Source organism: Pleurodeles waltl, chromosome 4_2, assembly GCF_031143425.1.
Source record: "Pleurodeles waltl isolate 20211129_DDA chromosome 4_2, aPleWal1.hap1.20221129, whole genome shotgun sequence".
Classification (NCBI taxonomy): Eukaryota; Metazoa; Chordata; class Amphibia; order Caudata; family Salamandridae; genus Pleurodeles; species Pleurodeles waltl.
In genome coordinates this window covers 367,176,413-367,464,770 of record NC_090443.1, presented here as the reverse complement: position 1 = coordinate 367,464,770, position 288,358 = coordinate 367,176,413, and the positions used below count along the sequence as shown (strand labels likewise).

Here is a 288,358-nt window from a genome sequence, read left to right as displayed (position 1 = left end):
CAGCAAGGTTATAATTTCAAAAAAACTGCAATTTTTCTCTTAGCATACCATAGATTTCTGTGTATGCTGAGGGGCATATTGTAGCTCTGCGCTGAATTAGCATCTTCTTTTTTTATGCTATTTCAGCGCAAACTTAACTCCATATTTATATTTTGATGCTAGACACATCTAGCGTCAAAATATTGGAGAACTACCTTGCGTCAATGAGATGTAAGGTAGGAGTTCCCAGGCAAAAAAATGACTCTAAAGCCCGTGCACCTTAATTATCCTCCCATGCAAAAATTGTGCACAGGAGGGAGGCGGGCCAAAATAATGGCGCTATGCTTGCTTTGCACCATTTATGGACACCTGTGTCAGGGCAGGCATTGGGGGACCTGTGGGCTCCTTTCCATGGTGGAACACCATTGAATGAGTCCACAGGTTCCCTCCCATGCCCCAGGGCCACCCCCACCCACAACAGAGGGACAGCTGAGGGCAGGGGATCCCATCCCAGGTAAGTACAGGTAAGTACAGGTTAGTAAAGGTAAGTGTTTAAGTTTTATTTTCAAAATGCCATAGGGGGCCCAGATATGGGCTCCCATACATGGCACAGGGTGCAATGGCCATGCCCCGGGGACCCTTGTCCCCTGTGCTGGCCATTGGGCTGTTGGCCATGACTCATGTCTTTTCTAAGTAAGGAGTCATGTGGCATGGTAGGTTTAGCACCAGTAAATGACGCTAATCTGGTTAGAGTCATCTTTTTTTTACTCTAACCAGCCCAGTATCATTTTTTGGTGCTAAACACCCATCTCCCATGACGCCACCCCCACCCCCACCCAGCTAACGTAAAAAAAAAAATTACGCTAGCCCACCCTTTGCGGTGGATTGCACCATTCCATTAATCTGCCGCCCGGCTGGCGACCTGGAATGGCGCAAGTCGGCACTATACTTTTTGACGCAAACCTGCACTAGTTCAGCTTTGGGTCAAAAAATATAAATCAGGGCCTAAATGTCTTAGGGTAGATTCTGCGCTATGTGCTAGACAAAAGGCCCTCCAGACTAACACGCTAGGCCCTGTGCATAAGCACTCTTAATTCCGCATTCAAGCCTTAAGGCTGCCACCAATGCTGAGTTATTAAAGGAGACCAAGCGTCTTAAGATTCGCCCTTCAATTTTATTTAAAAACAACCTTTTAGAAATGTCAATACCTTCCATGGCACACAAATGGGTGGCCGGAATCTTTGCTTGATAAACAGTCAGTAAGTGAATGAAATGCCGACACCCAACTGCATTATAAAAGGCCAAAAGACCATGTGCATGAGAAAGAGCCTTGCTGACATTATTATGTATATGGTCTCGGTGACTGGGTGAACAGGATAAAATGTTTCCCAGGAAGCAAAAGGATTTTACGCGTTCCAGTCTCTGTTGACACATGGACAAGGACAAATTAATTTTTTTACGAGATTTATTCCCTAGCAATATAGTTATGTCTTCTTCAGAAGAGAGAAGACACCCTGACCCTCTTCAAGATGCGGAACAAGATATACCACCACCAAAAAAGGATTCTGAGGTTTAAAATCATTTTTCAATTCCATCTCGAGAAAAAAGGTGGTCGCTAAAATCATCTAGTATACATCTGTGGGAAAAAAATCTTCACATGTAATTGGCAAGAAGTATTCCCATAGAACTTCATCCATGTGGAAGTGTTTAAAAATTATACCCCAACACACATATGATAGGATAATGAGAGAAAAGGCAGGAGGTGAAGCATTGTCATCAAAATGACTATCTGCAGAACCAAGATGATGACTTGTGGAAGATGTCTAATACCTGTGGGTCTGAACATCTCTTCCGTGGTTGACTACATGGATGCTGTGAATAACCATGCTGTTGTTTTGACCCCCCTATTTAATGTCCCCCCTATTTAATGTACCATTGTCTGTAAAGACTGAAGTTAGTTGCTTTCTCCGAGTTGCTTTACCTTACCCCTTTTACTACACTGGCTATTTTTGTTCCCTAAACAAAAAATCCCCCCAAAAATTAAACCTATGCGAAAACTTTGTTTTTTTTAATAATCACTTCATCTGGCCAAAGAAGGGGCTAACTACATGTTTTATGTTTTTGTGGAATTGTTGTGTGTTTAAGTGTATATATATATGTATAAATTAAAGTAGTACATGTAACTCCTTACATATTCACTATGGAAAGTATTCATACAAAGTATAAAAAAATACAGTAGCAAATGCTTTGCAATGTCAATCTGAATACTAAAATGGAAATGGATATGCAAGTGACTGTATGGGTGTGTGAGTGGGTATACCAATGGCTGTATGGGTGTTTCAGTGCTTGTGTAAGTGGATCTCTGGGTATATGAGTAGCTATATGGGTCTATGAGTGGCTGTGTGTTTGGATGAGTGTGTCAGCTTCTGTATGGATGTATGTGTCTGTGTGAGTAGGTGGGTGCATGTAAAAATGGGTGTGTGAGTGAATCAATCAATCAATCAATCACTCAGTAATTTGTTCAGCGTGCTACTCACCCGGTAGGGTCTCAAGGCGCTGGGGAGGGGGTGCTACTGCTCGAAGAGCCAGGTCTTGAGGTGCTTCCTGAAGGTCAGGAGGTCCTGGGTGAGACGTAGGTTGACGGGGAGGGAGTTCCAGGTTTTGGCGGCAAGGTGGGAGAAGGATCTGCCGCAGGTTGTGGTACGGTGGATGCGGGGGACAGTCGCGACAGCGAGGTTGGCGGAGCAGAGCTGGTGTGTCGGGATGTGGAAGTTGAGACGCTCGTTGAGGTAGGCAGGTCCGGCGTCTTGGAGAGCCTTGTGAGCGTGGATCAGGAGTTTGAAGATGATCCTTTTGTTGACGGGGAGCCAGTGGAGGCCTCTGAGGTGGGCTGAGATGTGTTCTTGGCGAGGGAGGTTGAGGATGAGTCATGCTGAGGCATTCTGGATGTGCTGCAGTTTCTTCTGGAGCTTGGCTGTTGTTCCCGCATAGAGAGCATTACCGTAGTCCAGTCTGTTGCTAACGAGGGCGTGGGTGACCGTTCTTCTGGTTTCAACGGGGATCCATCTGAAGATCTTGTGAAGTATGCGAAGGGTGTTGAAGCATGGGGATGTGACGGTGTTGACCTGCTAGGACATAGAAAGCGATGAGTCCAGTATGAAGCAGAGGTCACGTGCGTGGGTGGTGGGCATTGGGGCAGATCCCAGGGTGGCAGACCACCAGGAATCATCCCATGCTGATTTGTTAGAGCCAAAGATGATGATCTCAGACTTCTCTGAGGTCAGTTTGAGGTGGCTTGCCTCCATCCAGTTGGCGATGGCGTGAAGTCCGGTGTGGAGGTTGGTCTTGGCAGTTGCGGGGTCCTTCATGAGAGAGGATGAGTTGAGTGGCATCCGCGTAGGAGACGATGTTAAGGCCGTGGGATTGGACGATGTTGCCGAGCGGTGCCATGTAGACATTGAAGAGGGTGGGGCAGAGTGAAGATCCCTGAAGAACTCCCCAGATGGTCTTGGTGGCTCTATACAGGAACAGGGGGAGGCAGACTCTTTGGGTTCTGCCAGAGAGGAAGGATGTGAGCCAGTTCAGTGCTCTGTGGCGGATTCTGGCGTCGTGGAGGTGTGTGCGAAAGGTGTGATGACAGACGGTGTTGAAGGCTACGGAAAGGTCAAGGAGGATGAGGGCAACGGTTTCACCTTTGTCGAGCCAGCTCCTGATGTCGTCGGTGCAAGCGATAAGGGCGGTCTTGGTGCTGTGGTTCTTGCGGAAGCCGGACTGGGAGGTGTCGAGTAGGCTGTTGTCCTCCAAGAAGTGAGATAGATGGTTGTTGACTATCTTCTCGATGACCTTCGCAGGCAATGGGAGTAGGGAGATGGACCGGTAGTTTTTGAGGTCTTCGGGGTTAGCTTTGGGCTTTTTGAGCAGGGCGTTGACTTCAGCATGTTTCCAGCTCTCCGGGAAGATGGCGGACTCGAAGGAGCTGTTGATGATGGTCCGAAGCTGGGGAGCGATGATTTAGCTGGCTTTATTGAAGACGTGGTGAGGGTAGGAGTCGGCAGGTGAACCGGAGTGGATGGTGCTCATGGTCTTGGTGGTTTCCTCGTCGTTGGTGGGAGTCCAGGCACTCAGGATGTTGGTGTGGTTGGGTGCGTCGGGGTCGGGGTCGGCCTTGGCAGTGGTGGGGGGGGTGGCGGTGCAAAGCTGCCATGGATGTCTGTGATCTTCCGGTGAAAAATGATGGCGAGGGAGTCGCAGAGGTCTTGCGAGTGGGGGGGTCGGCAGAGCAGGACTTGGGGTTGGTGATTTCCTTGATGATGCTGAAGAGCTCCTTGCTTTTGTGCGAGTTATTGTCAATTCGTTTATTGTAGAAAGATCTTTTGGTGGTCTGGATGTGCTGGTGGTGTTTGCAGATGGCGGATTTGAGAGCGGCGTGGTTGCTTTCTGTTTGTTCTTGGCGCCACATCTTCTTGGCTTTTCTGCATTTCCGTTTGGAGGCCTGAGTGGAGTGAGTGTGTTGGCGCAGTCGTCGAGCCATTGCTTGAGGTTGAGGGCGGCAGTGTTGGGGTCGCTGGTGTTGGGTGGTGGGGCGTGGGCGAGGATGGAGATCAGTTGGTCCTTGGAGATCTTGTTCCACTTGTGGTGAGAGATTCGATGCTATTGGTGGTGGGCGGTGGTATTCTGGAAGGAAAAATGGACACAGCAGTGGTCGGTCCAGTGGAGTTCGGTGGTGTGGGTGAAGGTGATGTGGCTGCTGGTGGAGAAAATGGTGTTGAGTGTGTGGCCGGCTGCATGGGTGGGTGTGGTAACAAGTTGCTTGAGGCCCAGGTTGGCGAGGTTGGCGAGGTTGGCCAGTAGGGCTGAGGAGTTGCTGTCACCGGTATTCTCCAGGTGAAAATTCAGGTCGCCGAGGAGCATGTAGTCCGTGGAGGCGAGGGCATGGGTGCTGATTGTGTCGGCAATGGCTTCGCAGAATTGTGGGCGGGGGTCAGGGGTCTGTAGATGAGGGTCCCTCTCAGGGTGGTGTTGGAGTTGACATATATCTGGAAGTACAGGAGTTTAGCGGTATCTAGGGCGCCGTGGGTGTCGGTTGAGATCCTGATGGAGCTCCTGTGGATTATGGCGATTCCTCCTCCTGGTTTGTTGGTGAATGGGAGTGTAAAGTGCTATGTAAAGAACTATGTGGCTGTGTCAGTACCTGTGTGAGTGATTGTATGGGTGTGTTAGAGCGGATGTAAATGTCTGTATTGGTGTGTAAGTCAGTGAGTTACTGTGTGTGTGACTGAGTGTGTGACTGGTTGTGTGGGTCTATGAGTGTCTGTGAGAGTGGCTGTATGGTTGTGTGAGTCAGTTGCTGTGTGGGTGTGCCAGTAGTTCTGTGAGTGACTGTATGAATATGATAGTGATGATGCAAATGTCTGGGTGTGTGTGTAATTGGTCTGTGACTGAGTGGGCATGTGAGTGTGTAGGTATGTAGGTGGGTGTGACAGTGACTGTATGGGTATGTGAGTGGATGTGTGAGTGCCTATGTGGGTGTGTAAGCTCATGTGTGAGTATCTGTATGGGTGTATGAGTGCATGAGATAAGGTGTTTGCAAATGTAAATGGATGTTCGACTGACTGTATGGGAGTACGAGTGGGTATGTGAGTGGCTGTGTGGGTGACTCAGTACCTATGTGAGTGACTCTTTGGGTGTGTTATTGCTGATGTATATGTCTGTGTGGATATGTAATTGGTGTGTGACTGTGTGGGTGTGGGTGTGTCTGTATAGGTAAGTGAGTGGGTGTGACAGTGACTGTATGGGTGTGTAAGTGCGTGTTTGAGTGCCTGTTTGTGTGTGTGTGTTTGTTTATGAGTATCTGTTTGGGTGTCTGAGTCTATGTGATTAGGCATTTGCATGTGTAAATGGGTGTGAGACTGACTGCTTGGGAGTGTGAGTAGCTGTGTGGGTGTGACAGTACTTGTGAGAGTGACTCTATGGGTATGTTAGTGCAGATGCAAATGCCTGTGTGGGTGTGTAACCGGGTGTGTGACTGAGTGGGTGTGTGAGTGGCTGTATAGGTGTATGAGTAGGTGTGCGACTGGCTGTGTGGGTGTGTGAGTTCATGTGTGAGTATCTGTACGAGTATATGAGTCTATGTGAATGACTGTGTGGGTGTGTGAGAAGTGAGTGTTTGTATATGTGTATGAGTGGGTGTATGACTGGCTGTATGGGAATACAAGTGGGTATCTGCCTGTGTAAGTGGGTGTATGTGTTTTTTTAATAGTAGTCTGGTATACCCTCACAATCTAAACTAATACAACAACACTGGAAGAACAATTTGTAATAGAACATCACTCCAATAGATGGTGCTATTCATCTGTATAGAAAGGGAAAAAAAACAAATATGACTTAGTATTAGAATTTTTAAAATTATAAAATAAATTTAGAATTTTTAACAGTGGTTTGACAATTGATAACCCGCAATACTTCCATCATTTCAATTATTTTTGTTTCTTAACAACTTCCTTCTCTTTTATTTCCTTCTTTGCAACACCTTCACTACACTGCTTTGAAACTTTCTGGTTTAGACAGATGGAGTGTTTCTCATAAATTGGATACTGTTCTAAATGAGAAGTAGAAAGACTTCTTAATTGGTTGTATTCTGTAATACAACTGAGTCTGTATTTATTCCACTCTCATCAAATGCAACTAGATACAAACCAGAAAATGTCCTCACTCAAGACAAAGTGACATATGACATATCTTCCTTAAACACAGTACTACCAAAATCAATAAATACTACATCTAAACTCAAATCTTGTGATTTCTGAATAGTAATAGAATATGGTAGAGAAACTGGAAACTGTTACTGTTGAACATATAAATCTTTCACAAGCAAAAAGCATGCAATAGACTGTCCAATCTGCTTTGTGTTGTCAATCTGATCAGATGTAATCACAAGGTATTCCACCTCATTCCTATTAGGAAAATTAATTAAATAAACAACTTTATCAATAGCACCACTAGCAGAAACCTTCCTCAAACTTCCCATTTCAATGCAAAATCAGCCTACAGTTTTTACATAGATAAACATTTCTCCCATCTTATAGTTCGTGAACAGGCTTTTATAATTAATCCAGTTTTGCTTGCAGCATTTCATTTAGTAGTACAGTCACATCCTGGTATTCCATTTTATCTACTGCCTTCAGTTGCAAAACAAGTTCTTTCTCCAATTCTAGCAAAACTTTGTTGAAAGATGCACTCTCCTTCAATGTAGGCATTAGGTACACAATATGTTTAGCTTGTAGTATGAAAGTAAAAATCAGTTCTGGTGCTGTCTTTGTTTTTGGAAACAGTTTTATAAGAAGGAGACTTTCTAGAACACGCTTTCCCTCTTTTGAAAGAACACCTACTCAAATCTATTTCAAGCTATTTCCTTATTCAATGTGCAATGCCTGATGCATATTCCTAATGAATTCTTTGTATTTGAATTTTAACCAAATATTCACATTTTGGATGCTTACCAAAGAAATTCTGGTTTCATCATAAAGTAGTGTTTTGAATGTAGGCTGATCCTTCACAGGTGTAAGTTGCAGTAGATCTTCAAAACCTATCACATTTTTCCCTCTAAATAGGACATCATAATCCGTTCTCAGAACCTCTTGCACTCTCAAATGTACAATGGCAAGTTTTAAGTTTGAGACCATGCTCACCTCATCAGTGATTAAAAGCTTTACTTCTTTAACTCTCTTGACACTTCATGACAAGCTTCACCAAATAACATTTGGTATTCCAATGTGTTGTTATGTTCAATGTAAATTGATACCTTTCATATTGTGTGTGGCTAATCGAGTAGAAGTTGTAACTACATGTGATAAATTACAGCCTGTTGTCTTCTGTAAGAAAGCAGTAAGAATTTTGTATTACAAAACTTTTACCAGTGCCAGCTTGACAGCTGACATACAACAGCATAGGCTTAAATGTTGAGCATGCACACTCTTTCTTGCCATAAAGCAATCAATGCTGAACTGTGGCTACCAGTTCCATATTTATTTCCATTTTCTCATCATTTAGGTGTTCTACCAAGTCAATTGTTTCCTGTCTTGCTTGCTCCATTGCAGTCTCCACCTCATTCATTGCAATAGCAGCCTCATTTTGAATTATTGACTGTCCAAGTGGGTCCTGACTTTGGGGACCTAAACTTTGGTTGCTTTGTGAACGATCCGTAGCTACCTCAACAGCAACTGTATCTTCCTGTTTAAGTTCATCATTCAACATTTTTAAGTAGTTTGGAAATACTGAGCACTCACTTCCATCCTTTGCAGCATTGAAAGAGTCTTCATAACAATCAAACATTCCTACTACTTTTGATTCATAACACTAAGGTTTAAACAGCTGCAAAAGTGCCAATTAAAAAATAAATCTTTTTTTTCAGCAGTATGGCAACTCAGTTTTCTATTGTTAATTAGACTGCCTATATTTCGTTGTGCCAAACACCTCCTGCAACCAAGTATTGCAAACTTTACTTCATCTACATTTTCTGTCACATTGTTTCTATATGTATAATACTGGAGTACTTCATAGATTCAAACATTTTCAAGATGTGCACTCCTTCGTGGATAGTAAGTGTCTAACATGTTCATTTTTAGTGCCTGTACTATCTGGCCCAAATTCAGCAACATATTGACATTCTGGAAAAGATTTCAAAACTCTGTTTCAAGTTGATGCTAGGCCTAAACTCATCCAAACAATTCCTCTTGCTTAGAATGTAAACTAGCTGAACTCAACTGATCACAGCATTCATAGGATCCAATTTATTTGTGCGAATGCATCTTCAAACTGAAGCTGTGCAATTTCTAAATAGGCAACTTTTCAGCAGAAATCTCTTCTCTCACTTCTTTCTTCTCTGTCTTCTTGGATTTTGCTATGTTTGAAGCTACAACAACTATAGAGTTGTCTACCACAAACTCAATATCTGTATTGACATTCCACATTTTCAAAATGACAGGATTGTAGTCATTAATATATTTTGCAGCTTTTGTTCTGAGGTTGTAGGCGTATTTGGGTGATTTGCGAGTAAGTGTATGTCTTACTGCAGACATAGAACTGTTCACTCTTAGTTTTGAAATAACAGGTCTTAGAAATCCCAAATTACATTTTGTGTATAATTTTTTTTTTGCTCTATATTTTCATCAACAGTACTTTCCACATCTGTGAGGATGGAAACGCAGTCCTTGCTGCTTTAGGCTTTTTCCCTTAGTGTCCTTTGGGATGATACATATAATACACTGTTCTATGAAAGAATGTGCAGACTCATCTGTGTCTGTTCCAAATTTAGGTGCATCTTTTATCCACGACTACATATAAATAAGAGGAGCACCTCTTGCTTGGTACCCTTTTCACCAAAAGAAATTAGTAACTTCTCAAAGAGGTGGATTTTTTTATTGCAGAACAAGGACAATAAAGTACCCGCAAACATTTGCAGGATCCAAAGAGAAAAGTTCTCCTGGTGTTTTCAATTCAGTGTTTTTATTGTAAGAGTTTGCTTCTCTCAAAAACTCATGGAAATCATCCAATGCATACTCTGCACAACTCGGTGTTACAAACCAGGTTGGTGCACCTACATTTTACCACATACACCTGAGCTCACAATGACAAAAGTTTTAATTGGTCCCATGTTGGTATGCCATCAGATTTATCAAATTATACTCAAGTTTTTCTTCTTTTCCTTGAATCTTTTCAACAAAGTCTTTTGCAGATATATTTTGCACACTAACTCCTGCCTTAAGAATATTGTTAACAACATATGACAGTCCAGATAAATCACTTTCAAAGAAGAGATATAATACATATGGAATACTTTGTAAAAATCTAGGGTCCTCTGAATATAATCTTGTTGATCTGTACTCAGCTGCAGGTACTTGCACAGGGTAGTCATCATAATGTCTGCCTACTCCAGTTGGAAATAGTTGAGGAAAACATCAAGCTTCTTAGCTTTTCTCTGACGCACTCAAAGAAGCACCTTTAGCTTGCTTCATCTTAAACAGGTAAATGGCACCCGCATATCCTCTTTGGAATGCAGTGGATGGATATTGTAGTTTTCATATATTTCTATTATATAGATCTATTTCTATCTTTTTTTCAATCTGGCCACTTGAACGAAACATTTCTCTCACAATACAACTTCCGTGTGCGACAACATCTACATCTTTATAGTACAGATTATTCTCTTTAAGATACAATGTTGTTTTATTTTCCTTATTCACATCCAATAGCTCCTGACAGATGTTTTGTTTTTCGTGGGCACATCATTCTTTAAAATAACAAGCAGTTCATCCTAAAGTCTCTATCTATACCCACGGTTATAATGCTACCTTTAAAATCTAAAGTTAAATACACAGCTCTACCTTTAAGCCCTTTCTTAAGCTTAGTGGGTGGCTGTTTCACAGTTTTTGTTTCCATGCGAACAATTGCTTGAAGAGGGTGCATAGATTGTCTGAGTATTACTTCATAAACCTTCAGATGTCAAAGTTCCTCTTGAATTTCAACTAACTTTAACTTATTGTATATTGCTCTGCCAGGCATTTTGTTGTCCTCTAATTTGTCATAGCAATACTTAGATGATCTGGTGTGTTGACAAGTCAAAATGTTTCTTCACAAATAAATACACTTCAAATTCTTGCCAAATTCCCTGTTTTCTTGTTCAGTTTTCAAGTACACAACACTTCGAATTTGTGTTTTGTAGTGAGTGCTCAAAATACAAATGTAAACATATTTTGGCTTCTATGTAGAAACTGCATTGGACTTTGTTATTTCTCGTCCAAAGTTATCAGTTCTAATTTCTGTGTTTTGTTCCTCCACACCTGAACATACCAACTCCTCATTTTGCAAAGACTTCACTTCAGGACCAAAAATACCTAAATAAATATCTTCACAACAATTTTCAACCTATGATACTGTACCATAGAAAAGTGCTTTGCTCATTTCTCCTAAACACAATATAGGATGTTTTACAAAGTAAAGTCTTCTAACTAAATTTAGAATTTTTGAATGATGAACAGTTGACATTCTAAAATATCGAAAAGTACTTGTACATACTTTCCTGGACAGATAGTCAGTAAGTGTCCTCACAAATTAGTGTATTCCTGACTTTGCATGTATCTAACGCTTTTAACATTGCAATTTTCTGCTTCACACTTCTATCTGGAAATTGACGTAGAAAACTTCTTATTATATCAGTTTATTCCTGGTGAATAATACAAATACTTCTGCAGTCCCATTTATACATAGGGACATGTCTATGTCTTCCCTGTATCTCTTCAGCTATCCCTTTCTCTACATATCTAAGAACCATCTCCTCTTTTGCAATAGAGTACCATCTTTTACCTCATAGCATCAGACATTTGTTTTGACTGCGTACGCTAATGCGTTCTCTTGTAAGTAACTTTGTTCAAGAAAGCATCAGTACTAGACGTATGCTTACATTTGCCTTTGAAAAGTTTGCAAAAATTACTTTTGTTAATAAGCCTTTATTTGGCTTCTTTTCTTCATAGAAAACACTTTTTAATCCAGTGGTCTCATTCTGTTTAGTATCAAACAAAAATGTTTGTGCTTCAGGGCTCGAGATATCAACCACACTCTCAATATGTTGTTTTTACATCAATGCTGCCCTTCCCCTCTTATACTGCTTCATGTATTGTACCAAATTCTGTATTATCCTACTCCTAAACATTCTCATTTCTATTTCTTTAAATCGTTTCTGTCTCCTTGCCAAACTAGATGTATTCTTTTGATTTCTCACTTACAATGTGACTTACTTTTTCTCATTTGTGAGTTGATTTTAAACCTCACTTTATATTTGCAATTTTTCCCAAATTTTGCATATTTCCACATACTGTTTTAAGAAACTTCTCAGTTCTCTACCAGCAGCTCTTCATTTTTTCAGTAAGTTCTCTCCAGCATATCATTTTTAATCTCACTTTCATGCAGATAGTCCCGTTTTTTATCTCCTCTCATCCTATTGTGAAATTGTAAACCCTCCTCTTTCAAGACCAGTAGCTGAAAACCAAATGCACAAAACATTTAACTTTACATGATATACTATTAGATACCATAAACAAGTAAGTACCTACATAAGTGGCTATGTCAGTGTGTCCCAAGTTGTGTAAGTGTCTCACTATGGGTATAGAAATTAGTATATCAGTGCCTGTATAAGTGGGCTATTTGGCTACTGGGTTTGTAAGTGGTGGAGTGCATGTGTCAGTGAGTATACGACTGCCTGTCTGGATGTGTGCGTGGATGTATAAGTAGCTATGTGGCTGTGTAAATGAATGTGTCAGTGTATAAATAGGTATGTAAGTGGCTCTATGGATTGATAACTGGCCCCCTCATTATGACATTTGCGGGGTTTTTGGAAGACCGCTGTGCTGGTGGACGCCACAAGACCGCCATTGTCGGTGGTCTCACGACCACGTCGCCCAGACAGGTAGGTGGACCGTCCGAAAGGGGGAGGTTGTGTTGTGTGCATGTGTGTGGTGTGTGCATGTATGTGTATGTGTAGCGGTATGGGTGTGCGTGAGTGCGTGTGTACATGTATGTGTATATTGAGGGTGTGTGTGTGTCTGAATGGAAGCCAAGGGGAGAGGGGTGTGCGGGGTGCGAATGAGTAGGTGTGTGTATTGGGATGCATGCGAATAGGGGTGTTTGTATGTGTACGTCAGGGAGTGTGCAGAGGTGCGTGTATGAAGGTGTGCAGATGAGAGGGGGCGCGTGTATGAAGGTATGTGGATGAGTGGGGGTGCGTGTATGAAGGTGTGAGAGTGAGGGGGTGTTTGTATGTATGCGTACGGTCAGATGGGGGTATTTGTATGCATGTGTGGGGTCAGGTGAGGGTGTTTGTATGTATGCATGTGGTCGGGTGGGCAGTGTTTGCAAGTGTGTAGACAGGTGGGAGTGTTTGCAATTGTGTGGATGGGAGGGGTGGTGTTTGCAAGTGTGTGGACAGGTGGAGGGGTGTTTGGAAGTGTGTAGGTGGGTGGGGTGTGTGTGCTGATGACAGGAATGGGGATTTCTGTTGCTGGGTGCATTACCACCAGGGTCTTTGTGGCGGGGTGCCTCCTAATATGGATGACGGTCTGAGGCCTGCAGCTGGCCAGGAGGAGTTCACCACCGGCCACGGCGGTCCGACCGGACTGGCAGGACTGGCAGCACCGGATCCGCGGTGGTAAAACCACCACTACGAGTGTGGCGGTCTTAAGACTGACACACTCGTAATGAGGGCCTGGGTGTCTAACTGTGTGTGGAACTGTGTTTGTGAGTGGGGCATACATAACTCCTGTGTGGGTCTGTAAGTGGATGTGAAATTGACTCTGTCACTATCTGGCTGGGTATGTAAGTGGCTGTTTAGTTTTATAAATAGGTACATGATTAGCTATATGTGTAGTGACTGTATAACTGGGTGTATGCATGGATAAGTGCTTGTTTGCAAAACTATCTGAGTGATGCATATATAAAAAAGATATCGGTGTGAGTGGGTGCCATAGTGCCTTTATAGGTCTGTGAATAAGTAGATGTACAGGTAAGTAAATGGATGTGTGAATGAATCAGTCAATCTCTGGCTTTATCAGTGATGGGTACATAAGTGCCTTTCTGGGAGTTCAACTAGGCATGCAAGTGCCTGTCTGACTCTGTGAGTGGGTATAAATTATTTACTATTTAATTATTTTCTGTAAGTAAGCATCAACATCTAATTTCAAACACATTCATTCATACTGTCTTACCAATTCCTCTTTCTCTTTTGCTGGTCACTATGTTTTACTTAATGTCCTCATCTGACCTCCCTTGTATCTTGCCTTTCACTGTTCTGTCTAGGTGTTGCACATTTTCTTTCAGATTATATGCAGTTATAATTGTTTTACAAATGTTCTCTTTTGCTCCCTCCCCCACACTTTTTTAGCTCTGTTACCATAGTAACTATGTTTAGAACACTCTCTGCTAGCACTAGGTCAAAGGTTCATACAACATTCTCTGAGAAGTGAACTAGCTTCAAATTCCATTGTTGCAGTTGTGGTTGAATGTTTACAATTCCAAGCATACCCCAAACAACATAACTTTTTTTCTAAAGCCTATCACAGAATTAGCTACTTTTGTTTCTTATATTCACTACCTAACTTTAGTACCCTGGACATCTCCACCAGACAATCAAATATGATATTTCATATTTTAGGTGCTGTCCTCCATTTTAACTGCCTTTCAGCTTCAAAATTACCCCATTTTGCTGCAGCCTTTTCCTGTATTCTACTCCTGCTTGTTTCCAAAATGGTACAAGTCTGGATTATGGTCCATAGTTTTGCATTTTGGGCCAGAGAGAGTGCTAGAAAGAGGGGCATTGACAGGGACCTAGGTTTACCTAATGTAGACATTACTTGGGTTTGCCGGGTTTGGCAGAGAGGGTTAAAGTGACATCAATTGCTGACTTTGGTTGAAAGCATTTTGGATTGCCAACATCCAGATTTCATGATTCAGCACTGGGGTGGCAATGTCCTAGACACAATTACTAAAATAGGACTAGAAATTGAAATGAATGATAACTTTGGTAAATTAATGACACTTTTCCCGCACATTGCTTTGGTGTTCTCCAACATTTGCTAAAGACAGAAGTGGTAGTGGTCACCACAGATAGAGAAATCCAGGAAACAAGTCAATAAAACAGTTTCTGCATTTCTCTGAGACCACGACATGGGCTCTATATACCACAACAACTTACGCGTTGTTATGGACGGAATATAAAGAGAAGATAAAGTCCATTTCACACACAGAGGTAATAGGGTGTTCCTCAACAACTTAGAAGACTGCTTCCTCTTCTATGTGTAAGAATCATCTACACATCATAAACACAAAGGCTCTTTTCAAAGCCATCCCTTTTTTTAAACACTGGTTCTTTTTTTTTTTCAAGTCACTTTTAAAAACAATTCTCACTCAAATCTGTGCCTTTGTCGTGATTCCACCAACCAAAAGCACACATTCAACATGAAATAGCAACACATTTTGGCCTGCAACAGATCCATGCATCCACTTGATGAATCACCCTGAAACTTTCAAGACAGCAGCTGAAGTGAGTGGCAAACTAAGTTTGAACATTTTTTGGCAGTTCATCAAATGGCGCAATAGTTATTGGCAAAATAAAAAATGCTTTTCCTATAGAAACTAGGTCCTAACTATAACTACCTACTTGTGACTCTCAGTAGGTAATATATATCTCTATTACATGAAACATGAAAATATTAACAAATCAATTCCAAAACATTGTAAAAATTACTAAACAAATAAAAGAAAGAAAACACTAAAAAGTACATTTACTAAAAATAATATAAAAATGTATTTACAAAACAAAATGTAAACAAATACAATAAAATTAAAACTATTAACAAATATGAATATTAAATAAACAATAAATAAATGTAAACAGTATTAGAAAAATGTATTTAAGCCTGGGAATACACAAAGTATAGAAATTAAGAGGGTGTTAAATATATTATTCCAACTCCAAACAGTGGAACAGTGTTGGATTTTGGAGGGGTAAAATGTATTATTACAACTCCAGTCTGTGCAACAGTAAACAAAGTGTTGGAGTTTGGAGCGATTACATTTACAATTCCCTCTCCAGGTTGTGCAACAGTAGGTTAAGTTTACTATTTGCAATCAAGTATGTTCAACAGTAGGGAAAGTGTTGGTCTTCAGAGGGGTTAAAATTACTATTCTCACTCCAGTCAAATCACAGGGGGTGTTAGAAATGAGGTCTCTGGTTGGCAGTCAATTTGCACTCTGTCCAAACTGGGACTCTCACTCTAGTCAGTGCAATGAAGATACACACTTAGATAGCCTCTGCTTATCCCCTTAGTAGCTTGGCACAAGCAGTCAGGCTTATCTCAAAGGCAATGTGTAAAATATTTGTGCTAACACACACAATAATACAGTGAAAACACTACAAAATGGACACCACACCAGTTTAGAAAAATAGGTAATACTTATCTAAATCAAACAAGACCAAAACAACAAAAATCCAACGTAGACAAGTCAAGGTATGAATTTTCAAAAGAATAAGAGTCTTACTCCAGAGAAAACAAGGGAAACGCTGATTTTCCACAAAGTACCTGGTTTGTGTAAAAAATAACGCCACACAGGTGAGCGTGCATAAGAACAGTCAGCGATGCATCAATTCCTTACTCACAAGTGAGGCCATGTGTAGTTTCTTCTCCGATCAGGTCGGCGTAATTTTTTCTCCCTCGCAAGAGATCGAAGCGGCCATTTCCAGACAGGGCACCTCGGATCCACACAGGTTCATGATGACTTTGACGCCCAGAGATGATGAGTGAGAAATCCGGGCACACAGGGGGTCATTCTGACCTTGGCGGTAAAAGGCGCTTACTGCCGGTCAGAAGACCGCCACAACACCGCTGCGGTCGCGGTAAACCGCCACGGTCATTCTGACCCGCAACTTGCAAACCTCCAAAAACCCGACATCCACAAAAGTCCGCCACACCAAAGGTCAGCGAAAAAATGGCGATGACCAAACCTCCACCGTCACGCCAACAGAAATACGCCCATGCCATTACGACCCACGAATCCAAGCGGCGGTCTTTCAACCGCGGTATTCCATTGGCGGTACACACCGCCGCGCTCAAAATACACATACACTAACAATACACAACCACATTGGACAATTCGAAATACACACACCTGATACACATATACACACCACTCCCACACACCCATTACAATATAAAACACACACCCACATCACCCACAAACCCCTACGACCACAATTACGAATCAAGGACAGAGAGAGACAGCACTGCTTAGAGTAGACCATCACACAGAGGCAAATCACAACATCACCCACACTATTACCACGCACAAAACACCATACACCACCACACACATTACACTCCACAACACATACAACTTCCCTCACCTCAACCACACCACCCCATGGCACCCCAAAGACACCCCAGGTTCTCTGACGCAGAACTCAGGGTCATGGTGGAGGAAATAGTTTGTGTAGAGCCCCAGCTATTCGGGGCACAGGTGCAGCACACCACAATTGCTAGGAAGATGGAGCTATGGCAAAGGATAGTGGACAGGGTCAAAGCGGTGGGACAGCATCCACGCAATCGGGATGACATCAGGAAGCGATGGAACGACCTACGGGGGAAGGTGTGTTCCATGGTATCAAGGCACAACATCGCGGTGCAGAAGACTGGCGGCGGACCCCCACCTACTCCCCCAGAATTCACAGCATGAGAGGAGGAAGTCTTGCACATCCTGCATCCTGAGGGCCTCGCAGGAGTAGCTGGAGGAATGGACTCTGGTAAGTCAATTCTTAACTACTACTTCCACCCCCACCCCACCTGCATGCCAGCACATCACCCCACCCTCACCCCCACCCCATCACACCAACTCCTTGCAAATGGCTCACCATCACAACCCACCCATCCCAACACCAAGCCCTGCATGCGACCACAAACCATGGACACCCATCACCAAAGCATGCCCACTGCACACACACATCACCCCTACAAGCCACCCTCACAAAAGCCCCCACAAGGGAATGCCTGCACTTGGGTACACGGCCACCCACCCATTACATGAAATACCACACACAGAAGCAATAGCCATACCCTTATACCCCTGCAGGACCCGAACGCCACCACACCGCCACGGAGGGTCCAGAGATGTCCATCCCACCCTCAGAAGAGTCCCCCAGCGATGACAGCAGCTCTGTCTCCCTGGACCCAGATGACCAGCCCGGACCATCGGGGACCTCTGGACAGTCGGTTCCCCACACACAGCCACAGGCTACAGCAGACCTAACCCCCTCTGGGAACACCAGCACAGCTCCCACCCAGCGGGCCCATGCCTCTGTCTCCAGAACACGTCAATCAGCGGTGTGTCTGCCACTACAGGGCACCCAAGTTGACCCACCACCCCAACAACAACAGTGACCTGGGGGCAGTGGTAGTGGGCACACCGTCCAGGGGACAGAGGCCCAGGTAAACAGGGGAACTGGGAGGGCTGCTGTGCGACAGGGGGGGGACAGGACCAGGGAACCCACTCTCCAAGAGGCCCTCACCACCATCATGGGAGCATACCACCACTCCCAGGAGACGATGGCAACGGTACTGGCCAGGTTCCAGGAGATCCAGGCACAGCAGGAGGAACGGTACATGGGGTTCAGAGAGGAACTGAGGAACATTGGTTCCGCAATGGGGACCATCGTCCCGGCCCTTAACCAGTTAGTCACCACATTGCAGGACCATGTGGCACCCCAAAGGGCCCCTGTCACTAGCCTGGACCAGGAACAGCCTACCACCTCCGCCGGCGCTAGTGGACAGGAGGCCCCCACACAACGACAGGCCACCAGAACCCCACCTCCTGCTGAAGGACAACCACCCCGCAAGCGGAACCTGAGATCTCACAAGAAGACAGAGTAGGATGCCAAGACCCCCGCCAGCATAAGATACCCCCTGATGTCATCCCACTGTCCCACATTGTCACCCTGTCCAACCTTAAACTGCCCCTGCTCCATCCTTCCACAGGCATATGGACAATGCACCTGTGCGTCTGAGAACTGGACTCTGCCATGGACATTACTCTACCCCCACCCATCACCGTTTTACAATCATGTACCTATATGTACCACTTGAAATAAATCACTAATTGCACTTAAATCAACAGGAGTCTGCTTGTATTTTTCACAAATGTATGACACATAACGGTGCAATCATGTTCAGTTACATTGTGATGACAACATACCAATGTCAATGAGCTTTAGTCCATGGGCAAACAAAGCAGAAGTCACGCAGTGGGTCATACAGCTCTGAAAAGGGAAGGGAAAGTCACAATTCAGTTACAAGGAAGTGGGGGGAAACACAGACAGTAGAGAAGCAGGAGGCCTTAAGTAAATTTAAAATGGAGTGGTTGATTCTTACCTGTGTGCTACTGAAAATATTGTTGTATGACTGTATCCCTGTTGTCCGTGTCGTCCCCGTTGTCTTCCTCCTCTTCACTCTCCACAGGCTCCACAGCTGCTACAACACCACCATCTGGACCATCCTCCTGCACAAAAGGCACCTGGCGTCGCAATGCAAGATTGTGAAGCATACAGCAGGCCACGATGATCTGGCACACCTTCTTTGGTGAGTACATTAGGGATCCACCTGTCATATGCAGGCACCTAAACCTGGCTTTCAGGAGGCCGAATGTCCTTTCTATGATCCTCCTAGTTCGCCCATGGGCCTCATTGTACCGTTCCTCTGACTGGTCCGGGGATTCCTCACTGGGGTCAATAGCCAGGAGAGGTTGGGGTAACCAGAGTCACCTAATAACCACACACAGTGTCTCTGTAGCTGTTCCATCACATAAGGGATGCTGCTATTTCGCATAACATACGCGTCATGCACTGACGCAGGGAACTTGGCATTTACATGGGAGATGTACTGGTCAGCCAAACAGACCACCTGGACATTCATAGAATGATAACTTTTTCTGTTCCTGTACACCTGCTCACTTTCTTTGGGGGGAACCAAAGCCACATGGGTCCCATCAATGGCACCAATGATGTTGGGGATATGTCCAAGGGCATAGAAATCACCCTTCACTGTAGCCAAATCCTCCACCTCAGGGTAAACAATGTAGCTCCGCATGAATTTCATCAGGGCAGACAACACTCTGGACAAAACCTTAGAAAACATAGGCTGAGACATCCCTGATGACATGGACACTGTTGTTTGAAAAGACCCACTTGCCAAAAAATGGAGTACTGACAGAACCTGCACCAGAGGGGGAATCCCTGTGGGTTGGCGGATGGGGGACATCAGGTCTGACTCCAGCTGGGCACACAGTTCATGTATAGTGGCTCTGTCAAGCCTGTATCTAAGTATAATATGTCGTTCTTCCATTGTCGACAGGTCCACCAGCGGTCGGTACACAGGAGGATTCATCCTTCTCCTCGCAAGTCCCAGCCGACCGTGCCTAGGAAGGACAACATGGAGCACAAAGTCAAGCAAACCACAGGTTCGTTCACACAGCTTGCACAGTAAAAGAATCGCAATGCATTGAAAGGCTTGTATGAGTGGCAATGCACGGCCTAGGCCTGTGTGACGCAGTTGAAATTATGCCATGTGGGCCCTTGAAATGGCGGCTGCCTGACCTGTGAAGTGTGACAGTGTGATGTGAGGTCATTGCGCTGGCGTGGCACACCGTGGCGGTAGGCGGTCGAAGACCACGGTGCTAAGCCGCATTGGTTAACATTGAACCCTATGGGTCTCACGAGCCAATGACGATGTGCGCCGGCGGTCGCGGTACGCACCGCCGCGGTACGCACCGCCGCGGGCGTGACCGCCATTTTCTAGCTGATTGATCACTCGAGACCTGATCATCCACAGGAGAGGACCTATACTGCAAGTGCTGCTGTGACCTCAGTCTGGAAGAGACAATGGCTGCTGCGACTGGGGAAAGGGCCCCTGCCTTCACTTCAGAAGAGTTGGAGAAACTTGTTGATGGGGTCCTCCCCCAGTATGCGCTACTCTACTGTCCTCCAGACCAACAGGTTAGTACACAGGGTGCACGTTGAATGGGCTATGCCTGTGTTGAGTGGGGTGGATGTAAGATGGTGGGGAGGGGAGCGAATGAGGAGTGCAACGCACTCCTGATGAGAGCATGTGCCACATGGCAAGGTTGGGGAGGGGGGGCCACTCACATCGACCATGCAGAAAAGTGATGATATTTCCTTTCCCACCCTGTACATGTCAAATAGGTCAGCGCCCATCAGAAGATCGACATTTGGCGTGCCATCGCCAAGGACGTCCGGGCCCTGGGGGTCCACAACAGACGGGGCACCCACTGACGAAAGAGGTGGGAGGACATCCGCCGCGGGACCAGAAAGACCGCCGAGTCTCTGCTGGGGATGGCCTCCCAACGTAGGAGGGGTGCCAGCCGCCAATTGACCCCCCTGATGTCCCGGATCCTGGTGGTGGCCTACCCCGATTTGGATGGGCGCGTGAGGACATCACAGCAGACACAAGGGGGTGAGTATCAGCACATTCTGCTATCTTTGCGCGCAGTGGAGGTGTCTGGGTTGGGGAGGAGGGCTGTGGGTAACTCTAGGCCAGGGTGCTTTCTGTAGGCTAGTCCCCTCCGTTAGGCATGGCCCTGTGTCCCCGCCCCCCACCTCTGTAGGGTGCCAAGTACAGCTATCCATGGTCCTGCATCACCCATGTGTGCATTTGTCATCCATAGACCTGTAGGCCTAGTCACAAGAACTGAGTAGTGTACCCCGATTGCGCGGCGTAGTGCTGGGGGCTTCTGTGTCTATCCTCTCCGACAACGTTGTTGCCAATGCATGCACTCAACCTGTCTTAATTTCTCCCCCACCCATTTTCTTTTTCTTCCTGTGCATGTGTGCATTAGCATCATCAGGCGGAGGAGACTTGGCATCGGCGCACGAGGGAGCTGCATCTCACATGGCCCCAGAGGGCCATGCAACAGACTCCGAGTTAACCAGTGAGACGGAGGGTGAGGGGAGCTCCACAACGGGGACCCGTGGAGACGTCAGCGACACCGACACGTCCTTGGAAGGTAGCTCCCTTGCGGTGGCGGCAACATCCGTGCCCACCGCCACAACAGGTACAGCCGCCACCCAGCGCACCAGACCCGCCCTCCCAGCAGCCCCTCAGCGTTCGGCCCGTGCCCACTCGGCCAGGAAGCCGGCCATCTCCTTCTCCCCAGGCACCTCAGGCCCTGCCCCAGTTACCCCTGCTGCCCTCAGTGAGGAGGTCATTGCCCTCCTCCAGACCATCATTGTTGGGCAGTCTACCCTTTTGAATGCCATCCAGGGTGTAGAAAGGGAGGTGCATCGGAGCAATGCATACCTGGAGGGCATTCATTCGGGTCAGGCTGCCCATCAGCGATAGTTCAACGCTCTGGCCTCAGCACTGATGGCCATTGTCCCTGTCTCCAGCCTCCCTCTTCTAACTGCCTCCACCCAGTCCCAGTCTCCTGTTCCTCTGCCTATCCCATCCACACCATCAGACCAGCCTGCACACACCTCAACACCCAAGGGCAGCTCATCAAGACATAAGCACCACAGATCACACAAGCATTCACCCAAGCAACATCCAGATGCAGACATGGCAACAGTCACTACCACCTCTGTGTCCCCCTCCTCCTCGTCTCCCTCCTCCCTCCCTGTGACGTCTCCACTCACACCTGCATGCACAACACCATCAGCCAGTACTTCCATCACCAGCACACCCTCCAGTACAGTCCGCACACGTGCAGTCACCACCCCCACTGCCATTTACACGTCCCCTGTGTCCTCTCCCAGTGTGTCTGTCACCCCCTCTTCCAAACCACACAAACGCAGGCAGCCACCCACCCAACAGCCATCCACCTCACTACAGCCTCCGTCACAGGCACCTGCACCCAAAGACAGCACACTTGACTCTCCTACAACCACATCCTCTCCCTCCACTCCCATACCCACTGCACCTACCCTTCCCATTGCTCCTAAAAAACTTTTCCTCTCCAAACTTAACCTCTTTGCATCAACTGACCCCCCCCCTCCATCTTGTAAGAGTCCAAAGAGCACCTCAGCCACCACCAGCCCTGCATCTAGTATGGCCATAGTGCAGGGCTATTGGAGTCCACCAGCTCCTAGGGCAGGAACATCGGCCAGCAGCAAGGGGACAGCCAGCCCACCCCCTGGGAAAAGGACAAGAAAAACAAAGGGCCGGCGCGAGAAGCCTGAGACGGCTGCCACCAAGGACAGTAGCCTTGCCCCGTCACCTGCCACATCATCAAAGGGAGGCAAGGGCCAGAGAGCTTCAGCGAAGGAGGGCAAGGGCAGCAGGGCGGAGAAGTCATGCAGCAGGCGAGCTGACCAGGACGGCCCTGCCAGCCCCATTCCCGGTGTGACGGACGACACCCACGGGCCCAAGACTCCATCACAGGAGGGCCCCGCAACCGCAAGGTCGGAGGGCGACTAAGCGGGGAGTCTTGGGCAGGTCTGGCTCCCTAGAAAGACAGGACAAGCACCGCTGAACATGGCCCCGCCAAGACAGGCACCGCTGAACAGGGCCCCGCCATGAGAAGCACCGCTGAACAGGGCTCCGCCAAGACAGGCACCGCTGAACAGGGCCCCGCCGTGAGAAGCACCGCTGAACAGGGCCCCGCCAAAGCTGAACAGGGCCCCGCCGTGAGAAGCACCGCTGAACAGGGCCCCGCCAAGACAGGCACCGCTGAACAGGGCCCCGCCATGAGAAGCACTGCTGAACAGGGCCCCGCAAAGACAGGCACCGCTGAACAGGGCCCCGCCGTGAGAAGCACCGCTGAACAGGGCCCCGCCGTCTCAAGCACCGCTCCGCTGGGCCCTTCCTGTCAAGCACCGCTCCGCTGGGCCCTTCCTGTCAAGCACCGCTCCGCTGGGCCCCGCCGTATCAAGCACCGCTCTGCTGGGCCCTTCCTGTCAAGCACCGCTCCGCTGGGCCCTTCCTGTCAAGCACCGCTCCGCTGGGCCCTTCCTGTCAAGCACCGCTCCGCTGGGCCCCGCCGTCTCAAGCACCGCTCCGCTGGGCCCCGCCGTCTCAAGCACCGCTCCGCTGGGCCCTGCCGTCTCAAGCATCGCTGGCCCATTGACAGTGCCGGTTCTGTGTCGAGCAGGTGTTCACAAAGCACTCTGGGCACCATGCCTCCTCCAATACCAGTGGAGTCGGTTATCCATCTGATGGACTGTGGCTTTGCACTCCCCAGGATGGTACAGTGGGCATGGATGCCCCTCGTGGATCTGGCGTTGTGGACTCATGTGGCTGAGGTGCCCCCCCTTCACTTCCCCCTGAGGTGCCTGTAGTTTTATCATCTGATGCCCCTGCAGTGTTCTCTCCAATGGTATCCAGTCTCCTGTGTGGGCTTTGCCCATGTGTTTGTACACATTGGACCACGGACTATGGAAATTTAACTAAATGTGGTGTACTTATTGGCTATGTTTATACTTTTCACTTTATTCTTTATTTATTTTGTATATTTCATATTGCATATTTACCATGACTTCAATGAACCTATTCTGTACATACATTTTAAAGATCAATTTTAATCATGTCTTTGCATTAATCCGGGGGGTTTGGGGGGTGTCACTCTGACTTGTTGCTCTGCATTGGTGTGTAGGGATTTGGGTGGGGGTGTGGGAGGGGGTGTCGCGTATGTGTGTGCCCGTAACCTTTTCTCCTCCCCCCTCCCCTGTGTCGTAGGTGCACTACTCACCGTTGTCGTCTGCGCCGGCGTTCGTACTCGTGGTAGATGAGCAGGTAGACAATGGCTGGTAGGATGTTTAATTCGGGTTCCATGCTGTCCAGATTCCTCGTGGAGTGTGTTTCGGTGAGCGTTTTCCCGTTCCTAGTCTGTTTCCGCCGTGTTTTTATCGGCGGGGCTCCCGCCCCGGAAAAGGTGGCGGATTGGTGAGTTGTGATAGTGTGGGCGGTACATTGTCTGCCGCCTGCCTGTTGGCGGTGACCGCCAACCTGTTTGTCTGTCCCGCCGTGGCGGTCGGAGTGTTAAAGTGGCGGGCTGTGTTGGCGGTTCCCGCCAGGGTCAGAATTCCATTTTTTGGACTGCCTGCCTGTTGGCGGGTTGGCCGCCGCTTTATCACTGACCGCCAGGGTTGGAATCACCCCAAAAGTGTTTGAAAACCACGCTACGTGGGGTTTGCATAGTTATCAGCAGCCACAGTGGGTGTTGCGTAATTTCTACAGCCGTGATGCATCGATCTCCCAGCCGCAATGCAGGTGGAGCATCGATTCTTGCTGCGAAGCGGGTGGGATGTTATTTTTAAGCCTCGTCGCAGGTGGCGTGTTGAAAATTTCCCCGAACAGTGTTTTGTCGGTGAATTTCAGTCCTTGTTCTGCCAACTTCCCCTTTCAAGGGACCAGAACTGGGGGGGGCACCACTTGGCAGGGCAGGAGTCCCAGCAGAGAGTCCAGGTGCTGGCAGAGGAAGTCTTTGATGGCCCTGAGACTTCAACACAGGAGACAAGCTCAGTCCAAGCCCTTGGAGATTATTCTCAAGCAGGAATGCACAAAAAGGACCAGTCCACCCTGCCCATGGGGATACCTAGGACATACTTTAGGGGTGCCTTACATTTATAAAAAGGGAAGGTTTAGGCATGGCAAGTGGGTACACTTGCCAAGTTGAATTAACAGGTTAAAACTGCACACACAGACACTGTAGTGGCAGGTCTGAACCATATTTACAGGGCTACTAATCAGTGCTGCAGGCCTCTATTAGCATTTGATTTACAGGTCCTGGGCACCTCTAGTGCACTTTACTAGGGACTTACTAGTAAATCAAATATGCCAATCAGGGAAAAGCCAATTACTCATATAGTTTACACAGGAGCACTTGCACTTTAGCACTGGCCAGCAGTGGTAAAGTGCCCAGAGCACCAAAAACAGCAAAAACAGAGTCCCGCACATAGTCAAAACTTAGGAAACAGAGGCAAAAAAGACAGGGGAGACCACACGAAGGATGCCAGGTCTAACAGGGGGGAAAGCGCTGTACTTCGAAGTGGTAAGATTTAGGCCCTTATGCATGTTTTTTGATGCAAAACTTCGCAAACGCAGTTTTGCACCAAAAAGTATAGCGCCGGTTTGCATCATTCCCGAGTGCCTCCCAGGTGCCAAATTTATGGAATCCCGCAAGCTGGCGCAAATGGTGGGCTAGCATTAAAGAAAATGACGTTACCCGGGTGAAGGTGGCGGTATGGGAGAAGTGGGGTTTTGCACCAAAAAATGACTCTAGTGTGGTTAGAGGCAACAAAAATGCCTTTAACCAGCCTAGCATAATTTTCTGATGCAAAACCATCCATAGCACATGACTCCTGTCTTCTAAAAGACAGGAGTCATGCTCACCACCCAATTGGCAGGCACAGGGGACAAGGGTCACCTGGGTATGGCCATTGCACCCAGTCCCATGTAGGGAGGCCCATTTCAGGACCCCCAATGGCACTTCAAAAAAGTTTAAAAAATATTTATCTCTACTTACCCTACTTACCTCGGATGGGGTCCCCCATCCTCCGGTGTCACTCTGGTGGCAGTAGGGGTGTTCCTGGGGCTTGCGGAGGGCATCTGTGGACCCATTCCATGGTGGCTGACCAGGGAAATGGGTCCACAGGTCCCCTAATGCCTGGTCTGATCCAGGTGTTAAATAATGGTGCCAAGAAAGATTTGCACCATTATTTGGCCTCTCTTCCCGTCCATGCATCATTTTAGCACAGGGGATAAATATTGGGCTATGGGATAGCACAATTTTTTTGATGGGAACGCCTACCCTGCATCTCATTGACGCAAGGTAGGTTCACGCATCTAAAAAATAGTGCAAACTCCAATATTTTTACGTTAGGCGTGTCTAACATCAAAATATAAATATGGAGTTAAGTTTGCGGTGCATTTGCGTAAAATAAATATGCAAATGTGACGCAAAAAATTATAAATATGGACCTTACTATTCCCACTCCAATCTTTGCAACAGTAGGGAAAGAGCTGGACTTCAGAGGCATTAAAATTACTATTCCCACTTCAGTCTGAGCAATAGTATGGAAAGCATTGAACTTAGAAGGGGTAAGATTTACTAATCCCACTCCAGTCTGTGCAACAGTAGGGAAAGCGATGGACTTTGGAGGGGTAAGATTTGCTATTCCCACTACAATCTGTGCAACAGTAGGGAGACCAAAGACCTCCTTACCTTCAGGAAACTTTTCATGACCTGGCTGTTCGGGCAGTAGCAGCACCCCCCCCCCAACCTTTGGCCCCCTCCACCTCCGCAATGCCTTGAGGCCCTCACGGGTGAGTTGTGCGCTCTACAAATCCCTGATTGATTGATTGATAGAAGAGAAACCATTGGACTTCAGAGGGGTACGATTCACTTAATGTTCCCACACCAATCTAAACAACAGTAGGAAAACTACTTCACTTTAAACAAATTACCTTTTTGCATATCCTTATTAATAACTAAAACAAATAAGTATAACACAATTTATAATCAATCAAGTAGCTAATTAACAATTATTAATCAATTATTTATCGATAATTACTTTGTTAACTTCCCGCACAACAACCCTACAAACCAAGCAGCCCACAACTAAAATATAACTAATACATATAATTATTACTTAATTGGCACAATTGTTAATAAATTAAATAATAAATATACAATAATTATTATTATTTATTAAATATTACTTAATTAATTTACCACTCTATATCCCTACAAACCTAGCAAACCACAACCTACACAGAACTAAAATTATTCATTATTACATAATGTACATCATAATGCACATAATCAAGAAGCACTCCAATAATTGGTAATAAGTTAATAATTATTACTAATAATTACTTAATACATTTCTCACCCATATCCATCAAACCCAGCAGCCCACACTTAAAATATAACTCAAATAAATGCCTATTACATAATTTGTATAGTCAATTAAATGATTAATAATATATACAAAGGTGTATGTTAACTAATTAACACCTACTTAACGTCCCACCCTATACCTGTGCAAATATGGCACCTAAAGTATAAATATTTAAATCAGGATTACATAATATACATAATTAATGTCAATCACATATCTTCTCAAAAATTATTAACTAGCTAATAATTCATTATTACTTAACTTCCCACTCTGTCCCCCTACAAACTCAACAACTTTCTACAACACTATAAACTAATATTAACAATGAAATAAAACATTCTAAATCACCTAAAATTACAAACTATATTTTAAAAAATTAATAACAATTATACAAACAAAAGTAAAATATAAACTTAATATGTGAACTAAAACACATTAAAATAATTAGAAAAGCTATGGGGGTCATAACAACCCTGGCGGTCTTTGACCGCCAGGGCTGTTTTGGAGGAAGCACCGTCAACAGGCTGTCGGTGCTTCCAGGGGCATTACGACCGCGGCGGAAGCGCCGCTGTCCCACCGCCAAGACCGGCGGTTTCCCGCCAAATTGGTCCCGGCGGTTTCCCGCCACATTGGTCCCGGCGGTTTAAATCCCCCAGGGCAGCGCTGCTTGCAGCACTGCCTAGGGGATTATGAGTCCCCATCTCACCAGCCTTTTCATGGCGGTAAGAACTGCCATGAAAAGGCTGGCGGAAAGGGGAGTCGTGGGGCCCCTGTTATCTTTGTGAGTCTGTGGCCCTTACACTTCTCCTGCTGCGTGACTTCATTGACACCCCTTCTGCAAAGATTGCATCACTACTCTGGATCTCCGTCTGTGTGACTGCATTTCCATGTGATCACCACAACATGTTTGCAGTGCACATCAGATGCTGATAAAAAGTGCAAGAAGCAACTGTATTGCCAGCTCTAATGCCTCATCATTTCTTGAGATAAGTCCTGGACCTTTCAGTTGAACTGCAGAGCTGCACAAGAACCAACAGAATGTCCTTGTTCCCAGTGAAGACCAAGTAAATCTGAACTAATGTGCACAGAGAACATGCTGCACTGTCCCTCCAAGTAATACATGAATCATCTAGACAGTGCATCAATATATGCAAAACAGATGCCTGCTGTAGCTGAGCTGTTATTGTGAAAGTGAAGTCAGACAATGGGGGTCATTTTTGGAAACCACCAAAAGACCGCACCGCGGTCAAATGACCGTGGGGGTCATTACAACTTTCCCGCTGGGCCGGCGGGCGATCTCCAAAAGATCGCCCGCCGGCCCAGCGGGAAAGCCCCTGCAAAGAGGAAGCCGGCTCCGAATGGAGCCGGCGGATTTGCAGGGGTGCGACAGGTGCAGTGGCACCCGTCGCGATTTTCAGTGTCTGCAAAGCAGACACTGAAAATCTTCATGGGGCCCTGTTAGGGGGCCCCTGCACTGCCCATGCCAGTGGCATGGGCAGTGCAGGGGCCCCCAGGGGCCCCACGACACCCGTTCCCACCAGCCTCTTCCTGGCGGTGTAAACCGCCAGGAACAGGCTGGCGGGAAGGGGGTCGGAATCCCCATGGCATGGAGGATTCCCTGGGCCAGGGGAAAACCGGCGGGAAACCGCCGGTTCCCCTTTTCTGACCGCGGCTTTACCGCTGCGGTCAGAATGGCCCGGGAAGCACTGCCAGCCTGTTGGCGGTGCTTCCTCTGCCCTCCACCCTGGCGGTTTGAAACCGCCAGGGTCGGAATGAGGGCCAATATCTGTTCTAGGCAGAGGGGTATTTAACTGTGACCACTGTTGCCTGGCCTATTTACTAAGCTATTGAACCTCATAGTGAATAAAATTCTTATGGCCTGATTTTGAGTTTGCACGTGTACTACTTGCCTTTTCAGAAGGATTAATTATTATTATTATTATTATTATTATTATTATTAGTATTATTATTATTATTATTATATTAGCAAGGGTTAGACTCTCAATTAGAACAACCACATTTTCACTTGTTTTTTAAAGGAAAAGTGGTCGGCAATATCTGTATGTTTCGGGGTAATTTATTCCAAAAGTTCACTGCTACATGCCTCAAAGATCTTCCACCCCATCGACATTACCTACCTTTCTGCACTGTCATGTTTTTCTTGGATGCCAATTTCAACACCCTTTTTGGTACGCATATTTGACATTTTTCCTCTAGATATTTAGGTCCTATCGCAAGCAGAACTTTGTGTGCTAAGCAAAAAGCTTTAGTTATGGACCTTTTCCTGACTGGCAACCAATGCTGATTGTCTAATTTGCTTGCTGAGGTATGTTTAAAATCAAGCAGGTTGCCGCATTCTGAATTACTTGTAATCTCTAATCTGTAGAATTAGTGCCTAAAAACGAGCCGTTTAGTAGTCCAATCTTGACAAAATTAAGGCAGACACCACTGACTTTTGAGACTGCATTGAGTTGTAAAGAAAATTGTCCTGAGCATTCTTAAAATGAGGATGCAAGCCAATATGACAGAGCTCACTAGCTTAGTCAAGGTCAAAGAATTATCAAAAATCATACCCAAGTTCTTAGCTGTCTTAACTAGAATTGGGGTTGTAACTAATTCTTCCTGCTACCAGGCAGTAGACCATGCATTAGATTGGTAACAAAAAATGCTAACCTCCATTTTCTGTGCAGTTTCTCGTCATCCAATCACAAACCATTCTCATACAGTTTTGAAAGTTCACAGCTGTTGTCTGAACATTCTCTGAAATTGGGATGACTATTTGAGTGTCGTCTGCATAAGAGTAAACAGATAAGCCAAAGGATCTAATTAAAATGGCTAGAGGAAATACATATTGTTGTACCTTGATCTCTCTGCAGGGTCACTCCCAAACATTTTGCCTTTTACTCTTGACTTTTTGTTGAATTTGTTTTTGTTGGCCTTGGGACTCTGTGCACTTTACCACTGCTAACCAGTGCTAAAGTGTGTGTGCTCACTCCCCTAAACATGCTTTGATTGACATACACCTAACTGGCATGTTTCATTTATTTATAAGTCCCTTGCAGAGTAGTATACCATACACCCAGGGCCTGTGAGTTAAATACTGCCAATGAGCCGGCAGCACTTCTTCTGCCATCTACTTAAGTGGCCATCCAAAACACGTCCAGGCCTGCCACTGCAGCCTGAATGCAGTGTCACACTGCCATGTCAACTTGGCATTTAAACGCCCTTATCAAGATTTAAACTCCCCCTTCATTACATATATGTCACTCTTAAGATAGGCCCTATGCAGCCCTTAGGGCATGGTGCTGTGTAATTAAAAGGTGGGAAATGTACTTTTAAGTTTGACATGTCCTGGTAGTAAAAAAACTCTGAAGTTCGTTTTTCACTACTGTGAGGCCTACCCCTCTCATACAATAACATTGGGGATTCCTTATTACATCTAATACGCTGTAATTCCTAATTGGGAGTAGACAGATATATCATGTTTAGTACCTATAAAATTATAATGATAAAGCCTATTTAATGGTAAGGTGAGATTTTTCTTTACAATTTTGAAAATGGCACTTTTGGAAAGTTGGCATTTTCCTGCCCCAAGCCCTTCATGCCTGCAGTCTGTCTTGGGTCACATGACTGGGTGTAGCTGACAGTTTTTCTCCAGACAGTCACACAATCGAGGGATTAAGTGTGCCTGAATGGGCCATCTACTGGTAGGCTGGAGGGCACAGCCCCACTTACATCTGAATAGCTTGCTCTCTGCCTCGACCCAAAGGGCCTAACAACCTTCTATTGTCACTGCAGCCAGCTTGCAGCCAAGGCAGGGGAGTCAGGAGATTCCATGTACTTCAAAGAACCTTTTCAGAGGCTTCTCCCACCTTCCAGAAGAAGGACACCACGGTATACAAATAGGACCCTCAGACCCAATCTTCAGTTCACTACTGGGCCTGCAGAAGAACTCTTAGAGCACTGCTTGCTGCTGTGACCTACTGTGCACCCTGCCAGACTGCTGCTGTACCTAGAAGGACTGCTTTGCTGCCTGGAGCTAGCCTTGAACCCTCAGAGGCAAGCCCTGCTGTTGAGCCCTGTATCTTCACCTACACCCAAGACTATCAGAAATTACTACAAGGGCTAACGTGCTAGTCTCCTGCCAGGCCCACAGGGGCATAAAAGACTCCCACCATCTTGAATCGCACCTGGACCCAGCCTAAGTGAGTCCTGAACCCACAAGAGGTGTTCCACCAGTCCTGGACCCTTGGTTGTGGTGCTAAATGTGTCTAGATTACCAATTTCCAAAACTGAGGACTTCAACAAAATTTGGCCAAAAAGTGCTCTGAGAACCAGGAGGAGACCAGGACCAACCTGCTTGCCTATCTGCCTGAAGTGCATTCCTGGTCAGATTAACTTTGCAGCTTCTCCCGCTATGTTCTTCTTAGCAGCAGAAAAATATGTTCCAGTGGTCTTTCACCACAGGGGTATCTGACCTCATGGAACTGTATTTGGCTACATCTCTTTGCCTCGTCCCTCTGGAGTTTTTTGACTTTCATGTTGGCAACTAAGTCAGAACATAGAAATCTTCACTGCAGCTTTGTTCCAAGACCATCTGTCGAGGAAACTCCTTCCTCGAACACCCCCTGCAGCCTTGTCCCACTGAACTTTATATTCTCATATAATTTTCTTCAATAATTTTCTGTAAGTCAGAGGGTACGCACTGACTGGGCCCAATCCACTTCTTTTATTTGAACCATAACACATCGGGGTCAGCCTTAAATTTTTACTTTGACCCGGTCTCCCTTGAGTAGATGTCCACGATCGGCTCTTTGATCTTTAGGCACTAGATTTAACTTACAACTTTAAAAACTCATAACTCCAATTCTACTGATTGGACTTTTGTTGTTTTTCTGTCAAAACAATGATTACAATTTACTCTATTTTTCTAAATTGTTTTGGGGGTTTTCCTTGTTTATTGTTTTCAGTTTAATACTTTACACATTGCCTGTAAGTTAAGCCTATCTGCCTTTTGTGCCAAGCTACCCGGTGTTAAGCACAGGTTAATTTAGTTACTTTTTGTGGCTCACCCTGCAAGGGATTGTGGCTGTTACTTGACCAGGGCTCACACCCCAGTTAACCAACAACCTAATTTCTCATACAAGTAGAGTGAATAAAGTAGGACTTAATGAAGATCCTTGTGGCACCCCACTGGGCTGGGAAAAGGGTTTGGAGCTAAATTTGTTGCCGATTATTGTCTGCAATCTTCCCATTAGAAATGATTTACTAGCTGTGAAGCTTTGGTTTAGTCACTAACTGGGCCAAACAGGACACTAGCATGGAATGGCTATCAATATCATATGCCACGGACAAAATAATTAGTATGAACACCTGAGAACCTCCAGTATCAACCATATACCAGATGTAATCCTTGGCAGCTATCAAAGGTGAGTGCAGTGCTCTGACCACTTCTGAACCCAGATTGAGTCTGATCTAATAATACATGCTTCTCTGTCACTACAATTAATTCTGAGTTTAAAACCTTCTCTATCAATTCAGTTGGGAAGGGTAAAAGATAAACCCGGCGATTTAACTCACTAGGATTAACAGATTGCTTTTCAATGAGCGGAATTTGTAGTAAAATTCAGATGCAGAGTTGCCTCTTGGTCTGCTTCCATTGTCTTTTGATTAGAACAAGAGAATTCAGCATAGATATTATTAATTTCAGTCTGAAAAAAATAACTAACTCATAATGCAACTCCTGCGTAAACCCATAATATGGGGAATTGACCTGAGTTATAGATAGTTTTACTACTAAGAAGAGTTCCTTAGAGTGATTGTTGCCCCATTAATTTTCGGCATGAAATAATTACTTTTTTACTGTCTATACCCTTTCCTTCAATTTTTTTCTTGTCTACAATAGATAGATAGATAGATGTGAAGGCAGTATGAGAGATGTTGTATAGATAGCTAGAGATAAGAAAATGATATCTAAGAAAGACAGAGGAGAGAAAGGTGTGAAACAAGTAATATGGAAGTGGCTGATGATGGACAATTGAGAGGTAGATGGGCTTTGCAGAGACTTGTAAGAAAGATACAGCTCAGAGATGGAGAGGTAACCCAAGTAATAAATAGGCGGCTACGCGAGAGCCAGGATACAGAGACTATTATAAAGAGCCTGTTCAGAGAGAAAGAGAGACAGGGGTGTGGAGACAGTTGAGAGAGGTAATAAAGACAACGATGAGAGAAACAGCTTAGATGGAAGGGAAGCTGGTGTAATAGAGAAGACGATAAAGAGGCAATTTAGAAAGACAACTAAGAGAAGCAGGGAGATGGACAGGTGAGAAAGGAATAGCTGACAGAAGGGAGACAATTGAGAATGTGTTGCTAAAGTGACAGAAGTGGATGGGAAACAAAGCAGTTATACAATTAATAAAGAGACGTAGAGGAAGATTAAAAAACATCTGAGGTATAGGCTGGGAGTAGGAAAGATAAGAGGTAAGGAGGTGATATTTAGAACAGGCGAGAAATAGACAGGTAGAAGATTAAGAGAGGTGGGATGCAGGTGAAAGATACGAAAAAAAGACAGAACAGGTGAGAATGTCAGACGTGACCTATAAAAGGATTAGTGAAGGAAGAGACAGCAGACAGAAGGGGTGGGGTGAGAAGAGACAGCAGCATGTGAGAAAGACAGGCGAGTGAGAGGTTATAAAAATGACAGATAGTTGAGAGACAGCTGAGGAGAGGGTCACAACAGGTCCTGAGACATCACATCCTGTGATCATTGGGGTTAAAGGGCATGTGATGTCGGTTTCACTACCCCTGGCAATTTGGTGAATCGACACCCATGCAACAGTCCTGCATCAGTTTTTCGGAAGACCAAATGGCAGACTGAACTGTTTGCTTATTTTTCATCTTTTCCATTGCTGCAACCAAGTCTAATGCTACATTGAACCAGCTCTCACATGTTGCTACTGCTCCTCTACATCGTTGGGGTATATAATCTGTATTTTCCCTAATGCTTCACTGAAGTTATCAATGTTAAACTAATTCCATACACTTGAGTATTTACCTTTCTCTGCTGTCCTAAATTTATTAGTGTCCTTCCGGAAGTTGAGACTGAAAACAACAGCGCTATGACCTAATCAGATCAGCGGAATACACTACTCTGAGACCTACCTTAGGACAGTTAGTAAAAATGGCGTTTAACACATGTTCCGCTAAAACCGTGGAAGCATTCACTAACTGATGAAACCCAAATCTTTTCAGTATTTCTAGGATAGAAATCACGTCTTTACCCTCAGTACTTTGAAGTGGAAACTAAAATCCCCTAACACAGTTAAACTGTGTTTGCTTAAAAAAGGTTCTACTAAGTGCTCTAAATTCAGCACGAAATTTGTACATGGTCCAGGAGGGTGATACAATAATATTCCTGACCAATTAATATTAGAAATAATAGATATCTTAAAGAACGGGACTTCACAATATCCTGAGTCGATGGCCTCAGTAGAATAACAGCAAGTGTCCTTACACACGATTGCAAGTCATCTTCCACTTTTATTTTTATGCTATCTAGTATACCAATTGAATAACCCCTAGGGATTGCTATGGTAAGATTCGGGTCGGATGCCTTGTGTAGCCATGTTTCAGTGACAGAAACACTATCTAAGGAGTGAGTATGAATATACTCCTCAAATTCCATATTATTTTTTGTTAGTGACCTGGAATTCGTTAACACACTAAGGGGCTCATTTACAAACCCCTTGCGCTGCCGTTATGTCATTTTTTCTGGGGCTACTGCTGCGTAGAACAGTCCCCCACTCCGTGCCGTATTTACAAACTGGTGAAATGGGACCATTGCGCCAGTTTGTAAACCCCTGTGCCACATTACACCTGCAGGAGGTATAATGTGTGCAAGGGAGGCTTTTACCCGCAAGGAGGCCCTTAAGAAAGGCTGCAAGATTTCACTGCATCATTCTAGTGTCCTCAGGGCAGGTGTTAAAGTGATGCTGTGCTTTGTTCAATGGGCCTCCCTGCTCTTTGCTGGATTAGCGTCAAAGTTTTTGAAGCTAGTCCAGCAAAGCACCACAACTGCGTACATGCTAACAAGTGCCATGGTGCGCTGTATTGTAAATACAGTGCTATCATGTTGTCATTAGGGGGGCTCAGGGCCGCGCAAGCAAACTGGCACATTGTGAGTGATGCACCAGATTGTAGTAAATGAGGCCCATAGTGCGCTATTCTTCACAAAATTGGTATTCCTCCCTGGGAGCAGTTCAAATGTATCAATCTTATCTACTGAAGTTCCAGGGAGTTCTATTTTAGCGTTTTCCCCTGGCAGTTAAGACTAAAACCACACTGTGAACAAGGTAGATAGATTAACCTATGACATGACGGAATGGTTCCGTTATGCGAACTGATGGGCGTGTGCTGAGAACAGAACCATTCCGTCCTTGCACACACCCATGGTGGAAGCGCTGGTGCTCCCCCTATGGGTAGCCCATTTGCACCCCGCCACAGGGGATGGCAGGGAAGCGCATCCGCTGTCAATCCCCCTTCGGCGATCTGATGACGTTGTCGCGATCACGGCGCACTGACATCATCATATGCAGCCGGGGACGCCCTGGAAACCATTTGCTTCCAGCACAAAGAGAGAGAGAATGCACCTTAGGTGAGTTCTTCACTGGGTATGGGTGGTTTGCAATGTTACAGACACAGAGGGAAAGTACCTTCCCCCCTGCAAAAGAGTGGATTCCTGCTCCATCATCATGAGTGGAGCCACGATTGTGGAGCACGAATCTATGCCACTAGGCTACCGGGATTTTCTGCTTATTGTTCGGGTCACAACCTCTTAGGCAAGGGTTGCTCCCTGTGGGCATATTACGTCTGTGTTTTGACTCCCTCCTGGGACTGAATCAGCCATTTTTTAGGCTAATCAGCCCCCCTCCCGGGGTTTTGAAACCCACTAGAAACTAGGGATTTTTTATTAGTATGATTGTGGAGAGTGTCTCCTTGGGAAAGGGTTGATCCCCTGGGGGGGCACTTTTTTTTTAGTGAATTCTGACCCCTCCCCAGAGGGCAGGTCAGCTGTTTTTAGGCTGATCTGCCCTCTGAGGGGATGAAAGACCACTAGACAGCGATTCTAATTTTGTATTTCAAAGAGTGGGTCCTTGGGCAAGGGTCGCTCCCTTTATTAGGGCAATGGTTTGACTGTTTTCTGCCCTTCTGGGGGCAGATTGGCCATGTTTGTAGGCCCATCTGCCCCCACTGGGGCAGACAGCCACTAGTCACCAGGGATTTCATTTATTAATATGTTGGGGAGTGGCCCCATTGTGAAGGGTCACTTCCATTTTTTGGGGCATGTATTTTGACCATTTCTGCCCCCTTGAGGGAAGATTGGCCATTTTTTTAGGCCAACCCACCAGACAGCAGGGAAAGTTTCTGTGTGTATGTGTGAACTTGAGTTCAACTGATGGTCTGAATGTGTGGGCTACCGCTTGGCTGTTGGTGTGCGTGGACTGGTGCTTTGCTGGTGGTGTACATGGACTGGCGCTTGGCTGGCGGTGTGCATGGACTGGTGCTTAGCTGACAGTGTTTGTGAACTGGCACTTGGCTGATGGTGTGCATAGACTGGTGCTTTGCTGGTGGTGTGGCGCTTTGCTGGCAGTGTGCATGGACTGGTGCTTGTCTTATGGTGTGCATGGGCTTGGATGGTGGTGTGCGTGAAGTAGTGCTTGGCTGGCGGTGTACATAAACTGGCATGTGGCTGGGGATGTGCGTGGCTTTTGAATGATGATGGGCAGACTTCAAAGTGTTTTATATTGTTCACTGTTTTATTTATTGTCACCATTTGTGATAGTAATGTTTTATTTCTCCTTTTTGTCCAGTGCAAAGCTTTTGTTTTCCTTTGCTGCGACTCCTGCTTGTGGTTTTAGCACTGGTTGATCTGCAGTTGTATGTGTTTGGATAGAAAATGTTTTTTGTACTGTTTACACCAAATGAGTATCATTGCCCTGCTTAAATGTGTTTTTTGTAAATGCTTTAATAACAGCATATTTAGCTTCTGTTTGAGTTTGTGGCGTTCTCCTTGGATTTGCACACAACGTGTATTGTGTTGTCCTTTGTGTAATTTTATTTAATTTTTCCTTTCTAGTGGGATGTCATTAGTGCTTGCTGTGTCTGTGCAGAGTAGGTGTTGGTGAGTCTAGCTGTCTCTGTCAAGTGAATGGTATAATTTTACAGTATATAGGTCTTTTTTGTCCTTTACCTGGCATTTGCTATATGTCAGTAGTTTTACTGTTTGTTTGATAAAGGCACACTGTATTACTTATTTTACACTGTGATCGCTATTGTTGACTTATTTGTCAAGTTACTTTATTAGTAAGGATTATGGCTAGTCACAGGATTATTGCTCAGCAGGTTGTTGGTATGCTTGTTAAGTCTTCCTCTGACCATGATTATGAGACTGACTCTGCATCCGAGGTTGAGGAGGAACTGCAAGATTCTAGCAGTGAATTTTCAGTCCAAGATGAATCATCTGATGATGAAGCCACTGTCAGTGTGGAGGAAGTGCCTCTTTTAGAGGAGGACACTGATATGCAGATGGAGCAGCAAGAGGCATCTGCATTGCAGCCTAGGGCTGTAAGGCTTCCCATTAGAAGAGGTGCACTCTGGGTTGCTCCAAATCTGGTGCAGCTGGTTTTGCTTGCCTTGACTGGTGTTGTAGGGTGTAGAGTGAATACCGAAAACATTTTGCCTATAAATGTATTTCAGTTGTTTATTGACAATGCATTTTTGGATGAGATTCTTGAGCAGACTAATTTGTATACTGAACAGTATTTGAGGGACAACAGTGTCTTACTTAAGTCTCACTTTAGAGCTAGCCGGTGGACTCCCACAAATCTGGATGATTTGAAGAAGTTCTTGAGTTTAACTTTTTTGATGGACTGTCTCCATATTAGTCTACCATCCCCCTTGAAAGCAACTGCTATATTTCCTGCACCTATGAGTCGTGATCGGTATTTGGGTCTGCTTCAGATGCTGCATTTTCTTTATAATATTTTAGCATTGGCCACAAGATCTCCCTGATTGTGACTGCCTTTTTAAGATTCAGCCTGTCCTTAGTCACTTTGTAGATTGTTTTTCAGAGATCAATGTTTGAGGGAAAGAAATAGCTGTGGATGAGTCTTTGGTTCTGTTCAAGGGCCATTTGGTATTTAGGCAGTACATTCCTAGCAAGAGGTCACATTTTGGAATTAAGATGTATATGCTGTCTGAGAGTAAGTCCTACTCTCAGACAGCATATACATCTTAATTCCAAAATGTGACCTCTATAATTTCAGGGTGCACACTGGTAGGGATTCCAGTATTGTCCCCCCGGTTGTCCGTTCACTTTCGGAGTTAGTAAGAAAGTTGCGTGGGAATTTGGTAGAGGATTTTTTAACAAAGGTCACCATTTATACATCGATAACCTCTACACTGGTGTGCAATAGTCCGGGAATTGGTCAAAGTGGAAACTGTTGCTTGTGGCACAGTGCACTCTAACCGTAAAGGTTACCCAAATGAGCTTGTTTATAGAAAACGTGAGAGGGAACAGTGCAGTGCCTTGCGTGGTGATAAACTTCTAGCTGTGAAATTTGCAGACAAGAGAGATGTCTACATACTGACTACCAACCATAATGAAAGCACCTCACTTCTATCTGTTTGGGGTCTGGTTGCTGAAGCGTGAAAACCTGTGTGTGTTTTAGACCATATTATGCCCATGGGTGGTATCGATAGCATAGATCAGAGGTTGGAAGCTTACACTGCTGTTCGTAAGGCTACATTTGGTATAAGAAGTTGGCTATCATTTATACCACTTACCAACCTCTAATGCTTTTGTTGTATTCAAGGATTGTTCTCCAGAGTCAAGGATGACATTTGTTCAGTTTCAGCAGTCTGTGATAGGAAGCCTTGTTGTAGTGGAACAAACAAGCGTTCATAGAGATGGAGTGGTGGAGGATGTAGATTGAAAAATCGCCACTTTCCCGATCACATTCCTCCCACACCCAAAAAAGACTTTCTCAGTAGGAGATGTTTACTCTGATTGCGAAGAGGTGCATAGAAGGAGAGTCGTACTACTGTCCCGACAGTCCTTCTCTACCTGGGCTGTGTGTGCCTGCATGTTGTAGAATGTACCACAAACAAAGGTGTTTTTAGAAGCAACCATTAACATGATAGTAAACTGCCTGGTCTGTATCATTTTATATTTTTATTCAGTTTCACAGTTGGCATTAGTGTGATGTGTTTAGTGAGAGCTGTTGAGTTTGCAGTTTTGTATTTACATAAATTGATTTGTGTTTTTTTTTTTTGTAAAAAAAATGTGATGGTGGTGTGCATGGACTGGTGCTTGGTTGGCTGTGTACATGGACTCGTGGTTGGCTGGAAGTGTGCGTGGACCAGCAATGTGTATGGACTGGCACTTGGCTGGTGATGTACATGGACTGACGCTTGGCTGGCGGTGTGTATGAGCTGGAGCATGGCTGGTGGTGTGTGTGATCTGGCATTTGGCTGGTGGTGTGTGAGTAGTGACTTGCTGCTGGGCACTACACACACTGCTAGCCAAACCAAGTCCACGCATTCAGTCAGCCGGTCCGGTTGCTGTGTCAGGCTTGTGGGCACATGAAAGTGATTGGCCCTTGAATGACGCTGTCTGTTGATATGATTGTTGTAATGTTCTGGGCCTGTGGCTGGCTGTGTGAATGGTCTTGTGTTTGTCATGTATGAAAGGCCTGTAAAGAGGTTGGCGCCTTGTCGTGGCTTTACAGCTCACAAGCTGTGAGTCACTGGTTCAATAATTAACAGTGTATTTAATTTTTGTGAAATTTCTTGTTAATAAAATTTTACAAATTGAACCATCACTCACCCTCATTCCAAATCGAACAAGTATGTGTTTGTACTTGATAAATAGATGGCTGTGCAACAATTATTGTCTTTTCTGTCTTTCTCTGCCATGATGTACATTATCTTTACATTGTCTATTGATGTAAGTGTTGTAACCTGCTGGGCCCGTGGCTGGCAGTGTGAATGTTCTTTTGTGTGTCATATATGAAAGGTGTGTAAATGCCTGTAAAGAGGTTGGTGCCTTGTTGTGGCTTTACAGCTCCCAAGCTGTGAGTCATTGGTTAATTTTTTAACCTTTCAGATATTAATATTGTATTCCATTTACGTGAAATCTCTTGTTAATAAAGTTTTACGTACTGAACCATCACTCATCCTCGTACCAAATCCAAAAAAGTATGTATTTGTACTTGATGAATTGATGGTTGGGAAGCAATATTTGTCTTTTCTGTCTTTCTCAGCCTGGCTGTACATTGTCTCTATGGAAAATCTACCAACTCCAGATATGTTCATAAACTAGTCACCCAGGGAGTATAGGATGGTGTGCCACTTGTGGATCCCAACAAGCTTTCCTAACTAGCAATGCCCTACAAACTTCAAAATTTGACTAAAATCACACATTTTCCTTGTCTGTCTGTGCCATATTTTTCCAGAAACAGAAATAAACCACACATTACCACCCAGCGTTCCCCTCAGTCTCCTGCTGAAATGATACCTCACTTGTGTGGGTGCCTAAAGTAGAGTGAGCCTAAAAATTTATTCAAAAGAACTACCCTTTTGGACCCACTTTGGTTCCCTCTCAATCTTGACACATTTTTGGCCCGTCCCTGTCTCAGGCACTTGGCCCACCCACGAAATTGTGGTATCATTTTTATTGGGAGACCTGGGGGAACGCTGAGTGATAGAAATTTGTGACTCCCTCCAGATTTCAGAACTTGCCATCACAGAAATGTGAGGAAAATTTGTTTTTAGACATCTTGAGGTTTGCAACGGGTTCTGGGTTTAAAATGTGGTGAGAACCACACAGGTCACCTCATCCTGGATTCCCCTAAGTATCTAGCTTTACAAACAGGTTTGGTAGATTTCCCTACGTGCCAGGTGAGCTAGGGCCTAAAAATCTACTGCTAGGCACATTTCAAAAAACAAATTAGTTTTCAGTGTAAAAATGTGAAGTCTCTATGTTGCGTTTTGGGTCCTTTCCTGTCGCGGCCATTAGGCCTAACCACACAAGTGCAGTACCATTTGTATCTGAAGCCTTGGGGGAATGCTGGGTGGAAGAAAGCGTGTGGGTCCCATCAGATTCCAGAACGTTCCATCACTGAAATGTGAGGAAAATGTGTTTTTTTCAACACATTTTGAGGTTTGCATGGGATTCTGAGTTAATAAAAATGTGGTGAGAGCCATACAAGTCACCCAATCATGGATTCCCCTAGGTATGTAGTTTTCAAAAATGTACAGGTTTGCTAGGTGTCCCTTGGAGCCGGTTGAGCTAGGGCCCAAAGTCCACAGCTAGACACATTGCAAAAAACAAGTCAGTTTTCGGTAGAAAAATGTGATGTGTCCATATTGGGTTTTGGGCCGTTTCCTGTTGCAGCCACTATGCCCACCCACCCAAGTGTGGTACCATTTTTATCGAGACACTGAGGGGATTGCTGGGTGGGAGGAAGTTTGTGGCTCCCCTTAGATTCCAGAACTTTCAATCACAGAAATGTGAGGAATATGTGGTTTTTAGAGAAATGTTGAGGCTTCCAAGGGATTCTGGTTAAAATAATGTGGTGAGAGCCACACAAGTTGCCCCTTCCTGGATTCCCTCATTTGTCTATTTTTCACAAATGTACAGGTTTGCTAGTTTTCCCTAGGTGCTGGCTGAGCTAGGGCCCTAAATGCACGGCTAGGCACATTGCAAAAAATGGGTCCTTTACTGTGGGAAAAATGTGATGTGTCCACGTTGCATTTTTGGCCAATTTCTGTAGCGGGCATAAGGCCTGCCCACACAAGTGAGCTACCATTATGATCAGGAGACTTGGAGAAATACTGGATGGAAGGAAGTTTGTGGCTCCTCTCAAATTCCAGAACTTTCCATCACAGAAATGCAAGGAAATTATGTTTTTTAGACAAACGTTAAGGTTTGCAAGGAATTCTGGGTAACAAATGTGGTGAGAGCCACACAAGTGACCCCATCCTAGATTCCCCTAGGTGTCTAGTTTTCCGAAATGTGCAGGTTTGCTATGTTTCCATAGGTGCCGGTTGAGCAAGGCCAAAAATCCATAACTAGGCACACTGCAAAAAACGAGTCTGTTTTCAATGGAAAAAAGAGATGTGTTATGTTTTGGATAATTTCCTGCTGCAGGCACTAGGCCTACCCACACATGTGGGGTACTATTGTTATCCAGATACTTGTTGGCAAGCTGGGTAGAAGAAAGTTTGTAGCTTCCCTCAGATTCCAGAACTTTCCATCACAGAAATGTAAGGAAAATGTGTTTTTAGACAAATGTTGAGGTTTGCAAGGGATTCTGGGAAACAAAATTTGGTAAGAGCCACACAAGTCACCCCATCCTGGAATCCGGTAGGTGTCTAATTTGAAAACAATGTACAGGTTTGCTAGGTTTCCCTAGGTGCCGGCTAAACTAGGACCTAAAATGCACAACTAGGCACATTGCTAAAAAAAGGGTCAGTTTCAGGTGGAAAAATGTGATGTGTCCATGTTGAATTTTGGGCGGCTTCCTGTTGGGAGCACTAGGCCTACCCACACAAATGAGATACCATTTTTACCAGGAGATTTGGGAAAACACAGAATAGCAGAGCACGTGTTATTACCAAGTGTCTTTCTCTGTATTTGTGCCTTCCAAATGTAAGGCAGTGTGTAATAAAGAAGTCATTTTGAAAAATGCCCTCTAATTCACGTGCTAATATGGGTACCCACAAGTTCAGGGATGTGCATATAACCACTGCTTCTAAATTCCATATATTGTGCCTTTTTCAGAAATATATACGTTTCCTTGATACTTTATTTTTCATTCTTTATATTTTACCAAATGAATTGCTGTATACCCGTTACACAATGAGAAACCATTGCAAGGTGCAGCTCAGTGATTGGCTCTGGGTACCTCAGAATCTTGGTGAGCCTACAAGCCCTATATATCCCTGCAACCAGAAGGGTCCAGTGACGTAACGGTATATTGCTTTTGAAAATCTGCCATACTTAAAAGAAGTTAGTGATGAAAATGTAGACCCAAATGGCTGTTTTTTTCTTCCAACTCAATTTCAATATTTATTTACTTCAAGTGTTGTTTTCAATAGGAAAACCTTGAAGGATCTAAACAAATGACCCCTTGATGAATTTAGAAGTTTGTCTACATTTAAGAAATGTATAGCTTTCCAGGATCCACTATCGGTTTCACACCCGTTTCTACCACAAACTGGAAGGAGGTTAAAAGCACAAAAAAATTGAAAAATGGGATTTGTCCCAGTGAAATGCCAAAACTGTGTTGAAAAATTTTGTTTTCTGATTCAAGTCAGCCTGTTTCTGAAAGCTGGGAAGATGGTCGTTTTAGCACCATAAACCCTTTGTTGATGCAATTTGCAGGCAAAAAAAACTGTTATTTTCTTCTGCAGAACTTTTTCCCCATTTTTCCCAAAATAACAGCTGTATTGTGAATATTTCTTGGTCACCTCCAGGGAAATCCATAATCCCTAGGTACCTTTGGAATCCCCAGGATGTTGGAAAGAAAGGCCCACATTTGGCTTGGATAGTTCATGTGGACAAAACGTTATGGGGGGCTAAGCACAAACTACCCCAAATAGCAAAAAAAAGACTTATAATGGGGGGGAGGCCTAGCAGTGAAGGAGTTAAAAGCATCAGACTGTTCTCCAGGATACATGCTAATTAGGATGAACAGGCTATCATGTGCATTTTGACAGATGTCCTCCATGTACAAAACTCTAAGTCAACCCTTTATTCTTTTCTATGACACTGTTTGGATAGTGCAGTTGTCTAATGATAGCCAACAATTTAAGTGAGAAAGAGCACTTTAATAGAACAGGTCTGTAAAAACAGTCAAATCTTTGCCAGAAGCTTACTGCCTAATGAAAGACCCACCTGACAATGCAGCAAGTGAACTACCTAACATTGCTGCCGTTAATGTCTGTCAATTCAAACCCCCCATATCTAATTTTACAGGCCCTCACTATGACCCTGGCAGTCGGCTGTAATATGGTGGAAAGTACTGCCAACAGGCTGGCAGTACTTTCCGCCATATTATGACATTGGCGGTTTAGCTGAAGCCAAACTGCCAATGTACCACACCGACTGCCACGTCGGTAACGGCTGCCGGGCTGGAGATATCAATCTCCAGCCCGGCTGCCGTCGCTGTACCGCCTGCAGGATTATGACCCATCTACTGCCACCGTTTCCGTGGCTCCCTTACAGCCACGAAAACCATGGTGGTAGGCACTATCAGTGACAGGAAATCCCTTCCCCGTCACTGATAGAAGTCTTCCCCACCCGCAACCCCCTCCCCAGATTCCCCAGCAGAACACCGCCAGGCCGTATTATTTCTCATAATATGGCTGGCGGCGGTCTACTGGCGTGGTGCTGCTGGTGGCAGCAGAGCCACCTTACCACCATCTGCTGGCATGGCCACAGCCAGATTTCCGCCATTCTTCTGGCGGTAATTGGGCTGTGGTCATATTACGGCGGGCGGCAGGTAGCCCGGGCGACGGTCTTTTGTTGGCCATCGCGACGGCGTGAGGGCCACACTCTCCTTTCTTGAATAGTTCTGATACGTCTTCAAGCACTTCAAAATCGCTGCCATTTCATCCTCTTCCATAACTATTTTACTGTTTCTTAGAGCATACAGTAACTTCAATGCCCATCCAGAGTGCTCCTTACCAGCTGGAATCATCCACTCTGTAGTAATCCCAAACCTTGAATTGTACTCCTGGCATTGTTTTCCCTCATTCAACTACCTGCAGAACCTGTCCTAATAGTGCCAAAAAAACAACAGAACAACCCCCAGAACCACACTTTTAAAGACACTCTGATCAACAGTTCTAATCATTCTACCTATGCCACACAAAAGCAACCACCTAAAGAAATATCCACTTGTGACTAAGGAAAGTAGGTGGGTCAATGAGATAAAAAATGCCACTGCCACTATGTGTGCCAGGTGACAAAGAAACCCCTTTACCCATTGGTACCAGTAAAAATCCTTTGCTTACCCTGCCCAAAAGGGAAATGGCCTAAACTATGCTGGCTCAGCCATGCGTGCCATTTGTCCGCAATAGGCATATGCGTAGAGGTAGTCTGAACCACAAATATGCGTCAATCATGCATATGCATAGTTGAGGCAGTGGTCTAGCTGTGTGGATGGGCGGGCATGGATCAGGAGCAGGAAGAAGGAGGATCAGGAGAGGTAAGTGGGGCTGGGGCTGAGTTTGGGGTGGGGGGGGTTGTTTTTAGGGGCAGGGCAGTTTTAGGGTGCTGGGGGTTGGGGTAGTTTATTTGATTTAGGGCTCAGGATGGGAAGGTCGGGTAGTTTGGGAAGGGGATTGTCTTTAGGGGTGAGTGGGTGGTTTTAGGGCTCAGGGTGGGAGTTGGGTTCATTTTCATGGATTTAGAGCTTAGGGTGGGGTGATCGGGGTACTTTTAAGGCCAGAGGGACAGGGGAGCTGGTGTCGTTTTTTGGGTTTAGGGCTCAGGAGCGCGATCAGGATAGTTTTAAGGGCAGGAGGTTTGTAGGGGTCGTGGTAGTTTTAAGGGTGTGGCAGGGTGGATTGTAGGGCAGGGGTGTTGATTTAGGGTACAGGGCAGGTTTGTCAGAGTAGGGGGTTCTCTTTAGGGGTGAGGGGTGGTTTTAGCACTCAGGGCGGAGTAATTTTTGGGATTTAGGGCTCAAGGTGGGGGGTTGGGGTAGTTTTAAGGGCAGGGTGTTCTGGAGAGGTCGGTAGTGTTTTGCCTTTAGGGCTCGAGGGCGGGTTAGTGTAGTTTTAAGGGTAGGGGGGTCAGGGTAGTTTTTTTGATTTAGGGCTCAGGACGATGGGGGTGGATTGCAGGGGTGTCTGGTGGTAGGGCGCAGGACTGTGAGGAATTTACCACGCATATTTCTTTACCACATATGCTTTAACAACAAAACGTGTTGTGAAGGAATGCCTGGTAAAGGCATGCATGGTAAAGATGTGGTCATGGCTGTGTCATACATCAGCCCAAAGATCATCTCCTACCATTCCTTGACCCCGTAATCAAGTGGATTGTACCAGTCAACCGAAAGCCCAGGGGAGACTTCGTATGACTTCCATTTCTCTGAGGTAGTCATTGAGAGGTATTTAATTTACGGTGTCTGAGCTTGTAAACCTCCATAACGCTCAAAGAGTAAATCTTAACTGATCAAACCGACCACCCATTTAGGTAATTTAGAGATCTTGTAGCAGTATATAATTTAAGGTGTTCCAGAGCCAATAAGCATTACATGTAACGAAGACTGCACTTTTGCCACTATATTCCCGGGGCCCTGAAATAGAGGCAATACCCAATTGATGTTATAAGGACTGCACTGTTGAACCTAAATTCTGTGGGACCTGGCGATATTGTCCAACACTGCTCAACAAATGTTCCAGTGTATTGGACACACTGGACACACTGACTTATTCTCCCTTACTGGAGGATGACTATATAGTACACTGAATTCTCCTCTCTTTGGGGATAGTGTAGCACACACATTGACTTCTGTTCTCTGATTTGAGGATCAGTCTAATGTAAACAGGCCCGTATTTATACTCCGTTTGCGCCGAATTAGCGTCGTTTTTTTCGACGCAAATTCGGCGCAAAACAAACGCCATATTTATACTTTGGCGTTAGACGCGTCTAGCGCCAAAGTATGGGCAAATAGCGTCATTTTTTTGCGTGAACGCCTTCCTTGCGTTAATGAGATGCAAGGAAGGCGTTCCCGTCTAAAAAAATGACGGCGACGCAAATGCGTCGTATTTATACTCCCAGGCAAAAATCACGCCCGGGAGTTGGCGGGTCAAAAAACCCCGCATTTGCGCCACTTTTTAACGCCTGGGTCAGGGTAGGCGTTAAGGGGCCTGTGGGCTCAAAATGAGCCCACAGGTGCCCTCCCCTGCCCCCAGGGACCCCCCCTGCCACCCCTGCCCACCCCAGGAGGACACCCAAGGATGGAGGGACCCACCCCAGGGACATTCAGGTAAGTTCAGGTAAGTATAATTTTTTATATTTTTTAATTTTTTTTGGTGGCATAGGGGGGCCTTATTTGTGCCCCCCTACATGCCACTATGCCCAATGACCATGCCCAGGGGACATAAGTCCCCTGGGCATGGCCATTGGGCAAGGGGGCATGACTCCTGTCTTTACTAAGACAGGAGTCATTTAAATGGCGTCTGGGCGTTGAAAAAAATGGCGCAAATCGGGTTGAGGCGATTTTTTTGCCTCAACCTGACTTGCCCCATTTTAAGACGCCCTAACGCCATTTTCCCCCTACGCCGGCGCTGCCTGGTCTACGTGGTTTTTTTCCACGCACACCAGGCAGCGCCGGTCTGCTAGCGCCGGCTAACGCCATTCCATAAATACGGCGCCCGCATGGCGCTTCAGAATGACGTTAGACGGCGCTAAATTTTTTGACGCTAAACTGCGTTAGCGCAGTTTAGCGTCAAAAAGTATAAATATGGGCCACAGTATTTCCTCCACTCTCACTGAAGGTCTGATGTCCACCACATGCTAAATCATCGTGTTTGACTAAGGGGTCAAGGTAGTGCACACAGTGACTGGCAATCTCTAATTGAAGGTTCAACGCATGGCAAATAATCCATGTTGTGACACATTCTGATGCCCTCAACCCACAGAATATGCAGAGGGGACCAAGAGTCTCCCAAATCTCTTAGATGTTCATTGGTCTTGGGCACAATGGGGGCCCCCTGAAGGTTTGAGGCCGCTGAAGATTACACCCATGCATACAATGAATTTTACTTTCTGAATGCTGGATAGGTTTAGTGTGCACAGTAAATGTAAATTAGCACTTGTACAGCGCACTACTCACCCGTTAGGGTCTCAAGGCGCTGTACTCATACCGCTATGGAACCCCTCCTGGCTTTTCCCTGTGAGGCACCCACTCCTGAGCACCCCGAGGGTGAAGCCAGGCATCCAAGCGCTGTTGGGGCCGTTGTGGAGATTAAGCAAGCTATTGCCCAGAGTTGCAGAGTGGGACCCATGAATTAGATTAGGCACTGAGGCGAGAATTATCTGGTCAAGGGGAATTGAGCCCAAGACCTGCCGAAGCGGGACTTGAACGCTGGTCTTGAGCCAGATCTCTGCTTCAGGGTCTGCCGCTCTAACCATTGAGCCATCGAGCCACACTTCTCCACAGTGAATTATCCTCTCTATTACAGACTAATTTAAAGCACATGTCAATGAGCCTGTTTGGTGAAGGGGTCAATGCAGTGCACAGATATCTGCTCCACTCTAGATGAGGAGTCAATTAAGTGCATCAGTGACTCCTACTCTGTTCCTGCTGAGTCAGTACTGTGTGCAAGATGGGCTTCTCCTCTTGAACTAGATGGTCAGTGTAGTGCAAGCAGTCGTTTCAGCTCTCTGAATGGAGGTGGGGCGAGAGCAGTGCAGCACTGGCCAAATCTGCAGTACTCCCAGGAAGGAAAACAAAGAGTGAACTCTGTGCTGTATATCAGGTGATCAACAGGTGCATTCCTTACAAAGTCCAACATCCTCTTGATAGCCGTTTTAGCCTTTCACCAGATTAAGTATTAAACCATTTCTGATCAAACACTCATTTTAGATCAATGTTTATTCATGCTGGGTCGTTGACTTTTCTAGGACTATTTCAGTAAGATTTTGCCAGGGAAGTTAGGAATTGCAGGGCCTATGGACAGATGCAGGTTTAGATTAATATGTGTAACGACATGCCAGTGATGTAGTTCACGTGCAATTTGAGATTGACTCACATATGGTGTCATGAAATGAGTACAAGTACTAGACAGCAATATTTAAAGGTATTTATTTTTAATTCGGAATGGATGTATCCTTCAAATTTATGAGTTTATTAGATGGTGTCAAAGAGTTTCTTTGCTGCTTTCCTGCTTTCAATAACTTGGATGTCATAGGCAAAGACCTACTCCATCCTACCGGTTCCAGATTTGTAACTTTGAGTTCTATCTTTGTCAGTACTGTGGTAGATATTTTAATTTGGGCACTGTCATTTTGGTTGGGGGGTGCAATTCATCTGGATTCTTGGGATTAGGAAATGTCCTATTTCCTGTTGATAGTAAAATCCTTAATCCATTTAAACTATGAGGTGGGAAAAACAAGGTTTCAGCATTCTCCTAAACTCCAGGTGATTTTAGTGGCCCATAGCTTTGCTGGGAGGGAATTATATAGTTTGACAGTTTGAACTCGGAAGGATGTACCCATGACATTTTTCTTTTTGTAAGGGGAGCAGTTAGTTGTGGTACCGGAAATGAACATAAGATCCTTTTCTAAGAGTATCTCTTGGGCTTCATCCATAAAAATAATGGTCCGCGTTGGTTTAGTCCATTGTGAGGTATGAAGAGTGGAATGCTAATGAGTAGCCAATGGTGAAATGTAGTAACAAATCTTTAAGGCACAGAAGCTGATTTGCTGCCACATTTTGAATTCTTTGCAGTCATCTCATTGTTGATATTGGTATTCCTCGATAAAGGCTATTGCCAAAATCTAGCTGTGTTAGAACAAGTGAGGTGGTTATCTGGACTTTCTTTGAGTAACCCAGGAAAGAAAAGAGGCATTGGAGTATCCTTGTGGTGTGAAATGTGGTTGTAGACAATTGGTTGACCTGAGAGATCGTGCAGAAGGCTGAAACCATGATAATATATACATTTTGCACCTTGAATGAGGCAGCTGCCAGTGGCCTTGGCTCTTCAGGCCACTTTATTAATGGGTTGTAACATTCTCATTTGCCATGTTAGGATTTTTGAGTTTGAAGCAAGACTTTATCATTCATTGCTTAATATCTTTGAGGCAAACACCTAATTTTGAGAGGTCAATTAAATGGATTTATCCACTTTGAGGATTTTCTGGCTATTATCAGTGTTGAGACAGAAAGGTTCTCTGCTTGGTGAGAAATGTGTACCCATGCCTGAAGTGCCCAACTGTGTTGTTGTTTGGAGCCCTAATGTTGCTATTTTGCAATAGGCGAACAAGTATCAGGTGTGTACACCATCACATTGGCCTGTCTAACGGATTGCGATCTGTTGGACCAGGAGGGGCAGCCAAAGTCCTACCCTCACAGTGGTGGAAGGCTACTGCCTTCACCAGGAGGTAAGCTGAACAAGTGTGGTGATGGCAGCATAGAGTGTAGCGATCAGTAGTAGTGAATAGGTTCTAACCGTGTATCACTGGAGTGAGGCCTACAGGCTCACTCACCTTTATAAAAGTTCTGATGCTTGTGCTTAACTCATCCCTGGCCTGCATGAAGTTGATGTGGAAGTGGCTGCGTAATGCATGTGAGGTTGCAAGAAATACACTGCAATATATGTGCCGTAGCTGCCTGGGGTTTTGGTTGGAGTTTTTGGTATTGTTTTATTGATGGCTGTTTGTGAGAAATTTCAATAAAAAGATTTCTGAAAAAGAAATACACTACATGAAAGGATGAAGTGTGGTACAGTACGCACATGGTAAATGTGTTTGCTGGAAGGGTGTGGTTTTAAAGTAACTCACTCTGGTACATTAAAGAGAGACTGCAGTACTGAACAGTAAATGCAGACTAAGCGCATGTGCTGCATGTACATATGCTGTTGGTGGTATAATAGATGAGTATTACAGTATTGGGCTGTGAGTGTGCTGTAGATTTACACTGAGTGCAGGAGTACCTGCACTAGTGTTACATGGAGTACCTTGGGATGCATTTTGGGAAGCTCAGGCCTGCCTAGTGAAACCATGAGTAGAGTAATCCCCCAGACAGATTTGTGTATTGCTGCATTCCTGTAAGCTGGGTAGGGCAAGCACTGGAGGATGGGAGAGCCAGGCTCTCTCTGTGTATTTCAAAGAACTCTTTGATTCAATGACAGATCACAAGGAAAGGGCCTGGATACATCTCAGAAAGAAGAAGATGGGGCTGATGAGGAAATCATAAAGGGTAGGTCTGAGGGGCCAGGATTAATCTTTTGATGCACATATCATTGTGGCTGACATTCAGGTGTGAACTCTGGTCACTCCCATGAATCTTGTTGTGGGTTAAAAGCTTCAGAATCCTGTTGTCCTGTGACAGATATCTTTCAGGAGGAAGAAGAAAATGGAAAGATGTCCAAAGAAGCAGAACCCCAAGATAAAACTTCAAAGACCCAGACACTAAGGGGGTCATTCCTACCCTGGCGGTCTATGACCGCCAGGGTAGGTGACGGAGGAAGCACCGCCAACAGGCTGGCGGTGCTTCCGTGGGCATTCTGACCGCAGCTGTACAGCAGCGGTCAGAAATGGGAAACCGGCGGTGTCCCGCCAGCTTCCCGCTGCCCCAGGGAATCCTCCATCGCCATGGGGATTCCGACCCCCTTACCGCCATCCTGTTCCTGGCGGTGAAGGATGGCGGTAACGGGTGTCGTGGGGCCCCCTAACAGGGCCCCACATTGATTTTCAGTGTCTGCTTGGCAGACACTGAAAATCGCGACGGGTGCAACTGCACCCTTCGCACCCCTTCCACTCCGCCGGCTCCATTCGGAGCCGGCATCCTCGTGGAAGGGGGTTTCCCGCTGGGCGGGCAGGCGGCCTTCTGGCGGTCGCCCGCCAGCCCAGCGGGAAACTCAGAATGACCGCCGCGGTCTTTTGACGCCAAACTTGGAATCAGCCCCTAAATCACATTTTGTGTCTAAAAAGGGCTATGTGTAGGGGAGTCTGAAACCCCAAAACTTTGTCATCTGCCAAGCAGTCAGACAGGCTGTGTGAGGAAGGGAAGCTCTACAAAACTTCTGCATGTGGCAAGGCCTAGGGGCCCAAGCCCTCAAGTCTCCTTGCTGAGTGAAGGGACATTACCTAGGGAAGCCAAGATCCCCTGTCTTGGAGCACCAGCGCCTGCCTGCTCACCAAGACCGGGGAGCCTCTGAGGAAGAGGACCACATTAGAAGGAGCGAAGTCCAGAAGGGAGCCCTTATTTGAGGACTCTCTGTGCGAGGTTTGAGGAATCCATCCCCACACCGATGGGGTCGTAGCCCATGTGCCCCACTGAGTCAGGAGGGACTGTTGCAAACTGCTGAACTCAGGAGCACGGTGGGAAAAACCTGCTCCCTGCACCATTTGGGCTATAGCCAATCTGCTGAACTAAGTCAGTGACCCCAATGCCAGGAGGGGTAGCCATGAACTGAACTTGGGAGCGCAGCAGGAGAAACCTGCTTGCAACACCAACCGGGTTGTCACCAATGTGGCAGAGTAAATTCGTGACCCTGTATGACTGGAGGGGCAGCCTTAGAGTGAATCAAGGAGTGTGATAGGAGAAACTCATCCCTGCATTGAGAAGCCTTAGCCCGTATACCGGATTGCCTTGGTGACCCCTATGCAATGTGGGGCTGCCGTAGACATCAACATCAGGCCAGTGTCACAGGATGTGCGAGAACGAAATAGGAGCCCCTCTTTTCCTGGAATGGGCCACTGGAGACACTGAGGCTAAGGGATCTGGGCCATCGCCCGAGAAAATGCTATGTCAAAAGTGGGACCCAACGCCGTGCTATGGAATGCACCGAGACAGGCCCAAGGAGAAAAGGGACACCACCGGAGCCACGTCCAAGCAAGGAGACGACCCTCCATCCGAGCCGGAGGAAAAGTGATTTACCACATATCTGCTGGAGCCAGAGCAACCCTGACCATATTAATCTGCAGGTAGCATGGCTCAAGGGTAGAGCTAGCACCTGCCTGGTGCTGGAGCATGTGATTGAGTGCAGCCTGACTTTGACGAACAGGAACAGGGCTGCACTGCACCATCAAAGGGTTCCATACCACCAGAGCGGTTAAGCCAAGAATTGGGCCTATGGGGCCCCAGAGGACATATCACCATTGGCGCTGCAGACCCCTAGACTCTAATGAATGAACTTACCAGCATGGTCCGAAGAAAGAAATCTTGAGTACAGGCTACTAGTTTACATTCCTTGAATGTGGCCTTCAGTGAATGAGGAATACTACTAAACCTGTTGCACTAGGGGTAGATGGGCAGGGAGTGGCCTGAAAACAACTAGAAATCTGACCTCATGGGGATTTTGTTATTGCTTTTTGAATGTTGTTTACCTTTGCATGTGTAGAGTTAGAATTAAAATACTTCTTTTCATATAAAAACAAGTACTTGACTCAGCATTAATTTATTGTCACATTGCTCGCACTTTGAGTTATGAGTTGTGTTCACTGATATGCATCGGAGCTTCCCCTAAGAAACCTTGACTGCTTGAGCTACGCTACCCAACTGAGTGTCAGGTGCAGAAGGGGGTGCATGACCCAGTTGAGCAGGATCCATAGTAGGGTGGGATCAGGACATCAGACGTAAAAGGCATCAGCCACCTCAGTTGGGCCCAGTAGCTCCTGTGTGCTCCCTGACCGTCTGAACGGGGTTCTGTCAATTGGTGGCAGCGGTGGGATGCCTAATGTTTAGGAGCCAATAGTTAGAGGTGGCATTGGCCATTTCCCATTTGCATCAGTGCTGTAATAAATAATTTTTTTTCTCTTCTACGCACAAAAGCAATACTCTTAGGCAATGTAGAACACAGGTTCTGGGACTGACCTCAACACCATGTCCATGGATCAGATTAAGGATTTATGGAGGAATAGAGGACGGTTCCCAGGAGTAGGAACAGAGAGGTCCTTGTTGATTTCATTAGGGACCAGTTTGAGATACTAGGTGAAAGGGAGGAGGATTGTAATGATATTTGTGTTTTGACCACTGACTCCACGTTGCCCTTAGCCTAGCAGCACACCGTCACCTTAGTGACCACCAGCTTCATTATGCCTATTGACTTTATTTTAGCATTAGCCACCGCCACGTTAAAAGCTGCAAGTATTGTTACATGATACAATGTGCTACTTGCGCTTGCTTTTTTTCTGCATGTTCTTTCTCACCAAGGGCTTAGGCTGATAAGAATGTACTGGGACGGCAGGGAGCGGTTTTGTTTTGATAGAGGGCACCTTGGGATTTTGGCCAATTCCCGACGTGTTCTTTTCAAAGCTGACCTAAAGTAACCAGCATTTTTTTAATAATAAACTTATGCAGTGGGAGGGAGTTTCTAGAATTCTCCTCTCTTGATTGTTAAAAGTATGTAAGAGACCCAGGTCGAAGGTGGGGAGATTCAGAGACCTCAATCAGGTTTGAGATGTCAAATGCCTGATATATTTCCCATGAGGGTAGATCTCTCTTTCTTGTTGCAGTCTTACCGGGGTCAACGACTTGCTGGCATGAGAAGGATGAAGCACCAGATAGGCCCAATGGTGATGATTTTTGACTAATTATTTGCTTTGCATTGTGTATGAATATATATGTCAAAATAGGTATTTGTATCTTTGCATGTATATATTTGCTGTGTGTATGGCAGTGGAGAATCATTTATACATGTTTTCATTTTATTGCTGTGACCATTTTTAAACTTGTGCTTTCAGCGTGCTAATCTCCTCTACGAACCTTGCAGAGTGAATTAATAAATGTTTTCTTTAGACTAAGAAGTGCATTTCAGAGATTTTTGTCAGCTCATGAGTGTTTCAGCTCATTCATTAGTGAAGCAAAACAAGGATGCAGCTGATTCTGGGAAGGGAACCATGTCAGGAACCCAGGAAGGAATCACTGTTAAGTCAGGCTCTAGGGTTCCCTTAGCAAAAAAATATTTGAGACACATGCCTAGTGTGTCCCCTAACACATTTTTCAGAGCTTCACCAAGACACTCCACATCTTACATTTCTAGTATACCTCAGGTGTGTACACCACCTCAAATGTCTGGGGTACCACTGTCACCATTTCCAGAAATAGATCCTTTGGGTGAGTTAAGTCTAGCAGAAACCCTGAGCTTGCAGTTGGTACTTCAGAAAGCTAAGTCTGAGGAATATTAGAAAGCCAGAGAGTTTGAGAGGGAGAAGCTAAGATTAGCCAACCGGCAGCAAGAGGAGAGAAGGTGAGATAGACAGGAGGAACGGGCCCGGTAGGAAACAATGGGAGAGAGGGAGGAGAAACAGAGAGGAAGAGATGAAATCAGAGAAAGTGGGAGGAGAAACAGAAGGAAAAGGAAAGAGCACTGGAAAGGGAAAGGTTAGCCCTTGAGAGAGAAACTTAGGGTGGCAAAAATGACAACTCCATCTAGGAGAAATGACTCCACTTCCAGTTCTGGCCAGATTGTGGCCAAGATTCCAAAAGATCTTGTGTATGCATATGTGGAAGGCCAGGATATTTTAGAATGGTTTGTGGGCTTTGGGGTTGCTTGTAAGGCGCAGGCCTTAAATGAGATGTCTAAGGCAGCTGCCTTACTGGGGTGCATGCCATTGGAAGGGACAGTGGTCATTGGGAAGATGTCTGTAGCAGACCAGATGGTCTATGAGTGAATGAACAAAGGTCTCATTAGGTGGTTCGGGCTGAAGCCAACTCAAAGCCTGCAGAGATTAAGTGACTGCAAGAGAGCAGATGGTGTTCAATTTGAGATTTGGATTCATGGTGTTTTGCATGATTGGAATGAGTGGATAAGAGGAATGGAGGCCAAGGATTTTCAGTCCCTTAACCAGTTGATGGTGACAGAGCGACTCAAGGAGAACTGCTCTATCCCACTTAGGAAATACCTTCCCTATCTGACAGAGAAGTATCCAACAAAACTTGTAGTGGTGGCTGATAATTGGTTAGCTCAACAGAGTTCACAAAGGGCTGGAGCAGTATGGTTCTAAGCCAAAGGGGGAGAAGAACAGTCCACATAGTGGTTCCAAACCAAAGGGTAAGGGCAAGATTCATTCTCATGGGATTCAAGGAAGGCTCAGGAAACATGGGAATGGCAATGGTGTGTCCAGGAAGGAACATCATGAGAAGGGATGACAAGGAAACCCTTCTAAGTCCACAAGTGTTTTAAGTGGCACAAGGTGGGACACTAGAAGAGACACTGTCAACAGAAGTAACTTAACACAACCTAATGTACCGTGCAGATGCCCCTGTACCCAGTGTACATCCACAATCAGTGTAGTTGTTGCTTGTGAGGTTGAAAAATGTGATGAATTACAGTAATGAATTGAAGTAGATATTGAACAGAAGTGGCATAATAATTGATCTTTGCTTAACTTCTGTCTTGATGCTGTATGTTTAAAAAGAAAGGCTCAGAAGAGGTGATGCACAACCTTTTATGAAAATAGAAGTAGATTCTGCAGCATTTATTTTCTTGTCTGCCAATATTACTAAGTGTGTTCACTGAGGTCTTGTGATGAACAGTGTCAGACTCTGCTGATAGGTCCAGGAGTAGGAGTGCAACCACTTCATCTTTATCCACTGAGGTTTTCAAGATGCCCCAAGTGGAGAAAGTACAGGAACTGCTTATGTCATACTCAACCTATGCTACAAACATCTCAGTCAAGAATTAGAAGAGTCTGAAACATGACACTGCCAAGAATTGCACCCTCTTTAGTCACTGGAAGAATTAAAACACCTGTCTAGACCCTAAAAATGAGTACCAGGGCTAAAGACAATCGGCTACATGAAGGACCAAACTGCATTCCCACTCCTCTTGCAGAACAAACACCATTGTGGGATAACACAGCACAACATTAACACTCAGGTGGGTACATTGCAATACAAGCCCCTTCCTCTGAAGAACTCCACTATAGACAAACCATTACTGCCCCGCATCTGGGAACAAGAGCTAGGATCCGACATGTATGAAATGGGGTACTATAGTAGGTGTATTTTTAAAATGTACTATCATCTTCAAGGGTATCCTGGTGCTGAGCAGGTGTGGGTGCCTAGGACTGCCTATGATTGGTTGGTTAATTGAAAAGCCATATATTCAGCCTCTTGTAGAATTCATGAATAGAGGAAGGGCCTCTGATGGGGAGTGGGAGGTTGTTTCATGCTTTAGGAACTATGTAATAGAATGCTAACCCTCCTTTTCTGGCTCTGTGTGTGCATGGGATGTGTGCAAGTATGAGTCCTGTGGAGCAACACTGCAAGTGTTTGGGCAGCAGGCACCTGTAGACAGTAGGATGCCAAAACAGGAATGGAATGTGCCAGAGAATTAGCAGGGGTGCTGCTCGTTTCACTAGGAAGGTTACCTTTTTTTAATTGATTTCTAGTAACTGATTTTACTGATTTTAATAATCTCATTTGCAAAGTGAGGTTTCAGTTAGGGCACAAACCAGCATTACCTAGCCATATGTTGACTCTAATGAATGGCTTTGCTAGTTTAAAAATGTGTTCGCTTGTCATGAAATATAATTTTCTGCTTTTTGCCTAATACAAAATTCCAATTAAAAAATTAGGATTTTTTCTTATTATACTATCACCTTCCGCTTCAAATAGAAGTACATTGCTGATTTGCCTTTCAAAGCAAACATTTAATGCATCTACTTTCAAACTACCTCCATTAGCACTGCCACGTCAAATGGAATATCCTGGCAGCGTGTTGCTTTTTCCTTTTTACATCCGCAGAAAATTCAAAATGGTCCTGTGTTTACTTTCACTGTTGAAATGCTCTATCATGTGCTAAATATTTGAACTCATGCAAGAAATATTACAATCTGCAATAAAAAAAAGTGTATTCTACTCCTTATTCTAAACCTTTAAGCAGAGTTTGGTGGCCTGGATTAATTGTGCAACAGTCTACAGGAAATATTGTTAACAATTCTTTAAATTATAGAGTTGCCTTCAGTTGCTCTATCACCTTATGTTTTGATACTTTGGGGTATCAGCCTGAATCTTATGGAGAGCTTGCATTGTAATGCATGGGGGAACTGAAAAACAAACTCAGTAATATTTATCCCTTGCATGCATTTTATACAGAAAGCAATCCTTCTGTTATTATTTTACTACTGTTTTTACTGCAATAGGCTTTTTGGAATGTTTTGTTAGGATACAGTGTGAGCCATTAAAGCAACAACAATTACTATCACCATTGCTAACACAATCACCACCATTAGCAAGGCAACAACATTTGTGTATGCCAGTGTTGCAAACTTATTCTTGAAAGTGTGACCTACTGGATTTGCCAATAATAGTTTGAATCCTTTGTAAACTAATTGTCGAAGCATTTTGTTTAAGCAACATATATGAAACTTAAGTAAGTGTAAAAGGAAACACAATCTAACAAAAGCCTGGTGTGAAAGCCAAGCATAGTAAGACAATTCAAAATAATATATGAACCATATGAATTTTTGTCTATTTCATTGTACAATGCAAAAACTAAATTCCGTTAGAGGCAGCAAAACAAATATGGGTAAAATTGTCAACATTATCAATCAATCAAACATTTATAGAGCGCTGCAATTCACCTGTGAATGTCTGGAGGCACTGGAGCTGTATGCTGCTGCGTGGCGGTATGATCATTCGAACATCCAGTTTTTTTAGTTCTCTTCTAAATCACCTGAGGTACAGGGGGAGGTTGTTCTAAGTCATAGCTGCAAGGTGTGAGAAGAAGCTTCCTCTGCTGTTGGTTTGACTGATCCGTGGGGTGTCTGAGAGGGAGAGGGAAGCTGATTGGAGTTGTCTGGTCAGTTGGCTGAAGGTCAGGCGTTTGGTGCTGCATGCTGGTCCTTCGTTGTGCAGGGTCTTGTAGGTGTGGGTCAGCATCTTGAACTGGCACCTCTTCTGAATCAGGAGCCAGTGTAGTTTCTAGAGATGGGATGGGATGTGGTCCTTCTGGGGAGATCGAGTATGAGTCTTGCTACTGAGTTCTGTATTGTATGGAGTCTCTACAGGAGGCGTGCAGTGATTCCTCTGTAGAGCTTGTTTCCATAGTCCAGTCTGCTGGTGATGAGAGTCTGCATGACGGTCCTTCTGGTGTTTGCTGGGAGCCACCTGATGACCTTGTGGAGCATGTGAATTGTGTGGAAGCAGGCGGATGAGATTGCACTGACTTTTTTATTCATGGATAGCTTGCTATCTAGGATGATGCCGAGGAAGAGGCTGAGTCAGGAGGGCTCTAAGGTCAACTGTGGCTGCAAGGAAAAAGCTGATCTAGAATTGCTTGTGTTCCAGCTGGAGGGGACTTGACTTGGCATTTCAGGCTGAACATTTCCTATTGAAGCAGGATTAAGTCCAATTTGCATATGGCTAGTCTCTGGCTGGAGTAGCATAGTTGGCAAAAAAACAACAATGGACTGTAATGTGGTCTGAGCGATTGACAGTGACTGAGATATTTACACACATTCCATTCCTTTGTTTTTAAGTAATGGATGTTGAGTATTTGTGGTAGATCTGTCATGAATTCTCAAGGAGAATTATGCACTGAAGAATAAGTCAAACACTTGTGTTGGAAAATGGGTTATTGGTAAGGGCAGGTAAGTACCTACACTTAGCAACAGGCCACTAACCTCCACTAAGGTCCAGTTAGGTCTCAGTAAATCCCTTGGTAGCTTGGCAACGAGCGTCAAGGCTTCACTTATGAGACAGAGTGTAAAGCATTCAAATATCACAAAACAGTAATTAAATAAAACAAAGGAAACAGTTTAAAAATCCATAACCAATTCATAAGAATAGATTATATTTTTATCTTTAAAATTACACCAAAACGAATAAAATCCGATAAGGGGAACGGGAGATATGAATTTTTAAAGAATTATTATTTTTTTAGCGCCTAGAAACAAAAAGCGCCAATCGGGTCATCTGGTTGCACCTCGACCGGGGCAAAGTCAAAGTTTAAGACCGACCGTGATGGAGCCCTGCTCGGCTACAGGCCGCAGGAGGCCTCGGTTAAAAGTTTACCTTCACACTTAGTCTCTTTTTCGAAGATTTTCTTCAGCGTGACGAACCTGCCAGTCCAGTCCGACCTCCTGGAGCCCTTCTCCAGATATGCGATGCGGGAATCCTCGGTGGAGATTTTTACCTTCGGGCTTAGTCATTTGTTCGAGGTGAAAATCCTTCGACCGGGGTAAACCTGGATCTTGATCCGACGTCCATGGAGCCCTCCTCGGATACGCTGGCTGAGAGGTCCCAGTCAACTTTTTACCTTCGGACTTAGTCTCTTTTTCTGAGATTTTCTTTACCTGGACGGACCAGAAAATCAGGCCGGGTTGCGGTTGAGGCAAGCCGGCTAGAGTTGCTGCTGCGGGTCGGTCCCTCTATGGAGCTTTTTTTCATAAGTTCTCCAAACTTCTCCAAACTTCTGGGGCTTCTCCCAGATGTCCTTTTAAGGTTCTTTTGGGTTCTACAGCTCACCCCAAGGGTCCAGAAGTTCTGAGATGGTCCTTGGGGGGCGGACTACAACTCCCAGAATGCACCTGGCGCAAACTCCTTTTTGGCCACTGGACAGAGGTCAGCTGGTCGCTTTCTTCAGGAGTTGGTGCAGGGGACTCTGGTTATCAATTTTTCACCTGTAACAAACTGGGAGTCCCTCCTTGAACCAGTTGAAGCCAGGCAAAGTCCTTCTTGTGGTGAAGCCCAAGTGTGCAGCTGGTGCAGTCCTTCTGAGTGCAGGTTCCAGGTGCAGGCCAGGGGTCCAGCAGGGCAGTGCTTCTTGTTCTGTTGTTCTCCTTGTTATATGTGGTAGGGAATTGAGGTGTTGGTGCAGGTCTGCCAGTTTTATCCTTGCTCCTGGGTTAAAAGCAGGGGGGTCCTGGTTCTCCAATCAGGTGCAAGGTCCTTCCCCCTGTGATGACCACTTCCTGAGAAGTGTGGCAAAAATCAATCCCAGGAGGCAACATTCTCTAAAAATCCATCATGGCTGAATCTGATTTATGGAGGTTACATCTGGCTGAGCCCACCCACTGGTGTGGCTAAAAATCATAAACACACCACTCTCCTGCCCTCTCCTAATCTAATCAAGGGGGCACCTCGTTGTCTGGGGATGCAGGATGTGGGGGTGTTGCTGGTTGCTCCAATTGTCCTTCTCTGCCTTTGAAGACCAGTTTGGCAGCCCTCCCCCTTCCTGCCTCACCATCTGCTGAGGGGAGATTCCCTCCCACAGGCACATTCCTTTGTGTGAAGCCAGGCCACTTCACACCTCATCAAGGCAGCCTGGCTAAGCTGCTAAAGGCTGGCCAATCAGAGCACAGCAGCAAAAACAATGCAGGGCTGAAATTGGCAACTTTTTAGGTAAAGTTTAGAACTCTTTACCTGAACAAGTTATATTAAATCCCACAACTGGAAGTTGTGGGATTTATTACAGTAATTAATTTGATACCAAACTCTTGGTATGCATCATTTAAGGAGACTTTAAAAATTAAAATAAAGTCTCCCCATTCTAGCCTATGAAGGCCATTTACTACAATGAGGGAAAAACAAATGTGACTGTTTTTACCTCAGCAGGGCTTATAAAACTATTTTTATAAAGTCCCTGCTTATAGTTACATGGCATCCAGCCCTAGGGGCACATAGGGCACACCTTAGGGGTGACTTATATGTAAAAATAAGGTAGTTTAAGACTGTGGAACTACTGTTAATTCCAAAGTCGAATTTGCATATAACTTTAATTTAAAAGCAGCCAGCAAGGCAGGCCTGCCTTTAAAATGACATTGGGCACCTCAGCAGTGCACCTATGGGTGCACCACCTATGCTGTGGTCCCTAAACCTACATGCCCTACCATATACTAGGGACTTATAGGTAGGTTAACTTAGCCAATTATAATTAGCCTAATTTGCATATCCATTTTACACAGAGCACAGGCCCTGGGACTGGTTAGCAGTACGCAGGGCACCATCAGAGTCAGGAAAACACCAGCAAAAAGTGGAAAATGGAGGCAAAAAGTTAGGGGGCCTCTGCAATCAGCCCTGTTTTCTCACAACGTGCCGCTCTGTAGAAGTGGAGAATGGTTTGATATTCCACCACTTAACATGTGCCACTCAGAAATCTCTGCACCAACCCAGCATCTTCTAGCTGCAGGACTGTTCATGAGTGAAACACTAGCAAAGCTAGCTTAAATCAAAAGAACTTTGAATCAAGTACTGTGAGTGATTTCCCAAAGATTCCCTTATATGCTGCTACCATATCTTTAAAATAATTCCTTTCTTCTGAGGCAACTGGTGAAGTGCCTTTTATTGGTCTGATTATGGTTATTTTTGCTTGGAGCCTGCCTGCTGCTTATTTAATTAGTGAATAATAGAGAATGGGACAGCCAACTATACCTAGGAACTTATGCAAAGTATAATAATACATGTGAGAATATTAAATAGCAAGATTAATTTGAGGACAATTAATTACTTAGAAAAGGATGATATGTGTATATCTACTCCAAGATGCGTTTGGAACCTAGACATGCAGCTCAATAATCATCGGAAAGAACAATGTACAATAACAAAACAACATTTGTATAGAATATATTAATTTGGTGTATAATTAATGCATTGTAAATGACATGAGGCTCTACTGTAGAAAACAACACAGTGCTCAGTGATCAGTGCCAGTGACCGAATTTATGAATAAACTGTGAGTAACAAAAAAGGGTCCAGGAAGTTTTGGACGTTATATTCACTAGATAATGTTTCTATGATACATCCTGCGATAGCAGACGAGTTGTCTCAATGTTTTGCAGGTTTGACTTGGGCAGTTGCCCTTATCATAATGTCATCCTTAGTATATGTATTCTCATAGCCCCATTATCTGCCTATCCTTGGCTATATTTAACCTGATCCTTTCACATTATTCCCCTGTATTTAGAATGAAATTTCTCAATCACCTGTCCCACCCACCATTCACCTGATGTAGACCCCCCAAATCATTTTCTATGAGTCAGAACTTATGTCAACTGGTTATAGTTTTGAACTACTCCTTAGTTAAGCTATGCTAAAACAGCACACTGCCAAGACTCCTCTAGCCCTCATGTATCCTATTGAATCCAACTAACAGATTCATATGTCCACCGCTCCAATTAGCAACATATATCTCCCTATACTAGTCCAACATTAATCCATGTTGAGCTCCAGAATAAATTGATACTCACTGAAAAGCGCTTCACTACCTCATCAGGTGTAGTAAGTGCTATATAAATACAATTACAAATTACCAGGTCCTTTGTGATTGCAGCCTAAATTGGACAGCACATTTATCCACGCAGATGAAATGTATGGGGTCTGCTACTATCTGTAGGTCACTGAAAGAATGGGTGGTAACAAGGAGATGGCTAGTTTTTTCAAGTAGGTTTAGAGACTATAGATTATGGAATGAGCACTACCAGATGCTAAACTAAAGCGTGTGCAACACCACCCATTGGAGCTTATAGCCACATTTTTAGATCCATCAATATCACTAAAAAGTACAAGCTCCAATCCATCTGGTCTGTCCGGTTACAGAGGAAGGAAACATTTGTGTTCAAGGTTCATAGACCGCCATAAAATTAACTGTTTTCCCATTTGATTTGCACTTAACGTTGAAAGCTTTTATATTACTCCCCCGCCTATTTGACTAGATAGAACTGTGAACGCTGAATTTTTACTAATAAATATTCATGTATTCTGAATGTTGAATCTGCATAGAATTTTGATTTAATTTAGAAAATAATGCACGACTTGGAAAATGTGTCTACTTGAGTGGCCGTCAGCAATTACGAAGTGTCCTTATTAATTGCTTATTAAAATGAATTGTGCTCATGTTTAGATTAATGTAGTAGTATGTTATATTAATGATTAGTTATTATGGATTTGCTTTACTAATTGGAGGCCTTAAGTTAGCGAGGTTTGGGGCCTAGTTGCACAGCCTCATGTTAAAATGTACTGTTAAGATAATGCTGTGAAAAAATGTTTGCTTGAAGAAATTAATACCTGAATTGTTTTCCACTGAGTTGACCAAACGCTAGTTGATATTTTTCTTTTCCCATGAGAACTGTTTGCTAGAATGTGATGTTCTAGTTACTGTTACATTGTAAAGTTTAGTGTGTGAGAAAGCGATGTTCCCAGGAGCTAACAATGGATGCACTGACTAAAGAACAGAGGGATACAAAATTGCTACCTGACGAGTCTGACAATGGGAACAGGCGAAGAGGAGCCAATCATCGACATGTGAAAGACAGTTTGGTTGTATCTTAGATTTGAAATTCTACTTTCATTGGACTAAATGTAAGCGTACGATTCTTTGACCAATAGCAACGTGGGAAGTGTTCTAGATGATTTTAACTTAGCCTGACCGCACTGAGAGGGAAGTGAATATTCCAGTTTTCCTTCCCCACCGATGAGGTGAACTCACCTAGATTCTGCTTCGTAGAGAATTCTATCTTTAACTTTATTGCTTAACTTTTGATGCTGAATGCTGATCCTTAGACTATGCTTTACAAATGGTCCAGATAGTTTAGAGTCCCCAGTTCTGAACCATTCCCTTTTTTATGGTCCGCTGCTGATGCTGACTGAACAGATGTCCAATTGACAAAGACAGTCACAACTTGCTAACCCTTACTGAGGAGAGGTATAATCAAATGCTATTGTGTTTGATGTAATTTGTCTTTTCCTCCTAGGTACCAACCACAATTTTGATACAACCATAGTTAGATGTTTTTAAAATTTGTGTTGACTAAATTGTTTTGCATGAAGTCCAAACATGCTAATCTAATCAGAAGGTTAGTGACTAAGTTACGTGATATTACCATAAACTCCCAATTAACACTTCTGGATTCTTCACTCCTCCACCCCTCCATTACTCCAGTCAATCCAACTAACAAACTCACATATCCACGCCTCAAATTAACTCATAATAATACTAAAACTGTACTCATATTTCCCTATTCTAATCCAACACTTATTCCTTTTGGGTTCCGGAGTAGAGTGCTACTTGCCGAAAAGCACTTTGACGCCTCGTCAGGGGTAGTAAGCGCTATATAAATACTATTACTATTACAATACTATGCAATGCAATATTAGCTTTGTTAATATAGGGAAATAAACATTCTAACGTTTACAGTAAAGGTGTGGTTATTCCTGGCCAAAGGGGTCATGGTGTGTGGAATTACTGACTCCAAAGATTATTGATACTGTTAATTGGTATTGTTCATGATTTGTATTGAAATTGAGTCCTATGGTGGGATTTACCCTAAGAGTAGTCAAAAGGTCGATCGAACCTCTAACGTGTCCCCTTACGAATCAAAGGTAAGAACCCTAATAAGGTCAGACATCCTAACAGAGAGAAACGTACAATTTATAGCTGGTAGCTACTAATTCAGATAAAATATAGTGGCTGGCGGTCCTCAGGGCTTGGTGAAGAACAATATATCCATTGACCTGCTTTCAAACAGGTCCAAAATGGCCTCTATATTGTTAACTGCCCATCTCGTATTTAAAAAAGTAGCTTTATTTGCTGCCTGGACCAGAAGTGTAAGGAAGCAGGGTAATGGAGTGGGGTAGAAATGATTCGCAGACATCAATGCCTGAATCTGGTTCAGGGCTAAGATACATTCGGATAAAAACCACGGTGACAGCACTTCTGGAGCTTAATTTATCAGTGTAATATGCCTTGAAAATCAAGACAAATGGGGGTTGCAATATCACAGTACTCAAAAGTTGAAGGGATTGACTTGCGGTGCTAAATGTGCTCATTTATTTGCAAGTTATGTATAGCGCTATGATCTTCTCTCGGTTACTTCACAGAGCTATAGGTCTGCACAGAAGTAGAGCAGCCTGTGCCGAGGACGCACATAGGACATTAGCATGTATTCATGAGGTGGGAGAGTTGTCTGATCTTCTCCTACTCGACCCATTTTCTGCCGGGATTTTGCGTGAGAATGTAGCACGGAGGGCAAAGATGGAGTGAATACGAAAAGAGCACTTTATTGTTTCCCACATATGATCATTCCAAAAAGGACTGGGATTTGAGGAGCACGGAGATTGAAGCAAAATAATGCATCTACCAGTAAGTTGATTTCTCGACATAGGGGCCAACCATTGAATGGGCTTTGATACTCCGCACTTTGTTCCACTTCAATTTGATTTTCTCTACACTAGGACTAAATATTGAGTGAAGAAGTCTGCATCCTTCCGTTTAGTGACATCTCTTTTCCTCTCCCTACCTGTCCCGGTCTTTCGATGTGCACGTGCTTAGGAAGCCTGGTTACTTGTGATTTAGGGGTGATTTATGACCGTGCATGTGTCTGCATAGGTGTGTGTGGGGGCTTTGGCCTGTTAAATGGGTATCTGTTAATCTATTAGTCTGTGGGATTATGTATTGGGCGATCTACAAATATGGGCACTTATAGACCTCGTTGTCTGTGTGCATGGCAACATGCGGGAGGGCTGTGTTCACGGCACCTATTTGACAAATCTCATCTGTTTGTGGATGTCTGTTGGAGAGTTGTTCTGTGCATGAATTAACATTTTTGGGTGGGTTGCGCTGTTTGAATATGTGCCTATATGTTTGAAAGATTTCTATATGTGCACACATCATACACAAGCCAAACCTATTGATTTTGTCACTGGTTCCTCGGTGTCAGGCGTGTCATAAACTTTTACTGATTCAGCCCATTTACACTATCGAACCTCATTCCTTTTGTGGCCAATGAGAAGGGAAGGTCGTCTGCCCAACAGATTACGTCTGAAGTCCGCACAAACAGATAGATTAAAAAAAAACAGAAGAGAGAGAGAGAAAAGAGCTCATCAGAGTGACAGATGAACGTGGCGTGGGAATGGGAGGAGACAGTACTGGAGAGAGATTGAGCTGATAGGCAGAAATTCTATGTAATTGGGCGGAGCTAGTAAAAGAGGCAAGGAGAAGAGGTAGAAATGTGGAAGTGAGGTAAAGAGGAAAGAGATTAAGCAGGAACTGCAAAAGGAAACTTTGAGAAAGAGAGAATCAAAGAGAGTGAAGCGCAGGGAAACAAGAACATATAGAGGGAGAGAAGCCCCACTGGTGAAAACCAGCAAGAAACAGGGATTCGATAGTAGACTGTATCGGTATTTTGGCGCTTTACCAATTGTAATAAATAAGCACTGCAATTTCACACACAGAACGAGGAGGGTGGAACGAAGAAACAGAAAGAGAATTTTTGGTAGCGATTAAGGGATAGCAAGCATGAGTCTGCTCTCAGCGCCCTGGTCCCTCCTGCCCTCGGGTACCTTCCTGACGATGCTGGTTCTCTTCTTCACCGTCTTTGCTCTGTTTTATGACTTCATGAAGCGCCGGAGGAGTTGTAGCCGCTACCCGCCCGGACCAACCTCCCTGCCCTTCCTTGGGAACATTCTGCAGGCGGATTTCAAAAATCTCCCCAAATACTTTGCACAGGTAAGTCTGTCGGCAGAGAACCGCTTTCAGGCAAAGCCTTCTGGCTGTATGTGTTGCTTAGTGAAGGGTAGGGACCATATATTACAATAAATTATAGGATGAAGGTGATATGATGCGCGTTTTCCCTGGTAATTTGTAGGTGTTTTCTGACTTTAGACATCCTCGTAATAAGAAAATGTTATCACCATGCCTGTATTCACGCGTCACAAGCTCGTCGTGACGTCACAATGACTGCCAAGAATGGATAAAAAGTGCAGGATCAAGTACAGCTAAGCTGCGAGGGAAGAAGAGAGCTAAGCAGCTGCCAGAAAACAGCGCCTGTTTACCCCAGTCAGAATCCGTGTAATATATAAAATAAAATCCCCATCTGTTGCTGGAGCATAAGTTTGGTACAACTGCCCAAACATCACCTCCACTCACAAATTCCGAGGGAAGGATGGCGGTTGTTCCGAAATCTGCTGTGTGGATTGACCATGAGAAAAACCGCAGCGGTCTGGGTCTGACGTAACAACGTTGCACAAAGGTATTTAATGAAGAGCGAGTATTGGGCAAAAGACTGAGAAACCATGGAGGACAGTGCCATAAAAGCAAGTGGCTCCATGCCAGTTGTGACTCTTTTGGCTAGTACTGGCTACTTCTACGCAATGGTATATTGCATTCTGGGGCGTATTGTTTCGTTTCATAGGCTAAAAATAAGAGCAATGTCTAGGCGAAGGTGTAACCCGTGACATTAATACTTAGCACCTTTAGAACATGGATATTTGGAAAAGAAGGAGAGACAGTTAGGGGCAGAGGGTGAAGCATGATTAATGTATTTATGAATGAAGGATTGGGATATTTTTAATAATGAAAGGGACAATAGCATATTGGAGACCTAGAAGTATGAAGAATAAATAAGGCATTCTGGATGAAACGTAGAAAGCTATGTATTACAAGGAATGTAGGTCCCCAAATCATATATTATAAATATTTTGTAAGTCACGTTCGAGTTCTGTTACCCAATTTTTATACTTCTTTAGCGCCGCATTTGCGTCGTTTTTTGACGCAAAATCGGCGCAAACTTACAAAATACCATTGGGGCATATTTATACTCCGTTTGCGCCGAATTTGCGTCGTTTTTTTCGACGCAAATTTGACGCAAAACTAACTCCATATTTATACTTTGGCGTTAGACGTGTCTAGCGCCAAAGTTCATGGAGTTAGCGTCATTTTTTGGCGTGAACACCTCCCTTGCGTTAATGATATGCAAGGGAGGCGTTCCCGTCTTAAAAAATGACTCCGAGGCATGTGCGTGGTATTTATACTCCCGGGCAAAAATGACGCCCGGGAGTGGGCGGGGCAAAAAACCCCGCATTTGCGCCTCTTTTTAACGCCTGGGTCAGGGCAGGCGTTAAGGGACCTGTGGGCTCAGAATGAGCCCAGAGGTGCCCTCCCCTGCCCCCAGGGACACCCCCTGCCACCCTTGCCCACCCCAGGAGGACACCCAAGGATGGAGGGACCCATCCCAGGGAAGAAAAGGTAAGTTGGGGTAAGTATTTTTTTTAATTTTCTTTTTTGGCATAGGGGGGCCTGATTTGTGCCCCCCTACATGCCACTATGCCCAATGACCATGCCCAGGGGACATAAGTCCCCTGGGCATGGCCATTGGGCAAGGGGGCATGACTCCTGTCTTTGCTAAGACAGGAGTCATGTTGATGGGGGATGGGCGTCGAAAAAAAATGGCGCAAATCGGGTTAAGACGATTTTTTTGCCTCGACCTGACTTGCCCCATTTTTTAGACGCCCATACGCCATTTTCCCCTACGCCGGCGCTGCCTGGTGTACGTGTTTTTTTTTCACGCACACCAGGCAGCGCCGGGCATGGCGCTTCAGAATGGCGTTAGCAGGTGCTAATTTTTTTGACGCTAAACTGCGTTAGCGCAGATTAGCGTCAAAAAGTATAAATACGGGCCCATTGTATTTTCTAAGTTTGCGCCGATTTAGCGTCAAAAAACGACGCAAAAGCGGCGCTAAAAAAGTATAAATATGGCCCCTAATGAAGAGCGAGTATTGGGCAAAAGACAGAGAAACCATGGAGGACAGTGCCATAAAAGCAAGTGGCTCCATGCCAGTTGTGACTCTTTTGGCTAGTACTGGCTACTTCTAAGCAATGGTATATTGCATTCTGGGGCGTATTGTTTCGTTTCATAGGCTAAAAATAAGAGCACGTTCTAGGCGAAGGTGTAACCCGTGACATTAATACTTAGCACCTTTAGAACATGGATATTTGGAAAAGAAGGAGAGACAGTCAGGGGCAGAGGGTGAAGCATGACTAATGTATTTATGAATGAAGGATTGGGATATTTTTAATAATGAAAGGGAAAATAGCATATTGGAGACCTAGAAGTATGAAGAATAAATAAGGCATTCTGGATGAAACGTAGAAAGCTATGTATTACAAGGAATGTAGGTCTCCAAATCATATATTATAAATATTTTGTAAGTCACGTTCGAGTTCTGTTACCCAATAAATGTGCACAGCTTACGACCTCGTGCCTTTACTTGGGCACAGAACTTATCAATGACGTGCATTACCCTATAGCATGTCCTGGGATACTCTGGGCCTGATTTAAGGAAAGAGGCGCTACACCCAGTGCAGCAACACTTTTCTTGCGCCCCTTAGCGCCCCCCTAACGCCACTATGTGTGCACCGTATGGCGCACCATGATGGTAGTTAGGGAACTAGTGTCAACATTTTTGACACTAGTACGAAGCTTTGCAGGGTTAGAGTAAAAACTGTTGACACTAATCCTGCAAAGCCCATTGAGGCCCATTGTAAACAATGGTGTGCTTCCTTTTAACGCCTGCCTTGAGCAGGCATTAAAAGTGCTGAAAAAAATGGTGTAAAGCAATCTGTTAGATTTTGTTGCACATGGGGAACGCCCCCTTTGCATACATTATGTCTGGCACAGGCATAATATAGCGCAAAGGGTTACTAGTGGCTACATATAGGCGACTAAATAACACGTGACAGTAACTATGCACCAGAGTGTTTCTAAATGCGAGTCATGGTCGCTCACAGGGCACCAGACGCATAGGGCAGTGCTCAGAGCCCTGTTAGGATGAGTAGGACATGCAAATGTTTGTTAAAGTAGCCACATGCCATGATATTAGGAGTGGTACACAGCATGCTTATTCGGAAAAAAGGTAAATGAAGCATGAAGCATTTACTGCCAGCCAGTGGTACTGGAACTGTTGTTGGTCTGGCTAGAGATAAGTTTATCTTTTTTGCCGATCTGATGCACCAAGCAGAATACATAGAAGGGCTTTGAGTATTGATTCAAGCAGTTTTGCTTTTTCACTGATGGGGGGATACAAAATTATTCATTTTCAGGAGCATAATATTGACCTCTTAGAGGAATGCTGGGCCCAGTGCCCCCCGAGATGTTGATGAGGATCCTGTTTGTGTCTTGTTTTTGTTCTCCAAGCTTATGCAGCAGCCTGCAGAATGATTCAGCAAAAACAGTTTGCGCGCACTTGTGCCTGTCTGGGGTTTTCAGTTGCTACCAGTTTAAAGACAAACTTATTGCCTTTGCTTATGCTTATTGACTATGGGGTTTAAAATGTTAACCAGCCATCAAAGGCCCGAAGTCTTGTCAGACACGGGGTTGCTGCAGCAGCTCCTAACAATTATTTATGTATTTCTTGGTCGCACTTTTAACAAAGGTAATTTTCGAGCAAGGAGCCCAAAGAGGGCAGAACAACAAGGAAGGACTAGGAGAACAAATTCTTTTTTTAAGGTCGGCTTTATTTGATCAGAATGTAAGAGGCAACTCATTTTCAAGGACAAAGTGTTCCCCTTGGATCAGTTCCTGTTCCTATAATACTAATCTGTGAACTTCTGAAGCAGCAATGTTGAGCCCAAACCTACCCTGTTTAATTAGTTCTTCTAAAGTGTCACTTTATTATTGCCTGGTTAACACAAACCATTGCAACAGCACATTAACCACCAAACGTAGAGAAATGTTCGACCTCAAAGCTATTCCAGTTTATGGTGTATCTTTTTAATTAATAAAAACATCTAAATTAACAGTGTAGCTAGACTCACCCTTATTGTCGATTAAGCAGAGGCTCACTGCAAGCACAATAGCTCTTAAACCTAACAAGAAAATCGCAACTCCACAGGAATACTTCCAAAAATCTTTTTATATATGACTTTGTACGAACTGTAAAATGATCATTTTAATACAAAGTCAGCTCTGCAGTAATTGGTTTAATCTTAATTGGTCTTTCTAGAACTTCTGCTCTCTGGTCACATGGTCTCTTGTGGCCACTGCTCATATAAAACTTCAAAGCAGTATGTCATTTGATAATCTGCTAAATCTAGTTAAGAATCTGGGTTAGTGTCCTCTGTCTAGATTGGATTGCTATAAGAGGTTAATCAGACCGACATCCATATGCCTACATTTATTTGGTGAAGCTGAAGTACATATTGACTGCATAGTAATGATCTGATTAGTAGTTTGGCAGTCAGGGTACTCCATCACAAACCTGGAAGAGTAACCTGACCGTCAAACCGTTGATCCATCCGCTGTATTTTGAAGCAGGTGGACTGTAGGGTTTCTTACGTCAGTCCGCCTGCTGGCTCCGCCATTTGAAAGCGTACACCAACACCCTGATGGAGTAGGGGCTGTCTGTGTAAGAAAATCAGACTGCACCCCAGGAGCGTCTGCTGCAAATCTCAAGTGTGTGTGGGGGGGAGGGGGGAGCATATATAAAAATAAAAGGTAAACTTACTTTTCCTGACACTGCCGGCCACCTCGCCCTCCTCTTCTGGTGGTGTCCCAGCAGTCCCTGGGACACCAGCACAGGCTACCCCCAATAATCCTAGCACTGCTCTCATGCTATATCTAGCATGAGAGCAGCATCAGGATTGGTCTGAACTGCTCTGGCGTCTGTGGAGTTTCTCCAAACCGGCTGTGTAACACAGCCAGGTTGGAGACACCTAAGTGCACATGTCAGTTTGGCCGGCCTAAGATGGCCAGCCAAACTAACATGCGCACTAAGTGCACTCCACACTTCCCCTTCCCGTGGCCCAGTGCCACCCACCCCTCCCTTCACACGTTGGCTCAGCTGAGCCAGGAGCTGAAAAATAAAACAAAATATTGTTTTATTTCTCAGCTGCTGGCTCTTTGCCAGTAGGGCAACAACCCCCACTGCTGCACCCGCCTCCTCCCCACAAACACAGTGAGAGAGGAGGGAGTGAATTTTTTTTTCTGTTCAGGACTGTCAGTGTTAAAGAGCACAAAACATACCTACGACCCCCAAAACCTGGGAGAAACCTCCAGGTGTTAGTTTTATTTATATTTTTTATTTAAAAAAAAACAACGTCCTCTTCAGGAGTTTGTTGTTGGAAAACAAAAACGATTAATGGTGAAGGTGATAAACAGCCACCTGTAACATGGCACCCACTCTCAAAATTTTCAGTGGCAGCAGATTCTGTGAAGGCACATAGATTACAGCACGGCTGGCTCATAATATGGTAGGGAGTCAGAGTGGCAGCTTTAGTGTCCTTTGCCACCCTAAAGGATGACGAGCAAGTGGCCAAACTATGAATCAGCCTCTAGGACATCATGCAAATAAAATCATGTTCTTAAAACAATAATAATAACTACAACATTACAAATATTTTTTAAAAAATACCACTAGACTCTGTAGCAGGAACGCAGTAAGCAAAGGTGAAAATTGATTTACATTTCCTGATTGAAAAAAATGCTGCTAGCAACTTTATTACCTTTAAAAGTTGTCAAATTGTGAAAGTAGTTCCACAGCATGAAATGTTCCCTTTCAACAAATACAATATCAATTTACAAAAGGCCGCTTGGCACACACAACCTTCAGTGGCATGCCCTCCCCTTCCATCAGCAATAACATTATCCAAACCAACAAAGGTCAAGGTTATGCATGTAATGGTGGCATGCCATTGCGCAGTGAGCCTTTCACAGATGACTGTTGCACAAACAATGCATGCGCCAAGAGTCCAGTAAAAAAATAACATTCTGCACCAGTCAGTCAGTGCCTATGCCTGTCCATGACTGGAGCAAAATTCCAAAGCCAGATCCTTACTATAAAGTCTCACCCTCTTGAGATTAAAAACTCCCACCCTCTTCAAACCTACTTGTCACTTTAAACATGACTGTAGGAAATCAGGCTTTAGTGCAAAGTCACCCTGGATTTTTCACCTTTGTCTGGACACTAGTTTTGATGTTTTTTTGTTTTAACTTTGTGCACTTTACCCCTGTTAAGCAAGAGCAAAGAGCCTGTGTTTCCCCTTTAAACATGGTTAAATAGGCATATTCCTTTTTGACACATTTATCCTGCCTATAAGCCCCAAGATTATGGTGTAGAAAATGAACCCAGGGCCTGGAAGTTAAAAGGCACCTGTGGACGGCAGCACCTGATGTTCCATCAACCATGGCCTCAAGCCGACCATTGTAGCCTGTTCACTGCACTGTAAAACCTGGAGTTCATCCTGTCGAAAGAACCCTTTTTAACATGCCATTTTAAATAATAATACATCACTGCTATGTAGGCCATGCTGCCCAAAAGGTAGGGTACATGGTATTTAAAAGTGGGAAGTGTAGTAAAGTAATGTCAGCATGTGCTTACAATGACCAGGCCCGAAAAGGTATTTTCACCGCAGGCTGTCATATACAGAAAAACAGAGTACAGATTAAAATATTAATATTGCTATCTTGGATTTGGGACCAGAAAAATAAGGAAGCCACTATTTTTAATATTTATTAAAGATCCAATTCTATGGTGAATTCGGATGTTTAATAAGTATTTAGGAAAAGTAACTTCTAGAAAGTTACTGTTACCTTAACTGAAGCAGCTGGTAATTATTTTACATTAGCTCTCCAGAAGCTACCCATTGTGCACTCAGCCAGCAAAGAGGTTTTGAAATTTCTTCCATGAGCCACACAATAAACCATTTTGATTGACAGGCCGACCTACATGGGCAGGGATGATTCCTCTGAGCTAACCTGGATCTTTAGAGAGAGGGCTACATCCCCTCCTGTTGGCACAACAGTCTCAAGTCCTGACTGAAAAGTCTATATGAGGCATATGTTATATTTTGTACCCTTGAAGGAGATCAAATATAACTAGATCACAATTCTTGTTGCTGGGAGACTCTGCTTTGTCCTACCAGACTTCTGCATCTGCATCATATTTTGTGTGCCCAGGACCTGCTGTAAACTGAATGTTAGTGTTGGATGTATTTTTCCAAGTACATTCCCTTACATGCCCCAACTCCTAGAGCCCGACTTTAGTGTGGGTATAGACTTTGATTATCTTGGAATTGCCCTGACACATTTCTTTTTGGGCTTGTTTGCAGTAAGGCAAATAGGCGATACTGAAAAGTAAGTAGGCCAGAGCTTGGAAACAGTTACCTCATTGGTGGAGGAGTGCCTTGGAGTCACCCCACCCACTAGTTAGTGCATATCATAAATGTGGCACCCCAAGGCACTTTCCTCAGAAAACATTTTGTACCTGCAGAATATCAGAAGAGGACTGAACCTGCTAGCTGCAACCTGACAGAAACCCCAAAGTATTGGACCTGCTCCCTTTTGTACCCAGGACAAAGAAATGGACTCAAAGGATCGGTTGGCTGACCTCCTGTGTGGCAACAGGGACACAACGAGCTGCAAGAATACTTTTTCCTGAAGTGCCCATATGACCAGTGGAAACTGGATCTGGATTGATCTTGCTGTTGGTTTCTGTCTGACACTCTGAAAACATCTAAGGGCCTTACCCTAAGGTCCTGGAGACCTTAGAAGTGTACTCCTGTGGTTGTCTGGGCACACAAAGAAAGTTTGGAATGTTTTGAAAACGTTTCCTCCAGAGATCCAATGTTTCAGTGAGACCCTCTGGGAAAAGTATTGTATCAGGGGTTCCATTGCATTGGATTGAAACTCATTTTCATTCGGCATGGAGATCTCTCACTTCTGAAAACAACAACAATCCCATTCTGAGTTGGGGCTTACAAATTTTTCAGCAAGAGGTCTCAAACGATCCAGCGCCTCAGCTGGATCAATCTGCGTCAGGTATATGGCATTTCGTTGTAAACCAGTGACTACAGTTTCAGTGATGTTCTGTGCACAAAGGTATTTTCTTCCAAAAAAGCTAATAAGTCCCTTTCCGACGTGGGACTTGTTGTAAAGAACCCCTTGTTAGATGGTCAACCCCCACTTTTTGCTACTGGATGCTCTTGAATTTGATCTGTTAGTGCACCGAGGCCTGCTAAACAGACCTCAGTGCCCATGCTCTTTCCCTTAAACTGCATGTTTAATTGCATAGACCAACTGGCAAAGTCTTACCACCCCTGTAAGCCTTAGTAAATGGTGCCAGTGATATCCAGGGCAGGGATGGTAAATGGGTCAGCAGGGCTGCAGCACTGATTGTGCCACCCTGCTTGACCCAAGTAAAAGTGAGCCTGCAGAGCTGCCATGTCAGCCTGCAGGAGCATCTGGCCTGCTCAAGGTGGCTGCCTACACCAAGTGCAGGAAGAGTACATGCACTGCCCATACCATGGGTCAGACCCCCCTTAGACATGCCTCCTATATCCCAGGAGGCAGGGTGCGCCATGCCATGAGTGTAGAAATGTATGCAGGAGCATATATGCTCCTGTGGTAGCATTTTAAACTTAATATCACCGCAAGTGACTGGTCCATTGGATAACATGGTATGACAATCAGACAGTTCCCAGCTCTCCTTGTGCCCAGGATTATCTAGCATGTGCCCAGGTGGCACCCTTAGAGGATGGCCACCATAGTACCAGCTCTCTACTGTCTTGGCGGGCTTCCCCAAGTGTTTTGCAGCAAGCCAGGTGTCTGCCCTCCTGCTGGGTGAGCTAGCACATCCACAGGATGGAGACAAAAGGCCTGAGTAGAAAGCAGGTCACACCTCCTCCCCCAGGATGGACAGTGTTTACTGTATGCTAACAAAAAAGGGGGAGAAGGAAGATTTGATGGGACTGGGTCTATCCTCCTTAGAACTTTGGTAACTGTACAAAAAGGCCCAGTCCGAAGGGAATTCCAAAGGGAGAGGTCAAGTTTTTTTGTATGAAAAAAACTCACCCACCAGGGTTACCCTTGGGTGGCATGCTTCATCACTGGGTTTCCTCCCATTCTGCTACAGTACGAGACATGCTGCGACCGACGGAATACGTGGGAGCACTGATGGTTTCAACAATGTGAATGCTAAAAGGGATAGGAGTTAAAAATACTGCACTCTGGATGGTATTACTAATTTAATATGTCTCACAGGGGTGGTATGGTTAAAAAGGGGTGTTGGAGGTGGGGTATGTTATGTACCTTACCTCCTAAGTGGTCTACATGTTTTGGAGTCTACCCCTAGACTCCTCATCAGGACCAAGGTGAACTCCTTAGTGTCACTCATTTTACACCTACCACTTATGAAAGCACTATTACTACATGCTCTGTGGTGTGGTTTAATATGTACAGCTAAAATGAAAAAATACCCATTGGTATCGATGTTCTGCTGGACAAACTTCTAGTGTCTACGCTATTTGCCTCTTAGATCCTCCGGGAGGGGTGTGTGCTTGTAGTCACACATTCATCCAAGCAACATTCCAGCTTGCAGCCTAACACGATTCAGACCCTGGTGATGCTACTTTATCATTCTGAACGTATTGCTCCTTCTCATTTTCTTGCCCTACATTTTACATTTTTCAGGCTTTTAGGGGCTTTGGTGCTTTTGAAGTGAATATGGTGCTGACACCTTCATTGTAACAGATACCCACTACCTTAAATGCATAACCCCTTAAATCTCTGGCGCCATTTCATGTGCCCCTCTAAATCTTGCATGGAAAATATTATTATCTTTGTAGTTACTAACTGGGGTATATTTCTCAGTCTGGTGGGCCTTTTTCCCACTAAATGCTAAATGGCTAAGCATGGAAATCCATGGAAATTCACAGGAATATGTAATACAATACCTCCTGAACTGGGGCAGTTGAGTTTCCAAAATAATTAGTACTATTGAACATATATCAAATTACCTTTAATTGAACAAAAAAAATCATGTTACGCCTGGAGCCATTTGTGCTAGAACTGCCCCAACCGTATGCACAGCTATGTACTCTAGCTTCAAGGAACCTGGAAGAAGTTATAAGCGCACATTCCAAGGCGATTTAGATCTCTCTGACCATAATGCAAACATGACAGGTAATAATTTTCAGAAAACTATATGCTTTGTTTCTCAGTTAACCAAAGGACACCTTAAAGTATATTTGTATAATGTGCTCTCAATTAAATATAGAATTTTGGGTACCCTTGGTGCTCACTCTGGCATTATCCCTGAGGTTCTCAGTTTCTAACACTGGCGTCCCTCTTGGAACAGAGAGCAGCAGATGGATTTAGTAGCTGTCTTTACTGTCTGTACTAACCTCGGTCATCTCTCACTATCTACCCAACCCTGTCAGCTTTACAGCAGACAGATTTTCAAGAACAATTGACATTTTCTATGTAACAGCGTCCTTAGAATTGGGTCGTGCTTAAGCGTCTGGGTTTGGGAAGCTTTGCTTGTTCCGGAGGTTCGTGGTTTATCAGGCTGTACCTGTAAACTAGTAAATATATCAGACAAAAGATTCTTGAGCAGGATGTTGGCATGGTGCCCAGGAACTTCAATGTTCAAGTTTAACTTGGAATTGAGAATAAATGCTGTTCGCAAAATGTATGTTCCTAACTATTTATTTTATGGATGGGGCTTTGAACCAACATTTGTGAAGTACTTTCTTGTGACACTTTCAAGAGTTTATAACGCTGGTTCCTGCCCAAGGTCGGACAGGCCATCAGGGCAATCAAGCAGTCTCCGATGGACTGGTCTGACCGATTCGTATGTGCGCCAGTGTTTTATGAGTTTGTGGGCCGGTTTTATGGCCATGTGGGACAGTTTTTATTGTCCATTTCCCTGATATTACCACAAGCGTTGCCTGCAGCAAACACAAATGCATACAGTCTCCCATACTTGCAAAACACCTCAGCCTCGTGTCCTTGCAAGTTACAAAATGGGCTGATTTGCAAATGTGGGACAATATTTTAGCTATCTGGTTCGCTAATGGGGGACACTTTTATTTTGGTTCCCAGGTATACTTTTGTCCCAGTCCTATCCTGGGTTGGCACTGTATTCTTTTTAGATGTGAGAATGAGGTCTGGTGATTTAATGTTCGTCTTTCATTGCTGATGTTTTTTTAAACAACAGTTAGTGAGAAAGATGTACACACAACTTGTAATTTAGCACAAAAGGTAAAGATAATCTCGACCGTCATGTGCAGGTATGGAGCATTTCAGGCAACTTGGTCACCCATCATTGACTATGTATTGGGCCACAATGTTTGGATCTCACAAAGTTGGTAGACTGTTGTGCTACTTGGTGTTAGGGCCTTGCACGTGAAATGGTACACTAGATCATAGACTCTCACCATCATGTCAAACTGTTATAAGCCCATTGCTGCAATATATGGCACAGTGGCCCAACTCTCCAGCTATTGTGCTCCTCTGCTAATTCCCATTACTACTTATTTTTGTGATTTGAATGAATATATTTTACTTCTCGAAAATTCTACTAATATGAGAACTCTCTCAAATTGGACTGTGTTTTCACACTTATGGACACTCCAATTTTTTTTGACCACCAAGGGCCGTATTTATACTCTGGTTGCGCCGAATTTGCGTCGTTTTTTTCGACGCAAATTCGACGCTAAACTAACGCCAACTAACGCCATATTTATACTATGGCGTTAGACGCTTCGGGCGCCAAAGTGCCCGGAGTGTGCGTCATTTTTTAGCGTGAACCCCTTCCTTGCGTTAATGATATGCAAGGGAGGCGTTCCCGTCTTAAAAAATGACTCCCAGGCCTTTACGTGGTATTTATACTCCCGGGCAAAAATGACGCCCGGGAGTGGGCGTGGCCAAAAATGGCGCATTTGCGCCGCTTTTTAACGCCTGGGTCAGGCATGGCGTTAAGGGACAAGTGGGCTCAAAATGAGCCCAGAGTGCCCTCCCCTGCCCCCAGGGACCCCCCCTGCCACCCTTGCCCACCCCAGGAGGACACCCAAGGACGGAGGGACCCATCCCATGGACATTAAGGTAAGTTCAGGTAAGTATTTTTTATTTTATTTTTGTGGCATAGGGGGGCCTGATTTGTGCCCCCCTACATGCCACTATGCCCAATGACCATGCCCAGGGGACAGAAGTCCCCTGGGCATGGCCATTGGGCAAGGGGGCATGACTCCTATCTTTACAATGATAGGAGTCATGTTGATGGGGGATGGGCGTCGAAAAAAAATGGCGCAAGTCGGGTTACGACGATTTTTTCGACGTAACCTGACTTGCCCCATTTTAAGACGCCCATACGCCATTTTCCCCCTACGCCGGCGCTGTCTGGTGTACGTGGTTTTTTTCCACGCAAACCAGGCAGCGCCGGTCTGCTTGCGCCGGCTAACGCCATTCCATAAATACGGCGCCCGCATGGCGCTTCAGAATGGCGTTAGACGGCGCTAAATTTTTTGACGCTAAACTGCGTTAGCGCAGTTTAGCGTCAAAAAGTATAAATATGGCCCCAAATGTCTACTGAGGGCTTCAGAGGTGAGTTTCTGTTTGGCAGATGTATGCACCCTGACCAAACAGGAACCCCAATCCTAATCAAGAAATGCCACAAATACATCCTAAGTTAGCCTGTGCTCACTCACTGGTAGCTTGGCAAGGAGCAGTCAGGCTTAACTTACGAGGCAATGTGTTAAGTATTTGTGCAACACTTCAGAGAGTAAAACAGTGAAAAAAACACACAAAAAGATATCAAATCTGGTTAGAAAAATAGAGCTTAATTTAATGAGCAAAACAACACAAATTCAATAAGTAAAAGTCGAGATATGAATAAACTTAGTTGTAGTGCTTAGAAGCATAAAGTGCCAACCAGGGCTAGCTGGTCATGCTAGACCAGGTCAAATCTGAAAAGTCAGGCCGTTCGCGATGGAGCATGGGACATATACAGGGACCAGTCTTAGCCCGCTAAAACAGTACCACGGTTTAGAGTTGCGTCAACGTCAATAACAAGATGTGACGAGCAAAGCAAATGATGCATTGGAGTCGATCCCAAAGATGTGGACGATGCATTAGCTCTGAGCAGCACAAAGTCTGGGATGTGTCATGGATGGAGGCTATGGATTGTTCAATAAGCAATGCAGTGTTCTCAATCCTCTCAGCGAAGCATCAACATTGTTAGAAATGCTCCGTTCTGAACAGTGCATCTGCATCAATGCATTGATTTTGGACTGAAGCAGCACTTTATACCCTCTGCTGAGAGCCCGGGACTGGATTGGCACCACTTGATACGGTAAGGATGTCAGATGGCAGAGTCAAGGTGCTGTGGGTAATGAGTTGAACGTCTTTTGTGTCTTTGAGACTTTAGAAGAACAGTAGGCAAGCTAGCAAGCCCTTGGAGTCACTCTGGTTCTGGGTTCAAGTGTTGTGGGTCCAGTCCTTCTCACCAAGGCAAGAAGAGCAGCAGGGAGCAGGTCAGCACAAGAAAGCAGTTCTTCCTGAGCAGCAGTCTCGCAGAGTAACAGTCCTTGTAGCAGCAGATCAGTTCTTCCTAGCAGAGTATCCACAGGCCCAGAAGTGTACTGAATTGGTAGGCTCAAAGTCAAAAGTCCAGTTCTTATACCCAGTGGTGCCTTTGAAGTGGGGAGACTTCAAAGAAGGCCTTTGAAGTGCACAGAAGTCCTCCCTTCCTGCCTTGGCTCCAGACTCCCTACAGAGGGGCATGCAGTCCTTTGTGTAGGGTCAGGACTCAGCCTGTTCAGGTGTAAGTGTGAGACTGTGGTCAGTTCCTCCTTCCCATCCTGCCCAGGATGGTCCAACCGGATGTTGATGGCCCATCAATCACACCAAAACTCCTTTTGTGTGTGGCTGTGTAGAGGACATGCACAAGCCCAGCTGTCATTCCACCCCTGACTTGTATTGGAGACAGGCTAAAGGCACACAGGGCTAATAGCAGGAAAATACCAACTTTCTAAAAGTGGCATTTTCAAAATTATAGCACTAAATCTGACCTTACCATTAAAGAGGATTTATCATTACTATTCCATAGGTACTAAACATGACAGGTTTATCCCCTCCCAATCAGGAATTACAGCTCCTTAGATATAATTAGGAATCCCCAATGTTATCCGATGAGAGGGGTAGGCCTCACAGCAGTGAAAAACAAATTTGGGAGTTCTTTATTACCAGGACATATAGAACTTAGAAGTCTATGCCCTGCCTTTTACTTACACAGCACCCTGCCCTATGGGCTACCTAGGACCTACCTAGGACCTACCTCAGTGGTGACTTATATGTAATGAAAGGAGAAATTAAGGCTTGGCAAGGGGATTTAAGTGCCAAGGCGACATGGCAGTGTAACACTGCCTTCAGGCTGCAATTGCAGGCCTGGGGCATGTTTTATAGTCCTACTTAAATGGGTAGCGCAAGGAGTGCTGGAGGTCCACTAGAAGTATTTAATTTATAGACTCAGGGAACATGTTATTCACTTTTACTAGGGACTTATAAGTAAATTAAATATGCCAATCAGGTATATGCCCATCAAACCTTGTTTTAGGGAGAGAACACACATACTTTAGCACTGGTGAGCAGCAGCAAAGTGCCCAGAGTCTTAAGGCCAACAACAAGAAATCAGCAAATAAAGTGAGGCAAACACGCAACAAGTTATGGGGAAGACCACTCTAAGGCTTTCAGGTCTACAAAAGTGCATTATCAGTTTTCTTTAAAATGAACTACACATGTAGCTATTTTCTCTTCAGGGAGCCAACAAGTGGGTGGTGCACCAGGAAACATTTTCTCTAGACTAGCCCTTAGCTAGCACTTTAAAAGTGTTTTAATTGTGTTGCATGCATGTGAAGTAGGTTCCTCTGGACTAAACTGAAGACCACATGCACCAAGGTATGCCTTCCCAGGTCTAATTACAGTTGGTGCACATAAAGCTGAGTATTCCTTTTGGACGTATGGCAAAATATCATTTAGAGATCTGAAACATTCTCGTTCACTCCTGTGCTTTGAAATCTGTTTGAAAGGTTATCACGTTTGAATTCCTTTGACCTCTCCTCATTGTGAGGCACCCATTCCTGAATTAGCTATACCTGAAATGATCCTCTTCTTTTTTCACGAGTCTGTTTGAACTACACGTGCACAACCTCTAAGGCTGGGTGTGAATTTCAAGTTACCCAAAACCGGTGTCATAGTGATGGGTAATGCAACAGCCTGGACATCCAGTTTTGGAGGCTTTCATTAAACCAGTGTCATGGAAAAAAGTTAGGAGTCTTAGGTCTGCTCAAATAACCCTAGCATACCTGGTCTGTCAACACTCACAACACAGACATGACAGCCACATGGCAAAAGTTAATACTGTTATTAATCACCAAATTTGTGGAATTTGGGCTAAGGTGTCCAGGTGCATCCATAAGCATGATTGTTCTAGTTGGATTCACTGTTTTTCTGGGTTGTCAAGCACCTACAGAATGATGGGTGTTGCAGTGCATTTCTCTTCACCCTACCATCCAGAGGGAAATTTGGTAGTGGAATGGAAAAACCAGGACTTGCAATTCTTAACAGCTAGGGTACTAGGTTCGGTTCGTAGTTGGATCCATCACTTGTATGGAGTCCAGAGAGCATCAAATAACCTGCTTAAAAGATCTTTGGGAGGTCGTACACACTATGAAGTCCTGTTTGGCATCCTTATGTATGTCCCAGAACTTGATGGTCATGGTGAAGTGGCGGCAGAAACACTGACATTGACATAGATGAACTTGTCACTGTCTTGCAGGAATTACAGAAATTCCCAGATGAGCATTCATCAGCACCTGCCACCATCTTGGGAATGAGAGATTTCACAACAACTACAGGCTGGATTCCAAAAGTTGGGGTGCTAGTTTGAGAAAAGTTACCTATGAAGGAGTTTGGCCCACCAACCAGGCACTGGTGTGGGTTCTTGAAATACACAGTAACAGAACTGTAATCCTACTGCTGCTGCCTGGTTCCAAAGACAGCTGTTTTGTCTCCATTGATTACATCAATTTACATAATGTGGCCAACCCTACACAGTATACCAAAAGTATTCCTGGGTAGTTTCCTTGCCTCTCTCACTACCATTCAGGATATACCTAGACAGGCATTAGGCAACACTGAACTTGTTTCCCAGAAGATGGGGAGGACAGAGAATTAACTTTTGTTGATTCCTGTCACTGCTGCAATGACAAACAATATCCAAAATATTAATCTGTAATTTTCCAATGCAACTCAAATGGATGGAATCATTTATAATGAACCACCTTTGGATACATCTACCAATTCTCTTCCACCAGCACCGGCTCCAATTTTTGCACAGGCTGCTTCTGGTTAGTTTGCCAACATTGGTGATTTTTCTTCAGATTATTCAGCACCAGCTGTTTCACCAGCACATGGGATATGTAAGCCTTTTAACTGGCTCAAACACAATTATTTAGTTCGCCCATGGTACTATTTGTGGTTCATATTGACACTGCCTGCTTCCTTCTATGGATCAGATTTGTTATCCTCCTTTTTTTTTGCCAACACATGGTCACTATCTTCCTGAACGTTCTGCTGTTAAACTGGTGAATTAGGTTTTAAAGCCTTACTTGTCCTTACACAAAGTGCGATGAAACATGTCCCCTGTGAGCATTTCTGCTGCTCCAGTTCATGATGGGATTGTTTAGGATAAAGTACTTCTTGATATGTTTGGGCCTACTGAAATGATTCATATTCCATATGTTTTCACTGACAACTATAAAAGAACATCTTTTTCTCCTTTCTGAAGACATCGACTTGCAAGATTTCTCGTTAGGTCTTTGAAAATCATGCTCTAAAAGATTCTTATATGCAATATAGAATGACATTTGGAAGCTTTGACAAATGGGAGCTGCTGCACGTTTAAGGTAAATAGATAAGGAAAATTAGAAAAAACCTTAGCCATTGTTGATAATGGCATGAACAAATTGGCCACTCGTATATATACTATAAACAACATTGTGTCCTCTGCTATTGACAATATTTAAAATGATACGCCATTTTTACAGCATGGACAAAGCCATCTTAGGTCCTGGAAACACATTAACTCGAAGGAGTTATTTGCTGAATTTTACCTCACATGTAAACAACAGATAATGGCTAAGAAGGAAGCTAGTAACATCATGCTAAATATAGAGATATTAGAAAGTTGCCTTTTACTGTAGCCAAAACACCATCATCAGTGTGGTTAATACAGGGAGTGTTCCCCCTGCCATTATCGAAATTTCAATCACTTCGTGTTTGAAACACTTTCCTGTTGGCAGGTTTGAGCAGTTAGGAAATAACTACATCCACGAGGTGTGGGAGTTGTCCTTTGATTTTAAATGCATGGACAGAGATAAGGAGGTTTTTCTCAGCAGAAGCAAATGTGAAACTTCTGTAAGCCATTCTATGATTTGCAAACAGGTGTAATTGCATGGTGCCTGCAATGCATCTGTAGGAAACGTAGCTTGCTACTTTAAGAGTATTCTGATCCCTTTGATTCATCCAGTGTTTTAGTTACTTTCGAATGAGAGTAACTTGCTGCTGAGTGATCAAGTCTGTTGTGGAATGAGAGCAGGTGTCACATATGTGATTTTTGTTTCTCAAATGATAGTCTGTTGTAGAAATGTGCTTTTCCCTCCCATGCATGAGATAAAAGTAGCAAATAGGAGGCCTCGCTTTGCTTTTTATAATGTCAATTACAATAAGCTGAGCAGACCAAAAGCATTTGTGTTTCAAAAACATATGGTGCTCACATCTGCCTGTGAAACATATGATTTGCAAATGGCAAGATCATCTGCAGAGATATAGTCCCTTTTAAATACAGACTTTCCAAGACACTTCGGTGAATTGATTACTCGCATTTACCATGCACCGTACACCACAGAGATTGTAACCTCTTAAAGACTGTAGGATCTGGATTTGTCAGCACCTTCCAGACTGTGTTTGGAGTTATGCCGCCAGCCATACATTCACTTTTTGGAATGTTTTCAGAGGCTTCCATATTGTTTTAGCATTAATTGCATTTTTTGCTATTGCTATTTTTAATTTACAGTGGCTGCCCAATACCAACTAAGGGGAGTGATGGAGCTCCCAGCAGCACAACTGTGTCGTGAATGCAAGACTTAATATTTTGGTGCAGCACCATTGGAGGAACTTGACAAGAACTATTTATTGTCATTTTGACCAGTATTCTGCTGTGTGCAGGTTGTCCTCCATTGCTTATGGTGCCGTTTCAAACACAACCTGGGAGTGTGTTTTGCTTTGCAACATGTACTTTCTGTGGACATTAATCTGATGATGTTCAGTGAGGATTAATTGAAGGTGTTGTCCCCTGAGATAGCAGTTACTAGGTGATGCCTTCTATGAGCTCTCCCTTTATGGATCCAGTGGCTCCCGGTGCCCCCACATCTGGCACAGCACATAATGCTGCCCCCTCAGCCGTGACTCTGGCTGAGACAACGAATCACGTGTCCTCCTTTCACCTTTTGAAAAAGGCTTTGGTGGTTTATCGTCTGGTGAAGCGGAGTCTATCCTTAATTCTATCTTCACTGATGTGTTTGATGACCTCATGCAGGATTCCTATGTTTTTTCATTGGCAGCTTTTTTACTTGTTTTCACTCAGCCTTGTGTTTTGACCATGTCTGCTTGTCAACATGGACATTTTATCTCTTTAATGTATATATTTTATATAATGCTTGCTTTTAAGTTAGCTGTTTTATATTGTTATTAGCTTAGGTCCTGGACCAGATGCTCCTGTCCCGGCAAGGGGAGCCTGTTTTCCTTAGTGCCTGGATTGAGCACCCTTATTTTAACATTAGGATCGCAGCCTATGCCTTTTTCAGTTAGACACGTTTTATTAATTTCATATTTTTTTTAGCACAGCCAGCCTTTAGCTCATTGTTTTTATATTTTATTCAGCTGACTTATTCTGAGAAGACATAGTTGTTCATGCTGCACATTTTATCAGCCCTTTGAACACATTTCACTTTGTGCCCTCTTCAAGGCTGTCATGTTCGTTAAATGATATTGTAACCAGTAGTGCCACCTCAGGAGTCAGTCCCCAATTCCTAGACACATTAGTACATCAGGCCGGTTCTTAGAACGTTGTAGGATTTATTGTATAAACACCACAAAGGCCTAAACGGGGGCTGAGGGCATTCCAGTCATCGCTGTCTTGGGACGCACAACACTCCATTGACAGCTTCACAGATCCTGGTGCTGTCTCTTCAGCTGCCCAAGAGAATTGCCAACCAGACAACAGGCAGACCCTTGCCAGCCTCTTCAGCCATAGGGTCAGGGTCCCTCCCTTAGATCGGGACAGGCAGAAGGGTAAATATATTTCTCCTCATTACCCCTCTCCTGGGCAGGTGCATATGTTTTGGATCATCCCGGGTTTACCAGTTCTGGTAAATCTGGAAATGAGTCAAAAACAATGGTTACTGCTCATGGAATGCCTTCCTAGGGAAAAGTAAGACAACACAGTGATTTGCTTTGCATTGCTTTACTCCAGATTTATGGAGCCACTCAGGGCCACACAAAGTGGTCTTGCATGGCTTCATAAATCTGACTTACGTTTTGCGTCGCTCTTGCACCACATTGCGTGGGTCAAGAACAACTCAAACTATCTTGTAAATAGGCTCCTTTTTTTAAAGGTCCTGAGAAAAAGGGGAAGGTAAGCCATCAGGAGTAGTTGATCGGGCTATAATAGCCAGCATTTTTAAGAGTTTGGCCGATAGGAATTCTATTGTTCTCAGAAGGCTCAAAAGTTCTAACTTGAAAAAAAATGTGTTTAATGCGCATTTATGTGCAAGTGGAAAAATTATTATCATACAACAAAATTAATAGAAAAACGTTGAAGTGAGACATCTAAATAAAAAAAGACATTCTTCGTCCATATAATACATGATTGATATCAGATTGCCTTCTACAGCACATGAAAAATGTCTTTGCATCTCTCTTATGTGTATTGTCCATTTCCTACAACTCCTTCAGACCCTGTTTGCCCTAGAAGCGTTGTGTTACTTCCCCAAATTTCACAGTATTTCCAAATGGCCCCAATTCTTAGAGCATAGAGTCGTTCTTTGAGCTGGACTAATTTAATTTTTCGTTCCTAAGAAACAAATGAGGGATGTTAGAAATGGGGTTTCTGGTTGGCTAGGGTATGCACCTCAGCCAGGCAGAACTTACCCACTCTAGTCAGGGCAAGGGAGTTACACGTCCAAGATAACCCCTGCTCACCCCCTTGGTAGCTTGGCACGAGCAGTCAGGCTTAACCCGGAGGCAATGCGTAAAGCGTTTGCACAACACACACATACATGTGACGCAATATCCCAACCACAAAGGAAACACAACACCAGATTATATAAAAATACACTGTATTGTACACAACGTAATTATTAGACCAACATCACATAACAGTACTATCCTGCTACCTTAGCAGTTGTCAGAACACGTTACACATTAATTACTCTGCAAACTAGCAGTAGTCACACATAACACACAGGTTACTCAGTATTCTGCAACATAAGCAGTAGTCAGGAAACACGTTATCACATTAGAACACTTGTCATAAGCATATCATAAAACGCCCATAGTAGGAACCTTAGAAAACCTATGGCAAGTTAGGGAAACATATTAGCAAGTCATGCCCATAAAAGGAACATGTGCACACATATGTCAAAGCATCATAGAACAGGTAGGCAATATATCATAATGGCAAAGTCTGTAGAAAGAACTTTAGACTATAATCATATTGGTCCATTTTAAAGTACCTGGGAATGATGAAGCAGGCACCTTCCGTGCCTGAAGACAACTAACGGGGCCCCCGGCGCTCTTCTGCGCAAAACGGGGGCCTCCCTAGACTTAGCAGATAGAGAGGGGCAGCACGCACCCTCTCTGATTCCTTGCCGGGCCCCTTCTGGGACCTGGGATCATTGGGGGGCCCCCTGGGCCTCCACCGGCCCTCTCCAGGGGGGGCCCAAGCCTGGGAAACCTTTAGAGGGAAGGTGAAACGCGGGCACCTCCGGGGACCCGCTAACTCCTGGGGTCTCCCGGGACCTCCGTGGCCCTGCCACTGGGAGACCCCAAGATAAAAGACTCCTGGCCCGCGAGGGGGCCAACAAGAGAGCTGGGGGCCAGGGCGAGCCTCCGGTGAGGCTGCCGCCCGGCCCGGAATAGCAGGAAAGTCCTCCGGGACTCCTGCACGAGAGGGAGAGGCGTCCTCCTCTCCCTCTCCGTCCAGATGACGTTGCGGTCCCAGGTGGGGCCGGCTGGTGCCCCGGGGGCGCTCCACAAAGCGCGCGTCCCCCGGGAGCACGATAGGAGCGTGATAGCTCCTTCTTTCACTTCTCCTAGTGCCCCGGGGGCACTAGAGAGGGCGCAAACCTCGCGCCTGGAATCAGATGCTCTGCCCGGGCGGCGGCGGTGATTTCTTTCAAGGAAATGCGCTGTAGAGAGCGCAAAGGCACTATGAGGCTCCCGGGTTGCAGCGGTGAATTTCCATCCAGCGCTCTTCACAGCGCTAAGACAATTATGCAGCCTGGGCTGCGGCGGTGATTTCCCTGGGCACAAGAAAGGCGCTTTCAAAGCGCTACGACACTCATGCTGCCTGGGCTGCGGCGGTGATCTTCTGCAGCATTTCCATATGAGCGCTTTTCCCCTAAGTGCTAAGGCAATATTAAGAAGATCAGTGCAGGGGTCAGGGGCCACAGCACCCTGCCCCTGGGAACAATAATCAAGGAAAAGGTACAGGGCTGGTGGGCCCAGCTACAGGCCAGCACAAGGGGTGCAGTTGGTGGCAGTTCCTCTTAGTGACCAGGCAGGTCACGGGTCAGCACAGCAGCAGCAGTCCATGGCGGTTTCCTGGTGAGTCCATTCATCAGCGTTCTGTGTCCGGTTTCAAGTTCCAAGAATGTTCAAATTGTGGGGAAAATTCCCCTGTACTTATAGTCCTTTTTTACAGTGTTTTACAATGTTAGGGAGAGGAGGTTCCAGCCAGTTACAACTGGTTCTGGGAGTGCCCCCTCTCTCCTTTCAGCACAGGCTCCAAACATCAGTGGGGGGTTAACGACCCTATTGTGTGAGGCCAGGGCACAGCCTTTACAAATGTAGGTGTGCCCCGCCTCTCCCTTCTCTCAGCCCAGGAAGACTATTCAGCATGCAGATGCACCTAGGTGACACCTCCACCCTCCCTGTGTACAGGCTGTCTGAAAAGTATGCACAAAGCCCCAACTGTCACTCTGCCCAGACGTGGATTGGAGTCAAGCTGCAAAACACCAGAATTATGAGCACAGATAAATGCGCACTCTCTAGAAGTGGCATTTCTGTGATAGTAATACAAAATACACCCACACCAGTAAGCAGTATTTATTTTCACCATCACAACCATACCAAACACGCCTACGCTACCCCTCATAAATCAGACAATACCCCTTACACATAAGGCAGGGCATTTCTAATGCAATCCTATGAGAAGGCAGCACTCACAGCAGTGAGACACCAAGTTAGGCTGTTTGTCACTACCAGGACAGGCCATGCAATATGGCACATGTCCTTCCTTTCTACATACATGGCACCCTGCCCATAGGGCTAGCTAGGGCATACTTTAGGGGTGACTTACATGTAGTAAAAGGGGAGTTCTGGGCCTGGCAAGTAAATTTAGATGCCAGGTCCCTGTGGCAGAAAACTGCGCACACAGGCCCTGCGCTAGCAGGCCTGAGACAGGTTTGAAAGTCTACTTCAGTGGGTGGCGCAAGCAGCGCTGCAGGCCCACTAGTAGTATTTAAGTTACAGGCCCTGGGTATAGAGATACCACTGTACAAGGGACTTATAGGTAAATTAAATATGCCAATTAGGTATAAGCCAATCATACCAACTTTAGATGGGAGAGCACCTGCACTTTAGCACTGGTCAGCAGTGATAAAGTGCTCAGAGTCCTAGAGCCAACAGCGAGAGTTCAGAAAAACCAGGAGGAAGGAGGCAAAAAGACTAGGGATGACCATGCGTATGGCCAAAAGTCCAACAAGGGAGATTAAGTTATTCTCTATTGTTGCAAGATCAGTGGCTTAGCATCTAAGGATGCAATGAAGAAGAGCTGTTTGGATCTTACTGGGAGCTCCAGACAAATAGATATTCCAAACAAGGCCCCAATTGGATCTGGCACAAGAAGTACCTGATGTGACTTGCTAATCCACTGGAAGACCTTGTCCCAAAAACTAGTTAAAAGAGGGCAAAGGAAACAAACATGTAGCCAATCTCCCACATCATGATGACATCTATAGCAATGACGTGGAAATGAAGGGAACATCTTCGTAACCCAAAGCGGTGTATAATGAAGCATCCATTTTGTATAAAAATCCATTCTCTCGAAATTTGCACACCTTTCATCTTAATGGGAGAGTAAATTAAGTTGCTTCCAAGACTGGGGCTCTATAATCCAGCCCATAGCCGTTGTTATTCTATTTAAGGGAGAATTCTTTCATGTAACCCTTGCTGGAGAATTCATTACCAATTCCCGACCCCAGATTGCCCATGCACAAATAGGGCTTGAGTGATTGTGGAGGCCAGTGTTTCAGTTGAGTTGTGTATTAAAGGAAGCATTGAGTGAATGTTGAATGTAGTGGGAGATCTGTAGAAAGGAAAAGATTAAAGAATCTGAAAAGGCTGGATTGCTGGTTTTGAATTGCTCCATTGTTTTCATGTTGCCCGCTATTTTGAAATTTTCAAACTTAAAGAACTCCAAATTCACCCAGTCTTCTATAATTTTCCAAGGCACTTGGAGCTTAAATTCCCCAGATTCCATTAATAAAATTGATGGATGAAAACGGATGAAGTGATAGCAGTGTTGCATTTCAACGCCTCAAGACCATAGAAGGTATTGAAGTTTATATCTGGTGCATTTCGGGAGCCATGGGATTTTAAGAAAACAGGTTAATTGCAAGTTATTCTCAGAGAGCATCAGGCTGAGATAAAAATTGGTGTTGGATCGAGCTGTACAAGCAGAATTGACAGCCCTGTCCATGAAAGCTGCCTCGTAATATTTTTTTTTAAATGAGGTAGAGCTAAACCACCGTCTTCAATAGTCAGCTGGAGTGATTCCAGCTCAACACAAGGCTTTTTATTGGCCCAGATAAAGTAACGAAGCATTGAGTTGATTTCCTTAAAGAATTACTGAGACACTTTTATCATAAATTTTGTAAAAATGAATAGGAATAATGGCAGTATCATCGTTTTGACCACAGCAGTACGACCAATTATGGTCAATGTGATATTTTGCCAATTACTTAAAGAGTTTGAGCTTTCTTAAGTGTAGAAAGATAATTCAGCGGATAAGGATCTGAAATATTGTGGGAAACATACCGAGATATCTGTATGAGAGGCCCGGAAATTGTCCTGCATTTCATGTGGCAGTACTGATTCGGAACTATTAAAAAGTAGTGCCTCAGATTTAGATTGATTGATCCGATAACCTCCCAAATCAGAAAACACTTTGATCTTTTTAAAAGCCTGCACGATATTCTAAGAATCTGCAGCAAGAAACAATATCATATCATCTGCAAAAAGGTTAAGCTTCGGTGCTCTTTGCAGTGGGGCCTTAACAGATAAGTCTTGTATCAGAGCGGAAGCTAATGGTTCAGTGAATAGTGCAAAAAGGACTGGGGATAGAGGACAACTCTGGTGGGTTTCATGATGTATAACTACCTTGTCAGCTGTTCGAGAATTACCTAGAACCTTAGCTTCGGCCCCTTGATAGAGGTTTGATAGTAGCTTCACGAGTTCATAAGGGAATTTCAATCTATGCAGGATTGAAAAAAAGGCCTCCCACTAGACTAAGTTGAATACTTTTTTAGCATCAAGCATTACTATTGCAGCCTTAATTTTATTTTTCGAGAAATAATCTATTGCCTGGAGCAAAAAATTAGTCGCGGTGGAGATAGACCTCCCTGGCAAAAACCCACCCTGGTCTCTATGCCCACGGCTTGAAACAACCAGGGTAATACGAGCCATCCAAATTTTAATAAATAACTCATAACCATTATTAAGGAGGTAGATTGGGCAATAAGAAATGGGTTTTTCTAAAGGCTTGACCTTCTTTTTTTTAATAATTGTTTTTATTGAGTTTTATAAACTGTGAACATAAAGTTCAGTGCAGGACATGCAAGATAGAATATTCATATTGTATTACAATACCAAAAATATTATTGAGCAAATACCAACTAGGGGCCATTCGCGTCCACTATATTATTGTGGCCAATCCATCCCCCGAAACCACAAAAAATCCATATAAACCAAACTATGGTGGTCATTACAACCCTGGCGGACGGTGTTAAAGCTGCGGAAATACCGCAAACAGGCCGGCGGACAAAAAAAGGGAATTATGACCCTGGCGGAAACCCCCAACAAAGAAAGCCACTCTAACACACCGCCCGCCACGGCGGTACAGACAAGCAGCGCGTCGGTTACCACCAACAGACAGGCGGGAGACAATGTACCGCCCACAGTATTACAACCCGCCAATCCGCCACCTTTTCCGGGGCGGATTCACCGTGGATAAAAACACGGCGGAAACAGCTTTTGCTATGGGAAAACGCTCACCTGAACACATCCCACAAGGAAGGAGGCCACCATGGAGCCGGAATTACAAATACTCCCTGTCCTTGTCTTTCTGCTCCTCTACGAACAACACCTATGTTGGCACCGAAGACACCGGTGAGTACTGCACCTACGACACGGGGGAGGGGGGAGGCAAAAGTTAGGGGGACACCCACCAAACACCCCTACCCTTGCATATTACAACATACACACCAATGCATTCACAAAAAGTCACAGTAACAACCCACAATCCCCCCGGAAGAATGAATAGACAATGCGAAATTCGGTCAAACATTATAATGTGCCAATATACATGTCATACAAAAATATACAGATATATATTTCAAAATCACTCATAATTATATATACAATACGAGAAGTAGTGCAGATATGTACACAACAATGTCCGTGCACCAACAGTCCAAAAATGCATGGGCGAGGCCCACAAACGATACCTGATCACTATCGGAGAGAACACTGCCGGGGCATCAGATCGAAATACTACAGGCACCTCAGGGGGAAGGGAAGGGGGGGCACCTCAGCCAGATGAATGCGAAGCCAGATCCACAACGGGGCTCCATACCCATTGATGTATCCTGGGGAGTGCAAAGCCACAGTCTCACAAGTCTCTACAGTGGGTGGTTTGCCCACTGTGCCATCCTGTAGAGTACAAAGCCACAGTCTCTCAAGTAGATGCAGTTCTCTACTGGTACTGTGTGGGACTGGTGCCCAGACTGGATGAGTCTCCCCGTGAAAGTTCATGTCCTGTCACTGTCCCAGCTGCACATGGGATAAGGATGCCTGATGTGGCAGCCTTTTCATTCCTACACGGTGCTTGCCCTGTTCAGTGGTCTTCACCATGGCGGTCTTTGCCCTGTTCAGCGGTCTTCACCATGGCGGTCTTTGCCCTGTTTACCGGTGCTTTGCCATGGCGGTCTTTGCCCTGTTCACCGGTGCTTTGCCATGGCGGTATTTGCCCTGTTCAGCAGTGCTTTGCCATGGCGGTCTTTGCCCTGTTCAGCGGTGCTTTGCCATGGCGGTCTTTGCCCTGTTCAGCGGTGCTTTGCCATGGCGGTTTTTGCCCTGTTCAGCTGTGCTTTGCCATGGCGGTCTTTGCCCTGTTCACCGGTGCTTTGCCATGGCGGTTCAGGACTGTTCAGCGGTCTTCACCATGGCAGTCTTTGCCCTGTTCAGCGGTCTTCACCATGGCGGTCTTTGCCCTGTTCAGTGGTGCTTTGCCATGGCGGTCTTTGCCCTGTTCACTGGTGCTTTGCCATAGCGGTCTTTGCCCTGTTCAGTGGTGCTTTGCCATGGCGGTCTTTGCCCTGTTTAGCAGTGCTTTGCCATGGCGGTCTTTGCCCTGTTCAGCGGTGCTTTGCCATGGTGGTTCTGATACGGACATTGGTGTGTGGCATGACGATTTCTACACTGGGCATTGGTGTGTGGCATGACGTTCTCTACACTGGGCATTGGTGTGTGGCATGACGTTCCATCATTGCCCAGCGGGGCTGTGGCAGCCGGGGCCCTCCTGGGCTGTGACTCTGGCGGTGGTCTCTGGACCAGTGACGATACTTGGACCCTCCTGGGCTGTGACTCCGGCGGTGGCCCCTGACCAGTGACGATACTTGTGCCCTCCTGGGCTGTGACTCCGGCGGTGGTCTCCTGACCAGTGACGATACTTGGGCCCTCCTGGGCTGTGACTCTGGCGGTGGTCTCTGGACCAGTGACAATACTTGGGCCCTCCTGGGCTGTGACTCCGGAGGTGGTCTCCTGACCAGTGACGACGGTGCTGGCGGTTGTGTCTGGACCGCCGGAAATGATGGCGCACTTCTCCGCCGTGACACTCACAAGAGGCTGGGCAGACTTCCTTTGGACCTTCACCACCTTTGTTGGAGTCACAGCTGACTCACCAATCCCCTTCGAACCCATGTCAGTTGTTGTCCCACCAGGAGTCTTAAAACGGTCCCGTCGTCCACTCTCCAATTTTAGAGCCTTTACAGGGGGTGGGCTGCCAGTGCCTTGGCTCCGGGTCCTACTGCCTGCCCTAGTGGCAGGTGCACTCCACAAGCCTTGAACACGCACCACTGGTATTGGAGGCTTTTTGGCTGAGGCGCTACAACGGGACTGATGAATTGGAGGGGGGGTGGGGCAAAAAGGTCAATTTTACAGAGGGACAGTTTCTGACGAACACTGGGATGCGTAGCTGGAGGGGGTCTGGGAGTGGAGGAAGAGGAGGTGGTTGTCGGAGGTGTCACTTTAGCTGTTTTGGGTGCAGGTGCAGGTACTGGAGGCTGTCGTGAGGTGGATGGATGTTGAGTGAGTGATTGCCGGCGTTTGTGTACTTTGGGAGGGGGCGTCACAGACACACTTGGAGAGGACACAGGGGACGTGTAAATGGCAGTGGAGGTGGTGAGTGCAGGTGAGCGCCAAGGGGTGCTGGGTCTCCTTGTGCGACTCATGGTGCCTGTAGATGTGGTGCATGCAGGTGTGTGTGTAGACAAGACTGGGAGGGAGGAGGGAGAAGAGGAGGAGGGGGACACAGTGGAGACTGTGGATGTTGCTGTGTCTGTATGGGTGTGATGCTTGTGTGAGTGCCTGTGGGATGTGTGGTGCCTATGTTTGCTTGAGCTACTTTTGTGTGTTGACTTGTGTGCATGCTGGTCTTTAGGTGTGCTTGGGATGGGCTGGGGTACAGGGGATTGGGTCTGGGTGGAGGACGCTGGAGGGGGGAGGCTGGACACAGGGACAATGGCTGCCATCAGTGCTGAGGCCAGAGATTGCAGGGTTCGCTGAAGGACAGCCTGACCAGAATGAATGCCCTCCAAGAATGCATTACCGTGTTGCAACTCTCGTTCTACACCCTGGATGGCATTCACAATGGTAGACTGCCCAACAGTGAGTGACCTGAGGAGGTCAATGGCCTCCTCACTGAGGGCAGCAGGGGTGACTGGGGCAGGGCCTGAGGTGCCTGGGGCAAAGGTGATGCCCACCCTCCTGGGTGAGTGGGAACGGGGCGAACGCTTAGGGGCTGCTGAGAGGGCGGTGCTGGTAGGGGAGGTGGCGGCTGTACCTGTTGAAGTGGGGGGCACAGATGTTGCCACCACCACAGGGGAGCTCCCATCGGCGGACGAGTCCGTGTCGCTGGTTGGTGATCCGGTGGCCGACGTGAAGCTCCCCTCGCCCTCCGTCCCACTGGTGCATTCAGAGTCCGTGGTGTGGCCCTCCATGGCCATGTGGGATGCAGCTCCCTCGTGCTCCCGTGCCACTGTACCTCCGCCTGTTGATGCTGATGTACAAAAGGACAGGGAGAGCAGGAAAAGGGGGTGAGACAGAAGAAAGAGAGTTTTAGTGCATGGCATTCCGCTACCGTTGGCGGACAAGACAGACGCAGCAGCCCCCTGCATAACGCCGTGCTCCTGCACTCTGCACATGCAATTTCTGGGTTTTGGCCTACATGGCAATGGTGGACATCTGTGCACATGGATGCCACAGGGGCAACTATACCTCAACTTGGCACTCTGCTGAGGTGGGGTTGAGTGCCACATGGCCTACATTAAGGAGGGGCCTTGACTACCTAACTCGCCCTGGCCTAGGGACACCCACAGCCCACCTCCCCCACCCAGACACCTCCACTGCACGCAAAGTCCGCAGAATGAGGTTGTACTCACCCCCTTGTGTCTGCTGTGATGTCCTCAAGCGCCCATCTAACTCCGGGTAGGCCACCACCAGGATCCGGAACATCAGGGGGGTCATGGTGTGACGGGCACCCCTCCCACGTTGGGAGGCCATCCCCAGCTGAGCCTCCGCCATCTTCTTGCTGCAGCAGCGAATGTCCTCCCATCTCTTCCGGCAGTGGGTGCCCTGTCTCTGGTGGGCCCCCAGGGTCCGGACCTCCTTGGCGATGGCACGCCAAATGTCCCTCTTCTGGTGGGCGCTGACCTACATGACATGCACAAGGGAAGAGGAACAGTCATTACCGACTGCACCGTCAATGTGAGTGGCCCCCTCCCTACTCTGGCCATGTGGCCCATTCATTCCCATGCATTAATGTTCTATGAACTCTGCCCCCTTCCCTCTTCCACCCAGCCCTCTCCACCCAGGCCTAGCCCATACAATGTGCTCCCTGTGTACTAACCTGTTGGTCTAGAGGACTGTAGAGTAGCGTGTCCTGGGGGAGGACCCCATCCACAAGTTTCTCCAACTCCTGTGCAGTGAAGGCAGGGGCCCTTTACCCAGACGCAGCAGCCATCGCTTCCAGTCCGAGGTCACAGCAGCACTAGCAGTGTAGGTCCTCTCCTGTCGAAGGTCAGGTATCTAGTGATTGAACAGATAGAAAATGGCGGTGACGTCCGCGGCGGTGCGCATCATTACCGCCGGCGCACCTGTTCATTGGCTCCTGGGACCCATAGGGTCCAATGATAACCAATGCAGCATTGCGCCGCGGTCTACGACCGCCTACGGCGACGGTGTGCAACGCCAGCACAGTTACCCCACAATCCCATTGTCCCAGTTTAGAGGTCAGGCAGCCGCCATTTCAGGGGCCCACATGGCTTCATTTACGACTGCGTCACACATAGCTAGGCCTACACTCAACACACATACAGGAAGGGTTTTGTGTCTGGTGTAGTCTTGTGTGTAACTGTGGGTACATACCTGGAGGAATAGTGACTGTTTTTTCGCTGTTGTCCTTCGTAGGCACCGTCAGCTGGGACATATGAGAAGATGGCGGAATCCTCCGGTGTACCGACCGCTGGTGGACCTGTTGACAGTGGAAGAAAGACATGTCATTGTCACCTACCGGTTTGACCGTGCCACTATCCAGGAACTATGTACCCAGTTGGAGCCAGACCTGACGTCACCAATCCGCCATCTGACTGGAATCCCCCCTGACGTGCAGGTGCTGTCAGTGCTCCATTTCCTTGCAAGTGGGTCATTTCAGACTACTGTGGCCATGGCATAAGGGATGTCCCAGCCTATGTTTTCCAACGTCTTGTCCAGAGTGTTGTCTGCCCTGCTGAAACACATAAGGAGATACATCATTTTCCCTCAGGTGGATGATTTGCCTACAGTGAAAGGTGACTTTTATGCCCTTGGACATATCCCCAACATCATAGGTGCCATTGATGGGACCCATGTAGCTCTGGTCCCCCCCCACAGGAGTGAACAGGTGTACAGGAACAGGAAGAGTTATCATTCCATGAATGTCCAGATGGTCTGTTTGGCAGACCAGTACATCTCGCAGGTAAATGCTATGTTCCCTGGCTCTGTGCATGACGCCTACATCCTGCGGAATAGCAGCATCCCTGATATGATGGGTCAACTCCAGAGGCACCGTGTATGGCTATTGGGGGACTCTGGTTACCCAAACCTTTCCTGGCTATTGACCCCAGTGAGGAATCCCAGGACCAGGGCAGAGGAACGCTACAATGAGGCCCTTGGGCGGACTAGGAGGGTGATTGAACACACCTTCGGCCTCCTGAAGGCCAGGTTCAGGTGCCTCCATATGACAGGTGGATCCCTATTCTACTCACCGAAGAAGGTGTGCGACATCATCATCGCCTTCTCCATACACCATAATTTGGCTTTGCGACGCCAGGTGCCTTTTCTGCAGGAGGATGATCCAGATGACGGTGTTGTAGCAGCTGTGGAGCCTGTGGACAGTGATGAGGATGAAGCTGAGGAAGAAGAAAACGACAACAGGGAGTCAGTCATACAGCAATATTTCCAGTGACACACAGGTGAGAACATTTGCTGGTTTAACATTACATTAACTTTCACACGTCTACCTCTATCCTGTTCCTCCATTTCAATCACTATTTGTTAACTGAGTTGTACCCATCCATTTCAGTTTCACAGGTGTGGTAACCTACGTGTCAACTGTTTGCATCCTTCATGGGCTTGTGATGTGTGACATAGGTATGTTAGCCTTACAATGGTACAGCCATTATGACACTGTCATTGATAATACAAAGTACCAAATCATAGACTGACTCCAGATTGTTTTGTGTTTCAAGGGTGTTTATTTAAGTGCTCAAAAAATGAAGGGGGATTGTAAAATGGTGATGGGGGATGGTGGAGGAATATCCATGGCAGAGTCCAGTCTATTAGTCAGCCTTGGGGGACACCGCAGAGGGATCCCAAGAGAAACAGTAGCAATTTTTTCCGATTGACCCTGAGGCCAGAAACAACCCAAACACCTCCCTCCTCTGTGAATTAAGTTGAAAGAACCACGGCACATCCAAGCATTCCAAATGTAACTCCTTTATTCTTCTTAGGTATTCAATGAAAACAGCAAACGTTGTACCAATCCATGTATATACAACCAACACGTGTTTCGTCGTGAAAACAACTTTTTCAAGGCTCATTAAAGACTGTAAGTTATTTGATCTGTGTCACAATATGGTCGTCTTGTAATATTCGGTGTAGACGTTGCTTATCACATGTGTGGATATATCAATATATATTTGACGGTACACCTTGGTAATGAATCAAGGTTTGTACCAGGACCATGATAAGTCCAACAGTCGTGTGTTCGATCCCGTTTCTTGTTTGTAGTAGTCCCTCCTCTGTAACAACATCGGAACCGAGACACTGGGTTCCCGGAGATAAACCAGCACATCATCTGCATATAGAGAAACCACATGAGTGACCTGCCTCATCCGGATCCCCCATGGATCCATGCCCTCCTGAAGCCATATCGCCAGTGACTCCACAGCGAGAGCAAAGAGGAGAGGCGAGAGCAGGCTTGCCCTTCTTAGGAAAGCTGACTATCACCACCCTAGTGAAGGAGCTGGGAACTTCCTGGCCCATAAGCACTGCATTAAATATTGTACCTAAGGTCACAGCAATCTGTTCTGGCCTTGCGTAGCTTCATAAATCTGATTTAAGGTTTGAGTCACTCTTGCACCACGTTGCATGGTGGAAGAACAACTCAAACCACCTCGTAAATAGGCCCCTTTGTTTTTAAAGGTCCTGAGAAAAAGAGAAGGGTAAGGCATCAGGACTAGTTGGTTGGGCCCTAATCGGTAGCCTTTTTTAGAGTTTGATAGGAATTCTGTTATTCTCAAAATGCTCAAAAGTTCTAACTCTCCATTCCATTATTGTGATTAACTTTACTTACCACAGCATTGTATTAAAAACCATAGCATGCTCCTTTTCTGACATTTATTTAGGTGGCCACATCCAGAACATAAATGATCAAGCCAACACTTAGAAGCCAAGGGAGTGGGTATGTGTTGATGCTTAGCATAAGAAACTGGGTGATTGTGCAGGGTGTGAGTGCACAAGAAATGCTTCCACAATTATCTCCTCACTGGAAACCAAGGACCCCATTGTAGTGCTTGACTTTCAGGGTAGTGAATAAAGCAGTCCAAGGCCTACTCAGGGGAGAGTTGGTGGGCCTGATTCACAAAGGTAAACTTAGACTTTTGGTCTAAGTTTAGATCAGAAGTCTAAGTTTACAGCTTTTTAGTATTACCAAAGGTAAATCACGAGTAGTATCTTTACGTCCGCACTCCGGGCAGAATCTCCGTACTCAAGGTGGAATCTCCGCCCCAAGTGCAGAGATTACACTCCTGGTGCAGAGTGAAATCACTACATTCAGGGCAGAGATTCCTCCCTGAGTGCGGACGTAAAGATACTACTCATAACTTACCTTTGTAAACACCGAAAAGTCTTAAACGTTTGGTCTAAACTAAGACCAAAGTCTAAGTTTACCCTTGTGAATCAGACCCTGTGTGCACTAGCACTCACCATTTGATGATGTAAAATATTAAAACTCAATAAATGATTGTCCAGTCAGTGCTTTTTCTTTGACCAAAGGAAATGTATGTTTATAACACACACACACTCTACTAAATACCATGCATTAAATTACAAAATATACATCGGGCAGATTGCAATACCTTTGATGCCATTCTGAAATCGCATTTGGCCCTTACTGGGTCATGACACCTAAAATCACAGTACTTCCCCACCTATAACAGATAGAACATCACAGTACATGAAAGGTATTAAAGCAAGCCTATTGGCTTTGCAAAGAAGTCATCACAACAATATATAATTCATGCCTATTAGCTTTGTCAAAGATCACCACAGTAAAAGTCAATAATCCACATTCTAAAGTGCTCCATCTTATAATTGTAATACAAACACATGTTTAAATGCAGCCATTATTGTCAACAAAGCTTTGACATTTTTTATAAAATTTTCCAGTCCGCAATACTTTGTCAATAAAGTATTGAAAATACACATAAAGTATCTACATCTTTCCTCAATACATTCAGGACACATACAATGCAACCATACAGCCAACTGTTAGAGATCACTACACTCCCAGGTTGTAGAATAAAAGTGACATAGGGTTATTTTTGAGAGGTTAGAGGTGTATGCATCTGCTGCTGCATCCCTTACAGTACGCACTTCACTTTTAAAGCACATTGGTGGCGCCTCTGCCATCCTGGGGTACCATAAAGCACATGTTCATATACAATATTGGCACCACGGGCATTATGGGGCACACCAAGCTGAGAGCAGTGAATAGTTGATTAGCAGCTCTGGCCGCTTTGTTTATGTGCCTGCAACCTCACACCACACAGCTTTTCTTTGAGTTTCCTATCTGTGTTTTCATGGCTTTTTTTTGTGAAGGGTTGTCCCGGTCCCATTTGGGCCTCCCAACCCTTCTGTACAGATCTGGGGCTGCAGGGAGAGCCCTAGGGCCCCTACAGTCTAACCAGCTCCTGCAGAGCCACCATCTGGTGAGTGCTCCTGATGAGTGAGAGCAGAGGTGACATTCCTTCTGCCGGGTGGAGCATGGGTGGGAGGTGTGGATAGTGGGGTGTGCCTGCCTCCCTCCCCCGAGCCACGGGAACGGGGGAGCTGATGATCACCCTGCAGACCTTTCTGACACTGAGTACTCTTGGATGGGGGCCCCAGGTTTCCATAGTGCTCAGCCTTCTCTTCCTCTCACCGGACTGTCTTCCTCATCATTGAGCCCTGGGATGGGATCCCGGACCTCAGGTCTTCTTACGTCAGCCCTTGGGGTGATAGAAGCCCCCTCAGACAATCCAAGTACATGAAGGGGTCCCACACGGTCCTGCTCCCCAGTGACATACCTTTGTTTAGAAGGTTACATCATCCCTGAGAAGCTTGACCCTCCCCAGGGGAAATCATAGAACATGCTGCAGAGCCCCATGCGCTCCTTCATTCAATTTCAGCAGTACAAAAGGGCAGCTTTGCAGACTTATAACTCTGGCCCCACTGGCCAATTGTGATAATCCTGAACTTATTTTACTTTTAACTCCTGGTGGTGAGCTCTAGCCACTAGGAGCATTTTCAGCAGGCCTCCTAGCCTAAAAAGGCCACACTTGGCTGGTAGCTGATTTCTCTTGCCTCTTGCACCAGCTTTGTCCTATGCCCCCTCCTACTGCTGAGAGACAGAAGTCCAGGTCTCCCCCAACTAGTCCTCAGGGGGCTTAAGGGGACCAGAATAACTTGCCCTGGAGAGACCAACTAGTCCTGGGGGTAAGCTGTAGCCAGATTCCTCAGTCCATGAGGGCATCAGAGGGCTTGTCCTTCCAGCTGGCAATGGTTTTGGCGCTGTAGCAGGCCATGCCTAAACTCTTGCTCTCCTTTATGTTCTTGGGTGTCACTTTTATGCCCAGTCCAACTTGTGGGTGGGAATTCCCCCTTTGTCTAACCTTCCTATTTCCTGGGTATGGCTCCTGCAAGGACAATGACACAAATTCTGGTTTCAAGTCTCTTTGTGTGTACTGGGGAAAGCCCCATTGAAGTGTAATCAGGGTAGGGCCCAATTCTTCCCCATTCATCTGGTCAGGAAGATCCACTACCTCTACAGCCAGGCCCCTTTGTGCGCTGTCTGGCTCCAATATGTATTTCCCAATGGGAGATCCATCACCAGCCCAGCCAACCTGAAACTCCCATCAACTTTAGGCAGAAAAATAATAACTTTCTAAAAGTGTCATTTCTAAAATCATTTGAAGATGTCTTTATATTAGCAGTCAAAAGAGGAACTTTTTTTCTCTGGCTGCTATGAATCCGAATTTATCATTTAATAACTGTAACAAGGTAGCCCAATGATTCCCAGTGGCAGCAGCCAGCCTTGTTACAGTGAAAATTGTTTTTGGGGATATTCCATTGTAAGGACATGTTCAACATTTATTTTTACGGGTGCTGCTTTTAAATATCCACATCTTGCCTTTATGGGCAATAAGGCCTACATGTCGGTGACTAATTTATATTTAAAAGGAAGGTTTGGGTCTGTCAAAAGGTGTAAAATGAAAGGTCAAATGTGCAGTTTAAAAGTGGCAAAGGCATATTACCTGTTTGCACTACCAGGCTGCTCACAACTGTAGTCTCTTACGTGCAGCCTGCACCTTTGCGCATATGTGTGCACAAATGTTCATGTGGAACCAGCCCAGTGCTCCTTATCTTAGCTGCGTCACAGTGACCTTATCCTAAAAGGCAGGCACTGATGGTAAACATGTGCAGTCTAATATATTGTGAAATTAGTGCATGTGAGACTCAGGTATGGAGACTCACCCACAATTAAGATCCAAAAACAGGTGATCAAAAAGCAAACAAATCTACGTGTACTAAATGGGCACAACCACTTTGCAACACATGTACTTTGTGTAAATTATGATGTCGTTATTTTATAGACTTCTTGTGGAATTCAAGGGTTGAAGATACAGCTCTGATATATCACAGCAATTTGTTCCAGGTTTTTTTGTGTGATATAAGTGAACGCTTGACCACCTGTTCTGGTTCTGTGTATGCTTGGGATGTGTATAAAGAGGAGACCCACCCAGCAGAGGTGTCTGGTAGGTTTGTGAAATTAGATTTGTCTTTTCAGGTAGTATGGACCCGTGTTGTGGGAGCTTAAAGATGTGTGTGAGGAGTATGAACTAGGCTTGTTTGAGTATTGGAAGCCAGTGAGGCTCCCTGAGGTGGGGTGTAATGTTCATGTTGCATGGAAAGTTGTGTGATCCTGGCTGTTGCATTCTGAATGGTCTGAAGTCATCTGTTAGTTGTTTGTTATTTTCAATCAATGTCGAGAATGTTCCTGTAGTCCACATTGCCTGTGACGAAGGAGTGAGTGACTGTTTTGTGGCTATTGGTAGGAAACCATCTGAAGATTTTGCCTAGAATCTTCAAGGTGTGGAAGCATGAAGCTCGGACTGCAATGATTTGGGTGGACATGATGAGTTGGCTGTCAATGGTGATTCCGAGGCTTTGTGGCGTGGGTGGTAGGGATGAGGTGGGTCAAAGTTCAGTCAGTTACCAGGTTGAGTATCATTGTGATGATTTATTCCCGAAGATCACAACTTCTGTCTTGTTAAATTAGAGACAGGTGGTCTTCATCCAGGTGGTAACATACAGGTGGCAAAATTGGTGTTGGGGGTGTTGTCTGAGACCGAGAGTATAAGCTGAGTTTTGTCAGCGTAGGATAAAATACTGATCTTATGGGTGCGGATGATGCTTGCTAGTGGAATCATGCATGATTTGAAGTGGGGCGGGCCTAGTAAGCATCTTTGTGGTACTTCACAGGTGAGGTTGCATGCATCCAAGGAGTAGAAAGCCAGGCTGACTCACTGTGTCCTTCCGGTCAGGAAAGTGCAGAGCGAGTCCTTAGATTCCAATCTAATGCAAGTGTCGGCTGCAGATTGTATGGGATACTGTACCACTCTCTTCCAAAGTCAATAGAATGCTTCTGTGTCTATGTTTTTAGAGGTTCAGGAAGATGAGTTCCACTGGTCTCCTCTGTCTAGGATCATCCATAGTGCATCTGTAGTGGTGATGATGACTGTCTCAATGCTATGGCCGGATCTAAAGCCAAACTGATTGACGTCAAGGTGTTGATGGTCACTGAAATGGTTGGTGAGGCACGTGCCATACTTTTTCAGGATTTTGACGGGGTATGGCAGAAGGGAAATTGGTCTGTAATTGGAGAGTATTGTTGGGTTTGCAGAAGGTTTCTTGAGAAGCAGGAGTACTGTGGTGTTTCTAAATGTCCAGAAAGGTGTCAGATGTGATGGAGGTGTTCAGAGCCAAGGTGAGTACTACACTGATAGGTTGTATTTATTTGGCAAAGGGGAAGTGGGGACAGGGGCAGAGGCCTGAAGAGGCCCTGGAATAGATGTATTTCATAGTGGCTATGGTTTCATCTGTAACGCTGGCAGCAGGCCATGTGGACAGAGTTGTTTTCTTGGCTAAGATGGTGAGTCGTGTTACGAGGCCTGTTGGGTCTGGCTATAGGTTGATATTGTCATAGATGGTAGTTAAATTGCTACAGAAATACTGGGAGAGCTTGTTGCAGAGGGCCTGTGAAGAGGTGATGTTATTGGATGCAGCCGCAGGGTGGTGAAATCTTTCACAATGGCAAAGATCTCTGCTGCTGGACATGCTGGTCTCAATGCGGCTTGCAAGTGCAGAGTGCTTGGTGGTCTGTAACTGCTTGTGATACAGTCTAAAGGTGGATTTGCAGGTGCTTCTGTCTCAATATTGCAACTTTGTTGTGCTTGAGGCAAACCAGGGTATTGACGCAGACTGTGATCCAATTGTTGAAATTTGCAATGGTGATGGCTAGGCTGTTGATGTACTCTGGCTGATGTTCAGTGAGTACAGTCATCAAGTCTTCCTCTAGGACATTGTTCCAGTTATGGCAAGCTGGTCTTGCAGTGGTTGTTCTGTGTTGCGTGGGACAGGAATGGTGAACCTAAATATGAAGGAGTGGTTGGTCCAGGAGACTGGTGCAAACTTTTCAATCAAGATGTTGTTGAAGGTGGTAGAAATAGGTTCCAGGCTGTGACCAGTGGAGTGTGTGGGTCCTGTCACATGTTGCGTGAGGCCAAGGTTGCCTAGGTCATTGAGTAGAGCAGCTATGTTTAGGTTGGTGTGGTCTTATATGTGGAATTTCAGGTGTCTAAGGAGGAAGAAGGCGCTAGAGTTCAGGATAAGGAGTGTGATGACATCTGCAAAGGTGTAGACCAAGTTGGTGCTCAGTCCTAGTGGTTTGTAGATGAGGGTGCCACTCAGGGTGAATTTGGCTGTGATGTAGAGTTTTGAAAGACAAGTGTTACGTTGTGTTGTGGGTTGTGTCCTATGAGGTGGTGTGTTTGATGGCATCCTTGAAGAAAATAGCTACTCTGCTGCCTGGCATATTAAAACAGATTCATCTTCAAATAATCTTCAAATAATCGGTGATATTAATAAGACAAATTCTAATAGCGAGGTGTGAATCCCAAATCTCTCACACTATCCTAAAGGTTCTAGTTTGCAACTCCCTGTGTATTTTATGCAAACACTTTAACAAAATTACAAAGTAAATAAGAGGTGTTTTATGGTTATTCACCATGGCCATACAAATCAAAATCAGATTGATTTACAGACAACAACTTTTAAAATGCATATGTGCATGTCATGAGATGCTGACTGGCAGTGAGAGCGTGTGGTGCACATGAGGAGTAGACCTTTGTTAAATTTGAAGGAATCCTATGCATTCTGAGAGATCATAAGGCCTAGCTGAGTTTGTGATCACACAGTTCTGCAATTGTTCCATTCTGTACAAGTATATGCACCCTTTCACAAAGTTAAGTGTAGAGGAGGCAGAGTCAGAGGCAGGATATATTTTTGCTTGAGAATCTGCATCTTGTTATCAATATCAGAAAATAAGCATTGTAATCGTTGTCTTTTTATGTAATGCACTCCAACGGTTGTTTTGGTGAGTATGTACTTTTAGCACTGCAGAGCATAAAAAAGGGTTGTCCCAATTAACCACTAATTACTATACTCTGATCAAACCCACCATTGGAGTAGTTCTTTTAAGAAGCTAATGAAGATTGCATATCTGCCGACATAGCAAGCCCTGAGCACAGAGTCTGTTGGATGGTGTCATTTAGAAATATGAAATCACATGCATGCATGCAAGCACAGAACATTTATATGACCCCCACATTTGCCAAGGTTCGGTTTTGCCAGGTACTGCTGAAAACAACATATGCATTCCCACCAAAATGCATACTCTGACATCACATATAAATCAATAAAGACCGATAAGTAAATTGGTCTATTTTTTATAACCAAGCAGCTTATCACTCTTTCAGATCTGTGCAGTGACGGCCGGTAAGTGCAGCTTAGAGGGGGTAAGGGGCCCACACACTCACACATTCACACTCACACCCATGCATTCACATGCAGACGTGCACATGCAACCATTCACAACACTTGCTCACAAATACACATACGTACATACATATATACATGCACACACCAAACAGTCAATTAAAACAGAACACTTAGCTGCTGAAGCTCTCAGAGAGGGAAGTCTTCATAGGTCCCAGGAAGGTTGGGACTGCTGCCTCCCCTGATTGACTAATCTTAGGTCAGCCAACGAGAGGAAGCAGCAGTAGAGGAGGTTCAGGGAGGCTGTTGACCCCACACACTCTGTGATGAGGTGTCAGTGAAAGACACTTGGCCCTGGACACTTCAGAGCCTAAAATTGAATGGCCCAGGTACAAAGCTATCACTGACACTCCCCCTCGTCATAAGAAGGAGGACCTCGAGGATCTCTGCCAAACTGACAAGGTCACGCCCACACCCAGCAAAGTTCAGCTGAGGCAGCCAGGAGCCTGCAAATTTAGTGCATGTCTAGCTCCTGGCTGCCTGACCTTAAAATAAAGATTGTCTGTCAGGCAGGCAGGCCTGCACGCACTCTTTACTTCCAAAAGGTGCAAGGTCATGGCCCCTTCACCCTTATGGTTGGGACGCTGCTGGGTTTGTATAAAAAATTGTAAGCTTTAGCAATTACTACTCTACCAGCAATAACCCAACAACCTTATTCTTTCCATTCACTTCCTCTACTCTCATTAAATATCTATTCCTGATCTCAAAACCACTCTTAAAGACCTTGTTATCAATCTACCCAGACTAATTACCGGAACAGCTGATGTACCACAAAGCATATAACACAATACCTGACAGATCCTACAGAATTCTATCCCTCAGGAACCTCTCGAAGAAGATGGTCAGACAATGACAGAAGACCCTGGTGAGGCATCAGCACCAAAGTCAGATCAGTGTCTAAAACATCAACCTTCATTTTTTTTAAAAATCTTTTTATTCGAGTTTTAACCACTGTCGCAGTATAACATATATTCGTGAGCAGAAACAATCGGCTATATCATTTTCAGTAAATGCATGCCACAGATTACATATACATATGAATTGCACTCTCTGGTCTAGAGCAGCTGCATTTTATATTGTGTACAGGCTTTGAACTGGTCCGTCTTAACAGCTGTATCTTTCAGCACATCTGAGTTCAAAATAATTTGCAATGAAAATGACCATCCCATCCTTAGATCTATAACATAAAACACCTGGTGGAACAGGCATATGGCAACATGTTGCCACTCATGACACACCCAATTTGGACAGCCCACTCATCAAAGCGATCAACTGATCCCTAGAAGTTCCACAACCTAAAGCATTGTAGCCAAGTTCCATTTTCCCACTTCTTGCAGAACCTACATCCACAGAAAGCATCAACACGATGAAAACATCAGTAAACCACACAGCTTTCTGGTCGCCCCAACAAATATTTGTAATGCATCTTCATCAATGCTTGTTTCTTAAAGAAGAATAAAGAAGAAAAATAAACTACTTAGTCCAGGCTGAAACCTCGTTTTTTCACAAAAACATGAATGGGAGTTAATGCTTCAACCATTCCATGTGAAAGTGACCAAAGAAGAAGTGTGGTGGTGGATTAGCTGTAGAATGAATGCTAGTGACTACTATAATCAAAGATTACGTAACACCAGAGAATTATTGCTATTCAGCCCTCACAACACCTACTACCTTATGTCTTCTAGACTAATGACCACTACCACACAAAGCAGCATTCACTGAGGCCCTTCAGGACCCTATATCAGATATCATAATTGACAACCATAACCTGTCATCCTGACAGATAATCATGTGAAGACGAGTCAGCCAGGTGCTTTTCATGCACTGATGCACAGGCGCCATCTAGCCGCGGTTTGTAGTACTAAAGTTCTTACAGCCTTCAGGGCAGAGCAGGGACTGCCCCTCCATTATAGCAGAGAAGCGTCGCCCTGCTGCTAAAAGCAGAAAAATAAAGTGATAATAAAAGTATTTTATTATCACTTTATTTTTACGCTTTCTTAGGGTGTGGCCAGAATCCTCCATGGCAGAAGGTGGAGGAGGAGTGGAGATCAAGAGCAGTGTCTCACTCCCTCCCTGAGTGGCACTTCTGCTCATGCAGGCCAATTCAGGTGCTTCTCTCATGTTGGTAACAGCATGAGAGAAGCATCAGGATTGGGTGGGGAGGGAGGAAAAGACAAGAGGAATTGAGGTGGCTGGAGTGGCGGAATACAGAGGCGGCAGGTACGTTTTTTTGATTTTTTTTTTGTATTGGCCCCATGCATCTGCCACTCCGAGCACTGCCCCCCACCCCACCACCCCTTCCTAGCAGCAGACGCCACTGGGGCAGAGAGATCATCAGCCAGGCAAAGTTGTAGAAGATTTTGCCTCCTGACAAAGAGAGGCAGTGATAAATACAGCCATAGGGGCTTTACATTTAAGCCCTGAATTACAGAGTTCGGTAGGATCATCAATTCTTACTGAACCACCCCACTCTGAAAAGCTAGGAAAGGTTCCCCTTTTTAATGGATGATTTATGACAAGATTAGCCAGTGAGACAAGGCAACAAGATTTTCAGGTTTCTGATGAGGTTACCTGAAGCCTCCAACTCTCTCCTAGGCCTGCTGATGCTTCTGGTGCTGCCTTATATCTTCATAACCGTCGTCCGCCAAGTAAGTAGTTCATTGAATGTTTAGTGCATGTGTGTATATACAAATGTATGTGTGTGTAAGGGCACACATGTGTGCTTATGAATAGGTGACTGTGGATGTGTCCATGTGCTTGCGAATGTGTGGAACACGAGGACAGCTTCCCCTTTGTGAATCAGTTCCTACTCCCCTTAGGGTGTCTGTAACTTTTCAATGATTAGGAACCACAAGTGCAGTCGTAAATTACTGAAACAAATCAATAAAAATAACTAGGATGGAACATACTTTTGTCTCCCTTTCTATTTACTAACTGGAATGATTTGCAAAACCCCGTTTTGCAAACTGGAATGGCTTTTCCGATTTATGAAAGGGGTTTAATACATAGCCAAATACCATTTAATGGTCGCAAACCCTAGGAGTCTGACAATTGCAGCATTTGTGACTGTAAAATGGTTTAATTCATCGGGACCATAGATCCTTAGGCAGATAGTTAACCCTAAATCATTAGCCTTCAAATGGGTCAAATGCAAATAAAAAACTTAAGCAGCCACAAAAATCCTTCTGGTAAGAACTCCTTAACCCATAACTTGAGAGGTGAAGAGAATGGATGTTTACATTAAGTAACAAAAATAGTAATTTTAAAAATGGCCCATTAAGAAGCAAGAATGGATCAAGAAATTTTACTGGTGAACCTCAGCGTGCTGCTACTTTTTCAGGTCAGGTCTCCAGTGACCCTATCTATTTGCTTCAAAAAACATTTAGGTTGACTCGACACAGAGTCCCCCCTCATGTATTACCACATCCCATTTGACTTGATGTAGTTCAGTCCTAACTGGACGTCGACTCCACAGCTTTGCTCTCCCACTCCACCTCTTCATTTCTTTAAGGAGTTGACTTTATACCTGTTTTCACAGTATGGCATGATATAACTTGCTGCTTTTAATGTCCTTGCATATATGTAGGGTGTGCACCCTAGAGGTGCCTTTGCCTTACAAATGCTTTTATAGGTAAATAAAGATAAATTACCATCAACATTAGAGCTAATATGGGACATCAGTTCCTCATGAAAATCAGTGGCCCTTTGGAAAAAATTGCCTATCACAATGAGATCTCTTACTCCCTTCTCTATTCCTCCTGCATGATCTCGTTCATTTTTAGGTCGAGCCTAGATAGAGATTGCGGGGGTTATTACAACTTTGAAGGAGGTGTTAATCTGTCCCAAAAGTGACGGTAAAGTGACGGATATACCACCAGCCGTATTACGAGTTCCATAGGATATAATGGACTCGTAATACGGCTGGTGGTATATCCGTCACTTTACCGTCACTTTTGGGACGGATTAACACCACCTCCAAAGTTGTAATAACCCCCTGCATGCACAGTCTGCAAGACTTGTTGGATGTAATATAGGACTTTGCTCCCACCTGTGGCTTACCATAGGTTGAAGGCAGAGTAGCTCTTGTTTTGCTGCCTCCTAACTGGTTTGGCAGCTGATACGTCACTTCCTGTACTTGGCTGAGGAGCACCAGCCAAGTACAATTTAATTACACTTGGAATGTTTTTCTGTTGCTTGAGTGGACTATTTTTCTTTGTTTCCTGCCTCTCGTGTTTGTCAGTAAGCACTTGTGTTCATGCGCGTGGTTTGTTTTCAGCGTTTGCCCTTTACTTGGTTTTTACTTTACATAATCAGTAATAACAAGTAGTTGTGTTGCGCGTGTGCTCTGTACATTTTTGTGGTTTTATATAGCATGAAATCGACCCAGGAATGAATCCTCAACAGCGGCACTCCCGCACAGCCAATACTACAATAATCAATGCACTCGGGGAAACTCACCCTATAATGGTTATGTAGGCATTCCATTTACTACACATTTATTTACATAACTCAGCCTGTGGTGATCCTAGGGCAATGGGACCACCACCAAAACTTTCAGAACGATGTGATCATTCTTTCCAGGTCATCTGGTGGGTTACACTAGGTTAGAGGGGGGTCCACAAATCATACCCTCTTCTACCATTCAATGCATATTTAAACTTTATTATAGCTGGAACTTTTGTTTTTATAGTTCAGAGGAGTTTGTGTTATAAGAACCTTATTTGTTATGATATTCTGACAGGTTTGCTTGGCTTGTAAATGTGTAATGCACTATGCTCTCCAAGGGCTGAACAATGATAATTGCCCCAAGGCACTACTAACGCAGTAGGCTCCACAGGGATATTTAGCCATGACCAGTGGTATTGCACCTTCTGCTAATGCACAAAACACAGTTTATTTCTGCTAAAGGTTTAATGTATGCACAGAAACTCACGCCATAATGCTTTGCAGGAATTTCTTTTACAATATACTTTTGCCAACACATATTTTCACATAACTCAACATGTGCAGTCTAATATATTGTGAAATTAGTGCATGTGAGACTCAGGTATGGAGACTCACCCACAATTAAGATCCAAAAACAGGTGATCAAAAAGCAAACAAATCTACGTGTACTAAATGGGCACAACCACTTTGCAACACATGTACTTTGTGTAAATTATGATGTCGTTATTTTATAGACTTCTTGTGGAATTCAAGGGTTGAAGATACAGCTCTGATATATCACAGCAATTTGTTCCAGGTTTTTTTGTGTGATATAAGTGAACGCTTGACCACCTGTTCTGGTTCTGTGTATGCTTGGGATGTGTATAAAGAGGAGACCCACCCAGCAGAGGTGTCTGGTAGGTTTGTGAAATTAGATTTGTCTTTTCAGGTAGTATGGACCCGTGTTGTGGGAGCTTAAAGGTGTGTGTGAGGAGTATGAACTAGGCTTGTTTGAGTATTGGAAGCCAGTGAGGCTCCCTGAGGTGGGGTGTAATGTTCATGTTGCATGGAAAGTTGTGTGATCCTGGCTGTTGCATTCTGAATGGTCTGAAGTCATCTGTTAGTTGTTTGTTATTTTCAATCAATGTCGAGAATGTTCCTGTAGTCCACATTGCCTGTGACGAAGGAGTGAGTGACTGTTTTGTGGCTATTGGTAGGAAACCATCTGAAGATTTTGCCTAGAATCTTCAAGGTGTGGAAGCATGAAGCTCGGACTGCAATGATTTGGGTGGACATGATGAGTTGGCTGTCAATGGTGATTCCGAGGCTTTGTGGCGTGGGTGGTAGGGATGAGGTGGGTCAAAGTTCAGTCAGTTACCAGGTTGAGTATCATTGTGATGATTTATTCCCGAAGATCACAACTTCTGTCTTGTTAAATTAGAGACAGGTGGTCTTCATCCAGGTGGTAACATACAGGTGGCAAAATTGGTGTTGGGGGTGTTGTCTGAGACCGAGAGTATAAGCTGAGTTTTGTCAGCGTAGGATAAAATACTGATCTTATGGGTGCGGATGATGCTTGCTAGTGGAATCATGCATGATTTGAAGTGGGGCGGGCCTAGTAAGCATCTTTGTGGTACTTCACAGGTGAGGTTGCATGCATCCAAGGAGTAGAAAGCCAGGCTGACTCACTGTGTCCTTCCGGTCAGGAAAGTGCAGAGCGAGTCCTTAGATTCCAATCTAATGCAAGTGTCGGCTGCAGATTGTATGGGATACTGTACCACTCTCTTCCAAAGTCAATAGAATGCTTCTGTGTCTATGTTTTTAGAGGTTCAGGAAGATGAGTTCCACTGGTCTCCTCTGTCTAGGATCATCCATAGTGCATCTGTAGTGGTGATGATGACTGTCTCAATGCTATGGCCGGATCTAAAGCCAAACTGATTGACGTCAAGGTGTTGATGGTCACTGAAATGGTTGGTGAGGCACGTGCCATACTTTTTCAGGATTTTGACGGGGTATGGCAGAAGGGAAATTGGTCTGTAATTGGAGAGTATTGTTGGGTTTGCAGAAGGTTTCTTGAGAAGCAGGAGTACTGTGGTGTTTCTAAATGTCCAGAAAGGTGTCAGATGTGATGGAGGTGTTCAGAGCCAAGGTGAGTACTACACTGATAGGTTGTATTTATTTGGCAAAGGGGAAGTGGGGACAGGGGCAGAGGCCTGAAGAGGCCCTGGAATAGATGTATTTCATAGTGGCTATGGTTTCATCTGTAACGCTGGCAGCAGGCCATGTGGACAGAGTTGTTTTCTTGGCTAAGATGGTGAGTCGTGTTACGAGGCCTGTTGGGTCTGGCTATAGGTTGATATTGTCATAGATGGTAGTTAAATTGCTACAGAAATACTGGGAGAGCTTGTTGCAGAGGGCCTGTGAAGAGGTGATGTTATTGGATGCAGCCGCAGGGTGGTGAAATCTTTCACAATGGCAAAGATCTCTGCTGCTGGACATGCTGGTCTCAATGCGGCTTGCAAGTGCAGAGTGCTTGGTGGTCTGTAACTGCTTGTGATACAGTCTAAAGGTGGATTTGCAGGTGCTTCTGTCTCAATATTGCAACTTTGTTGTGCTTGAGGCAAACCAGGGTATTGACGCAGACTGTGATCCAATTGTTGAAATTTGCAATGGTGATGGCTAGGCTGTTGATGTACTCTGGCTGATGTTCAGTGAGTACAGTCATCAAGTCTTCCTCTAGGACATTGTTCCAGTTATGGCAAGCTGGTCTTGCAGTGGTTGTTCTGTGTTGCGTGGGACAGGAATGGTGAACCTAAATATGAAGGAGTGGTTGGTCCAGGAGACTGGTGCAAACTTTTCAATCAAGATGTTGTTGAAGGTGGTAGAAATAGGTTCCAGGCTGTGACCAGTGGAGTGTGTGGGTCCTGTCACATGTTGCGTGAGGCCAAGGTTGCCTAGGTCATTGAGTAGAGCAGCTATGTTTAGGTTGGTGTGGTCTTATATGTGGAATTTCAGGTGTCTAAGGAGGAAGAAGGCGCTAGAGTTCAGGATAAGGAGTGTGATGACATCTGCAAAGGTGTAGACCAAGTTGGTGCTCAGTCCTAGTGGTTTGTAGATGAGGGTGCCACTCAGGGTGAATTTGGCTGTGATGTAGAGTTTTGAAAGACAAGTGTTACGTTGTGTTGTGGGTTGTGTCCTATGAGGTGGTGTGTTTGATGGCATCCTTGAAGAAAATAGCTACTCTGCTGCCTGGCATATTAAAACAGATTCATCTTCAAATAATCTTCAAATAATCGGTGATATTAATAAGACAAATTCTAATAGCGAGGTGTGAATCCCAAATCTCTCACACTATCCTAAAGGTTCTAGTTTGCAACTCCCTGTGTATTTTATGCAAACACTTTAACAAAATTACAAAGTAAATAAGAGGTGTTTTATGGTTATTCACCATGGCCATACAAATCAAAATCAGATTGATTTACAGACAACAACTTTTAAAATGCATATGTGCATGTCATGAGATGCTGACTGGCAGTGAGAGCGTGTGGTGCACATGAGGAGTAGACCTTTGTTAAATTTGAAGGAATCCTATGCATTCTGAGAGATCATAAGGCCTAGCTGAGTTTGTGATCACACAGTTCTGCAATTGTTCCATTCTGTACAAGTATATGCACCCTTTCACAAAGTTAAGTGTAGAGGAGGCAGAGTCAGAGGCAGGATATATTTTTGCTTGAGAATCTGCATCTTGTTATCAATATCAGAAAATAAGCATTGTAATCGTTGTCTTTTTATGTAATGCACTCCAACGGTTGTTTTGGTGAGTATGTACTTTTAGCACTGCAGAGCATAAAAAAGGGTTGTCCCAATTAACCACTAATTACTATACTCTGATCAAACCCACCATTGGAGTAGTTCTTTTAAGAAGCTAATGAAGATTGCATATCTGCCGACATAGCAAGCCCTGAGCACAGAGTCTGTTGGATGGTGTCATTTAGAAATATGAAATCACATGCATGCATGCAAGCACAGAACATTTATATGACCCCCACATTTGCCAAGGTTCGGTTTTGCCAGGTACTGCTGAAAACAACATATGCATTCCCACCAAAATGCATACTCTGACATCACATATAAATCAATAAAGACCGATAAGTAAATTGGTCTATTTTTTATAACCAAGCAGCTTATCACTCTTTCAGATCTGTGCAGTGACGGCCGGTAAGTGCAGCTTAGAGGGGGTAAGGGGCCCACACACTCACACATTCACACTCACACCCATGCATTCACATGCAGACGTGCACATGCAACCATTCACAACACTTGCTCACAAATACACATACGTACATACATATATACATGCACACACCAAACAGTCAATTAAAACAGAACACTTAGCTGCTGAAGCTCTCAGAGAGGGAAGTCTTCATAGGTCCCAGGAAGGTTGGGACTGCTGCCTCCCCTGATTGACTAATCTTAGGTCAGCCAACGAGAGGAAGCAGCAGTAGAGGAGGGTCAGGGAGGCTGTTGACCCCACACACTCTGTGATGAGGTGTCAGTGAAAGACACTTGGCCCTGGACACTTCAGAGCCTAAAATTGAATGGCCCAGGTACAAAGCTATCACTGACACTCCCCCTCGTCATAAGAAGGAGGACCTCGAGGATCTCTGCCAAACTGACAAGGTCACGCCCACACCCAGCAAAGTTCAGCTGAGGCAGCCAGGAGCCTGCAAATTTAGTGCATGTCTAGCTCCTGGCTGCCTGACCTTAAATTAAAGATTGTCTGTCAGGCAGGCAGGCCTGCACGCACTCTTTACTTCCAAAAGGTGCAAGGTCATGGCCCCTTCACCCTTATGGTTGGGACGCTGCTGGGTTTGTATAAAAAATTGTAAGCTTTAGCAATTACTACTCTACCAGCAATACCCCAACAACCTTATTCTTTCCATTCACTTCCTCTACTCTCATTAAATATCTATTCCTGATCTCAAAACCACTCTTAAAGACCTTGTTATCAATCTACCCAGACTAATTACCGGAACAGCTGATGTACCACAAAGCATATAACACAATACCTGACAGATCCTACAGAATTCTATCCCTCAGGAACCTCTCGAAGAAGATGGTCAGACAATGACAGAAGACCATGGTGAGGCATCAGCACCAAAGTCAGATCAGTGTCTAAAACATCAACCTTCATTTTTTTTTTAAATCTTTTTATTCGAGTTTTAACCACTGTCGCAGTATAACATATATTCGTGAGCAGAAACAATCGGCTATATCATTTTCAGTAAATGCATGCCACAGATTACATATACATATGAATTGCACTCTCTGGTCTAGAGCAGCTGCATTTTATATTGTGTACAGGCTTTGAACTGGTCCGTCTTAACAGCTGTATCTTTCAGCACATCTGAGTTCAAAATAATTTGCAATGAAAATGACCATCCCATCCTTAGATCTATAACATAAAACACCTGGTGGAACAGGCATATGGCAACATGTTGCCACTCATGACACACCCAATTTGGACAGCCCACTCATCAAAGCGATCAACTGATCCCTAGAAGTTCAACAACCTAAAGCATTGTAGCCAAGTTCCATTTTCCCACTTCTTGCAGAACCTACATCCACAGAAAGCATCAACACGATGAAAACATCAGTAAACCACACAGCTTTCTGGTCGCCCCAACAAATATTTGTAATGCATCTTCATCAATGCTTGTTTCTTAAAGAAGAATAAAGAAGAAAAATAAACTACTTAGTCCAGGCTGAAACCTCGTTTTTTCACAAAAACATGAATGGGAGTTAATGCTTCAACCATTCCATGTGAAAGTGACCAAAGAAGAAGTGTGGTGGTGGATTAGCTGTAGAATGAATGCTAGTGACTACTATAATCAAAGATTACGTAACACCAGAGAATTATTGCTATTCAGCCCTCACAACACCTACTACCTTATGTCTTCTAGACTAATGACCACTACCACACAAAGCAGCATTCACTGAGGCCCTTCAGGACCCTATATCAGATATCATAATTGACAACCATAACCTGTCATCCTGACAGATAATCATGTGAAGACGAGTCAGCCAGGTGCTTTTCATGCACTGATGCACAGGCGCCATCTAGCCGCGGTTTGTAGTACTAAAGTTCTTACAGCCTTCAGGGCAGAGCAGGGACTGCCCCTCCATTATAGCAGAGAAGCGTCGCCCTGCTGCTAAAAGCAGAAAAATAAAGTGATAATAAAAGTATTTTATTATCACTTTATTTTTACGCTTTCTTAGGGTGTGGCCAGAATCCTCCATGGCAGAAGGTGGAGGAGGAGTGGAGATCAAGAGCAGTGTCTCACTCCCTCCCTGAGTGGCACTTCTGCTCATGCAGGCCAATTCAGGTGCTTCTCTCATGTTGGTAACAGCATGAGAGAAGCATCAGGATTGGGTGGGGAGGGAGGAAAAGACAAGAGGAATTGAGGTGGCTGGAGTGGCGGAATACAGAGGCGGCAGGTACGTTTTTTTGATTTTTTTTTTGTATTGGCCCCATGCATCTGCCACTCCGAGCACTGCCCCCCACCCCACCACCCCTTCCTAGCAGCAGACGCCACTGGGGCAGAGAGATCATCAGCCAGGCAAAGTTGTAGAAGATTTTGCCTCCTGACAAAGAGAGGCAGTGATAAATACAGCCATAGGGGCTTTACATTTAAGCCCTGAATTACAGAGTTCGGTAGGATCAACAATTCTTACTGAACCACCCCACTCTGAAAAGCTAGGAAAGGTTCCCCTTTTTAATGGATGATTTATGACAAGATTAGCCAGTGAGACAAGGCAACAAGATTTTCAGGTTTCTGATGAGGTTACCTGAAGCCTCCAACTCTCTCCTAGGCCTGCTGATGCTTCTGGTGCTGCCTTATATCTTCATAACCGTCGTCCGCCAAGTAAGTAGTTCATTGAATGTTTAGTGCATGTGTGTATATACAAATGTATGTGTGTGTAAGGGCACACATGTGTGCTTATGAATAGGTGACTGTGGATGTGTCCATGTGCTTGCGAATGTGTGGAACACGAGGACAGCTTCCCCTTTGTGAATCAGTTCCTACTCCCCTTAGGGTGTCTGTAACTTTTCAATGATTAGGAACCACAAGTGCAGTCGTAAATTACTGAAACAAATCAATAAAAATAACTAGGATGGAACATACTTTTGTCTCCCTTTCTATTTACTAACTGGAATGATTTGCAAAACCCCGTTTTGCAAACTGGAATGGCTTTTCCGATTTATGAAAGGGGTTTAATACATAGCCAAATACCATTTAATGGTCGCAAACCCTAGGAGTCTGACAATTGCAGCATTTGTGACTGTAAAATGGTTTAATTCATCGGGACCATAGATCCTTAGGCAGATAGTTAACCCTAAATCATTAGCCTTCAAATGGGTCAAATGCAAATAAAAAACTTAAGCAGCCACAAAAATCCTTCTGGTAAGAACTCCTTAACCCATAACTTGAGAGGTGAAGAGAATGGATGTTTACATTAAGTAACAAAAATAGTAATTTTAAAAATGGCCCATTAAGAAGCAAGAATGGATCAAGAAATTTTACTGGTGAACCTCAGCGTGCTGCTACTTTTTCAGGTCAGGTCTCCAGTGACCCTATCTATTTGCTTCAAAAAACATTTAGGTTGACTCGACACAGAGTCCCCCCTCATGTATTACCACATCCCATTTGACTTGATGTAGTTCAGTCCTAACTGGACGTCGACTCCACAGCTTTGCTCTCCCACTCCACCTCTTCATTTCTTTAAGGAGTTGACTTTATACCTGTTTTCACAGTATGGCATGTTATAACTTGCTGCTTTTAATGTCCTTGCATATATGTAGGGTGTGCACCCTAGAGGTGCCTTTGCCTTACAAATGCTTTTATAGGTAAATAAAGATAAATTACCATCAACATTAGAGCTAATATGGGACATCAGTTCCTCATGAAAATCAGTGGCCCTTTGGAAAAAATTGCCTATCACAATGAGATCTCTTACTCCCTTCTCTATTCCTCCTGCATGATCTCGTTCATTTTTAGGTCGAGCCTAGATAGAGATTGCGGGGGTTATTACAACTTTGAAGGAGGTGTTAATCTGTCCCAAAAGTGACGGTAAAGTGACGGATATACCACCAGCCGTATTACGAGTTCCATAGGATATAATGGACTCGTAATACGGCTGGTGGTATATCCGTCACTTTACCGTCACTTTTGGGACGGATTAACACCACCTCCAAAGTTGTAATAACCCCCTGCATGCACAGTCTGCAAGACTTGTTGGATGTAATATAGGACTTTGCTCCCACCTGTGGCTTACCATAGGTTGAAGGCAGAGTAGCTCTTGTTTTGCTGCCTCCTAACTGGTTTGGCAGCTGATACGTCACTTCCTGTACTTGGCTGAGGAGCACCAGCCAAGTACAATTTAATTACACTTGGAATGTTTTTCTGTTGCTTGAGTGGACTATTTTTCTTTGTTTCCTGCCTCTCGTGTTTGTCAGTAAGCACTTGTGTTCATGCGCGTGGTTTGTTTTCAGCGTTTGCCCTTTACTTGGTTTTTACTTTACATAATCAGTAATAACAAGTAGTTGTGTTGCGCGTGTGCTCTGTACATTTTTGTGGTTTTATATAGCATGAAATCGACCCAGGAATGAATCCTCAACAGCGGCACTCCCGCACAGCCAATACTACAATAATCAATGCACTCGGGGAAACTCACCCTATAATGGTTATGTAGGCATTCCATTTACTACACATTTATTTACATAACTCAGCCTGTGGTGATCCTAGGGCAATGGGACCACCACCAAAACTTTCAGAACGATGTGATCATTCTTTCCAGGTCATCTGGTGGGTTACACTAGGTTAGAGGGGGGTCCACAAATCATACCCTCTTCTACCATTCAATGCATATTTAAACTTTATTATAGCTGGAACTTTTGTTTTTATAGTTCAGAGGAGTTTGTGTTATAAGAACCTTATTTGTTATGATATTCTGACAGGTTTGCTTGGCTTGTAAATGTGTAATGCACTATGCTCTCCAAGGGCTGAACAATGATAATTGCCCCAAGGCACTACTAACGCAGTAGGCTCCACAGGGATATTTAGCCATGACCAGTGGTATTGCACCTTCTGCTAATGCACAAAACACAGTTTATTTCTGCTAAAGGTTTAATGTATGCACAGAAACTCACGCCATAATGCTTTGCAGGAATTTCTTTTACAATATACTTTTGCCAACACATATTTTCACATAACTCATCTTGTGGTGGACCTAGGGCTATGGGACCACCCTCAAAGCATTCAGAACAATGCGCTCTTTCTGTCCAGGCCATCTTGTGGGTCACACTAGGTTAGAAGCGATCCAGAAATCATGACCTCTTCCACCATTCAGTGCCTATTTAAACTCTTTTGTAACTGCAACTTTTTCTTTTTGCAGCTGAGAGGAGTTAGTGTTACAATATTTATAAGGTCCCAAATGCAAGGTTTTCATTATCATTCACAAAGCCAACAGCTTTAACTCTTGCAAGACCTATTGCATTGCAAATGCTTGTTTAGGTCAAGACTGGGCAGCATACATGCACTGTCTGGAAGACCTGTTGTACTGAATAAAGGACTTTCTTCCTGCCTGCTGTTTACTATAGGTTGACTGAAGAGTCACTATTTTTTGCTGCTTCGTAACAGGTTTGCAAAGCCAGCACCTCACTTCCATTCTTGGCAGAGGAATACCAGCCAAGTACAGTTTCCTCAGCTTTCAATTGTGTAGCTGTGCTTTTCAAGAACCCATTTTTTAATTGCTTCCTGTCTTGGCTCATCTCAGTTTTCATTTGCACAGCTTTTCTTCCTGCCTTTGGAACTCCAGGGTAGAGCACTTCATGAATTTTAATTTGCATGTATTTTTCCAATTTTGATATATGTGCTGTCAAAGCAAGCACAGCTACAGCTGTGAACAGGCTGATATATAAAGTCTTCATTCCTTAACATTTTAAAATGAGGGTGCTTATTTGAAGTGGAGTTTTCAACTGTGAGTTCACCAAAAGCTACTGTGTCGGGTGTAATGTTCGGTCACTAGTGAAGTATTTACACTTAAACAAAAAGTCTTAGGAACAACATTGCCTTTCACTCTATTGAAAACGCAGAGCATCATGGATATGCAAATATTGTCGATGATGTCATGACAGGACGCTCCATTTCTTACTGAAAGCGAAAATCGTACTCTCTCAAGACCTAGAGATAGGACTATGACGGAGGTGGAGATCAGTGCAGTTAGAAATGGTGGCTATTTTTGAAAGGCGATTGCTGTGTGAAACAAGCACACGAACTTAGGGTCTGACTTGAGAGGCCCAAGCGCCACTTTAGCACCGCCTTAGCATCATTTTTTTCAGCTAAGGCAGCGCTAAATTGGCTTTTTACACGCGCCATATTTACAAAGTGGCGCAATGCATACATTTCGCCATTTTGTAAACCCTTGTGCCACATTATGCCTGCACCAGGAATAATGTATGCAAGGGGGGTGTTCCCCCGTAAGGGAATCTGAAAAATTGACGTAAGGAAATCTAAGAGATTTCATTGATCCATTTTTTCAGCACTTGTAACGCCTGCTCAGGGCTGTCTTTGTTTGATGTTCGTGGTGTGTGGTTGTGTGTGCGTCCTTCACAAATCCAGACAAACACCATTTCTCTGAGGGCCAGCATGCTATTGGGACCAGTCCCAGTAGTGTCTTTAGTTATTCTGAAGTGAGTATCTAAAAAAACTAAAAGCTCAGTTATATTTGCTTTGGTCCGTTTTATAACCTCCTCACAGTATCAAGATCAAGGCACAAATGGTGTAAGAATAGTAAATGTACACTCCATTATGGTCAATGACCAGTACGGGTGCATGTGCTGTGTGTGTGTTATGTGTGTGTGTGTATGCATGTGTGCGCACAAGTGCCTCCTGTAAGATGATGTGTCCGTTTTCCTTCGGTGGGGACTCTGACAGTTTTATTCCTAATTCCTTGGACTCAGTAAATCTAGTACTAAATCCCTAGGTTTCTGCATTTTATCATGAATTTATCTAAGCTTGCAATTTTACTTAATCTAAGAAATAATAATTTGAACAGTTCATTTTGTGGCGGATATATTTACAATGGCAGTGCCCATTTATAGTCAAGGACAGAAGATGCTTGTTAGCAAAATGCTTTTCATAAGAAAACAATTCTACAAGCACCTTCATGGGATTTTGAATATCACAGAAAATCTGCTCACTTGCCTGTCTGAAGTCTGAGCAAGTTTATTAAAAAGAAAAATCAAAGTGTGTGAATCACATTCATGTGATCAATTTCTCCCAAGAGGCACCTGTTGAGCATAAAAAGCTAAAAGACATATGTCCATAAAGAAAATGATAGTCTTTTTTCCACCAGGCGCCAACTGAGATCACCTGGCCAAAACTTACATAAAAAGGATATTGCAGGTGTGAATGAAACCCGTAAGAGAAAGCATATTCAACATTTAGGGAGTCGAAGAGATCGAAATGGTAGGTCTCATGGTGCTTGGGGTCATGACTCCAACAAGGGTAGTGAGAAACGGTGTGTGGGTTCTAACTGCTGTGGGCTAATTTGGGAGCATTGTTGTGAGTGAACCAGAAAGGGTATTTATTCTATTCTTAGTCATAAATTATAGTTTATTATGTACAATCAAAGGGGGAAATTAGGGGCATATTTAAAAGATCTTATTGCCAACTAAGCACTGCCATAGCATCATTTTTTGATGCAGAATGCAGCACACATAGAAAAAGCAAAAAACAAGGAGGAATCAAAGCATTCCTCCTCGTTTTGCCATGCTGACGCCACCCCTGGGGTGGCATTAGTTTTTGGCGCTGCCTCAGGTTTACGACAACTCGTAAATCTGATGCAGCTTCAAAAGCAATCTGTGTTGCGGTGGAATGCTCACTGCAACACCCGTTGCACACCCCTGTGAGGCAGAAAAATGCATTGGATGGGCCCATATTTACAAGGAGGCGTAACGCCACAATAAGTGGTGCTACATCTCCTTGTAAATATAGAGCAGTGGTTAGTGCCACTAGAGCGCCACAAAAAGTGATGCTCCAGTGGCGCTAGAGGCTGTAAAATCTTCCCCTTAGGGCCTGATTTCAGAAAAGTGGCACTGCACACAGTGCAGTGATACTTTTCGTGCACCCCTTAGCACCCCCTTACGCCACCATGTGTGCGCCGTATCTAAGATACAGCACACCATGGTCGTAGGGGAACTAGTGTCAACATTTTTTTACCCTAGTTCTGAGCTTTGCAGGATGAGAGTCAAAAATGTTGACGCTAATCCTGCAAAGCCCATTGAGGGCCATTATAAATAATTGTGTGCCTACTTTTAATGCCTGCTCTTAGCAGACGTTAAAAGTGCTGAAAACAATGACGCAAAGAAATCTCTTAGATTTCTTTGCAACATTTTTTCGGCCCCTCCTAATGGGGGAACGCCCCCTTTGCATACATTATGCCTGGCTCCGGCATAATGTAGCACAAAGGGTTACAAAGTGGCGCAATGCATGCAATGCGCCACTTTGTAAATTTGACGCAGCAATTTTGGCCTCGTTGGGCCAGCTTAGCATTAGAAAATGGCGCAAGGAGGCCCTAGGGGCTCTTATATCTGCCCCTTTTTAAAACAAAAACTTTTTAAAAAAAGCACAAAACTACTTTTGTAAAGGTAGCCCTTTTTTCCTTTAAGGAAAATGGGTTGTATTTAAAGTTAATGTATTGAGAGGAAATCACAAAAATGGCTGCCTGCTGATCCTAGCAGGCCACCATCCATGTGTGAAGTCCAATCAGATGGAGTCACAATTTGCAAATGATATCTTCAATATTCACGAAATAGATGGGCTAACGACCCACTCCAAACTATTCTTATTTGCAAACTGTCTGATTCATGCATAGGTTGGTTTGCAAAATTATTCTGGTTTCAAAAACAGCAGGCACAATTTGCAGTCAGTATTTGCGAACAGAAAATAAATGTATTTTGTCTTATGCAACATAGAGGTAACGTTCCTAATTTACAGAGTCCATTGCTTAACACAATGATTTCTCTTGTGGAAGGGATCTGTAAGCCTTGCCCTGGGCCCAAAATATAACCAGGGAATGGTCAGGAGATGTCATAGTCCCAGTATAGTGGATCTGGTGTTAAGGCTGGTGGAAAAGGTAAAGAGGGGCAAAAACAAGATCTTCAGTTTTTGTTAGGGGTACTGTGGAAGCCATCACATTTCCAAATTGAGTTCACAGGGTCTATTTAGGCATTTACTGGGGTTTAGCTGAGTGTAGCCTTGAATCCTACATCATCTCTCATAAGTGGGATTCCACTGAGATTTGTTTCATGTAGTGTGCTCCTCTCAATAAAAACCTCTCCTTGTGCTTTTGCTTCTCACTGCTCAGTTTATTTGGCTTGGTCAATGTTGGCTATTCGGCCTCACCCCCTCCTGAAGCCCTACACAGGGCTTGGATCCCTGAATATGCCTTTCTTACCTTGAGTGCCTACCTCCATTGACCACTTATGCTGAGACTTTTTGACCCATACCTTCATTTGGATCAGGATTACGTCACTTTTTTATGAGGACCAAATGTTGATTTGCATTTCTTTGTTAAAAAAAGTAATGCAATGCAGTGCAGTGCACTACACACATTTTAGAATTCTAAACCTATACTTTTACCTTATATTTATAATTGAACAAACACCTTCAAATTACTATGAGGTGCATACTTCCGTACACAGTGTTGTCACCTCACTCTCAACACCACATCAACACTAACTCACCATTCTACCATGTACAGTAATCACAAATAATGTGATATGTGATGTCATAAGAGTTGTTATGAGTGCTATGATTTAACATGGTATAAGTGATGAAATATGCAAGGGTATAAACAGTGCATTGAGAAGGCCAAAGTTATAGCGAATCATGGTTGACACAAACAAAGAAAAATACAAACAAAAATCATGGTTGACATAAACAAAACACAACTTAAGATGCGTGCAACGCCACTTTCCTTAAATCAGCCCCTATATGTTTTGACAATCTCTCCTTACTATAATTATGAACATGATTCAGGCCAACTTGATTTCCCAATTACCCTATGACTGTTTGAACACTCTTGATATGTTTGGGTGACCCTTCTAGTTTATTTCTCCTCTGTGGCTGTCTTGTGTCTTTTTTTGGGGGCAATTCTGTTAGCCAGCCAGAAACTCTGATGGATTGGTTGGTGAAAGTGGTATTTTATTGGAATTTGCATGACAGATATAAATTGGGATGCTAAATTACAACATTTTTCATTTTCTGCTGTCGCTAGAGGAAGAAGGTAAATAGAAGTGCTTTAGCTATAAGCAGGGCCGCTGAAATTATATGGCCGGAAAAGACTAAGGCCCTCATTACAACATTGACGGTAAAAAACGCCTACCTCCGCGGCGACGGACACCAAAAGACCGCCGCCGCGGCTACCAGCCGTCTGCCATATTATGACAACAGCTGGATTTCTGCCACAAGGATGGCAGAAATCCAGCTATGGCCACGCCGGCGGATGGTGGTAAGGTGGCGCTGCTGTTATGACCAATATTACAGCCTGCCGGTGTTCTGCTGGCGGACGCTGCTTCTGGCAACAGCGCCTCATCCCATCTCCTGCCAGAGGACCCCCTGAACACAGGTAAGTGGGTGCTCTGACAGGGGAGGGGGGTGTTGTCTGTGTGTGGGGGTGAATGTTTGTGCGTGTTTGTGTTTCGTTTAGAATGTGTGTGCATGTATGGATGTGTGAGTGCGTGTATGTTGTGTTGAGTGAATGCGTGTCTGCGCATATGTGTGTAATTGTGTGTGTATGTGTGTGTGAATGGATGTATGCATGTGTGGATGCATGTGTGTATGTGTGTGTGTGTGTGTGTGTGTGAAGGGGGCGTGAATGTAGGGGGGTTGGAGAGGAAGGGGAAGGTGGGGGGACTCTGGAGAGGGAGGGGGAGGGGGAGACATCTATCAGTGACAGGGAAGGAGTTCCCTGTCACTGATAGTGCCCACCGCCATGGTTTTTTGTGGCGGTAAGGAAGCCACGAAAACCATGGCGGTAGGCGGGGTCATAATCCCGCAGGCAGTACAGTGACAGCCGCTGGGCTGGAGATAGATATCTTCAGCCCGGTGGCTGTCACGCTGTGGCGGTCGGAGTGGTACATTGGCGGGTTGGCTTCAGCCAACCTGTCAATGTCATAATATGGCAGTAGGTACCGCCAGCCTATTGGCGGTACGTACCGCCATGTTACCACCGACTGCCAGGGTCATAATGACCCCATAAATTTTGAGACAGGGTTGACCACTTGATGTGGCAAGAAATGGCCAATTATGAATTTATAAATCCAATAGCTCCAACTCAAACAAATGTGAGACCTATTGCACTACAAATGCTTGTTCTATTTCATCTGTCTCTAAGAACCATATTTAAAAGAAAATGATAGAGCGTGGCGCTGCACCAAAATTGGCAACGCCGCGCTCTGTCTTTTTCACAACACAGGGATGGACCATATGTAATTGAATACGGCGCACCCCTGTGTTGTCCCCTGCACTGGCGCTAAGTTGAGCTGCCTAGCGCCAACGCAGGCATCCTTGCACCATCATGGAAGGATGTCTGCGTTGAGGGGTTTGATTGTTTATGTGTGGGAAGATGTTCCTTCCTGCACATAAACAATCACTAATGGCGATTTGCCACTTCAGTGTGTGCTGCAGAAGGCAACACACGCAGAAGTGCCAAAGCATCATTTTGAAATGATTGTTTAGGTGCAGAAAGGGAAACCCTCCCGCACATAAACAATCATATTGGGCATTTTGCACTTTCTATGCGTGCTGCAAAATGCAGCACACATTGAAAAAGCAAAAAACGAGGAGGAATAAAAGTATTTCTCCTTTTTGTGCCATGCTAACATCACCCCTGGGGTGGTATCAGATTTTGGCGCTGCCACAGGTTTATGAAACCTCGTAATCTGAAGCAGTGTCAAAATGAAATGGGTGTTGCTGTGGTGCGTCTACAGCAACACCCATTGCACACCCCTTTTACGCAAAGGGCTGCGTGTGAAGGGGCCGTATTTACAAGGTGGTAAAAAGTGGCTTAACACCACCTTGTAAATACGGCACATGGCATAGAACCACCAGAGCTGGTGGCGCTAGGGGCTCTTAAATATGCCCCAAAATGCCCTGATTGTTCTTGCTCCCTCTTCTATCTTTGGACCTATCACACAAGTAAGCACTGTAAGTGCTAATTAAACACACACCTCTGCCACTCGTTTGAGCAGGCTGGTGTCTTAAATAGTTTTAGAACTGGAACACTGGTAGTTATCCATCTTAGACAGTTGGAAATAATTGTTTCTCACTGGAACTTTAAAGGAATGTGATGCTTTTAGCTGGAAAGTAGCAGAATTTGTATTCAAAGCTAACATAATTACATAGTACAAAATAAAAAAGCCTACCAGCTTAACTCAAACCGAAATAAAATGCAACAGAATCATAATGGCACAGTACCACAAAAAACAAATTCAGCTACCCCATTATAACACAATCATAATGTAGCACAAAAACGAAACAAAACACAACACATCACCATCACAGCAAAAGGCAACACAACAAATATGCACAAGTCTTCTTGGCACACATTACCACCGCTATGGCCTTAATTAAAACTAAGGTCACACCATAGAACCATTCAATATGTTTTGTGTTCTGATCCTAATGTCCTTTCCACATTTTTCTCGCTATCTTTCATGCAGGTCAGGAAAAATTATGGAGATGTCTTCAGCTTACAGTTCTGCTGGAAAAACATGGTGATCATCAGTGGGTTCGAGTCAGTGAAGGAGGGACTCATTACCAAGTCCGACGACACGTCTGACCGTCCGCATTTTCTAATCTTCGAAAGGCATGGCCTTAAGGAGAATTGTGCAGGTATGTGCCCACAATCCATAGTTGTAGGGAATTTTGAAACTGGTCAACAAAAATGTTGCTATCAATCTTTTTCTCTTATGTGTCACATCTCTAGACTGTCTGGCTCTGGATTCACAAATCTATTTTCATGTTCATGTTTAGTCTTTGTAGCTAAAACCCCGTCAATGTAATATCACTATTGGAATTCAAAGAAGTTGGTTTCATACTCCTAAATGAAATCACAAGTGCAAAGATTTTCATTTAAGTAAAGATACATATCAATTCCCATCGGCATGGAGTGGGCATTCCAGAGATTGAGTGAGCTGTTTTTTTTTTTGTTTGCAATCATAAAAACGTTCACATCTATAAGTAATCACAAGCGCTTTTCTCACCCATTCCTAAACTAAAAAAGGCTGGAACATTCCTTGAGTCCAGGGTGAGAGGTGGGAAATCCTGAAAAATATTTGTCCTTTCAGAGGAAAAATGAAAAAGTAGTTTCTTGGCACAATATGTCAAGTCAATGTGCAAAGTCTTGGACCACATATTGTTGTCAATGGCAGTAATTCACATATCACTCAACATTTTCTTAATAATAGATTTAAACCCTAAGCTTGAGCATTGTTTTCTTTTACAGTTTTAGCTATAGTCATGTGACCATTCAGGTGATGAAGTCAATATATATTTAAATCTATCTATCTATATCTACACATATCCTAGTGGCGGTCGTCACCTGGTAGGTGGGAAGTAATAGTTACAATCATGTTTCCATAGGACTTTTTTGTGCTACTAACAGTTTTTGCACCGTTTGCGAAATCTACATAAAACTTTCTAAGAAAATGTTCTTGCCTAGTTTGTTAATGGAATATTTTGAGGTGATTCATCAAGTGGGGGCCAAGAAAAAAGGGGTGTTCCCAAACACGTTTTACCAATTGATTTTTCAAAAAGAACTTTAGACACATCTGAAGCACAAGTGGCTGATCGAATTTGCACTACATTAGGTAGAAAGCTAGAACTTAGTCCAGAAAGAGTGGTTTTTGTGGTTTGGTGCAAATCCATTCAGTAGTTTTTGAAGAATTAAGGCTCAAAAAAATCTCATGCTGAGATCTGATAGACTGCCACCACATCAAGAAAGAAGCGGCAACAGCCTTCCTAGGACCCCCTAGCCTGGTGTTGGGGTCCCAGAGGGACCCTGTCTGGGGGCCAAAACTGTTTTTTAAAACAAATTTACAACATATCTGTGAAGGATCTGCTAATTTGCCCCAAAGTAAAAAATAAAAATTGCAGGAACTGGGGGAGGGAAGGCAAGTCTTTTCCCACTCAATGGGAGCTTTAAAAATGCTCCTGCCGGTTAGGAGCAGAATTTTGTTTCCCTGCTTGTGCTCTTGCATGAAGAAAACACACATAGCTCCGGCTTGGTGGGAGCAAAGACAAACAGTTGCTCAAGCTGGGGCCATGAGGGCACTGAGGCTCCTACTATGGCCCCCAACTTGCTCTTTGGTGGGTGCCCTAGGTAGACACCGGTGCACCCACTCACCAAGATTACAGGACTCGGGGAAAGTATTCATTCAGGGAGAGAGGCTGCTCTACATGAATTTCCAGAGGTATTAACTCTCCTATTCAACAACCTATCTGAGCATATGGTAAATGTGAATGGGGGCTGGTGCGAGTTGATATGTTTGAAGGAAAGTGGTGTAGAGGGTGGCAGCAGACAGGGGAAGATGGACCTGGCTAGTGTAAGCATTGCATGCTCCCTTTTACTGTGGGCAGGGGTCAGGCAGACAAAATATTAGTAACACATAGCTCAGGTGACTGTGTCAATCAACCACAATCTTTCCTCCTATAAAAACTTATATGCTCTTCATGACACTGCTTAGAGCAGAGCAGGCATTAAAAGGAGGCACACCATTGTTTGCAATGGCCTCAAAGGGCCTTGCAGGATTAGTGTCAAACCTTTTGATGATAATCCTGCAAAGCTCCAAACTAGCATAAAAAATTAGAACATTGTGTTCCCTAACTACCACCATGGTGTGCCGTATTTTAAATAGGACGCACATATGGTGGCATAAGGGGGGCACTAAGGGGTGCAAGAAAAGTGGGGCTGCACTACGTGCAGCCCCACTTTTCATAAATCTGCCCCTTAGTCTTGCTGTGTCTACCAAAAATGAATATTTCTTTGTGTAAACAAACTGATGCTCATTTGAGGCACACTAATAACTTCAGGTGGAGTTAGCACTATATAAAACTAAAAAAAAGAGTACATATTCATTTTATAGTCTCAAACCCTGCAATTCACAAAATCACAGGGTTTGTGACTGTAATTTTTTTTTGGAGCAATTTACTAAATTCTTTTAATGATACAAAAAGGCAGTGAAGGCATTTTACAGCTTATTCTGATTCACAATTAGAAGTCCGTGTGAAAGAAACATCCTCTCTTTTTGATAATTCACAATGAGATGAATGTATTGTGACTGCAAGTGCAAGCTACTCTCATGGCATTGAAAGACAATCTCAGAAGGAACATTTATCAGGCAGATCACGCCCTATTGAAGAAACCAACAGTGAACTCCAACACTCTCCGTAGCTGCAGACCCATCTCGCTCCTCCCTTTCCCAGCTAATATCATGGAGAAAGCCATTAATACCCAACTTGCAGAGCACCTAGAACTCCATCAATTCCTAGTCAGCTCTCTATCCGGCTTTCACACTAACCACAGCACAGAAACTGACCTCACTGTGGCCACCAATTACATCAGAAGCATCCTTGACCGAGGAGAAATGGCCACACTTATCCTCCTCAATTTCTCTGCAGCTTTCAATACGGTCTCCTCCAAATCACTCATCAGAAAGCTTCAGCACTTGGGTAACTGCAGACTGGCCTTCAAGTGGATATCATCCTTCCTCATGAACAGAACTCAACAAGTTAAACTTACCCCCTACACCTCAGAACCCAAAAAACTAATCTGTGGAGTCTATCAAGGATCATCACTCAGCCCAGACACAGCATCTACATGACATCCCTCACGGACATCGTCAGAGCCCACAGCATCAACATAGTATCCTACGACAATGACTCACAGCTCACCCGCTCCCCTACCCAGTCAACAAGCACCGCCATAGCAAATTTTGCCAACTGCATTAGCAGCATTGCTGTTTGGATGAGAAACAACTGCCTCCAACTCAACACAGAGAAGACCAAAGTCCTTATCTTTGGCAACAACCACTCCCCCTGGGATGCCTCTTGGTGGCCCTCTGAACTTGGTCTTCAACCAACCCCTATGGACCATGCCAAGAACCTCAAGATTATCCTGGACACCATCCTTTCTATGAGCAGACAGATCAATGCCTGCGCCTCATCATACTTGCACATTTTGCGAATGCTACTCAAGATTGTCGAGTAGATCCCACTTAACCCCAGATGAACAGTCACCCAGGCCCTTATCACAAGTAGACTTGACTATGGAAATGCCCTCTACTTCAGAATCCCAACCCATGTTCTATGCCAACTCCAAGCCACCTAGAATGCTGCAGCCAGGCTCATCCTGAACAACCCACAAAAAAAACACATCTCTCCACACCTCAACAATCTCCACTGGCTCCCAGTCCAGAAAAAATGTAACCACCGCCTCAACTTCTACCAACTCACCAGACACTTTTGATCTGCTTCTCAGGCAATAGCACACCTCCCTTTCATCAAGAAGGCCAGAAGAAGAGGACACCCCCCTTCTCAGACCTCACAGCCAAGACCAGGAATGACCTTCCACAACACCTCAAAACCTCCTCCTCCCTCATGGACTTCCAAAGGAATCTCAAGACATTGCTCTTCCAGATGAAACAGACATGGTCTCCTCTTCCCCCTCAGGCCTGCCCTACTCATCACTTGGATACTGTCTTGGGTGATTAGCTGCACACTACAAATTCGCATAAAATAACATTGTGTGACGGCCTCTGAATGGGCATTGTGCAATTCGACCTATTAGTAAATAGTTTACATTGTAAAATTACTAACAGGCTGCAAAAAGCCGGAGCATGAATTGCACCCATTATTTGTGACCAGTCTGTATGTACATCTTGTTTATGATGCTGGTGAAGGCTGGCACAACTGTGGACAAGAGTAAAGAGCAGAGCCACTGGAATTAAGAAGAAGGGAAGCACAAAATTATGCGGAAGTGCAGACTAAATTATGCAGCCAAAAAAAGGGAAATTTTGCGGCATAATTCAACACATTCTTTGATAGTATTACCTCATTATTTTGTAATTTTTACATATGGTACTACTGTTTTGGTCAAAAGTTTCTCCTTATTAGTGCCAATTTAACAACCAAATACACAAATAAGCAACTCTGAAATGACCACTTAACCTCTGTGAAGGGCCTTCCGCTGCCTGTAAACGTATGTCATAATGTTTTTAGCAACTTTTGATCCATTGGAACTAGAGACATTGTTGGGATGGAAACATCCTCTGCATGGTAAAGACCAATACCCCTGCCCTGTGTGCCCAACTGTACTGTTGTCTGGATAGCTAACTTTGTTTTGACAAAGGTGAACACAGATCATTTGTGGGCTCCTTGACATAGGCCTGTCTCACGGACTGTGGTCTTGTTGGACTGGGAGGGGTGCCCAAAGCGCTACCCTCATATTGGTGGAAGTCTACCGCCTCCACCAGGAGTTAAGCAGCATGAGCATGGTAGTAGCAGCATACCGTGTATTGATCAGTAGTAGTAAACAGGACATTTTAACCCTGTCTCACTGGAGTGAGCCCGACAGGCTCACAAACCTGTTTAATAGTTCTATAGCTGAGGGCTTAACTCACCCTTGGCCTACATCAAGTAAGATGTGGAGTGCTGTGCAGGAGTAGTGAATCTGCGTTGGCTGTATGTGTGCCTGGGAGGGATACAGTACAAGGATGGAGCAGTTTTGTGCTGTGCATGTGTGGTAAGTACATGTACTGGGTACATGTATGCCTGATAGTAATACATTACATGTGCAGTCCGTGCACAGGGAAAGTAGGTGCTGGGTTTATGTGTGCATGCATGAAGTAGAATACACGAAGAGTGCAGTGTTGTGCAGTGTGCACACAAAGAGTGTGTGTGCTGGCAGTGCATGTGTTTGTAAATACTACACTCTGGTTAAAGATAGAAAAGCTTTAGCACTGCACAGTGAGTGCAGATTGAGTGAGTGTCCTTAATGCATGTGTATATGTAAGAGTACAGTGCATAGAGGTAATGGTGCTGTACCCAAAGTGTGATGTAAATGTACACTCAGTAAGTGTGCCTGCAACGGTACATTGTATGGAAGACCCTGGATTCCATTGAAGACATGAGGAGAAAAAGAATCGCCGCAGACAGATTTGTATATTCCTTCATTCCTGTGAGCTGGCTGGGGACAACCTTGAAGGACAAAGAAAAGGCTCCCTTCACACTTTAAAATACTGCTTTTTGATTCTGTGATAGACCCCAAGGAAGTGGCACAGACACCTTTCAAGAAGCTGTGGAGGCTAATAAGGGAACCATAAAGAGTAGGGGTGGGATTTACCTTTTGATGCACATATCACTGAAGCTGACATCCAGGTGTGAACTCCCGTGAATTGTTTTGTTTACAAACAGCTACATAGTCATGCAGACATCTTTCACAAAGAAAGAAGAAAAGGGGAAGTGCCCACTTCAAAAGAAGCAGAACCCCAACATAAAACTTCAAAGGCCCACACCCTAAATCACATTTGGGCCCATATTTAAGAAAAATGAGGCACAACTGCGCTATCACAGTTCTGCGTCATTTTTTTTACAACTTGAGCTAGCATCATTCCTTAGTGCCATCCATGCCCCATATTTAAGAAATGATGTACGATGGTGCTAAGAAATGGTTAGCATTAAAAAAATGACGCTAACCATTGCGACATGCCATAAGGAAATAAGACACTAATGCTGCAAAAGTAAACTGTTTTGAGGCACGCAAATATGTCGCAAAATGATTAGAGACATTTTTTTACACATGAGGAGGAAAAAGTGCAAATTGAAGAGAAGATGGAGTTTTCAGGTCAGGAGAGAACCCAGTCACCCAAGTACCAGCCAGGAGGGTCCAGAAAAGTCCCAGGAGAAGGAGAAGATAAAGCGGAAGTGCAGCTTTAACGAGGAGGAGCATGACATCCTGGTCGGAGAGTTGACGGAGCACCAACACCGGCTATTTGTCATCTCTAAATTGCCAGTTGGCAGGAGAGACGCAATATGGCAGGAAATAGAAGACAATGTCAACAGCGTGGCGGAGGTGAAGAGGACTGTCACTGAGTGCAAGAAACACTGGCACAATTGCAAGTGCAGGACTAAGTTAAAACTGGCCAGGGACTGAACAGCAGCACTGCAGACTGGAGGTGGAAGTCCTGCACCATAGGAGGACCTGGATGATCTGGAGGAGATGGTTGCAGCGGTCCTCCTGGAGGCTCTGGTCATTGAAATCGCAGGACAGGACAGCGCAGACTACCAACAACCACCACAAATGCAGGGTAAGTTGCGGGGGGTAATATCTGAAATTACACAAATGGCAGAAGGGGGAGGCACACAGAACACACTCAATTCATATTAAAGGGTTGCATTGGGACACATAGGCCTTGAATCAAGACGCGCCATCCCCACCCAAACCACACATGTACTGATGCTATAGTTGTGCTATTCACTCCAACATATACAAAACGTCCCTTCCTCCTTGTCTCATTGCCTTTACTCATGTGTGCTGCATCTTGCAGCACACATTGAATTGCCACCTTAGCAAAAAATAGCTTGTACATGTGAAGGAAGGGACACCTTCTTGCACACAAACAAATCATCCCCTCAAGGCAGACACACCGTCATCATGCTGCAACAATGCCTGTGTTGGTGCAGGAAGAACAAATCTGTGCAGGCGCAGGGGGAATTGCAGACTATACCATATTCAAGTAAACATGGCACATCCCTATGTATCTAAACTGGTGCAGTGTAGTGCAACACATATTGCAGCTGCCCTGAGCCGTACCACATGAGAAAAATCTGCCCTAAAGCTTGCAACCTGTGGAACACAACCCATACAGGGTGAACCCACAACAACTCAGAGACAACCATACACGCTATATGGGAATGGCCCCAAAATCTAACACATACAACACAATTGAGCATGCCTGTGAACATCATGTGTGCAGTTGTACAAGTAGATGCAATCTCACCATCTGACAAGATGGAGGCCCAGATCTAACAGAAAATGATTGTGCGTGCTGCTGTGCCAAAGTAGGCAGCATCACGCACAGCCATGTTCAAAACGCAGGGATGTGCCATATTCATAAGAACACTGTGCACCCCTGCGCACGTGGTAAATTAGCTGTCATGCGCCAACGCAGGCACCCTTGCACCATAGTGCAAGGATGGCTGCATTGAGGGGGAGATTGTTTTTGTGCAGGAAGGAACACCTTCCTGCACAACAACAAACTTAAATGGCGATTTGCTCTTTCTATGCTTGCTCCAGAATGCAGCACACAGAAAGGTACTAGATTCTAGTCAGCATTAGATTTTGGCACAGCTTCTGGTTCATGAAAAGTTGTAAATTTGAGGTAGTGTCAAAACACCCACAGCAACACCCATTGCACACACCTTCCATGCAAAGTGCTGTGTGTGAAGGGACACACCGTCATCATGCTGCAACAATGCCTGTGTTGGTGCAGGAAGAACAAATCTGTGCAGGCGCAGGGGGAATTGCAGACTATACCATATTCAAGTAAACATGGCACATCCCTATGTATCTAAACTGGGTGCGGAAAATCAAAGCAAAGCCTGCCCAGACCCGAGGTGCCCGTCCGGATCGATACATCGCTCTCTTGTGGGAGAGAAGAAACAACGCACTCCAAACCTACCAGAGGAGGAACGACGCACGCTCTTGCTTGCAAGTGAGAAATCAATGCATCACTGGCCTTTTTTGACACAAGCTTGTCCGTGTGGCTTTATTTTGACGCTACCCAGGCACTTTTGTACGCTAACAACGTCCTCACTGTTTTCTAAAGGATTTAAGACTCTTGCTTTTTTCATAACTTGACTTGTGTATGTTGGATTTTTGGCGTTTTGGTCTTGTTTTGTTTAGATAAATATTATCTATTTTTTTCTAAACCTGTGTTGTGTCATTGTGTACTGTTTTCACTAAGTTACTGTGTGAGTTACTTTATACCTACCTTGCTTCTGAAATTAAGCCTGCCAGCTTGTGCCGATGCTACCAAGGTGGTGAGCGGGGGTTAATTGAGTGTGATTCTCCTTTACCCTGACTAGAGTGAGGGTCCTTGCTTGGACAGGGGGTAACCTGACTGCCAACCAAAGACCCCATTTGTAACACACATAGTGAATGGCTGGAACAGTAGATGGCAAATATAGGGACTAGTTGATGTTATTTAGCATCCAATCTGACAGCTTCTTGGTCATAGTGGATGCACATGGTAATCCTTGGAAATCAAGACAGTAAGCATACCATAGGCTATTCCTCCAACTTGATCAGTGCACTCATGAGAACCCCCAGACACTCAATCAACTTACAAAAAAATTAGTCTAATAGAAACTGGATTTAATGTAAAATTTCTAACATCCATATACCTACTACTAACCTAAAAACTACCCTATACTGAACTAACCTACACTAACTTAACTAACAACTACACCTATCTAACCTATTCTAAACATATCTTATATATGTAACACCACACTCTAAAGATTGTCCCCCCGCCCCCCTTAAGAGACAAGATACAAGTAGGACAACATAAACTATCACTTCACACGTACTAACTTAACCTATGGCCTAAACAAATATATATATATATAATTTTTATTTTTTTTGTTTTATACTCACATACCCCTACATAGCCCCTCCACCCAATCCCCACCAATACATCTTTTTTTTAGAAAAACCCACCCCCAACTATACTTAAACTAACCTATGCCTACCCTACACAAACCTAATACTGCCCATCTAAAACCCAATTTAAAACTATGTACAACAGTAAAAGGGAGAGGAGGGAACTGGGAGGGTGTGGAACAAGATCATTTGATTTCTTCATGTTTTCAGTTTTTTCTTTATGTACTTCAACATCCTCCTGTTGTCAGCACTCTCCTCGTCCAATTTGTCCAGTTTGGTAGTTATCTTGGCCATGTACCATTTCATGTCAATTTCATATTGACTACTTACTACTGCAGCAGGTGGCTAAAAAGGTGTCTGGCTCCTAATAGGTCCAGCTGACGTGGAGGGGCTTGGACCTGCAGAGGCCCCCTGCACCCCTGATGTTTTCCCAACACTCTCCTTCTTTTGCTGTGGCTGATGTGGAGGTCCCCCATATGCAAAAGCACACCATTCTCCAGTTGCCTTTTCCTTGCGGAACCTCCTTCTCATCCTGCGGTCTCCAGCATCCACCTCCATAATGTGCCGGTAGCGCTCTGCCCTTTTGTGGAATGCGTACCTTTCGTCAGGTGTCAATTTGGCAGGTGAAAAATGAGGAGAATCAAGCATCAGATTCAGCATTGGGTGGAGGTTGAACAGACATATAGGCCCTCATTATGAACATGGTGATAAACATCGTCACCCGCCGTGTCGACGATGAACAGAAGACCGCCATTGGCAGTGAACAGAAACCCGCCATATAATGATGCCAAAAACAGAACACACCAAAAATTCTGCTACTTCCAGCCACCGCCAGGGCCCTTGATGGCAGAAAGGCTGCACACCCCACCACCGCCAAGCAGACAAATCCCTCGCCCTCCAAATAATGATGCACAAATCACCGCAGCGGTTAGTGGATGTTGAACGGCCATTGGCAGTATGGACCGCCAAGGCCAGAAAGTGGACCGAACAGCAAGAAATGCACACATTGGCAAGTTCGAAACCCACACACTTGACACACATCCACAACACTATAAAACACTTACATACACACCACACAATCCTTTGCATCACCAATAGGACAACTGAGACTAACAACACAACACGCATACACAGAAAGCAACATCATACAAGTCACGCACCCAACCACACCACAGCACTCTCACCAATATCCACACAGCACACCACCCACAACACACACCATGGCACCCCCTAAGCACCCACGCTTCACAGATAGAGAGCTAAAAACAATAGTGGATGAAATACTCAAGGTCGAGCCACAAATCTTCGGGGCACAGGTCTAACACACACCCATCACCAGGAAGATGGAGTTCTGTCAGACTATGGTAAACAAGGTCAACGCAGTGGGAAACCATCCACTCACAAGGAACGACATCCGCAAGAGATGGAACGATCTGCCCGGAAGGTGAGGTCCATGGCATCCAGGCACCACATTGGGGTACGGAAGACTGGAAGACCACCTACACCACGACTACACCGACTGGGAGGAAAAAGTACTGGCCATCCTGCACCCTGAAGGCCTCACTGGGCTCACTGGAGGAATGGACTCGGGTAAGTCATCTACAATTACCCCATATCCACCACACCTGTAATTCATGCACCATCCCACCCCTCCAACTACCACAAGGACAACTACCCCAACCAGGCATCAAAAGGTCACTATATCCGGTCACCTTGCATGCCCACAAATCCACAAACAGGCCCACATCCCTCCCCCTGCGCACAGCCCCCTACCCCTGCAAGGAATCACAATAGCACTACACCACCCACAATGCACCTCCACATCCCATGCAAAATGCAGTGGCAACCCCACTATAGGTCCCTGCATGGCCCAACAGGGGAATAAGCTGCACAAAATAGAGCAGAGCTGTGTATCCTCATTTGAATTAGTACATGTGACATACATGTCCATTCCCCCCCACAGGCACCACCACCCATGCCACCCTGATGGAAAGGCCAAGGACTGCGAGCACCCCACATTGAGACAGAGGCACCACTTAGGACACTGGAGAGGGAAGTGTGGACAGTGAGGAATACCCTGGCCCGTTACACAGTCCTGGACTGTCACCCTCCAGCAGCCCCACCCAGGGTACCAGTGACACCCCTACCACCCAGCCACCAACAACAGCTCTGGCCAAATGACCCCACACCAGTGTCTCCAGGCCACAGACTGGTGGAACACAAGTACAGAGGTCAGAGTCTCCACCTACTAACAGTCAGGATGACGATGGCCCCAGTACAAGTGGTACTGACAGACGTGTGCAGGGGACACAGGCACAGGGGGCTAGACCTAGTGGGAGGGTATCAGTGGCCCAGAAGGGGGAGGCCAAAGGATGGATGCTGCAGCCCAGGAGGTGATCTCTGAGGTCGTGGGAGCATACCACCATACACAAGACAGGATGGGCCAGATCCTGGCCACCCTGGAACAAAGTCAAAGGCTGCAGATAGTCCAACATCAAGAGACCATGAAGCAGTGGAAACAACTGAATGCTACCATGGCCAATATAGCAGGGGCGCTGCAGCACCACTACCTAGCCCAGCCTGAGACCCCCACAAACCAGGAAGCCCCTACCACTGCCCAGGACACAGACCAGCCATCAGCATCAGCAGCAGCAACTGGACTGGTGGCACTGGCAAAGGACACACAGGAGACCAGCACTCCTACCTGTGCAGTCCAGCACCATACCCTCAAACGGTCCCTCAGACCCAGATGTGCCACTGGAACACCTGCCAAGACCCCAACTAAGAAGTGACTCTGACATGAACTGTCTCCCAAGTGTGCCACTGTGCCAGCATCCTAACCCACCAATAGCAATTAAACAAATTGCAAGGGACAGATGGACCTATACCCACTACCACCAATCGCTGAGCCCTTGTACCTAATATAGACATCCACCATTAGCCCACTCCCCATCTCTGTAAAGCACAACAATTCATTTAGGACACCAAATAAAACTCATGTACACCAATTCGTATGTCCCCTGTCATAATGATGAATCAATTGTAAATGTGAATGCATTTGCCAGTAAATTCCATAATCAGACCTTTATTGTATGAATGGCACCCCACGCACAACATTGTGTGGAGTCAACAGTAATGTACACCATGTTTTTTTTCATGGCACATGCCACCTTATTTTTCAGGTAACAGTGTCAATAACTACAGACCCCACATCCCCATAGTGGATACGTCAGACAGACATTATGCATTGCAGACAACATCATCAGTAAACAGTACCTCATGTCACTGGAAGTATAGTTGGATTAGCTGGTTCCTGGAGTAGACATCTTCCCCTTCATCATCCTCACCATCACTCTCATCCCCTCTCAGAGGAAGCAGGTCTGGATATACAGCACCCTCCTCCTCCAGTAGGGGGATAGCTTTCCTCAAATCCACGTTGTGCAGCATGCTGCAGGCCACCAGTATTCTGCACACCTTCTCAGGGCCATAGCACAGGGAACCCCCAGAGAGATGGAGGCAATGGAATCTAGCCTTCAGGAGACCTATAGTGTGCTCTATCACCCTCCTAGTACTTCCATGGGCCTCATTTGAATTCCTCTCTGCATTGTCCTGGGATTTCTCACGGGTGTCAGGGGCCATTGCATGTTGGGATAGACAGAATCACCTGTAAAAGTGTTTGAAACAGGACTGTAACAAACTGCCATTACTTGCAGACAGCCTGGCAGTCAGCTATGTACAGATCCAGTGTCATACACACTCACCTGTGAGCCACCCTCTGTCCCCTTTTAGTTGATCCATCATGTGTGGCACACTGCTGTTTCTCAGGACAAATGAATCATGGACTGATCCTGGAAACATGGCATTCACATGTGATATGTACTGGTCTGCAGTACACACCAATTGTATGTTCATTGAGTGGAAGTTCTTCCTGTTTCTTTACACCTGTTCATTTACTCTTCGGGGGATGAGAGCTATGTGGGTGCCATCAATGGCACCTATCACATGGGGAATGTTAGCAAAGGCATAAAAGTCAGACTTGATGGCAGGAAGTTCAGCCCTTCGGGGAAACTTTACATATGTCTGCAGGTGTACTACAAATGCATCCAGGAATTTGGACAGGATGAGGCTAAACACTGGCAGTGAGAACCCTGCACCCATGCCCACTGTCACCTGAAATGAGCCTGTGGCCAAGAAATAGAGTACAGAGAGCACTTGCACTTCAGTAAGGATGGCATGCCGATTAGCCGGTCTCAGTACAGGATCCAGTAATGCACAAAGCTCATGGATTGTTGTACGATTGAGTCTGTATTTGACAATGATGTGACGTTCCACCATGGTCTCCAAATCAACAAGAGGTCTGTACACAGATGGGGACCTCCCTCGCCACATGGGTCAGTACCTAGTGGGAGGAGAGAACACATGTGAGGGACACACATACATATGCACAACATGTTGTGTATGAATTACTGCTGTACAATATGTAGGCTACACACACAAGCAATGTATGATGTACAACTGTAGGGACATGTATGAAGTGATACATCTGGACTGTAGTGGGGAACTGTTGGAAAATGGGTTATTGGTAGGGCAGGTAGGTACCTACACCTAGCAACAAGCCACTAACCTCCACATAGGTACAGTTAGGTCTCAGTAAATTAATCCCAGCTCAACCCTTGGTAGCTTGGCAACGAGCGTCAAGGCTTAACTTAGGAGACAAAGGGCCTGATTCTAACTTTGGAGGATGGTGTTAAACCGTCCCAAAAGTGGCAGATATACCACCTACCGTATTACGAGTCCATTATATCCTATGGAACTCGTAATACGGTAGGTGGTATATCCGCCACTTTTGGGACGGTTTAACACCGTCCTCCAAAGTTAGAATCAGGCCCAAAGTGTAAAGCATTCAAATATCACAAAACAGTAATTAAATAAAACACAGGAAACAGTTTAAAAATCCAAAACCAATTTATAAAAATAGTTTATATTTTTATCTTTAAAATGACACAAAAACTATTAAAATCGGTTCAGGGGAACCGGAGATATGAATTTTTAAAGAATTATTACTTTTCTAGCGCTTAGAAACAAAAAGCGCCAATCGGGTCATCTGGTTGCACCTCGACCGGGGCAAAGTCAAACTTTCAGTCCGACCGCGATGGAGCCCTGCTCGGCTACAGGTCGCGGGAGGCCTCGGTTAAAAAGTTACCTTCTGACTTAGTCTTTATTTTGAAGTTTTTCTTCACCGGGACGAACCTGCCAGTTGAATCCGACCTCCTGGAGCCCTTGTCCGGATACGCGATGTGGGTTTCCTCGGTGGAGACTTTTACCTTCGGACTTAGTCGTTTTTTCGAGATGAAAATCCTTCGACCGGGGTAAACCTGGATCTTGATCCGACGTCCATGGAGCCCTTCTCGGATACGATGGCTGGGAGGTCCCGGTCAACTTTTTACGTTCGGACTTAGTCTCTTTTTTGGATGTTTTTCTTTACCGGGACGAACCACGAAGTCAGGCCGGGTCGCGGTTGAGGCAAGCCGGCTAGAATTTCCGCGGCGGGTCGGTCCCTCTCTGGAGCTTTTTTCCAAAAATTCTCAAATCTTTTCCAAACTTCTGGGGCTTCACCCATATGTTCTTTTAAGGTTCTTTTGGGGTCCACAGCTCACCCCAAGGGTCCAGAAGTTCTGTGATGGTCCTTGGGGGGTGCGGACTTCAACTCCCAGAATGCACCTGGCGCGAACTCCTTTTTGGCCACTGGACAGTGGTCAGCTGGTCGCTTTCTTCAGGAGTTGGTGCAGGGGACTCTGGTTTAGCAATTTTTCACCTGTAGCAAACAGGGAGTCCCTCCTTGAACCAGTTGAAGCCAGGCAAAGTCCTTCTTGTGGTGAAGCCCAAGTGTGCAGCTGGTGCAGTCCTTCTGAGTGCAGGTTCCAGGTGCAGGCCAGGGGTCCAGCAGGGCAGTCCTTCTTCTCCTTAAGTTCTTTCTTCTTGAAATTTGGTGGGGATCTGAGGTGTGGGGGCAGGTCTGCCAGTTTTATCCTTGCTCCTGGGTGAAAAGCAGGGGGGCCCTGGTTCTCCAATCAGGGACAGGGTCGTCCCCCTGTGATGACCACTTCCTGGGAAGTGTGGCAAAAATCCATCCCAGAAGGCAACAGTCTCTAAAAATCCAACATGGATGAATCTGATTTTTGGAGGTTACATCTGGCTGAGCCCACCCACTGGTGTGGCTAAAAATCATAAACACACCCCTCTCCTGCCCTTTCCTAATCTAATCAAGGGGGCACCTAATTGTCTGGGGTTGCAGGATGTGGGGGTGTTGCTGGGTGCTCCAAATGTCCTTCTCTGCCTTTGAAGACCAGTTTGGCAGCCCTCCCCCTTCCTGCCTCACCATCTGCTGAGGGGAGATTCTCTCCCCCAAGCACATTCCTTTGTGTGAAGCCTGGCCACTTCACACCTCATCAAGGCAGCCTGGCAGAAGCTGCTGCAGGCTGGCCAATCAGAGCACAGCAGCAAAAACAATGCAGAGCTGAAATTGGCAACTTTTTAGGTAAAGTCTAAACTTTTTACCTGAACTAGTTATATTAAATCCAACAACTGGAAGTTTTAGGATTTATTACAACAATTAATTTGATACCAAATTCTTGGTATGCAACATTTAAGGAGACTTTAAAATTTAAAATAAAGTCTGCCCATTCTAGCCTATGAAGGCCATTTACTTCAATGAGGGAAAAACGAATTTGGCTGTTTTTACCTCACCAGGGCTTATAAATCTATTTGTATAAAGTCCCTGCTTATAGTTACATGGCACCCAGCCCTAGGGGCACATAGGGCACACCTTAGGGGTGACTTATATGTAAAAATAAGGTAGTTTAAGACTTTGGAAGTACCTTTAATTCCAAAGTCGAATTTGCATATAACTTTAATTTAAAAGCAGCCAGCAAGGCAGGCTTGCTTTTAAAATGACAGTGGGCACCTCAGCAGTGCACCTAGGTGTGCACCACCTATGCTGTGGTCCCTAAACCTACATGCCCTACCATATACTAGGGACTTATAGGTAGGTTAACTTAGCCAATTATAATTAGCCTAATTTGCATATCCATTTTACACAGAGCACAGGCCCTGGGACTGGTTAGCAGTACCCAGGGCACCATCAAAGTCAGGAAAACACCAGCAAAAAGAGGAAAATGGGGGCAAAAAGTTATGGGGCCTCTGCAATCAGCCCTGTTTTCTCACACAACCCCCCCCCCAGCCCACACGCCCAGGAGACTCAGCCCAACCCTGGGAGAGTCTTCCTGGCTTGTTAGGCGAGGAAGACAGTGAAGAAAACTGGCTGTCCCTTTGCAGGGCCTACTCTGCCTTATATCCTCCTGTCAGGGTCACTCCCTCTGGGTAGTGAACCCACCCCAACAGTGAAAGGACCCATCTCAAACTGAAACTTCCCTCTAGGGGGGTCTTCCTCCTCTCTCTCTGCTAACTTGGGTAGTGAGGTGCCCACCTCCCCCACTCCTAACTTTGCTAGGGCAACACCTAGCTTACCCAAAGAGGTCACCCAATACTTGAGCAACCCCACCATGACCAACAGGGTCAGGGGGCCTACTTTGCTATTGGCCCTGGGGTCTGCCTCCCAGGCCAAGTACAGTGCTGCCAGGAAGGCTAGCACCCAGCAGAGGCTACTGACAGCTGTCAGTACCCAGAACCACACCCTAAGCTCTCCACTGACAGGTGGCTGAGCTGCTTTAGGGGCATCTTTGGGGTCCTGGCACCCCTCTTGCTGTCTAGAGTGGGGGGCTACCACCTCCTGTGGCAGACACCCTCCTTCCACTCTCCCTTCTGTCAGTGCAGGGGCAACACCCTGCATCTGGACAGCTGTCTGACTACTCAGGACTTCCTTGGGGTCAGGTGAGGCTTCACCAGTGCCAACTCTGGGCTCCCCCCTTACTGGGGCAGAAGGCCCTTTGCTCCCTGGAACTCTCTTTAAGAGTGGCCTACCCTTCCTTTTCTTCTTTCCTTTTCTTGGGGACTCCTGTCTCCTAACTGTAGGGACTGACTCCCCAGGACTTTGGGTTGGGGGGGCGCCCTGGGCGACCACCCCATCTGTGACCAGACTCACCTCTGGGAGGTCATTGCCCAGGATACAATCTAGGGGAAGGTCAGCACTGACTACCACCCTAATCCAGTCAAGGATACCCTCCCTCTCTAGGGGCACTATGGCTACAGGTTTGGAGGTGACCTCCCCTGTGGCTATCCTGACTTTCTTTGTCTTTCCTGGGACGTACATGTCTGGGGTCACTAACCGGTCACTCACTATAGTGTGACTGGCACAGGTGTCTCTCAGGCCAGTGGTAGGGATCCCATTCACTTGAATGTGGTGGAAGTGCCTACTCCCACCCTCAGGGATCACCAGCTTACCATCTGGTCCTGTCTCCCAGCTCAATGCTAGGAGGACTTCATCATCTGAGGAATCCTCCTCTATGGCTACACTGGACAGCCCAGTGCTAACCACCTTCCTTGGACAGGCTGCATCTCCTCTGAAGTGACCTGTCTGCTGACAGTCAAAGCAAGCCCTACTGTCCAAGAGTTTTTTTAACCCTGGGTCTCCCTGTCTCTGCTTGTCAGAGTGGGAGTGGGATTTACTCTCCTCCTTCTTAGGGTTCTGGGGTACAGAGGGAGTCTCTGTGGTGGGCTTACCACCTCCCTCCTTAGGTTTTTGGGGACCTGTCCCCCCCTTCTTGGAGTCTCCCCCCTGGGACTTGACAACCACCCTGGTTCTCAACCACTCATCAGCTGCCTCCCCTAGCTCTCTAGGGTTGGTCTGCTTAGAGTCCACTAGATGCTGGCGTAACCTTTCTTGGGTACAATTGGTCAAGATGTGCTCTCTCATGATCAGATTGTATAACCCCTCATAAGTATCTACTTTGTTACCAATAATCCAGCCCTCTAGTGCCTTTAGTGAAATGTCCACAAAGTCAACCCAAGACTGGGTACTGACCTTTTGGGTGTCCCTGAACTTCATTCTATATTGCTCTGGGGTCAGACCAAACTTCTTGGCTAAGCACCTCTTCATACTAGGGTATGAATCTGCCTCCTCCCCCCTTAAGGTCAGAAGCCTATCCCTCCCTGAGTTGGGGACCAACTCCCACAAAAGGGAACCCCAGTATTGAGGCCTAACCCTTCTCATTTGGAGTGCCCTCTAAAAGGCCCCCAGCCACTTATCTATGTCATCCCCCTCTACATAAGCAGGAACCACCCCCTTGGGTAATCTGGGGCAAACTCCCCCACCCATGGACACCTCAGCTTCTTTATCGCTGCTTCCATCTCTTTTCTCTTTGTATGCCCACTTTTTCTTTTCTAGGGCCAGCTTCTCTGCTTCCAAAGCTAGGTATGCTATCTGGGCCTCCAGCTCTCTTTCTCTGATGGATGGGTTCTCTCCTCCTGAAAGGACCCCCTTCCCACCACTAGCTTTGGATCTGCCCCTAGTGACTGTATTTACTGAGGACCGTTCTTCCTCATCCTCACTTGGGCTCAGATGCCTTCCCTCCCCTGAGTGGTTAGAGCTTGCATCCTCCCTTCTTTCTCCCTCCTCTGGAGCTTCTTCTGACTCTACCTCTTGGGCCTCAGCCCATGCTGTCAGGGATGTGATCAGGATTTGCTTCCTGAGATCAGTGGTTGCAGGCAACCCTCTTTCAATACACAACCCCCTAAGCTGGACTACTGTCAGTGTGGGTAGGCTAGCCAGATCAAGCTCCATGGTTCCCTAGTTTTGTGTCAACAAAAACTTTTTGCAAAAATTGGAAACAAGAATTTAGAAAAATTACAAAAATTCAATAATTGAAATTAATCCAAATTAAAAATTAAAAACAATTTTTGCACTGGGACAATTTAAAGGATTTTTAATTTGTTTTACCTAAAACTGTAACGTGATATTGAACACAAGTACAGGATCCCGTCGCTGCTTCCAATTATGTTGGAAAATGGGTTATTGGTAGGGCAGGTAGGTACCTACACCTAGCAGCAAGCCACTAACCTCCACATAGGTACAGTTAGGTCTCAGTAAATTAATCCCAGCTCAACCCTTGGTAGCTTGGCAACGAGCGTCAAGGCTTAACTTAGGAGACAAAGGCCCTCATTCTGACCTTGGCGGGCGGCGGAGGCCGCCCGCCAAAGTCCCGCCGTCAGGTTACCGTTCCGCGGTCGAAAGACCGCGGCGGTAATTCTGACTTTCGCGCTGGGCTGGCGGGCGGTCTCGTTCAGACCGCCAGCCAGCCCAGCGGGAAAGAGGCTTCCACGATGAAGCCGGCTCGGAATCGAGCCGGCGGAGTGGAAGCTGTGCGACGGGTGCAGTTGCACCCGTCGCGTATTTCACTGTCTGCGCAGCAGACAGTGAAATACATGTAGGGGCCCTCTTACGGGGGCCCCTGCAATGCCCATGCCAGTGGCATGGGCACTGCAGGGGCCCCCAGGGGCCCCGCGACCCCCCCTACCGCCATCCGGATCTCGGCGGTCCGACCGCCGGGATCTGGATGGCGGTAGGGGGGGTCAGAATCCCCGCGGCGGTGCAGCAAGCTGCGCCGCCGCGGAGGATTCAATGGGGCCGCGGTACACTGGCGGGACCCCGCCAGTGGTGCCGGTCCGACCGCGGCTTTACCGCCGCGGTCGGAATCCCCATTGAAGCACCGCCGGCTTGTCGGCGGTGCTCCCGCGGTCCTCCGCCCTGGCGGTCAAAGACCGCCAGGGTCAGAATGAGGGCCAAAGTGTAAAGCATTCAAATATCACAAAACAGTAATTAAATAAAACATAGGAAACAGTTTAAAAATCCAAATCCAATTTATAAAAATAGTTTATATTTTTATCTTTAAAATGACACAAAAACGATTAAAATCGGTTCAGGGGAACCGGAGATATGAATTTTTAAAGTATTATTATTTTCTAGCGCTTAGAAACAAAAAGCGCCAATCGGGTCATCTGGTTGCACCTCGACTGGGGCAAAGTCAAACTTTCAGGCCGACCGCGATGGAGCCCTGCTCGGCTACAGGTCGCGGGAGGCCTCGGTTAAAAAGTTACCTTCTGACTTAGGGGGTGATTCTGATTCTGGCGGGCGGCGGAGGCCGCCCGCCAGATTCCGCCCTCCAAAATGCCGCGCCGCGGTCAAAAGACCGCGGCGGGTATTTCAAGTTTTCCCCTGGGCTGGCGGGCGGCCGCCAAAAGGCCGCCCGCCAGCCCAGGGGAAAACGACCTTCCCACGAGGATGCCGGCTCGTAATCGAGCCGGCGGAGTGGGAAGGTGCGACGGGTGCATTTGCACCCGTCGCGTATTTCACTGTCTGCCAAGCAGACAGTGAAATACTTGTAGGGGCCCTCTTACGGGGGCCCCTGCAGTGCCCATGCCAGTGGCATGGGCACTGCAGGGGCCCCCAGGGGCCCCGCGACCCCCCCTACCGCCATCCGGTTCCCGGCGGGCGGACCGCCGGGAACTGGATGGCGGTAGGGGGGGTCGGAATCCCCTCGGCGGCGCAGCTAGCTGCGCCGCCTTGGAGGATTCAACAGGGCAGCGGTACACTGGCGGGAGACCGCCAGTGTTGCCGGTCTGACCGCGGCTTTACCGCCGCGGTCAGAATGCCCTGCGGGGCACCGCCGGCCTGTCGGCGGTGCTCCCGCCGACCCTGGCCCCGGCGGTCTAAGACCGCCGGGGTCAGAATCACCCCCTTAGTCTTTATTTTGAAGTTTTTCTTCACCGGGACGAACCTGCCAGTTGAATCCGACCTCCTGGAGCCCTTGTCCGGATACGCGATGTGGGTTTCCTCGGTGGAGACTTTTACCTTCGGACTTAGTCGTTTTTTCGAGATGAAAATCCTTCGACCAGGGTAAACCTGGATCTTGATCCGACGTCCATGGAGCCCTTCTCGGATACGATGGCTGGGAGGTCCCGGTCAACTTTTTACGTTCGCACTTAGTCTCTTTTTTGGATGTTTTTCTTTACCGGGACGAACCACGAAGTCAGGCCGGGTCGCGGTTGAGGCAAGCCGGCTAGAATTTCCGCGGCGGGTCGGTCCCTCTCTGGAGCTTTTTTCCAAAAATTCTCAAATCTTTTCCAAACTTCTGGGGCTTCACCCAGATGTTCTTTTAAGGTTCTTTTGGGGTCCACAGCTCACCCCAAGGGTCCAGAAGTTCTGTGATGGTCCTTGGGGGGTGCGGACTTCAACTCCCAGAATGCACCTGGCGCAAACTCCTTTTTGCCACTGGACAGTGGTCAGCTGGTCGCTTTCTTCAGGAGTTGGTGCAGGGGACTCTGGTTTAGCAATTTTTCACCTGTAGCAAACAGGGAGTCCCTCCTTGAACCAGTTGAAGCCAGGCAAAGTCCTTCTTGTGGTGAAGCCCAAGTGTGCAGCTGGTGCAGTCCTTCTGAGTGCAGGTTCCAGGTGCAGGCCAGGGGTCCAGCAGGGCAGTCCTTCTTCTCCTTAAGTTCTTTCTTCTTGAAATTTGGTGGGGATCTGAGGTGTGGGGGCAGGTCTGCCAGTTTTATCCTTGCTCCTGGGTGAAAAGCAGGGGGGCCCTGGTTCTCCAATCAGGGACAGGGTCGTCTCCCTGTGATGACCACTTCCTGGGAAGTGTGGCAAAAATCCATCCCAGAAGGCAACAGTCTCTAAAAATCCAACATGGATGAATCTGATTTTTGGAGGTTACATCTGGCTGAGCCCACCCACTGGTGTGGCTAAAAATCATAAACACACCCCTCTCCTGCCCTCTCCTAATCTAATCAAGGGGGCACCTAATTGTCTGGGGTTGCAGGATGTGGGGGTGTTGCTGGGTGCTCCAAATGTCCTTCTCTGCCTTTGAAGACCAGTTTGGCAGCCCTCCCCCTTCCTGCCTCACCATCTGCTGAGGGGAGATTCTCTCCCCCAAGCACATTCCTTTGTGTGAAGCCTGGCCACTTCACACCTCATCAAGGCAGCCTGGCAGAAGCTGCTGCAGGCTGGCCAATCAGAGCACAGCAGCAAAAACAATGCAGAGCTGAAATTGGCAACTTTTTAGGTAAAGTCTAAACTTTTTACCTGAACTAGTTATATTAAATCCAACAACTGGAAGTTGTAGGATTTATTACAACAATTATTTGATACCAAATTCTTGGTATGCAACATTTAAGGAGACTTTAAAATTTAAAATAAAGTCTGCCCATTCTAGCCTATGAAGGCCATTTACTTCAATGAGGGAAAAACGAATTTGGCTGTTTTTACCTCACCAGGGCTTATAAATCTATTTTTATAAAGTCCCTGCTTATAGTTACATGGCACCCAGCCCTAGGGGCACATAGGGCACACCTTAGGGGTGACTTATATGTAAAAATAAGGTAGTTTAAGACTTTGGAAGTACCTTTAATTCCAAAGTCGAATTTGCATATAACTTTAATTTAAAAGCAGCTAGCAAGGCAGGCTTGCTTTTAAAATGACAGTGGGCACCTCAGCAGTGCACCTAGGTGTGCACCACCTATGCTGTGGTCCCTAAACCTACATGCCCTACCATATACTAGGGACTTATAGGTAGGTTAACTTAGCCAATTATAATTAGCCTAATTTGCATATCCATTTTACACAGAGCACAGGCCCTGGGACTGGTTAGCAGTACCCAGGGCACCATCAAAGTCAGGAAAACACCAGCAAAAAGAGGAAAATGGGGGCAAAAAGTTATGGGGCCTCTGCAATCAGCCCTGTTTTCTCACAGGAACAAACACCCAGGTGGGCATGCGACTAAGGCCTGCGGTCCATAGGGCCTGAATAGGGCCCATGACCAGGAAATATCAGCGTTGTGCTGGCAAAATGGCAGCCTCCTACCATCCAGATATGTAGCAGTGGAAGTGACCTCATTCCGCTGACGGTTGTTGTTATGGCGTAAGGCGGTGTTCACAGCCGTGCACCCATTCATTGGTTAACATGGTTGTCAATGGGGAACCAGGGCCTATCATGATCACCGCCAGAGCATACGCCATTTAGTCATCCCAAGTTCATTTGACTCCCGGATCCCATGCATGGAAGTACTCCACTGAGTGTGCTGCTGTGTCCTGACTCTGGTTACTCAAATGGCATGTGTCACAGGGGAAACCGCCCCGGCCTTCACCATGGAGGAGCTGGAGAAGCTGGTGGACGGAGTCCTACCCCTGTATGCCAAGTTATATGGCCGACCAGAAGTGCAGATGAGTAGGCAGATGACGTGCATGGATGTGTGTGATGGTGGCGGTTGCCTGTATGCATCTGTGGTCAGTATTTACCTGCACAGATGTAGGTTGTGTGGCAAGTACCGTGAGTGAGGTGGTGAAATGATCTTGTGAAGTGTCCATCTCATAGGGGATGTATAGTCAGCGGTATCACATGGCCATATCCTGAACTCTGTTTATCTTTTCTGTGTGTTCCTTACAGGTCAGCGCCCATCAGAAGAGAGTACTCTGGCAGGACATCACCAGGGAGGTGTGGACCCTGGGGGTCTACAACCAGCAGACCACCCACTGCAGGAAGTGGTGGGAGGACCTGCGGCGATGGGTCAGGAAGACCAGCGAGACCCAGCTAGGGAAAGGGTGCCCGTCGGACCCTGACCCCCCAATGTCCTGCATTCTGGCAGTGGCATATCAAGAGTTGGATTGGTGCTTGTAGGCTGCACAGCAGCCACAAGGGGGTGAGTACCAACACCATTTCATGCCTCTTTGATGGATATCTGAGGGTGCTGTAGTATGTATGCTGTCTAGTGCCAGGTACTCTGACAGGTGTCTGCAAGCAGTCCTGCCCACATGGGCACTGAGATGATCAGGGGCAGGTCTGCAGTTCATCAGGTCCTTGTGTCATGTGGGAGAAGAGTTGTATGCTAGGATTGTGGCCACTAGGCATGGGCATAGGCATGACTATGGTTGTAGGTGCTGCGTGTAGGTGTGTAAACTGGGTGGGAGTGTGTGTGCACCAAGTTTGTACATACATTCAGGTATTTACATATATCTCTCATGTTTTTTCTCCCCACCCCTGTACTCTTGTGTTTTCTGTGTACATCAGCATCATCTGGCGAGGGAGCCGTGGCACTGGTGAGTTGGGATGCAGCAGCCCTCGGTTCCAAGGAGGCAGAGTCTACCAATGTCAAGGGGACCATTGGGTTTAAGGGCGATGGGAGTTGCACGGGGAGGCTACTACCTCTGGAGGTAGTGACTGGGGTACCTCCTCCAATGGGAGCTCCCTGGTGGTGGCTGACCCTAGTGGGCCCACCCATTCTGTGTCATCTTCCGCCGCCTCCATACCATCACCGCCCTCCCAGTTGCTCCCCACCCAATTGCCCGTGCCCGCTCACCCAGAAGGGTGGGCATCTCTTTTGCCCCAGGCACCTCATCCCCTGCCCCAGTCAGCCCTGTTGCCCTCACGGACGAGGCCATTGACCTCCTGAGGACCATCTCTGTAGGGCAGACAACCATTGTGAATGCCATCCAGGGGCTACCATCCCAGATGCAGCAATGCAATGCATACCTGTAAAGCATTCACGGTGCCATGTCTGGCCTACAGAGATCTTTTCAGGCTCTGGCCTCCTCTTTGACGTCAGCCAGTGTCCCTGGTCTTTCCATCCCCCTCCAACCACCTCTGCCCCTATCAGCACTCCACTCCCTTCACCCATCCCAAGTACACGTTCAGACAGCCATGCACACACCTCAACACACAAGAAGCACACAGAGAAACACAAGCACCGCAATTCCCACCGCAGGCATACACACAGACAACATACAAAGACACACACAACAACATCCACTTCCCCCAGTGTGTCCACCTCTCCAGCCTCCCTGTCTGTCACCTCGACATGCACAACCACACCCTCAGTCACAGTTGCTGGCCCCAATTTGGCAGTCACCACAACCTCAGACATCCAGTCATGCACCCCAGACACCACACCTGCACTCACCACAACATTGACTGACACATGAAGCACACTCACCAGACCTGCAGACACCCAGACAACATCCATGTACACTGGCAGGCTGTCTTGTCCCACTGTGTCCACCACCCCTCCTCCCAAAACACTCAAATGTTGCCAGACACCCACCCAACACACATCCACCACACCTCAGCATACTGTACAGGCACCTGCATCCACGTCCAGCACACCTACACCAATTTCAAGCACTCCCTCTACCTCCACTGCCACACCTTCCTCCATATCCACCCAAACTGCCCCCAAAAAACATTTCCTGTCCTGTGTTGACCTGTTCAAACCCACTGGCCCACCCCGTCTCGTCACTAAACGTGCCCACCTCCTTGCCCTGTCCACTCCTTCCACGTCAAAGTCCGCCCCAGTCTGCTCTTCCCATTCCTGTGCCCCTTCCCCAGTGAGCAAGAAGCCCTGTGCTGGCCCAGGTCCATCTGCCACCCTATTCCAAGCCTGCTCCCCCACCTTCGAAGAGCAAACCCACGCACCCTCCACCTCCCAAACGTAAGCCCAAGCCCCCCCAGACGTAAGTCCCCATCCCCACCACCCTCTGCCCCTGTTTCCTGAGATGCCTGGCTGCCCCATTGATGTCCCTTTATGGTGGAGTACCATGTGCACATGTGGGAGTCAAGTTCGGGCCATTTGGGCCCCTCAGCCTGTTACAATTGGACTGGCCAATGGCCTTATTTGGACATTGCTTTTTTCGTTTATTTATTAAAGTTAGTGTGCCCAGTTTTGCTGTTGGCACACTCTTGAGACGTGGTTCATTGTTTCATTGTGGGGGTGTGGTGTGCACATGTGTGTGCTTTGGGCAGGTTGTATTGGCCTTGTGTCGGGTAAGTACCTGGTGTGTATGGCTTGTGATGGTGTGAGGGGTTGGGGGTGCGTTGCATTGGGTGTGTAACTGTGCCCTTTCTTCCCTTGTTTAGTGGGTTGCGGTACTTACCGTCGTCATCTTCGTGGGTGGTCACGGTCGTGGAGGTATATGGCAAGGAGCAGCATTGGCATGATTTCCAATTCTCTCTCCATGTCTGCCTCTGTGTGTAGTGTGTGCCTACGGTGAGTGTTTCCTTTTATTTGGTTGGTTTCTGGCACGCTTTGCGTGGTGGTGGTTCCCACCCCGGAACTGACAGCGGTCTTGTGCTTCATTATTTGTTGGACGGGTGGAGCCTTTCTGTCAGCCTGTTGGCGGCCTCTTCCGTTGATGTCAGCACTCCTATGCCGGCTCTGCGTTCTTTCCCGCTTTGTTCACAATGACCACCATAATGTACACTGCAACTGCAGATAACACATACAGTCCACCACACATTCCTCAACAATGACTTACTCCTCATCTATTACTATTTCCTACCAGCCATCTATGGTATCATGTACTTGTCACTGGGATGACTGCTGTCCATTGTTGACCTTCAGGGCCCAGAGGTGAGTGGACTAAATTGTCCATGATCAACATTTGTGTCATCAAACTTGTGAGGATCACATTCCCCAACAAGTCTGGATTTCCTATGTTCCTGTCCATAAGGGGGGCTGTGCATGCAATCCACCACCTTGACACTCCTGATGAAAAATCAAGGCTTGCCGAGCCATCATGGATGCAAGGTGGGGGCCATTTGATAGGGGGTCTGGAAACTTCCCACCGGCTATTCTAAGGTTTGGTAAATCATCATTCATGTGTCCTGATGTAAGACCTGAGCTGAGCATACGTTACAAGGGGGAACACCATTGCCCATGATGTGCCCACATGGACAACTAATACAATGTCCCCAGAAAGTTTGGCCAAAGCCTGACCTGCACATCAAAGTTGTCTACACATTACAGAGCTAAAGTCTCCTACCCTGCTCCATTTTGTGCTACATGTGTAAAACGGCACACACATGGTGGCTGTATGGCTGCCCTTAGTCCCACAGTGAGTTTGGCACTGCACTGGGTGCTGCAACAGTATCCTGATATATAGGACATCATGTGCACATGCATGTCAGACATCATCAAAGCACCAGGTACGCACTCATCATTTACATCATATGCACATGTGATGTGATCTACATCACTCACAAATATCATGGTGGAAGGGGTCTGATTTGGGAAAAATCATAGACTTTTCCCACAACCATCTGGAGCTGAGTTGTCTCCTAATTGTGTATACTGCTGACTGTTGTCCAGCACAATATGGATCCCCTCAGTACTACAGCCGCAATATATATCTGAAGGGGAGCGAGGCACCTGTGGTGCATGTTTCTCCTACATAACTCCTCTTTTGACCTCTAAAGATATAACCTACATCTGTATTGTCTTTTGAGTAAGTGTAAGCTATGTGTGGCACACAGTGCTATCAATGATACTGTGACAAAGTAGATGTCTTTGGGCATGCTAATTGCATAAACAGCTGCTCTGACACCTATCATGATACACATCAATGAATATGTGGCCAGCCATTCCATTTCCTGATACACACAGTTCCTTAGCAGCACAAGTTTCACCTTGTGCTACAAGCAGGCCATTCTCATTGCACAACATCCCAACAGACATGATGTCACCATCCATACTCCAATGATATCATATCATTAGTCAAGCAAAACCATTATTCATAGCATTCCACCATCAGACTGACTCACACCAAACCCTGGATTGGCACACATGACGCACAAGATGACACTTACTGGCTGCTTTGGGGTCTTAAAATTGGGCCATCTCACCAACGGTGTAGGGCGAAGGTCCACCTGCAAGACATGAATGGAAAATATTGCTTAGTGAAATTTGCACGTCAGTTAATGGACGACATTCTTCACTATCAACTTGTTAGGCTGAGTGAGCAAGTTATCCTAGTGGTAGATCAGAGCAACTGACAAACATCTATGATCAGCCAATCAAACATATCTCACATAATGTAGACCCATGCACCTACAAACCATCACTTTCCCAGACATTCCTGTGGTTCATTTCACTGCACCATTTATACATGGCATTTTCATGCAGGTTAGCTCTACCCCTCTACGACCATATGGGACTACATGACACTGTATTCTGCATCTGAGGGGCATGCAATGGTTGTTGTAGTGGCTATCCCATTGTGAAACCCATAGCATTTGAGCCTGCCCTAGATTTTGTAGACATCTACCTCATTGTCGCTGCAAACTGACAAACAACTGCCCAGGGGTTGTGTGGGTATTCAAAAGTGTTGAGGAATGCCGTGATACATTCTTGTGCGAAGTAACTAATATGTGTGAGCCATCACAGGGCACACACACAGGCAATAATGCAATGGAAGTTTACTCATATTAAAATAGTTGTACCTACCTGCACATTGACGTATTGAAATTATGGATGTATTGCCAATAGTGTGTGGCCAGCCATTGTTGGCATGGTATACCATTATTTGTCCAGGGAGGTATAAGAACATGGGCATAGACATATGCCCCAACACAGGCACACTTGCTCTGTGGTCCAAGAATGCATTTGTTGGTGCAGGTTACTGAGTAATGTGCCAGTGATGGAGCAGATGCAGGGCAGTCTCATACAGTCAGTAAGATGCTGCAGGCCTGTGGAACTAAATCAGCACATGTGTGTGTGGTAATAGTGATAGTTTATGGTGTATGTGATACACAATGTACAGAGAGAGGAAAGTGCTAGTAGTCTGGACCCAGTCCATAGTCAAGCTCCCTTACGTGGCCTTGGCCAATGACACAAAGGTACAGATTGAACTACACTGGTGCAGCACCAAGTGCATCACTACAGTCCTTGTGGCCCTCAGTGCACCCCTTGCCCCCCCCATGTGTGCACATAGTGAGAATTAAAGCACAGCACGATGCAGGTAGGGTCCCACTGCATCTATTTATGTGTAGGAAAATGATGTACTCAGCAGGAGTTGCAGCACAACAGATCATCATGACTTCTGCTGAGTACATGGGGGCCCATCACATACATTTATATGCCCCCCATATAACACCTGCTCTCAGCAGCTGTTCATAGTGCATGAAATATGGAATTTAGGTATTTCTAATTTTTCTCAGAGGCTTTTACCTTTGCCCCCCCAAACAGGTTTAGGACCCCCCTCCCATACATGATGCATGATGTAGGACTCATATTGTGCTGCTAAAAACCGAGTTGCCCTATGCATCCATCACAACACTTTGTAATTGTTATACAAGGAAGATGGTACATCTGCCCTGCCTCGGCTTCAATATTGTACATTGGAATGGCAGCCCTAAGGTGGTTTTGGGGCTTTTTATACAGGCAGCATACAACATGTCCAGATCCATAACCATGACATGCTGCACTCAACCATATCAGCACCTGTCATTCACATGCAAATAATGGACTTTGTATGGAAATGGGACACTTACCAACTAGTCCACCAATCTCGATGCCCAGGTGATCCAGCAGATCTTGCTCCCTTGTGATGAGGTCAGCCCAGCGGTGCTTCAATTAGTGGTCATTTCTTCCTGTGGCAAACACTCTTGTCAGGTTGTGGAGCAGCTTCACTGCAGCTTCCTGGCCTCTGTGGAGTAGCCTTGTATGACATGGCCACCCAGCTCAGCATCATGGGGAGGTAATGCTGTACCAGCAATATGAAGCCCCCCAGCTCACCGGCTGACATCCTCACAATCCTCCCTTTCCCTGACACAATGGACTAGAAATGCAGCTGACCCAAAAAAAGAAATTCCCTAAGATTACCCCAACTTCCCCAAATACCCAAACAACTATACTACCCCAGACAAACACCCCACAATACAGTGACAGATACAGAACACTCACAATACAAAAGACAGATTAAATTAGAAATAAAACACAACAGCTGCAAGACACAGCACATAAAAACACTCCAAATACTCCAAAACCCCAACAGCACCAGCTCCACACATCCTCACGCAGTCACAGACAATAAGACTGTGAAGTGAAAGTGAAAGTGGACTCACTGTACCATGTATGCAGGGAGGAAGTCCTGTTTCATCACTTTCTGGGCCCGTGCGTCACATTTCCAGTCATGCATCATTTTTTTTTGCGCATGACGGTCATGCGTCAATTTTTTCCCATTGTGCATGAAAAGCCCTGTGGATCTACAGAAGACATTCAGGGGCTAGGCGTCTTTCAGCTTAAGAGAATAGTATGGTATATGCATGCAAATTTTTGACCCATGACGGTCATGTGTCGACGTTTTCCACATTATGCATGAAAAGTCCTGTGGACGTGCGATACACACTAAGGGTCCAAGTGTCTTTTACCTGTGGAGAAAAGTATGAGGTTTAGGCGTTGCAGCTATATTTTTGACGTATGATAGTCATGCGTCGATTTTTCACCATGGTGCGTTAAAAGGTCCATGACCTTGTGATAGCTGCTCAGGGGCCAAGTCTCATTTTACTGACGTTGTAGAGTGTAGATTTTAGCAGTTTTCGTCATTTTTTTAGACGCATGATGGGAATGCATGGATTTTTGCAATGTAGGCCTTGAGTGCACCCAGATTCACTTACCATGTCACATGGGCTATGCAACATTGTTGTAATTATGGTATGGCTACATGTGTGTAACTATCCAGTTATGTCTTCACGGTGACATTGATATGACGAGTCTGCTGCATGAGATTACTCATACCGTGTGCATATGTTCATGTGTAGCTACACTGTGTCCACAAACATATTAGCACATATGTACTATGAGTTTACATATGTTTTAATACTAATTTGTGGGAGTACCACATTGTTATGTCTGATATACAAATTTAAACATACCAACAACACAAAATTTATGATGGCCTATGTCCAACACATGGTAAGGCATGTGACAACCATGACAATTTGTACTCAAGAGTATGCAGTGGACTAGGACTGGGTTGGCATCACATTACCCCTGCCAATTTGCATGCTCACGTGTGTCCACTCAGTGGTGTATTGTTGGTTTTGCCTTCATGATGCACTGCTGAACGTGTAACATTTAGTTCCCCATGTTTCTTAGTTGCAGGAGGTGGTATGTACACATGTCACTGAAGGTTGGTATATGCTGTGTATGTGTAATGAAATGTGTAGTGTTGTTTCAGTAACATATGACCACAGTGGTGTGTCCATGGGATGTGAAAACTCACATTACTATCTTCCTGTATGGACACTTTTTGGACTTTGACAAATGCATGTGTAGTCATATCAGTGCCACCTATGTTTCCGTATGTCAGAACAAATGTGAAGGTAATTTCTTTCAGTCACTGATCTTGTGATACTCATGCCCTTACTTTTGTGCTAGGTTGCCTTTTGTTCAGATTCCTATACGCATAATCATGCCTGAGCCACTACAGTGGTACATGTGTGCTGAGATATGTATGCAGTATTTGTATGCATGCCACCAACTAGAAGCTCACATTTGTCCACATCATGTTTGTTATGATTGTCACATACAATGGCATACCACTGTGTAGCTGTGTTGCATTCTGGCCTAGATGGCAGCCTACTCATCATCGCTACTATGAGAGTTTTAATGGCAACACAAACCTATGGTTGCATGTGAACGAGCAGGTTTATGGAGCTCCAGTTTACTCAGCCCACTGTGCACATGCATCAGGCCCCTGACAATGTTATAAGTTTATGTAGCCAGAGCAGTGGTGTTAGGGTGTTTTGAGCGGGGATCTAGCCTCTTCATGTTTGCTACTCAACAGAACAATGCACACTCCCCTTCAGACAGACACATGCACAATTGTGATCAAACAGACTCGGATATCACATTTTCCTCTGTGGTACTTGATGTCAACCTTCCCTTCTCATGTGCAAAGGACTGGGTACTTGCACATGTAGGACATGTCTCATCATTTGATGTCCTTAGTAATTTCCATGGGCAGCTTGGCTAGGGGTTGTATTCTATTTTGGGAACGTGCCAGTGTACAGATGGTGTTGTCTGTCACTGTCTCCTGTCATGTTGGCATGCGATGGGCAACTACCAGGTATGGTAGTGGCAAACATGAATGGGTTATGTACTGACCTGGCCGCTCTCTCTGTACATATGTTGAATATTGACATGTAGACATTGATGAGTTGGACAGTCATATTGGTTTATGTGAGTTCCTTCTCCATGTTTCTCGCAGTACTTGTAAAGTATGTATTGTCTCCTACATTGCTCCTATTCTTTAGGATGCTTGCACTTTGTACACATCATCTACAGCAACACTGTCTGGTCATACATGGACAGGATGCAACATGTAACTTGTGTAAATTGTAGATGTACACATCTTCTACTACTGGCTACATGGTAGTTACCGTCCCATTGACAGTATTTGTGAGATGTAATAAGTGCCACACACACACATGACATTGCACCTGCCACCGCACTTGTGTTGTCTCCAAGTGACCTCCCATGTTGTATTTGCACATATCTGTGGGTATCTCTCAGCTGTCCATCCATATCATCCGTTGAACATGGGTAAGCATTTTTTCCAGCATGCCACAACCTAGGTAACTCTTAACATGAATAAATGATGTTGAGGTGTGAAATCATCTCAGTGCTGTTTTTTTCAATATTTTGCTTCCTGTTGTTGGGTCAACCGTGTTTTCTTTCAACTTGATTACTTCCTCATTGGTTAGGACTGGGACAAGAAGGACCTCATGATGGAGTAATGTTTCCATTTCATTACATTACCCCAAATAGATGTCCTCCTCATCCCAGTCCTCTTTCCTGCCTCCATCCCTCTCTGTTTGCACCTTGTCTAACATGGCTTGGAAACATACAGGAGGAAGCAGTGGAGAGGAGTTATTTTGTTAAAAAGAATAGCTACAATAAAAGACGGACTTCAGTGTTACTCCTGTCCGGATTAGGATAAACCTCATTGATTAGAACTGGGATGAGAAGGACCCCTAATTGGGGTAATGAAGATTACTGGTAAGTAATGGAGCTGTCAGAAAAGGCAGGTGAAATACTTCTTGTTCCATTGTGATTACACTTTCATTTCAATGTGCACGTTCTGTTTTGGGGGGAAGTGGAATGACCACAGTGCACAGGATTTACAGAATAAGATTTACAGAATAATTCTCATTGTTCAGTGCTTTATCTAACAATGAAATCAAACATATAAAACAGTAATTTGTCAGGCTCCATTTGTTTTTGCTTTTTAAAGAAAGTATACTTCTGCTCTTTTTCAAGCCTTTTAAACTTTTGCCCACCTCTAGTGACAAAAAGTAACTACAATTGGCTTTGTCACTGCCTCATTTTGTCCATAATGGCAATAGCTTGCATTTTAACAAATACATAAGATTTACGTATATATGTTCCCATACTTTCTTTACCTAGATCGTCCTAGATATTTTGTGTATTTCACTATCATATTTTATTTCATATGACTTCTTGTATGCTGAGTATTTTGTTTTGTTTCAAATTCTACAGGAGTAGTGCTAGCAAAATATGGTCAGTCATGGAGGGATGTTAGGAGGTTCTCACTCTCCACTCTGAGAGATTTTGGGCTGGGAAAGAAGTCCCTGGCGGAGAGAGTTACAGAAGAGGCTGGATTTCTCTGCTCTGCATTCAAGTCCAAGGATGGTAAGTTTATACCACTGTAGAGCATATAATCTTCCAGAAAAGTATTAATTGAAGAGCAGGATATTCTCCAGCAAAGCACCTACTACCATGTCTCCCTGTGGTGGGAGATTGTTGCAGGGATGCATTTTAGGAATTGCCAGAGAATGCAACTCTTAACTCTGGATTTAAGACCTCAGATTTATCCATGGCAGGGTCAGAGGCAAGGAAGGAACCTAAACAGGTCTCTCCTAGACCAGTGTTTACTTTCTGCATTTTCATCCTGCCCCCAGCTAATCAGCATTGAAAATAGGGATGCTATGGGAACAAGAGGTAAACATAACCCAACTCTTTCCCCTTCTCCAACCTCTTAGCATCATCCTATTTACCACAGAGTGAGTGGGATAAGGACAGATAAGAGGGCAAATATTCGCTCTCTCTACCACATCACCAGATAGTGGCACAGGTAGTAAAAGTGAGGCAAAGGTGAGCCTGGCTCCGCCACCATTAGGAGACATGAAACACAGATCTGATGGCAGGCCTCAACAGTTTCATCTTCTTCTTTTGTACTTATGTAGCACCAAAGCAAGAATGGCCCTATTATTGAGAGGTCCTATTTCCCTGGCACTGCAGTGGCCCACAGGACCATCTACCATTCCACCATGGGATCAACTAGAGTGGCTCTTAATCTCAGTAATGTCACTCATGCCAGAGTTAGATAGGCAAAGGTTAAAATTCTGGAGGCAGAGCTATACCAAGCTGTCCACTGTGTGTCATTGTCACAGGTACTTACATGGCCTACTGCTCAAGGTCCATAGGAACTGCTTGGGGTCAGAATTTCAAACCTGGGCATCTGAGGCCCCATTGTGATTAGAAGACTGTGGTTAGGCATTTTAGATAGATCCTGTGCATAACTTGTGCTATATTTCTATAAGACCTATCTGCTTTGCAGTAGTCTATATGTGTGCAAAGGTATCTAGATTTAAAGGGCCTAGAATAGACATAATACTCTATTAGAAAGAACAGTGTATGTCATATGTGGCTGTACGTAGGCTAATGAATATGTACATATACATATATGATGGTTGTGTCTAGATATGATTTCTGTGCCTACGAATTTGAGACTGTGGCTGTGCATTGAAGGCTGTGTCCTAGGGTATGAGGATGAAACTGTCTATTTATTATATATAATGGTGTACTTGAGCATGAGTCTATTCTTGGAATTATATGCTTGTCTCTGGTTCATGATGGTTGCATCTGGACTAAAATTGTGTCCTTAGCCTGTTAAAGCTCCACCCCAAGAGCATCATTGTAGAAACGTCCCATGGGGCCAGTAACTAAAGTAGCTTATTATTTGCTTTATAAAAATGTTGGTCCTAGTTTGTGAATTGTGCAAATATGTAGCAATTTTGCTTTAATGATTTCACTTCCAATACTACTATTAGACTCACGGATTATGGAAATATTCATACTGTAATGAGACTGGGAAAAAAGGTCATGTGAAATTCCTGAGATGTCAATTCAATGCAATTCAAAATTCTTTTGTTCAGTTTAAAAATAAACCATAGGAGCTTACACATATAAATTAACACATAAAATACATATGCACTTAGAACTAATTAAAATTCCATTCTCAGCCATATCTGTCATGATCTATACGGATGGTCTTTTCAATACTTATATATTGTGCAATCTACTGTACTTAATACGGAGGAAACAAAAGATACACAGATCCATGTTCAGGGCAATATAATAACTAAAACTCAGTGCAAATCATCCAATAATACCGGGTAATAAGAGCATTAGTTAAAAAACAAAATCAATAAAAGTATGTTCATATCACATAAAAACATACTTAAACAAATACACCAATTGAAGTTATTCATAAAAGTGCTTGTGCATTAAAGTGCCAATATGTCCTGTTAAATCCAAGGGAACATGCACCATAGAATTGCATCTGATTAAAATGTTCATTAATCCAAATATCTAGACACGCTAAACAATACTAAAAATAATACAAGTCTGTCTATTTAAATGTGAATCAATTGCCCTGATCAATTATGATGTAATGGAGAAGATGTCGGAATTATTGACAACGAACTAATAACATCATTTAGCTAAAAACAGAATCAGATTATGATCATTCACTCTTGAAAGTTGTGCTACAGGCATTTGGCCTAATTTGTTCATTTAAAATGCTTATACAATTCCAATAAACCTTATTCAATCCAAAAGCATCCTAAAACACACGTTAACAAACAATACAATACCACCGCAAAGAGTTCATTATTATTGGAGACCTTAATAATAAAATCCAACACATGGAACTAGATAGAAACTGCACTCCATTGATTTTCTGCTGCGAATAGCCTGTTTCAAAAAGCAACACACTCTGAAGCAAATATCTGGGCTATTTAACAGCTGTCAGAAGGCCAAGTCCTCTGCATTTTCAGGAAACTAACCTTAATAAGGGCTTGAGGCAAGACTGAAAAAAACTGCTATAGAAGCCACAAAAGAACATAAAGTGCAACAAAGATTGTTTTGCCTTTCCGTCACAGGGACATGGTGGCAACAGGCTACCCCGAAGGTTAAAACATGCTAAACGCCACACAGTCGCTGATCTAAATCTGAAGAGCAGCTATCTCTCCCGACTCGTTAGCTCTAGGGTGAGATACAGAGGTGTGACGCCAACTGCCAGAAAGTAATAGGAATAATAAATATTCAGTTTGCAGATGGCATCCTTGACCCTCCATAAAGCAGTGTACTCGCTAAACCTCTGCCGCACCACCCTTTTATCAGATTTAGTGATTGAGCCAGGGTTGCTAAACAAATCGGAGAGACCGATACTAGCCAGAGATTTACTACCTATGTACTTCAGCCAGGAAATGGTAGACCCCTTGCCTAGATTCAGACAATCCCTTATTATTTTCCTGTTAAAACTTGCCTCTTTGTTGCACCACATGCTCACCCAGAGCAGAAGTGACACCAGCCTTATCGTATCTGAGATATACTCTAAATTCAAATCAGAATGTAAGATAAAATTTGCGCTTGTGGGAGGAAAATTCAACATCCGTCTACAAATTCAATTTTCTTATGTCTGGACAGCTGAGGAATTTTGATACACCCATACCCCTGCACCGTATACCGCTGTAGGAATGCATTTCATTTTGTAAACTTTAATAAAAGGGGAAATTGTGTACCTGACATCCTTTCTTGCTAAATTTCAGAGAGAGCCCGGGGATCTACCAAGTTTCTACCAGGCTATGGTTACCTGAGTAGCACAGGAATTACTTAAAGAAAAATCCAGACCTATGTAACAAAAATTCCTGACAGTGAGAAGTGAGTTTTCGCCCACTCTCAGGACTGGAACTGTTCTCCTACCAGGTCCAGAGGCCATAATATGTGATTTACGGAAGTTAGTATTTATATCCTAGTTACGCATAAAGATCGCAAAGGTGTCAACCAGGTTCCGTAATGCGTGAGGGGTTCTGGCCAGAAGAACCATGTAGTCAGCATACAGTAAGACCAGGACAGGGGATTTAGCAATTATTGATACATCCCGCATAGAGTTAGAAAGACTGGCATTTAGCTAATTTATGTAAAGAACAAAAACAAGGGGTGCTTATACACACCCCTGCTGAACACCGCTTGCTAAGGGGAAGGCGTCGGACAATTCGCCGTACTGACCATATCATACCTTGACGCCCAAATTTCTGTGGGGGCTGTACAAAAATTAACTAAGGCAACATCCACTCCTAAATTGATTAACATCAGCCATAACTTCTGTTCATGCTATCAAAAGCAGTAGACAGGTCCATAAAAGCCAGGTACAGTTGGCAGCGCTTGACAACTCTATATTTGCTTACAATGATATGTAAATTCAAGCACTGCTCCATTGTACTAAGCCCTGGATGAAAGCCATACTGACAAGGAAATTGTATTTTGTTCTTTGTAGTCCATGATTGCAGATCGTTAAAAATGACTCTCCCTATTATTTTGACAGAGCTATCAACCAAGGATATAGGCCCATACGTTTTGGTGACACTCTGTCTCCTTTTTGAAAAATTGGGACAATTGTGGAAGGGGACCAAGACTCGGGTATCCTGACACACAGGGAGTTGTTGAATAAATTCGTAAACAGGGGGCCTCATAAATCAGGGTAGCATCTAAATAAATCCATGGGGATCCCGTCTGGGCCTGGCACCTTACCACCAGCACTATCTACAACGGCCACTCCAATCTCCTGGACAGTAACTTGCAGTGTGTTTGCACGGTTGAGTACCTGTTGCACAGCAATCTCACACTCTCTGTCCACCTTTTGCTGATAAACACCAATAAAGTGCATTATCCATTCCTGGCCTGCGATGTTACTGCTTAGTCGATTTATTCGGGGGGAGGATCGTTGATAGAGCATGTTTACTGTCCCCAAAACACCTTACTGCTATTTTTTGCAGTGGCTAATTCAAGCATTTCCCAGTCTTTACTAAACAAAAAGTGCTTCTTTTCTTTAATGGCTGATTTATACAGGTTTCTGGCCTCCTGAACTGCTTTTACATCCCTTGGAGACCCTGCTAGCGCCTTTCTCAGACGGCAGTTAGCTGCAAAGCACTTTACATCAAACCAACAGAAGCAATTTAACTTAGGTTTAAGGGGTTTCAATAGAGTGTTCTTAACAGCTGCATACAAATGCTTATAGCACTGAAACAGCTCATCTCCGGATCTTTCCTCAGGGCAGTCCAAAATAATTGAGAGGTTGTCTTTAAGAAGGCTATTTAAGGTTGCTGTTGGATCTTCTAAGTGCCACACTACCCTTAAACCGTCTTTGGTATGTTTTTTAATCCTATCACATATTGTTCGTCTGTTGTCCCTATCAAAAGGGAAGACTGCTTCAAGGCGGAGGGCATTATGGTCACTTCATTGGGTTTCAATCACTGCGCTATTTGTACACCACTGCAGGCAATTTATGAAGGCAAATATATAGTCGATAATTGAACTATGGCCCCCCTCCTTCATACGTTGGCTTATCTGGACAAGCACCCTGAAAAAAATTAACTACGTCTATCAAATCCAGCCACGCGACTAGATCCCTCAAATGCAATCCCCTCAAATCCCAGAGGTCTACTTCTGTGGCTATTCTCCTTGAGCCAAATTCAATGTTGTCAATACACATTTTGGCATTAAAATCCCCACAAACTAAGATTCTTGATTGTGATATAGTGCTCTTTCCTTGAGACTTTAAACCTGCAATAAACCAGGATAACTGCTCAAAAAGATTACAATAAGTATTTGAAAAATTATAATAATAATAAATTACTAAATATAAACTCAAAGAACACTTACAGTCCGGGATAAATAGGACCTGATAAGCGGGACTGCCTGTATCTATAACAGAAACAATTATTCTGAGATTAAGCTTACCCCAGATGACAAGACCTCCACTAGCTCTCCAATACAGGGAGGCAATAGCTGGATAGGAATAGCTGGAGAAACCATTACAGACCACTGGTGTGACATCTCAGGTTTCCAGAAGAACAATGAAATCATATTTATCAATGAAGGAAAGCCATTCTAGATTTGACATTTTACTTTTAGGTCCCTCAACATTCCAACTTATCAAAGTGTATTGCCTATCCTTACTAGAACTAATAATATACAGCTCAATTATTTGGGCCCTATCGCAAAGAATGGTACATCGCAAAGATAGAGAGATGCTAAGGGTATCCGGGTCAGAAATGGACATGGGAGGGTACAGAACTGTGACCCATCAAGAGGGCCCCTGCTCAATTCCCTAACCCTGGCACTTAGAGTTAGCTTCTGGAGACCCAAGTACTGTCAATCTAACCTGTTAAGGTCCGAAAATGGTTTAAAACAGTTTTTACACAAAACATTGAAAGCACCTGAAATATATGGTGCTGGAAGGGCCGGAGATGGGGATATGTGTTGTCGAGAATCAAAGGGTCTATAGACAAATCCAAGAGGTAGAATTCTGACATCACCAGGCCTGCCAAAGGTCTGAAAAACCTGGGAAAAAAACAAATCTGCAATTTGAGGATACCTAATGTTGACGGTGATACAGTCACCTGGGAAACACTTGGTAGAAGGTCCAGCCCAGGCAACACGACGGGCCAGCAAAATGTTTCCGTGATCTCACACTTCAAAGTTGGAATGGTTAGCTAACCAATGACACACCTTGTTATGAAGTTGGAAAGTTGATTCCTGGTAAAAATTGGACGCATGGAGAACACCAGCTAAAACGACGACGTATGGACAGCAAGCAAGGGAAAGGTTAATCATCAGTAACTTAGGAGTAGGTATGGTGGCCTGGGGCTCTTGTGGAACCTCATTAGAAGCTACTGGAGGCATATTCGAAAGAGATTAAACAGATGTAGGAGCTGAAACTGTGGGACACAGGTTAAGTTGCGTGCATGCTCCAGACCCCGGTAGGCTACTTCCTGTTCTGACTAGTGGTTTCAGGGGGGGAGCTTCGTGCGAAAAAGGGTGCAACAAGGAGGTCACCTCAAGGCTCCTTACCTAATACGTAGACCCCCTTGTTGGCGACATCTGCTGTGCCTTGCATACTGCCAGGATTTTCTCCACTGCTATCTCTAATTTATCCAGTCTCTCTCTCAAAGTGGTCAGACACTCTTTCAGGGAAGTTGTAAACTTTTAAAAGACTATATCCCAGCCCGAGTTCTGTGCGATGCTCAACTAATCCATTTTTTTCTGCTCCCCTACATTTATCCCTGTTAAGGGAGATAGTGGTATGTCAGTAGGCCTGGCCTTCCTCTTATGCTTGGGGGCTGGTAAGGATACAGGAAGAGCACAAGTGTGTCTCTCCTCACTGGGCTTGAGTAGAGTCCTACCGACTATAGACTCTCCTTGGCTAAGAGTAGAGGCGGCACAATTTGGATTAATAGTGTCATGCCCTCCCTCCTCAACTTCTGTGCTAGGAATACTGGTAGTAATAGTAGGAGAGGGTCCGGTGCCTCTCCACTAGATCAATCTCTTTAGAAACAACTTGTTCCAGAAAAGAGTCACTTGTTGTTGAAATGCTCCCTAATGGAGCCTTGCTACAGACTGTCTTCTTTTTGCTCATGGTTGCTGCTGACCAAGTGAGCCCCCTGAGGGAATTATAGGATAAATATGGCCCCAAATTGACCTTTGTTACAAGGCCTGCTTAAAACGACACTTACTATACAATATAAGTCATCATGGAGAAGTTACAAATAGCGGCTAGAAACACTTTGCCGAGACACAGGGCCCAGTCCGGCCTCTTCCGGTCGCTGACAAGCACGGACGGATGTGGACATTCTCTCGTGCTGCGGGATGACAAGGACATTTATGAGCACGTCATCAGAGAGGTCCCACTCCCATAGAAGACCAACTCTGCAGCTATGCCTCTGGCCATGCTGCACCTGGCCGAAGTTGTGCCCCTGAGGTCTCGATGGTCCTAGGGATCTGGCCGCCCACGCAATAGGTTTCAAAATATCCCATGCTGCGGGATGACGAGGGTGTTTATAAACACATTGTCAGGAAGGCCCCGCCCCCAAAGAAGTCCAGCTATGCCTCCGAGCGTGCCACTGTGGTGCCGATGGTACAAGGGATTTGGCCACTCAGGCGATATGTTTCAAAATGCCATTATAATGGGGTAGCAGGCCTAGGATTAGTGACATCCCTTCTACCGCTGAGTATGGTAAACTAACCTCCAGGGATTACCTAACATCATAGTGGTACAGTTTGATTTTTATTTGGGATTCGAGAACTGAGCATTACGTGATCTGTACTTTAATGGATTTCTCCTTTGCCTGTGTGTCTGGTAACAGACGATGCTTAAATGTTGCCATGACAGGAAGAGCAATAAAAAGCACAAATATTCCATTGCATTAAACAACCTAATTTGCTTCATAGGACCTTATTAAGAGTTTTCTTGATTTAGATGCTGAGATACTTACTGGATTACGGGTGGGATTCTGGTCAGTATTCCCACACGTAAATCTGGAGATTACAAGATATTTCCAACAGAATTTGTGGTAATGTGCCACAAGAAACCAGATCCATTTGGTCTCCTAGGCCAGATCAACAAATCAACAAAACCTCACCTGATATCCTAGATGATTTGGGAAGGAGAAAGACTAACACAGTAAACCAACTGGATCCCATCAGTAGGCACAACTCCGAAGGAATCAGCTATGGTGCCTGATCAACAAGGCATCAGTGCAGATTCCGTGAAGGCACAGACATATCGGCCTGTCCCATGGTAATCCTGAAGTATGGTGAGCAGAGGCAATAACCACCACTGACCTGGTGGGCCATCAAGCCACATGCAGCTCTAAATGAGCCTCTAAGCCTCCCTGGGCTACATTTGTATGAGCCTTTATGAATAATTCAGCAGTGGACAGCAGGTCAATTATTCACTTCTCCAGCCATGTGGTAAGGACAGCAGTTAAATGGACTAGGTAATTGTAAGGTAATAGTGATTGTAGTGAATGGTTAGTGGGATTGGCCACTCTGGAGTGTGTCACTCTGGAAACTGCTTATTCTCTCCGTCTCTTTTCTGTTGACTTCCTCCGCTGGCCTAGGTTGCACTGGGTTGCCCTGATGAACCTATTTGAAGTAACAAATTAGAATCTAATTGTGAAAACAGACAGCAAGTCATTTTCCTAGAAATAATCTTGTATGCACTGTAAATGTGGTTGCTTTACTGCTAAGCTTGTACAACTCACTGTGCTCACTGAATCATGTCGTAGAGGTTGATTAATGTAAGGGACATGAGATGTAAAATAACAAAGTGATTTTGTTCAGGAACACACAATCTGATGAGGTGGGAAAATTGGGATTCAAATTTGGCCTCTATAATTTAGCCACTAGTCATCATTTAATTATGGTTTCCACCCTTGCCAAATTCCTTTACCAAGAAAGGTAACAATTCTTACCAGATCATCCGGTATGAGTGTAGTAAACCTGAAGTGGGCAGCTCTGTGAACGCCATTGTTCCAGACACAACCTCCTATGTTTGTAATGCTTTTATTAAAATACATTTTGTAGTATTAATCTTTTATATAGTCAAATAAATGTAATTCATAAGCACATTGGAAAAATGATACAGGAGTACCGTTAGAAATACTGTATCAAAAGCTAAACTTTGTTCTTTAACTAGAGCTCTCTAACGCTTACATTTTGATTACCAATATAGTTGGCAGTGTACTTTTAAATGCACTATTTGGTCTTGTTTAAAAAGAATTGTGAGAGGAAAGTCCCCTTCATTACTTTCATATGGCTTGACTCTGACATATCTAGTACTCTTTTAATTCTGCAAGGCCAATTTATTAAATGGATAGTTTGAATTTTAGAATCTAGAGTTTATTTCTCAGGCTGTCTCTCAAGTTCTTTGCAGGTCTAAAGTCAAATTCACTCTGTTCATACACGTACAGGTCTGGCGCCTGGGCTGTCCATCCATATTCCATATTTGTTAAAACCAGAGATGTTTGTCAACCATTGTTTCTAAGCTAGGGGCTTCCTGACCAAATCTCTTCTGAGCCAGCCCACAGCTGCTGGTCTATGTCTCTTTAGAGATGGAGCCAATGAATTATTGACTGGATCTTTGGTTATCAGAAGCTCTTTTCAACACTTACGCTGATATCTGCATTTCATGCTGGCTCTCCTGTGCTTTCTCTTCCCAGGCCGACCATTTGACCCACATCTCATGATAAACAATGCCGTGAGCAATGTGATCTGCTCCATCATTTTTGGGGATCGCTTCGAGTATGATGACAAAAATTTCCTGAAAGTGCTGAAACTATTTGAGGATATACTAACCTCTGATGTACTTTTGCAGGTAAGTCAGGAATAATATCACAGCACAGATGTGTGCGGCCATTGCTAGGTGTTCTGCAGCAGTTATGTAATCCTGGTTATAATTACCATTACTTTATGAATTCTGTAACAATTGCTTTGACAAACATAAAGAGTATGGGTGTTCAATGTATGTAACTGCAGACAAACAGAATGACAAAGCAACTTACAGAAACAAATTACCTTCCTTCAGCTATTGTTCTAGTGTTGTATGTGTGCAATGAGCACTAGTCTAGAATCCCCTACCCTTAGTATGTCCGCAACTCCAAACTGCATATTATATGTCCTGTTGAGTCACCCTCAAAAAAGAAATATAAACACCCACCAAATATTTCTTTGTTCATTCCCTGGCCTGAAGACTATCCCTGGAAACCATCCAATTGTGAACAGTTTTCAACAATATAAAACAGAGTACCTTGCCGTCACCTCTAAAAAAGTATGTTTGCTAATAGTTTGAATTATGACTTTTCTCTGAGGTAATGTGTAGGAGAAATAAAATACAACGTTGTGGTTTTTACATTGAACCTGGAAGTAAACATGAATGAATAATTCCTACGCGTTTTGCCTAGAGACATTGTTTTCCCTAATACCTGTGACCCCGAATTACTCTGAAAACATTTGTAACACATGACTTTTTAAGTAGTGAATGTAAACTATTATCAGTAGTGGGCCCTTTCCCATATGTTTTAAATGAAAGGGTGCTTTGAAGGACATCTCTCAGGTTCGGATACTGTATCGGATACTGTAAATATTTTAGAGGAACTGGAGACCTACACTGTTGATATTTTAGATATCAAAGCAGCCTTCTCAGCTTTTAGATACTTTCTTCGACGTGAGTCATAGGCAGTAAATGACCACTTGGGTGAAGTCAGGTTCATTTGCAAATACTTAGCTCAACCCTGTGAATCTGTGGCATAGAGCACTGTGGCTTTGCCAAATAACAAGTACAAACCATTTAAAACTAAAACAGATAAATGAGAAACACAGCACAAAGAAAATTCGACACTAATTAATAAAAATAGCTCTTATTATTATTAATTATTAGACACCACAGTGAACAAAATCTACTGTAGGGTTCCGGAGATACAAATTATTGAGCAAATAATAAATCACTGCTTTTCATAAGAAAATTGCAAACAAGTTTTGGCAACTAATGTGGTTGGTTAGAAACTGTTAGAAAACTTTTGTAAAGTTGTGTTTGGTTTCTCCGGCCTGCTTTAGGCAACCATCTCTGACAGGGAGAAAGTCACAGGAGCCAATGAGGCTTGGCAGGACAGTAAATTTACTGTCAAAGCAGTCTTTAATTCACATCCAGGCTCTATGGGCGAACCACTGTAGACATCAATGGAGTGGTCCTGCTGCAAAGGATCCAGGATGCAGAAGGATACTGAGGAAGCTGATCTGGTGAGGTGGGTCCTCCTGAGGCCACCCCTTGGTTGAAGTCTAGCCAAAAACCAGTTGCCACTGGTCTACTGGTCTCTGGTTAAGGACAACCAACTGTTTCCTTTAACGGAGGCTAGCATCCATCTTGGGTGACCAAACTGCACTCCATCTACTCTCCCGGGTCCAGCAGATTCTGTTGCAACCTTTGAGCATCAATACTCAATATCTCGGGCTGCCCTTCGGCAGTCAGTGGCAGTCAAGTGATTGTGGTTGCCAACTCTCCAAGGGAGGTTTCTTCAGCTTTTGTGGTCCTTTAGCTGTAACACGAATTCAGCCAACTGACTCTTGAAGTTACGTCTTCTATCTGGGGCTTAGGAATGGCACTTCTGCTAGCAGGGCACCAGAGGCACAGTTGTTTCTTTGCTAGACAAAGCATCAACAGGTGCAGTCCAGTCTTTCGTGGAGCCTCCCTTTGCCAGGTCAAGGGAACAGCAGGGTAGTCCTTCTTCGGTCCGCTCTCTGGTCAAGATGTGATCTGAGGTATGGTGCCAGGGGTGCTACTTTTGTGCCCACAACTTGCCCTTGGGGGATGTGGTGTCTACTAGCCAATGGGCTCCCGGGTCCCCTCCTGTCTGATGATGACTTCCTGCAAATTGTTGCATGTTGCTATTCAGGAATGCAATATTCTGCCGCCTGCCAAGATGGCAGAACCCCTCCCTTGATCTATGGAGCTTGGTGGACCATCTTAGAGGTATGGGTAACTGAGGGCTATATGCCCACAGGAAAGCTGATTTACCAACTGTTTTCCTCTGTCTGTCCCCAACGCCAACCCGTTAACCAGAATAAAAGAGCAACCTCTCGTGTGTGTCCACCATTTGCCCTCTAAAAGTAGCCTCCTCTTCGAAGCTTATCTTTTGGGCTTGCACCCTGTTTGGCCTTCCCTCCACAGAGAGGTAACAGCTCTTCCAACAGCAGGCCCTTTCTGTTCCTTCCAGAGAATCGTTTACACCTCCCCTAATAGGGCATAAGACTGTCTTGGAGCTGGCAACAATAAGTGGTCACTCGGAAACGTGGGCAACAGTGTACTTAAAGGTTAAGTTAAATTTGACTTCTGCATCAAGTCAGGATTAACATAATTTTTTTTTGATATCTTAAAGTACCAAACTTAGTAGTCCCATTCAGAGGTTTCCGTAGCTAAGTTGTAAGTGTATAACCCTGTACTCTCCAAGGGGCTACCTTTCTTTATACAGCACAAATTACAATATGTGGCTTTTACTGTTAGGACATATAAAACACATGTCCTATTTTTTAATATACAGCACCTGTCCTGTTGATCAATTGTCCTACCTTAGGGGTGTCTTAAATATATTAATAAAGAAGGTCTGGAAAGTCAAATAATAGGTCGAAAACTACTCTGCCAGCCAGCGATGGCAGGTGTGGATGCTTGCTTTGCTTTTTCACACTTGTGGTGGCACAATAAGTGCTGCAATTTGTGTGGGACACTTTACCTTACAGGGTCTGGGTACCCGTGGTACCATATATTAGGGATTTATAAGTAAGTGAACTTTTGCCAATTGTGGTTGAGCCAATCAGACATTTACTTTTTAAGGGCCAGAACACCGCACTGAGCTTAGGTTAGCAGGCCTCTGTACACTCTCAGTTGGATGAACCAGCTGCATCAGTCCAAAACTTTGGGGGTGAGCACACAAAAAGAGGCATTTCCTTACAGTTCAATATAAGGGAGTTTAGACAATTTGAAGAGATGTTCTGGAAGATTTTCAAGTAATAAATAAAAAGCAGAGTTCCTGTTTTGGAAATAATGTTTGTGAGGGTGCATTTCTCCTAGAAATTCAAGGGGGCCATACAACTAAGTTAGGAATGAGGCACAGCTACTCAGAGAAAAGACGTTGTTATTCAGATCATCTATCTTTTAATGAAAATTAGAAGAAAGGCCTGTGGGATAATTCATTAAAGGAAATGCTTACATTTGTGATGGAGAGCCCCACCAAATCAAGTCCTAAATTAATGGATCAAAAACCGTAGTTTTCCTTCTGAAAAAAATAAGTGTTGATTTAAGTAAAGCTTTAAGTTTTAAAGGCAAGGCGAAAACCTAACATTTGTGAGTGTAATACTTTGATTTTTATACCAATACAGCTGTTATTACCAATTTTCTTGAAGTCAAAGTTCACCATCTGTAGGACCCTTCTTTAAACATACACTATTGTTTTTCACCCCTACCACTGTAAAACAGGTAAGAGTTTCATGAAATGAGATGACCCAATGCGAAAGAACAACCTTATTTGACCAATTTCTGAGCATTAGAACAAAGTCACTTTGTTCACATAATCTTATGACAATCGAAAAGTGTGTTTTGTCACTGATCTGGAGTTATATAGTGTGGCTTTGCTCATGTACTTGTTTGTCCAAATGCTGATTGAGCCATCTAGGCATGTAGACTTTAGTTTTGTGGAGTCCAGACATTTAACCTTTCACTCCAGTGCCATCTGTTTTCTCACTGGCTCATACTGGCGTGTCATTGGGGAGTATTTCTGGAATATGCCGTGAGGCTTTAGAAGTGTTATACCTCAGATCACTAAGTATATAGCAACTACTTACTGCGTTGGCATGATGGATCACCATCAGGCTAGGCATGGGTACGCTAGGATAATTATGTTCAAGAAAGCCGACAAGGTTGGGTGAATATTTTGTGATTTTATAAGGTCTGGTGATGCGTTGTGCTTTAAAAGAGTGCTTTGTTCAGCAGCACATTGTAGGTTTGAGTGGGTGTCTGAGTAGCAAAGAGCTATTGTGAATAAGGTAATGGCTATGGGTGGAGGTACGTCTGTCAGATATTTTGTGGTACAAAGATACATGCTAATGGGATAGGGAGTGTGTAACATCAGAGAATGCACGGTGATACAGTTGTGAGTTTTCTACGACACAGGGGCTTGGTTATTATGTTAAATTTCTGCCCCCCTGAATTTTCCTGTTGTTTAAAGTAATGAAATTTGAATACAATATCTGGTACGAAGACCTTAGGTCGTTGGAAATGAAAAGGTGGTCAGTTTTGATGATTCCAAATATTATTCTTCTCAATAGGTCTGCAATTAAAGCATCAGAATGTTCTTTGCGAATTTTAGCCTTTAGTCTTTTTTTTCATTTTTAGATATTGTGGTTTATAAAGGAAAGGTTAGGTGGAGGAAGTTTCTTGGGTTCGTATTTAAGAGATTATCTTGTGAAATTCTGATGATGAGTGATCAGTTAATTAGTTGTACTTATAGGTGGTTTATGTACCTATGTTTCAACTGGTTTTGTACTTATGTTTCAAGGGGGGTTTAGTGTGGTGGTCTTGTTTTTTAGTCGTTTTTCATGAGGCCCCCTCTTAAAGTGTAGGGTGGCCTTTTAGGAGAAACTTAGATAATTGGTATTCATTTACAGTGCCCTCCAGGGACTTTAGTACCATCATTTACTCTAAAAACCTTCCTCATACACCACATTTTCACAGTTTGAAATGTTGTAGAATCTTTTCATGTGACGTTGGTTCCTTTTCGAAGTATAGAGAAAGGAAGCAATCAAAAGGGAAAGATACATTTGTTCCCTAATTTTCCATCTAGCTCTTTGCCACTTCTTATTTGTTTCTGCCCCTGAGTTTTGCTTCTAGAATTTCGAATCATCTTTTGGATTCTTCTTCTGGATTTTTCCAGCCTCTTTTTTGATCCCTCATGCTGGGATGTTTGGTGCCTTGCTGCTTAATCCAGTATTTATCTTTACTTCCTATTAAGAGATACATGATTGTCAAGAAGGCGTTTCACCCTTTGTGTTTTTTTCCTCCCCAATGAAACCCTCATAAGAAGACATGTGACACATTTGACATATACTTTTCTGTGGAGTGTGGCATGTTTGCTACTAGGAGGAGTCACACTTTCTTTGGACAATCAGTAAGTGCACCTTATAGGGCTTTACATCGTCCAATATTTGTCAAACTATTATCCCTGTTTAAAATCTCAGCTCGGATACTCTCCTTTTGTAAAATGGTGTCTGACGTTCTCGAAGTAATTTTAATCAGGGCTATGCCCTTGTCTTCCATCATCTTGACCAGTAGTTAGCTTTTTGAGAGACTTCTAAAGTCTGCAATATCTAAAACATTATTTTTTACAATATAAATTCAAAATATTTAAATGCCTAATGTTCTTCAAGCACATTCTAACACACTTAGGCTCTCCTTACAACCCTGGCAGATGGTGGTAAAGCAGCGGTAATACCGCCAACAGGCTGACGGAAAACAAATCACGACCATGGTGGAAACCGCCAACATAGACAGCCACTTTAACACTCCGACTGCCACGGCGGTAGAAACAAACACCGCGGCGGTAACCGCCAACAGACGGACGGAGGACAAAGTACCACCCACCGTATAACAACAGGCCTATCCGCCACCTTTTCCGGGGCGGAACCAACGCTATCAAAAGCACGGCGGAAACAGTACACTCACCTCTCAACACCCAACGAGGAACCAGGACGCCATGGAGCCCGAACTGCAGGTCCTGCCCATGCTGGTCTTCCTTCTGCTCTATCAGGAGCAGGACAGACACCGTCGACGACCACGGTGAGTACTGCACCTACAACACAGGGGAAGGGGGGAGGGAAAGAGAGTGACACACACACTCAACATGCAATACCACTACCCCCACCCTCACCCACAAAACCATACACACAAATACATGCAGCAACATTACATATACACCCTCCCACCCCGTGGAAGAATGCAAGGATAAAATTAAATGATTGTAACAATTGTAATCATGAAAAATATGATAGTGAAAGTTCAAAATTCAGAATTTACAAATATGTACACCAACTACACAAGTCCGGATAGTGTACCAATCATTGTCCGTAGACCTATGGTCCCAAAATGCATGGGCGAAGCCCACACAAGGTGCCTGACTCGAAACGGAGAGAACACTGCAGGGGCATCAGATCGAAATTAAACAGGCACCTCAGGGGGAAGGGGAGGGGATGCACCTCAGCCGGATGAACGCACAACGCCACTGCTGCACGAGGGGGCTCCATGCCCATTGCTGTATCCTGGGCAGTGCAAAGCCACAGTCTCTCAAGTCTTTCCAGTGGGTGGTTTTCCCACTGCTGTATCCTGGGGAGTGCAAAGCCACAGTCTCTCAAGTGGATAACATTCTCCACTGGTTCTGGAGGGGGCCTTGTGCCCAGAGTGCTTCATCCTGCCAAGGACTGAATTAGTGGATGTGATTCTCCACTGGTTCTGGAGGGGGTCTTGTGCCCAAAGTGCTTCATCCTGCCAAGGACTGAGGTAGTGGATGTCTTTCTCCACTGGTTCTGGAGGGGGCCTTGTGCCCAGAGTGCTCCACATGCAGTGTGGCCGGTCCCATTCCCTAACATGGGTGTGTGTGCCACGTGATTGCCTAGGAACAGGTAGCATGATACACCATGGAGGCAGAGACATACCCCACCCTGCTGCGGCTTCGCCTTCCACCTGCAGGTGCAAACAGTGATGAAAGTCATTCCTCATGGAAGCTGGGCAGGGTCCAGGAAGTCTCCTCCAGCCTCAGACGGCTGACAACTGGGGATGATAGCCATGTCAGCGGTAGTGCCACTGTCCGAGCACGTCGCGGGGCTGGTGGCGGTGCTCGCGGCGGTGTCTGTGGCAGCGGTGCTCGCGGTGGTGCTCGCGGTGGTGCATATGTCAGCACCTGTTGAGACATACAGCAGGACGTCTCCTGCAGCCTCGGACGGCTGTCCACTGGGGTAGATGCTGGGGACTGTTGCTGAGGCTGCAGACCTGCAGGTTGCGGTGCATGTGACTGTGCAGGTGGCAGTGCAGGTGGCGGTGCTGGTGGCGGGCCAGGTTGCGGTGTTCGCCGCCGTACAGGTTGGTGTAGTTGTTGACAGAAGGGGTGACACTAGTCCCTCAGTCGGTGCCACTGTGCTCTGTCATGACCTGCTCTTCTGCTTTTGTCCCTTCCCCACCTTTGATGGTGCCACAAGTGTCTTGCCACTGCCCCCTTTAGTTTTGGCGGAGCCCTTGGTGGCTGGTAGGTGCGGCTTCTCCCTCCGGGATGTGGGCACCTTCTTCACCTTGGCAGGTGGGGGAATGTCCTTAGCCTCGCAAGGTGGCACACTGGCAGCCCTGAGGGGTGGTGCACTCGATGACCCCGCAGTTGCTGGCACCACTGTGCCTGGGGATTTGGTGGCTGAGGTGCTGGGCTGGGTTCTGGAAAGCCTGGCCCTAGGGGAAGGCCAGGGGGGGAGGTGAAGGGAAGAGGTCAAAGTTTGCCAGGAAAAGGTTTTTAGACACACTGGAACGGGAAGATGGAGGGGGTTTGGGAGTGGAGGAAGAGGTAGTGGTTGTGGGAGGTGTACGTTTGCTGAATTTGGGTGAAGGTGCATGGGCCAGAGGCAGTTGTGAGGTGGATGGCTATTGGGTGGGTGTGTGCCTCCGTTTGTGTACTTTGGGAGGAGGGCTCACAGACACACTGGGAGAGGACACTGGGGATGTGTGAATGGTAGTGGGGTGGTGAGTGCACGTGAGCGGTGTGTGGTGATGGGTGTGCTGGTGACGAAGGTAGTGGTTGAGGATGTAAAGCATGCAGGTGTGAGTGGAGACATAACAGGGAGGGAGGAGAAGGACGTGGAGGACACCGTGGAGGCAGTGGCTGTTGCTTTGTCTGCATGGGGATGGTGCATGTGTGAGTGCTTGTGGGATGTGTGGTACTTATGTTTGCTATGTAAACTCTTGTGTGTTGATGAGTGTGCATGCTGGTCTGATGGTGTGCTTTGGATAGGCTGAGGTGCAGGGGATTGGGTCTGGGTGGAGGAAGTTGGAGGGGGGAGGCTGGACACAGGGTCAATGGCTGCCATCAGTGCTGAGGCCAGAGCCTGAAATGCTCTCTGTTGGGCCGCCTGCTCAGAATGAATACCCTCCAGGTATGCATTTGTTTGCTGCAAATGCCTCTCCATATCCTGGATGGCATTCAAAATGGTAGATTGCCCAACAGTGAGGGATCTCAGGAGGTCAATAGCCTCCTCACTGAGGGCAGCAGGGCTGACTGGGGCAGGGGCTCAGGTGCCTGGGGCCAAGGACATGCCCACCCTCCTAATTAAGCGTGCATGGGACACATGCTGAGGGGCTGCTGGGAGGGCGTGCTGGTAGGGGTGGTGGCGCCTGTAGCTTTTGATGCGGTGGGCACAGAGGTGACCGCCACCGCAAGGGAGCTCCCATCAGAGGAGGAGTCGCTGTCTCTGGTGTATGCTCCTGTCCCCGTCGTGGAGCTCCCCTCGCCCTCCGTCCCACTGGTGGCTTCAGACTCCGTTGCTTCACCCTCAGGGCTAAGTGGGTTGCAGCTCCCTCCTGCTCCGGTGCCACTGCTCCTCCGACAGATGTTGCTATTGCACGCAAGAACAGGTAGACAAAACAAAAAGGGGGGGAGAAGACAGAAGAAACATGTTCAGTGCATGCAACACCACTACCATTGGCGGACACAACCCACAGGGAGCAGCCCTCTGCACTAAGCCATGCACTAACAGTTCCTAGCAAATTCACCTGCCCATAGGGGACGAGGCCTAAGCCCAATTGCTGCACACCTGGAAGCCGCAGGAGCCTGACTAGGTGTAGATGGCTATTACCAGTAGTGGGGTTGGGGTGCCACAGAGCCTTCCTAACAAGGGACCTTGCCTACCAAGTTCCCTCTGTCCTAGGGGAACCCACAGCCCACCTCCCCCACCCAGACACCTCGTAATGCGTGCAGAGTCAGCTGAATTAGAGTGTACCCACCCCCTTGTGGCTGCTGTGATGCCCTCAAGTGCTCATCCAACTCCGGATAGGCCACTGCTAGGGTCAGGTACATCGGGGGGTCATGGTGCGATTGGCACCCATTCGACGTTGGGAGGCCAACGTCAGCTGGGCCTCTGCGTCTTCTTGCTCCAGCGGTGCAGGTCCTCCCATCTTTTACGGCAGTGGGCGCTCCGTCTATGGTAGACCCCCAGGGTTCGGACACCCTTGGCACGCCAAATACCCTTCTTCTGGTGGACGCTGACCTAGAGGAAAAGTGAAGTAAAAATGGATGTTTCTAGCCCGTACATTTCATCTCACGCATTGCCAAACACCTCCCACACTGGCCCTGCCATACATACACACACAATCCTGACATGCTGGCCTGTCACCCCCCCACCCTCTTCCATCCACGACACTCCATACAAGTAATTGCCATCCACCATGCTCACAGTGTACTCACCTGTTTGTCTGGAGGACCGTACAGTTGGGTGTACTGGGGGAGGACCCCATCCACCAGTTTCTCCAACTCCTCCGAAGTGAAGGGGGCCCTTTCCCCAGACACTGTAGCCATTGTCGCTTCCAGAGACAGGTCACTGCAGCACTTGCAATGTAGGTCCTCTCCTTTTGAAGGTCAGGTATCAAGTGAGGAAACAGTAAGAAAATGGTGGTCACCGCCAGCGTACATCGTCATTGGCTCCTGGGACCCATAGGGTCCAATGTTAACCAATGCTGAATTGCGCCGCGCGACGGTGTACAACGCCAGCGCAGTTACCTCATTTCCCCTTGTCCCACCTTACAGGCCAGGCAGCCGCCATTTCAGGGGGCCACATGGGATGGAAAAAAACTGCGTCACACCGATCTAGGCCTGGAATACAGTCAGATACCAGCACATTGCGATTTTCCAACGTTTTAGCAAATAACACATTGTGATACCTAAGTGTTGGATGACCCTCTGCTCACTGTTCTCCTCCATAGGGCACGTCTGCTGGGGCAGGTGATGAGATGGCGCATCCTCCGGTGTACAGACCCCTGGTGGACCTATCGACAATGGAAGAGAGACACATCATTATCACATACAGACTTGATCGTGCAACAATACTGGAACTGTGAGCCAGACCAGATTTCAGCTATCCGCCATCCCACAGGATTTCCCCCTCTAGTGCAGGTTCTGTCTCTACTCCATTTCCTGGCCAGTGGGTCTTTTCAAACAACAGTGGCCATGGCATCGGGAATGTCCCATCCAATGTTCTCTAACGTGTTGCCCTGCTGAAGCACATGCGCAGCTACATCGTTTTCCCTCAAATGGAGGATTTGCACACAGTGAAAGGTGACTTCTATGCCCTGAGACATATCCCTAACATCATTGGTGCCATTGATGGTACACATGTGGCATTTGTTCCCCCCGCAAGAATGAATAGGTGTACAGAAACCGGAAAAGCTACCATTCGATGAATGTGCAGATGGTGTGTTTGGCAGACCAGTACATCTCCCATGTGAATGCCAAGTATCCTGGCTCAGTGCATGACACTTACATTTTGAGGAATAGCAGCATCCCTTATGTGATGGGGCAACTCCTGAGGCACCGTGTGTGGCTATTAGGTGAGGCCAAGGTCCCAACAAAGTTGACATTGGTGTCTGGGTATGGGGTTGTCCCTAAGGGTTAGTGTGCGTCTAACAGTTGTCCCTCGACATTTGCAGGTGACTCTGGTTACCCCAACCTGTCATGGCTACTGACCCCAGTGAGGAATCCCAGGATAAGGGCAGAGGAATGCTACAATGAGGCACATGGGTGAACTAGGAGGATTATAGAATGCACCTTCAGCCTCCTGAAGGCCAGATTCCGGTGCCTCCATCTGACAGGTGGATCCCTATACTACTCACTGAAGAAGGTGTGCCAGATCATCGTGGCATGCTGTATGCTGCACAACCTGGCTTTGCGACGCCAGGTGCCTTTTGTGCAGGAGGATGGGCCAGATGGTGGTCTTGTGGCAGCTTTGGAGCCTGTGGAAAGTGAAAAAGAGGAGGCAGAAGAAGATGTCGACAACCGAAACAACATCATAATGCAATACTTCCAGTGAGACACAGGTAAGAAGATGTAACTGCTTCCCACATCTCATACTATTGTTGGAGCTAGCATAAGTCTGTCATATTCACTCAGTGTATGGACCCTGACTTGTTACTTTGCCTTTCCATTTCACAGATCTGGCTCCCACTTTGTGCCCTCTGCTATGTTTTCTGCTGGCCTACAGCTGTGTTATATTGGTTTGTGAACAAGTACATTGACATTGCTATATTCCAGAGGTTTTGCAATTACACATTAGTGAAAGTACAGACAGACTCCAGATTGTTTTGTGATTCAAGTGTCTTTATTTCTGTGGAAATAAGTGGAGGGGCGTGTGAAATGGGCTGGGGTGATGGTGGAGGAATGTCCATGGCAGAGTCCAGTCTATTTGTTTCACAGGTGCATTGTCCAATGGGGCATAGGAAGTGGAACAATGGCAGTTTAAGGTGGACAGGGTGACAAAGTGGGACAGAAGGGTGACATTCAGGGGGGTCTTATTTCCTGGCCGGGGTCTTGGCAATGTTCTCTGTCTTGTTCCTGGATCTCAGGGACCATTTGCAGGGTGGTTCTCCATCTGCACGGTGTGGGGTGCTGGTGGCCTGTTGTTCCTGTGGCGGTGCCTCCTGTCCACTAGCGCCTTCGGAGGTGGGGGGCTGTTCATCGTCCACGCTAGTGTCAGGGGCCCGTGTCCCTCCTGGTGTTGAGAAGTTCTGCCAGCACCCCTGCAACTAGGGTGGTGTTGATGGACTTCAAGTCCTCCCTGATCCCCAGGTAGTGTTCCTCCTGCAGCCACTAGGTCTCCTGAAACTTGGCCAGTACCGTGCCCATGGTCTCCTGGGAATGGTGGTAAGCTCCCCTGATGTTGGAGAGTGCCTCGTGGAGAGTGGGTTCCCTGGGCCTGTCCTCCCCCATTGAACAGCTGTCCTCCCAGCTTCCCTGTTGTCCTGTGCCTCTGTCTCCTGAATCGTGTGCCCCCTGCCACTGCCCGCAGGTCCCTGATCGTCCTGTGTTAGTGGGGTTGCCTGGGTTCCCTGTAGTGGTGGGCACACTGCTGACTGACGTGTCCTGGGGACAGAGGGATGGGCCTGCTGGGTGGGTGCTGTGCTGGTGTTTCCTGAGGCGGGAGGTTCAGTAGTGGTTTGTTACTGTGTCAGGGTAACCGACTGTCCCGAGGTCCCTGATGGGCCGGGCTGGTCATCTTGATCCAGGTGTGCAGAGCTGGTGTAGTCACTGTGGGTCTCTTCTGTGGCGGGACTGGATATGTCAGGCACCTCCTGTCCAGTGACGTTGGGTATGGGTCCTGTTGGGGTGTAAGTGCATAGTTATTGTATCTGTGTGTGCCATTATGTGCAATGGGTGAGTTACCCTCTACTCCTGTGCTTGCAATACTGCTTTGTCCCTTGTGTGATTGGTGCTTTTGGGGCATGAGTGAGTCTCTCTACTGGACATGCTTTGGTGATGGGTGTCCATGCATTGGTGTTACATGCAGGGCTTGAATTTGGGATGTGTGGGTTGTGTTAGTGGGGTATCTTTGGGTTGTTGGGGTGATGGGTGTGAGGGTGAGGATGGGAGTATGTGATGGCATGCAGGTGGGGTGGGGGGGATGAAGTAGTAAAGATTTGCCTTACCAGAGTCCAGTCCTCCTGCTACTCCTGCGAGGCCCTCAGGATGCATGATCACCAAGACTTGCTCCTCCCATGTTGTTAGTTGTGGGGGAGGAGGTGGGCGTCCACCGCCAGTCCTCTGTACAGCAATCTGGTGTCTGAAGACCACAGAACATACCTTCCCCCGTAGATCGTTCCACTTCTTTCTGATGTCATCCCGTGTTCTTGGATGCTGTCCCACTGCGTTGACCCTGTCGCCAATTCTCCACCATAGCTCCATCTTCCTTGCAATGGAGGTCTGCTGCACATGTGATCCGAATAGCTGTGGCTCTAGCCGGACGATTTCCTCCACCATGACCCTGAGCTCCTCCTCAGACAACCTGGGGTGTCTTTGAGGTGCCATGATGTGGTGTGGGTGATGTGTGAGGTGGTGTCTGTTGTGATGTGTGAGGGGATGTGTTGGTGTGTGTTGTTTGAGGTGCGTGGATCTTGTATGAGTGATGTTGTTGTGTTTCTGTGGATGCTGGGGTTGTGTTAGGTAGTCTCTCTCTCTCTCTGGCCTTCTTTCAGAATTTTGGTTGTAAGGGTTTGTGGGTGATGTGGGTGTGTGTTTTATATTGTATTGGGTGTGTTGGTGTGGTGTGTGTATGTGTGTATTTTGAATTGTCCAATGTGGTTGTGTTTTGTAAATGTGTGTGTACTTTGAGCGCAGCGCTGTGTACCGCCAATGGAATACCACAGTTGAAAGACCGCCACGTTGATTTGTGGGTCGTGATAGTGTGGGCTTATTCCTGTTGGCGTGACGGTGTAGGTTTTGGTATCGCCAGTTCATCACTGACCTTTGGTGTGGCGGACTTGTGTGGGTGTCTGTATTGTGGTGGATTCCGAGCTGTGAATTGTAATACCTGTAGCAGAATTCCGCTGGCGCAACATTATGTTGGCGGTCTTCTGCATGGCGGAAAGCAGGATTTACCGGCAGGGTTGTAATGAGGACCTTAATAAATTGGAATCTAAATGCGCCAGGACTCCAACTGTTTTTGTAATCTGAGCTCATGAGGAGACACATGCATATTGGATTTAGTTTGCTGCATGTATTTCCATTTATATTTCTGCCTCTTAGAATACACTAATGTTGCCTGTGCCTTTTGGTTACAGTATTCTATTGACAAGGAGGATTCAGAAAAATACTAGGTGCTCCATATTGGGTCAGACTTGCACAATACAAGTTTTGTCTCATGGTATTTCCCAAAATCAAACCTGGGAAGGACTGGGCTTTCAAAAGGCCTATATGCTAGAAGATGAAACAGGGATATAATATGTGAATTTTGTGAAGAAATGTAGCCATGAGTGTAGTCTCAGCATCACTACTTTTATTAGCTAGTTACTTTTTTTGTTATGTTGATGTTGTTGGGTGGTTTTTTTACATGAGTTCTCATGTAAACACATTTTGTTTACATGAGTTCTCATGTAAACCAACCACCCATGGTGAATGCACCAGCTAGGCACTACTAGTGGGCAACTTCAAGCCTTTTGGCCATCTCTATGCAATGCTTGGCTGTCACTCACATGCATGGCACTTCGCCATGTGAGAATTATTTTGTTTTCCAGACTTATTTACATATCTTTTTAGCCTGACTCTTAGATCAGCAATTTCGATCAGCAAAACCCAGCTACTTTAATTACTTCATGAGAGTTCCAAGCCAGCCTGCCCTTGTTCATATTTTGGGAGAGAACTAGGGATCATTTCGCTGAGAGTGGTTTACCTGAATGTTGGTGGTGCATCTTTAGAGACTATTTATACAGTATCCTCAAATGTTTAAGATTTTCACAATAGTTTTTAGGAATTGGCTGTGGAATGTATTTCTCATGAGATTTGGGTAGAGAAAATAGGTATAGCTAGGTGTGACATGTACAAACTATTCATCAGAGCGACTCCATTGTGACCATTTTACGTTCTTCTAACTAGAAGCTCTCTTTGCTTTCATAAATATCCATCAAAATAGAGAAAGCCCTTCTTTTTTATTTTCTCCTTCCCCAAGAAGGCATTGACTCACCTTTTATGACAACCCCAGTCATGGTCATTAGTATGCAGTGATAATAGTACTGTACACTGAAGAAGCTCTATTTTAAAGTCACTCTTCTTATACTGTCCTTCAGTTGGCGAATGTGATCCCTGCATTAGTCCATATCCCTGGTGTGGGGCAGAAAATGTTCAGGGCTCAGGAAAATCTCTTTGACTTTCTGAAAGGCATCATCGCGGAGCATAAGGAGAGCTGGGACCCTAACTTGAAGAGGGACTTCATTGATGCATTTTTGGAGGAAGTGGAGAAGGTAAGAGATGCACTGTGACATGGATTGGCTTTTTACTGGAGGATGAACCCACCTTTATGTTATGTTACCAGATGTGTTTGCTTTGTTTAAGTATGGGGAATGTTGAGACAGTGGTGATTCAGCCTGGCAGGCATATCCCTATAAGCATAACCTATTATAATTGTATCCATTTCTTCATGTGCTCTCTTTGGTCATGCACGTGACAGCAGTTCACCATGCCGTTGTTTAGCTACCTCCCTGTAACCAGGGACCTTTATAGTCTACCCAGAACCAGATGAGCTCTTGGACGATTACCCCAGTGTACTTTGTGGTACAACAACATTGGCATGTCTTCACTGCACTCTTTGTAGGAGTTTAAGCTCCAGGATGATGTCTCTCTCCTTTGGAGGTATTTGAAATATTGTTGTTGCTGTTATGTTGTATTGTTATCTTATGTTTCGAACACCTAGGTCTGCACACACTTTTAAGTAGCTTAAAATGATGCACAAAGTGTCGTAATTTGGCTGGAAGGTCTTATAACCTTTTGTTTGAGAAACGTTGTCCATACACTTTAGCGTTCAAATCTATAGCCATTAGCAAATGCAAGATTGTGCTGTGCTTTCCCTGTTCGAGGTTGGTGAAGGCTCCTTCCAGGGGTTATGTGTATTAGCATTTGCAAACTTTACAACTGCACAAGCATAGATTAGCATGTTTAGCCAGGGGCCCTGTTTTTAACAACTGTAATGTCTTTATCAGGTCTTATTGGACCCACTGATCCTTACAATACAACATTTATATTGTAATGTTGTATGTTATGTATTGTGTTTGCCTAGGACTAAAACCATTTTGTGCAATATAAATCTGGAGCTTTATTTGAGTTATTATAAAAAGTGTTGTGAACCTACAACCCTTGGTAGGACAGTTATATTTTATTGCGAATTCCATGGCAGTGTTTCACTGCATCTAGACACCACATACAGCCTGGCTTGAATTAAGTAAGTCATTGACTTCAGACCCATGGCTGCCCAGAGAGTCAAGCCATTTACATGACCCCCTACTTTCTATTGCACACTGCGTACCTTGAGTGTTGATCATTAGAGACTTTCTCTCCTCTTTTACAACTTTGTGACCCCTTTGATTATCTACCTTGGGGAACTTAACCTAACACATCCCTGGTTCAGTGCTATTATCAGAGCATTTAAATGTGTAAGGAGCAATAAAGAGACAAAGACCGAAGAAATTGATTCACCTGCCTACTGCGCATCTACAGAGCTAATAGAGCAAGCTGCCAGCATGAGCAAATGGGATGGCTCCCCCATAAACAGTCATACGCTGCTCTCCTATTTTGCAGGAAAGACCAAAGAGCTATGCACTCTACAGTCCTTAAAGATGATCCGGAACAGCTTATAGTCTCAGTCACACTGACTATTCCAGGCAACTAAATCAAGCACCATAAAGGCTTTCTCACCCATGTTGGAACTTCCTTTTAGGGATCTAGTTTTATTTCGTACAATATAAACTCTATATCCTTACCCTACCTATGTCCATGCAAACTTCAAGGGAATCCTGTTGTTGAAGTCCCTTACAAAAGCTGCATGATTATAATCAAGCCCTAATTTACAACTACTACCAATGCAAATTAATGCAAGGGCTCATTCATAAAAACTCCTCTAAAAAGTCTACAAACAACCCATCCATCATGAAATCAATAGCAAATGGAGGCCAGTTACTGCCAATGCAGAGGAACAAAACATATACAAATATCTAGAATGGATATAGTGCGAACATAGAAAGATAAAATGAGACAAACACTCTGATTTTGATAGATGCCTCTGTTGCATTTGATACAATTTGTCAACCAATGCTACTACCCTCAGGGTGTAGATAGTCACAAAAATGCATTGGATTTGAATCCTTACCTTCTATCAAACAGGAATCTCATCATATCCCTACCATCTCCCCTCAAACACTACCACTGTGACACCAGTATTCCCCATGGCACTACTGTTCTTGCATCTTCCATTCACTATCTAGCTCAGACGCCTGTGTAGATCGAGTCAATATTTGTGTCATTCTTGTCCCAATTATGCAGATCAGACACAAATCATCTTCAGATTGCAGGATTTAAAGGACCCCTTGACCTTCACGCATACACCTTACCCGATAGTCTTAAAAGGTTGGATGACAGTAACCATGTTAACTCCTCTTGGGTCAGAATTAAACGCAAAAAAGTGGAAACTTAACATCAACACAAGAAATATCAGTCTGACCTTTAGATGTAGGACAAACACCTCCCTCAAGGGGTACAGCAAATAACCTGGGAAGCAAACTAGATACAGGCCTTAATCTTGTACCTTAAAGCAACGGTGAACTAAAACAATGTGCAAATATCCCTCTATCTAGCATTCCTATACAGAGCCCATGCCACAGAGGCCCGGGTAGTTTTTTGCTCAGATTATGTAAATAGACTTTATTTAGGAATGCCCAAATTCCTCTAAAATAAATCAAAGTGGTTGCAAAATTCAGAAGACATACAAATACTACACCTTAAGCCCAGGAATCACATTAGCCCAGGGCGCCTGACTATGCATGTCCCATCACATTCAAATTATTGTGCATAATGCAAAAAACCTTCAAGGAATCAGACCAATATTCCTCTAATTAAAGATCCTGAACCTCAGTCATGGATGAAGCCTTCATCTGACCACCTTCTTACAGGTTGACGTTCCATGCATCATATCTACTCAGCTCATAGACTATTCTTTCTCAGTCCAAATGAGAAAATTCTAGATCTCTATCTTAATCCAAACAATCTCTTATTTTTGTTTTCAAGGACTCCTTCATTTTTCATAAGAAACTTTGTGTAATGTTGGCTGCTTGCAACACCCTCATCTAGCTATAGGATTGGTGCTTAAGAAGTGATCCTGACAATAAAGGGTAAGGATAGCGGGGGAAATCTGCAATCTGGTCCTTCTCTTTCCAAGGTACATCACAGATAACAGCATAAAGTAGTAAATGAAAATTAGGATATGTAACAAAGGTGGAAGAACACACAGACGAGCCTTTTTTCAGAAAGGGTTAGTGGCTTTGTAGCAGAGATTCTTTTGACTTTGTAGTGAGTGTCACAGTTTACTTAAGGCCAAACCCCAGCAGCAACCTGGCTGTCCAAAATTGCATGACTGTAAAAGTGCCTGTTTTTGCTGTGTGGCCACCTAAGTATGAACCCATTGACCTTGACGCTTATACATCTTATAGTAGGTCACACAGCTCTGTTTGTTTTTCATAAGGACCTCTGTTATGCAATAAGTATCAGAAGTAGCAAAAGTTCTCAGCACTGATACGATTGGCACATCTTTTACCGTAGTGTGCTCACTGTTACTGATTCTCTCCATCATGTAAGGTAAATCATTATTTATAACAACTCTACACTTTCAATTAATTATGTCTTTGTTAACGTACTTCCAGGCCAAAGGCGACCCCCAAAGCAGTTTCAATGACCTGAATCTCCTCTTCACAGTGAGTGACATGTTTTCAGCGGGTACAGAGACCACTTCCACAACTCTACGCTATGGGCTGTTGTACATGATGCTTTACCCGGGCATTCAAAGTAAGTGCCATATTTGCTATTAGGGTTCTATTTCTCCTCTTACAAAATAACATTTTTGAAAAAAAAACGTGTATCAAAAAATACCAAGAGTCTTCCTGAATTGAGGCTTCTGTCAATCAAACCTCATTAACTCACTATGAACAGCTACCCCATTTGCCAGTCATTTAATTTCATATATGGTTTGTTCACATGGCTAAAAAAATGGCAAACCTTGTAGTCATGGAAAAGACATATGTTTATGGAAACATCTTCACTCTATTCTATGGCCACAAAAATGCATAACACTAGTTTTACACCCCCCATACCCCGGCAATTGCATTACCGCTAGTTGAATCATTATTCACATAAGCATACTTTTTTCACGCTGCATAAATTTAACAAATCCAACCAGCAGCTAGGAGTTTTATTTTTCCATTTTTAACTTACTCAGATTGGCAAGACTGAAATCAGGGCTTTTTAAAAAAAAGAAATACTACAAAAGAATGGGGTTTATTTACAAACCCCTAACGCCACCGGAGCATCACTTTTAGTGAAGCTCCAGTGGCGTTGTGCCCTTTTCCATATTTACAAGGATGTGTTAAGCCACTTTGCGTGGCTTAACACCGCCCTTATAAACATAGAGCCAGAGGGACGTGCAATGGGTGTGTTGCTATGGGTGTTCCGCAACACCCATTGCATATTGACACTGCCCCAGATTTACGAGGAATCGTAAACCTGAGGCAGGGCCAAAAACTAAAGCAACCCCAGGGGTGGCGTTGGGATGGTGCTATGGTGGGAATACTTTTATTTCTCCTAGTTTTTGCTTTTCCTATGTGTGCTGCATTCTGCTGCACCCATTGGAAGAACAAAAGACCATTAATGATTGTTTATGTGCAGGAAGGTGCCCCTATTGACGATTGGTACTCTATTGGTCAGCACACATAGGAACAGCAAATCGCCATTAAACATTGTTTATATGCTGGAAGGGACACCTTCCTGCACATAAACAATCAGTCCCTGCAACGCAGGCACCTTTGCACTATACTGCAAGGGTGCTTGCGTTGGTGTTAGGCAGCAAATTTTAGTTTCAGTGCTAGGGCAAACACAGGGAGGGGTGTGCCGTATTGTTTTAAATATGGCACATCCCTGCATTTCTGAAGTGACACAGCGTGGCGCTGCCACATTTTGGCACAGCACCACGCTGCGACACTTTTTAATAAATGAGGACCAATAAGTTCAAACAATGATAGCAAAAGCTGCGTCCCATCAACAAACTGGTAATAAATAAGAAGTTCAAAACCTGACTAGAAGGTTCTATATAAAACTTGGATGAAATTCAACCGCAAGATTTAGCAGTATCGTTCAAACTCCCTGAAGTTAAACCCACAGAATTTAGGCCAAATGAATTGCGGTTTATAAAAAGCTGGAAAACTCGTGTAATTAAAGCATTCTCCGTTAATTATTTAACAAAATCTGGCTTATCCTGTCTACAGTTCAAGCATTATCTCAGAGAAATTCTGAGTTATATGGTTGAAGTTCAGACACCTCAAAGTGCAAAGAAAACCGGAACTCAGCTCTGCGCAGAGCCATTATGACACTACCCAGTACTGTCATAGCTGAATGTGCAGAAACTAAAGATGAGACAGTTCACTCTTGACAGTAAGACTCTTGAACTAGGGGTGCTGGAGGTGCAGTAGAACCACGGCCGGACTGGCCATAGGAGGCATTGGGCGTTTTCCCAGTGGGCTGGAAGGGTAGATGTTGGTTTTGAACTGGTGGGGGCTGGTTTGTTCCTGGGGTATGGTATTGCAGCAGTGCTGCAAACTCAGCCCCCAGGAACAGAAGCAGCAATGCTTCACACTCTTTCTCCCCACCCCTGCAGCCTCCCTCCTCCACCCACCACTTCCCTCCCCTCCCAAAAAAAAAACCCGGCCTTGGGGCTAGTCTGACAAAATTGCTAGGGCTGCTTTGGGTTCCCAGTCCAGCCCTGAGTAGATCCCCCTGAATTTCTAGTCCAGGGTCAGATGGCAAACAGGATATGGAGAGGTATCCAAATTTTTTTTTTTTTTGCGTCCAAACTGTTTTTTTGTTTTAGTATTTACTAAACCTAGACTGCCAGATGTCACCTAACCTTTTACACCACTTCAATTTCGGATCCTGGTACTTTTCCCCATAAGCAGCAGTACTTCACTTCATGAAATACACGAGGTACCCGTTGGACATTATTTTGTGGTTACTGGACAGGGGAATATGTCGCTGTGAAATTGCCAACTCCACCATGCAGCCAGAGAGGCAATATATATCTGAGATGGGCAGGATTAATCATTGCTGATCAATGTTAAATATTTAGTAATTTTGAAACTCCTCTTAAAATAAAGTATATATGTGAATGATCGCACGGATTAGCTAATACTAAACTGAGAACCATTTAGGAATTGTGTGAGCTCTACTTTCCAGAGCCTCTTTCCTGCCTGAAAAGGTATCTCATTTGCTAGTAAAAGATTTATTAACAGGGGATGTATCAATGTACAACATGTAAGTATATGACCCAATATGTGGTGAGCCCCTTTAATATTCATTTTCAATTCCTACTTAGGCAGGTGAAATATCAGACTACTGCACAAAACAGTATGTTATAGAATTTATCAAAGTGAATAAAAATGGCCACGTCATTGTGGTCTCTAAAAGTGGCATGATACTTTCCTGCGGACAAATTGATGAGGATACGAGCAGTTGCACTGGTTGTTTCTTAAATTTCAGTGAAGTTAGAGCAGTTCTTTCACGCATTGAATGTTGTCTGCTGACATACTTGTAGATGGCGAGTCAAAGTCGTACTGGTCGGTTGAGACACTAAGGGGCAGATTTATGAAAAGTGGCGTTGCACCTAGCTCAGTGCCACTTTTCTTGCGCCCCTTAGCGCCCCCCCAACTCCACCATGGTAGCGCCATATTTAAAATAAAGCGCACCATTGTGGTTGTTAGTTTGACTAGCATCATCATTTTTGACGCTTTGCAGAATTAGCATAAAAAACTATTACACTAATCCCGCAAAGCACCCAGAGGCCCATTGTAATCAATGGGAACCTCTTTTTAATGCCTGCACTTAGCAGGCTTTAAAAATGCAGATAATAATGGCGCAAAGGAATCTCATAGATTCCTTTGCCCCATTTTTCTGTCCCCCTAGCGCAGGAATGCCCCCATTGCATAAATTATGCCTGGTGCAGGCATAATGTTGCGCAAGGGGTTAAAAATTGGTGCAATGCAAGCATTGCACCACTTTGTAAACATGGCACTGTGTTATTCCCTTTCCAACTCAACATTAACGTAAAAAATATGACACTAATGTAGCATTGGAATGGCTCATGGCCAGCATATATCTGGCCTTAAGAGTAGATTGGCAGTGGTTTTATATAAAGTCTAAGGAGAGGAGGAAATAAAATTGACCTGTGAGCAATTTACCTTGATTCCAAAGCAAAAGGTAGATGAAAGATGAGGTATTTACTGCACTGTCCTATTGGCAGTATATTATTCCATAATCAGAAAACAACCTATTAGCCATTAGGGCACTTGAAGAATATTGTGTTTATTTAGATTTTTTGTATCTCTACACCCTTCCTCCGCCATGAAATTTAGAGACCTTAAATCCTGATTGGGTGAAGGCCTTTTGGTACACAGTTTTACAGTAGCATTTGAGACACAAACCACAAACATGCATTTATTTTATAGTATACTGTCTGAAAGCCCCAAAAGGAACATATTGGAGCCAGTGACTCTGACGGCTCAGTTATGTTGTGGGATGTCATGCTATTTGTTGGGAAATTGGTTCTACCTAGCAGCAGTCCTCAGTTTTAAATATTGGATGTTTAACCTGCAGGTGTTTGAAACTTCAAAATGTAGACTCACTCATTATGAGGCACTGGTAAATAGGTTTCTGGACTGCAACATGAAGTGTCCACCTTTTAACATGAAGGTCTGGAAGCACCATTTACAATATGTGAGCTCGAGGGAAGGTCCAGTGTGCCCCTACTTTCCACCCACTAAACCTCGAGTTGGCCTTGGTCCTCCCTTTCTCTATCTATGTATGCCAGTGATGTAGCTATATGCAGCAAAGCTAAGCTGAAAGGTCCAAATTACATAAAAAACCATGCAGTGATTGCTGAGCTATCAACTCCTAAATGTCCTATTCTTGTGAGGATTTGATCAAACCCCTCATGCATCCCTGAAGCTGCATTAAATAGAACTTTACCAGAAATGGTGGTTTTCCTGTAAAGTGATTTTCATTCCAAGGCATGCTGAGAAATGATAAATGTGATTGCTGATTTTTAAGATATTGTCCCCTTCAACATTCACAATTATGGTAGTGTGGGAAACCTAGTGCCTGAACACGTTAGTTTAACTTTACTTCCTCAATTTACTCCCACGGTTGCTGGTCACCCTTGTAACGCAGCAACTTTGTTTTCCCGAACCATTAGTTCCAGAATGTGGGTGTGGCCATCTCATCCCTTTTGAGGTTGGGTGACATTGGGCGGCTGAATGGGAAGGAGCTGAAAGAATCCTCTTCAGACTGTGCAAAAGTCTGGATGGTCTGGAGAGGCATTGGTATGGGGCGTGGTTATTAACTTTTTGACATCTTTGGACTTCCACTTTATCATTACTGGAACCTGCCCCACCCCACTGAATAAATATTGGAATCAGGGGACCCCCCATCCACTGATTCATTACTAAACATAGTCGATAATTTCAACTGCTAAAACATACACAAAAAATACAAAAACAAGCATTCATCGAACACATATATAAATGATAAAACATTTTATCTCATTTGCAAATAAATATAAATAAAAATATGAATGTTGAAACTTTTCTGTTGTCAAATGAAGCCACAGATCATCCGTACTATATTCTGTTTGATGCACCTGCACTGCTCCCATAAATCAATCTAAGAATACTAACTTATTTTTTAGACTCCAGTTTCAAATTCCTTGATATTTATAGTATGTTTAAAAAAATTGAATTGTACATTTAGCCACTTTATTTATTCCACACAACATCCAGCCAAAACAAGAAAGCAGTCAGACACAGAGACTTCCTGGTAGACTGCAGCAATGGTTAATTGGGGAACAATGTCAAAAATGACACGTTTCGGCCCTGAAGGCCTTGATCACATTCGAGCAAACTCCATCAAGCTATACGTTTTCACATGCTGACTCATAGGTATGTCCCTATATGCAGCAGCTGTTGTTTCAATAATAGTTAAATAACAGAAAACACTCAAAAAAATAAATACTGTGCTTAAATGCAAATAGAATAAAAACAGTACCTCACAATTGTGCCCAAGTAAGCTATATATTTACCCAATTGTACTGCATAGCACCACTGTAAATCAATTTATACTGGCCTCACAAACCTGACCAATCAAAGCATAAGTGAATGCCAAGAACAGCCAAAGAAGAAAAAGAATTTAGTCCAAGTGGACCTATCATGTCAATGCTATTCACAAATAGTTTGTAGAATACAGTCCTCACAAGAGATTTATGTTCTTATACATAAGTATGTATTCGGCTGGACAGTGTATCTCAATTTCTGAAAAATGAACTCACGAATAAATGAAAAAAGGCAACCCAAATAAAACTGTCTAAATACACACACAAAAGCTTTCCCTAAACACCCCCCAGCCACAGTGTAGCTAACTGTAAACCTGAAATCCAGGAAAGATTCTTCTTATGCAGAGTCACCAGATCCTCGGAGTCTGTGCACGTTCCCAACACTTCCACCACAAGACAGCTCCAATACTCTGATTAGAATTTGTCACAGAGTCTAAGAGAGTCCAAGTGGGGAAAAGGGGATTAGGAAGGGAACAGCTGGGAAGGAGACCTGTAGGAAGCAAAAAGGTTAAAACACACAATATCAAGATTATATCATATGAATCAATACTAGGCTATGACTCTAAGCATTGTCATTCTGAAGACATGGACAATCCAAGCATAGACTTAAAATGACTAGGCTTCAAGATGACTGGATATGTGAGGGAATCAAGAAAGGTTAAATACAGCTTTCAAATTCAAGTATTATCCTTTGCATGAGGAACAGGAAACAATCCGAATGATCTCTAAACCATCACATGAATCGTGTTTGAGAAACATATTATGTACAACACAACATTACATCTAGAACTCTAGCTTTCTTGTTCTCTCAAATTGCCGGAACATGAATTGTGCACATTGCAGATCTTTACTTGCGTTGTAAATACCATAAAATGATTGTGAACCATGAATAACACAAATTAGACTTGAGAAATAAATCATGCATCTTGCCAACTCGAAAGCCACCAAGCAAATGCCTTAAAATGGTACTGCATAATGAACACCGTAATTTTAAACACAGAAAAGGAATTGTGCGGCTTTGCGATTCGAATGTCACCATATGAATGTCAGGAAATGGTAGCGTACAATGAATAACATGAATTACACACAGGAAATGAATTGCGCATCTTGCAGATTCGAATGCCACCATGTAACTGCCAAAAAATGGTAGCACACAATGAACATCAGGGGTTAAAGCACGAGAAATGAATCGCACGTCTTGCTGATTCGAATGCCACCATGTAACTGCCAAGAAATTGTTGTGCACAATGAACATCACGGGTTAAAGCACGAGAAAAGAATTGCGCATCTCGCTGATTTGAATGCCACCATGTAACTGCCAAGGAATTGTAGCGCACAATGAATATCAAGGATTAAAGCACGAGAAACGAATCGTGCATCTTGCCGATTCGAATGCCACCATTTAACTGCCAAGAAATGGTAGCGTACAATGAATATCAAGGGTTAAAGCACGAGAAATGAATCGCGCGTCTTGCCGATTCCAATGCTACCTTGTAAATGCCATAAAATGGTAGCACACAATGAATATCAAGAGTTACACACAAGCAAAGAATCGCGCGTCTTGCCGATTCTTGTATCAGCATTTAAATGCCATGAAGCACACATTCACAAGCACAAGAGTAAAGTTGTGTATCATGCAAAATTAGGCCCAAGAACTCGAAAGTCTTCGATAACGGGATCGGGGGCCCAGCCCGACCTCCGTCTTACCGCCCTGATCAAGGATCACCAACTAAGTGGAAAGGGCATGGCCTGGAGGATCAAAGTAGGCCACCGGAACAGGAGCTCAGGAAGTTGCTGCTGCTCTGCACCGGGACCTCTGAATAGTGAGCACTTGGAGCTGGGCTGGCTCCCTTATATAGAGTCTTGGCCCAGCCCATAAACCACACCCAGGCATGCTGCAGGGAAAGCTTCTAGAAGGCCCTGGAAGGGGACCACACACTGACACAGTCTGAAAGCCTGCAGCAGTACATTACATGTGAACAGTATTTATATGCATGCTGAACATAGGTCTTCAAGATTAAACTCTGCAATGCAAAAGGTTAAACAACATCATATCAGCACAATGCATAAATTATGTTAGCTTGAAATTGTTAGGTTTTTGCATTCTAGTCCCCCCTAGAGCGTGCACTGCCCTGATGTTGACAGGAGACCCTACAGCTGTATGTAAAGCTCCTCATCCATATTAAGGCCAGTAGGGACCTTTATATCAAGTCTAAGAATGTATCTAGATTTCAATCTCCTTAGCTGTCTCTCCCTGTCACCTCCCTTTGTTTCTTGCAACGGTGTCAATGACATTGTATTTCAAGTCAGAAACTTTGCTATTATAAACATCTGCAAAGTGCCTCACTACAGAGTAAGCTCTGTCTTGGTGTTTTATGACCCTCATATGCTGAAGGACATGGTTGTGAATGGCATTCTTGGTGCTGCCCATATACTGGAGCCCACGTGGGCATTCCAATGCATTTACTGCTAACTCTGTTTTACACATGTATGCACCTCTTATCTTTTATAGCGAGCCTTCTAGAGAGGATTTAAAGGGGATCTTGCTTCTCCCACATTCACACACTTTGCAAATGTTGCACTTGCGATGCCTTCTGCTTTTTCAAAGCCAGTTGTCAGTGGAGGCAGTAGGATCCGTCTTAACTAAATCATCTCTCATGGATTTCGCTTTCTTGAAGGTATAGCCTAATCTAGGCAGGAGAGAAGAACCTATGAGGGGGTCATTTTAAACTAAGTGCCAGTGCTTGTTGAGGACTTTTCTAATGGCACCTGCTTTAGACAGTACTGATTGATAAATCTCATTTGTGTGAGTTCCTTGTTCTTATGTTTAGTATTTCTAAAGAGCATGTGCTCCATGTTACGGCTTTTGGCTCTATAAAATGAATTCTGAATAACATCCTCTGTGTAGCCTCTTACCTGGGACCTCTGAGCTAACTGATCAAGGGCATGTTGGAATTCTGGTCCCTCACTACAGGTTCCATGGGTGCAAAGTGCCTCACCATATGGAATACTGTGTATTAAATTAACCAGATAGAAACTGTCAGCATGAAGAGCAGTGTTACCCGCAGTAGGATTTCTGTACATTCTGTTCTGCAGTTTCTGATTGTTTACATAGATTCCAGGCCTAGAAACACTACCTTGGTATCACTGATGGTGCCTGTAAAATGTAAATTCAAAGTTTTTTGGTTAATTCTGTCAACAAACTCAGTGGCACTCTCTTAGGACCCCTTCTAGATAATAAACAGGTCATCTATAAACCTGGTCCGTAGTATAACCTTGTTGTTTCATTCTTCTGAGAAGTCTGCTCTGAGCACCTAAGCATCCCACCAGGTCATATGCAAATTAGGATTGCTGGGGCGAATCAGGTGCCCTTTACCATTCCCCTCAGTTGCTTGTATACCTGGTTGTTGAACACCATTGGACCATCCTAAGCAGCATATTCATATGTTTGAACAATGCCAGAGGCTCACATTCAGAAAATATTGCAAGACATTTAGACCATCATAATGTATCTGCCTCTTGAATAAAAGATGGTAAATATCTGCCATATCCCTGTAAAAAAAATCAACATATTTGGAAGCGTTTTTAAACAGACTATTAGTGGCTGAAATAATTGCACAGCCAGGATGCTTTTTAGCATCTTTATGTATCTTCAAATTAGTTACAGAATTGGTAGTTTCAGATTGTAATTCCTAAGATACAAGTATTCATCCTGTGAGAGGAGTCCATTGTTGTGCCACTCTAGAAGCTCCATATGGTATGCCTATTTGACTTGTCTTGCTATTTGGATTGACGTTTTCGCATAACAACTTGTGTCTTCAAGTTGAAGCAAAGCTTCTTCCATGTGCACAGTAAGCAGCCACAAAACAATATATCCACTCTTGTCAACACTCCTCACAACTACGTCAGCATTAGATTGTACTTTTGTTATTAGATTGTCATAGGTAATTATGTCCACAGAGTGCTTGGATCTTTCTTTCCTTGTGGTCAAATATAAGTTCTTAATTTCTTGTGAAACTAAGTCTGAAAACAGATCAAGTTCATCCTTAGGAAGATTAGGAACAAAAGGGAAAGGAGGTTTAAAATGCATCACTGCCTCTGCATCAACTACAGGATTCAAGGCAGAAATGATGGCGTCCTCAGTTATTTCTTCTTGGATGCCTTTGGCCTCATTCTTCAAATTGTGAGGTTCCATCATCAATCTCGTGTCTGACACCTGCAGGTTTCTATTACCGTCAGAACAAGTGTTCACTTTGTTTTTTTTTAACTCAACCTGAGTGAAATAAAATTTCTTAAGATCCACATATGTTTGGACATAATCAAAGTTACTTTGTGGGCAGTACAATAAACCCAAACACAGTATGTTCCTTTTTTCTCCACTGATCTGTATGTCTGATAGATTGGGAATGGATAATGCTTGATCGTCTACTCACTCGACTTCTTGCGATTTTCTTTGTTGCCTTTATTTTTTTGTTGATATTGGTGTTGCCTCCATCTTTTGCTGGACCTTCTTGCTTGCTTGGTTGGTCCTTCCTCCGGTACTATAGATTTTGATCTATACGTAAAAAATGCAATTCGTCAATTACAGATGATGTCTCATGTTGTTAATTTTTGAGTTCCCGCATGGAACTCTTCAGGATTTGTTTCCACTTCTGAACTGGAACTTGCAGATCCCCTGAGGAGTCTTCGTGGACCCCCGGGGTCCCCTGACCATAGGTTGGGAAACACTGGCATGGTCCATGGTCTCCCTGGGCACAGCAACATTTTTCTAAGAGGCTTCCTGCCTGGAGCCACCAGCGCTTTTGAGAACTGTGTATCTCATTCCTCAAGAAGAATGCATGCATATGTATTAATTCGATATACAACTTGTTTTCAATAACAAAGTAGACTTGGGCTGGACTTTACAAATTATTTTAAAGTGTCAGTACTAAGCCGAAGGCATGGCTGTGCAAGGTTTTTTAAAATATGCAAGAAAGGATATGCTCTTATAGACAGGTCGTGGCAAGAACAGTTTCATAAAAGAATAGCAGATAAAAGAACGGGAGAGATTAGTATTAAAGTGCTGGAGTGCTTGCTTGCTTGGCTAAATGACGTCTCTGTGAGACACGGCATTGGTTCCACTATCCCATTCCAGGCACCTGATGATGACAGTTTCACCTAGGTCGTAAGTGACAAGGCCACAGCTACCTGATCTAGAATTGTCTGATGCCGGGAGAGACTTGAGGTCTTTCTTTCAGTTCGTTCAAGGTATTTCACAAGCCTGCTGCTGAGTTGCATGTCCTTCCAATTAGAACATGCTAAGATAGCGGGCTTGCATCTACAAAGCCCTTTCTGGTTCCAAATTGGCCAAAGGATTGTTTTCTGGTCTTTCATATTCCTTTTACAAATGCATATCTGTTGACCCAGTGTCTCAGGGGCTAGTCCACAAAGCCAACATGTCCCTGTCATGTTTACATGCTTCCATGGAGGTAGATGCAGGTATGATGGCAGTAATACCATATGGAATTTCATGAAAGCTGTTCTAAATTAAAGTTTAATAGCTAAACACAAGTATGACTGAGGTACTAGCTCAGTGTAAGATGACAGCCTAAGCCAGGCATGCTGTCTCTTGGCAAATACCCCCATCTGCTAGGAGTGAGCAGGCCTTGATTGTGTTGTTAACTAACACTTTAGTTTGATGTTAGGAACTAAGGGATTCCCATTGGTCTTTTAGACATAATGATGCCAAATGAACTATCTAAGTAGAGCCTAGCTAAAGAGTGGGCCTTCTCCTTCATTTCTACCCAAAGGAGGGAGAGAGCGTGCCTAAAGTTGCCACCTTAAGTTTGTAGCAGAGTTTGATGAATGCTCCCCCGCAATTGATTGTTTGACTAGGCCGAACTCAAGTCATAACTAGGCAGGCAACATTTAAGTTGACAGAGAGAACAGTGATTTGAAAAGCGTGGTGATGACTTACTCATGGTACACCCCATCCCTTCCCCTCAGGATGTTGCTACTGTATACAATTGTAGGGATCAGTTTCACCTAGGTAATCTTCAGCAAAGGTAAGTAGGGGTAGGAACCTGTGGCTACTTTGATGTGTTTAAATGCAGATGTAAGAGAGAGGGATTTCTGCCGTATCGGGTTCAGTTGTGGCTTAAAAGTCCCTTTGCTGTCCAGGAAGACTCCCCGGTACTTATATTCCTTCTGCTTTGTTGATGCCCAAGTACCACTAATGTGAACACCTCTGTGGCCTTCTGAAAGACATTGTTTTGTATGTATTTTCAGGTTGATAATCAAGGCATTGGTGTTGGAGTATTCGGCAGTGGTGTTCAAGAATCCTTTGCAGTCCAAATTTGGTTTGACTAAGGAGAATCGAATTGTCTGCATACATCAGGCGTGGCAGAGCGGTGTTCCGTAGTTTTGTGGCATGGGAGTTTACTTATGCCAGGCTGTTAGGCAGGACAGATAAAAAGAGATTGAAAAGATTAGGAGCTAGCATTAATCCAGGCAAACCGGGTGAAGAACTACAGTTAAAAATCGAGGGGCAGATTTATCAACTCTTTGCATCAGGGCAAAGACACACAAAGTGACAAAAAAACATTGATAAAGTATTTACTTTCCTATGTAAAACCTTTGTGCACTAGAAAGGTGTTCTAAAATTAACCCAAGTAGTGCTTTGAGCTGATTTGCTTTACTTTGCAACAAAGGTGTGTCCCTTGGGTGGTATGTAGACATTACTACTCATGTTTTTGGCACAAAGCTCTATCTACTAATTCCAAAATATAACTACTCCTCAATGCCAGTGCTAACAAGGAGAAATGTTTTTATTTTTCCTAACTTTACCCACATCCGATGTGTGTGGCACTGTATAGCACACATACAATGTAGGGTTAGTTTTGTTTGTTGCAACCCTTCCAGTACAAAACCTATGCTAAGTCTGTGTGGGTGTCCCTCCAGTGTAAAGCAGTGCAGCAACTTTGGTTGCAGCTCTGCGTCACTCTATTTCTTTTGGTAAATGTGACCTAAGCATAGTACAGTTAAAATGAGCAGAGTGGTACCCCAGAAGCACTAAAATGACAGAAAGCGTCTTTACATTTCCCTTAGTGTACAAGACTGATTAAAGCAGACCATTCATCAGGGGAGGGTCAGAGGAAGAAAGGTAAAATACAGAAACTGCAATCACATTACGAACAGCCGTTTTCAATGCCAATAGATGTGACCTTAATGTTTTAGCTATGCAAACACTGATATGCACAAAGGTATGTCTCTGATTAACCTGTTTCTTTCTGTGCATTCTATGCCTACACTGTGTTTTGTGCCCCTACGCATGTGTTGCTGTTGAAAACAGTGGACATCTGAAAAAACAGGAAGAGAGAAACACAAATCAGTGATGATAGTTTGCATAACCCTAAATATTGGCAATAATGTATCTTTGAGACGCCTGGAGAAAGACTGCCAATATGCAAGAATAAGAGCATTGTCTTAGTTTATTGAATGACACAAAATGAGCCCAAACTATTGCTACATCTTTGACAACCGCTTTCAGAATTTGAAGTCAATGCAATTACTTTACAGTTTTGATCACTGTGATAGTCCTCAAACTCCTCCTGTCTGGGATACACACCAGGCTAAGAAACACCTAAAGTGATTTTGTATGTATTCTGCCTCTATTTTGGAGCTTTTTTAAATAGCTACAGTGTTTCTTTTGAGTGCTTAATTGTAAATGCTGTACACACAATTACTCTATCCTCGACTTCATGGACCTTCTACGCATACATAATAAACGTATTGTGTATGCAGTTCAATGTTTTATGAATTTGTCCTTGAGCTGCACCCTGGGATGCCTTTGCATCTGTTTAAACGAAGAGAAAATGTGTGATACTCCATGGTCAGAGACTTCCAAGGTAGGTAAGAGCTCCAAGTCTTATTTCCTTGCCTCCTTCTGTCAGTTTTCCAAAATACTGCTTTTGTTAAACCTCATTGCTGCAAATCTCCAGAGACCCCCCTTCCCACACTTGATTCTCTCAGAAAGTTATGATCAGACCCAAAAGTTTGCCTCTTGAACACCTTGTCCCAGATTTATGTTAAAGTGGCGCAGCGCCACTTTAGAAATACGGAGGTGCGCCGTATTTTGAGAAATAAGGCGCACCCCTGCATTTCCCCCTGCGCTGGTGCTGAATTAAGCTACCTAGCGCCAACGCAGGCATACTTGCACCATAGAGCATATATATATATATATATATAACATGTTAGCAGAAGAGATTCGAGCCCTAACAATGATGTGAAATTGCACCATAGTCTGTACACCTAATGATGCAACAATTCAAGGCAATCACTATTTGGAATTCAAACTACGCAAAACAAACTCACTCTAGAAACCCTCTCAATAATAGTCTATTAGGCTTTTTGCCCTACATACAAGTGAAAATTGCATTACTAAACAATAGCAGCTTGCACCGACATGACAACAACATTGAGGGGCATATTTATACTCTGTTTGAGCCGGATTTGCGTTGTTTTTTTTTACGCAAATCCGACGCAAAACTAACTCCATATTTATACTTTGGCGTTAGACGCGTCGAGCGCCAAAGATCTTGGAGTTTGCGTCATTTTTTAGCGTGGACACCTTCCTTGCGTTAATGATATGCAAGGGAGGCGTTCCCTAGTAAAAAATGACTCCGAGGCATGTGCGTCGTATTTATACTCCCTGGCAAAAATGACGCCCGGGAGTGGGCGGGTCAAAAAAAATGACGTCTACCCTCGTTAGCGTCATTTTTTAACGCCTGCTCAGGGCAGGCGTTAAGGGACCTGTGGGCTCGGAAGGAGCCCAGAGGTGCCCTCCCATGCCCCCAGGGACACCCCCTGCCACCCTTGCCCACCCCAGGAGGACGCCCAAGGATGGAGGGACCCATCCCAGGGAACTTAAGGTAAGTTCAGGTAAGTAATTTTTTATATATTTTTTGTGGCATAGGGGGGCCTGATTTGTGCCCCCCTACATGCCACTATGCCCAATGACCATGCCCAGGGGACATAAGTCCCCTGGGCATGGCCATTTGGCAAGGGGGCATGACTCCTGTCTTTGCTAAGACAGGAGTCATTTCAATGGGGGTTGGGAGTAAAAAAAAAACGGCGCAATTCGGGTTGAGGCGAATATTTTGCCTCAGCCTGAGTTGCCCCATTTTTTGACGCCCAAGCTCCATATTCCCCTACGCCGGCGCTGCCTGGTGTAAGTCATTTTTTTTGACGCACACCAGGCAGCTCCGTCGGCTAACGTCATTGAATAAATACGGCGCCCGCATGGTGCTTCAGAATGGCGTTACATTTTTTGACGCACAACTGCGTTGGCGCAGTTGTGCGTCGAAAAGTATAAATATGGCCCTGAATGTTTAAACATTGTACACTTTGCTCCTCCGGCAGCAGTCAGTGAGCTGGTAAATTGTTAAAGCTCAAATAAACATTACCACTGAACAGAGCACATTTCAACTGTTTAGTGAGGAGAGGAAAAACACTGTATGAGTGAAATCATGTTTTGCTATGCACAGTGCAGCTTTTCGAAGCCACATTTTCAGTACATTCAGACTACTGCCCAATATTTGCTTGGCAGCCTACTTATATTCATTCAAACTCACAGTTTATGAAATACTGAAGGACATTTTAACGCTCAGTGCACAGACAAAGGAACAAAAAAGCACGTCTAAAATGTGCAATGAATGGCATTGCATGTTAATATGATGCCTTATGTCAATTTTAAAATGCTTCATTATGAAAACACATCATGCCTACATTCCATCTATATTCATTTAGCACATAATTTTATCAATTCTAAATTCACACTCACACACCCACACTTCCCTATTGCGTTACAATGGCGGGAGAGAGAATATAGGGGCATATTTATACTCTGTTTGCGCCGAATGTGCGTCAAAATTTTTGACGCACAACTGCGTTGGCGCAGTTGTGCATCAAAAAGTATAAATATGGGCCATAGTCCGCAGTAATGCATACGCTAAAGCAAAGTTTCGTTAAAATGCAAGATAACACCGAAAATATTCAGGGGAAAATCACTCAGCAGATTAGATTTAATATTTTGCATTGAAATTGAATTCTCTGTTTAAAGTCACTTTGTTTGCTTACAATGTCTTATATAGAATAGCTAAAGTTGACACCTTTTTAAGTTACTGCTCTCTCTGTGTCTAGGAGGAGTCCAGGAAGAAATTGACCGGGTGATCGGAAGAGAGAGGAAACCTATGATGGACGACAGGGCCAACATGCCTTACACCAATGCTGTCATCCATGAAATTCAGAGATATGCTGATATTATTCCCCTCTCGGTACCTCACATGACATCAAGGGACACAGAGGTTAATGGTTTCTTTATACCAAAGGTAATTCCAGTGATATTTTAAAGCCTGCAATCCCCTCTTAAGAGAGTCTAGTTCTGTTCAGACAGCGTCCCTCAAGGGCTTATATCCATTTAATGGTAAATTGATGGTCTTTTATACTCATTAGCGGTATGTACGACAAAAACTCTCAATGCCACTACAAAATCACTTTGTCTACCCTACCTGACAATCTTTACTCAATTCTACCAGATGCTATAGCTCTTCAAAGCTGAACGTAAATACGAATTACCCATTTCTCACTAATGTCATCTGCTTCAATTTCTCACGAACTAGATTTATAAATGTTTGAGGCAATGCTAAGTAGTGATTCCTTCCAAGTATCAGATCAATGATAAAACATGAACCTAAAGGGCCTTCTTTGAATATGGAAGATAATTTCTAGATTGTGTGTTTCACTAAAATACTTGAGGTGTGATAAAGTGGGTAGGTCTCCATCATAAAATTGTGCGGTCTCCTTCGGTACTTCTATTACCGCAGTCACCCTATTCTGAGACAGTGGCAATGACAACTCTATTGCACCATCCATTTCTTTTGGGTGCACTGCTAACAACACCAAAAATGGTGGTGGTTCAGCTGCCCCATCTGTAAGAACAGATCATATACCACTAATGGAGAACAAATAAGGATCACCATGGAAATTGTCATGGGCTTTCACAAACAAATCAGTATTGTATCTGAGAAACTGCCAAAACATGAACTACACAAGATATATATGTATTTGCAGTTTGCCTCAAATGTGAGTTACATGTCTTGCATCCACAGTAAATGGTGGAAGTTTCCCTCTAAAACTAGATCCCCTATTTATTATAGGGCGTACATTTTGGTGGATGAAACGTTTATTTGTGGCAAATTGTTCAATTAATGCAACTTTAATGTCTATCATTGTCCTTTAATCTTACACCGTCCCTCTCAAGAAATGTATACAGTTCCTAGATATGAAAGGCATATAAGCAACAACAGGGGTTGCAATTATGATATTCTTTCCAGCGCACTCAGTACACTGGAAATGGTCTGCACTTCTTTTAGTGAAACTCCCACATAACTGCTTAATAATCTACCTCTGTTATTCACAATTTTGTTGAATATTAAGGGCCATATTTATACTTTTTGACACAAAACTGCGCTAACGCAGTTTTGCGTCAAAAAAATTAGCGCCGGCTAACGCCATTTTGAAGCACCGTGCGGGCGTCAAATTTATACTTTGACGTACGGCGGCGCAACCAACAGGTGGGAGTCATTATTTCGTGACGCACACAGCGGCGTTCCGTCGTAAAGGAAACCAACGTTAAGGCGACGCACATCACTGTGGGTCGATTTACGACAACGCAACCCGGAAAGCGTTGTTTTTTTTGACGCTATTGCGTCAAATTTTAGCGCGAAAACTGCCCTTTCAGCAGAGGAGAGCCAAAATGGATCCCAGATGCCACTACAGACCCCAGGAGGATGACAGCAGACCAGGAACCAGCCAGGAGGATCCATACAGGAACCAGGACATTTTTAGAAAAAAAAGAAAGTGTCGCTTCAGTGAAGAGGAGCAGGAAATCCTGGTGAAAGAGGTGACGGAACACCAGCACCAACTGTTCATCACCTCTAAATTGCCACTCAGTAGGAGAGAGGCCATATGGAAACAAATTGTGGACAAGATCAACAGTGTGGCTGAAGAACGCCGCACAGTCACTGAGTGTAAGAAACGCTGGCATGACTGCAAACGTAGGACAAAAGAAAAAATGGCCAGGAACAGGAAGGCAGCAATGCAGACTGGAGGGGGGAGTCCAGCACACCAGGAGGCCCTGGACCACATGGAGGAGATGGTCACAGCCGTCATCCCGGAGGAGATCGTCACAGGGATTCAGCGCAGACTACCACGACACAACGCACATGCAGGGTAAGTCGCATGGGGAATTAATATGCTATAATGTTGACTGTAACAGGGGGGGAAATACCTACTACACAATGCATGTAAGTCTGCACATATATGAAGTGGCATGGGTAAAGGGGCAAGGCAGGGGGGCATGGGCAGCACAGACTGAATCTGGGGCACGACAAAATACAGCACCAACAACAGTCCCATGGGGACATCCTGTAAGTACAACAATAGAGCCAAGGGAAAGCAGCGACAGGTGGGAAGGCCACTACGTCAAACTTACATCCAGGCACTTGTCTTGCAAAATCTATCCTACATCAACTAGGTCCCTATCAGTAATGCAGTAGCCAAAACAACAACTGCAATGTAACTGCCACAACAGTTGACAATAACACCTCTCATCTCTGTGCAGCTATAGTACCAAATGGCAGGAACCTCCCCATGGAACATACATACCTAAATTAGGGGGTGAGGATGACATCCGCAACTATTCATAGAAATAAGACAAAGGCACCAGTACACTCAAATGCCGAATGTCCATACCTGACACATACATAAACCAAAGTAACCAGCAATAGGAGCCACACAGTACTAAGGACACACACATGCTGCATACGTCAGGGTCCCTCGCGTGCCTGGCTAACAAGGCTACATCACTAATGTCATACTGCTCAGACAACAACATTGAGGAGGGGACACAGGCAACTGGTCACTGAAACACACCTGCAAAGTCTGACAACCAAATAGAACCTTCATACGATAAACAGGCCAATCCAATTAAACACACATGACCCAACATCATCTTCAAACATCAACAATGTTTACATCCATACCACATCCTAACATTGACATGCATAGGAAATGCCACGTCACATGTACATTTCGGCCAATGTGAATAAAAAGTGTGTGGGGCAGGTCCTGAGAGGCAAGTGTGCTGCCAGGGCATTCACAACACCCACAGTCAGTCAAAGTGTAGTGTTGTAAGTGTAACGTATACTTTGCGCATTAGCTTCAGGCTTTAGGCCTTTGTGCACCTTACCCTGAATGTACTTTTACTCATTTGCTTACATCTAAGAGCCTCAGAGCACTTTGCACTAAATGCTTCTTATTGGCCTTCCTATCAGTTAATTTAGCAAATAGCCAGTCCTACGGTGTTGTTAATTAGTCAAATCACACTGTTTTGCCTACTTCAGCAGTGGAGTTTGCCAGAACATATTCACTCTGTGCCCCAGTCAAGGATACAGTCTGGTACTTTGCCAATAGACGTGGTAGGGGTTAAGATTTGGCATTCCTGCGTAGGGACATTTTGTCATCACGATGACATATGACTTATAAAATCACTTCCTTGTCCCAAGACACGCAAGAGGGAGTTTCCAAACAGAGAACGACAACTAGACGCTGCCTGCCTTGCTGCAGATGCAGAACCAGATCACAGGCCATTCCTCTGATATGAGGGAAGATGTCTCCCCAGTGATTCAGACAGGCAAGCTCCAAGCTTAACATGCTGTGCTATAAATAGAACAAGCAGAGGGAGAGTAGCAACTGTTAGGCACCATGATAGCTGTGTACTAATGTATTACTCTCCTGCTGACTATTTCAATTCTAACAGTTTATATTGTTTGGGTTATTGTGGCTCACACCTAAATATCTACAAGTCAGTTGTACAATGAAACATCATATTAAACAAATACTGTCTTTGTCATTTGTGTATGAGAACATACCAGAAAAGAGAGAATTGTGTAGGATCTGAGTGACCACGACTTCCCTGAGAAGTTCCAAAGATGTCATGCGCTCGGATGTCTAAACATTCCTTTGCTGTGGGAGACCAGAGGCACTGCTAGTTAGCCAGAGCAAAAAGAAAGAATCAGGGTGACAGAGTTAATTACAAGTGTGTCAGACTTAGTCCCCCACACCATTAGCTATCCTGCTGCCTAGAAAGCCAGTAATCTCATGTAGGATAATGAGAGCCCACCCAACAAAATGTCCCTCCATAAGAATAGTTAAACACGGAGGGAGGAGTAGGACAAAAACATGCCTATTCCTAAATAATTACAAAGCAACACCTAGAGGTGATCAGGCAGACAAGTCTGATAGCTCCATATCATACATGTGACACACAGGTGGGCCATAGGCCTACAACAATGCCCTATGAAGGACAGCAGATACCAAGACAAACACAGAGCACAAAGTTAAGGCATCCAAAGGCTTGTATCTTAGTGCAAAATTGTCACAACACAGACACACTAATTGTACCCTGTTTCATTGCAGAGGAACATGGATCTCCTGCCGATATGCCTGTCCCTGAGTTCCCTGATGACATGGATGACGAGCCCATAAACATCCCACAGGAGACCATCCAAATGGTCCTTGAAAGCCTCCAAACCCCACCTTCAGTCACAAGGAGGAGCACAGAAGAAGCAGCCACCACAGGAGAACCACCCGCCACCCCAATTGTAAGACCTGCCAGCTCCAACACAGCTGAGGACTCTGACGACACTGGCACCAGCTTCGAAAGAACCGTCGTTGGGGTACAGCGGGAGCTGGCCAAGGAGGTGCGGGTGGGGATGCAAACTATGGCAGCCAGCCTTGAGGGGGTGGGTTCGTGCATGATGTCTTCTGCTGATCAGGCAGCTGCTATGCAAGGCCGAACATCTCTCTTGCAGGAACTTGTCAAAACACAGAAGGAAATCTGCACAGCTGTCATCCAGTTGACACAACAACTACAACTGCAATCCAGTCAACGTGTGCACGAATGCAACATAGAACCCCTCAGGGCAGACCTGGCTGCCTACCATCGTGATGTGGCTGCCATTCTCAAAAACCAGCAGGCCCTCCTTGCTGCAGTACTGCCCTTCATAACTCCACAGGGAGCAGCCCCCGGGATGTCTGCCTCCATGTCTTCTAACACTGAGGTGTGTGTTGCCCCTTCACAACCAACAACAACAAGGACACACCAGGCAACACACACATCAGAAGAAGAAGACATGGAACAGATAACATTCACACGGAAGAGTACCCGGAAGCACTAGTCCCTGCACCATGGCCTACTTTGACCAAGGTCCTACATTTTGTCAAATGCCAGTCTCACTACAACTACACTCAATGACTGTTCGGCAATCCACTGTATGACTTGTCCCCATTGCCAGTGAATGTATCTCTCCTACTATTTGCCAATTCCTGTCCCTCTGCACTGTCTGTGACATCACCCTAGCATGTCAGGAGCATCATCCACACCCCTTCTGTAGGATCACCATGTAAGAATGCACCAGAACGGGCTCAGCAAACATGATGAATGGACATTTTGCACTACACCACCTATAAATAAATAGCACTTGCACACCTATTGTGTCTCTGTGTTATTTCACACTTCAACTGTGCAGTACCTAACTCCAAAGTGGCTGTGTGGCAACCATGTAGATTCTCTATACTACTGTCCTGATTTCATGTATACTGAAACATCTGTGCAGTGGCCAGGATGGCATCATAGCCTTACCATACTGAGGAAAATAACTGATGAAGGGACTAACCACACACAATCATGCTGTGTTGGACAGAATGATGCACCATCTATAGCTATTCTAGACAACTAATGGTGGCTGAGAAATGTAGGCACCATGCAATACTAAAATAAGAAATAATGCCGCAAAATGTAAGGAATCATTAACAAATTACACTGCATCAATCACCCTTTTGGAGTATACTTCCATGAAGGAAAGTCATGCTGTATCAGTACACACATGATGTAGGTCAGCAATGAAAGCAACAAGACAAGAGTGTGAACAACTCCTCATCTACAAAGATCTCCCTGAACTTCACACTGCTGTCCGACCTCTCAATTTACCCACAATAACAAGTCTGGAAGCACTCTCTGTGAAGTAGGATACATACCAACACAAAACCTTGGTGATCAATGCACACTACCAATGGTGGGTCTCCCAAATGGTGGATACTTACCAAGTTAGCACACGGGTAGCTGGGATGTTAAACCTCAATTTCCTGGGGATGGCGAGCATAGGACACAAATGTCATACTAAAACATTCTGCTACACTGATGTCAAGGCCATGATAAAGTAGCACCTAACGCATCATGTAAAGGGTTAACTATATATTTATTTCTATTGAGTAACACAAGAGGCAACTAAGGGAAAGGTAAACCTACACTAATCTAACCTGACTACTACTAACCCACAACTGTCCCTAACTAACCTAAGCTAAACTTACTCTACACATGTAACGAAACGATCTAAACATCAACCCCCCACCCACCATTATGAGACAGGACACATGCAGGACAACACTTACTAACCTACACACATACTATACTATCCTAAACAAACATATATTTTTTTGTAATTTTTTGAAAGTTTTTTAAATTTTTTTTTTTTTTTTAACAGGAATCCCAACATTGCCCCCCACCCACCCACCCACACAAAAAATAAAGATATAAAGAATAAGGACCCCCCACCCTCTTCCCTAACACTAACTAAGCTAATTACCTATACTTACCTAATACTATTCCCCAAAACCCAACTAACAGTAGAAAATAGGAAAGAGGAGAGAGGGGAAGGGTAAAAGTTCTACAGGGCAAAAGTCCTACAGGTTCGCCCTCCGTAGTGTCCGCCTGATGGAGCGGACCCTCGTTTTAATGTAGCTCATATCCTGCCTCAGGTTGTCCACCTTCTTGACCAGCTTGTCCATTTTTCTTGTCAATGCCAGGAAGGCAGCTGGGTCCACAGGAGGGTCTGAGCTGGTTTGTGTGCCGGCGGAGGTTGAGGTTGTGGCAGGAGTTGGTTGGCCACTGGACTGTCCTGCTACCACAACACGGCTGGGTCCAGGTCTGGAGGAAGAGGCAGGGTCCATTGTTCCAGACGTTGCTGGGGCCACTTGGGGAGACCTGGTGGATGTGGTGTTGGTGGTTGTCGGTGGCAATGTAGGGGGAGCCTGTGGTGTGGCCCACCACGCCCCGGAGGCCCGATCCGAATGGTATTTGCAGGCCATCCTCCGGTACCCACACTGCACCTGCAGGATGTGCCTGTATCTCATGGCACGCCGCTCAAAATGGTGGCGATCTGCGGCACTCATGTTTGCAGCTGTGAAGAGAAAAGGCAAATATTTACCTTTGGAATTGCATTGGGTGGAATAGCACAATGGGTTATTTGTACATTACTAGAAATGTATTGGTTGCAGCAATTGTCACAACATAGTTCACGGAAAGGCTCAGAGGAAGTACATGTGAAGCATGCATACATAAGGGCATATCACACCTAGCATATCCATGTCTCTACATGATGGATGACATCACCCTAAACTACTCATCCAAATCATACCTAAGGCATCTGACATTATGGCTGCACCTCTTCCGCATACTGACTTCACTACATATGTCACTCTATGTGATAACTATCACACTCCTCACTCAATGCCATTTGTAATTAGTTGTGTGCTAAGATTGAACCCATGGTCCATAACCAAATGTCTACACTAGGGGCCAGATGTAGGAAGATGGAAAATTGCCACTAGCAATTTGCAATGCAGAACGGTGTCTCCGACACCGTCTGCGAGTCGCTATGGGGTCGCTAAGACCCACCTCATTAACATCAATGAGGTGGGTTCCAAGTTGCGCCCCCTTAGCGACTATGGGCACTCACAGGGATGGAGGCCTGCTGGGAACAGCAGACCTCCATGGCCGTGCCTGCTATTAAATTACGCAGGTTATTTTTTCCAAAGTGTAGGCCGTTTACCTGAAAGGAAAATGAGCTGCACTTTGAAAAAAATACAAAAACTTCAATCTTGGATTATTTCAGGGCAGTTAGTGGTCCCTTGGACCACTGGCTGTTTTGTACATGAGTATTTAGGTCCACTCACAAAGGTGAAGGGTTCCTATGGGGACCCCTTCCAGTTAGCAAGTGGGTTACCATCCACTTCAAGTGGATGATAACTGCGACTCACTTTGCGACCACGCACTCGGTTGCAAATGGAATTGCATACCACTGCGAGTCGCAAATAGGACGGGAAAACCCCTTCCTATTTGGGATTTGGAAAAGCATTTTGCAAATATGTTCAGAATCACTAAATACATTTCTGAATAGCAAACAGACGTTTGCAAATCACAAAGAGAAATTTATGACATTTGCAACTTGTAAACAGTTTGCTACATCTGGCCCTAGGTTCTAACTCAAGTTGCAAAAGGTCGCAAGTACGTGTAACATACTGGTTGCTACAGTCCTAGGTACCCTGTTTCACATTAACATGGCAGTCTTTGAGGGTGGTGTGGGAAGAACAACCAACAATCCCATGTTCAATGCACACCCAGGAGTGTATAGAAAGTTCAACAAGTATGTGCCTTCACACACAACACCTATGAAGGGCTAGCAACACGTTGGAGTCAGCCAAACATTGTCACATCCAAGGTCCACACATGTCAAAATGCTATGACTTAGGCCAACATGACATACTATCAGTGAGGCATGTTTTACAACACACACAGAGGAGCAAGAACACCCATTATCATGAGGCTACAGAACACCTAGGCCATTGCACTCAAGTCACACACACTTCTAGTTCACCTTGTGGAAGTACATGCCCCCGGAAGATCCAACCTACAGTGTACACAGTCCATCCTCAACTAGGAAGATGCACTTTTCATCAAAGCCATTTGCCAAAGCTATATGGGAGAATGTCAGTCTGATATGCAGACTCAGTTCATGCCAAGTCCCCGACCAAGTCTTACATTGACCAGTGTATTCCAAATGACTCATCCCATTCCCCATTGCGGCCCAACTGGAATGACCTACAGCCCCTAAATCTGAGAGATGGCTAGGTATTGCTTTACAGAAACAGAAGTCCTATTTGATATCACACTAAAGCAACAATGCCAATGAACGGCCAGCGCATCAAATCAAGAATTCTCTTGAACACACAGTAGTCCATCATGCATCACTAGCAAACAATGAAAATAGCACTCAGCCAACACTCACTGTAGGTATCGGGGTCCTCAAAATGTGCCACCTCTCCCACGGTGTACGGGGCTGGTCCACCTGTAAAGAATGAAAGGAAGAATATACTCAGACTGGGTGAACTGACAAATAATTTCAGTTACAATGCCACTGTGTGAATATGACATGGTAATGATACACTTTCCCACATGCTCATACTGCATGGATGACTTTGTATTCAACATTAACATTGGATGAGTCTCCTGCTACAGTTACACACCCTACTACACACATGCAGTGGCCAGGACAGTCAGGTGTTGTCAAAGTTACCCCTCCATTAGTATGCCCCAACAATAATGTAATCCATACATGTCAGCATGTGCATCCCAGAGAAACATCCAAAAGCTGGTTCCATGAGGACTGCATGACCCCTCACAATCAAACAGGCTAGGTGGACATGTTCAACACACAGCAACCAGACACACACGTGACATATGTGTGGACAACATATCTAACTTCATGTGAAGTGAAGGCAACACACATTTATAGCATCATCATGGGTTTCAAATTTTCTGTCTTGCTATGGCGTCTACACATGTAGGTATGTTGTTCCTACATGACTTACTCACTGGCCAATATGACCTGTAGAGTACAAATAGAGGCATTAACGTGTTGCTTGTCTGACACAAATGCAACACTACATTACATACAGCTACAGGCATCTGGTATGTGTTGAAAACATGAGCCATCTGACTGCTAGCATTGGTCTTCCTACACATTGTGCAACAAATACACATTAGGGCACATATGTATACCTTTGTAGCGCAGCATTTGCATCATTTTTGGACGCAGAGATGGGGCAAACTAGCAAAATACAAATATATGTTGTAAGTTGCTCCCGTATTTGCGTGAAAATGTGGCGCAAAATTGGGGATAGAAATGTATAAACATGGGCCTAGGTTTCCCTAGCATTACACACAGTCAGCTACTTATCTAGCAGATTGGGTAACTATCATCACATGTCCCCACACAGATTTCTATTATTCCCATGTAATTGATTTGTACTCACCAACGTGGCCACCAATCCTGATTCCCAGGTGGTCCAGCAGGTCCTGTTCCCTGGATATCAGATCTGCCCAGCGGTGCTTCAATTGATGGACATTGCGCATGCTCCCATACACCCGGACCAGGTGATGGCGCACCTTCCCCCACCGGACTTTCCTTGCCTCCGTGTGATACCCCTGTATCACACGGCCCCCAGCCTCCAGCATCAGTTGGAGGAAATGGCAAACTAGCCAAAGGAATCCCCCCAATTCATCCTCACCCATCCTGGACAGGCGAGGCCTACCTGATATATTGACAGTGAAATATAGACAAATGAAATAATAAAGTAAAAGTGGGAAATGGGGAAAGGTAGAGTTGTGAAGGAAAAAGAAAAAAGAGAAAAATAGCCCAACTAACCCCAAAAACAATGCTACTCAGAACAGACTCCCACAGACAATACAAACAAAAACAGGATTAGACAAAACTAGACTAAACAGACTTAGACAATGTTATGCAACAAGAATAGGCTCACAAAAAGACAAAATACAAGGTACACAGGACACAAAAGCAGTTAAACACAGGACAACACCTTTCACACAACCACACAGTCTAGATAAATCTGAGACTGCAAAGTGAAAGTGAAAGTTAACTCCCAGTACAGATTTAGTAAACAGGATATCCTATTACATCACTTCCTGCATAAAATGGCCGCCGTTTTTATTTTCCCGTTATGCGTCATATTTTCACGCATACACAATTGTGCGTCATTTTTTTTTTACGCATAACATTGCACATGATGTACAGTCAAAAACTATGATATGAATAATAATAACTTAATAAGGTGCATGAGATGTCCAACATATTGTCCAAGTTGCGTCAACTTTACCACGCATACATCACGGGTGTCATATTTTTTCCACGTACAGGAGTGCACATGATGCTGAGTCAAAAAATATGATATGAATATTAATAAATTAATAAGGTACATGAGATGTCCAACATATTGTCCATGTTGCGTCAAATTTACCACGCATACATCATGGGCGTCATATTTTTTCCACCTACAGGAGTGCTCATGATGCTGAGTTAAAAAATATGATATGAATATTAATAAATTAATAAGGTACATGAGATGTCCAACATATTGTCCATGTTGCGTCAAATTTACCACGCATACATCATGGGCGTCATATTTTTTCCACGTACAGGAGTGCACATGATGCTGAGTCAAAAAATATGATATGAATATTAATAAATTAATAAGGTACATGAGATGTCCAACATATTGTCCATGTTGCGTCAAATTTACCACGCATTCATCATGGGCGTCATATTTTTTCCACGTACAGGAGTGCACATGATGCTGAGTCAAAAAATATGATATGAATATTAATAAATTAATAAGGTACATGAGATGTCCAACATATTGTCCATGTTGCGTCAAATTTACCACGCATACATCATGGGCGTCATATTTTTTCCATGTACAGGAGTGCACATGATGCTGAGTCAAAAAATATGATATGAATATTAATAAATTAATAAGGTACATGAGATGTCCAACATATTGTCCATGTTGCGTCAAATTTACCACGCATACATCATGGGCGTCATATTTTTTCCACGTACAGGAGTGCACATGATGCTGAGTCAAAATAATTATATAATGTAAATTATAATTTGATGGCTAAATATGAGAAACATTTTGTAAAATGTATATTTGACTCTGCATTCTGTGCACTCATGTACGTGAACAAATTATGACGCCCATCCTGTATGCGTACAAATTTTAGCAATTTTTTTATTATGTCTTCATGTTTTAAACTTGGTGAAGGTGATTTGTCATGGCCAAACGGTGCTATGTGATACACATTTGTGGTTAGCTATGACACATGTCCGTTGTTGTATGTATAGAAGGCATTCACACTGTAATATTTAGGATACGTTAAATAATGTATTAACCATATTTGACCACATATTTTGGGTAATTGCTGATGGCTATTTTGAAATGATGGATGGGATACCATGATGTATTCCTTCTCCAAAATGTGTCCACAATTAGGATGGTGATGCTTTTATCTATAGTCCGAACAGGGAGTGCAATAGTCCCTTACAGTTTTTATGGGGCTAACCATGTCCCATTATGAATTTATATTTCAGATTTGTGTTTGACTTTTGACATGTAGCCCACACATGTGCCTTATGCATGTGTTTAGTTCACAAGTACAAGATTCTTGTATATTTGTGGGCCGGTAGAGGTGGACTTAGGCCCCCAGCACCCTAGGATTTGCCCATCCAGATTAGCTAATGTATCCATGGCTTTTATTTATTATGTTATGCCAAACCTGCAGCAGCAGGCTAATGTAAGGCCATATGGTATGAATGACTGTTAACCATTCATTCATCTCATTAGCCCATTTGACGTTTGCAGTACTGATGATTTGGAGCAATCTTGCATAGCATTTTCCAATGACTATGTTTGCAAAACTCTCAGCGTTCCACATGTGCTGATGAAAAATATTTAGTTGTTGTCTGTGGCCCTTTCTGCATTACCTGGTTTAGTGGCATGTTACATTCTTCCTGCTAGGTTCAAACTGGGACACAACTGTGATGGGCTGCTTTCAAATATTAGGTTGATTGTATGACATATGTGTACATGTGTGTGGGAATGTGGATCCACTATCACCTGTCTGGGTGTATGTTGTCACTGTAACTTCAAGGTCTCCTCATGAGTTAGTGGCAGCTAATGTTGTTCCAATTGGGTATTGCTCATATCACACACTTGAGAGAAGCCATTGATGACATGGTCACGTACACATGGATGGTCCCACCCTGTCTCTGAACACGTGTGATGAGACTTTCAAATGATCTACATTTTTGGGCTGGGTGAGAGACTGTCTCAGGTGTCTGGATCAGGCACGTGTAATTGCCACATTTGTACTCCTGTTGGCCTCTGTGTATGGTAATGTATCATGTCACATCCTACCCTCTGTGCATACATTTGTGATGTTTATTTTTGGTGTGATGATTGTTATAGCATTCTTGCTCAATGAGAGGACATTCTTCTTCAGCAATTTCAAACTAAAGGTGGTCAGAAATTCATAGGCCAAAGCATGATGTGGTGTTTGTTATCTGTGTTTATTTACAATTGTGCAATACGAGTTATTATAAGAAATTATGAAAAAAAATTATTGACAAGCTGTTGGCGCCTACGCACTCCTGCTGCCGTGTTAGGTTGTTCCCCCTCCTGTTGCAGGCCAGCATCCTCCTCTTCGTCATCCTCAGGCATGTCTGGGGCCGGTTCCAGGAGGGAATGTTCCTTTTTACACATATATTGTGCAATATGGCACAAGTGAGTATGATCTTACAGACCATCTCTGGGGAATAGAGTAGGCTACCGCCAGTTATGTCAAGGCAGCGGAACCTTGACTTTAGGATCCCAAAGGTCCGCTCCACAATGCTGCGTGTCCTCTTGTGGGCGTCATTGTATGCCCGCTCTGCAGCAGTATTTGGGTTCACAAATGGTGTCATTATCCAAGGCTGGATGCCATACCCCTGATCATCTGAAAGAAAAACACAGAATGGGATCAATTAGATGTAGGAGGCACTGTTGTACAGATCTTTGATGGCAGTAGTTGTCTTGTGTTGTCTGTGACTCTTTTGTGTACTAATGTGACAACCTATGGTTGTTGGTGAAAACTTTTGCATTGAGTTTTTTTCCTTGGCTGAGCAAGTGTTTGTTGGCTAACCGTTTGTCAGCAGTATGTATTTGTTTTTCCAGTGCAGTCTGCCCTCCCTAGCATTGTGACTTGTGATACAGGTGTCCGTGTGTCTTCACTGGGGGTGAGATGATAGTTCCATGCAGAGTTGAAACATGAAAGTGTAGTTAACACGTTCATGTGAAAGTACCCAGGCCATCCCATACCTTAAAACTTATGCAATGTATTAGTGCACAGGTTATTGTGAGACTTCCAATTTGCAAGGTGACATTTAGGCAACCACACTCATTAATGTCTTCACATTAAGCTGTAGAGTAAATTCCAATGTGTGACAGGTTCAATGGTGACTTCAGAAACATGGCTAGTGATGTGAGTACCTCAGTGTGTTCCTGGCTAGGTGTTGCTATTGTGGTGTATGTGTTGTTTGTCCTAGAGGGTTGCTGTGCAGTGTGTATATGAGTTTGATTTTTGTCCTTACCAACAAGTAGTCCATTGCCATACCGTCCATCCTGGAAGTGTTGGTTGATGGTGCTGTGACGGAAGATGAATGCGTCATGTACACTCCCAGGATATTTAGCCACAATGTTGGTGATCAATCCTTGGTGATCGACTATGGCCTGCACGTTGATGGAATGTGTGTGCTTCCTGTTGCGGTAGAGGTGTTCAGTCGCAGCAGGTGGCACAAGGCGTACGTGTGTGCAGTCGATTGCACCAAGGACGTGCGGTAAGCCACTGATGGCGTAGAACCCCTGTTTAGTTTCCTGCTGCTTCTGCAGTGTGTTAGGGAAGCAGATGTGGAGGGGTGTCAGGCGAATTATGGCATCCAGTACTTTGGCAGGAATGCAGAGAATGATGGTTGTGATATTCCATCAACCAGGGCACCAGTTGTCTGAAACGAGCCACTTGCCAGCAGGTGAAGTACGGCAAGCAGCTTTGTTTCTGTTGGAATAGTGCGGGGAGTCACTAAAGTGGGGGCCAACTGCTGTTCAATATTTCTCAGCAGCTGCTGAATGGCCTGCCATTTCAACCGGTACCTCTGGATGATGTCCCGTTCCCTGAGGCCATGCAGGGTTGTTCTTGGGCGGAATATCCTCTCCTGCCTTCTGCGCTGTCTTTGGGGTCCCTGCTGTTGTTGTTGTAGCTGCTGTTGTTGCTGCAGGGCTCTGCGTCTACGTGCACGCTGAAGAAAAAGCACCTCCATGTCTCCCTGTTGCTGCTCTGCTGCTCTGTTGTTTGTTCTGTGTGTTCTAATTAAGTACAGGTGTGTTTGCCCCATTTTAACGCCTGCCCTGACCCAGGCATTAAAATTTGACGCTATTCGTGCTTTGCGTCATTTTTTAGCTCCGCCTAACGGCCGGGAGTCATTTTTGCCCGGAAGCATAAATACGACGCATGGCTGTGTGCATCGTTTTTTGGAAGGGAACGCCTACCCTGCATGTCATTAACGCAGGGCGGGCTGCCGCTTCCAGAAACTGACGCACATAGCAGCATTTTCCTTTTGCGCCGGCTCGGGCGTCAAGGTTTAAATATGGGGCAACGTTTGCGCTGAATGTGCGTCAAAATTTTTGACGCACATTCAGCGCAAACGGAGTATAAATATGCCCCTAAATGTTTTCCATTTATGCCCTTACATTATTTTCATGTGTTTCTTTTTAATTTAAACCAACATTTTATGTCATAATTCTTTGGCATTGCAACACACACTGATACTCCTAAACCTTGTACTTTTCAGTATTTAAGCACATCGTCTTCAGTGATAAATATGTAAAGTTTTCCAATCTCAGGCAACATATAGCTTGCTGAATATTAGACCCCAATTTTGCAGGCAACTTTCAAAACACGCTTTAAAAGTTTTATTTTGAACCCTTGTTTTCTCATGTCAGACATGAAGAAAAGGCAGCTCAACATTATCACTTCCTTTTTAAAGGCCATGTGATGTATTTTCTCAATGGAAGTCCCTTTGTGCTTCTCAAAGACAGCAAATAATGTTGTGTATTTTGTTGAGATCCTTAAGGCTTAATTTTTCCAAGTGCTCTATCCAAAGAGTTTCATGGTGTGCTAAATTCTTCCTTTAACAATTACCTCTTGGGAGACATTCATTTTTATCTTGAAGTATTATCTATACAAAAGAAAGCACACAAACTGCACCTATGTTTATAAACCATATGTAATCTGGCATCAAGCAACCACAGTGCAAGAGTTTCAGCATGCCTCAGGACATACATATTTCCTTTTAACTTTCTGTATATATTGCATAGAAAAATATTCCCAATGCCATTGCCATGGAGGTGGGACTGTTTTCCTGGTACATGTTTACGCAGAAAGATGGTTCCAAATTTGGACCACCCTTGTCTCCACACAGGTTCAACAATTTCATCTCAATTTGATTTTAGCATGTTTATGGTATATATTTTACAGCAAATTTTGTTTAGTTCAAAATCATTTTTTATCAGTTATATCACACCACATGAGGCTAGTTTTACAGGCATCCACCATCTATTATGGAAAATCACATAGGAGGTCATATGTGACCCCCCACAAACAAATTCTAAAAGATGATTATCACGCTTATATGCATATATGTACTTTCTAAGCAAGTAAATATTTTGCAACGGACAGTATATCCCTTCGTATCGTTGAGCATTTTTTAATATATGTGTACAAAAAGCTCCCCCTGTTGTTAAGTCCTTTAAGATGCTAGCTTTCTAAATAAGTGGTTAATGTGACTCAAGGTTTCTAACTTTGCCCATTCTATCACTGACTATTACCTTTTTCAGAACACTGTCTATATCAAAAAAAGAAATGTATGTTGCCACTGGGGTGTGTTACTTCAAAGTGTCTGGCCATAGGAAGCATCACATTCTGGGATTTTATGGCCCGGGACAGTTAAAAAATGTGTTTCTTATGAAGAAAGGGCGTACTGGCCATACATTTTCTCTTGCATGCATATTTCAGCATACAGAAGGTCTATTAGATTTTACAAGTTGTATTTATATCTATTTTTCCATTTATTTTGTGTGTGGTCTCTGTATTTTCTGTGTCTTTTTTGCGTGGCTTACAATGTTGATGAATGGAAATCTAATCTTATTTTCGCACCCATTTTCACTTCATTGGAATATTGGGCATGTAGCTGTGATACTTTCTCATTTATTTTCTGCTGATATAAAATTTTTATAATTATTCCCTTGTTCTGTGACTACTGTAAGGCTGTATAAACAACTTTCTTGTGATAGCTTCTTGACACCTCATCTGAACATTTTTTGCTTCTGTTTTGCACTGGGTTTAAGTTTAATTCTCATATGTTCATCAAATGGAATGTTTCCTTTAAATCTAGTTGTATGTTGATTGCAAGCATGAAGCATGATGTTGCTGGTTGCTTCCTTGTTAAAAAAGTGCTCTTTGGAATTAATTATTATCAAGCAGCAGCTTTAAATTCAATTATATGGTTTCCTAATTATGTATTTCTTTTAGTATTCTGAGATTCAGTTCTTTATTGATCAGAAGGTTATTGTATCATTCAGTATATCGTTCTCATCTGTTGCATAGCACAAATAAACCATCAATAAATCTTAGCCAGATGGCCATATTCTCTCTGTCTGCTTTCTTCATTGTCCGTGGTACATCGTTGTAGGAGGCTGGCCTGGTTTGTAGTGGTACCAAGGGGTACTTACACTCTGCACCAGGTCCAGTTATCCCTTATTAGTGTAGAAGAGGTGTCTAGCAGCTTAGGCTGATAGAAAAGGGTAGCTTAGCAGAGCAGCTTAGGCTGAACTAGGAGACGTGTAAAGCTCCTACTATACCACTGGTGTCATATGCACAATATCATAAGAAAACACAATACATAGATATACTAAAAATAAAGGTACTTTATTTTTATGACAATATGCCAAAAGTATCTCAGTGAGTACCCTCAGTATGAGGATAGCAAATATACACAAGATATATGTACAAAATACCAAAAATATGCAGTAATAGCAATAGAAAGCAATGCAAGCAATATACAGTCAGAATAGATTGCAATGAGAGCACATAGGTATAGGGGCGACACAAAACATATACTCCGAAAGTGGAATGCGAATCACGAATGGACCCCAAACCTATGTGACCTTGTAGAGGGTTGCTGGGACTGTAAGAAAACAGTGAGGGTTAGAAAAATAGCCCACCCCAAGACCCTGAAAAGTGGGTGCAAAGTGCACCTTAGTTCCCCAGAAAGCACAAAAGTCGTGATAGGGGAATTCTGCAAGGAAGACCAACACCAGCAATGCAACAATGATGGATTTCCAGACGAGAGTACCTGTGGAACAAGGGGACCAAGTCCAAGAGTCACACTCAAGTCGTGAGTGGGCAGATGCCCAAGAAATGCCAGCTGAGGGTGCAAAGAAGCTGCCACTGGATGGTAAAAGCTGTGGATTCTGCAAGAACGAAGAGGACTAGGAGCTTCTCCTTTGGAGGATGGATGTCCCACGTCGTGGAGAAGCTTGCAGAGGTGTTTCCATGCAGAAAAACCGCAAACAAGCCTTGCTAGCTGCAAGGGCCGTGGTTGGGGTTTTTGGATGCTGCTGTGGCCCAGGAGAGACCCGGATGTCGCTAATGGCGTGAGGAGACAGAGGGGGAAATCAGCAAGACAAGGAGCCCACTCAGAAGCAAGCAGCACCAGCAGAAGTGCCGGAACAGGCACTACAAAGAAGAGTGAACCGGAGCTCACCCGAAGTCACAAAGGAAGGTCCCACGACGCCGGAGGACAACTCAGGAGGTCGTGCACTGCAGGCTAGAGTGTCGGGGACCTAGGCTTGGCTGTGCACAAAGGAAATCCTGGAAGAGTGCACAGGAGCCGGAGCAGCTGCAAATCATGCGCTACCCAGCAATGCAGTCTAGCGTGGGGAGGCAAGGACTTACCTCCACCAAATTTGGACTGAAGAGTCACTGGACTGTGGGAGTCACTTGGACAGAGTTGCTGAGTTCCAGGGACCACGCTCGTTGTGCTGAGAGGGGACCCAGAGGACCGGTGATGCAGTCTTTTGGTGCCTGCGGTTGCAGGGGGAAGATTCCGTCAACCCACGGGAGATTTCTTCGGAGCTTCTAGTGCAGAGAGGAGGCAGACTACCCCCACAGCATTCATCACCAGGAAAACAGTCGAGAAGGTGGCCGGATCAGCGATACAAGGTTGCAGTAGTCGTCTTTGCTACTTTGTTGTGGTTTTGCAGGCGTCCAGAGCAGTCAGCGGTCGATTCCTTGGCAGAAGGTGAAGAGAGAGATGCAGAGGAACTCTGATGAGCTCTTGCATTCAATATCTAAAGAATTCCCCAAAGCAGAGACCATAAATAGCCAGAAAAGGAGGTTTGGCTACTTAGGAAGGAGGGTAGGCTAGCAACACAGGTAAGAGCCTATCAGAAGGAGTCTCTGACGTCACCTGCTGGCCCTGGCCACTCAGAGCAGTCCAGTGTGCCAGCAGCACCTCTGTTTCCAAGATGGCAGAGGTCTGGAGCACACTGAAGGAGCTCTGGGCACCTCCCAGGGGAGGTGCAGGTCAGGGGAGTGGTCACTCCCCTTTCCTTTGTCCAGTTTCACGCCAGAGCAGGGCTGGGGGATCCCTGAACCGGTGTAGACTGGCTTATGCAGAGATGGGCACCATCTGTGCCCATCAAAGCATTTCCAGAGGCTGGGGGAGGCTACTCCTCCCCAGCCCTGACACCTTTTTCCAAAGGGAGAGGGTGTAACACCCTCTCTCTGAGGAAGTCCTTTGTTCTGCCTTCCTGGGCCAAGCCTGGCTGGACCCCAGGAGGGCAGAAACCTGTCTGAGGGGTTGGCAGCAGCTGCAGTGAAACCCCCGGAAAGGTAGTTTGGCAGTACCCGGGTCTGTGCTAGAGACTCGGGGGATCATGGAATTGTCTCCTCAATGCCAGAATGGCATTGGGGTTACAATTCCATGATCTTAGACATGTTACATGGCCATGTTCGGAGTTACCATTGTGACGCTATACATAGGTAGTGACCTATGTATAGTGCACGTGTGTAATGGTGTCCCCGCACTCACAAAGTATGGGGAATTTGCCCTGAACAATGTGGGGGCACCTTGGCTAGTGCCAGGGTGCCCATACACTAAGTAACTTAGCACCCAACCTTTACCAGGTAAAGCTTAGACATATAGGTGACTTATAAGTTACTTAAGTGTAGTGGTAAATGTCTGTGAAATAATGTGGACGTTATTTCACTCAGGCTGCAGTGGCAGGCCTGTGTAAGAATTGTCAGAGCTCCCTATGGGTGGCACAAGAAATGCTGCAGCCCATAGGGATCTCCTGGAACCCCAATACCCTGGGTACCTCAGTACCATATACTAGGGAATTATAAGGGTGTTCCAGTATGCCAATATGAATTGGTGAAATTGGTCACTAGCCTGTTAGTGACAATTTGTAAAGAGAGAGCATAACCACTGAGGTTCTGGTTATCAGAGCCTCAGTGAGACAGTTAGGCATCACACAGGGAAAACATACATATAGGTCACAAACTTATGAGCACTGGGGTCCTGGCTAGCAGGGTCCCAGTGACAGATAACAAACATACTGAAAACATGGTGTTTTCACTATGAGCACTGGGCCCTGGCTAGCAGGATCCCAGTGAGACAGTGAAAACACCCTGACATACACTCACAAACAGGCCAAAAGTGGGGGTAACAAGGCTAGACAGAGGCTACTTTCTCACAATCGTTTTCTTATCAACCTCCTAATAACTTCATGTAGCCAATGGTTAAATGTGCTGTTGGCTGTTATGTGTTAACCACTGTAGTAGTATTTCAATAGCTATATCTGTAAGCTGTCTATATGCAGCATGTATTTGCACCTATACACTAGCACACATCACTGTGTGCTAGTGTATAGGTAGTAAACAATAAAAGCGATCATTATGTAATCAAGTTCACAGTTGACTTCTTGTGTTTTTGTCATAAAAGCTGCACTGCCTTTGACATATGATGACAGTCCTGTCTTGATTAGATGTTCTCCCTCACCTATTACAACTGAGCAAGCTTTTAGTCCCTGGAATTGACCTGGTTTAAGTGATGACACATACCATCAGAAGCATATGCCAATCATGAGGAAGTTGTAACCTCAGTGTTGATGTCCCACCATCTCTATATCACTTTGAAAGGACCCAGATAAATGAAGTTTGGATGGCTTTTTGTGATCTAGAGGATAGACACACCATTGTGTTTCGGGCCTGTCCTCTATGTCAATATGTGGATCTTTTTTAATCTCATTGTGCCTTCACTAACTACACTACTCTTGTTCTGTGAGTTTCTTGAATTTTTCATAACATACGCTATGCAGAGGGAACTCAAAAAGACCTGAAACTGAGAGGCCTGTGAATTCCAAACAGACAGAAAAATTGCAACAGGCCTTTGTATGTGTGTATTGAATTAATGTAAGCAAACTCAACAAGTAGAAGCCAATTTCTCCATTCATGATAAAACAGCAGGGATATTATTGCAATGTCTGATTTATTCTTTTAGTCTGATCAACTTGTCCAGCAGTTCATTTCAAAACCTAGAAATGAATTGGACTCCCCGATCAGTGATAATGACTAAAGGCAATCAGTGAAGCCTAACAATCTATGTTAAACATTTTAGTTAACTTTGGAGAGGATGTCAGTTTCTCTAATTGGATGAAATGGACAATCTTGGTGAAAGAGTCCACCACCACCAGGAGGGACTGTATTGACCCTGTTGGTTTTTCATGAATGCACACACAGGCCTTATTACAACCCTGGCAATCCTAAGACCGTCAGGGTTGTGGTGGTGCCACATTATGACCACAGCGGTAGCGCCACTGTCAGACCACCAGCGCTGCCACTTTTACACCACAGGATGGACTGGCATTGCTGGCAGTCATAATCCGCCTGGGCAGTGCTGCAAGCACCTGCGGATTACGGCTCCCCTCCTCGCCAGCAGTTTCATGTTGGTAGCACTACCATGAAACGTCTGGCGGAGAAGGGATGCAGGGGGCCCCAATTGGCATGGGTAGTGCAGGTCCCCCCTGGCCAGCCCTGCCGCGATGTTCACTGTCTGCTTTGCAGAAGGTGATTTCATTTGAAAAGTTAGACAAAAATAATATCAGTCCGCATGTCTGGCATCCATGCATTTAATAGATTTTAAAAATCCAAGGTTCATGTGATCAGTAATGACAATAACATTTGTGCACAACCCCCCAGATATGGCTCCACTGAGTAAGAAAATCTTTAATGTGCCAAAAGTGCTTGATAATTCATTGTGCAAATTCTCTGTGTAGGTGTTAAAGTTCTTGAGCAGTAGGCTTCTGGACGTAATTCATCTGTGAATTTGTGTCTGAGAAATTATGGCTCCAATCACAAATGCTGACATATCAGGTTCCACAGTGAATTGTCTAAGAAACTCTATATGTCTGAGAATAGAAACAGATGTAAATGATTCTTTTTGAAATTGATAAAGCATTCTTCTTGTTGTGATCCTCCCCACAGAAAGTGTACTCTCTTCTTGCTCAGCTGTGTCTTTGAAAGGACAATGGTTGAAAAATCTTTGAAAATGGTGTGTAAAATTTTGAGAAACCAGAAAATTTCTGGATGTTCTGTACATTCTGTATATAGGTTTCTCTCAAGCACAGCTTGGAAAAGCCTTTTGCAGCCTTAATTTGATCCAACACCACTGAGATTATTGGTAGCAGATAATGGTTCCTAATGGTGACCTGCATCAGTTCTCGATGCTCAATACATAGGTTTTAGCATGCTTCAGGGTGAAAGATAAGAATCCCATTGGGGAGGCCGAATGCCTTACAAATCCCTTGTTTACGTTTTCTTCCAAGTAATCTTTTAGTAATTGGTATTTTTCTCAGTGAGATGATATGTCATGCCATAAGGTATCTTTACATTAGGGATTAGATCAACTGCACCATCACAGCTAAAATGTGGAGGTAGTATAGTGATTTCTTTTTTAATAAAGACATCAGCAAAGAATTCGGGTCAGCATCTGAATCCCTAAATCTTGTTTAGACACAACAAAAAACTTTAAGCGGTGTTTTTTCTGGAGGCCAGACTGAAGAACACAATGACATAGGTAGAATTCAGATGCAAAGGACATGGAGATATTCTTTTAGTAGATTTGCAGAGCATGGAAATGTAGCCATGTTGTTCCCAATAGCACAGATAATGTAGAAGCACCAATCAGTCCAAACAAAATTCTTTATAACACACTGGCTATAATTACTTTCTGAGTCTCTTACAATATATCACCAGATTTTAATGACATCCTATTTATGTATTTAGTAGAGTTGAGTATTTCTTCTCTCTGTGCAGCTATACTGGTCTTAGAGCCATGCAGCTTATCCATTAATCACTAGGTTGCTCAACTCTCAATCAATGCCATGGTTTGCAGTGGCCTTCTAGGTATTCTTAAACCAAATAGGCTGGGGCAATGTTTAACAAAATAATCTAATTAGCCACCACATAAACAGAACTTTTCATTTCTTTGTCTCTCCTTGTCTTCTCACTGCACCGATTTACGTGGCTTCGAAAGGTTTCTTTCGGAATTTTCTCTGTATTGTGTTCAGATTCTTCACCCTGAGCCATGCCCTTTGTTTCTAGACTGGCTTTGTAGCTCAATCTGTAATGTTAACTTGATAAAAGGATGGGTAGTTGTAGGGAGTTTCACTATCAATGTCAACATATCTTATAACTTTTTAAAAAACCCAGATAAAAGGCCTCAGCTGTAGTCTCACCAGTCCAGCCCACTTTTCTAACATATTCTTGATTTCAAAAGTATGACGCTACAAATATATTATGCTAAAATACTGGAAAGTATCATCTTGAAATACTATGTGAAGTACAATAATGATGATTACAAGAATATTGTGGACACAAATATTGAAAATACATAGGCATGTATATATATTTAAAAGTAAGCAATAATTAATTAACTTCTAGTTACATTTACAAAGTGTAATAATTTTTTTATCCAAAGCACATGATATTCCTTGGCAATCAAATTATCCTTTGGTTACGATGGATGTGACCTCTCTATATACGTCTATCATGCATGATTATGGCATTCAGGCCTGTAGATATTTTCTACGCACCCGTAAGATCGAATTCTTACAACACACTAACATGCTTTTAGCTATGTTAAAATACTGTCTTACCCACAATGTCTTCTTATTTGACAATGAGTATTGCCTCCAAAAACAGGCGACTACTATGGGGGCTTCTTTAGCGCCTACCTATGCTAATTTATGTATGGGTTGGTGGGAAAAAGAGGTGGCCTGGTCTGATAAGAATAAGAGCTTTATGACACATGTCATACTGTGGGTCAGGTACATTGACGACCTCTTTCTTATTTGGGATGGCGGTGACCAGCTTCTCTTGGAATACATCAGTGCACTCAATGATAACGAGCTTAATATCCATCTAGACTTGAAATATAGTATACATGCCATTGAATTTTTAGATGTCTTGCTAACTGTAAATAATATCATCTTGCAGACCTCTATCTATCGTAAACCAACTGCTTGTAATTCTATATTACATGGGAATAGTGATCACCCTAAAGCCTTGAAATGGAGTATTCCATATAGTCAATTCCTGCGGGCTTGCAGGATTTGTTCAGATACTACCTTTAAAAGAGAAATTGCTACTATGTTTGAGAGGTTTTTGAATAGAGGATATCCGTTGAAGATTCTAAATGACGCTCAGAATAGAGTAATTAACATGTCTAGGGACAAATTGCTCTTTAAAACCACAGTCAGAGAAGATAATATTCAAGAACATAGACAACAACCCAGATTGTTCTTTGAATTTAATTTACAACATACAGAACTTAAAAATATTATACAAAAGAACTGGCATGTCTTACGACATGATCCTCACATTAAAGAAGATATTGGGATACATCCTCAGATTACATATCGCAAAACACCATCACTGGGAGATCATTTAACAAGGAGTTTTTTCAGTTCCAAGGACAATCAGTCATGGCTATCCAAAAAGAGTTTGGGTTTTTGGAAAAGTGGCTGTTACAAATCTTGTAAATTTGCACAGAACACGCATAACTATCACACATTTGATGGCAAGGTTTGTGAGATAACTGATTGTATAACTTGTGATACTGAATATGTTGTTTATGTCATTGAATGTGGCTGCCATAAAAAATATATTGGCAGCACCATTCACAAACTCAAAGTTAGATTTTTACAACAATTTAGGGCTATAAAGAATCAGGATAGATCATACCCTTTAGCCAAGCATTTTTGGGAAGTCCATGACAGTGACTGCAGTTCACAGATATTCAATGGGATCAAAACTATGAAAAGCAATTTAAGAGGAGGAGATAGAACATCAGAGCTCCGGCAGATGGAATCTAAAATGATTCTGCTACTTGGCACAGAAAACCCCTGGGGGCATAATTTGGATGCAGAGCTTTATGTTCATTTGTGATATACCTTTATGATCTTCTAATGTTTTTGATCTTCTAACTTCTCTGAATTTTAACATCTAAGTTTTGGTAATCAGTAGTTATCCTATTAGCACAATAATTCTCTGACACAGCAGTAGATATAAGGCATTTAGAATCGGTTGCAACATTATGTCTGCTTTAGATGTAATATTTTGGCCAGTACTAGTATACTTAGTTTTAGAAGTTTGGATTCACAAATATGAATTTTAACTGTTCATTTTTTGCACTTTTCTTTTATCACTTTGTAGATTAGTTGGGTTGTATGGTTTGACACTGAGCACTGTTACTATGAGCAATTCTACTATTTTATTGATATAGAGTCATAGAATTGCTTCCTTGTGGATAAACCAATATATTGATAGATATATTTTTCCACTTATTCCTATGAAGCCTTACATGAGGTATTTTTGTTTGATTTTCTAATGAACTACTATCAATGATGAGTTGAGGATTAATTTATTGAAATGGTCTATGAGATCTTACAGTATCTATTCCAATTTTTTCATCACTTTTTTATTAGTATTTTTAGATCTTCAATATGGTGATGATTTAGATCATAGATGGATTTAATGTCTTTTCATGCCATGTATTTTACATGTTTTATCCCTGTTGGAATTTGATTAGATTTGCTGTGGATATCCATATTGGAAATGTTTCCATTTTATGATCGTTATACCCCCATACACGTGTATTTATTCAATTCATTTTATCCGAATATTTATGGATATTTGCTATATTTATAATTATATTTAGATTATATGCAACATTACTGTTTTGCTTCTTGTTATAAATTGAATTTGAATTGATGTGGAAAGACATGTTGTAAAATATCTTTATTACCACCATAATTCATTATCCATATATTTAAATGGTTTTGTTTGGATATTTATGAATATCAAGATTGTGAAAATTGGATATTAGAAAGCCTTTTTTATATAATTATCTTCATTAGATAGTCTCGTTCCATCATGCCGTAATACGAGGAAGCTTTATTGACATTTAGAATATTGTTTATTGTATCATAGTAACAACTAATCATGTTTTAAGATGACCGCCGCTTGTTGACTGCTGAATTTCTATGTTTTTTTTTAGTAAAGTAATTTTAATTTTATGGCCTGTGGCCATATGCAGCAGGGTTGACCACAGGGCCTGTCTCTGTCAGTTGGTCTGTGAGTGAGTGTCTGAGTGGGTGTGTGAGTGGGCGTATGGGTCTCTGAGTGCATATATGAGTGAATGAATTAGTGTTTGAATGAGTTTGTGAATTAGTTTGTGCATATTCTGTAATATCCTTGAATATTAGAGAATATCCTTGAATATCCTCGACTATTCAAGGAGATTCGCAAATATCGTGCATGGTGAAGAAAAATCACTTTAACCGCTTCTGTGCCCCGGACGAACTGGTTTCGCCCTCGGCACTGGTTGCCTGGTGCCAAGGACGAGACCAGCTCATCCTGCTATGGGCGCCCGGGGGGAGCGCTAGCGCTCCCCCCAGTGGCCGAGCACCCCCCTCCCCTGGGCAGAGATGGAAGGGGAATCACTTCCCCTTCCACCCGCCCCTCTGTGATCCCCCTGTGGCGTCTGATGACGTCAGCGCGCTTTTGCGTGCTGACCTCATCAGAGGCCTTCCCTCGGGCGCTGGAAGCTCAGCTTCTAGTGCCCGATCGAAGGAGAAATGCAAAAGCATTTCTCCTCCGATCATGTGGAGGGGGGCTTTCTTCTCCTTTCATGTCTCTCTGAGCATTTCGATGCGATCGGGCAGCAGAAATGCCACTAGACACCGGGGAATATATATTTTTGTCTTATTTCCAATAAGGGGGGCAGCCCCGTAGGCAAGGGCCGCTCCTCGGGGGCAATTTATTTCTTTGCTATTTCTGCCCCCCATGTGGGGCAGAAATCCACTAGACATCAGGGAAAATTGTATTTATTGTTTTTTTTTTGTATGTTTGGGGAGCAACCCCTTGGGCAAGGGTCACTCCGGGGGGGGGGGGAATTATTATTAGGCCATTTCTACCTTCCCTGCGGGCAGATCGGCCTAACAAAATTAGAAACCACAAGACACCAGGGATTTTTTTTTTACTAACACACAAGGGCCACTCCCTGGGGGGTTGGGGGGGCAAAATATTGTTAGGCCTTTTCTGCCCCCCCCGGAGGCAGATCGGCCTAATATAATTAGGCGGATCTGCCCCCTGGGGGGCAGAAACCTCTAGACACCAAGGATATATATATATTTTTTTAATTTACTTTATGTTTTTATGTATGGGGAGCGACCCCGTAGACATAATTAGGCCAAAGGGGGCAGAAACCTCTAGACACCATGGATTGGTGTGTGTGTATGTGTGTGTTTTGTTTGGAGGGGGCAGCCACTTGGGCAAGGGTCTTTCCCCATGGCCAGGGTCTTTCCCCATGGGGGCACATTACTGTTGGCCATAACTACCCCCCTTGGGGCAGATTGGCCTATTTTGGAAGTCCCATCTGCCACCAAGGGGGCAGAAAGCCCACCAGAGACCAGGGAAGATATTTTTTTCAAAATAAGAGGTTGGGGTTTTGGCCATACCCCCATCCCAAATAAATGGGGCCAAAGTCGTTCTGCCCACCAGTGGGCATATTGGGCAATTACCCCCGATCCACACCCCGGGGAGATAGAAAGTCTACTAGATGCCAGGGAATAAAAAAAAATAAAGAAAATAGTGGGGTGGTGGCTACCAACCAGTATGGGCCTGGTTATGCCCCCACCCGAACTGAAGGGGCTAACAGTCTTTCAGCTCTCCCCGCACACTAAAACATCTTATCCCATGGCAAGCAAGAGGACATTTGATTATTTTTGTTTTTTGTTTCACATTTGGGCCATGAGAGCTTGGTAACTCTCAAAATCGTCCCACTTGGAATGGTGAGGGCTGCACTTTTTTTTACCTTGGGACGCTGCCATGTAGAAAAATTCACAAGACCTAGACACATCTGAAAACTAAACATCTAGTTGATTCCAGGGTGGTGTGCTTCACATGCACCCCACACCATTTCCTTACCCACAATGCCCTGCAAACCTGTAACTTTTCCTGAAGGCACACATTTGTCCGACATTTTCGTGATGGAACCTTCCGGAATCTGCAGTAATCCACAAAATTCCTACCACCCAGCATTGTCTCCTCTATACCGATAACACTTCTACTGCACTTGTCAGCCTAAAAATTTTTATTTTCAAACTGCCCGTTTGGACCCACTTTGGTTCCCCCTCAATTTTGATGTGTTTTTGGCTCTTCCCTGTCACAAACACTTGGCCCACCTATATAAGTGAGGTATCATTTTTACCGGGAGACTGAGGGGAACGTTGAGTGGTAGGAAATTTGTCCCGGTGCAGTGATCCCACACAGAAATGTGGGAAAATGTGATTTATTTTGCTAAATTTGGGGTTTGCTGAGGATTCTGAGTAAGAAAATATTGGGGGATCCACGCATGTCACACCTCCCGTGACTCCCACGGGTGTCTAGTTTTCAGAAATGTCTGGGTGTGGTAGGTTTCCCTAGATGGCTGCTGAGCCCAGGACCAAAAACGCAGGTGCCCGCCGCAAAAACAGGTAGTTTACTATTTGATAATTTTGATGTGTCCAGATAGTGTTTTGGGACATTTCCTGCTGCGAGCACAAGGCCTACCCACACAAGTGAGGTACCATGGGGGAAAGCTGGGTGGAAGGAATTTTGTGGCTCCTCTCAAGCTCCAGAACTTTCTGTCACCGAAATGTGAGGAAAAAGTGTTTTTGAGGTTTGCAAAGGAATCTGGGTAAGAGAACCTGGTGAGAGCCCGACAAGTCACCCTGTCTTGGATTCCCCTAGGTCTCTCGTTTTCAAAAATGCACAGGTTTGGTAGGTTTCCCTAGGTGGCGGCTGAGCTAGAGGCCAAAATCCACAGGTAGGCACTTTGCAAAAAACACCTCTGTTTTCTTTGAGAAAATGTGATGTGTCCACTTTGTGTTTTGGGTCATTTTCTGTTGCGGGCACTAGGCCTACCCACACAAGTGAGGTACCATTGTTATCGGGAGACTTGGGGGAACACTGGGTGTAAGGAAATTTGTGGCTCCTCTCATATTCCAGAACTTTCTATCACCGAAATGTGAGGAAAAAGTATTTTTTAACCACATTTTGAGGTTTGCAAAGGATTATGGGTAACAAAACCTTGCGAGAGCCCCACAAGTCACCCCATCTTGTTTTCTTTGAGAAACTGTGATGTGTCCACTTTGTGTTTTGGGGCATTTCCTGTCGCGGGCACTAGGCCTACCCACACAAGTGAGTTTCCATTTTTATCGGGAGACTTGGGGGAACATAGAATAGCAAAACAAGTGTTATTGCCCCTTGTCTTTCTCTACATTTTTTCCTCCCAAATATAAGACAGTGTGTAAAAAAGACATCTATTTGAGAAATGCCCTGTAATTCACATGCTAGTATGGGCACCCCAGAATTCAGAGATGTGCAAATAGCCACTGCTCCTCAACACCTTATCTTGTGCCCATTTTGGAAATACAAAGGTTTTCTTGATACCTATTTTTGACTCTTTATATTTCAGCATAGGTATAGAATGAAAACCCACTGCAAGGTGCAGCTCATTTATTGGCTCTGGGTACCTAGGGTTCTTGATGAAACTACAAGCCCTATAAATCCCCACAACCAGAAGAGTCCAGCAGGCGTAACGGTATAATGCTTTAAAAAATCTGACATCGCAGGAAAATGTTACAGAGTAAAACGTAGAGAAAAATGGCTGTTTTTTTCACCTCAATTTCAATATTTTTTTTATTTCAGTTGTTATTTTCTGTAGGAAACCCTTGTGGGATCTACACAAATTACCCATTCTAGAATTTTGTCTACTTTTCAGAAATGTTTAGGTTTCTGGGATCCAGCATTGGTTTCACACCCATTTCTGTCACTGACTGGAAGGAGGCTGAAAGCACAAAAAATCGTAAAAATGGGTTATGTCCCAGTAAAATGCCAAAATTGGGTTTTCTGATTCAAGTCTGCCTGTTCCTGAAATCTGGGAAGCTGGTGATTTTAGCACTACAAACCCTTTGTTGATGCCAATTTCAGGTTAAAAACCACAAGCCTTCTTCTGCAGCCCTTTTTACCAACGTTTAAAAAAAAATGAAATTATTGCTATATTTTGGCTAATTTATTGGTCTCCTTCAGGGGAACCCACAAAGTCTGGGTAGCTCTAGAATCCCTAGGATGTTGGAAAAAAAGTACGCAAATTTGTCATAGGTAGCTTATGTGGACAAAAAGTTATGAGGGCCTAAGTGCGGCCTGCCCCAAATAGCCAAAAAAAGGCTTGGCACCTGAGGGGGAAAAGGCCTGGTAGCGAAGAGGTTAAACCTATAATTTGACCCTAAAAAAAACTCTATAACACCCCTGGGGTCAGGGTAACTCCCCCCTGACCCATTATACCACTTATCATTTCTGTTTTCGGCCCTGGGAGACCCTCTCCCATAACATAAAATGCAACTTTCTAGTCAGGTTGTGGCCAGCCAGTTAAAGCGCTTCTATTTGAGAGCGCATTTGCAAAAATTCGCAAATATTTGCAATTTATTTGCGGCCAGAGATATACAAATTTAGATTTTCCTTACTTTCTTCTAAACTACTGAATGGATTTACACCAAATAACCAAAAGCATAATCTGCATACCAACAGCTAAGCTTTTTCTAAATTTGGTGTACTTCTGTCTAGCAGTTCGGGCTGTAGTTGTGTTTTTTTGGAAAATGTTGTGAAAATTCGTCAAACAGTGGCACAGATATAGGCAAGCCGCAAAATGCTTTTTCTATGGAAATATAGTCCTAACTATAACTATACTGTTGACCACCAGTAGGTGATATATATAAAAATAAAAGATCCTTTAGGCTACAGGGTCTCATTACGAGTTTGGCAGTCCATGCGCTGCCACAGTGGCGGTCCGACCACCAACTGTCCCGCTGGCACCGCCAGGCAACAGAGACCACTACGGCCGCAAGGCAGCACAATCAGGCCGGCAGAGCCTGTATTTCTATAAAAATAAAAGATCCTTTAGGCTACAGGGTCTCATTACGAGTTTGGCAGTCCATGCGCTGCCACAGTGGCGGTCCGACCACCAACTGTCCCGCTGGCACCGCCAGGCAACAGAGACCACTATGGCCGCAAGGCAGCACAATCAGGCCAGCAGAGCCTGTATTTCTGCTGACACATTGTGGGATTGAACACCACCAGTGTGACCGTGGCAGTCCAAACACTACATCCCAGCAGGTGGAAACAGAGAGCATAAAGGGAGCAACTCCCCTGTAAGCAGCCTTACTCGTCCAGTGTCGCCATGCAGCCCATCGCACATGTCCTGCCGCTGCTGCTGGTCATCAAAGGATCCCAAAATACACGCCGCCATGGATGCAACTGACAAATTCACGAAGAAGGACACATGCACATCCACAAAACATCCCCTGTGGGCAAGTCACACACCCTGCAATGCAACACTCAACAAAAACACACGTCTGACCATCTCAGACATAGGGAAAGTGAAGAGTACACAACATTGTGTCACACAACACCAACTATACACAACGTCAGAACTACAAATACAGCTGACACCTCACATCCCTCACATGCCATTGCTTGCAGTCACATTCAGCACACATATGTATGGATGTGTCATAAAACATAAACACCACTCCCATTAAACATCCTTGCAATGGACCCACACATCACCCATATTGCAACACAATGGAAGGACAATGGGGTACAATACACAGAGAGACAAATATACAAAGCTCACTTTGCAAACAATTCCTGCACCATATGGATGGTGGCTCAGGAGCACTCAGGGAAGGATGTTGCACTGGAACACAGTACACTTTGCAAATGCCCCTAAAACAGCATTTGCATAGAAACTGGCCCTCCTGGTATCTCAGGGTCAAACAGTACTAGTGCCAAATGACATGTACATCTGGAAGTACAACATGGAAGTGCAAGTCAAGAAACCACATGCAACTGCAACAGCATGGGCCAGACATCTAGATTAAGTAGCTGCAAGGTACACACAGCAAAATGGACACATACACAATCAAATGCTAAGGAAACTAGCACAAATGAACATTCTTCATGTCTGCACAAGCAAATCTCAAGCTACCACAAATGAAACAAATGTACTATCCATATCAGGGGGACAATCTCAACACCATACATGCTGACATTAGTCAACACAAGATGAAATACTTACCATACCAAACAGAACACAGTGCAATGACACCACAATTTCATTAACATACGCATATCCATACAGTCAGCATCTATTTTTGTCTTGGGGTACATCAGCACTGCCCTCAAAGTCAGATTTTGCAAACAACAGCAAATGAATCAGCAAGCGGGCTGAATCACACGCATCTGTAGGCAGACAACATAAGTTGCTCAGGAACAACATAAAAGTAGAAAAGGAATAACAGGACAAATGTGTACCCAAAATAAGAACTGCTTGTGTTTATTACCAATCAGAGGCAACATGTTCAAGGCCATTGGCCAGTCCAGTATTCTTCAATGAACACGGGGACGGTCATCAGAAGGGGTTGGAGATTTAGAGGTTGAGGGAGTGGTTGTCTGGTGTGTCAGTGTTGATGTCTTGGGGGTGTGTGTGCGTGTGTGAGGTATGCTTCTATTTGGGTGGTGTGTGTTGCATGTGTGACTGTGGGTGTTTGCATATCTTGGGCTGGGAGGTGGAGGTGGAGGTGGAGGTGGAGGTGCTGGGTGAAGGAGTGTTGGATGTGTGTGTGGCTGCTGGGGTAGTCTCTGCAGGTATGCTTGTATTGGTGGACGTGTGTGTCTGTTGGCGTGGTATCTGCAGGTATGGTGGCTGTGGTGGATCTCTGTGTGTCTGTTGGCGTGGTGTCTGCAGGCATGGTGGGTCTGGTGGATGTCTGCGTGTCTTTTGGGGCAGTGTCTGCGGGTATGGTGGGTGTGGTGGATGTATCTCTGACCGTTGTGGTTGTGCCTGTTGGTATGCTTGATGTGGTGTATGGGCCGGTGAGGGTAGTGGGGGTGTCTGGGGAGGTGGTGGATGATGTTGTGTGTGTGAGTGTATGTTGAGTGCTTGTGTGCCAGTATGTTTTGTGGTGTTTATGTGTGCTGCAATTGTGTTTGAGATCCTTCTGTGTGCTTGGGATTAGGTAGGGGAATGGGGGATTTCGATTGGGAAGAGGGAGGTGGCGGGGCAGAAGGTGGGGGTGAGTGGCTGCCGTCTGTGAGCAGGCCAGAGCCTGAAAAGATCTCTGTAGGTCAGTCATGGCACTATGAATGCCTTATAGGATAGCATTGGTCTGCTGAAGTTGGCAGGCCAATCCCTGGATGGCATTCACAATGGCAGTCTGACCCACAGAGATCCTTCTCAGGAGGCCAATAGCCTCCTCTCTCAGGGCAGCAGGGGGAGTGTGGGCAGAGGTGCCTGCAGCAAAGGAGACACTCACTCTCTTGGGTGAGCTGGCACATCCAACTGAGTGGGGAGCAACAGGGAGGGTGGCGATAGAGCTGGGGGTGGTGGAGAAAGATGGTACTGTAGTTTATCCCAATGGATCTGCCACCACTAGGGAGTGGAAACTGCAGGAAAATATCTGATGGTGTGGATGTAGACCCAGTCTCCTCCATGACACTCCCCTCAGCCTCCAGGCCATTGGGTCACTCTGTGATGGTGGTGTCTTGACCCATGGTCCTGTGCCAGATGCTTCCCCACTTGGCTGTGCCCTGCCTTCTACGCTTGTCTGGGCTGATGCTGAAAATACAAAGAGAAATAGGGCCACCACATGTCCCTGATCATGGTCTGGTTAGCAAACATTACCATGATGTCAAGTATGTCCCTACAACAGACTCCACCTAAGTGGCCCATACATTTATCATGCCATATGCATGCCATATAAACTGTCAACAGTTGCCTAAAGCAAAATCAGGATCTCAGACAACTACAATTTCATTGTGAAGTTGTGCAATCACAGTAACCATTGAACAAGTAGGAGACCACAGCACCTTCAATGCTTTGCCTCATGGAGCATCCATTACTTACCTGTTGTCATGCAATAGTAGGCCAATGCCAACACCATTCCCACAAACCCCACACAAGGTCATCCAGTCATTTATTTATCACATACACAATACCACAACAATAAGAAATGATGCTCCCAGAACATGCCATGTTGCTGACAACAGTACAGTAGCCTGGAGAAGGTGACATGGAAATACTCATGTCACACTGGAAACATATCCACAATGAACACTTCACCAAGTGAAATTGGTCCCAGTGGGGTCATGGAGGTAGTACCAATGTTGCTCTGATAGGCCACACATTTGGCATGGAAATGAAAACTGTAGACATCATGTGCACATTTTCAAGGAGATATGTCCCTGAAAAACACAACACAATGAATCAGCAGGCCCCGTGGAAATCACCACTAATGTCTTGCACCTGTTACAATTAAATACTCTGATTGCATCAGCAGAAGCCATTAGTCCTTTGTGTGTGGGAGACACATAAAGATTTTTAAGTACCTGTAGGAAGGCCTTAACATGTTGCCCAATGGAAAGCTACAGCACTGTCTCCATATTGGTCATGCAAACCCATAGGATGAATGGTTGTACTCAAACACATGTGATTTCAACATAACTGCAAGACATTCCATGATGCATGCCAACAGTCAGGTAAAAAACTTTCCCCATTACACTTGTGTAGTGCACTTTTCTACATGATACCACATCAATGGCCTGGAAATGCACATTTTGGCTAAAAAACCTAGTCCCGTCTGTGGCCCCACATGAAATGTACTCCCATTGCAAATGTCCTATTCCAAACACAGGTTGGCATGCACATATATGTGAGGGAACACAAAAATCATTTTATGAACACAGGTAGACCATGCATGAAACAGCACTATAATTTTGTCAAAAGAGAAAATGATACATGCCAACATGTAGGCACAAGGAATGCTGGCAACAATGATGGCAAACAAATCATGACCATGAACATTCCCCACTTCAAATCAAATTATACTTTATTTCGGCTGGAAGCCATAAAAGTAAGCAATAAGACATCATATCATAATTGAGCAGCATATCCGTTATAAATGGAAATCAGTAAGAAATACCACATTATACATTTAAAACCCTGAATAAATTATAAAATCACTTTTTGTAAAACCAGTGCAAAACAGACATTGTTCTTAACATTTTAATATCCTAAGGTATTAGGTATATGATGTGATGGGCTATTATATCTTAACTCCAGTCAGTTAACGACTTGTTATGTTAAATAGATAAAATCTAAAACCAATATGTTAAAACACACAATTATAGCAATTCTCTGGTTCTTATAGCCCATGCGCTTTGCAAATATCTCGCAACTGAAAAAACTATTTTGTCATTTGTATCAGTTGTCAAGATATGTAAAGCTGTATTCCATTCCCTTATCCCCATTGACCTACATAGCGGGGCAATCCACTTCTTCCTAGGCGCCAAATATCTACGGCAGAAAAAACATAAAGTGCGCAAGTGACTCTGTGGACATTTGGCAATAATGACAAAATATTGAAATACAATCCTCCACTCTCCATCGTGCAGTAAATATCTTTAGCGGGAGTATCCCTAACCTGAACTTAATAAAAAGTGTTTTGGTATAGGGAGGATTTACGTTGTACATATAGGCCTCAAATTTGGGGCTACATTTATGGTCCAGAAACTGTAGTGTCCGACTGCCTCGATTTTTCGCCCAAATTTGCACCAGGATGTTCTCCCAATAGCACCTTTTTATACGCTCTTTTACTTCCTTGGTCAGGTTATGAGGAGCACTCCACACCTCCATTTTAAGGAGTTTGCATGTATCTCTGATGTGTCTAAGCCAAGGGATCTTTAATACACAATCACCTACAAGAAACTCCTTTAATACTATATGGAAGATGGACAGATACTCAGAAGTACAAAGACGCACCCATTCCCCACTTAACAAGTGAAGGTATTGATCTGTAGCAGCATCCAAAGATAAATGTATACTCTGTCACATTACATACAGTAGTGAGGTGCCAGCAGCCATCACATGCTGAAGACAAGTAGCCTCTGTGTGGCAGATGCCAGTATACTCATTTAACCAGACACATGGCTGAGGACAGTGATCCATCACTTAATTTAGTTTGGCCTGTAACACTGTACAACAACAAACAGTACTTGATTGATCAATGTGCACAACCATGTGTTGTCCACGGAGAGCAAATATTTTGCGTATATTACACAGTTTTGCCCTCGGTCCCTGGGCCGATACACACGGCACATCAGTATGCACCACATTACATAGCTACACAAACAACCACTCATCTACTGTTTCACACATGACACATCCCGAATCATCAGGGGGAGATGTCAGAACCCAACACATTAACATGGTAATGTGACAGGCAGGAATATGCCCTGTACTCACCCCCATATGGCTGCTGTGCTCCCCTCCAATGCCCATCAAGGTCTGGGTACACCATTACCAGGATGCGTGACATTAGGAGAGACATGGTCCGACGTGTACCCCACCTGTGTTTGGAGGACAGCCCCAGCTGGACCTCCACAATCTTCTTGGCCCAGTGTCTCAAGTCCTCCCACCTCTTGCGACAGTGGGCACTCCACTAGCTGGTTTCTTCATATCCCCTTCCTCTGATGGGCATTGAGCTGCATGGATGGAAGAGACAAATCAAGAGATTACAATCACAAGTTTTGGCATAAATGGTTTAGTCACAAAATGTAAGAAAAACAAGCTAGAAATTTCAATTTGTTGACACACCACAAGTGTAAGGCACTCAAGCCAATAAGTACAGGGACATGACTACTCACTCTTGTATCTACTACCTTGCTCGTGGCCTAGAGTCAATGAGCAAGCCTACTCATAACAAGGACCCCATGCTCCAGCACCCTGTACTGTGATGTGAGCCTCAATGAAACACTACACACAGGTAGCTTCTGAAGAGTAAACTCCTGAGGCCTGACTGTACCAATACATTAACAGTCTGTGAGATTGAATCACTGCATACAGTCCCTACAGGCAACTGCCATATTACAAACTTCACCCTTACACTTGAGTGACACTGAAGAGGCTTGCACGGTGGATACAGAAAGTGTCTTCCTTGTGCATGTGTGGACATGTGGCCTACCAAATGCAGACCCATGCCAGTTCAGGGTGAGGGTTCTGGGGTATGTACCTGTACCACAGAACACTTCTTTGGACAAAGGTGTTAATCCCACAGAATTGGCATCCAACATACAAAGGTATGCATTGTACAATTTCTGCAATGTGACAAAGGCTACTGAGTCACATTTCATGGTCTCCCAGGAATTACCACACTGTCTTCACCGTAGGACTGTCATCCGTGCACTAAGCCTGTACAGGACAAAGATGACTTCTGTGAAGGTCCAACAGAGCTGTGGGAGTAAGGGACCTGTCATGAGTTAAAGAAACACATTGACAATAATGCAAAATGCACGTACGGACTAGTTCCTGGTTTTACCTCAGAACCCATTCCTAATCTAGTCAATGGACTGAGGCATTCAGGGCAAGTGCTGCCACTAGAGTTTCATATTGCTCACATGACAGGAACTGTGCACAGTGCCACAGTTGCATTGCCACAATGACTATAACACAGCCTGGACTATGTCCCATACTGGGAGAATCATTTGACAAAGCCTGGTCTCTGCAGGCTGAGCATACAGAACCTACATGTCACTCCATTTCCATCACTTCCATGCATGACGGTACATCATATGGCCATCAGCAATTTGGCATGTGGTGTGTGTGGCAACCTGAAGGGCAGAGTCAGTCAGGAAATGCCTTCCAAACTACAGATTGTCAAAGCCAGATCTGGTGTGAAAGATCTCTGGTACTATACACATTGCTTACAAGATCCTCAAATGACTCTGACAGAATGTATACACAGCTCATCCTGTCAAGGACATACATGTTAGCTAACATTTATAAACATCGTAAAGCAAAAGATGGCAGTGGATGGCAGTAAAGTCTTCTTACCTTCACCCCTTCCGCCTGGTGTCCTACTGCCCTGGGAAACACCCCCACTCCCACCGACTACATACACGTTCTGGGCATCATCCTGGACTCCTCTGTGTCCATGACCCGCCAAGTCAATGCTGGCTTGTCATCATACTGCCATACCCTTTGACTCCTTTCAAGTGGATCTGACTCACTAGTCAGTAGCAAACTGGACTACGGCAATGTACTCTATGCCGGCATCACAAAGAGCAGCCAGCCTCATCCTGGACACCTCCCGACACAGCCACATCTCCTCCCACCTCAAAGACCTACACTGGCTCCCGCTCAACAAATGCATCACCTACACGCTTCTAACACACCCCTCAAAGGCACTAAACAGCATAGGACCGGTCTACCTCAACCACCTTCTCACCTTCTATGCACCAACAGACAACTCTGTTCTTCCCAGCATGATCACGCAGCCATTCTCAGAATCAGGGAAAGCACAGCAGGAGGAAGATCCTTCTCCTACCTCGCAGCCCGGACATGGAACACTCTGCCACTCAAATTCAGAGAGACCGCATCACTGAAGCAATTCAGGATGGACATCAAGACCTGGCTATTCAAATGAGCAACAGCACCTTGAGACCCCACAGGTGATAAGCCATGCTATTGAAGTATTGATTGATAGTTGTGTGCAACCCACACAAGGAGGATCTAGGACTCCAAAAACCTCACATAACACAATCTGACTGAACATAACATATGTTACTGCCCACCAACACCTGCATCATGTACATCCTTTTGATGCCACATAGACTGCAACAACAGGCACACAAAAAAACGAACTGGCACACATGGGCACATTATAGCCTGTGAGAAGGGAAAGGATGTTGTCAAACAGAATCAATTGTGCCTATGAGTTTCTTACCTGCTCTTCTGATAAGCCATAGAGCTTCTGATACAGGGGTAGGACCTAATCAGCTAGCCTCTCCGTCCCCTCTGGAGAGAAGGCAGGGGTCCTATCACTTGCTGGATATGGCATGATTTCTCCCATAAGTAGCACACAGCAGCTCAGGTTGTGAAGGTGTTGCTGGCAGCAGTGTCAGGAGTCAAGTGAGTGAATTTGCACAATATGATGGTCACGTCCGCGGTCATGACCATCGGCGGACACAGCCATTGGTCCTCGACCACCACAGGCAACAATTTTAGCCTATGGCTGGGTCCACTGGGTTGGGACCGCCTGCCACCCTGAATGAAATAATATTTTTGGCTTTGTAAACTGTGTGACACCTACCAAAATATATTTTGGTATTGCAAACATCCTGATTCTGTCTTTTCATGTAGGTCCTCCTACACAACCAACAGTGTGTTGCAACGCACAGATGGCAATTGACAGCGGTGCTCGATACACCATGCCGACTGTCATTTCTGCAGGCGGACTATACAGACACATTTCGAGGGGCAATTGTGTGGCAGATAGTTGAGTTTTGTCCAAGTCCATGATATGGACAGGTGTTGACAACCATGTGCCCCTTATGTAGTTGCCAGCTGTGCTGTGTACTGGTTGTCATGTCTATCCAGTCAGAAATGCTTTGTCCCATATTATTGGTATGCATAATTTATGTTACTATAGACACACTGACTAATGTTACAAATCATGTCTTGTCACACATAGATACCCTGTGAGAGGGAGGAGATGACAACCTCCAGTCTACCGTTCAGTATCAGACCTTCAGACCATGGCGCAAAGGCATATAATTATGTTCTACAGCCTGGATAGGCAAACAATGGTGTACTTATGCCATCAATTGGAGCCAGGTCTGATGCCAGCTATTAGTTATCCATTGTACAAGTCATGCTAGTTTTGCACTTCCTGGCCATAGGGTCCTTCCAACATACAGTGGCCCTATCTGCTGGTATGTCTCAACCTATGTTCAGTCTGGTGTTGAAGAATTTCCTCTTAGCAATGATGAAACATATTGATAGCTATATCAGATTTTCCCGACATGAGGATTTAGCTAATGTGAAGGCTGATTTTATGGTTTTGCCCGACTTCCACATGTGGCGGGGGCCAATGAGTGCATGCATGTTGGCTTGGTGTCACTACAGGCCACTGAGCAAGTCTATTACAACAGACACAGCTTCCATGGAATCAACATGCAAGTTGTCTGTTTGGCAGATCTCTAGATCTCACATATCAGTGCCCGTTATCCTGGATCAGTCCATGATTCATTTATATTGCAGAACAGCACCATACCCCAGCTGATCTCACAACTGCGACCACAGAGGCCCTGGCTTGTTGGTAAGTCCCATCTTTCCTGATTGTGTGTGTGCAATGTCAGATGCGACAATCATGACGTGAGTGACTTGTTGCACTTATGTCCCATTTTTGACAGTAGACACTGCATATCCTAACCATCCATGGTTGTTGACACTAGTGAGGAATCCAACTACACTAGGGGAAGTTTGCTTCAATAAGGCCCAAGGAAGAACACTGCGACCAGTTGAGCTGGCTTTTGGGCTCCTGAAGGCCAGATTTAGGTGCCTAGACAGACAGGTGGGGCCCTCCTCTACTCATCTGGGAAAGTGGGTCAGATCACTGTGGCATGCTGCATGCTCCACAACCTCACCCTGGGGAGGAACATCCATACATCCCAGAGGAGGGGTTGACTACAGTGCCACCAGGTAAGACTCCTGAAATGCCATGTGAGGATGGCAGTGGTGAAGAAGAAGGAGCTGAGTTGCGAGAAGATCTCTTCAACAGCTACTTTTCATGAGTGTAAGTATTTCATGTGATGTTATGACAGTGACTGTACAATGAACTGTAGTTGTCAGAATGTGTAGAGTTGAGCATTTTGGAAACAGCTAGGGAGCTGATACTTAGCAATATTCAGCTAAAGGCTGCTTGATGACATAGCTTTTGACATATCTTCACATTGATGATGTTGCTCTGTTTGTGTCAGTTTCCTTACAAAGTACTTTGTTTTCCAGTTGCTTGCTATGTGACTTGTGTGGTAGGTATGGTTTTAAGCCTATACTCCTTGTTTTGTCATTTGTACAGGTACTTTCAGCCTAACATCTTCCTGCGGTCATTTCAGAGTTATGACATCTGATGCTGTTCTGACATGTCAGGTGGACATGGTCTATACCAGGTAAAGTAGGTTGCAGAGTTTGGATGTATGAACCTGTACCAAGACTGTTTGCACAGTGCTTGGTGGAGGTACAGAAGTGGCCATTGGACTTGTTGTGTGTGTTGTTGTCGGCCTGATGCATCATGTGTGTAGTCATGTGGTCATAATATATGTAGTCTTAGCTTTTGACCAAGTCATTTTCCCTTCACATTGGCTTAACATAATTTTCTGTATGAACTGTATGTAGCTGTAGATGTGTTTCATCATTGTAGGTCACAGTGCCTGTGCTACAACACTGACATATGTTTGTGTCATACCACCAGATGCATGGTCATTGGATTAGGATGGCCCTGTGATCAGGGACTGTTGTATTGCCATCTGTCTGTATCTTGGATTGTGTGATGTTGGATTATATTGGTGTGGTACTGATAAGGCTTAAGCTGATTACATCAACCACTTCTATGTTTTCCTATACTACAGGACACTATCTGACAAATGACTTCCTTCTGTGGTCTGGGGACCTGTACCTGCAGATGTGTAGATTTGCTCAGTATGAGTCACATATTCTTGATTTCCAGTAGTCAAGACATTGTCAGCCTAAGGACCTAGTTATGAGTGTGGCAGTCCTCGGACCACCATACTTGCGGTGGCTGTTGTACTGCCGCAGTTGTGGCGGTCCAACCACCACATTACGAGGTTGGTGGGCATCCCCGTACACATACTGCAGTCTCCACTAGGATTGGAGATTCTGACGGGCTGATAGCGGTGCAGACTGGAATCCGCCAGGGTGGCGCTGAACTCAGCGCCGCCGTGCTGATTACAACCTGGTTTTCCGCCAGCCTTTTATTGCTGTTTCTCTGCCATGACAAGGCTGGCGGAGAACAGGTGCAGGGGGCTACGGGGGGCCCCTGCACTGGCCACGCCCTTAGCATGGGCAGTGCAGGGGTCCCCCTGCCCAGCACCTTCATAACGCACACTCTCTGCTGTGCGCATTATGAGGGTGCTGGGGCCCCCTGCAGGCAGCAGCACTGATGCTGGCTCGGTTACGAGCCGGCGACAATGCTTCTGCCACTTTCCCACTGGGCTGACCTTTGGAAACCTTGGTTTCCGCTGGTCTGCCCAGCAGGAAAGTTTTAATGGGGCCAGCGGGAGGTAGCCAGCATGGTGGCAACCACCCTATCGGGAGTTTGGCGGAGGGGTGTTCCCGCCAAGCTCATAATCGCGCCCTAAGTATTGAACACTTGATTAAAATGTTTAGTTTGACCGGTCACTTGGGGCCCGATTATGGCTTTGGTGGTTGGACCGACTGCCAAAGTTGCAGGGAGGAGGCTGCCGTCAGCTTGGCTGCCTCTCCCCCAGTCGTATTCCGATGTTACCATAGGCTGATTGGCAGGAACATCATATTATAATGTTCCCGCCGGTCAGACCAGTGGCAACAGTGCTTTGGTAATGGTCTTGGCACCCTTCAGGGAGCCAAGGCCAATACCATAGCACTACAGCACTCTTGGAAAGCATATTGTTTGTACAGGAGACAGTGTGCATTCTGAGGGTGCTGGCAGGGGGGCCCCTGCACTGCCCATGCCATGGGCATGGGAAGTACAGGTGGCCCCCTGTGTCCTCCTGCACTTTGTTTCTACCAACCTTTTCATGGCTGGGTCCCCGTCATGAAAAGGCTGGCAGAAACTGGACTCATGAGCAGTGCAGCCGCCGCTATGGCTAACCATGATTCCCACCGCTGTCAGTCCATCAGGAACCATGTTCCTGGCAGGGACAGCGATCCGCTGCCAGGGTCGTAATGTGGTGGTCGGACCGCCTGGAGTGAGGCGGTCCAACAATCACTGTGAGGCTGGCGGTCTCATGACCGCCAGCATCATAATCGGGCCTTTGGACTGATGTGTTGGTGTGTAATGGTTGTAATCCTGAGCTGTCTACTGTGTACCTGTGACATACCTCTGCTTGCAAAAGTAGTTTGTATCTTCATCGTATGGTTCACCAGTCTTGCATCTCTACATAACTAAATGAGAAGTCAAAGCAAGCAGGCAATGAGTTTGCATGGGTGAATATATTTTCATGCCAATATAGAAAATACACTTTGGATTGAAAGAAACAAAAATTAAAAGTGAAGGGGTAAGTCATGATGAATGAAATCAAAGGAGTAGATGCCACCCCATTAGGAGTCCAAAGTACACTTCCTATTGGAATAGGTAGGTGGTTCAGGATTAGTCCACAGAGTGAATGTGTGTCACACAAAGGAGGTCCGTAAGGAAGAAGGTTAGTACTGGCAGTAGTGGGTGTCTTGTCACCTGCACCTCCTGGATTTTTGACTAGACATCTCTGCTTGCATGGGTGGGAGGGATCTCCTGCTACAGAGGCAGGGGTGTCTGTAGCTTGTTTCCCTGGCAGGGCCTCCCTTCCAGTGGCTGGCACAGATGAAGAAGGGTCTGGTTTGCTGCACCAAAGGAGGGAGTAAAGTGGTGTTGTACAGCTCAGGGTGGTGTTATTCTGTTTTTACACCCCTGTTACGGAGGCTATGTTGATATTGCGGGCCTCCCACTGTTTACACATATCCCTATGGATGTCCCTCGGTAGCTGCTTGATTTCCCAGAGTTCAGTCAAGACCTGGCCTGAAAGACCCCCAAGACCTGGCTGGTGGTGTCCTGGCTGACAGCAGCCCCAATGGTCTCACCCTGCTGGCCAACAGCAACCCTCCCACACACCTGACCCCACTTGCCTGTGCCCTTGTCACAGGCTGCCCTCTCCAACTAGGTCCTGGACTATCATTGTTGGAAGTGTTGCACTGCAATTCAGGATCCAAGACTGGGGTGCACAAGATGGTAGACACTGTGCTAGGTACACAGATTGGAGGGTCGAATGTTTGTCTGTGATGTTGAAGCAACAGGGCTGGGAGGTGACATAGTGGGAACAGTGATACTCACTGTTGCCTTCTGTCCATGTTGCTTAGATTGGCCAGTACCGTCCTCCATGTCCAGACGTCCAGAAGTGTCTTCTTCACTGGGTGCTTCATCCAGGGTGTAGTGGAAGTATCGTCTGTGGCCTTTTTGTGCTTAGCGGTATCTCCACCTGTTGATGTGAAACAAACAAGGTTACTGGTTGTATCGTGACATCTACCTCCAATGGTTTGGGGTTACAGTAAGCAGAGACCTTGTTCAGAGTTAAGTTGCATTCAATCCAGTTGTGCGAAGTAGCCACAGTATTGGTTTTTTTGACTTAACATTTGGGAAGTTTGCCAATTTGTTTTGACCCAAGCAGCTGATGTGATGTGCAGATCATTTGCACTTTGGAGGATGGCCTGGAAATAAACTTCTTGCCACCAGTGCAGGCAAGACAGTGGGTAGGCAAGATATGGCTTTGCCTATTTTGAGACCTAGTTGAGTGGGACGCAGGCATAGCTAGGATGTTGTTGTTTATGTGATTGGAGACATCATGCGCACAGTGCAGTGTGAATGTATCTGTTGCCAATACCAATCTGGTGAGGAACCTTGAGAATACTTGTTATTCATGATGGGTAAAGTGTCATTCCTGTCCTCAAATGTTTAATCCTGGGTTTGCCATTCACAATGAAGCTATGTTGACAGATACGTCTCTGATTTGTGCATAATATGTGCTTGATCACACCCAGGTGAATATACTTCATTTGAGAGTTGACAAACAAGGGTATTTGGTGAAGTGGCCACTGTGCTGGTGGTCGGAGTAAGAGTGACAGTGCCTACTGGGCTTTGCAGTCAGATTTGTCTCTCTGCTTCACACAGTAGACAAATGTTTTCCCCCCAGGTGAGTAAACTTCATTTGTGAGTTCATACACCGGTATATTTGATCACAGGCACACTGGTCTGGTATTTGGAGTTGGAGAAACAGGGCCTATTGGGAACTGTAGTGCTCTGATACCCTCTACTAAACACAGCAGACAAATGGTATCCCCCAGGCGAGTACACTTAATTTGTGAGTTGACACACAGGTGTATTTGGTCACAGGCACACTGGTCTGGTGTTTGGAATTGCAGAAACAGGGCCTTTTGGGAGCTGTAGTCAGCTCACTCCTTTTACTACACACAGTAGGCAAGTGGTATTTTCCAAATAAGTAAACTTCATTTGTGAGTTAATACACAGGTGTATTTCGCCACTGGCACACTAGTGTTGCAGAAACGGCCTATTGGGAGCTGTAGTCAGCTCATTCCCGTACTTCACACAGTAGACAAATGGTATCCCCCCTGGTGAGTAAATTTCATTTGTTAGTTAATACACAGAAGTATTTTGTCAAAGGCATACTGGTCTGGTGTTTGGAGTTACAGAAACTGTGCCTGGAGGGAGTTGCAGTTAGGTCACTCTCTGTACTACACATGCTATTACAATGTTGCCCGAGGTGAGTAAACTTCATTTGTGAGTTTATACACAGGTATACTTGGTCACAGGCACACTGGTTTGGTGTTTGGGGTTACAGAAACAGGGCATACTGGGGGCTGCAGTCAGGTCAGTCCCTTTACTTCACACACTCTACCAATGTTCCCCGCCCAGGTGAGTTGACTTCAATTAGGAGTTGACAAACAGGGGTCTCTGGACAAGGGACGACTGGCCTGGTGTTTGGAGTTGATGAAACAGGGGTTCCTGGGAGCTGTAGTCAGCTCACTCCCTCTCCTACACACACTGTACCAATGTTATCCCCCCAGGTGAGTTTATTACATTTGAGAGTTATCAAACAGAGATATCTGGACAAGTGAATACAGGCCTGGTGTTTGGAGTTGGTGAATCAGGGGCTCCTTCTAGTTGTTGTCAGGTCAGTCCCTCTACTTCACAAACCCTACTATTGTTCTTCCCCCCAGATGAGATGACTTCAATTAAGAGTTGATATACAGGGGTATCCGGACAAGTAAACACTGGTCTGGTGTTTGGAGTGGGTGAAACAGGGGGTCCTAGGAGCTGTAGTCAGGTCACTCCCTCTCCTACACACACTATACCAATGGGTTCCCCCCAGGTGATTAAAGGTCATTTGTGAGTTGAAACACAGGTGTATTTGGTCACATGCACACTGGTGTGGTGTTTGGAGTAATAGAAACAGTGCTTGCTGAGAGTCGCAGTTAGGTCACTCTCTCTACTATACACATTATACAAATGTTGGGTATTACATATCTGTATGCAGACTGCAGTTACGGTTTTGGCATACATTTACCTGTTGAGACATATCATGGGTTCTGGTATTGTTGTTGTATATTGTAACACTTACCGGCCCCATTTGTACCAATGACATGTGATGGACCTTAGTGGCTGTCATGTTGGGTCCAACAATACAGATCAACAGTGTGAACACTCAGATACTCTGGGTATTGAACGTTGGTGTGGTATATGAACAAGACAGTGGCAAAAGGTGAGCTCTGATCATGCATGACATGGCATTTTTGTGACATTTTTTGAGTTGTGACTTACCAGATTCAACTCCCCCACGTATTCCTGTCAGGCCTTTATGATGCAGGATGGACAAGACCTTCTCCTCCCAGGGAAAGAGATGTAGTAGGGCCAGTCTTCTTGGCCTGCAGATGGTACCTGGAGACCAGGGAATGGACCTTTCCCCTAAGGTCATTTCAATTGTTTCTAGTGTCCTCAGTTGTGCGCAGGGTGGTGTCTACAGCATTCACTCTGTCGACTATCCTGTCCCACATTTTAATTTTCCTACTGAGAGGAGTTTGCTGGTCTTGTGCTCCAAACAACTGTGGCTCCACTCTAATGATTTCACCCACCATGACTTTTAACTCAACCTCTGAAAAACATGGGTTTTTGGAACACGACATGGTAGAGAACTAAAAAAAACAAAAAAAAGAGGGTGACAGTGACTTACCAAACAGGGGAAGTGCAAAAGGTCATGAATGGACAAAGTGTGTGCAGGGTGTTCTGTGGGAGGGTTAAAAAAAGGATGGTGGGGCCTAGGACACGGACAGATGGGAAAATGATGCTGTGTGTTGTTGGTCTTGCATTGGAGATGCAAAGGATTGTGGTCTGTGTAGGGGTGCGTTTTTAGTGTTCTTTGCAGGTGTGTCCACTCTGTCAATGTGTGTCAGCTGTGTTACTTCAAACAAATCATCCAATGTGCAGTTTTCTTTACTCTGCAGACCGTGAACCGCCGTGGTTCGGACCACCATTGGCTGACCACCGTGAAGGGACCACTACAGTGACTGCGTGCTTGTAAAAACCTCAATGGTTTGTTACGGGGCTGACAGGACAGGTGGTCTTCCATTTTTGCTTGGAGTTCAGAGGTCCTGCCTGTGTAACTCGTAATAGGGCAGTCTTTTCAGGAGCCCCAACATGGCGGTCTTGCGGACCGCCTGCCAAACTCGTAATGAGGCTCTTAGTCCACGTTTCCATCGGAAGTTTTTTTGGGGTTTGTTAAAAACTTTGGTGCCGTTTGACGAATCTTCATGAAACTTTCTAAAAAAATGTTTTTATTTACCTCAGCTCCTTCATGGAATGTTCTGGTCAAGTGGGGGCTGAGAAAAATGGAAGGTCCCTAAACCAGATTTCCTCATGCATTTTCCATGGACTTTTTTTTTCAGGCAGCACTTTCGTAAAACTGCTAAATGGAATTTCACCAAATTCATCAGGAAGCTAGATTTTTCTCCGAAAAGTATGCATTTTGTGTTTTGGTGTAAATCCGCTTAGTAGTTTTTGAGATATTAGATCAAAAAATAATTTGCATATCTGGATGGATGGATGGGTTCGAGGGACTCTCCCAAAAGTCCCTCAAACCCAATTTGTTTTAAAAAAAAACATTCTGATAGGCCCAGAGGGGCATTTTCCCTTGTGCCTCCACAGGAGCGAGCATTCTGATGGCTGCCTACAACATGAAAAAAGATTTCCTGAGTTTAAATGATAAAAATAATATAAGGGGGCAGGGTAGGGGTACCCTGCACTTCCAGCCCTTGGAGGGGGGGCCTAGAAGGAGGGGGCAAAAAAAAAAAATGGAAAAGTCCTGCAGGACTTTAGCAGGATCACTACTTTTTTTTAAAAGTGGAAAACTCCTGCTGGCATTTTCAATCTAATACATTTGACGCCAGTCCTGGGGAGGACAGCTTAAGTGGATCCTCCTAATCCAAGCCACTCAGGTCCCTGGGGATTACATTCTTTGGGGTCAAATGCAGTTCTAAGGGGTGGGGGCATGTAGCCCCCTCTTTCTGAGCCACAGAAGGACCCTGGGGACGTATTCCCCAAGAGCAAACTGTTCATTAGAGGAGAAGGTGGTATGTGGTCCCTAACCATGAGCCACTAAGCCCATATGACAAAAAAGTGGCACAACTCCCCAAGCCTCTGCTGGGCCCAGGAGATTCCATCCCTGGGACCAAAGAAACAACAAAAAGGAGAGTGAGGCAATGCGCCTCCCTCCCCGTGGTTTATATGCCTCAGTGGATGTCCTGCCCAGAAGATTGTGGACTTATCTTGCCTGCACTGTCCCAAGCAAGGAACTCCACTTTGCTCTTGGCTGGTTGGAGTGGAACAGTATAAAAATACTGCTCCAGCATGGGCAGGAGCAAATACTTAGTGCCGACTTCCACCAGCACCTAGTATGGTGCTGCTTGGGGTTTCGGGAGCACTGGTGCACCAGGACACCCAAGGTAATTTTCTTTAAAATGGGGTCCAGCAGCCCCCAGCAACATTAAAAGAAACAGTGTGGGCATCTTTATAATGCCCTAGCACCCCCTTGTGCTACATTAGCGTCCTTATTTTTTACGTTAAAGTGGCCCAACGAGGCCGAAATCTGCACGCCGTATTTACAAGGTGGTGCAATACATGCATTGCACCACTCTGTAACCCTTTGCACTACATTATGCCTGTGCCAGGCATAGTGTATGCAAAGGGGGCGTTCCCTGTCAAGGGAGCCAGAAAAATGGTGTAAGGAAATCTATGAGATTTCCTTGCGCCATTGTTTACAGCACTTCTATGCCTACTCATGAGCAGGCGTTAAAAGGGGGCTTCCATTTTTTAGAATAAGGCCGTATGTACTCTGCAGGAGTAGCGCCAATATTATGGCGCCACTCCTGCACAGTACATCAATAGCACCATAAGAAATGAAGCTACTGCCCCCTACCCTGCGCCGTGGTGCACCATATTTTAAATACGGTGCACACATTGTGGTAGTAGGGGGGTGCTAAGGGGCTCAGGGAAAGTGGCGCCGCACTCGGTGCAGCGCCACTTTCCATAAATCTGCCCATAAGTCTCCTGGGTCATTAAATCCATGACCCCAGGAGAACGTGCCCTATTTTTTTTAAAGCACTCCCAGGTAGAGCTCTATGCCCTTCAGCTGGAGTGCAAGGCCCTCTTATAATTGTAAACCTAAAGAGTCACAGACATATTTTTAATTAAAACTTTATTCCACATTTTTATAATAAGCAATTTTAATAAACATTGCATTGTGTGAATATTGAAATATACCTTTCAATAAAAATATTGCTGATTTTTGGAGAAAGATGACAGACCTGCTTTATATATATATTGATATACTCGCCCCTCGATAAATCCACTAGGCTCACATTTTATATTTGCTGTTGTAACTCTTATTCTTACTAAGTCTGCCTGAGTGAGGTGACGTACTCTGAGACCAACTGCATGCTGCGCATGCCAGAAGGCCATGCATGGTGTAGAGATGGCTGCTCACAGGACAGGCGCTGCAGTCATCCTCATACTGCCCACGGTGGGATGCCAATGGGGGGATTGCCCACAAGCCAGGTCCTGAGAGCAACTCCCTGCCGTGTACGGTAGGGGTTGGCTTTTACATATGGTAATGTTACTTTACTTTAAAAAACCCTAGACATTCACTGAAAAATACAAAGGTTAAAGTGACGTTATAGGTAGCTATAAATTTCAGTGACATAACATTTTAAACTTGAAAAACCACTGCAATTCACCAGTTAAAGTTATCTCTAGTAAGTCTAACTTATGCCCTAAGGTAACTATAACTCTTGTCCTAGGCATTCTCAGCTGATTACCGCACATATTACATCACTCATGATATGTTCTATGACAATATTGATAACATCACTGCAACATCTGAAACAACATCATAGATGAGAAGACGAGAGTGTGAGTTATAATTACCTTAAGACATAAGTTATAGTTACTGGAGATAACTATAACTAATCAACTGTAGTGTTTTTGTGTTGACAAGATTACATTGTCACTGAAATTTTCACGTAACTATTACCTTACTTTAACCTTTGTTGGTATTTATCAAACATCCAAAAAATTGAATGAATTAAAAAATAAAAGAATTGATTAACTTAAAATAAAATATAAATAAAAATAAATATAAACTAAAATTAATAGACAATGTAATTAAATATATACCTGGAGTAATGAAAACAATTACTTAGCATAAATTATACAAACAAAAACAAGCAACAATGTTAAAATGGTAAATTATAATTATTAAGCTATATAAGTTAAATGTAAATCTATTGAAGTAACATTTATAAAAAAATAAAGCACAAAATATGCAATCTTAACTATAAATATAAAAGTAAATTAAATAGGTACTTTAACAATAAATGGTCAAATAAGAAAAATACAAGGAAAAAGCACGTGTAAAACATTCACTTAATAAGACATAAAATAATCACTACTAGTATAAATAAAACCCTACAAATATTTGGAGAAATACATACGAGTTGAGAACATAGAAACCATATTTATAGCTCAAACCCTGATGTAATACACAATTAAAAAATACCATTGTAACTCTAAAATCACAAAAGGTATAAAAAAACTCACAAATCAGAGAAAAAAGTAAAATATGGTACTCAAATTCTGACCTAAGCAACAATAGAGTAAGTTTTGAATTTTGATGGTGTCCTATCTACTATTACCACTTCATTATAAACAACAGTAATGAAAGTGTTGGACTTTGAAGGGATAAGATATACTATCCCCATATTAACCTGAACAACAGTAGAGAAACTGTTGAACTAGGGTAGGGTCAAATTTACTATTCCCACTCCATTATAAGCAACAGTATGGAAAGTGTTTTAGTTTGGAGGAGTCAAGTGCATGATTCCCCCTCCAATGTAAGTAAAAGCAAAGACAATATTGTACTTTAGAGGGGTCAGATTTACTATCACCTCTCCAAAATAAGCAACAGTAGGGAAAGTGTTGGTTTTTGGAGAGGTCATATTTACTATTTCCATTCCAAACTAAGGGGCCTCATTACGAGTTTGGTGGTCTGACCACTAGGTTACGACAGGGGACCACCGCCACCATCAGGATCATGAATCTCGATGGGGTGGCGGCAGTCAGAGTCGTGCTCAGCCACTGCCAAGCTGATTTCATCACCGCAGTGCTGATTACGAGTCCACTTTCCACCAGCCTTTTCATGGTGGGGTCCCCACCATAGAATGGCTGGGGAAAAGCCAGTGCTCGGAGCCACAGGGGGACCCCTTCATTGCCCATGCCTTGTGCAGTCCAGGGGTGCTCCTGCCAGCTCCTGTGAAATGCGCAGTGTCTGCTCTGCAGACAATGCTCATTCCGAGGGTACTTTTGTGCGACTGAATTGGCCTCAGCTCCCGTAAGGGAGCCAAGGCCAATGCCGTGGCACTGTTTCCACCAGGCTGACCAGAGGAAATGTTGTAATACGATGTTTCAGCCTGTCAGCCTGGTGTAAACACTGTAAAATGATAGAGGGGGTGAAGCCGCTGTCTCTTCCCCAAGGCTTTGGCGATCTGCTTTTGGGACAGCCAAAGTCGTAATGAGGCCCTAAGCAACGACTGTTGAACTTTGGTAATTTTAGATTTTGTATTCACACTTCAAGCTAAGCAACAGTAGGGATAATATTTAACTATGGAGAGATGAAAAGTTCTATTTCCAGTTCAACCTGACCAGAAGTAGAAAAAGATCTTAAAGAATCACATGTACTATTCCCAAACCTAAATAATGAGAATAAAAGTAATATTTTTTAAAATATATATAGTAAAATCAAAAGTACCACTATAAACATATCAAACATAATAAATTAGGTAATTATTTAAATATGTCAATGAAAATACAATTTGAAATCACAACATTAATAAGTAACAACAACAATTTAAAATAATAACAAATATCTTTAAAACATTTCCACATGCTTTCCCACAAATTGAACAACCTATGAAAAATAAATAAGTAAAAAATAATTATAATTGTTAACACATACTAAACAAAAGCTAAATATAATTACGAATAACCAATAGGACAAATATTTAGAAATATATTTACCATTTTTACGAACTAACCAAATACTCATTCATTTTACCCAATTATTTTTTTGCATATTTAATAAACCAATGAACAAGTACATTAATTCAAAATGTTAAAAACTTACATTTATAATACCTCTTATGGTCACCACCTACAAACCCACCATCTTACCAAAACATATGGAGAAAAATATGTTTTCTATAGAAAAAACACACAAGAATTCCACTAAAATAATTTTAAAAAAATGCAATTTGTTTAAAACTAATTTGCATATGGAAATTAATTAACAGATTAAAAAATGAATAGCCTAATCAACCAATCAAAAAGTTAATTACCTATTTTTAGACTACTATAAAATTCTTATTATTCCCCCACAATACCAAGAAGTAGGATTGCACAAAATATGTGTAATTTTTGTATGTGTAGTTAAATAAAATTTCATAATTATATGAAGTTACATGTAATTATGCATAACTTGAAATGTAAATTTGGCATTTAGCATGCTATTTTTTGCGTGAAATACGTCCCATCCACTTTAGACATGAGGATGCATTTTGTGCTAGAAAATAGCACTTAATATAGGATTTGGTTAAGTTTTGAAATTGATATTAAGGTTGCAAATGCTGAAATAGAGTTAAGCATAGGGGTGAATTTTAGGATATAAATAATGGCATAATGCAGAATAATGAGTCAAAAACTTAAAGGGAGAAGGTGCAACCTACACATTTTTGTCCTTCATGCCTTGGATATGAGGTCATAAGACTGGACAGAACTGGACAGGGTGGAGCAAATACCTTATTTCATAACACCTCCCTTTCCAATACACTATTAGACCTAAAATGCAAAACTGCAGAGGACTCTGAATTATAAATCACCCACCAGGTGATGAAACAAAATGTGATGAAGAATGCCATGATGACATGACAAACCAGCCACTAATGGAAAATGAGAATCTCTTCCTCTGTGACTTTAAATGCTCCTGGCAAACACAGAAAGACCCAGCCACAAGGAACTCCAACTCCTTCTTAAATAACCAAGACCTTCAACAATATGTTTTAGATATATATCCTAAGAGGTTGAGATTGTAATTTATTGGGAAATTAGAGAATGTTTAGTTTCATATTTCTTCATAATGCTGCTTTTAGCCCTCTATTTGTTAACTAAATAAATACTAACTGGAAAAGCCAATATGTCTCACTTCAATGTGTTAAAACATGCAAAAAGAGGTACATAGAAATGCTGTTTATATGCATTATTGTATTAAAGCTGGACTTGTTGCCTTTTCTATGGCTTGTTTGTAGTTTGCTTGCCATTCAGTTACATTTTAATGTCACAGGCAAAAGTCCTACTACATCTTTATCATGAAAAGGGCTCCAGGTTTTATGGTATTTCTTTTTTTGACATTTCCATGATAAGGGTGAATAAAATAAAGCTCAGTGAGTATATTTCCATGTTTGTTTAACCCACAAACACATATGCTTTGAATGTCTAAAGTGTTTTTAGTAATTTACAATAGAGTTGTCTGAAACCATTTGCATTGTAGAAGAGTTTCAACAGTTGTACTCCTGCAGTTATTTAATCTTTATTAGGAAATTATTTTTCTTTTTTAAACTCTCCTACTTGTTAGTCTGCACTGCTACTGACCTAGCACGCATGATTTACAGTAGTAAGAATAATTCAGAAGAAAAACAATTTTCTTTTTTTTTTCTATTTTTAAAATTAACATAGACATGAAAGTAGATTGAATTCTATTTGTATTTATCTGTGTAATTGAGTACAAAACTAAGGGCCTAATTTCGAGTTTAGAGATCGGACTGCCAGACCGCCGAAGCGGTCCCAATAAGGACCATCGAGTAAACGGCCTCCTGCCCGCCGTATTACAGTATAACTGTTGGGACCGCTGCTATGATCCTGACAGTGGTGGACTGGCAGGGAGTGCATCCAGCAAAACAAGGTATTTTTCATATTTGTGTCGATGCATATGTGTACATTCTGTCCAGGATGTACAATTATGCATGGCACATCTGTAAAAAAAAAGTCTGTACATGTACTGTTACACTTCTGGAGTCTGGGCCATATATGTCCAGTCCAGTCAATGGTAGTACAATGCGACAGGTAGTTACCTGCATTTCAGTTTTTTATTTTCTCATGTGAAATGGCTGCTGTGAAGAGGGGACCTCGACGAAGGGGTCCATGTCGAGTACTGAAGGGAAAAGAAGGAAATGGGGGTGCTAGCACCCCATTACCTTCCATTCCGCCACCTTGAAGCAGGCAGTCCCCCCCACAGTCAGGTCGACAGTCAAGGGCATCGTAATGTGCACGGAAGTCCCCTTGGCTGTACAGCCCTTTGACAGCTCCATTTCCTCAGCCGCCATCATGATGGGCTGCAAATGGCTGGCAGTGTCAGTGGGACTCCAGCAATCCCTAGTTTAGCAGACCCCAAACATCATAATTCGGCAGTCAGACTGACAACACAACAGCGGTCGGACCACTGCCCCTGCCATGGCGGTCCCCAGACTGACAAACTCATTGTCAAGCCTTAAAATTGGGAACTTTAATATCGAAATATTTTTGATTAGTATTTCACCTGCCACCAATGCTGACTAATGTTATTGTTCTTCCAACTTTATCTTTGACATTTTCTCCTTTTAGACTGCTAATTCAAGTGCAGTCAACTAAGTTAAACTTTGGTGTGTCATGGTTTACCATGCAGAACCCACGTATAGGAATGGTTTATTCATGAACATACAAACGCTAATTGCAGCATTCAATAATGCTGTCTTCTCTCTTGTATTCAGTGGAAATATATACCTAAGCTTACAGACTGCTTGTCCTTTTAATTTTTTATATAAATGTCTTTTGTTTACTTTAGTATTTTATATTTGCTCATTTGATGGATAAGTACTGAAAGCAAATATTTGAAGGGATTAGTTTGTTCAAAATCCAATGCAAGAAGGATACTTCTTTTGTAATTTGAGGAACGCCAATCTCCTAATTCACTCAACAGGTCTACATTTCTTGAGAAATAGGGTCAGAATATTTGGTAGGAATATGATTTCAATAGTGTCCAACCTTCACAACTAAGAGAAAAATAATAAAGTTAACTTCTCAGCTAAATTGGAAAACCATTTTTTTCTGATCTTGGTGCTATAATTTCAGTATATTTGTTATAGTCTATATTGATGAATGTTGTATTATCACTGTCTGGTTTGTGGGATAAGGCAAATTCTTACTTCCATGAAGGTATCTCAAGCCTTTGTTTGAGAAATAAAAGATAAGCTCACATAATTTAGGAGGAAAAATAAAATTCAGCTAGGAGGCCATCACAGCTTCCTGCTTTCATTCAGTTTAACAGAAATATAGAGCCAGAGGTATCAGTATTAGGAATAGCTATTACTTAATTGTGATTTTCTGGGAATCACATTTAGGAAATCGCTATTCAAAATGTTTGAAATTGATAGAGTTTCTTTTAGCAATTCCTAGTGGCTCGCAAATCGACCTACCTCATGAATACTAATGATGTATGTCACAATTTGCAACCCGTTAGGAATTATTGCCATCACAGAGATGATGGCCTGCTGAGGTCAGGAGGCCACCATGTCTGCTATTGCATTTAAATGAATCAGCCTTTTTAAAATGTAGCCTGTCTTCCTTAAGGGGAAATGGGATGCATTTAAAAAGAAACGTTTATTTTTTTTCTTTTGTTTGTTTAAGAAGATGCAGTGTGCCCCGTGGGCCACTACCTTCTCTTAACAAACTTTATTTTTTACATTTACAAATGGGAAGGCATCCCAAGGAGGCCCCTTCTCATTGCATTACCACTATTCTTCAGTAGTCTGTAAATTGTTTGGCGACCGGAATTCAGTCCCAAAATAATATTATATATCATTCTGATTCGGTATTTGGTCGCAAACCAAATTTGCAAATTCGGTAACATGCTAACAAATGGCAGTTTGAGTTTGATACATGGCAAAATGTTTTTTTGCAATCACAAACAGGCTAAAACTATGTATCAGCCCATTTGTAACTGGACCGGGAAAAAAGCTTGATACATGTGGCCCATAGTTTTACTCACCCCATTTTTAAGAGATATTTTTCCATAATTAGTCAATTCAATACTTGGTGAAAGGTCCATGGAAAATGAAAAAACCTAAAATGTTAATCTTGTTATCTCATACTCAGGGTTATTGGAAATATATATGTTTATAAAATTTAAGGAAACAATCACTATTTTCAGGGAGGTTAATTATAGCTACACTATCCTCACCTTTTATAAAAGGGATAAAAGATCTTAATTTTTACCTTTCATGTAATTTCATAATTCTTACCCCTTTGGAATGTGACTTTAATTATATATATATATATATATATATATATATATATATATATATATATATATATATATATATATATATATGTATATATATATATATATATATATACACACACACATATATATGTGTATATATATATATATATATATATATATATATATATATATATACACATATATTGTTAGACATATTTTCGGGTCTTCATTTATTACATTCACATTTCGTTGTATTTTAATGATTAAGAGTCATGTGACTTCAAGTTGTAAATGTTATGTTCTAAATTACTGATTTTACTCAGTAAGACTTGACTTTTCTACATAAATCTTTGGCAGGATTAATAATCAACTATTGAGATGGGGTGTCATCTTCTTATTTTGAATAAATGTATCTGATGAACTTTTTATGTCACAAATTCAATAGAGAGAGATGGGCATTCATTCAGAAACTGAGAGTCATTAAATAAATCTCTGTTAAATTTACATCAATAGGTACCTATTGTAGACAGGAAAATATCATAAATCATAACAAAATTGAAGCATGAGCAACAAATAGTCTGAAGTAAATTTCTCAATGTAAAACATGTAAAAGATTATTTTTGGGACTTAAGCTAAAAATATAATTAATGCACTATTGTGTGGTGTGAACTGGACAAAAAATATATTTATTTTTACCGGGATTATCACATACCAGAGAAGCCTCTCCACTCCAAATATTTTGTTAGATATTTTTACATCATATATTAAAATAATCTACACAATGATATGATCACCTAAAGAGAAAGAGACCTAACATCTAATTAAAATCACATCTTAATATCAAATTATACTTCAAAGCAGTTGTTAGAATATGATTGTGGTTCTCCAAAATAAAATACCAGAATTATTAAAGCCATAGATGTACCATTTACCTCCCGTATCACATCAGTGTGTAAATACATGTATCAGTTAGGATTCCTAACTTTAAATTACAGCTCATTCTTTTTACCAAACATAGTGGATCCGGAAATATTACCCACACAATATCCATTTAATGTTTTGCTTCTTCACCAGTATCAAGAGTCTCCTGTGTTTAATGACATTACCTTCTGTCTCTTAATGGATTATTAAAGTCTTTAACATTCCCAGATGTTCCTCTAGTCACTAAAGTCATTGTAAAGAAATAAACACTTAAATATGTCTTCAAGGTTCTATATCTGCCATAATATAAATACAGGAAAACCAGTGTAAGTAAATTGAAAAATGGCATGAAAAATAGTGAAACTATTTAAACAAAGTAAAGGCCACATAATAAAGAATAAGAACCATACAACAAAAGATAGGCAACAACCATAAGGAAATGACCATGTAACATAACTTAAGAAGAATTATGTGATGAAGACCAGGAGGGGACAGTCATGTTCAGCCCTTAACCAATCCATGTGATGAAAACATCTTATTAAATTTAACAGCATGAAACCTACCACTTACAAAGTGTATCTGGCTGTGAAGATAATAAATGAATACATGAACATGTTATTTAAATAAGAATAATCAATTACATTAACAAACAAGACTGTAACAGTGCAAATATATGAAACAATACTCTATCAGCAGGTCAGAATGACAAGGCTGGTGGAATGATCACAAGTTATAATACCTTAGCCAAACTCTCCTTGCTTCCTCAATTGATTTGAGAGGAAGACGTGGCAAGAGTAGTTGAATCAGGCTCACCTCTTGATCCCACTCCAATAGATATTTTATTGAAAGGAGGAGATATTAAACTTTCTGCTCTGATGGCTATGTATAATCTGTCATTGAAGAATGTTGCTTTTCCAGAAGAATGGAAACATGCCTTTATCTGTCCACTACTTAAAAACACAACATTATATCCGGAACTAATGGAAAATGATACACCATTATCTCTACTCCCTGGACTTAGTAAAATCCCGGAGAAGATTATAAATAGACACCTTGCAGAACATTTGGAAGCTAATCATATCCTTCTTCCTACTCAAACAGGTTTCCGCTCCGTATACAGAAGAGAAACTGCACTTTTAAGGACTACAGAAGACCTCAAAATGATCCTGGATCAGGGTGGCTCAGAGGCCTTTATTCATCTTGACCTCAGTGATGCATTCAATATGGTTCTCCATTCCATCTTACTGAACTGATTTGAGGCAGCATGTATTAATGGGAATGCTTTGAACTGGTTTGCTTTTTTTTGGGGCAATCAAAGTTTTCAAGTCAGTGGGGGCCTTTTTACTCAACTCGTCATTGCAGGAAAGTACCCTCTTTCTTGGCATGGTTACCTCCTTTTCTGCCTGATGTCAGTGTGTTTGACTGTGTTCACTCGGATCCTGCTAACCAGGACCCCAGTGATTATGCTTCCTCTCCCAAAAACTCTGTATTTCATCCCACAATTGGCATACTGGTGCCCCGATGTAAGCCCCTGGTACATGGTACCTAGGTACCCAGGGCACTGGGGTACCAGGAAATCCCTATGGGCCGTAGCAGTTATTCCTCCACCAATAGGGAGCCCATGCAAAGGGTTCTGCAGGGACGTGCACTGGACATGGGTCACTACTACCTGTGTCCAGCTACATAATGGTAACTCCGAACCTAGGCATGTTTGGTATCAAACATGTTGGAATCATGCCCCAATACTTTTGCAAGTATTGGTTGTATGATTCCATGCACTCTGGGGCTCCTTAGAGGACCTCCAGTATTGCTCCTACAGCCTTCTGAGGTTTTCCAGGCAGCCCAAGCTGCTGCAAACTGTACAGACCAGTTTTGGACCTCCTGCTGCTTGAGCTGCTCAAGCCCAGGAAGGTAGAACACATGATTTCCTTTGGGAGAGGGGTGTTACACCCTATCCCTTTGGAATTAGGTGTTACATGGCTTGGAAGGGGTAGCCTCCTCAAGCCACTGGTATGCTTTGCGGGGCACAAACCAGTATACACCGGTTCATGGACCTCCAGTCCCTGCTCTAGCACTAAACTGGACAATGGTAAGGGGAGTGACCACTCCCCTGTCCATCACCACCCCATTGGTGTTGCCCAGAGCTCCTCCAGAGCGTCCCTGGGTTCTGCCATCTTGAATCCAAGGTTGGCAGGGAACTTTGGGAGCATCTGAATGGCCAGGCCAGGCCAGGCAGGTGAAGTCAGAGCCCTTTCCTGATAGGTGGTCACCCAGGTGGGTGACCAATCCCCCTTTCAGGGCTATTTAGTGTCTCTCTTTTGGATGGTTGCTCAGATTTTGGTTTGCAAGATTCCAGCAGGATTCCTCTGCATCCCTTACTTTGACTTCTGACCAAAGAAACTGCATCTGGACTCTCCAGGACCCGACAACCTGCAACAAAGACAAAGACTTTGCCTTCAAAATTGTTTCTCCGGCTCTTTCGAGCTTCTGCAACATTTCCCCGGTCATGCATCCTCTGATGCCACCCATCTTCAGTCTGAACAGGAAAGAAGAAGGAATCTCCCTTGGACTGAAGGAGTCACTCCCCTGCATCTGCAGGCACCAACAGCAATGATGACCGGCACCAGAAGTTTCTTCCGCACTATAAAATCAATGAGAATGGTATCACATGGTGCACCGAAGGGTGATAACCTCTTTCTGCTGCTCGAGTAGATTTTCAACTCGAGCCGCAGTTTCCTCAAAGCGAGCAGCAGCTTTCTCATCGCCAGCGGTTGTGGCCTACCATGACTGCTCACGTTCCGAAATCTTGCTTGTGTTCACCAACTTATCGATCGAGAGAAAAAACTTTGCTCCTCATCACTTTGGGGAGTTTTCGGAATGCAGCGCTCGGCACAGAGTGGGGAAAATTCTGTGAACTCTGCTGACAAAGCGGAATTCTTCACCCACCCCTATCCTTTACCAGATTCCAACAGCCACACAAGACCTTCTTGTGCACATGCCCCATGGAGGCACAGGTACCACAGCTAAGAGACAGCAGTGCACCACAGTGGCAGTGTAACTGAAGGGTGATTTGTTCCACTCCTACAGGCTCCTACTGGATGATCGAGTCACAGCAAACGACCAGTAAGAGGACAATAAAGTCCTGCAAGCCTGCCTAAGTCTAAATCTTTCAAGGTCACACATGGGTAGGTAGTACACCAGCTCAGGCTTCTCAGAAAGAACATTAAATTCCATTGTGAAATCCACAGGAAGTAATGCTCCCACAGTAGAAACGGGTAAGGTGAGAAAGTATTGCGATAGCAGGCTAAACTTATGTTAGTGTGGTTTTTATAGACTTTTTACCTAAACGCTTTGATGAAGATCCAACCCAGAATACATGTTTCAAAAGCCTGGATGTCAGAGTAAATACAACAGATGGCAACCAACTTTGGTCCGCTGAATATATTATGGGTACCGTTCATGAAAAGAGTGGTGTAGTTTTGCAGTGAGAAGAGCTTTCCACAGCCTGCAAACCTATAATTTTATTTCTCTGTGGTCCACTCTGTTATCACATGTATTCATGAACAGCGAGCAAATGAAGCAGCTTCTTTGTTTAACATGTCAGCTATTACTTCTAGGGCACCACACTCATGTTCAACCTGTCGTCTGTCCTGAAGGATGAGTCCATTTGGGCAAGGCCATACCAGTTTTATCCAGAACACTTCTTGGATGCTGATGGTCAATTCATCAAGCGAGAAGCCTTCTTACCTTTCTCTGCAGGTAAATACATACTTGATCAGCTAAATGTCTGTATATTAGCACTCTAGATAGAGAGGTGAAACATGTTGAATATAGACAGTGTGACTGTAACTTACATTTATTGGTAGATGTGAACTGTATTGATAATGTTATGTGCGTATAGTTTGCCATAGATAGATGACAGACACATACAGTGTACAACTAAAGAAAGATGCATGTCCATTTACTAATATTTTTGACAAACTTGCTTTTGTTGAATGCCTTATTGATAGCCAAGGAAATTCAGCGCAATTAGAAACCCTCTAAATGACCTCAGTGGCTCATGTTAAAAATGAAGAATAAATAATGAAGTACATGACTGAATGTCTATGTGGTCAAATTAATCCTCTGAGTAAGATTTTTAAATGGTAGAGTTGGTTTTGTGTCAGAATATTGTTAGCAAAATTATAGTCTGACAGAAATATCGGGTGATAAATATTGTTTTTAAAATTGTTGTCCTTTGCATGAAGACTTTCTAGTATTAGCTCCAATGGGGTGTTTTTTGTTTTGTAGCTGCTGTCTAAGGCATGCTATTTCTACCAGACAGTATCATGGTTACAATACTCTGGTACTATACTGACAGAGGTATTTTGAGCAGATAACAATTGTAAACCAAACTGTTCTGCCATCTTCACTTTCTGTGAGTCCTATTTCGGATGGTCACAAATTACAACAGCATATTATTGCAGCATTACAGTTGTTACATGAAATGCTTAAGGGTATGCTATTAGGCCATGTAGGGAAATTGAGACTTCATTTGAGTAAAACCCATAGTTCAAGAAGAATGGAAAGAAACTGAGCAGGAGTGGCTGTTGCCTATGTCACAAGCAATTTTGTGGGATTGTTTTGTGTGAAATGCGTCCTTGCAACAAAAATTTACACAATGACACATTTTACTCTAAACAATAGTGCAAAATGCCAAAGACAGCATTTTGTATAATAGCATGATTCCATGTAATTTTTTGGGCATTTCGTATAGGTTCCCCAAATAAATTACTCGAATTTAGCAAAGGCTGGTCTTAGAGAAGTCAGCAACTAGTGGACTCCTATGTGAATTTGCGGCATTTATCACAGATGATCTGGGCCACTGTACTATTGTGCACCGCTTTAAAGAACAAAGTTCTACCCTTTAACATGACTCAGTGGTAACAAAGCAGAGAACAGCCCAAGGCTTAGTCTAGGATACGAAAAAAGTTTACACACATAAAACAGAATAAAGTATCTCCATCCCCCTTTAATGACTGAATGATTAGTGAGTGCATTACTTTTGCACAAAGAAAAATACTTGAAGACACACAAACTAAATAGAATATATAAAGTGAGAATAAGCAAAGAAAAAATAAACTTTCCAACTACTTCCTTTCTTCTCAGAGCTTTGACCTCAAACTTTATTATAGTGCTAACACACTAAGGGGGATATGTACAAAAACATTTTTTATGTCTGAAACCCTTCATGAGCAAAATAATTCTCCTTGTAATGCAGGCGCCATTGTACCATGGTGCAATAGTGCCTGCATTGGTGCTAGGCTACCTGAAGTACGCCAGCGATATAAGAGCAGAAGTGTGCCCTATCTCAGGATGTATGACACATTTCTGCTCTCTCCCCTTCACACAACGCAGCGCAGAAGGTTGTTGCTGTACTGCGTTGTGTGAAAGGGTAGGATAATCTGGCCCACTGTATCTAAACATATCCTAAATGTAAAGAAGGAAAGACCTGGTTAATGGAGATTGACAGAACCATGTTCAAAAAGGGGAGCCAATAGGCATCTTCTCTTGAAAGAAGCAGGTAAAGGTTCTGCTCTTTCATTAACAATTACGTTGTCACATAAAACACAGTTAAATAGGGTAGTACCCACTTTCCTCAAGAGGGATGCACATTGAGTGCCCACTCCATCTCAGAACACCACTCTGAGGTCTCAGTCCAATTAACAGGGAGAACAATTGTGTGAGACTGCACAATTTAATGCGTTACTGGGGGTGAATGAAAAACTATAGTCTGCACAGGAAAAACTATGTAGAGTAAGACAGCATCTTCTTCCGAGCTATGCAGGACTCAGAAGTTCTGCGTATACTGTTGTTCACCTACAATCCTTGTCCTCACAACGTTCTGGGTATAAAAGATGCAGTTGGTTCTTGACAGTCTAAAATCTGTCAAAGTATTGTCCCTAAACCTTCATGACTGGAATGAATTGTTATTTATATATGCTGCCTTGCACTAAAATTTCTCATCAAATTGAGTAGTCTTACTTAATACTTTATCTTCATTCCAGGTTCAGCAGCCTGTCAAAAATGAGCCTAATATTTCACTTATACTGGTGTCTGGACATCATTCTCACATCATTAATCTCTCCTTTTATAATCTGATTTTGTTACTCAAGTATGAACACAACAGATATTGCCTTATTACTTCTACATAAAGAAATCCATAAGTCATTAATAGGAAGATATAAATATAAAATGTAAGCAACACTAGCACCAAAAATGTTCTGCAATTCATTTCTCACTAAAACTTCCCAAGATTCTTTCAGGAAAAATATTTGTCCCTAACACAAATTATTCAGAAAATCACATTCAACTTAAAAATAAAATGTAAAAAAGATCTATAAACAAGAGCATGTTTCCTTTTGAGTGAGAGCTCTTTGTAGTTGGTATTAATTTCTATGGAGAAGTAGATCTCCCAACTCCCAGGAACAGGATAAATGACGAAAATATCCCCACTCATGTTTCAAATTTGAAAGTGGAAGTTTGATATAGCAGTTTGCTTTGTATTCTTAATCATTGTGAAGTGTAGTGTGATCAGATATTAAGGTAAAATACCATTCTAATGATTTCTTACATTATGTATTAATAAGATTGTAGAATCACAGTCCTGATGAAGATCTGGTTTAATATGTTAAACTGAAGAGCATATCACAAATCCATCCTGTGGAACCATGAAGAAAACATTTGAATTGCAAACTAATTAGTTGAAGCCATGTGCATTCAGTTGGACAAATAGAACTAGCTGCTAAAAAGAGGTCTACTTCCCCCAAAAGGAAAGGGGTTCTTGTTTATAGGTGCTTTTGTGATTTGATTTTTTAACTAGAATATTTCAGGAATTACCTGGCTTTAAAACACACATTCTCCACTAAAGCACCTTGGGGAGGTTTAATGAGAAAGGAATTACACCAAAGGTAGTTTGCTGTTGCTTAAATTGTGTACCTGGTATTCCTATTAATGATTATTGGCTCGATGTAAACACAATATATAACATGTCAGGTTGTGTTCATACCTGAGTAGCAAATGAGATTATAAGAAAAAAGGTTATTTTTACATGAAATGTGCAGGCATTAATAATAAATGGTTAGGCTCAATTTATGGCTGAATGGAGGGCCCATTAGTTGGAAATATATTCTGTAGCTCTACTTCCATCTGTACTTAAAGGGATATATCCCTTTTTTATAGCAGCCGGCTAGAATAAAGTTTGCGTGCGTTAGTCCACTGGTGTGAAAAATAATTCCTAGAAGAGAGGAGCTGTGATGCTAGCCCTAGGGAGTACTGTCAAAGGAGGCATCTACCCAGTGGGTTTCTCCAGAACTGTGGCAGTACCTGGAGTGGTGAATGGCTTTTGCCGTTTTACAGCTCGGCAAGGATGACACTGTGTCAATCGTATGCTTAAAGATTTTGCTGTATAAATGGCAACACACTTTGTCCCTGTCTAGCTTGGCGTGGATTGCAATGTGCTGATCCTATGCTTAAAAGCTTTGCTAGATAAACAGACATTTGAGGTGAGCAAATCTAGAGTGCTGCAGGGTGCTCCTCACTAGAGCTGATCTCCACCTAAACTTGGTAACTACCCAGAGTTCTCTTTTCTTTTTTGCATAATTTATGTGTCACTCTAACCCTGAAAGGGATTTGTTTTGACTTATACTGGGTGCTGCCTTGTGTCTGGACAAAGCTAAATCCCTCTGAAGAGCTCTAATGAGAGCGAAACATGTGTTAGGGGTTGCTTTTACTCATTCCAGGTTGGCTTGGATGGTATTTTGCCAGTCCAAAGCTGTAATACTGTGACTGGAGTGATGAATGGCTTTTGTCATTTTACATCTCGGCGAGGATGACACTGCGTCAAATCTATGCTTAAAGATTTTGCTGTATAAATGACAAAGGACTTTGTCCCTATCTAGCTTGACGTGGATAGCACTGTACAGATCCTATGCTTACAATCTTTGCTAGATAAACAGACATCTAAGGTGAGCAAATCTAGAGTGTTGTTGGTGTTGCAGGGAGCTCCTTACTGGAGCTGCTCTCCACCTAAACTTGGGAACTACCCGGAGTTCTCTTTTCTTTTTTGCATAATTAATGTGTCACTCTAATCCTGAAAGGGATTTGTTTATATATATATATATATATATATATATATACATGTATATATATATATATATATATATTTATTGATATTGTCAAAGTACATATATATGCCGTTATATATAGTAAAAATGTGCTTACCTATTGGAACTTACCGTCACAATAGTCTTGTCTTTTATGTTCTTGACACAATATTTGGTCCACACAATATTTTTTTCACCATCTTCTGTCTAAATACCAGAAAAACCTAATCTCACTATCCAGCAGGTCAGGGATGAAAATGCACCTACATTAGGTAATTTATATATTGCCCATGGCGTCATACTCCGTTTGCATAAACAAGCCATTCATATGTGTACCTAGAATGGGATACAACTCTTGTGCAAAAACACAATAAAAATTATCCTGAATTGAAGTTAGTCATGGACTAAAAAGTGCCAGTTCACAATAAAAACATACATCTTAACCTTACATAAAGCATACACATAGTTATCTAGGAAAAGTATACCCTTGTGCAGAATGATGTAAATTTTCAGTCCTCAAATCCAGCTAGTTGAGAGCTAACATGGCTTGCATCAAAAAGATTAATCCTAAACTACAGCTTGTTTGGAACAAATGTGCACTTACCTTACTTAGTTGCTTAAGGTGTTATCCATGGTATCATACCTAATTAGCTACCTAATATAAATATATATATATTAGGAAACAATCCTTGTGCAAATAAATTGTAAATAACTACTCATTCAGTTTACATAAAGCATACAAATAGATTTATCTTGAGAAGACATACAGCCCTTGTGCAAAATATTATAAAAAATTGCACCTAGAATGTGGCTGGTTGAAAACTAAAATCATTTAATGTAATTGATTAGCAAATTGACCCTATTATCAAACTTAATGAGCTTACATAAGATGTTTTGCTGTATATTGAGTCACCATAAGGCCTTCTCAGGGTGATTCCCTGCAAAGAGAATTTAAAGCTTTTGAATATTAAGCCAGACCAAAATAAAGCCTATCCGAACAGTCTAGCAAGTGTGACTTTATATCACTTTTGACTAACTCCTGACCGGCAAATCCAAAAATGTATTCAGTCTAGAGATAAGTTGCCAAACTACACTTTACATACACCTACATAGGGCTGATTTAATTGCTCAAATTCCAAGTCTCAGGGAACAAGGGTGTAATAGTTGTCTCTGTAAATTAAGCAGGCAGTGACAAATATATCTGACATGCTGTAATGACTCGTGATAGCCACATCCTCTGTAGTATTAACAATTCAGTGATGTTATCACACTTTGACTATATTTTAGTGAAGCAAGTGGAGCCAGAAGGATTCTCAGTCTCATGAATCTGACTCTACTCACTTCTTTAAGCCTCATTTTCGTGTAGCTCTGGACAATTAGTGAGGAGTATGTTGGTAGAAGTAGAGACCCATGTGACAAATTGACTCTGCAATATCTTTAGAGAAAGATTACATTACTGCAGGTTTTCTGGAGGGATTATATTGGGTTTCACCTTGTCATTCTGACATCAGATCCCATTAGCTTAATATTCTATGCAAACTTGTGATTCTATTCATGGGGTATGATTTAGCCTGGTCACTTAATTCCTTCTAGTTACAGTCCATTAGGGTCCTCGGCTCGGCTCGTCAGCCTGTAGGAGTGCTTCAGGAACAACAAATCAACTGTTGTACTCAGGTTCATGATGCCAAATTCTAATCTTAGTTAAGTGGGGGAGACCTCTGAGGAAGACCAAATACAGCAGCATATGTGAGTGCCAGAATAAATTTTGCTCTGAAAAGACCTAGGATCAAAGAGCCAATTGGGACTATACATGTTGTGATACAAGTTACTGCAGATTAAGTTGTAAATGCTTATTTCTGTCCCACAGTGCTGCTAGTTAGAGTTTGTGGTATAACTTCCCATCATGCCATACACCTAAGTACCGATATGCATGCACTGATTCTCCTTTTCTCCTCCTATCCCGCAAACATGTTTGCTATTGATTTTTCCATACTGTATGATCTCAGTTTTTCAGGTTCAATGTCAGATCATTTCTGTTATTATATTGATGAAGTCATGTCAAAGCTCTTTGAAGACCAATTTAGTGTGCAACCCAGAGGCAGTCTCATCTGCATATTGAAGGGCAGGAATTAGTAAAGAGCCTAATTTGGGAAAGAATATTCTTACTTTCGTCAAAGCTCAAACCTTATCTGCTATGTAAAGATTGAATAATAAGGATGCAAGCACACATCCTTGCTACAAACCCCAATCTGTGTACATTTTCTTTGCCACTGTCCTGCCCAGGCTGATCTTCATTCTCACCTATGTATCAGTATGAAGCATTCTAATTGCCTTAAACAAGGAAGTCGGTATTCCCCATAATTACATTTTTTCCACTTGGTAGATCCAAGAAATAAGCGTATAAAGCTGTTCCTTGTTTAAGCGCATTTTGGGCCAAACAATTATTTGTTAGAATACTATCCAAAGTCTCTGAATCATTTGTGAAGCCGGTCTGCTGCAATGGTAATATTTGTTTACAAATGGCTCATTCCTCTAATTCCACAAGAGGCATCCTGTCAAAGATTTTGGCTTTGCTGTCGAGCAGAGCAATTGTTCCAAGGTTCTTTAGGTCATTTACAATGCCCTTTTTGTGAATGAGATACAATATTGGACCTTTACAGGATTCAGGGACAGTTTCTGATTTCAGTATGCCAATAAAAAGTTGACAAGGTGGTTTCTTCCAGCTCTTGATATTTGATTTAAACATAGGTACCATATTTGGACCAGGTGCACTGTAAGATCTCAGTGACGTCAATGTCTCCACAGAGATGAGACACTATAGCCTGAGTTCACCTTTGATCTTACCTCCAGATCACTATTACTCACTGGCAAGGGGGGCTGCTCATGTTCTGGAGATGAGAGTGGTTTAATGGGCAAATTAGCCTTCTGAGCAAGATACAGTTCTGACAAATAGATTCTCTAGGTTGAAGCAGCCATTGTGTTGTGTACCGGTGACGTTGGTTTCAACCTCTGAATCAACCCCCAGGCGTTTTTTCATATAATGTGTTGCAGCCCAAATACTTATATTGTGCCACTATTTCATTTTAAAGACCTCCATTTATTTGCAGCACTCTACTTTATAAAGTGCTCTAGACGTTCTCATATCGTAGTATGCTGCTCCGGAACATACCTGAGTGTAGCATATTACAAGTCTGTTGAGTTGTTTTCTCATTACTCTTAGGTTTGGAGTGCATCATGTTACAGTTTGATAAGACAATTTTGATTGTCTAATGTGTGGTATTGCATCAGTGAGACACAAGTCTACTAGAGAATTTCATATGTTTTCCTAATTAGATGCATATATGGGACTACTTACGGACCGAACATGGCAGGTTTTCTAAAGCAGTACCTCCATTTGATCTCAACCAATCCTGATACCTCAGGTTACAATGTGGATTCCATCTTAATTTGCAATAGCTGGTGATTCTGTCTTCCCTGCAATAGTAACAGAATGTGTAAAAGGTGTTGGAATTTCAGGTGGAAATCTGCCATTAAGATTAATTAGTTGAACACTAAACATTTTTTTTCTCCAAAAGTTGGTATTACTTCTCCAAGTAAGTTTGAGCACTATTTCCATGCACCAAAGATTATAAAGCTAATTTAGTAGGTATAGGGTTATTTGTTACGGGGCCAAGATTTCATTAGTCATCCATTAGGATCAGATTCACATTATCCTTTTCTTTCTGTAATTTTGTAATGTGCTCAGATAACAGGTTTTGTGTACTATGTGTTTGCTTCCAATCTGGTGATATGCATATACCATACAGGAAACTACTTCTTGGTTGTTTTATCCCATAACAGTTTCTGCACTAATATCTAATTGGTATCTATAGGAATCTTTGTATGAGAGACCTCCAATTTTGTGGAAATAAAGGTCCTCAGCCCCCTCCCACCAATAAACAACCTCTATCTGAAAGTTTTACTATTGATTTGTTCCAGGTTGTATATTTTGCAGGTGATATGCCTCCCTTGACCAGTTTTCCTGCAGTCAGGGATTCTGATATAAATGTAAAAAATGCGGCATGCCATACCTCCATTGATCTTAATTTAGGGATTCCGATTATGTTCCATGGCAGTAAACTCAGATTTGTCTTATGCCCTTAGGCTGCTCACCTCATGTTTTTGTTTGTCGGCTATTGATTTAACTTAGAAGAGATTGGTGTATGTGGAAGCCAGCAACAGTCATCATTTCAGCCATCCTTATGGCATAAGCTTACCTCTGGTCGCTGTTTTACTTGGCACTCCTTTCCATTCTTATCATGACAGGAAATTATGATGTCATTTGGACGAACAAAACCTTATGTATGGCCTTGTGAACTTCTTACAACTGACCTACCATGATAGTTTTAGGTCTGCCAAATGTATCTTTTAATTGTTTAAATAGTGCAAACAAATCAGATACTTGCACTTGAATTTATGCAACAATTTAATGCCTCAATCCAGAAAGCGTTTTTTTTCTTCCATTACTGAAGTCACCACTGAGGAGTGTGACAGTTCATCCTGGTTAATTCCATCGTATTTGTACTTGATCACCCAGAAATATGTTCAGTTAACTCAATATCACTTGACTTGATGTTCAAAGCTGGGTTTGAGGCAAAAAGCTGAAGAATAGTGCCTCAATTTAAAATATAATAATGTGGCTCTTAGCTACAATGTAATGGAAGAAACATGATGGGGCTATTTTCCCTCCTGATGAAAGAAAATGTATTTTCTAACTCAACTTGAGGAGCTGAGCTGATGCTATCACCATACCAATCAGGATTTGGTAATGCTTTGATGCTGATTCCCTTTGTTGATGTAACTGAACCATTATCTGTTCCCTATTGTAGTTTCATTGGGTCTGTGTCTATGGGAGATTAACGTCTTTTTGTAGAATGAGGAGCAATTAATTTAGCTGACCCACTGAATTTGCTGTTTTACTCTTCCAGGATTCTCCATCTCCTGAAACAGGAGATATCCTCCTGTCTGATCTGTTTTTAGTTGAATATCTAGTTTGTTAGACCTATGTTATGAGGTTTACCGGGACTCCACCATTCTCAGTCTGATATGTGATGTCCAAAGCGTTTTGCTATCCTCTAAGTCAGTCTCAGGCCATATTGATTGCAGAAAATTTAAGGTCTCATCTTCATTCTGCAATAAATTATACTGAGTTGAGGGATCCTTTGATTGTTTTTGGTACAAATGTATTTGCATATCTAATGGAGTTTTAGATTCGTGGAAGGTATCAACGATTAAGGAATCTGATGTTTCCTGACTTATTTTACTGGCTCATTACTAGCATTTTACATATCCTGTGCCTGATTTAAAGGATAGAAAGGTTGAATTTGCTGCTGCATCACACAGATCCACAACATGTGTTGTGAATGTGAAGGTGCATTAAAGTTTTAAGTAGTCGTCACACACTGTTTCAAGTAGCTACCTTGTCTCGTACTGCCTTTTACTTACCACAAAAAAATTATTGATTCAATCAGGGCATGTCACGTCACGTGCCCTTTTCTCTGTTGTTGTTGAGAGAGATGGTGGGGGAGGGGGGAGGTTACACCTGCAGACATACACCTCACTCACACCCATCCATACATGCACTCACACGCCCATTCACACTCACTGACAAATATACATATATTCATAAATGCACACACGCACCAAGCGAAAAAAAAAAAACTTACCTCAGCAGCTCCGGAGGGTTGGGACTGCTGACTTCCCTCAATGGCTGGCCTAAGGTCAGCCAATGAGGGAAGGCAGCAGTCCCAACTCATCACAGAGTGGGATGAGGTCAGTGAGATTGTTGACCTCACCCTACTCAGTAACAAGGTGTCAGTGATTGACATTCGGCCCTGGGCACTTCAGGGCTTACAACTGAAGCACCCAAGTCCAAAGCAACCGGTCACATGCCCATCATCATGAGAGGGAAAGCCTTGAGGCACCTTTGCTAGGCTGAAGATATCACACCGACAGGGCTGTGACTTCTTCAGCCTGGCAAAGTTCAGCTCAGGCAGCCAGGAGTCTGTGCATTTAGCGCTTCTCCAGCTCCTGACTGCCAGACCTGAACTAGAAAAGTATCTGTCATGCCAAGTTTTGTTCAGCCTGACAGATACTCTTAACATCAGAAAACAGGTAGGGGGATGTGGCCCCTCATACATTATGGGCAGACCGTTGCAGGAATTAATATTGCAGTATCTAAATGAGACAATATTCATTTACCGACGGCTGAGAATTTCTACCCGACGGTCTATGTGGACAACCATCTCCCTGCTGATGCCAACAGCATCTCCGATGTTAGTAGGATCTGGAAGCAGTGAAAATATTTTTGTTTAACTATTCTCAATATGTCCCTCAGGTTGTTTTTATTATAAGATCTCAGTTTGGTATTCAAAGGCCATACCATGCTTACATGCTTAATAAAGTGAAATTAATTCGGATACCCAGGCCCGTATAATGTATTGGGCGCTCTATGTTTGCGCCATGATGCACCTGTAAACAGGTGTGCCAGGTGCAAATATGAACACTCTGTCTGATTACATTGAATGTGCTGCCCTCAGGGGAGTGCAAATTCGGCGCTGGCTTTGAGGTAGCACATTCAAGTAAATACGAAGCAGCTGCTTTAATCAGCTGCTCCATTTTTCACTGTGAAGGCGGCATCTGCCCGCACTTTAGAGAGAGGCAGAGATCCCCTTGCAGATGGATGCAGCAAGCAACTGTACCTGCTTGCAGGGGGTTATCAGGGGACTACATGAAACCCCCTTGAACTCCTCCATAGGGTGGTTCTCAGGGGGTGCACTGACAGGAGGCCACCTTTTTGTGGCGCAGTGTCAGTGTAACATACAATGGTGCTGGTACAGAGGCAAAGAGATTCCCTCATTTGCAGGAGGCCATTGCCCCATACAAATGAGGGAGTGCCCTCTTGAGATAGCATTTACTCTACATGAGCGCCAGGGCAATCATATTATAGAAGGGGCCACACAAGCATCTCTGGTCTCTTCTGTAAAACCAAAGTCCCCTGGGGTCATACAAATTAGGTGCACAAACCCAATGGCACTTTATGTGATACAGCCCCAGGCAGGTTTTCTGATAAAGACAAGACATCTATTTTTTACCACATCATAAACTGATGCTTGAGTCGATGAGGAAAGGTATAATTTCAGCTGGGATTAAAAATCTAAAGGTCACTTGCACTTTTTAAACCTTTCTCTCCCTTTCACCCTTTTGTCTCAGGACGCCGCGTATGTTTGGGGGAGCAGCTGGCAAGAATGGAGCTTTTTCTCTTCTTCACCACTTTTCTTCAGCAATTCACCTTCTTCATCCCAAGGGATCAACCGAGACCTACTGAAGAGACCCTGATGGGCACCATAAGAGCTCCCATGCCTTACCAGTTATGTGCCGAAGTAAGATGAAGGAAGATCACGCCTCAAGGAAAAAATAACTTACCATTATGATATTTTAACACAATAGAGCCACTGGCATTCTTTCAGATAATGATGGCTGAAATTTAACACAGTGCATTCAATGTTAAGGTCTTGTATGTTACGTTCTGAGGTGAGGGATGGGCTTTGAGGGAATTTCACAAAACTACAGCCAAAGCTCATTCTTTGCTGTTAATTCAGGATGGGTTTCAACCATATATTGATATGGTGACTACCCCCAGCATTTTTGCCTCAATGTGGCTCACAATTCAAACTTCTCACCCACACTTTCAAGGCACTACAAAACACCTCAACAAATGCACCTGCCTTTACAAACCTCCACTCCTCCAGACTTCTACTTGAACGCATCCCATGCATATGAAAAACCATATTTGGTGGTTCAACCTTCTCCTACATTGCTCCTAAAGCATGGAACGACATGCCACTACACATAAGAGCCTCCTTGTCACTTTGTGAATTCCACAAGAAGCCGAAGACCTGGCTTTTTCAGTGGTCCCACTAGGCCCTAGTTTTGGCTAGGCTCACACCTGCTAAGATCCAGTATACCCTCCCAGTTGCTAGTGCGTTCTACAAATCTACATAACATAACAAAACATAACAAAACGTAACATAAACATAACATAAACATAACAAAACATAAACATAACATACTGCTTCTGTTTCCTAAAGTGGCAAAGTGGTTCACTAACTTTCCATGATGTCAATGTAATGGCTCCTCTGTTCAACAAACCCTATATCTTATCATTCTTCTGACATATTTTAAAGCCCGCTAGAAAGTGTCTTTTAAAACACTTACTCAAAAAAATTCAGTTTTGCTTAATGCAGAGTGGCATTGTCATTTTTATAGCAACTACATGCAGCAGACATCTATAAGGCTAAAGTGATCGCTTTTGGTGTAATATGTATTATTGACTTTTATACGCTACCTTTATTGCCTTAGATAAATATTTCTTTTTGTGTATGAATTTGAGAACTGTAACTCTGTCACATGGATTGTTTGTAACATTGTAACTGATTTTTGATTTTGTCACATTTTGCATAGGAAAGATATACTTTATGTTTTTTCTTAGCTTGATTAGACTAATTGAATTGAATTGCACAGAGACCATTAATGCACCTTAGATTCGCAAGGTGGCTTTTCAATCTAGTTTGTGAGGTGCATATTGCAAAGTTTGTGGAATATTATAATTTTGATGGTAAAGTACATTGCCTTTGTGCATCACAAAGTTCACCAAATCCCCAGTCCCAAATTGTGAGACAATTGTCACACATTTTTTTAGTTGGAAAAGCTTCCAATTAAAATGAAGTTGTTCTCTGTATTTTCTATGACAAAGCCTACTTTTTACAGTTTAAATGTAAAAAAATTGTGAAGTTTGCAAAATTTGAAAAGTTAAAAAACAAATCTTCCCGAATGTGGAATAGACAAAGTTACACAGTGTTCTCTACCCCTGGTGACAGGATAGTAAAATTATTTCTTTCTAATATTGTCTAGTCAGAGGTGTATATCTGAAAAATATTCCATTGTTAAACTGTGACAGTGGAATAAATACAAACACCCTAACTTGCTACAGTTGCTACTGCTTTAACCCCGCTCTTTATGTTTATGTAAAATTGGCATGCACGATTGCGGTGACAATTAATTTCATAGGGATTTACTGAAGTAATATGTACATTCACTGCCAGGTCAGACCTATTAGTGACTCAGGGTCTGTCCTAAATGTTGCCACCTGCATTTCATTTGTTTGGGGTGCTAAGTAACTATATCTTCAACAGGCATGGGCAACAACAATAGGTCTGTGTTTCTTAGGAAAATATATCTCCTTCATGATGCTACATGTTCACAGACAAAGGAATCCGAAAGCATTTAACACATTTCAGAAAGATATTACATATTTTTATTTTGGGATGTCCATATGTAAATTTCATTTTAACAATAAAATTGTGTTTATTTTTTCTGGAATGAACACTAAAAGTTATATTTCCTTTATTTGAATTTAGCATCTTAAAGAATTGTTGTGTTTTGCATGATTTGGATTTTTTATTGAACCATTCATGGAACATTTGGTCTTACCAATGTTTTAATTTGACCTAAACACAATGACTGCATAGTAGCTAAGATTTTCTCAGAGGGCATTGTTTAGTTTGCCATTTATTCTAGGATACGGTATAGGTTGCATGGAAAACCCCAACTTATTGAACAGTGTTTACTTCAGGGTTTGCACTAGCTATAAGTCAATTGTGTGACACCAAGGTCTGGTTTAGTGGGTATTGGGATAACCTGTAGTGTGCTACATGAAGCCAACTGTTTGTTTCAAACCATAATGGCATGGATGAACTTAGATCATAATAAAGCTCTTCTCCAAAAAAGGGATATAATTTGTTGTCAGTATCTATAAAACCGTGTGTGTTCTATGCAATCAGAAGTCCCTTCTAGTCATTGGTCCCTTCCTTCTTTGAGCATTTTGGAGGCAATTTGACTAAATGACACTTGCACTTATACACCATGGATCTCCTGGAAATTCTCAGAAATACACAAAGGGACCAGGTTTGCATGGGGCAGGCTACAGCTATCTGAACCTCCCATTTCCTCTTCAGTACACAAAGAGAAATCCTCTGCCTTACAGAAGTCTAATGAAAATGTTACTGTTCGAAGTGTAACTCTGATATCATTGATTAGCAGAAAAAGATAATTTGTGCTAGACTCAGCAGAACACCGTGAAGCCTTGTTGGTGTATGTGTTCTCAACAAATAATCACAATATACAAAGGGTGCTAGGTATAGTGGGTGACTCTATAGGGGAGTGGAAAGCCTTGTCAATAGCACTACCAGGGCGTGATAAGACCAAAGGTGAGATGTTTCTTAAACATGGATGGAAGGTGAGGGGCAAGAAGATGGAACAACCAGGTGGAATTCTGACCTGGAGATGGATAAATGCTGTGCAAGAATTTTTGTGTGGCCTCTAAGACTATGATAATGTTGGATAGCAGAACATGATCATATGAGGAGAGCACACAGTGGTGGGCTGTAGCCAGGAATGGCAAGGATCTGTCTGGTGATGGTGGGAATTACCAGGGTGTTATATGTTTTCCTAATTCAGTGTTCCATCCCTAATTCGTAATTGCAGTTAACTTCTTTTGGCCTTTCTATTAAACTGACGCAGTTGTCTCACCAGCACTTTGTGGGAAGCTTCATCACTGGGGTGGTCCTCTGGAGCAATTGCTGGTGTTCAGCTGACACTCAATGAGTGTTTTCTTGGGGCTGTGTTCTAGTAGTTAATCTAAAATTGTCTACATGTAGCAATGGGGTATGCTACTCCCTTTATGCTAATCCTGTCACTATCACAACGCTAAAATCAGTGTTGATATACTTAGGTAGATATAGCCATGGTGGAGCAGATACTATACACAATATACTTTAGACATTGTATATGCTAATCCATGTGTTAATGTGCAGTTATACTCATATATTGAAGCTGCACTTTGTACATCCAAGCCTTGTTATTAGTTTCTCAGTGTACTCACATTTAACAAAATGTAATTTCTTAAGTTAGTTTGAGTAAGAGTAGACCTCAACTGATCTTCAATGTTAAATGAAATGCTTCTTTCATTTTGATTTCATGTTTTCTTTTCATTCCAGGGGCAAAGTAACATATGCCAATTAGAAGACTAGTTCATTCCTTGGCTTTAGTTAAGATTAAAATAGCTATTTTAATTGGGAAAAGGTCTGATTCCTACATTGTGTGGGGATGAAACGCCTCCTGTCCCATGTGATCCTGCCTGATGATATATCTAAGGTCATGCAGCTGTGCTCTCCTTTGTTCGATGATGGGAAAGAAGGAAGTTTGCCTCCTCTAAGAAGAATCTTTATTTTGATTGGTCTTTGTGTCTTGGGAACACGTGTGAAGTAGTTTTGGGGCGAAATTGAAAGGTTAAATTGTATGTCCCGAGAGTAGCAGTCAAAACCTTTCTTGACTTTGACCAATGAATATCTCTCTTATCTTTGAGACCTTATATTTTCTGTTCACGAGTTAGACTCTCAAACACATATTCCTTTTCCTTGCTTTTGTTGAACCTTCATTTGGTTCAGCTTTAGTGCCCCATTTCTGACACCTTCTGCTAAGAGTTGCCCATGTTAATTTTGGTATTTTAGTTTAGTATTAGGGAAGTTCCTAGAAGGACCAAAAACACTTTCTGTTTTGCGATTTTGGACTTTCCAATTGATTTATATCTGCATTGGCCCCTGCTTGGATTGATTAACTATACTGAATGTTGAAGATTATCTGGCTCATGTTCAACTGATTCAATAAGTTTGTAATTTGACTAACCTGCTAACAAACTATTATGGTTTGAATTATTATTCTCTGTCACCCTTGTGAAATCAAATGGGTTCCACTGTATTTAAAATTATTACCTCAAACATGAGCAACCAAACTTTTCTTGCATGGATGACATTCTTCACTGACTAACATGCAGTTAGTTAACCTATGTTGTTTTCATACCGCAAGACCAGGGACATCCTTCTGAAGTCACCTTAGCTGTAATGGTATTCCCTAGATTTTGTACTGTAAATTTAAGCATGACCCCCCCCACACACACACACACAGTCTTGCAGTTGTTTCTGCTCCCCTTCCAAGTCAAGTGCTTAAATGTTGCGTGTGGCCTGCCTCAGTATCCCTCCCTGACATGAGAAGGTTGAGATTAGTCATACACCTTTTGTATTTTTGGTTGTCAGATGTTCATATGTCAATTACATCATTCTGTTTTGTCACAGGGCCAGCAGGATGTTTATCTTATCTCCTCCCTAGGAGTGTCCAGGAAATGTATCTAATCAAATTTGTGATTGGGAGTGTGCTTACGTCCAACATTATGGTCTGTCTGCCAAATTGATAGGCGAGCAGAACATAGTTCAACCACAGAGGAGATTACTCTGTCTCTTCTATGGCCATGCTTTTCCGACAGCCTGACAGATTAAGAGAATTGGCTACATGTCCATCTGCTCAAATAAGATGGGTGGACATATAGCCTTTTTTTACTGCCCATCACCACCAGGCAAACCCTAGTGGTAAGGGGCAGTCAAAAACAGAAAATGCTCCCATCAGCACCGTAGATGACTCCCATGATGTGTTTATTTTTTATTTTCTAATACAAAATCCCCAAAATCTTTAGACCTTTGCCGAACAGCTTTGTCATGTTTGATGGAGCTGTAGGGCAACGTTCCATTGCATTCCCAGGAACCTCCTTGATGGTGGTTCCTTTGAATGCTAGAAATGTCTGTCAGCCAGACAGACATTTCTAAATTTGACAGTCAGGACCACCTGTAGGATGAGTATTGGGCCCCCAGTTTTTAATTGCTTCTTTCATTACTCTATTTTATCATTTCCACCACCCACAGGCAGTGTACGTCATACCTTATGGGCATTTTTAGTGTTATTATGTGCATTCCTTCCCCTCATGCATGAAGGATATGCTCCTGTTTCAAGCTATGTATTTGTGTTATTATTATTGTCCTCTACACTAACCCCGATATTTAACATTATAGTACTTTAGGAGACTTTGAGTTGGTACTACTGTTCATCCCATTAAGAAAGTGAGTGTCCTAATAGTATGATTCATTACCTAAATGTTGATGTTAAGTTTCTGAACTAGCTCTCATAACCGTTTCTGGAGCACTGTATGATTAAGCTAGCATGTTCCAAACTATTTAATTATTAAGACACTTGGGGCCATATTTATACTTTTTGACGCACAACTGCGCCAACGCAGTTGTGCGTAAAAATTTTTAACGCCAGCTAACGCCATTCCAAAGCACCATGCGGGCGCCTTATTTATGGAATGACGTTAGCTGGCGGAGCTGACTGGTGTGCGTAAAAAAAAATTACCTACACCAGGCAGCGCCGGCGTAAGGGAAAATGGAGCTTGGGTGTCAAAAAATGGGGCAAGTCGGTCTGAGGCAAAAAATCTGCCTCAACCCGATTTGCGCCATTTTTTTTTACTCCCACCCTCCATTGACATGACTCCTGTGTTAGCAAAGACAGGAGTCATGCCCCCTTGCCCAATGGCCATGCCCAGGGCATGGTCATTGGCCAAATCTGGCCCCCCTATGCCACAAAAATAGTAAAAAAATATATACTTACCTGCACTTACCTTAATTTCCCTGGGGTGGGTCCCTCCATCCTTGGGCGTCCTCCTGGGGTGGGCAAGGGTGGCAGGGGGTGTCCCTGGGGGCATGGTAGGGCACCTCTGTGCTCCTTCCGAGCCCACAGGTCCCTTAACGCCTGCCCTGAGCAGGCGTTAAAAAATGACGCAAACGCGGCTGGATGTCATTTTTTTGGACCCGCCCACTCCCGTGCGTCATTTTTGCACGGGAGTTTAAATAAGGCGCACAGGCCTGGGAGTCATTTTTTAGACGGGAACGCCTACCTTGCATTTAATTAACGCAAGGTAGGTGTCCACGCTAAACAATGACGCAAACTCCAAGAACTTTGGCGCTAGGCGCGTCTAACGCCAAAGTATAAATATGGAGTTAGCTTTGCGTCGGATTTGCGTAAAAAAACCGACGCAAATCCGGAGCAAACAGAGTATAAATATGCCCCCTGGAGAGAGTTACTTCACCAACTGTAGTTTGGTGTTTAAGGTTTCATTCCGTGCTGATTTCATGTGTTCAGCGACGTCCAAATCAAGTGGTCTTTTAACTGTCTCGTTGTAATGGGGCACGGGTTTTGACCATTATTATAGCACATTTGGTGGTACTGTTATGATCTAGGATTCTTGTCCTTATCTTTCATGTAGGCATTCCAATGTTATGTAAGATGAATGGTCATGTAATGCTAAACATCACGTTGCAGCTATTACAATTCATGTATCCTTGTTTGCCAAGGTATTGTAAGGCCCAACAATCTTAGCAGACTTTTCATGTGTTTGCAGACACTGTAGGGCAGATTTATTAAAGTGTAACCCAAAGCAGCACACCAGCCAAAAATAGTGTGCTGCTTTGTGTGACAGGGAAAGAGCAGGAGAGCACCATATCTACAGAGTTATGGCACTCACCTCCCCTCTCTCCAGTGCAGGCACATAATTGTGCTGCTGTGCAAAATGCACACAGCTTTGCACTTTAGTGCAATGGTGTGTGTGTGTGTGTGAGTCTAGCATAGGTTTTGTACAGGAAGGTTTCTCTTCCAATACAAAAAACTATGCATAGACCACTTTTAGAACGTTTCCTACTTTGCATGTGTGCTGCACAGTGCATCACACATACAAAGTCAGAAAAGAAAGGTAAAAGAAAACGTTTTTCCTTTTAATGCTTGCTTTCAAATGGTGTTTGTTGTTGATGTGAAACCCTGTTTCAGATGTTTGGTAGATAGAATGTTGCATCAAAAAGTATGGGTGGTTGCATGGAAATGCCCAAGTAACGCTCACTTGACGCCAATTAACTCAAGTAGCACTTCACACTACTTTACATTACTTTTAGGCAATTTCCAGTGCAAAGTAAATAACAAAAAAAACATTCTGTACTGCTTTGCACACTTTTGTGCAAAACGTTGGTAAATCTGGCCCTCAATGAGTCACATGGGAAGTGTCCTTTCGTAGTTGGAATGTTCCATAAAGTATTTTAACTTTGATTTTCTTAGGGTCTTGCCCTCACAAGTGCAATTTGGTGCCACATGCTATTGTCGTTTTTCCATGTGGTGGCTCCTTGTCTGGGGTTCCAGGGCACAGCCCCTTTCTTGTGAATCTATACATTCTGTGCCTTGCCTCTCAGGGTCAACAACAGGTGTTTATTTAATTTAGCAGTGTTCATGAAAATGCAATGTTCATGCCTTCATTAACACTGCCCTCTTGGCCTCCTTCCAGGCTCCTGATGACAGGATGAGGAGGAGGGGGCTAAAAGGGCTAAGGCACCGTCCACCTACCGAGTGCTGTTTAAACACAAAACTGTATGTAGGGGGATATATGGATTTGACATGTCTGAGCGGTGTGGTTCAACTGTGGTCCCCTCACACAGAAACAATTAATTTGATTTAGCAGGTATATTGCATGTGTCTCAGACAGCACAGTTTATCCTGTAAAATGAGGCCATCAGGGTGCACATCAGTGCGTCCCTGAGACTAATGAGAAGCCACACAGAGCCGCAGAGGCAGAATCTCCAAATCTGTTTCAGTTTCTTGTAGGGCTGTGCTTCTAGTCCCATCAAGAAAGTCGGAGAGGGATTGAGGTGGGTTGTTCTCTTTTCAAATCTGTCCTTTCTGCTCTGGCTGTCTCCTTGTTGAAAATCGTGTCTTGCTGGTTCCATTGTCCACCACTAAATTCCTTCTCCGCTGCAAAGGAAGCACGGTAAGTAAAAAATATGTTTGTCTGTGCTCTAGAAATATATCTAAACACAAGAGGAGCTGCCCATTTAAGTACATAGAAGCCATACATACATATCTATTACTCAGTGATGCTGACCGCTATGTAGTTATAGTTAGGCCACACTTTTCATATGAAGACAGTTTTATGTTTTGCTAAATAATTTAAATGGTGTTTGATGAATCTGCATGAAATATCCCAAGATAAAAAAAACATTCATCTCAGGTACATGTAGTCAAGTTAGAGGGGGTCATAAAACATGAATT

General features: G+C 44.1%; 1 protein-coding gene across 1 annotated transcript; it reads left to right on the top strand.

Annotated features, from left to right (window-relative positions):
* Window positions 1-67,074: 67,074 nt before the first annotated feature.
* On the top strand, window positions 67,075-281,723 carry LOC138292728 (cytochrome P450 2D15-like). Its single transcript, XM_069231466.1, has 9 exons — window positions 67,075-67,618; window positions 128,752-128,923; window positions 162,038-162,190; window positions 171,847-172,001; window positions 187,029-187,202; window positions 190,647-190,788; window positions 206,330-206,517; window positions 267,761-267,902; window positions 279,539-281,723. The coding sequence occupies exons 1-9, from the start codon at window positions 67,409-67,411 to the stop codon at window positions 279,715-279,717; spliced, it is 1,515 nt and encodes a 504-aa protein (XP_069087567.1). The 5' UTR covers window positions 67,075-67,408; the 3' UTR covers window positions 279,718-281,723.
* Window positions 281,724-288,358: the final 6,635 nt, after the last annotated feature.

What these genes read in the sequence shown, in the direction of transcription:
- LOC138292728 (XM_069231466.1), top strand. Translation starts at nt 67,409, where the DNA reads ATGAGTCTGCTCTCAGCGCCCTGGTCCCTCCTGCCCTCGGGTACCTTC. An exon ending in TCCCCAAATACTTTGCACAG is followed by an intron (nt 67,619 to 128,751) that starts GTAAGTCTGTCG and finishes TCTTTCATGCAG; the next exon opens with GTCAGGAAAAATTATGGAGA. An exon ending in TGCATTCAAGTCCAAGGATG is followed by an intron (nt 162,191 to 171,846) that starts GTAAGTTTATAC and finishes TTCTCTTCCCAG; the next exon opens with GCCGACCATTTGACCCACAT.